The sequence below is a fragment of the Gymnodraco acuticeps genome, unplaced genomic scaffold (genome assembly GCF_902827175.1).
Source record: "Gymnodraco acuticeps unplaced genomic scaffold, fGymAcu1.1, whole genome shotgun sequence".
Lineage (NCBI taxonomy): Eukaryota > Metazoa > Chordata > Actinopteri > Perciformes > Bathydraconidae > Gymnodraco > Gymnodraco acuticeps.
Window position 1 is genome coordinate 72,580 of NW_022991582.1, and position 288,145 is coordinate 360,724.

At 40.1% G+C, this 288,145-nt stretch overlaps 11 protein-coding genes and 2 long non-coding RNA genes across 20 annotated transcripts in view; 9 read left to right on the forward strand and 4 right to left on the reverse strand.

Annotated features, from left to right (window-relative positions):
• Window positions 1-636: 636 nt before the first annotated feature.
• On the forward strand, window positions 637-8,554 carry LOC117533709. The gene is made up of 11 exons (XM_034197606.1): window positions 637-959; window positions 1,137-1,288; window positions 2,940-3,207; window positions 3,417-3,568; window positions 3,717-3,993; window positions 5,701-5,846; window positions 6,374-6,602; window positions 6,748-6,923; window positions 7,180-7,566; window positions 7,689-7,981; window positions 8,543-8,554. Exons 1-11 carry the CDS (start codon window positions 637-639, stop codon window positions 8,552-8,554), a joined length of 2,415 nt encoding a protein of 804 aa, XP_034053497.1.
• A 22,604-nt stretch (window positions 8,555-31,158) lies between these two features.
• On the reverse strand, window positions 31,159-32,172 carry LOC117533710 (trace amine-associated receptor 13c-like). Its single transcript, XM_034197607.1, has one exon. The coding sequence runs from the start codon at window positions 32,170-32,172 to the stop codon at window positions 31,159-31,161; it is 1,014 nt and encodes a 337-aa protein (XP_034053498.1).
• A 35,951-nt stretch (window positions 32,173-68,123) lies between these two features.
• On the forward strand, window positions 68,124-76,929 carry LOC117533719. Of its 2 annotated transcripts, XM_034197613.1 has the most exons (9): window positions 71,679-72,382; window positions 72,677-72,747; window positions 72,840-72,904; window positions 74,715-74,929; window positions 75,008-75,258; window positions 75,405-75,533; window positions 75,662-75,782; window positions 75,918-75,953; window positions 76,095-76,929. In XM_034197613.1, the coding sequence occupies exons 1-8, from the start codon at window positions 71,806-71,808 to the stop codon at window positions 75,947-75,949; spliced, it is 1,461 nt and encodes a 486-aa protein (XP_034053504.1). In that variant the 5' UTR covers window positions 71,679-71,805; the 3' UTR covers window positions 75,950-75,953; window positions 76,095-76,929. The 2 variants fall into 2 exon arrangements, 1 of the variants encoding a protein (XP_034053504.1); XR_004567104.1 differs by lacking the exons at window positions 72,840-72,904; window positions 74,715-74,929; window positions 75,008-75,258; ... (2 more) ...; window positions 75,918-75,953; window positions 76,095-76,929 and adding an exon at window positions 68,124-68,248 and having other exon boundaries at window positions 69,684-72,382.
• Window positions 76,930-85,502: 8,573 nt separating this feature from the next.
• Window positions 85,503-88,564, forward strand: LOC117533740. The gene is made up of 6 exons (XM_034197644.1): window positions 85,503-85,585; window positions 85,723-85,861; window positions 85,972-86,004; window positions 86,182-86,442; window positions 86,989-87,291; window positions 87,947-88,564. The coding sequence occupies exons 2-6, from the start codon at window positions 85,825-85,827 to the stop codon at window positions 88,219-88,221; spliced, it is 909 nt and encodes a 302-aa protein (XP_034053535.1). The 5' UTR covers window positions 85,503-85,585; window positions 85,723-85,824; the 3' UTR covers window positions 88,222-88,564.
• A 16,539-nt stretch (window positions 88,565-105,103) lies between these two features.
• LOC117533720 (sterile alpha motif domain-containing protein 9-like) lies at window positions 105,104-126,687 on the forward strand. 3 transcript variants are annotated; one of them, XM_034197615.1, is made up of 5 exons: window positions 105,198-105,216; window positions 105,636-105,756; window positions 121,268-121,306; window positions 121,661-121,723; window positions 123,428-126,687. In XM_034197615.1, exon 5 carries the CDS (start codon window positions 123,517-123,519, stop codon window positions 125,596-125,598), a length of 2,082 nt encoding a protein of 693 aa, XP_034053506.1. In that variant the 5' UTR covers window positions 105,198-105,216; window positions 105,636-105,756; window positions 121,268-121,306; window positions 121,661-121,723; window positions 123,428-123,516; the 3' UTR covers window positions 125,599-126,687. The 3 variants fall into 3 exon arrangements, with proteins under 3 accessions (XP_034053505.1, XP_034053508.1, XP_034053506.1); XM_034197614.1 differs by lacking the exon at window positions 105,636-105,756 and having other exon boundaries at window positions 105,104-105,216; XM_034197617.1 differs by lacking the exons at window positions 105,636-105,756; window positions 121,268-121,306 and having other exon boundaries at window positions 105,180-105,216.
• Window positions 126,688-126,960: 273 nt separating this feature from the next.
• zgc:92594 (uncharacterized protein LOC436996 homolog) lies at window positions 126,961-140,935 on the forward strand. The gene is made up of 9 exons (XM_034197618.1): window positions 126,961-127,797; window positions 129,061-129,884; window positions 130,789-130,897; window positions 132,000-132,095; window positions 132,782-133,015; window positions 135,730-135,752; window positions 136,060-136,208; window positions 136,736-136,981; window positions 139,914-140,935. The coding sequence occupies exons 2-9, from the start codon at window positions 129,250-129,252 to the stop codon at window positions 139,970-139,972; spliced, it is 1,551 nt and encodes a 516-aa protein (XP_034053509.1). The 5' UTR covers window positions 126,961-127,797; window positions 129,061-129,249; the 3' UTR covers window positions 139,973-140,935.
• A 626-nt stretch (window positions 140,936-141,561) lies between these two features.
• Window positions 141,562-147,481, forward strand: mrpl48 (mitochondrial ribosomal protein L48). The gene is made up of 8 exons (XM_034197625.1): window positions 141,562-141,733; window positions 143,024-143,082; window positions 143,558-143,589; window positions 143,707-143,786; window positions 145,720-145,889; window positions 146,389-146,491; window positions 146,591-146,680; window positions 147,192-147,481. The coding sequence occupies exons 1-8, from the start codon at window positions 141,713-141,715 to the stop codon at window positions 147,267-147,269; spliced, it is 633 nt and encodes a 210-aa protein (XP_034053516.1). The 5' UTR covers window positions 141,562-141,712; the 3' UTR covers window positions 147,270-147,481.
• Window positions 147,482-147,488: 7 nt separating this feature from the next.
• Window positions 147,489-154,829, reverse strand: LOC117533723 (sterile alpha motif domain-containing protein 9-like). Of its 3 annotated transcripts, XM_034197622.1 has the most exons (6): window positions 154,710-154,829; window positions 149,588-152,266; window positions 149,246-149,316; window positions 149,089-149,153; window positions 148,404-148,438; window positions 147,489-148,305 (listed from the first exon to the last, which is right to left on the reverse strand). In XM_034197622.1, the coding sequence occupies exons 2-5, from the start codon at window positions 152,247-152,249 to the stop codon at window positions 148,423-148,425; spliced, it is 2,814 nt and encodes a 937-aa protein (XP_034053513.1). In that variant the 5' UTR covers window positions 152,250-152,266; window positions 154,710-154,829; the 3' UTR covers window positions 147,489-148,305; window positions 148,404-148,422. The 3 variants fall into 3 exon arrangements, with proteins under 3 accessions (XP_034053513.1, XP_034053512.1, XP_034053514.1); XM_034197621.1 differs by lacking the exon at window positions 148,404-148,438; XM_034197623.1 differs by lacking the exons at window positions 148,404-148,438; window positions 149,089-149,153.
• A 1,616-nt stretch (window positions 154,830-156,445) lies between these two features.
• Window positions 156,446-173,624, forward strand: LOC117533725. Its single transcript, XR_004567106.1, has 4 exons — window positions 156,446-156,511; window positions 172,441-172,544; window positions 172,618-172,708; window positions 173,341-173,624. It is a non-coding gene; the product is annotated as an uncharacterized LOC117533725 (long non-coding RNA).
• Window positions 173,608-185,586, reverse strand: LOC117533722 (sterile alpha motif domain-containing protein 9-like). Of its 3 annotated transcripts, XM_034197619.1 has the most exons (10): window positions 185,454-185,586; window positions 179,520-182,231; window positions 179,146-179,216; window positions 178,989-179,053; window positions 177,808-178,022; window positions 177,479-177,729; window positions 175,558-175,686; window positions 175,309-175,429; window positions 175,138-175,173; window positions 173,608-174,997 (listed from the first exon to the last, which is right to left on the reverse strand). In XM_034197619.1, exons 2-9 carry the CDS (start codon window positions 182,212-182,214, stop codon window positions 175,142-175,144), a joined length of 3,579 nt encoding a protein of 1,192 aa, XP_034053510.1. In that variant the 5' UTR covers window positions 182,215-182,231; window positions 185,454-185,586; the 3' UTR covers window positions 173,608-174,997; window positions 175,138-175,141. The 3 variants fall into 3 exon arrangements, 2 of the variants coding, with proteins under 2 accessions (XP_034053510.1, XP_034053511.1); XM_034197620.1 differs by lacking the exon at window positions 185,454-185,586 and having other exon boundaries at window positions 179,520-182,646; XR_004567105.1 differs by lacking the exons at window positions 173,608-174,997; window positions 175,138-175,173; window positions 175,309-175,429; window positions 177,808-178,022.
• An 8,494-nt stretch (window positions 185,587-194,080) lies between these two features.
• LOC117533716 (astrocytic phosphoprotein PEA-15) lies at window positions 194,081-240,684 on the reverse strand. The gene is given in 5 exon segments (XM_034197611.1): window positions 194,081-194,512; window positions 195,905-195,998; window positions 196,000-196,061; window positions 196,971-197,145; window positions 240,278-240,684. Coding segments are annotated over 4 exon segments (393 nt in total). The 5' UTR covers window positions 197,143-197,145; window positions 240,278-240,684; the 3' UTR covers window positions 194,081-194,447.
• Window positions 240,685-259,814: 19,130 nt separating this feature from the next.
• Window positions 259,815-261,791, forward strand: LOC117533717. Its single transcript, XR_004567103.1, has 3 exons — window positions 259,815-259,842; window positions 260,742-260,888; window positions 261,506-261,791. It is a non-coding gene; the product is annotated as an uncharacterized LOC117533717 (long non-coding RNA).
• A 9,038-nt stretch (window positions 261,792-270,829) lies between these two features.
• casq1b (calsequestrin 1b) overlaps window positions 270,830-288,145 on the forward strand; it is a 23,752-nt gene continuing 6,436 nt past the window's right edge. Inside the window, exons 1-3 of the mRNA XM_034197603.1 lie at window positions 270,830-271,266; window positions 286,730-286,823; window positions 287,967-288,067. Of these exons, the coding sequence (XP_034053494.1) occupies window positions 271,030-271,266; window positions 286,730-286,823; window positions 287,967-288,067 (432 nt within the window). The 5' untranslated portion in view covers window positions 270,830-271,029. The remainder of the gene's footprint in view (window positions 271,267-286,729; window positions 286,824-287,966; window positions 288,068-288,145) is intronic.

Genomic DNA, 288,145 nt, shown 5'->3' on the forward strand with positions numbered 1-288,145 from the left:
AAAAGGGATACAATCACTATTACACAAGAATACATTTCTTTATTTTAAAGAAAGCATGTTATTTCCCTTCATACGTCTCATTTACAGATTAGATCCTAGATGGTGACATATCAGATTTGTCAGTGGGCCACATTTAGAAACTAAAATGTATTTCTTAGCCACATGTTAACTATAATTGTGTATCGATCAGACTTCATTAGATATATATTTGTTTTTGCAGGGGCTTTACTTCTCAGTTTGAGGATAACTCATCAGGCAAGTAAGTGACTGTTTAGTATGAAAAGCATGGATGGAAGAAATACTCAGACCCTTAAGTTATAATATAAGTTTTAGGTATTGTGCTCCAGTCAAATGTCCCGTGTTAGCACCATACACTTTGTGATACGAATGTAAAAAGAAGTAATGCAAAGTTCTGTGGCTGAAAATGACTTTTATCTCATGGCCTTTTTTTTATCTAAAACTGCTAACATTTGAGAAACCATTGGTAAGCATACTATTTGTTTCTTTTTATTTAAAACCTTAATCTGACAACAAAACGACAGCTGTCAAAAATGTACTGGAGTTAAAAGAGATATATTAACAGCTTTTTCAGCTTCTCATCAAGTGTTTTCCTGTCTAGATGTTTTACTATTTGGCATGGCGAACATACATCTTTGTCACTGTCCTTTCTCTGCAGCTAACTTGGCTCTGGGAGGAGCGGCTGCATCGTCGACAAGGTTGAACTACGACTATCGACCAAGCAATGCAATTGATGGCAGCGATGAAACAAACCAATTTATCCACAACAGCTGTTTTGCCTCTTTTGTGATTGACCCCTGGTGGAGGCTGGATTTGGGGGGTCTGTTTGACATCTCAACCATTGAACTCCTCCGAAGAACAGATGGAGGCGGCCAAGATCTTAACTTGCTAGAAATCCGCATTGGTATCTCACTGGAGAACAATGGCAACAACAATCCCAGGTGATCGAATGGGTTGAACTAGCCTGACAATCGGACAGGGTTTTCATTTTCTTCTCCCCCCAGTATCACACTTACTTTATGTTCATGTCGGAGATTTTCAGGTGTGTTAAGTTGCCAAGAATCACTGATTGAGGTTTTAAATCTGTACTGTACTTCCTGTCTGTCCTCCTCCCTCAGATGTGCAGTCGTCCGTGTGAGCAGTTCAGTTAAAATGACCTTCCATTGCAACCAGAAGCAAGTACGCTACGTCAACATTTTCCGTCCAGGATCTGCTTCTATGATTCAAGTTTGTGAGGTCAAAGTGTTCGCTGCAACCCCCATCACAGGAGGTAACAAACACTAAACAATGGCACCTTAAGCTGATTCAATTAAGTACTGGTAACATAATTAAGTAGATATTTGAACAATATTGTTAGTGTTTTGATACTTGGGTTTTAAAATGCATTCACATGATATACGGTAAAACAAGGGCCGGCCCTTGGCATACATAGGCAGTATAGGTGAATGCTAAGGGCACATCAACCCATCAGGGGCGCCACAAATTGGGGAGAAACATTTTTTTTTTTTAATTGCACAACAACACAATTTCCCGATTTTGGATCAACAAAGTACATCTTATTATCTTATACTAACAGCAACTGAACGAGAGAGTAATGTCAAATGACAGTACAATTAACCAATCATATCTTCCCTCTAAATGGGTGGGCTTTATTATCGCGGACTTTATGACAAGTTCCGCCTGCTGTGAAACTTTTCTTGTTTCCATAGCAACAACAACTGTCAACAGCGTAAACTCGCCTTCAAAATAAAAGCATGCCAAATTACACTTAAGACATACAACTGCAACGAACACAATGCAATATCCTTTTCAATTTCAGAGAACACAAATTGGGTTATTTACAGGTGTTGTTTTGTGTGGTAGAGGGTCGCTGTCATTGATGCGTTTTGCACCCCGGGCCGTTGTTTTGATATTCCACCAGTGTAAACATTTTTTTTTTAATTTTGTATTTCACGACCCACCTATCACATCTCTGCGCCCCACCAGTGGGGCGCGCCCCACACTTTGAGAAATGCTGTACTAACCTAACTATGCCTATATTGCGTACAGCACCCATACACTATGGCTCACCCCCCCCAAATCAAGTTGAACTGCACCAGCCCCAGTAAAAAACAGAGGTTTATGTGACATTTTTTTTTTTAAATAATGGTTTTAGTGTGCAATTATAGGTTTTAATTTTGTATTTGTGTTCATTTAAAATAAATCAAACTCCCAACAAACGTATACAGCTTCTGTGTGCTTTTATTAACATTGGAATTTACTGTGTAAGCGGCCGCGGGGGGGGGGAGAGCTTTAGAGAGCTCTCTCCTGAAAGACTGAGCGGCTCTGATAACCTCAGCTCAGTGAGGTAAAGGCACACCTTTATATGATCATTAAAATACGAGAATAAATGAAAAACAGGTATAAAATACTATATGACAGTAAAAAAAAGTTGTTATTAATAAACAAGAATACAGTTTAAAAGGGGAGTGATTTGTAAAATATACATAAAGAAAAAGAAAATCTGCTTACAGTTCTGTAAAATCTTGCCTAGGGCAGCAATTGGTCAGGGCCGGCCCTGGGTAAAACAGCTCTGTGCTGACGTTCAAAGTTCGAACCTTTTCTATTAGCAAACAATCACATGAAAGCTTTGTGAAGCTGCGCCAGCTAGCAGGGGACGTGCAGCCATATAAATGAAACTTAACTGCTTTCACCACAAGGCTCTGCGGCCAACATAGTCGTGAGCAATTCATGTGAATGCAACTTTACGTACACATATCTGCTGGTCAGCTAAAACAACACACTGTAAAATAACAGAAATGTTGTCGATCTGTTTGTATGGATTATTTGGTTTTAAAGAACTTTTAGGGCTTCCATGTGTAGCTGTTTTACATATTTTGCATTGCAAAACTTGAATCTTTGTCACTGTGCTCACTCTGCAGTGAATGTGGCTCTGGGTGGAGTGGCTGCGGCGTCATCACAGTATAGCGTTAACCATCAACCAAGCTTAGCCATTGATGGCAAAGCTGACGGGAGCTGTTTTCGCTCTTTGACGCATAGTAACCCCTGGTGGAGATTGGACATGCGGGGTCCGTATGACATCTTATCCATTGAAGTCTTTCGAAGAACAGATTGCTGCGACCAATCGTTGAATGGGGCAGAAATACGCATTGGTAACTCACTGGAGAACAATGGCAACAACAATCCCAGGTGATGAGAAGACATTTTGTTTTCACAATATTATTCACACTGACATTGTGTTCATGTGGGATATTTTCCTCTGGATAAAGTAGGCCGACTTTGTTTAGTTTGGCCTTAACCAATCAGCATAAGGCATCTTGTTCCTAAAATAGTGACATAATGGGTACCCATTGCTAGCCAATATGCATTTTCTAACTGTCCCTTTTACCCTCCTTTAGATGTGCAGTCATCACCGTGACCAGTAATGCTACCATGACCTTCAACTGTAACCACATGCAAGGACGCTACGTCAACATAATCAACCCTGGAGTAGGAAAAGATCTTCAGATGTGTGAGGTCAAAGTGTACACCACTACCCAACTTACAGGAGGTAATGCGTCACTAAACAATGGCATTGTTGGGAACAACATGACATTTACACAATTTGGTTAAGTATTGCTTCTATGGTTAAAGCGCCGATTTCCACCTGATTGTTTTCATTAATTTTGTCATAACTGCCTTTATACCACTCTTGCCAGCTAATGTTGCACCAAGAGGAATAGCTACGCTGTCTTCAGCACCTGCTTCTGTAGAAACTTCTCAACATATGGCTATTGATGAACACCCTGGGCCGACGGATGCTCTGGAAACCTGTGCCTCCGTCGCACTGCAAGACAACCCGTGGTGGCAACTTGACCTGAGGAATATCTACCGCATAACTGCTGTGTCTATCCTCAGCTCAGGAGACTGCTGCTCGGAGCAGCTGAACGGGGCGGAGGTCCGCATCGGCCTCAGCAAGGACGTTACCAACCAGAGGTGATACAAGCACGAACAAAAGATACAGTAACTTACTTGCCTCAGTAGCATTAAAGATCCCCTATTATACTGTTTTTCATCAATATACTACAGGTCTCAGATCTATACAAAACATGTCTCTGAAGTGTTTTGCTCGAAACACCAAACAGATCATTGCAGCATTACCCATAATCCCCTCTGTTTCAGCCCTGTGTCCAAAGTGCTGATTCTCAGTCTGTTACTTTAGATGAAAATAAGGAGCCCCCTCCCCACGCCCCTCTGAGAGAGAACTCAGTGGTGCTCTAGGAGGAGATTCAGGTGATAAGGTGGGGGGGGGGGGGGGGGTTACCTTGGTTGGTGATTGGCTAATGGTTACACAAGCCAAACAATCGTTATGACCAAAATCTGATCAGCTAATTTTCAGACAGGTTTTTATAGAAATGGATCAGGACAAAACAGAGGAACTCTTTTTTCCTGAAACTTTCAGAATCTCTTTCCACAGAGGGGACACATGTTGATGTAGAAGAGACATGAAGAAGAGGGGACACATGTTGATGTAGAAGAGACATGAAGAAGAGGGGACACATGTTGATGTAGAAGAGACATGAAGAAGAGGGGACACATGTTGATGTAGAAGAGACATGAAGAAGAGGGGACACATGCTGATGTAGAAGAGACATGAAGAAGAGGGGACACATGTTGATGTAGAAGAGACATGAAGAAGAGGGGACACATGCTGATGTAGAAGAGACATGAAGAAGAGGGGACACATGTTGATGTAGAAGAGACATGAAGAAGAGGGGACACATGTTGATGTAGAAGAGCTATGAAGAAGAGGGGACACATGTTGATGTAGAAGAGACATGAAGAAGAGGGGACACATGTTGATGTAGAAGAGACATGAAGAAGAGGGACACATGTTGATAGACTGAGAAGAGGGGAGCCAGTTAGAAGAGACATGAAGAGAGGGGACACATGTTGATGTAGAAAGAGACATGGAAGAAGAGGGGACACATGTTGATGTAGAAGAGACATGAAGAAGAGGGGACACATGTTGATGTAGAAGAGACATGAAGAAGAGGGGACACATGTTGATGTAGAAGAGACATGAAGAAGAGGGGACACATGTTGATGTAGAAGAGACATGAAGAAGAGGGGACACATGTTGATGTAGAAGAGACATGAAGAAGAGGGGACACATGTTGATGTAGAAGAGACATGAAGAAGAGGGGACACATGTTGATGTAGAAGAGACATGAAGAAGAGGGGACACATGTTGATGTAGAAGAGACATGAAGAAGAGGGGACACATGTTGATGTAGAAGAGACATGAAGAAGAGGGGACACATGTTGATGTAGAAGAGACATGAGAAGAGGGGACACATGTTGATGTAGAAGAGACATGAAGAAGAGGGGACACATGTTGATGTAGAAGAGACATGAAGAAGAGGGGACACATGTTGATGTAGAAGAGACATGAAGAATGAGGGGACACATGTTGATGTAGAAGAGACATGAAGAAGAGGGGACACATGTTGATGTAGAAGAGACATGAAGAAGAGGGGACACATGCTGATGTAGAAGAGACATGAAGAAGAGGGGACACATGTTGATGTAGAAGAGACATGAAGAAGAGGGGACACATGTTGATGTAGAAGAGACGTGAAGAAGTGGAATTTGCATAATAGGTGACCTTTATTCTCCCTTTTAACGTCCTCCTTCTTTCAGGTGTGCCATCATCTCCGTTTCAGAGGGAGAGCAGAAATACAACTACCAATGTGGAATAATGGAAGGACGCTTCGTACATGTTTACCTTCCTGGTCTACAGAAGACTTTGACTCTTTGTGAAGTAGAGGTGTATGGTACTCTGCTTGGTAAGCTCCAAATGATAATGGCTGTTTAGACTTCTCCTAAATCTCCAGACTGCATTGTTTACTTGATCGTGGCTGTGGTCCTGGATCATAGGTCCTGGATGGATATCCTCGTGGATTCATCTTCCTTTTATACACACATGCATTTCCAAACATTTGGACTACCTATGTTGCAAATGTATTATCTTTTCAATTTACACACGGCATCTATTGCACGTCTGTCCGTCCTGGGAGAGGGATCCCTCCTCTGTGGCTCTCCCTGAGGTTTCTCCCATGTTCCCTTTAAACTGTGGGGTTTTCTCTGGAAGTTTTTCCTTGTACGATGTGAGGGTCTAAGGAGAGAGGGTGTCGTATTGTCATACTGATATTCTGTACAAACTGTGAAGTCCACTGAGACAAATGTAACATTTGTGATATTGGGCTATATAAATAAACATTGATTGATTGATTTACTTGACATTAAACAGAAGCCTTTGTTATATTTCTTCCAGTAAAGAATGCTTTTCTTGGTTCTGTTTGACCCTCACTAGAAAACGTGGCTTTGAGAGGACTGGCTTTTCATTCTTCCTCAAGTCTGGAAAACAGTGTAGCCAGCAAAGTCATTGATGGCGATCAGTCTTCCACCTGCAGCGTAGCCATTGAGCAGCCAGGTCCGTGGGTAACAGTGGATCTACTGGTTCCTTACAGTGTGACTGCAGTCCAACTCGCCTACAGCTCCGACTGCTGCTTCCGTTTCGATGTCCATGTAGACGACACAAGGTGATATATAGTTGGACAATGTTGGAGGAATGCATAGCTCGACCTATTTCTCATAATTTGTCTCGTGGGTAGAACACTTTTTGAAATTATATAAATTATGTTTAAAGCAGAGTTTCATATACTTCTTCTTCTTTATCTTTTTCAGCTGTGAGGTCGTCTCCAGTAATGCATATTCTTTGATGACCCTGGATTGCGGTGGGATTGTGGGTCGCTATGTGACTGTGATCCATCATGGCGTAGCACCGCCTCTGTGCGAGGTGGAGGTCTATAGCACTTTGGAAAATCTTCAAAACAGTTTCCCTCAGCTGCCCCCGCCCCATGGTAAACATATAACGCTGTATTACAATCTCTTTACAATACAAACGTCCAACCAGGATTGTAAGGCTCATACCATTTGCAGACGATACTGTCATCTATCAGTATCTTGTTAAAACCAAAGATCAAATCATCTACTGAATGAAAATGTAAAATGTTCCTCGTTACATTTTTACTGATTGAATCGAGCATGATGTGTAACAGGCATTCATACTGGTACTTTCTGGCTACGTCATTCCTGCATTTTCTATTCAAATTACAGTTAAAGATTACTGCTCCGATGTGTCCTGTGGACGAGACTACATTCTCATTCCTGATGAACCCAAAACATGGTTTGAAGCCCAGAGCTACTGCAGAGAGAAGTACACTGACCTGGCCACCATCAACGACGTTCAGGACATGTATAGGGTCATGGAAAAGATGGAGAATTACTCCAACAAAGACTTTTGGATTGGGCTGTATGAAGACGTTGCTACCTGGAGGTGGTCTCTGTCAGGTTATTATGGAGCGAGTGAAGCTGAGTTCAGGAACTGGGGTGCTGGTGAACCCAATCTGGAGAGGGCCACCCAGGACTGTGCAGGCATACAACACACGGGAGAATGGAGAGACCTGCAATGTGACTTACTTAACTTCTTCCTATGCTTTGATGGTAATATGAAGGAAAATATTATGCACACATCAACATTTATTCAAAACTAATGCTCTTTTATTCCAGGAACGAGTAGGTTTTCGTTGTGTTTCGGTGCATCATGATTCTTTCTGTGTTTACAGGCAGAACAGGTGCACTCAAAAGCAAGATTCTCGTGGAAACAGCTATGAATTGGGCCGACGCTCAAGGCTACTGCAGGAAACACCACACAGACCTGCTCAGTGTGAGAAACCAGGCGGAGAACCAGGAAGTCCAGAGCATGGTGCCGGAAGGAAAGCTGGCCTGGATCGGCCTCTTTCAAGACTCCTGGAAGTGGTCAGACGGGAGTTACTCCTCGTTCAGATACTTGTCTCAGGAACAACTCCTTTTAGGAGAGGGTCCCAACTGCGCTCATGTTTCCGGCAGGAAATGGAACGTCAGGTCCTGCGACACCAAATCTATGTTTCTCTGCTATAGTAAGTGCTACAGGGGGTCAGACAATAAATCTATTTGTTTTGTTGGTACTTGTGGGTTACCTGTCCCCACTTTTTAATAGCGGGTAGCTGGCTCCTCCATCAGAACAAATATTAATCCTAGGGGTTAGGGTTATCTAGTGAGTGGGAACAAAACAAAAATAGTAGAACCAATTTTTTTCAAATAAAAGGATTTGGTGCATTTCCTTCATTGTATAATACATATTCATTTCAGTTGATTAAAAGAACAATTGTTTGATGAATTGATAATGAAAAATAATAACATAGTTGTATCCCCACTCCCATTGTTGACATGCGTTATTTTTACCTTGAGTAGACCAGTGATTATTTATTGCATGTATACAGTATATGGAATTGATTTAAAAGTGCCAGGTATCCAGTTTTTTGTTAATATTTTGAAAAACACAAGCTTGTTTTTTGATAAACCTGAACCAATGGCTGCCTTCGATCAAATTAATCTTAAAGTCATTTTATGATGATAAATGATGCTAATACTCCTGTAGTGCATTTACTAGAACAATGAACAAATGCTAGGGCTTCTAAAATCATTAAATTCAATAACATTACCACTATTTTCCAGCGTTTAAGAAGAAGACGTTTGTGAGGATCAGTGCTGACTTTGACATGAGTGACCCAGCCGTTCCAACAACAAATCGTGATCCAGGTGAGAATAATACATCTTGTTTCATATTTGCATTTATAACAGTTTACTCCCGTAGTTATTAACAATATAGAAGAACTTTAGCGAATGAGTGGCTGGATTTCAAGTTGGGACAAATGTAACTCCTGGTATTTGTGTATGTTTCTTAGCTGGAGGCAAAGATGAGAGACATGGGAATCACTGATTTCAAGATCAACTGGAAGATGTCCGGACAACAAAAACAACCATGACAACCTCCCATTGAATTAACTTGTTTAGTTGTACATGCTTGTTCACTTGTATACATTCTGCAATGTTTAAGTAACCCTCTCAGAGAGACATTTTATAAAAGTTGATGTCAAACTCAAATGTTAGTTGTGTGTAAGAATATACTATATAATATAAGTCTAAATAGACAGTGTCTAAGCAAGGTGTCATAACATTTTACATTTAACCTACTTTTTGTTGGCAAATGAAATTGAACATGTGAACAACATCATGATTTTTTAGTTACAACTTTTAGTTTGACTTGTGCATTTAGTGTTTGTACTGATTTCCGATTTTGATCGGTTATAATTCCTTTTCGTTTTCTGTGTGAGGAGCCTTTGTGAATAGCTCAGTTTAGAAATGTGCTGCAGGAGAGTTGTTTACTGGCTTGTAAAAGTATAAAGTATAAAGCCAGTATAAAGCCCAAACATTTTGAAGTCATCCTCAATATAATTGACCTTTACGTTTTTAGTTTTAGGGCCTTGTTTTTCAAGCCTTCTATTGACAGATAACTATGTAAACATCTGTTGCTTCACCTGGAGGAGATGAAACATGAGTCCTGCTACCTTTAATGGACTGAAGTTAAACAATGTGAACTAATTTGTGTACTTGCATAAAAAAATGCAGTATTTTAAACCCATTTTTCTTATTTACTCAATGTAACCGGAAGAAAAGCCTGTATATTAGTTCCTTTTTGCCATGTACCGTTGAATTAAGAAGTGAATTGTTACAAAATTAAAGAGATAAGCTAGCCGTTTTTTGCATTTCAAAATGATGTATGACTATGGTTAATACTTGATTAATTATTTAAGATGCCTTTTGAGATCAGAAATGTGTATCATTTGCCCCTTCAAATGTTTCTAATACTTATTGTGAATAAAAATAAACACATATAAATAAAAATACCCATTTGGAGCACTGTGTTATTTTTTCATTTTATGTCCACATGTCATCTTTTGTTAAAATAAATCTTTACAGAGTAATGATGATTGGTTAGCTTGCCGGCTCTTTTGTGATTGGTCAACCACTCAATATATTACAGAAGTAAACAAAAGAGTCCAATGGAGGTGTTTGTACAGTCTTCTGTGTGTGGAAGAGACACTTTGGGATTTTAACCTTTACAGGCGATTCACATGTATAAAAAAACCTATATGACACACTACAGGAGCAGGGGCGGTTCTAGGGGGGACCAGGGGGTGCAGTGCCCCCAACACTGCCTTTGGACCCCCCCATAAAAAAGTTTATGATTAAACGATTTCTTGGCTGACGGAATAGGTGGAACTAACGATATTTGTAATTCTAGTCGGACCCATTAGAGAGAGCACACCTTTATTTATTATCTAGAAATCATTCCAATGTGTACTATAAGACAGTAACAAAAATGTAAAACAGTTTAAAAGGGGAGTGATTAGTAAAATATGCATAAATAAAAAGAAAGAATGCTAACTAGGTAACATAAGATAAGAATAAACAAGTGTAAATGATTTGTTATTGGTTGTGATCATATTCCAAAGATGTTTGGATTATTGAAAAGTATACAGCTCCCTTTCATAGAGTGTTGAGAGCTGTATCCATAAATTCATTTTGTGCTCAAAGTGCACCAGATTGATGCATTTCACTTCAACATTTAAAAAAAAATCTTCCCGGGGGATGTGAGGTCCACCCTCCAAATAAAGCAGGTTAAATTAAATTGAGTTAAATTGAGTTAAATTGCATACATTTTCTTTTAGTAAACACTGAAAACGGGTCCCACAGACCCAAACAGCACACAAAGGTTAAAGGTAAGCATATAATAATGTTAAAATGAGCTAAATATATACACTGCAAAAAACAACAAAAGAGGAGTAAAAGTAGCTCACGACTTGTTTTATATTTTGAAAGTAGCTCTCATTCTAAAAAAGGTTGGAGACCCCTGCATTAGAGCGTAAAAACTGTAACTATAAGTATCTGAAATAAATAAGTGTACTGAAACAAATACCAATAACTGTATTGCATTGTTTTCTTATGCGCAATTACTTCATACTGTCTTTGTCTTTTTCGTCCTGCATTTATTGGGCCCCCTCAGAAAATAACTGGCCCCAGCCTGGCCCCCCCAGTCAAATTGGTCTAGAACCGCCACTGTGCAGGAGAAGGGAAACCACAAAAAGCAAAATAAGGCCTCTTTAAAAGCTGAGAACCTTTTGATGTAAAATATTCTGACAGACGGTCAATCAATACTTAGTCTCATTTCATTTAACAGTTGTAAGTGCTTGAACATATCATGCATGTGAGTCATACACACATAACAATAATTTTAATTCAATCTAATGTTTAAGAATTTGTTTTGGAACATACCCAAAGCAACACTCACAAACAAAAACAAACAAAGGAGCTAGTTAAAGCACCGGATGCCCGAGAACAACTTGTAACCAAATGTGTTCTATTTTCTTCTGCACAAAAGGGTGCGTTTTGCATAAAATGACTTTAGAAAAATGACAAAACCTTGCATGCACTCCAAAATAGAGTTGGTTGTTGAACGGAGAGGTAAGGATGTGTTTAAAATAGTATACAGTAGGCTATTGTACTAGTCATTTGTTCAAATGTATCCCACACAAAATATGTCATTACTCTGTCATAACTTAATTTTTTTAATCTTTCTCTGTATGAAATACTTTATGTGATGCGCTGTTTGTGACATTTTTATTCTCCTGTCTCACAGATAACATGGTGTGGCTACAAAGTGTTATCCCCTTCATTGGTAAGCAAATTAAATAACTACCACTGTCAACTTTGGTTATTGTTGAATTGTGAGAAAAAAACGCTATGCTTTTTTCACAGGGATTGTCTTTTTGTTCCAGAGGATGTCTGCCCTGAGTAAGTACTGAACTAACTTTATTTTTAAATGTCTTGGCTGATGTATAACATGTTCTCTTTGTTGTATTATTAACCATGTGAGACAACAGCCATAATAGAAATGTGAGGACTGTGTGAAAATAATTTTAAATGTTGGTCTGCTTAGATGCATTTCTGTGTGTTTTTCAGTGACATAGGTGTTGATTCTGCATTACTTCTAGACACTATTCCTCTTTTTCCACTTGTTTTGTGTTCAGACTGTGACATACGGTAGGTCTTTATTCTGCAGTACTTCTGAACACCCTTATTCCTCCTTTTTGATATCATTTGTGATGTGTATATAAATATTTCTGTTCTTTTTTAACTTGTTAACCACCTAAACCTCTCCCAAAGCCTCTCAGCAGTACCACCTCATCAACGGCTCCCTGACCTGGTATGAAGCTCAGAGCTTCTGCAGATTAATGTATACCGACCTGGCCACGGTGAACAACATGAGCGACAAGAACGATCTGGGCAACACTCTTGGCAGTCATGGGACATACAGCTGGATCGGGCTTCGAAGAGGAAACACTCGCAGGTGGATGTGGTCCGATGGCAGGGGCCCAGCTCACTATACCAGGTGGAATGTTGGTGAACCGAGCAGCGGTGGAGCGAGAGAACCGTGTGGAGAGATGCTAGTTGGAGGCACGTGGAATGACGTACAGTGTGGATCTGGAAACAATTTTGCGTGTTATGAAAGTAAGCAAATTGCACACTTTTTTTAGTAGATGTTAAAGATGTGATAAAATAAGCTTTAAAAACATCTTAAATCAGAAGAGCACCGTGAGAGCTCGGACCTCCAAGAGGGCGTTTCCATAACCGAAAAATAATATCAGCCGTGTGATTCTGATCAGATCCCAAATGTAATGGTTTAACTGGTCATGCTGTAACTTCAATCAATATTTATCGAAAATTGTTGGGTATTTTTTATGTAATCCTGCTGGCAAATATCAAACACAAACTCCTTGGCTGAGTTAATACAAATCCAGATGTAACAACAGAAGTCATTACTTTTTCCGATGTTGTTAGCAATAGCTTACAGCAGTTTTTCTTAACCCTTTCTTGTTTGACCCCTACGGGCCCTAAGGGGACATGGACACAACAAGCGTTATTGAGCTCACAAGAAAGTTACCGGCGGGGATGGCGCACACAAGAGACCACCAGTTAATTGCAGAACCTTGTGTTAATGTGTGGAAATTACATTACAGGAATTATTTGAGTTATAATTCAAACTTGGACATTATTTTAATGATATTTTAAAAGCATTTATTTGGTTAAAATTACCTCGTGCCTTCCGCACAGAACAGACTACAATATTTTAATCTAATTATATGTGATGTGGGAAGAGACGTACAATATGATCGATTGATTCAATGATTGTTCACACGTGTGTCATAGTTGCACTCCAGTGCCGAAAACAAACAGCTCTTGTTTGCACGAAAAGGTTGTTGTTGTTTTTACGTCCATGTCCTTTTAGGAGCTCAGTAGACCCCTGCTTCGTTTGCTAATGAAAAAACGTAAGTATTTTTGTGCCCTATCCCTGAATCTCTCTTTAGCCCGGGCAGATGGAACAGAGACATTTGTGTTTTACCCAGGAGGAAGAACCTGGGTGGAGAGTCAAGAGCAGTGCAGAACTAAACACACCGACCTGGCCTATATAAGCAGTGACTTGAATAATACAGCTGTTGCCAATCAAGCCATCTCATGGAACAACAAAATGTCGATCGGTCTCTTCAATGATGCCTGGATGTGGTCTGATGGAGGAGAAACCTCCTTCAGGAACTGGCTGAGTGGCTCAGGTTCAGGGGGAGACTGTGCTTCTGTTGCAGAGCAGGGACGCTGGGTTGGAGCCGATTGCAACAAGAAGTCTGCATTTGTCTGTCAGGGCGGTGAGTTACTGAAACGCTAATTAAATACATGACTCTGAGACATGCTACCTAAGTTATTCAGGTTAGTAAGTTGAGAGGAGTTGTCTAAGAACCCATACATTTGGATTTTCCTTCACATTTAGAAGAGTTTCACAGCTAAAGAGCCATGTATGACTTTCAGTAGCTGGTGGAGACCAAAACAGAGCAAAAAGGAGAGGGAATATTAGACTTAGTCTTTTTAATATTGGAATAATGGAAATAAAACTGCATTATAATCCTCATGTCTTATATTATCAACAACATAAGCATTACTTGTAGTGGTTTGGTAGAAAATTCACCACGTCATTTTATTAAGAAGAAAATCTTTCTTTACAACTTCATTCAAATCTCTCTGAGTGGCCAAACCAGACCTGATACTTTACGATTGTTTATGTATTATTATCTTAATGAAAAAGAACAGAACCGTTCAAAGGTATTTGTCTGCAGATAGCAATGCCTTCCTCCTATACTGCACCGAGCACAGCTTTTTTTCCCACATAGTCTTTCACTTTTTTTGTTTTTGATTTTGGCTGCTGGATGCTTCTAGAGGTTGTTATGAGTATTTCAAACTAAAACTGTAAAAATGGGATGTTTAAAATTAAGATTCTTAATATGTGACGGGACATATCCTCCCATGACCATTGGAAACTACATTTTTAGTTAAATAACCTACACTCCATTACTGTGTTCCACTAAATCATTGCACTTTGCCTGACATTGATCACTCCATTATTCTGTGTTGTAATGCAGATCTTAAAGTAAAGAAGACTGTAATAAGAATGACGGTGCGCTCTGATGTCGACCTCACTGACTCCACAATCAGCGATGCTCTGCTGGAAAAGGTAAAAGGTTTTACAAATAACAAAAGTAAGAACAAAGGATTATGTTATTTCTAACACTTTCTTTTACTTTCAGTTGAAAGTGAGCCTGGCACAACAGAGCATTACTGATGTCAATCTCAGCTGGCGAAGGGACAGCAGTGGACTCGCCTTCCAACGTCATAAGGTCCCTTAGGGGTGAGTTTAGCTTCCTAATCTTAAAAGACATGATCTTTGAAGTCCAACGACTGACATATAAACAAACATAGCCTCCAGTGTTTACAGAACATATAGATGTTATTTTGGATTTGTGTTATATCGAACCTCCTAGAATAAAAACGACACACTCATTCAAAGCAAATCTGCAAGAAATCAACACTTTACCATTGGGGCCAGTATCTAACAATACTATGATGTGCTTTTTAACATTAGTACATATATGTTCAAAGGAAATCAGAATTATCCTTTGGGTGTTGTTTTGAATATAATCTGCTTTTAATTAAGAATAAATAGGAACATTTAATCTTGTTAGTAATTTATGTTTCTTCTTCTCAATACAGAAACTGTTAACCAGAGGTGCCACCATTAATTCAACATGACTCTTCGGGTTAAGATGCTCTGCGTGAAGAGAGTTTCCCTCTATTAACTGCCTGGTAAAAACGTTAGTATAAAGCCTGAGAAACCTCGGGTCATATTCAATATAATTGACCTTTACGTTTGAAGGTTTGCGGCTTGTTCTGAAAGCTTTCTCCCGACAGACAAACATCTGTTTTCTCTAAATGTGCATCTACTTTTTCACATGTTTACCTGTGGAGGGAGTCGGATTACAGAGTGTGTGTGTGAGCTGCCATTTCCCTAGTAAGTGTATTTGGTGAAAAAGGAGTCCTGCTACTTTGACAGGAATATATGTTCTAGAGGGAATACACGGGAAAATTAGAGTAAGATTGTAAACAGAAACAGTATTTGTAACCTCTTATTTTAAATGTATTCAATGTAACTGGAGGAAAAGTTAGTATTTGACTTGCTTTTTGCCATGTACTGTCAACACACTTGATTATTTAGGATGCACTCTGAGGTCAGAAATGTGTATCTGTTTGCCCATTACATTCTTCTAATACTGATTGTGAATAAATATGAATTGATTTAAAAAGTAATGCCTGTTGGATTTTGTTGTATTTTATGTCCAGTTGTTTGTTGAAACTCAATCTTTACACATTAATGCTTGCACATCGTTAAGAACCTTTTAGTAACAATTAAAAAATATCCACAGACGGTCCATCTATACATTTTATATTTTTGTAAGAGCTTGGAAATGTCAGGTGCATTGAATTACATAACACTTATAACAACAATAGGCCAATACACAGTCACAAATGTTAACGTTTTGAGTGTTTTTGTAGGTTTCAAGGTTACGTTAATATGCTAAAACACAGGCTTCTGCATCTACAAAGGCAAATTCAATCAATTGTTGTAGAATTTGATTGGCAAAGCAACACTTCAGTAGAACGGAACAAACACAAACAAAAAAGGAGTGCAACCAGGTGATAGTTAAAGCACGGGATGCAAAAGGATGAGACATACTCAAATGTGTTGCCTACGCCCTAATTGAAATATGTTTGCATGAAGTGACATTGAAACAGTGACAAAGCTTCCAATACATATTTCTATCACACAATCTAAACTTTGGAAAGAGTTGGATGTGGAAGGAAGAGAGGTAAGCCCTTTGTGTGGAATAATATACAGTATACTATTGTACGTAAATTGTTAGAAGGTCATTACCCTGATATAAGTTAATTATTATTAAAGTATTCCAGGTTCTCTTTGTGATATAGTTTATGTGATGCACTGTCTTCTGTCGCACAGAAAAAATGGCGTGGCTACAAGGTGTTATCCCCTTCATTGGTAAGCACATTTAATACTAATGTTAACTTGGTTGTTGTTGAATTGTGAGAAAAAAACGCTGTGCTTTTTTCACAGGGATTGTCCTTTTGTCCCAGAGGATGTCTGCCCAGAGTAAGTACTGAACTAACTTTATTTTTATTTCTTGGCTGATGTGCAACATGTTCTCTTTGTTTTATTATTAATCATGTGAGACAACTGGCATAACAGAAATGTGAGGACTGTGCAAACATTTCTTGCGAATTTTGGTCTGCTTTGATTCTTTTTACCTTATTTTTATCGACTGTTTTAATAAAATGGACTGATTTGGCCAAGACAGAAATTAGACCGTCATGGGACATGTTTTTGCCTTAGTTAGAAAATGTAAAACGCACCGCCTTATCCACCGCCTGGTGATGGATTAACAACTTCAGTAGCACGTACATACACCAAACCTTCCAGTTATATTCCTATCAATATTATGAAGGCTTTTACAGTAGTGTTTGTTCATATATCATTCATAGCCTGAATTATACAACATTGTATACCTAAAAACATGGCGAAAATGGATATTTTAGGGCTGTTGACAGTATGTTCTGATTTATGGAGTGATAAAAAGAGATATCCAATATCCCTTCTGTAAAAGCCTTAGATACTAATATGACTACAAAATGAAACACGAATTTTGAATCTGGCTATATCCAAAGTTCAGATTTCGATTCCTGAAATGTGTTAAAATATGTGCATATTTAATGAGATAATGGACATTTGCATATTTAAACATGCTATTTCAGAAAAACTTGTAATACAAAAAACAATTGCCTAATTGTAAGTAATTAACTGGAGAAATTTCTAGCTGATACTTTTAAGTTAAAAAAATTACCCTATTCACCTGGGGTGTCTCGCCTTAAACCAGACAAGTTAAAGAAGTGAGATGTCCCACAGGAGCCTAAATGGGTTGTTCCCTAGTTCTTATTTGCATTATGATTAAATGCTACAACTTTCAACTATAATTACAGGTTAAACTACATGTATGTTGAAATCCCAAAAACAATGGTGTACACTTGGTTAAACTGTTTTACTCAACATTTGAACTGTGACTGCAGTAGAAATCTTAATTTAAAGTAGATCTTTCAACCTACCTGAACACCAACCTTTCTGACAGTACGTTGCATTGGGATTAATGGGGAAAGAATAATGCAACGCAGCATTAGCTGGGGAAAGCTATAGTCAAGCATCCACGGAAAGTTCCAGAAAGGAAGTTTCAACATCAAAACATCAACACTTGTGATTCATCTGGAAACCTATGCCTAAATGAAAAATTAAAGCAAATTAGCACACTACCAAGTTCCACACTAACAATATCCAATAATTCCAGCGCGGGTTTTTACCATGAATTCCACGGCAGCAAAATGGTAAAGAAAACAGAGGAATTGAATTAAATAACACTTTTTCTCTTCAAGTAAAATGCTAACTGTTTTGTGTTCAGAGTGTGACGTACAGTAAGTGTTGATTCTGCTGTAATTCAGGAAATCCCGATTCCCTGTTTGTGACTTTCAATATTTCTGCTCTTTTTTAACTTGTTAACCACCTAAACCTCTCCCAAAGCCTCTCAGCAGTACCACCTCATCAGCAGCTCCCTGACCTGGTATGAAGCTCAGAGCTTCTGCAGATTAATGTATACTGACCTGGCCACGGTGAACAACATGAGCGACAAGAACGATCTGGGCAACACTCTTGGCAGTCATAGGACAAACAGCTGGATCGGGCTTCGAAGAGGAAACACTCACAGGTGGATGTGGTCCGATGCATGCATTAAAATCCTTATGTTTTATATTATCAACAACATAAGCATTACTTGTAATTGTTTGGTAGCAAATTCACCACGTCATTTTATTACGAAGAAAATCTTTCTTTACAACTTCATTCAAATCTCTCTGAGTGGCCAAACCAGACCTAATACTTTACGATTGTTTATGTACTATTATCTTAATGAAAAAGAACAGAACCGTTCAAAGGTATTTGTCTGCAGATAGCAATGCCTTCCTCCTATACTGCACCGAGCACAGCTTTGTTTCCCACATAGTCTTTCACTTTAATTTTGGCTGCTGGATGCTTCTAGAGCAGTGGTTCTCAACTGGTCAGGCCTCGGGACCCACTTTTTCCTTTGTCAATAAATCGCGACCCGACATTTTGAACCACGCAAATCTATTCAACAAAAAATCGTGCTGTAATATCGTACACTTTTCAGCATACGATATTAATGAAAGTGAAGTACAGTGCATCCCTTCACAGAACTAAAGTATGCTGGAATCAAAGATGAACTGTATAACACAATAAGGCACACATGCTGAAAACCTAACCTCATAAGGGGGATTTGGGGGGATTCTCCCCCAGGAGATTTTTAGAAATATTAACATAAACTACTCATTCTGGTACTCTGATAAGAAAATAAATAAATGTATTACAACCCGACATATTAATAATATTTTATGCCATTGTTTGTTTTTTACTTTGTTCTGACAGCTTGCTGCTCCACACAGAGAGGAGAGTAAAGAGGAGATAGTTTGTGTGAATTACTTTAAATTGTGGGTACGGGTATAGCTCCCATTGTTCTGTGACCTGTCAATCATCAAACCGGGGTTCATATTTAATTACGTGTTCATTTCTATCTGAAGTTGTACCCATGGATGTATAAAGAAGAGTTCTACCGCAGAGTTATTCTCCGTGGAGACTTCCGGCAACAATCTTGATTCTGATTGGCCAGAAGACTCGAAAAAAACCTCAGCAAAGATTTTTATTGAGAAGATGATCACTACGTCACAGAAGTTTTCAAAACCGTTTATGGTCTCCGGTACTTCCAGTCCAACGCCTACTGCATGCACAGCGTTAGAAAATCGGTCCTTCAAAATAAAAGTTTGACTTTAAAAGTATTTTTCTTTCAACATTTTTTTTCTTCACTCACACATCTGCGACCAATTCGAAACGGGTCCGCGACCCACTTTTGGGCCCCACCAGTTGAGAACCACTGTTCTAGAGGTTGTTATGAGTATTTCAAACTAAAACTGTAAATTAAGATTTTTAATATGTGACGGGACATATCCTCCCATGACCATTGGAAACTACATTTTTAGTTAAATAACCTATACATTATTTATACTCTAATTATATTACACTCCATTACTGTGTTCCACTAAATCATTGCACTTTGCCTGACATTGATCACTCCATTATTCTGTGTTGTAATGCAGATCTTAAAGTAAAGAAGACTGTAATAAGAATGACGGTGCGCTCTGATGTCGACCTCACTGACTCCACAATCAGCGATGCTCTTCTGGAAAAGGTAAAAGGTTTTACAAATAACAAAAGTTAGAACAAAGGATTATGTTATTTCTAACACTTTCTTTTACTTTCAGTTGAAAGTGAGCCTGGCACAACAGAGCATTACTGATGTCAATCTCAGCTGGCGAAGGGACAGCAGTGGACTCGCCTTCCAACGTCATAAGGTCCCTTAGGGGTGAGTTTAGCTTCCTAATCTTAAAAGACATGATCTTTGAAGTCCAACGACTGACATATAAACAAACCTAGACTCCAGTATTTACAGAACATATAGATGTTATTTTGTATTTTTGTTACATCAAACCTTTTAGAATTAAAACGACATATACAAATATAAAGCAGATGTTTAACCTGCAAGAAATCAACACTTTACCATTGGGGCCAGTATCTACAAATAATGTGATGTGCTTTTTAACATGTGACATGAATACATATAAAGGGTGTTGTTTTGAAATATAATATGCTCTTAATCATGTTAGTAATTTTTTTTATGTTCTTCTCATTACAGAAACTGTTAACCAGAGGTGCCACCATTGATTTGATATGACTGTCGGGATTAAGATGTTTCAAGTTTCAAGGCTTTTATTGTCATATATGCATAGCTAATATGTGTGATTTAGGAACATGGAACAATGTAAATATATTCTGGTAGACCTCAACAATGGAATTATGATCAGTAGAAATGGCCATGTCATGGGACCTTTGGTATAAAGCCTGAGCAACCTTGGGTCATATTCGATATCATTTACTTTTACATTTTAAGGTGTGCGTCTCGTTCTGAAAGCTTTCTCTTGACAGATAAACATGCACACATCTGTTTTTGTCTAAATGTGTACTATCTTCTTTGCTTTTCCACATGTTTACCTTGTGGAGGGAGTCCGATTACAGAGTGTGTGTGCTACTTTGAAACAAATATATATTCTATTAGGAATAGATTGAGAAAGTAGAGTACAACAGAAACAATATTTTTACTTCTTCTTTTAAATGTACTAAATGAAATGCCATGAAAAGTTTATATTTTAACTTGCTTTTTGCCATATACCGTTAACACTTCACTTTTTTTGATTATTTAGGATACACTCTGAGGTCAGGAATGTGTATCTGTTTACCCATTAAATTCTTCTAATACTGATTGTGAATACAAATGAATAGATTTAAAAAGAAATGCCTGTTGTTTTTTTTGTATTTTATGTCCAGTTGTTTGTTGAAACTCAATCTTTACACACTAATGCTTGCACAACATTGAGTATGCTTTAGTAACAATTCAAATGTATCTACAGACGGTCCATCTATACATTATACATTTTTGTAAGAGCTTGGAAATGTCAGGTGCATTGAATTGCATAACAATTATAAAAGCAATAGGCCAATAGATAGTCACAAACGTTAAAGTTTTGAGTGTTTCAAGGTTACTTTAATATCCTAAAACACAGGCTTCTGCATCTACAAATGCAAATTCAATCAATTGTGTTAGAATTTGATTGGTAAGATACACAAAGCAACACTTCAGTGAAACGGAAAAAACACAAACAAAAAAGGAGTGCAACCCAAGGTGAAGGTTAAAGCACGGGATGCAAAATGGCGACTCATACTCAAATGTGTTGCCTACGCTCTAATGGAAGTGCTTTGCATGAAATGACATTGAAACAGATTGAGGTGACGTGCCTTTGTGACGTGCAACAACATTAACCTTGCTGTTGGTCGCTTGTTAGCAGACCCTTCACGCGATGGCAGAGCGAACAGGTCCAGGCAGGGCCCTGATAGCCCTATAGTTTAAATCTACTACCCACACATAAACATATGGACATGGTCAAAGTATTTAGGAACCTATCCATGTGATTTTAAGTGCGGGTGGACCTCAAATCCTCTAGGTGGGTCCGGGGTAAGATTTTTTAAATACATCAATCTGGTGCATTTTGAGGGGGAAATAAAGAGACTAGATCGATGGGAACACCCATATGAAACATAACTGTATACATTTCAATAATCATAAAATCATGGCCATAACCAATAACATACCATTTCCAATATGAAAAAACACTGAAACTTGTTTATTTATTTGTTTTTGGTTCATTTATAGTGTCTGTGCTCCTGAATCAGCCTCACCTGTCTCCCTCCTCTCCCCCTGCTCCTCTTTGAGGCAGCAGCAAAGACTAGTTTTAGCTCTCAACAAGTTTTAAAAGTCTATCTTACCTTTTTTCACCTAGTTAACTTTTCTTTTTTTTTTATTCATGCATATTTTACTAATCACTACCCCCTCAAATGGAAATATGTGTTTACATAAATGGTGACCAAACCGTTTGAGACCCACTGAGAACTTAGACTAAGTTAACTATCTAAACACTCAGAGTCCTTTACCTGAGCTGAGGTTATCCCGAGCTTGAATGACACACAGAGACCAATCAAGGGCTTTGATGTATGATCTGTATGACAGTGGCCATGTCGGCAGGCCACATCATGTGGACACACGGCGGTGTGCGTTGAAGCTTCAACGCTTCTGCCCGTTCACTTTGAATGGGGTGACGCAGGGCTGCCCCTGGCCAACCTGGGGCCCCAAGCGACATTGTGAGATGAGGCCCCCCCCCCAACCGACAGGAGTGAACAAAAAAATATTTGGAAACAAAGTAGGCTACTTTGCAAATATAATTCCTGTTTATTATTATTATTATCAACACAGTTACTTTTGTATACAGTGAGGTAAATGGTAAATGTGCATGTATGTCGTTCAGTATGTGTTTACAGGTGCGTCTGCATTTCCTGCCAAATACTAGCTTCAAAAAGATTAAAATATAATGAATGCAAATAAACAACTTCTACTAATAATAATAATAATAATCATAATAATCATAATCAATTCAATAATATAAATACTATATTATTTTATTATAATATAGCTGTAATATAGTCAAGACAAAACATCCTTATGACATGCTCAAAAACTGATATTTCTTAAATCTGTATTCTAGTTCTCTCTGTCAGCAAAGTATCAACAACTACACACACAGTTCTCTCAGTATTTCTCTGTGTTGTGGTTGACATGACGATGACTGCAGGAGTTAAGGGGAGAGGCTGAGCATCACCATGAAATGTGCAAATTGACATAAAAATTAATAAAAGGGGGAAAAATGCTCCATGTTTTTTAAGCTGTAAACTTGAACTGTTATGTAAGCTAACTAGACAGACAGTGTATCACTCTTCCTCCTGTACATTAGCAGATAAAAGGCATAACATACTTGAATGAATGGTAAATAAAGAATGCTGGAAATAACTGCATCTCCATTAGCCTATAATATATGCTATGCAGAGACCTTCTTCATGTCATGAATTGCAGCTGATGTTTTAATATGACAATTGGCAATTTGACTTATACAACATTCACAAGTTGTACATTTGACTCATACAATAACCCACCTTCGAGTGATGCTCTAGTTTATTCATGTTTTGTTTTTTTCCCCTCTTGCTTGCGCCGGACTGAAACTGTCTTTTCACCGACATCTCTTCACCTGCACTAGTGGCCGTATCAAAGTCGTGATTGGTCAGATGTCGATTCATTGCAACGGTGTCGGGTTACAGACGTGCTCCCCTTGTCACCTCTCACTCTCGCGTGTCAGCGGAGGGTGCGCGGAGAACACCCTTATTCCTCCTTTTTGATATCATTTGTGATGTGTATATCAATGTTTCTGCTCTTTTTCCTCTGAGCAGTACCACCTCATCAACGGCTCCCTGACCTGGTATGAAGCTCAGAGCTTCTGCAGATTAATGTATACCGACCTGGCCACGGTGAACAACATGAGCGACAAGAACGATCTGGGCAACACTCTTGGCAGTCATGCGACATACAGCTGGATTGGGCTTCGAAGAGGAAACACTCACAGGTGGATGTGATCCGATGGCAGGGGCCCAGCTCACTATACCAGGTGGAACGTTGGTGAACCCGGTTCCGTTGGAGCGAGCGAACCGTGTGGAGAGATGCTAGTTGGAGGCATGTGGAATGACGTACCGTGTGGATATGGAAAAGATTTTGCGTGTTATGAAAGTAAGCAAATTGCACACAGTGTGATATTTGTAGTAGATGTTAAAGATGTGATAAAATAAGCTTTAAAAACATCTTAAACCAGAAGAGCATCCTGAGAGCTCGGACCTCCAAGAGAGCGTTTCCATAACCGAAAAATAATGGGTATATGATTCTGATCAGATCCGAAATTGTATGTGTTTTCTCTGTTCATGTTTTAATTTCAATCAATATTTTAGCGAAACTTGTTGGGTATTTTTTATGTAATCCTGCTGGCAAATATCAAACACAAACTCCCTGGCTGAGTTAATACAAATCCAGATGTAACAACAGAAGTCATTACTTTTGTTGATGTTGTTAGCAATAGCTTACAGCAGTTTTTCTTAATCCTTTCTTGTTTGACCCCTACGGGCCCTAAGGGGACATGGACACAAAAAGCGTTATTGTGCTGACTAGAAAGTTACCGGCGGGGATGGCGCACACAAGAGACCACCAGTTAATTGCAGAACCTTGTGTTAATGTGTGGAAATTACATTACAGGAATTATTTGAGTTATAATTCAAACTTGGACATTATTTTAATGACATTTTAAAAGCATTTGGTTAAAACTGCCTCGTGCCCAGTGGCGGCACCAGAGATTTTCTCTAGGGGGTGCTGTGGGGCGTTTCATAGAGGGTGCTCAAACATTAAGGGTTTCCCATTAATGTACCAGCGCTACAGTTGAATTTTCTACTGCAACACCACACACACACACACACACACACACACACACACACACACACACACACACACACACACACACACACACACACACACACACACACACACACACACACACACACACACACACACACACACACACACACACACACACACACACACACACACACACACACACACACACACACACACACACACACACCCGCGACTGTTACAATGAAAGCTCGGTAATCAGCTCACGGCATATAGGTGTAAGCAGGGGTAAAGTGCTATTTTTACAAGTGGGGGGTGGACCTAACATCCTCTAGGAGGGTCCTCACCTCCTCTAGTGGGGTAGATTTAAAAAAATATATATAAGTTAAAAGCATCAATCTGGTGCACTTAGAGAGCAAAATGAAGAGATCTATGGATACATCTCTCAACATATGAAACAGAACTTTAAACAGATTTTCTATTTCTTTATAGATATTTTACAAATCACTGCCCTTTTAAAACAAACCGTTTGAGACCCACTGAGATAACTAGACTAAAGTTAACTATCTAAACACTGAGAGTCCTTTACTTCACCTGAGCTGAGGTTATCTGAGACTCTCCGTCTGACAGGAGAGAGTTCTCCCTCCATCTTGTTGTTGAAAAAGCTCCTTATATCCGTTAGCTTGGCTAGCTAGCAGCAGATGCTAACCACAACGATCTCCGGTAGATACCCACCGGTGCGCGAGCTCTCTCTCTCGCTCGCATGCGCAGGCACACAAAATGGCTCGTGCCACACACACACAGAGCAGAGCTTGAATGAAACACAGAGACCCAGAAGTAAGCTACTTGTACTCACGAGGCAATTATGTGGAACGCTCTTCCCACAACTGTAAAGGAAAGTAAAACTATACTTACCTTCAAAACCTCTCTTAAAGAGCACCTTCGGGGGAGAGCATTGCAAAACTGGCCCCGGTAATGGTACAAATCTCAACCTGTCGTTCAATGGACAGCTTCCCCCCCCCCCCCATCTATGTATATACTCGCATTTTAGACTCTGTTACTAACTGTATATCTGTAGACTTGGTATGTCTTAAATGTCCGGTTAGGATGTATTAGAACGAAATCTAAAATGTAAATTGTAAATAAGCAATCTGTATGTAAAAAACCACCTGTATGTAAATTGTAAATAAGCCATCTGTATGTCTTATATGTCTTAAATGACATGATGAATTGGAAATGGGGGACCCTGATGTAAACAAGACGAAAGTCTTTCTCTGGTCTGCATCCCCTTAACAATTGTATGTTTTGAGCTGTACTGTACTGTACCCAATATACAAGCTGTTAATAAACTTTTCAATCAATCAATCAATGTGCAGAATCCCTCTCGCTTTCAGTTGGTTTTGATTGAGTGTCCACACGTGGACGTTTAAGGACTAAAAAATGATCCATTTGTCACTTTGCTGTTAGCAAATCATTTAGCGCTCTAGCTAACAGGAAGTTAGGAACTTCCTGTTACTCAAGTGTCACAAAGTAATTTAGCCTATGGGTAGGTCAAACATCTAATGGGTGCTGGCCATTGGCCTAATCATATCACCTGTGTTGGCTTTATGTTTTTGGTCAAACTTTTGTTAGTTTCACATTTGCATTGATGTAATCAATAATGTTTCTGATTTAATTTAATTAAATTTTTTTTTTAAAAATTGGAAAAAAAACCCAAACATTTCTTGGGGGTGCTTAGGCAATCCTATGGGGTGCTTCGTGCTTCAGCACCCCATAGCTCCCCCCTGGCGCCGCCCCTGCTCGTGCCTTCCGCACAGAACAGACTACTAGATTTCAATCTAATTATATGTGATGTGGGAAGAGATGTACAATATGATCGATTGATTGGATGATTGATTGTTCACAAGTGTGTCATAGTTGCACTCCAGTGCCGAAACAAACAGCTCATGTTTGCACGAGAAGGTTGTTGGTTTTTACGTCAATGTCCCTAGGAGCTGAAAAACATATGTATTCATTTGTACTTGTTTTGATAAAAATCATCATTTTACTAAGAAGAAAATGTGTCTTTACAACTTGTTTCAAATGTCTCCAAGTTGCCAAAAAATACCTGATACTTTACATTATTTAAAGTTTCATTTTCTTTACTCGATAAATTATTTTTTACTTGTAGTGAAAACCACCCTTGAATGATGGGTTAGTAGACTTAAAGCTTTAGGAATCCAAACTACAACATATAATAAGTACCCTTTATCAAGATTGATGAAAACAAGTGAAATTTGACATTTTTAGAGAGATTTAGCAAAAAAACCCCACTTCTGGGCTCATTTGGGTGGATTTTCCATATCTCTGGCCCCCCTTGGTCGATTTTGCTGATTGACATCTCTTTCTAACCGTCAGAGCCAATTGAATCGAGGGAACGTTCCACATACACACACAGGTTACCAAATAAGGAGTGATAGTGACATGTAGAAAAACCGGAAGATGTGCTAGCCTCTGGTGGCTACCATTAGCAGCTAATTTCTCTTCTCCGATTTTTGGATACAAATGGAATTATGGACTATCAATAATTTTTTCAAAGTGACAGACACATTGGACTAACCTATGGATTAACCTTCAGCCGCGTTTTGTCTCATTTTAATGCAATTGAATACGACTTTTGATCAGAATAACAGCTAAGGTGAGCATATCTCCGTGTTTTGCTACCTAAACGTTGTGTGTTGTCTGTATTTGCTTCCCCTGTCATGAGTTCTGATCGCTCAGTGATGATCCTTATATTTCTATAATCTGTGGACTCTCAGGATGTTAGCTAAGCTTGTTTGTGCAGATCCAATAAGTATATCGATCGGTATAGCTAGAGTTCTGTGCTAACGGCCTTAATATTGTTTGCCCGTGTCTAATTCAGAGGCTCAGCGTTAGCTTTGAGGTTTAAAAAAAAAAGAAAAAAAGATCAGTTAGCTGAGTTTAGTTCAGTTAGAAATGGGCCTCAGGCAACAGTCGATAACTGATATCAACATCAGCTGGAAGAGGGACAGCAATGGACTCGTTTTTCGACGACAGTTGAAGATCGAAGAAAAGAAAGGTGAGTTACGCTTCCTCATCTCAAAGGTCCCCTATTATACTGTTTTTCATTACTTTATTACAGGTCTCAGATATATACAAAACATGTCTCTGAAGTGTTTGGCTCCAAACACCAAACAGATCATTGCAGCATTACCCATAATCCCCTCTGTTTCAGCCCTGTTTCGAAAGTGCTGATTCTCTGTCTGTTACTTTAGATGAAAATCAGGAGCCCCTCCCCACGCGCCTCTGAGAGAGATTTGGTTACAAAGAACACAATGGTGCTCTAGGAGGAGATTCAGGTGATAAGGTGGGGGGGGGGGGGGGGGGGGGGGTTACCTTGGTTGCTGATTGGCTAATGGTTGCACAAGCCAAAAAAATCGTTATGACATCATAAAGTGGCCAAAATCTGATCAGCTCATTTTCAGACAGGTTTTTATAGAAATTGATCAGGACAAAAAGAGAGAGAATATTTTTTCCTGTAACTTTCAGAATCTCTTTACACAGAGGGGACACATGTTGATGTAGAAAATACATGAAGAAGAGGGGACACATGTTGATGTAGAAGAGACATGAAGAAAAGGGGACACATGTTGATGTAGAAGAGACATGAAGAAGAGGGGACACATGTTGATGTAGAAGAGACATGAAGAAGAGGGGACACATGTTGATGTAGAAGAGACACGGAGAAGTGGATTTTGCATAATAGGTGACCTTTAAAATAAATGCTCTGCGTATTCCAGCGACTGACATATAAACAAATCCTCCAGTCATATAATGAAAATACAACATAGGTATATCTGTTCTTTACATTACCTATGTTGTATTTTCATTATATCAAACCTTCTAGAGTAAAAATGTCAAATATATTTTAGAAGGAATGTTTAATGCCTCCAAGAAAGCAACTATGGCATGATATCTCAAAAATAATGGCATGGGTTTTGTGCAGTAAAGTCCATATTTGGAGGAAATCAGTATTATCCTTTGTATTGTTTTAAAATCCAACCTGCTTTCACTATAAATGTTTTTGTGAACCTTTTAATATTTTAGCAATGTTGTTCTCAAACTTGTTTTTTTCTCATTACAGGATGTTAACAATTAAGAAAGGCGCACAATAATGAAATACAGCAGACGGGGTTAAAGTGGGTTGAAGAGTTGAGAGGGATCACTTCACTGTCTCTCTTGTTGTTGTTTTTATGTTATTAACTTGATGAATGTATTGTCTTAAAACTCACTAATATTCTCTTACGATGTCAACATTTACACTTTGATTATAGGCATCTATGTGTATTGTATGATGGTGCACACTTGTAAACTTTATATGGTTTTGTGGATTTTAATAATGTCTTTAACTCTTTTATCATCACATATTGTCATAACTTCTGTTTGATGCCAGAATGTCAATCAAAAACCATTTGTTATTAAAGAAAGGATTTTCTTTGTTGATATAAATATGCTTAAACTATATGTCTGCTTGTTTGTTTCACCATACTTTAAACGTGTGTATTGAAAGCTATACAGTAGTAGTACAAATTATTTCGATCTTTCTGTGTGTACAAACATATTTTGAGATTGACAATAACGTTGACTTTGATTTTGACTTTTGAAAAGGACTTTGAAGTGGTATTGTTGAATGAATGATTTTTGTAAAAGATAAAACAAATAAATATAGCAAGATAGAAACACATGACCAAATAAACTAGAGGCTTCTCTTTTAGAACTACAACTTTACTCATGTGTAATGACATTTATAGGTATATTGCATTACAGTATGATTATTAATTGTGTTTGAAGGGCCCTACTATGCTTTTTGGCGTTTTCCCTTTGCTGTGTTATACACCTTTTTGAACGCTGATGAGACTGAAGAATCTGCAAGGAACGAACTAGCGGCAGAGAAATATTTATATATTAAAAGACAGCAGCATCATAAGAGGCCAACCAGAGTGACAGAGTGTGTCACTTTGCTGAAGGATATTTGTGACCAGCTATCCAGGCCAGTCTCTAAAGACTTTCCAAGGTGTGAAAATGCTGCTGCCGGATTACTGACTGGAAGTATTGCTGATAATATGTCCACCATATCCTCTCAAAATACTCTGTCCAACAATATAAGTCTCATGAAGAAAGGTGTTTTCATGCTTATTAAAAATATCAGAAAAACATACAGTATACAGTAAAAGTACTTCATAGTTCTTGTGGGAGTATTTTCACTAGTACTGAGTCCAACAGTGTCAAACTCACAAAGAACTAATGGCAAAAATCATTTTTTCCCTCATCAAACTTAGCAGAAGTGGCTTGATTTTGTTCTCAGGAGGGGACATTGACAGAGGATTTTATCTAAAACAACACACTAGAAGTACTTCCTTGTATTGTGGTAGTACGTGTAAGACTACTGAGTCCAGCAGTATCAATATCATTAAGAACTAATGGTACAATTGTCTTTTTATCACTCATCAAAGATAGCAGAAAACATGCATTATGTAGTTGGCTACTATGGAGGGGACTCTGACAGAGGATTACTCACAAAGTACACCGTAAAATAACTTCAATGTATTGTTAGTAGTAGGCTAACTAATACAAAGTCAAACAGTATCAATATTTTAAGAACTAATGGTAACATTTTATTTTTATCATTCATCAAAGATAGCAGAAAACATGCATTATGTACTATGGAGGGGACTCTGACAGAGGATTACTCACAAAGTACATCGTAAAAGCACTTCATTTTATTTCTGGTAGCAGTCAAACTAGTACAGAGTCCAACAGTATCAGTTTTATTAAGAACTTATGGTAACAAATATTTGTATCGATCATCAAATATAGCAGGACAAAAAATGAAGAGCAGCTGATTTGAACAAATGCGAGAGGCGGCTGAGTGACCGCAGTGCAGAATTGCTGTATAGTTTAAATCTCCTAACAGTGTTGTCCATTTTAGACATAGACTTAATATATTTACAGCCATTAATAACATTAATTTTCTGGGCTCAATATGTGTCTGGGCCGTTTTTGTTGTGATCACTAAATTCACCTTGTTTCCCCTTGTTTATAATATTATCCCCGTTCCAAGCAAACGAGTGCTTTTGTTTTGAAATCACTTCCGTTTTCGCCCCGCACCTCGCTCCAATGACCATTAGACCATTTAGTAAATCAAAAAGCAAAAAGGCCTCTCGTAGCTCTTCCGTTTACGTGTTTAATAAAGAAAAACAAATGGACGGTAGATACACGGATTGTTAACCTACTCTAGTTTCAATGACAAAACATAAACAATTGTTCGCATTTATTCATAGTAACACCTTTAGTTATTCAAATGTCCATAAAAACAATAAAGTTCTTTATGTGGTAAATACCTTCGTTTATATGGTGGCATTTACAGATTGAAATATTTTGACTTAATTGTAATTTTTACAATCATAATGACAATAAACTGGAATGCTCACCAAAAAGCTGTCACAGGAAAATAAGGCATAGTGCTGTAGTACATTTCACACTTTCATTGGCTGAGCAAGAGAGATCAGCGGCAGGAAAAAAAGCATAAGCGTCTGTCCATGCATCTTTCATCTAGGTTTTGTTTTATCTGTAACAAATTCATTCAAAGCGGCTCTTAATGCAATCATTTCCATACAAATACTCACCACTACTTTCATAAATGTGTAAGCACATTTATGGTTGAAGAATGGGGGTTAAGTATTTTCAGATTGACAATAAGATAAAGGCATTTCTTAAACCAAGTGTAAAAGAAGGCATAGATTATTGGATTTAAGGTTGAGTTGAAGTAACCCAACCAAAGAAAAGCCTCAAAGACGGCAGCAGGTGTGTTAAAGCCAATGTAGGCATCGATTATTGAGTTAATAAAAAACGGCATCCAACAAAAGATAAAGGCACCAAGCACAATACCCAGAGTCTTTGCAGCCTTATGCTCAGACTGTTTAACCAACCCTCTGTCCTTTGAACAATTGCCCATATCTCCAATCTTTCTGACATGCTCTTTTGCCACGATAAATATCTTAGTGTACAGACAAACCATAACAGTGCAGGGAAAGAAAAAGGCAATTACACCGTCCAGGATGCTCCAAAGGGGGTTAAAGAGAAGGTTACAACTGCCGAGGCACTTTATCGATTCCATATACTCCTCTAACCCTATTACGTTAGCCTTTGAGTAAAGTAGTCCATAAGAGAAGACGGCAGCCAACGCCCAGCTTGCACATACCATAATCCACGCCACTGACATGGTGATATTCCTAGAGTAATGCAGAGGATTACATATTGCTTGTTGCCTGTCCACCGCAATACAAACTAGGTGGAATATAGAGACAGAGGTAAGAAACATATCAAAACTTGAGTGAAGCATACAGAAATCATCCCCGTAAAACCAGCAGCCATGAATGGTCCGAATGGTGCTGAAGGGCATCACAGCTAGACCCACAAGAAGGTCCGAAAGAGCAAGAGATAAAACAAGCACATTGGTGGGATTATGCAACTGCTTGAAATGAGCTATTGATACCATGACAATAAAGTTCCCTAAAATGGTAACCAGCATACATGAAACAAACAACAAGTAAAGGGCGACTTTGCTCCCCGCATTGAACTGATCCGTAACACACGAGGCATTAGAGCCCGGAAAACAGAACTGCTCCTGAGAAATGCCAAACGTCATGATGGAACCAAAGATGTGATGCAGAGCCTCAACAGAGACACACAGATCTGTGTTAGGGTTGATGGTTGTCTTAGCCATACAAAAAAACAACTGCATAGACAACGCCTTCCAGTATGACGTCCTGGGCCATCCAATCAGAGAGGGTTTCATCAATGTATGACATCACACAATATGTTGTGTTTTAGCAAGACTGACAAACAAACAGTTATGTCATTTTTAAACTGAGTAAAGAACATTTTGTAAAGACATACGCTGCAGTTGACATGTACTTGTGTTGAAAAGTGATGGGGTCATCAGAGGTCAGAAGATTTTAACTGGTCTTCAACATATACACTTTTAGGCAGTATAATTGGGGGATCAAAGTCAGGTTAGAGTAGATATATACCAAAACGGGGCTATAAAACTGATGAATACATGTGCAATAATTATTTTGTTGCGCAAGCTTTTTAAAAAACATTTTACAAATTGTACTTTTGGACCAACCCCAGTGTAAATGACACATATGGAACATTTGCAAATATTGCAGTCAAAATATATTAGGTACAAAACTAAATGAATGAATACATGTTTTGAGCCATATTACTTGAGCTTTAGACCAAACAATTACAATGCAATAGCAATATACTATTTGTGAAGTAAAAACTTCTTTGCAGCAATGTTGTGCGCATCATCAAATGAGGGAAACTGGATTCGCCTGTCAATACAATGATATTTATTGAGAGCCTGAACGGCCGGAGAGTTCACAGCATATCACAGTTCTCATGTAAGATCCCAGCAAACTCTGAAGCCTAAAAGCCCCAAGAACCCAACTATACAGACAAGAAGAGGAGGGCCCTAAAACACGCGGGTTTTCCTTTAATGCATGCCAGATGTCGAGACAAAGACTCGTTGCATTGTAAACCCACATGAGCCAAGCTTCTCCCCCACAAGACATCAGATGACCTCTTGACCTGTGTCTTCCTGAGAAGCTATGGATCACATTACAGGCAGGAATACACTTCAACCATATTAAACAGATTCCCGAGGACAAATCACTAAACTCTATATACTTTAACAAGACCAAAATATTCCTTTACAGATCCACCCTTTTATCAATTTATGATAATCAATTAACATTAGTCTAAAGAATATTTCAGTCAATACTTAAGTCAATAAGCGTCTTCAGAGTTGTGTGGGCTCACTCACATTAATTACATCAAAAGTAGAACAAGATTGAAAACACTTCAATCACCATGACAAGATACAATCAATCATAATAAAATCATCTCTCTTCAGTGTTTGGCATCATTTGTCAAAAAGCACAATAATAAACACGTGAAATACAACAATATTATAGCAAAATATATGTTTCAAGAATAAGATCTTTTATCATTTATCACTCAGTTAATCTCCTTCATCAAACACAAATTCTAAATCAGCTTACATCTCAAAGATTTACTTCAAGGCAATTACTTATTACAAAATCTGAAGGGAAAACTGAACAATTCTCAAAATGTTTAACAATCTGAAGAATCAAACATTTTATTGTATAACGACCTGAAAAGGAAAAAATCAAAACATCTGTTCTTTATTCAGAGCATCAACTGTAATCAATATCAAAACATCTGTTCTTTATTCAGAGCATCAACTGTAATCAATATCAAAACATCTGTTCTTTATTCAGAGCATCAACTGTAATCAATATCAAAACATCTGTTTTACCTGGTAATGATTAAGGATAGTAACATTGTCTGTTATAATATTAGAAATATCTTATTGTTCAATACCTTATACATCTGAAAATATCAATTAATTAATTAGTTTAGTGTGAAAGTGTAATCTGATAAAATATATTTATCACCACTATTTAACACATATCTGTTCATTGGGAATACAAAAACAATCATTAATTGTACATCTGTAATCATCTGGTCATTCAATTCAAATGTTATCTTTGTACGAGAGCTAGAAGACATGTTTTCCTCCTCTCTTTATGACACAGAATGTCTGGTGTGTAAAGGCATCCTGATACTGTAGATTAGCACTGAGGTGCTGATTGGCTCAAAACTCTTCTTCATCAGAGCGCCATAACTCAATTATCTGTAGATTAGCACTGAGGTGCTGATTGGCTCAAAACTCTTTTTCATCAGAGCGCCATAACTCAATTATCTGTAGATTAGCACTGAGGTGCTGATTGGCTCAAAACTCTTCTTCATCAGAGCGCCATATCTCAATCCCCCCCAATTGCTCTGCTTTTGTGGCTCAATTCAGTGAGCGCTTTATGATCTCCCAGTGAAACAGAGGCTCATCTGCCTGTATTCCTTCTGCTATCTGCTTGAGAGCAGTGCACCTGCCTATTCCAAGTGGCACATCCAGATGCCCCCCGTGATGGGAGAGGTTATGAAAACATCTGCTCCTCCAAGAAACATGGAAACCTTGTATGAAGCCTCTGAAGCCATCGCTCGTCCTGCGAGCGAAAATGAAGAAGCATCCCATCTCATCAGAAAGTTGAAGATTAGAATCCTCTCATCTCGAACGACCTCCTTGCCCGTGGATAAGTTGCTCTCTGCAGCCGCAGAGTGTGCTTCTCTCTCTGACCCTTCGCCTTCAGAGCTGTTTAACACTTGATAGGGATGTTTTCCTGAGTGCAGACAACTCAAGGTAATGGATTAGCACATTATCATTCAATTACAAAAATAGGATAGGCCCCCTCAGAATGATTTGGGAGCCTTCCTGACACATTATAAATGTAAGGTTTGTGTTAGTCATTTAACATGCAAGAATCATATACTCATCAGTCCAAAGCAGATAAAGGTTATTTTAAGTTAAATGTGAGCTAGTCCCTGTGCAATAACCCTTTCTCAATGATTATAAATGTTATATTAATTCACCATTTACCGTTTGATCAAGGATTAGTTTATCAGAAGTACATTTCCTCTTCCATAAAACATAGGTTTGAGAAATGAATGTTCCAATATGAAATCAATTGCTCAATATAATTTGACTCTTCCCTCCCTTTTCTTACATATTGTCACATATGAAATAATAACTTAGGAGTCTATTTAAGCATGGTATTGTCTATATAAGCTATTAATCGAGAAAACTCAGAGTCAGTATGCAACTCGCAAATATCTCTCCTCCTTCCCATCCCTCTTTACTCACTTTCCCATCTCTTTCTCTCTTATTTCTGTTAGATATGAAGGAAAAAACATACAAGTCCATGTAAGCATCTGAGTTACCACCGTTCCCGTGGGATGGCAGTAAGACGATATGGATCCATTCCCATTGTGCATCCATGGGTAAAGATAAACGCAACTCACATTGGTTCCTCATACAGCATCTCTGTAAACTACGTGTATTCACTGAATTTCACTCTCTGCCTTTAACGCTCGTTGTAGCTCCAAAAGCTCCAGCCAGAGCCTGGCTCCAGCACCCTCCCTGTGAGCACAGTGTGCTCTGATTGGTCGGGACACGTAACATGAACGTGCCGGGCTGCGCGGTCCCGTGGATTAGATGCGCGTTCATAATGCAGAGGGAAATAACTCTCAGAATAACGTTATTAGCAAATGTTTTACAACTTGAGGAACGAATGTTTTTTAATAAGGGCTATACAAGTGTTCATACTGGGTAGTTTATTTAGTTAAAAAAATTATCCAACAAGTTACAGACCACTCTTTCCCCATGTAAGTCAATGGGAAAAGTGTTTCCGGGCCTGGCAACCAAACCGGAAGTGTAGTACCGCCGTTTGGCCAGCACGAATATTTTCATCTGAGTCCGGCGCACTACCTGGGGGCTTGACTACCGCCGCCTGCTGGTAAGGAAAGTTATTGCCACTCACGCATGCGCAGTTTGTACGTGCTCGGCGAGGAAAGTAACGAGTAAAGTACCGAGTTACTTTATGTAGATAGTAACGAAGTAGTGTAATATATTGCATTTTTTAAAGTAATACATTTATAATTTGTAGTTCCGGACCATGGACAATGCAGCTTCCTTGCATTGACAGTTGTCTGTGCTGAATTTCTGCTGAGTTTCTTTTGCCTCATTTTCTATTTTGTGACCTGTCTGGTGTAAATGAGTGTGTTGCTGCTTTGATGAAGCCTAATTTGATAAAGTTTCAAATTAATTTCAGAAATATTTCGTAATATAGTTGTCTTTGTCACATTTTATTTGGCATTAGTAAATAATTATGCACATTTACAGATACTTTACATAATATGAGTGATAACACGTGTTATAAGGGCTATCTTTTCACAATAGGTGTGCCTTGAGATTTTTTTTTTTACTTGTCCTTTGGTGTGCCTTGGGCACAACAAAGTTTGGGAACCACTGGCATAAATGATAGTGGGCGTCTGAGGGTGTCATTACTGAGAAATGTCAAAGAAATTCAAAACCTTACATTTTAAAACAGGTTTGCATTCCTCCACTTAAGGTGACGTTATCATTGGAAACAATAAAAACGAACTATTTTGATGTAGAATTTATAAATTGAATCGTTAGAGCAGAGAAAAATGGTTGTATTGTAGCCTGAGTTCCGTGCAGCCCTAGTTTCAACAGGTGTAAACATGGTCCATATAATGTGAATACATGCAGAAGTAGACAGTAAGAGGCCCCTGACATCGTATTTGTTAAAATAGTAGGGGCTCTTCACTCTGCATAGCAGTATGAATAGCCTTAAAAAAACAAACAACCCACTCCGTGGTAACGAGAGTCATATTTCTGACCCATATGCCCTAAGTGAAGCCGTTAGTCTCATCTAACTGACCCAAGGGTTGGTGCTGGTGTGACAGTTCCAAGTGTTCCAGCTTCCAGTTCATGGCTCGGTGGGGGGGAGCAGACCCACGTGAGACAGTGTCAATGGCTGTATTGTTCAGTGTGAGGAGCGTCATTCTCTCTGGGAGCAGGAAATGGTGTCCATTCTCGGACCAAACCATTAATGTCATGTAGAGCAGCCATAGCATCTCTGTGACTGCACTCAGCCGGACTGTAGCAGGGTAGAACTGGGTGACTCTTAGTGAAGCTGTCCAACGCCATTAGACAAAATGGAACCACGTACTAACAAAAAAGACACAGGGTCATAAATGTCTCTCTTTACCATTGGCCTAATCATAAACAAATTAGTGGGAAAAATGTGGAACACTAATCCATCATGTGGAATGTTGAGTTAATTTAAATAATTACTTATGGGTTGAAATCAAATTAACATTAACATTAGAACCAAAGTCAGTTAACAAATTGGACTTGCACAGATCAGTAATCAATACACCATTTTTCCAGCTCCGTGATGAAAACGATAACAGGCAGGGATGCAAACTTGTCATCAATAAAATATTATTGGGGTATGGACAGGGTTGCTAACTTTGGGTACCTGGCTGGAGTGAGATTTTGATATCATGGGTTTAATTACACACATGCGCACGAAGCGACTGCTATCGTGTCCGTAGCGGGACCTTAGCATATATTTAGGATATATATATATAATATATATATACAAATACACAATATTGGACACAGACTATAAAGGGCACACAGTTTCATTAAATAATGAAAGTCAAACACTCAAACGCTCAAATCAGTATTTGAAATGTAATTACATACACGCTATATCGCCCCCTTGTCAGTGAAACGCCACGCGTGAGGTTTAGAATATTTCCCTGTCTCAATCCTAATTGAACTGTATGAAATTAAAATAAAATAAAAACATTTGTCTTGTAGTAAATAAAAAGGCGACCTGGAGCCAATCCTGCCATTTCCTCACAAGTGAAAGAGTTGACATGCTGAAAACCCAACCCCCGCAGGGGGTCTGGGGGGATTCTCCCCCAGGAGATTTTTGAAATACTAACATAAAATACACATTCTCTCTTGAGATGAAAAAAATAAATCCATCTATTACTGCACGACATATTTAAATGAAGCTGAACCTGCTGCTCCTCACAGAGGGACGAGTCTGTTTGAATTACTTTACATTTTTGGATACGGGTGGATCGCCCCCCCTTGTTCTGTGTGTCAAAATGGAAGATAGCCCACACACCTGTCAATCATCAAACCGTGGGGTCTTATTTCATTATGTGATGATTTCTATCAACACGTAATGTTGTATCGATGTATATAGAGATGTACTACCGCAAAAGTATTCCCCGTCGGGACTTCCTGCAACAACACCACGCCGTTATAATACAGTGCTGAGAATGAACGCACTCTTGAACGCCGTTATGTACAGCGCTGAGAATGAACGCGTTCACAATTACGTTCATCTAGCGGAAATACAGTACGTTCAGTTCACGTTCGCCCAAAATATGAACGCGTTCATGTACATTACTGCCTACGGATGTGTTCGTTAATATTAGCTGTGTGGTCCGGAGTGACTGTGGCACAGACTGGACCGCTGGAGAACAGCTGTTAGAACGGGGTGTTCAGAGCAGAGCTCCCTGTCGGAGCGGCAGAGCTTGAAGCGAACTGAAAATGTTTCTGGCTAACGTTAGCTTAGGTACTCAGATCTTGTTCTTGAGTAAACGTAGAAGTACCAGAGTGTAGGAATACTATGTTACAGTAAAAGTACTGCATTCAAAATGTTACTCAAGTAAAAGTATAAAAGTATTGTCATTAAAATATAGTGAAAATAGCGACAGTAAAAGTAGTCACTGTGCAGATTGGTTTATTTCAGAATAATATATATGATATGTTTTATAATGATTGATCATTAAAGTGTTCTCAAAGCTGGTAAGGTGCAGCTAGTTTGAATGACTTTGTATACTGCAGGGTAGCTGGTGGATTTACTCCAGGTGGAACTAAAGTCTGATTCAACACTTGATTAGATTTCACATCATTCATCCAGATCTGAAAGTAACTAAAAGGTATTAATACATGTAGTGGAGTAGAAATACACCATGTACCACTGAACTGTAGTGGAGCGGATGGCTAAAATGGCAAAACATTTAAATACTCAAATAAAATACCAGTATCTCAAAATTGTGCCCAAGTATAGTACTTGTTAAGTTTATGAACTTAGTTACACCAGTGGCTATGCAGATAGAAAGACTAAGCCATGCACAGAGGCATGAAAATACATTTTGAAAATGCTCAACAGTACTGGCAAAATTATAAACTGACTGCTGCAATTAGATGTTCCTCTTTGTGCTGTGGTCATAAAACCCCCAATGGGTCGCGCCGTGGTCTGCTTCAGATTATCTTCTCCTTCCAGAGGTCACGCCTGTCTCTGACCCCGTGTCTTGCGTTTTATTTTATTTTCTTCTTCTGCAGCACCAAGCAGAGTATAGAAAAGGATGTTGAACTATATTTAAAACTGTAATTGAACTTCAACTCATATCCATTATCTGATTCCAGTGGCCAGTTGGAAACAGATAATGACAAAGTTTTCATTTTGCATCAATCGTGCAAAAAAAAAAGGTTCAATCACCATTATGTCTGAGTCTTGTCTTATCTGCTTTGTTTCGGAATGTGTTCAATACATTATGTTATTTTATTTTCATTATTACCATACAATACATAGATTAAGAATAAATGAAACAAATAATACAACATTGACCTATTTGAGCAGACAGATGACCCGCAGTGATGCCTCTGAGGTTCCCGGGTGTAAAACAGAGGCTTTTTTGCTATTTATTTTCCTTTTGCGGAAATTTAGATTCATTTTACCTTGGCTGTGGACTGATTCATTTATTAGTTGTTAGAAAGCATGCACAAGACGGCAGGTATACAAACAAACACGAAACAATTATACAAACAAACATGAACCCGCAACAAATATCAGGTGACAGCTAAACTCATCCAGTTTAATTTTAATCCGAATTAGGGAAACTTCAGCGGGGGTAGGGAAATATCAGTACTTATTTTTTACTTATTTTTTATTTTTATTTTTTTTTAAACAAAATCCAATTCAATAATCCGTAAGTTTATTAAACACAGTGTGAATGTAATATTCTGCCACCACCCTTCCCATTTAATAGCTCAATTTAGTTCTTGAGCTTATGGTGTGATTAACAGAAAATACAAGTCTGTGTTGTTAAACATTCCTCGTGTGCCGTTCACCACAGGGAGGAGGGGAATTCTGTTGATGAGCAATAAACTACCTTATTCTCAATCAAAACCACTATGCCAATGTATTGGTAAAACTGCTCAACCGACCGAGAGCAGAGATATTAATTAATTTAATTAATTCTAAGAACGGAATCTGCTGAAGAGTAATAACCACATTATTCTCAATCAACAACCACTATGCTAATTTAGTGGTGCTCTGCCCTCCCCGATCCGGAGAGCAGAGACTTTTAATGAATTCAGTACCCTTTATTTTAACAACAGCCAAATTCAACAACCCCTCAGTTTATGAAACACAGCGTGACGTAATATTTCGTATCACGTTTCCCGTTAAGTTCCAAAACTCATAATGGTGCGATTTAAGAAGATACGACACTGTGCTTTGTTTATCCCCGTGTGTGCTGCTCCCCACAGGGGGGGGGGGGAATTACCCACACCCTGCACCCGCAGCAGCAACAGGAAAATTTCGAGGCGAGTTGATTTAACTAGTTAAACCGTTGAAATCTCCAGAATTCGGCGATTCGTTTCAGTACAAATCTTTACATTGCTTTTAAACCGAAGTTCCACATTACTGATGCCCTCTTTAAGGTCTCTCCGAATATTTGCCGTGCACACACACAGAGGAAACCAAAAATATTGCATCTATCTGTTCCACAGGTAATTTTATACCGTCAATCACAGAGTCTGGCGAGGCAATGTCAAAATATAGATTTGAAATTACACTCACCAGCTCGACGATTTGTTGGTAACTGTTCGTGACGCCAATTGTGAAGTAAAAACTTCTTTGCAGCAATGTTGTGCGCATCATCAAATGAGGGAAACTGGATTCGCCTGTCAATACACTGATATTTATTGAGAGCCTGAACGGCCAGAGAGTTCACAGCATATCACAGTTCTCATGTAAGATCCCAGCAAACTCTGAAGCCTAAAAGCCCCAAGAACCCAACTATACAGACAAGAAGAGGAGGGCCCTAAAACACGCGGGTTTTCCTTTAATGCATGCCAGATGTCGAGACAAAGACTCGTTGCATTGTAAACCCACATGAGCCAAGCTTCTCCCCCACAAGACATCAGATGACCTCTTGACCTGTGTCTTCCTGAGAAGCTATGGATCACATTACAGGCAGGAATACACTTCAACCATATTAAACAGATTCCCGAGGACAAATCACTAAACTCTATATACTTTAACAAGACCAAAATATTCCTTTACACTATTAGCTCTTGAGTTCGAGTTTTTAAGCATTTTTTACTACAATTGAAGCACCAGGCTTCCGGGAGTATACCATGAATAGTGGTTAAACAAGTGGTTTAACACGTGTACACTTTTGAAGGTTATCTTTGTTATGTTAATTGAAAAGTAGTTTTTCAATATCTGAGTCATTTCTTGCATTTAAATAACTGTTTTGATGTGTTCCATAGTGCTGTAGCGACGCGTCGACTTCAAAATATCGTCGACGACATATTTCCGCGTCGACGCGTCGCTACACACACGTGGGTCACCCAAAGCAACAAGCAGTTCGCAATCGCACTTCAAACACAATGGAGACTGAAACGGCTACCACCTCCTCCTCACAGGATTGCGCACGAAGCCCCCAAACGAAAACATCTCGCCCTAGGTCTTCAAAAACAAGGGAATATTTTAAAGTTAGTCCAAAACGCAAAGATATTGTCATTTGCAGTCTTTGCCACTGCTGCAGCCTAGACCGGAAGCAGCAGCTAGCTGTGGTGGCTACCATTAGCAGCTAGCATTTGCTCTCCGATTTTTACATAAAAATGGAATTATGGATTATAAATTCAATCATTTTTGTATACATAGACGTTAAAAACCTATGAATTAACCGATTCAGCCGCGTTTCTTCTCATTTTAATGCCATTGAACACGTCTTTTGATCAGATTGACAGCTACGGTGGTGAGACGATCTCCCTAGAAGCTCTGTAAAGGTACGTGTTGTGATGACTGTATTTGCTTCCCCTGTCGCGAGTCCGGATCACTCAGTGATGATACTATATACCTACATAATCTGTGGAGTCTCAGCTTGAATCGGATATATTGTAAGTGCAGCTACGATAAGTAATAAGGGTACCTTTATCTTGAGTTCTGTGCCAATCAGGCTTTCGACGCACAGCACAGACACAGCACTAACGGCCCGTCTACACTACAGGCATCAAAAAATCTTGAAGCTGGGCGTGTCTGAAGCTTGGCGATTTTTTGCGAGCAACGCGACCAACAACCAATCACATGAATCTCCCGCCCCCGACATACAAAGCAATAGCAATGTTAAAATGAAGTAAACTGGATATAAAATCCCCAAACTGGCGAAAACCTACCAGTTTCACCCACTGTCTCTGCCACCTCCCTCCATGCCTGGTTCCTCCGGTTTGTATCCCGGTAAATAGTTCTGGTCGGAAAGAACCGGGTGATTTGCTACCGTAATTTCTCGTTTGGAATATGAGGAAATGAACTGCGGTCTGGCTCTCCCAGCTTGCACGCGGTTTGATTGGCTAGCGCTTGTACTGGCGGGAATTGCAAAAACGGGATTTGATTGGCTGACGCCAGCTTCGAGCAAGCGTCGAGCCTCAAAAGTTGAACATTGTTCAACTTTTGACGCCGATAGACGCTCGCGATGCTTGCAACGCCTTGCCATGCTACCCACAATGCAGTTCGGCGAAGTTTGAAAATATCCTACGTCACCCCATTCAAATGAATGGGCGAAGCGTTGAAAGCATTTTTTGACGCCTGTAGTGTAGACGGGCCGTAAGACTGCTCTTATTAAGGTCTTCAATGACATCCACTTAAACACAGACAGTGGCAGACCTTCAGTGTTAGTATTATTAGATCTTAGTGCTGCATTTGACACTGTTGACCAGAACATATTACTAGACCGACTGGAAGACTTGGTCGGACTTTGGGAAACAGTTCTGAATTGGTTTGAATCCTACGTACGTAAAGGACATAAAAAACATTGTTTCTAAAGGTAACTATACATCTGAGTTGACAACTATGACATGTGGGGTTCCTCAAGTCTCCATCTTGGGGCCTCTTTTCTTTGACATCTACATGCTATCACTCAGATAATGAAAAACACCATAATAATTTACCACATAATAAATTACTATAGCTATGCAGATGACACACGAATGTACATAACCATTTCACCAGGAGACTATGCTCCAATTCAAACACTGAGTAAGTGCATTGAACAAATAAATGACTGGATGTGTCAAAACTTTCGTCAAATAAACAAAGACAAAACTGAGGTAATTGTTTTGGAGCCTTTTAGGAACTAATAAAAGTCAGCGCTGAGCTTCAGTCAGCAATGTTCAAAACAACAGATAAAGACAGAAATGTAGGTGTAGTCATGGACTCTGACCTGAGTTTCAACAGTCACATTAAAACAATTACTAAATCAGCCTACTATCACCTAAAGAACATATCAGCCTAATATCAATTTAAGAATATATCGAGGATTAAAGACTAATGTCACAGCTGATTTGGAAAAACTTGTCCATGCTTTTATCTTCAGTAGAATCGACTGTAATGGTGTCTTCACAGGTCTCACTAAAACATCTATTGGAAAGCTGCAGCTAATTCAGAACGCCGCTGCTCAAGTCCTCACACACACTAATAAAGTGGATCACATCAGTCCAGTTCTGAGGTCTTTACACTGGCTTCTTGTCTGTTAAAGAATTTATTTCAATAAAGCATTGAATGGTTTAGGGCCAAAATACATTTCTGATCACCTGCTAAATTATGAACCATCCAGAACTCTCAGGTTTTCTGGGACAGGTCTGCTTTCTGTCCCCAGAGTCAGAACTAAACATGGAGAAGTTCAGTTATTATGCTCCAAATATTTGGAACAAACTCCCAGAAACCTGCAGGTCCGCTGCAACTCTGACTACTTTTAAATCCAGGCTGAAGACTTTTCATTTGTCGCTGCTTTTAATTGAACTATTCATATCTTAGACTGCACTGTAACTTTTTTTTCATATATTTTATACCTGTGTTATGTTTATTTTATTATCTTTGCTTTTTAATGAATGTTTTTAAATGCCATTTTATAATGTGTTTCCGATGCACTATTTCTCAATTCTCTTAATGTCTTCCAATTTTTAAAAGCACTTTGAATTGCCTAGTGTTGAAAGGTGTTATGTAAAATAAACTTGCCTTGGCTTGTTTCGTACAATTTATTTTCTTTAAAACGTTCCTTTCTCAAACTTCAAAGATGCTTCTGGTCTCCTTGTTTTTGAGATGAACATTAAACATCAATGGCCTCTATGATGATCTTATTCTACTCTCAGAGTGGTATTGGGCATACATAAAGTTAATGTTTATAGTCACTGAGACGCCATTGGTTTGTACTCTGTTCAAACAGATCAGAGTATAGAAAAGTAGTCGTTTTTAATGTCCCCTGGTCCATACCAGTCGATGTCTTTATCCTGTGAGAAAAAGTCAAATCAAATATGGAGAAAACATGCTGCTTTACAAAGAAAAAAGCCTAGAGTTGCTACAAAATCTGGCATAGTGCAACGTTCAATTACTTGCAAGCTAAAGTTCCTTTTTGAAAACAACATCATTCCTTTGTGAAAACAACATAACACACAAACAAGTACAACTTTTACTGTGTGTCTGGAGTAACAATTAACACAACGTAAACACCAATTAGAAGTGTGAAAGATGGTCTGGTGGGGATGCAGGCAGCCGTCAGCCTTCTCTCCCGGCTTATCCCACCTTTAAGAACTGGGATCCCTTTAACACTGTGTGGATTCTGGCACCTCCTCAACTAGGGAGCTCATTATTTTCAGGTGTTTTGGAGTGACTTATTATGGCAGATTAATGTATGACCTGTCACATGAAACAAAAACATCAACACTCTTGACAAGCCAAGCAATCGTAGTTTGAATGATTAGGATTTTAGCTAGACATGTGATTTTCATTTTTTAGCAGAAAGAAAAAATAAATGTTTCTGTCCATTTTCTCAACTAGTTCAAATTCAAAGACTGGAGATAGGAAAACTAGGATAACAATAGAGGTTTACATTATAGGACTCCATAACATTCAAGGGTACTGGAATAATGTCATTATGTATTCCTATTCAGTGGCAGTTAACACAACTGACGGTAAGTGTGCTATATTCAGACCTTCACAAGATGTTTAGGTGGTAAACATTAGGTTACTTGTGATGAACACCAAGGCTATGTTCTAATAATCATCAAAAGCCACACAACAGAGACCCTTTCTTAGCAGCAAAAAGACTAGTACTTTTTCTCAATTGAAACTCAGAGTAGCCTACCTGGATAGTGCACTCATAACAGTCAGAAAGTTGAGTGTTGAATGCTGGACACTGCTCACACTCAACAACCGCCATCTTAGCTACGTTACTTTTTTTCCGTATTCAATGAAAGTACCACTATACTGGTGTTGGAAAGATGCCACCAGTTTACTCCTGATCGTGAAAAAATATTGTCAAAGTAATTCTGATTCAACTAACAATTAACAAGCTGTAAAAAATTAACAGCAGACACAGAAACTAACCTTTTAGTTACATATGTTGTTGTTTTTTCAAAGAAGACTGCTCATGCTGCTAACTAGATGAGCATAAACACAGTCTGCGGTTGCTTTAGCTAAAAGTTAATACTGCTAACAGACTATCCTAGCTAGTTAGCAGCTAGTTAGCATGTCTATGCTTGTTGAGCTGAACAGATAAAAGGTTAGTTATTGCAGGGTTGCCAACTTTGGATACCTGGCTGGAGTGAGATTTTGATATCATGGGTTTAATTACACATAAACGTACACATATGCACACTAAATGACTGTTATCGTGTCCGTAGCGGGATCTTAGCATATATATAGGATATATATAGGATATATACACAATATTGGACACAGACTATAAAGGGCACAACGTTTCATTCACTAATGAAAGTCAAACACATGTTTGTTTCCACTGTTTTATTGTGTGCCTGTCGCGATAAGCAATTAATTGACTTGCAGTTTGAAAGGATGTAGGCTACTTGAATTATTATTATATATTATCATTGTGTCAGTGGTCTAAAATGGTCATACAGTGGTGCCGACAATATTATCGTTTATCGCAATAATTTCCGGGAAAATGTATCCAACCAAACTAATTATCGTGAGAGGCCTATACATGAAACACACACACACACACAAACAAATCTACAGACTTACTCCAAACTGCCAAATATATTAATTAACGCACTCTCACTCTCATATACTCTTTGACTCTATTTTGACCTAGTGGAACAATAAGCAGCAGACTTTTACTTTTTTATCATTTCTACTGGATCTTAGATCTGCGCATGCGCAATACGGGTCGGGATTGACGTTGTTAAAGGTGGGGTCATGGTGGGGTAGGTAATTTTGGAGAAACCAGGGTTGCATTCCAATAGTCCATAGTTTAGGAACTTTCCTAACGGAGTGAAATGACCCGGAAGTACGTCACTGGCAGCCATGATAAGTGCCGTTCCAATTCTCCAAATGAAAGGAAAGGAGGTTTCAAACTTCCTTTATAACCAGGGCTGCACATAACTGGTGCGCAGGTGCGCATGCGCACCTCCGCCAAAAAAAGAGCACCGGGTCATTTGAAACAAAGCGCATTTGCGTACCAACATTGAGAGGGAGAGAGAGAAGAGAAAAGAGAAAATAGAGGAGAGAGGAGAGATGAGAGAGAGAGAAGAGAGAAGAGAGAGAGAGAAAGATATTTGCGAGTTGCATATGAACCATGATATGAACTCAGGGCCGGCCGGTAGCGCTGGCTAGATGTTCGCCTAGGGCGCCAGATCTGGGGAGGCGCTGTGCTGGCAGTTCTGGGAGGGAAAAAAACATTTTGACCGTTGGGGCTCATCCTAATTTTCGGCCTTGATGTTACAATATTCACAATTAAGTAAATGTAACACCCTTTTCACCCCGGTTCCACGTTTCATTTGCCACGATGGGCGCTGATGAAAATGGGGGATGTTGGCTTATCTGGCGCCCGCAGCTCACAGACAAAATGCGAGTGAGCGAGGGAGAGAGGGAGGGTGGTACCAGCGCTGTTGTTATTATAATCTGGTGCCGTGCTAGCTGCTCTAACGGAGATAAGAAGAAGATGTTTCTACAATAATGTGGAGGGAGAGTCCTCTCCAGTCAGACTGAGAGGCTGATAAGTTAACTACAGCTCAGTGAGGTAAAGGACTCTTAGTCTAAGTTCAAACGGTTTGGTCACAATTTATGTAAACACATATTTCCAAGGCACTCCTTTATAATTATTGGGATAAACAGGTTTTAAATCATTCTAATACATACTATAGGACAGTAACCAAAAATATCCTTTAAATCTGGAGAGATACAAAAAAAATGCATAAATAAATAAATGTTAAGGTAAAATAAGATATGAATGAACAACACAAATAAAATAAGTTACATTAATTTGTTATTGGCTATGGTAGGCTATTGGTTATGTTCACATACTTATTTGATTACATCCACTTGTCTAAGATGACAACAGAGACTTTCGACCCAAACCCAGCTGTTGACTTGTGGATGCAAGCAGCTAATCGCAGACTCAACCAGAGAGAAAGAAGTAGGCCTACATCATCAGCTACCATGTCTGACAGAGAGGAAGACAGTCAGGAGAACAGTCAGGAGGGTAGTGATGACAGCTTGTAGGATTACTGGTCGTGCTAATGTTGTCTTGTGTTCACCTCTGCATGTGTGTTCAGTGTTCACCTCTGCATGTGTGTTCAGTGCCGTGTGTCTGGCAAATAAAGTCAAGACCCCCTCAAAAGTTACGGTTTATTTCATTTTAAGGATGAGCACCAAGCAACATCTCCAGGTGCTCCTTTGAGAACCAGGGCAAAAAAGTTATGTGCACCCCTGGTAATAATATTAAAAACAACAATGTTTGGGTCGTTCGTCGGATAGGCGGTTAGCTGCAATAAATAACTCCAGTTCAACAAACCATATTACAATATCTAAGGGAGCGTTATTTCTGGACCATCTTGAAATGTGACGTTCATATTTTAAAGATACACACATTTTATTGTGAGGTTGATTTAATATACACTAAGCCTCTCTTCAACAATACGTTGACGTTAGCTAGTCTATTTTATGCTATAGTAGAACATAGCGAATTGAAATGAACCTTAACAATGCATACAGTAACCTAAATAGCAAACTAACTATCCAACGTACAAGGATGACCTTATTTTACCAACCTCGCACAGAAGCCTTTTGGTATACAGTAGCATCCCAATTAACGTTACGCATAGCATCGTTAGCACAGATGGAGCTACCGATTGCTCAAATGCTAACCCAACTCTAAACATGCATTAACGTTAGCTTAATAAAAACACTAGTAACATAACATAAGGTACGCAGGGTTGACTTACCGAAGAAACTGCATTCATGGACGGTCTGTTTTAACCGCAGATAAATCCTATATTTGCATGACGAATAGTCCACCAGGAGCCAACACAACAAACACGGCCGAGTTCAAGTAGTGTTCTCCTCATGAGCTGAGCCGCTGTAGCTTCACGGAGCCAATGGAGCTAACGGAGCTAGCAGTGAGACAGAGGAGCTAGGAGCAGCAGTCCCGTTGTCATGAAGGGGGAATCTAACTATATACAGAATATGTTTTTGTAGATCCAGGCTAGAAACATGTTCATTTTCTGATGTTAAGTTGGACATTTTAACATAGGGTATACGGGAATTGCTCCCATCTGCATCCATCGCCTACAGTTTGCAGCATTGGGCTTCACCGCACTGTCCCGGAGTTCGCCGCTTGGCTCTGATAGGCCAGAAGTCGGTTTGATTGCATTCGGGCTCGATTGCTTATCCTGTCTGAGTAGCCCGGATGATGTTCCATCGCAATTTTGGACATCGAATTTTAAACACCGACATTTTTGACGTCGAATTTTAAACACCGAAATTGTGCATTCAAATTTTTTTCACTTGAATTTTTGGGATCTGAATTTGAACATTCAAATTTTTTTTACCTGAATTGTTACATTTTTATTTCACATAGGTAAATTTGGAGGAAAAAAAATTCAGATACATGATTTTCAAAGTAATTATTTTCAATGCTATAAATTCGGTGTCTGATAAAATTCAAATACTTCTGTCTCTTGTTTGCTTCCATACTCAAACTCTCAAAGTACACCCTGTAGCGAGTAAAACTCTAACACAGAAAACACCTGTCTATGCTGCCCCAGAACGCCTCGTTGGAGATTTTTTATTTTTCCATTTGTTCTTCCTGGTCATAGTGACGTAACGCTGCGGAGCTCCGCGGATTGGTCCAAATGGGCCAATCCTCACACACACACACACACACACACACACACACACACACACACACACACACACACACACACACACACACACACACACACACACACACACACACACACACACACTCACTCAGCCTTATCTTTTCTCAGCCGCGGTGCTGCTCGGAGCTCCCAACACACACACACTCGGAGCTCAGGCTGAGTGTGTATGCTCAGGCTGAGCTCCGCGGTGTCTCGCTGTCCGCTCCTCGAGTCTCAAAGGGCGGAGCAGCGAGCCCTGCAACGTCCCGCCAACACGGCACCCAGACGCAGCATTCTCATCTGTTTGTCATTACTGGTGTCATTTTCTGGTTGCTAACAAACGCAATTGTAACACATAATCACTGATGTCCAGCTGTAACGGTGGTTGACTCATCAGAACAGAGTGGGCGAGATGACCAATCAGAGCACAGTGCAGAGCATAGGGAGGGGGGGCAGGAGCTCCAACAAGGCATTTAGGACAGAGAGTGAATACACATACTATACAGCATGGGGGTCGGCAACAGGCGGCCCGCGGGCCATTGTTGGCCCTCCAGGAATAATATTTGGCCCGTAATTTTGAGAATAAAAAATAAAAAAATATTTGGAGATTTTTTTTTTTTTTTTACAACATCGGACCGACAGTCGCACATATAGGCTATAATGTCCGAATAGAGAATCTACCTACACCTGAATAATGCTTATTACCCTATCCATGTTGAGAGTGAATGACACACAGCACAGGCACAATCAGGCTGCGGGGTGCACTGACGCTGATAGTGGATCAATAGGTGGACAGCGCGTGGTGCTGAAATAGCCAACATTCGGTGTGTGGTTTGAAAAAAACGTAATGTTTACTTATATGTGAACAGTAACAAAGTTCAGGCAAAACATTGACAACAAAATTGGAGAAGCCGCTTGATCATGGAGGGCGAGGAGTGGTGGTGCATATGCTCCTGAAATGACAGAGCAAACACGCTACATTAGGGATAATAATTACAATGAGCCATTCATTCAAAAATATAACAAATATAATTAGGCTATTAAATACAATTACGACAGGCTTGGTACTCACTTAATGTGAAAACTGACATCTCCCATCGGTTGCTATTTTTTGGATATCTGGTGATATGGACGTCACTTTAATCCGCAGGCAGTTCTCAAGGTTTTTATGCGTCAATCGATTCCTCTCGTGCGTCTTTATCGCATTCATTGAAGAAAAGGACGACTCGCATGTATACTGTAGGTGGAAGGGAACATTGTGAGCACATAAAATGTGAGTCTCTTGATCGTGCTATACTCCTCTGAGCTTCCCACCCAAAAAAGCACTCACAGACTCCGCACTTCTGAGCGCATCGCTGACCAGGGAGCTTGTTTGAAAATCAATTAGCTCCATTTCTAATGCAGCCTCGTCTAAGGAGGGGATCATTTGTTTCGCCTGGGAGGTGAAGTCTCCACTTGGTTGGACTGTGAGAGGGTCGCGTACAAAGGCAATCATGTATTTTGGGATGGAGTAGTCCTCAAACCTTGACGTGAAGTTGGCCCGTAGCTGCTTGATGAAGTCCACCATCAGCTCTGTCACTTGTCCCAGTGCCTGTGATTTTAGTGCACTGAAATGGAGGAGCCTGCCAGTGGATATGTCTGACTCGAACATCTCCTTCCTCGTGAAGGATTCAAGCTTTTCAACCATGTCTATGGTTTTGCCTCTCCCCTGTAGCTGCAGGTTAAGCTGGTTTAGGTGGTGTTGTGGCAGAGCGGTTTTAAAACCCACCTCGGCGCCGCGTGTCGTTTGGCGAGCTGCTTAAAATCATAACAGGAAGGAAATCAGAAAACACCAGGATACCAGTTAAACAATAATCTGTTTTAATGATAAAAGGTAAGAATACAAATACACTTCTCAAAGGGGTAGGCCCACCCCCTGCTCTGGTCCAAATGCCGGGAGAACATCATCATCTTGACGGCAGGAGGAAAGAGACCGGATACAAGGACTCAACAGGAGATATTGTAAAAACAACGGGAGGAGCTGTGTGGATGCTACTCCCATACAGGTCATCTATTGGCCCATATACAAACGATGGGCTTTCGTAGCGTATCAGCGCGCGCCAGCCGAGATGATCCGGAAACAGTCTCTTAGTTTGAAGCAAAACAAACACATCTGGCTCGTATTCCTGCAGCTTCCACACACACACACATTCTTCTGACTTCCCTCTCCGCTCCCCTCCCCCATCTAGTCTCCTGTCCTGCACAACTGCACCCCCCCCCTTTATGCAGAGTAATAAAACATGTTTAAGCTAAATACTCCACAATGTTGTAGCAATTTTACCCACACATGAAAGAATACAGCAGAGAAGTCAATAGAATGCAACCACAGGCATTGCTCAGCACAATTTAATACATACATTTTATTCAGACCTTAATTGTGTGACCCAATTCTCAAGGCCCTTTTTATAGGTCTGCCTGACATGCATCATTAACTACAAGAATGTAACTGCCTTCTATCTGGGGGAAATGTCTCTTGGAGTTCCCCTGTTATTTTGCAAAGACCATTGATGATTACCTAAGAAACACATGGCCTCGAACTGCAACAAGGCTTTCTCATTAGTGATAACATGATGCAACACACCTCTTATATATCAGGTGTCATTAAAATGAATATACCAAAAATACGCTGTATTAACTTTTCACTTCAAACTTTCAAGTTACTTCAATATTCGCACAGTGGCCAAATATATCCGCTAAAAATGCTACATTGGACATGAACTTTTCGTCTCCCAGAAGGGCAAGGTGGTCAGCTGCTGCCCTAATCTTGCTCAATCTAAGAAACGCCTTGACCTCATCCAGTAGCGCACAGAAGCGGTCCAACGCTTTCCCTTTGCTCAACCAGCGCACGTCATTGTGAAGCAGCAGGTCATCGTGGGTGGCCTCTTCTGACTCAGCCACAAGTTGTCGGAAAAGCCGATGCTGGGTGCTTAATGTACCCCAGACAAAATTAATGACATGCAAAATTAATGACACTTTGTCCATAACTTCCTTTAGCTCACCACTGAGTTTGGCGCAAAGGACACTCTGGTGGATGAGACAGTGCAGTCCATGCATTTGGGGGGCGTGCTCCTTCAACCTGCTTACCAGACCTCTGTGCTTTCCCATCATAGCAGGAGCCCCGTCCGTCACGATTAGGTTAACCCTCTCAAATGACATTGAATGCAGCCTAAACAACTCTTCCAGTTTCGTAAATATAACGTCCCCAGTGGTGTGCCCTTCTAATGGAATAAGAGACAGCAGCTCTTCCCTGAACTCCTTTCCATCAAAATATCTAACATAGACGCACAACTGGGCTACATCTGTACTGTCAGTGCTCTCGTCAATGGCTAAGGAAAAGTAATTGGCTTGACTGAGACCCTTGATAATTACCCCCTGCACAGCGTCCGACAGTGCTTCTATGCGGTGTATAGCGGACCTCGCAGAGAGGGACACCTGTTTCACTGACGCAATGACACCATCCATGGACTTGTCGGTGGCCAGTTCCTCCAAAACGGTCACCATCACCTCCTTGAAAACCTCTGCGTCAGTGAATGGCCGGTTGTGCTTTGCGAGCACCCACGACGCCTTTAGGGACGCAGTTGTCACTTTCTGTTGGTGCTTTGAGGCCTCGCACCAGGATCCTGCTGCTGTGCGCATAACCTGCTGTCAGTGCTTCAATCTTGCGCTTTCGTGCCTCTGTCTGAAAGGCCACTTTGAAGGTGTCATGCTTCATCTCGTGGTGCCACTTAATATTGTATTCTTTGCAAGCAGCCACAACTTCATTGCAGATAAGACACAATGGCTTTGCATTGATGAAACAAGGTAGGATGAACGCATAGTTCGCTGTCCCGTCCTCTTTAAATGCACTGTTTTCACAGTCAACTTTCCTCTTTAGACCTTTGGAGAGTGACATTACTGCTTTGGGTTACTGGTCTGGGGGAAGCTCGCGAGTACGTGTGTGTGTATGTGTGTATGTGTGTATGTGTGTGTGTGTTTGTGTATTTTTGCATTTGTGTGTATTGTGTTTGTTTCCCGGGGAAAACACTCACAAGAAACACCGGCTGTTGTTATCCCTGCTGTGATGTCAAGTTACTCCGTTCTCTGCTTGTAATTATGCCGTCACAAGCTTCAAAGCTGTATTTATCATCTGAATTTGCCGAAACAAGTTTAATATTCTGAAATCCAAGACTTTGTTTATTTGAAATCAGATGAAAACAAACTGTAACGGACCCTGCAGTGTTATCTATGATTACTATATGCCTACATTCATAATGTCAGCGGAGGGAGAGCAAAAGAGCAAAGCGCGAGGGAGAGCTGTCATCTTCCCTTTACAAGCTTCAAACATGTATTTATCGTGTGATTTTGGAAATACAAGTTTCATATTCTGAAAGCCAAGACTTTGTTTATTTAAATCAAACAAAACACCCGAACCCCGAAAAACTAGTTTTTTACGCAAATCCATGTTTATTTTTGAAATGAGCCGTTGCGACTTCCGACTGATTTCGATAGAGTGGGTCACATAAGGCAAATGTGTGGTTGTGGGGGACCAGGTCAATTAAAGTACTTATTTAACTATTAAACACATTGAGTTTGAGTAAAATACTTGGTTACTGATTAATTTAGGTTATGCAAAGCAAAACATGATGTAATTTTCATTTAATTTTTTTAAGGTTTTCAACCTGAAAATAATCCTAATGTGTCCTTGAAAAGTTGAAAGGATTCGAGTTGTCCATGCGTCCTCTGTTGCCCCTCAAGCCTCTCAAATGTGGGCAAACACTCAAATAGATGCCAAAAACCCAGAGAACTTGACAATACTTGACAATAAAAGTATGTTAAATAACACTGCTACCTAGTTAATAACTCTACTTTACTACTTTACTCAGTGGAGGAAAGGGAGGACCATCCTCCCTAAGATTTCAGAGAAAAATAAACTTTGAAGAGAACAATAAATACACCTCAATTTAAAAGATTAGTCTGTTAAAATACATATAATAGCCTTAGCTTTTAACATGGGACTGAAATGGGGCTAGAGAGGACAAGCCTCCCTTTGGGCGGGTCTAGCCAGAGGCTCTGGATTGGGCGCCTATATCATCAGTGAACCAATCAGCGGATCTGACTGCGCATCAGAGTGTTGATGGGGAGGGTTATCATCAGCGATATCAGAGTTTTTTCTGAACCGGGGAACAGGGGCGCTGCGCCCTCTTACCAAAATCAATTCCTTGAATTAGGCTTTGATTATGTTCTGGCCCGCCATCTTGTGGCTCAGAAAAAAATTGGCCCACGGCCAAACTTACTTGCCTACCCCTGCTATACAGAGATGCTGTATGAGAAACCAATGTAATTTTGGAAAATTGCACAATCTAAATCTATTCTAGTAGACCTCAACAATGGAATTATGATCAGTAGAAATGGCCATGTCACACAAAATCACACCTTTATGTACTTCTTGCGCCATGAGAGGAAAAACCTTAGCAGAAGTTTCTAACAGCATTGAGCCTATGGCATCCAACAGTATTATGTTATGAGCTGTAAACATGATGTAATGGCGCTCTTCACTGCATCGTTAAGAAGGGTCACATCACTGAGAACTGGATAAGTTCATTGTCTTAAACCAAATTCAAATGTGTCGCATTGTCCAACAGCCGTAAATGTAGATTAATTATTTAAGAGCAATAAGTCTAGATGAACAGGATGGACTGGATTGACGCACCTGTCACTTGCTACACCTTTTGAGAAAGAAGCACATCACAAAACAACAGGCAGAATATGAGAGAACACACACACACACACACACACACACACACACACACACACACACACACACACACACACACACACAACACACACACACACACACACACACACACACACACACACACACACACACACCACACACACACACACACACAACACACACACACACACACACACACACACACACACACACACACACACACACACACACACACACACCCCACACACCACACACACACACACCACACACACCACACACACACACACACACACACACACACACACACACACACACACACAACACACACACACACACACACACACACACACACACACACACACACACACAAAGCGCAACTCAATAATTAAACGCAACTTTAAATCAAAGATAATGTATTTCTATAGCTTGTTTTCAACGCTATCAATCACCACTAACACAACAAAACTGTCAAAAGTAAAGTTTGGAGCTAAAAAATAAGAGACAATTTAAAAACCTGCAGGTGCAATCCTTCCTAAAAGATATTGAGATAATGTGAACCAACAAACTATTAGACTTTTTAATCCTGTCTGATGTTTCTGTCCCTTACCCTACATCCCCTCTCAGGCTGAGTCACATTTATAGACGCCTATAAACTTGAACATCACCACAGTAAAGGTATAATTAATTAAACCTCCAGTAACAAAGTTCAGATTACATCTAAAATAGCCTCCATAGTCCACGCACACACTTCAGAGCATCCCAGCCACAAGCGTTAATGTGAGTCAGAAATTAAGATTGTTCACTACAAACATTATGAGACATTGTTTAAAGTCAAGCATGTCATGATCTCAAGTCCATGCATCCCAGCAGCTTGCAACTGAATCAAGTTGGCACTTTTACCACAATGTGAACTGTATTCGTTAAGATGTGCAGCTCTAGAGAAATGAAAGTAGGTGTTTTAAAGAGCGTGTGCATATGCGAGACATAATGTGATTCACACGCTTCCCCCGAAGGTTATAAAGGAGTTCATAAAAACATTGCTGCACAACTTTATACGACATTCAGCATTCCTAACATTGACACACCTTATGATTATTATCACCATGTGAATGTACAGCACAGCAGCCTTGTGCAACACCTGCCACATACAAAACAAAACTTACTAGAGGCAGAGATAAACTCAGATATTTATCAAAGTACGAGCCTTTATTTTTCTCTGCTATCACCTCAATCAGCTACAACCCAAACTACTCTCACTCATGTAGTTGCTTCTTCATTTTATAACTTCATACATGCGTCCATTTAACATTCAACGACACTCACTTAAAATAAAAATGTGTGTTAATGTTGAACAGAAACAGAGTAGGCCTACACTATGAAACAAAATAGCATGAAAACATTGTGTTAAATATATAAAGAATTTTTTTTCTAAAAGGCTCAACTTCATTAGGCCATTAATAGATGTTGCTTAACCATTCTTACATTTAAACAAATGTTAATTTGATTTCATTAAATATATTAAATCCACAATGCCCTTTAGCCCGTAGCAAGCTCAACAAATGCTACCAACTTCAAACACTTAGCTTGTGTTAGCTTGAGCAAAAACAACACAGTAGTAATTCCAATTCAACCAACTAATAGCAAAGAGACAATAACTCAGGGTTGCCAACTCTCACGCATCTGGCGTGTGACACACACTTTCACTCTCAATCTCACGCTCTCACGCTGCCCAAAGGAAGGCTCTGTAAGGAAGTGGCAGATTTTTTCCGGTTGTGTATTTTCAAATTCTAGCGCACTCGAGGTGGGTATTGCGTTCGGATAATCCAAAAATCAGCTCCTAAATTCTAACCCTATCTCCTATTCCTTGACCTCTGAGTGAAACGTCACGGGGTTAAGGGATAGTGGATAGGAGAATTCAAAAGGATTTAGGAGAAGAGACTGCGGTGCTTAGAGAATCCGAATGCACTTTCACTATCCGACGTGTTTATGATGCGCCAGCGGACGTCATGAATGTGCGTCTGCTGCTGTGGGGAAACTATGGAAACTACAGTTTTCTATACAGCGGACTACAACATGGATGTTCAATAAGAACGAGGGACTACTGTAAACTCATCTAGAGACTCTGCACCGTGCTCTGATGCTGTTGCTTTAAGCTTTATGAACGTGGACAACAGAGAAACATATTCTTCAGGACCAAAGTTGGAATTGAAATAAAAAAGGAAAGTGAAACTTATGCCTCTCCCTCCGGTCCACATTAATACAAATGATCCCAATACGTATGATTGTATGAAAAGATCTTAAAATCAATACAAATGTATTTATTATAAACGTTAGTCCTTAACATCTATCACTGTACATCACCATTCAAACATCTTTTAAAAGTTGAACAAACCCCACACAGCTCAGTAAAGACCAGGGGCGTTGCCTGGACCTGGAAACATTCGGGGCTTAGCCCACAGTGGCGGCGCTACAGTCGAATTTTCTACTGCAAGACTCCCCACACGCACATACACAATTGCGCCATCTGGTGTCACAAACGTGTGTCTGCATTAGCTTTGTTACGGCAATGGATTGTGGGAGATTCTCATAGCACGTGAGGATTTCTTGAGGGTAAGGTGCCTGTATTATCTCGGTGGACAAAATGTATGTTTTTATTTTATAAGGACAATAACGTACTGTTGTGTTTGTTTAGTTTAATGTTAATTGTTTAATGCTCACAGTCACAGCAACATGTTTTTGTGTGATTGGTTTTATATGATTTATCAACGTGATCATCAATAACTAATCTGAGCACCAGACCCCAGCTCACGTGTCGTTTTATGCTGTCCATTGAAATGCAGGAAAGTAATCACCAGCTCTGAGTGATCTGTTGCAGAGGGGACACTACACCGGAGTTACATAAGCAGAGATAAAGTGCTATTTTGAGGGAACTCACCTCCTCTGGGGTCCCCCAGGAAGAATTTTTTTAAATGTTGAAGTTAAAAGCATCAATCTTGTGCACTTTGAGAGCAACATTAAGAGATATGGATACATCTCTCAACACCCATATGTCAACAAAAATCAAAGAATCAGAATCAGAAACGGGTTTATTATTTAAAAACACTTTATTTTCCAATTAAATCATAAACTATGTCAAATTATTAGAAGTTGTTAGTAATCAGATTAAACAGAAAAAAGGGATGGAAGGAGGAAATAATAATCCCTCATCACTTGCTGTTTGCGGTTGAAATGATCTCTTTTGCTGGCCAAACATGCTGGATGGAAAGCAGTGGTGTCTCCCTTGCCTTGGCCCTGTATCTGCAGTCCCTAAATCAGTCATGTTACCCATTGACTCTTGTCTGTTCTGGTGTTCCTGTTCATTGTTGTCTCCATTGTCGTTCTTGTCTGTTGTTTCTCCTTCTTGTGTGTCCCTTTCTCCTGTTCTCCTTTCTTCATCCTCTACTCTGTTTGGCTTATCTGTGATGACTGTGTAGGTAAACACAAACAAGTATGTAAGTCAATCAGTTTCCAGCTCTGTCAAATAAATGAATTTCAAGATACACAAATTTGTCTTCATTAAAATGAGTGTCACCACACTGTCACAAAATGTAATACTAACCAATTGAAAATAGTTAAATGTACATCTCTTGTAGATATCACTGTTAGAGTAGTTATCTGCCAATAGGACATAATCATTCCTATACAAATGCAGTTTGAGTAATTCACTTAATATATTCACTTCATACTTTAATATAGTCATTTTCACTTGATACTCTAATATAGTCCTCTTTCTGCATTCAAAACTAAGGAAAGCTGTGCAATTTGACATGATAATGAGGAAAAAAGGCCTCCGACTATGCAGATCATTTTGTGATCATATCAATTTTAAGATGGGGGTCAAGGCTTAATATTTGGGAGCATAGTGTCCCTTGCCCCCTTTCAGGAGCCCCACTGGATTAGCTTTGATCTGAAAGCTTGTTAGCTGGCTGTCCATCTCATAATGTACACATAGAAACTAGCTGTCAATAGGAATATCAATCAGAAGAATTATAATTTCATGCAAAAATCTGTCACAAAAAGAGGTTGCACATTTAAATTCAGGTGTTGTTATGGCAACGTCAGTGGCCAAACAGCCACATTTACTGCTGCAAATACGTTCAAACATGCTGTCGACGTAAAGCAGTGGCATGCCACCATTTCAGCTGACTTTTCCTCAGAAATACCGTCACATAACATCCATATATTTCAGTGCTAGGTTGATGCTTAGCTAAGCTAACTATGAAACACTTTAACTGACAGGACTCCGGATCAACTGTGTAATGTAAGGTAGCTTCTAGCTTCATGTCGAACACTGACAGTAAGTCAACATTTCCCAGAGAGCTTTCTTTGAAATCACCAGGTAACGCTAAAAAACACAACATTTAGATTTTATGACAAAGTGTTTATTTAATATATCTGGCTAGCTATAGCTACTTGCTAACGGTTTAGCTTACCCGCGCGATTCAAAGTAACGTCAACGTAGCTATAATTTATGCTTTGCTTACATGTTGACATAACTTGTAAGTTTACTGACATTTACATACCTTGTTCACCTGGCTCAGGTGGTGGCTCTGGGGTTGTTGTGTGAGCCACCACTTGAGAATTGCCGTATTTTTTATTTAAAAAATGTCTAATGTCCATCTTCAGAAACTCTGCGTCCGCGGCTGAAAGTTTAAAGTTTAAACACTGTCACAGAGGAGAGGTCAGCCAATAAAACACGTTTATTTCCATGCAACTCTCGGATTGGTCTGGTGGTTGCCTCTGTTGCATTCACTGAACACGGGAAATTACAATTCTGCCATCCTCTAGGTGAAGTACGGTTAATGTATTATATTATTGAGGGAGAATTTGTCCGGGGCTAAAGAAAAAACATCCGGGGCTAAAGCCCCGGATGCCTACCCCAGGCGACGCCCATGGTAAAGACTGTGAAATGTTGACTTTATTTGATCATTTCAGTAAAAACTAACGTTCATATTTCTCTTTTTGATTATAATACTGATGAACGTTCAGAAAAAAGCACTTTGGCAACTTACCACATACGTTTTAAAATGCTTAATAAGCACCGTAACTTTCATGATATCATTTCATGATATCATAATCGGTTGTTTCCGTGAACGGCCGACTGTTGTGATGGCAAATGCTGCGGCTGCAATGCATTGTGGGGCAGCATTTTCTCCTCTCCTTTCGGTTAGGGAGGTCCAGTGGTTCCTAAACTAAAGGAGATTATTACCAATGCCTCTTTTAATTGTATTATCATCACACTTGAGAAACAGCCTTATCGTGGCTGGAGAACGGAACATGTAACTTAATGCCTGCATTTAAGGACGATGAATAGCGTAGTCAATGCTTTAGTGACAAGGAAATGATTTGTTTAAATATTAGATATGACGTTATCTGTGACTTCAGTGAACATTAAGCTTATCCATTGCATTGCATTTGTTAAATAGGTTTGTGTCTTACCCTTACGTGTGTGATACATATGAATATGGCCGAATGAAGTTGAGCCTTTTAGAAAAAAAAGGTATATTTCTTTCTATATTTAACACAATGTTTTCATGTTATTTTGTTTCATAGTGTAGGCCTACTCTGTTTCTGTTCGACATTGAACACACATTTTTATTTTAAGTGAGTGTCGTTGAATGTTAAATGGACGTATTACATGAGTGAGAGTAGTTTGGGTTGTAGCTGATTGAGGTGATAGCAGAGAAAAATAAATGCTCGTACTTTGATAAATATCTGAGTTTATCTCTGCCTCTAGTAAGTTTTGTTTTGTATGTGGCAGGTGTTGCACAAGGCTGCTGTGCTGTACATTCACATGGTGATAATAATCATAAGGTGTGTCAATGTTAGGAATGCTGAATGTCATATCAAGTTGTGCAGCAATGTTTTTATGAACTCCTTTTTAACCTTCACAGAAAGTGCATGAATCACATTATGTCTCGCATAGTGCACACGCTCTTTAAAACACCTACTTTCATTTCTCTAGAGCTGCACATCTTAACGAATACAGTTCACATTGTGGTAAAAGTGCCAACTTGATTCAGTTGCAAGCTGCTGGGATGCATGGACTTGAGATCATGACATGCTTGACTTTAAACAATGTCTCATAATGTTTGTAGTAGGGGTGTAACGGTTCACAAACATTTCGGTTCGGTACTGTGATGCCCCTGTGGGTGCATCAGTAGATAGGGTGTGGCTGTTCTGTCTGTGCTGCATTGGCTCCAGTGATTGCACCGATTGCAGTAACTCAGGGCACCTGGGTCTGGTGCTCTGCAGCTATTTTAAAGCCTCTCTGCTCCTGTCTGGTCTCTCGCTCTGTTTTCCTGCAGGCACCCGGCTCTGATGAGTATAACCAATGTGTTGAATTGACCAGTGTTGTGCAAATAAACACCTTTACCTACCCGTTGACATGTTGTGTCTCCTTTTTGTTGTGGCCTTTTGAGCTAGGTCGCAACAAATGGGGGCTCGTCCAACGGGTTATTTATTTAAAAAGTTTGTGTAGTGCTCATTGAGCAGCTGATTCATTGTTGTGGTCCAGCTGTGTGCTGGCTCTGATCTGCTATTTGGGGGACACATCATGTCTTTTGGGTTTCAGGATGCTTTAGTGTGTGACATGGCATCAGGTTTTGTGTGCCAATCAGAAGGTAAGATATTGCTGTTTGTTACGCTTTTGTAAAAGAGATTTTCCCCGCTAGGCTTAAGTGGCGTTTCCCCTTGGGTTCCGTCTGTTTGTTTTTTTCATAGTGTTGTGGCGACGTGGTTGGTGTCAGCTGTTTTCGGACAGCTGTCTCGGGGGCACATCCGCGTGATTTCTTGGTGTTACCTGCGTGCAGGTCGCTCCATAAATCCGCCGGGTTCCAGTGCGTAATTACCCGCCGCAAGCCACATGAAGACTAGGTGAGATTAGGAAGATTTTGGTAAGGCAGTTAGGGGGGAATTCTCTGTTGGGTTTTATCTTTTCGCCCAGGCGTGTTGACAGTTGAGTACTTTGCTTTCTGATTGGGTATAGGCAATATATTATGGCTTCTTTGTCAGCGTTTGTGGATGCGCCCTCAGTATCTTTCTTGGATGGTTGCCAGAAGGCGCAGTTGATCGAAATAGCAGAGCATTATGAAATTGCTGTTGTAGGGAGCAAGCGGAAACATGACATTAAAGCTGTCATCGTGTCATCTTTGTTTGAGCGGGGAGTGTTACAGAAGAGTGAGTCTGGTGTGGCAGGGGTCGGGCCAGTAGTGGTTCAGACAGCTGGTTTGACATTCGAACAGCAAAAGGAGCTTTTGGCCATGCAGTTTAATCAGGAGAGATTGCAGTTGGAGATGAGGGGTCAGCAGCAGGAGGTAGAGAAGCGTTTAGAGGTGGAGAATGTGCTGGAGGTGGAAAAGATGAAATGTGAGGTGGAACATGCTAGATTACGGCTGATGGGAGAGGGCAAGTTTTCTCCAGGGGAGGATGGTGGTGCTAGGTTAGCATCAGGCAGTGGCGATATAATTTCTTACTTGCGATTAGTGCCAAAGTTCAATGAGCGTGACCCGGAAATTTTTTTCACTCTATTTGAACACATAGCAGAGGCAAGAAACTGGTCAGATTCGGACAGAGTGCTGTTACTTCAGTGTGTACTCACTGGGCGAGCACAGGAAGCCTATTCAGCTATTTGTGGCGAAAATACTTTGGACTATGATAGAGTAAAATCAGCGGTGTTGAAATCTTACGAACTGGTTCCTGAAGCGTATCGTCAAAGGTTCAGAAGTGGGGTCAAGGGAGATAAGCAGACACATGTGGAGTTTATCCGTGATTTAACTTCTCATTTTCAGCGGTGGTGCGCGGCAGCAAAGGTTGAAAGTTTTGACGGTCTTTGTGAGCTCATTGTCTTGGAACAATTTAAAAACATTCTCCCTCAGCGTGTGGCCACATATGTGAATGAACAGAAACCTCCCACCGCGTTTAGAGCTGCTGAATTAGCGGACGATTTTGTGTGACACATAAGGGCAGTTTTGCGGAGAAATATTCTAGGGGTGATTGGAAACGTGGAGAAGACAATGGAAAGTTTTCACCAGGCTCCTCCCGTAGATTTGCAGGTACAGGGCGACCCGAGGGGGCCAAAGTGGACCAATGTCACTATTGCAAAGGTGGGGGTCATTGGAAGGAGCAGTGTCCATTGCTGGAAACGAAGGAGAAGCCTCGTTTGTCACCACATGCTCCAGCCATGTGTTGTTCTGCCGTGTTGGTTAAAAAGCCACAGGGTGTAGGATCGGGCATGGTGCCTGATAAGAAGCTGGTTTGTGCCGACTTGGATGTGGGTTCTGTTTTTGGGCCGTTCATAACGGAAGCCGTTGTGTCAATAGTTGGTAGTGACAAGTATGTTCCGATTAAGGTGTTGCGTGACACAGCAGCTAGATACTCATTTATTGTTGAGTCAGTGTTGCCTTTTTCATCAGAGACAGAGACTGGGGATTTTGTGCTGATGAGGGGAATGGAGATGGGCTTGATTCCTGTGCGACGTCATACAGTAGTGCTGGATTGTGAGCTGGTATGGGGAGTTGTGTCTATCGGCGTGCGTCCCGCATTGCCACTTGATGGGGTACAGATGATTTTGGGCAACGATCTTGCTGGTTGTGTGGTGTGGGCAGGTGTGCCACCGCCTGTGGTGGTTTCCAGACCGTTGGCATCTGTAGAGCCAGATAAGAGTGGTTTGCAATTTCCAAGTGTGTCTCCTTTTTATACTATTACGCGTGTGCAGAGCCGTAGGATGTCTACTGACCTACCTGTTTCGGAGTCTGGAAAAAGTGGCCCAACACGGTCCTTTGACTTTCAGATCGAGACAAAGGTGAAGGAGAAGAAAGAGAGGAAACGCCGCAAAGCGAAGAAGAGGAGGCCGAAGGAGGTCAGCGCGCCCAAGAGGCCGATGAGCGCCTACATGCTGTGGCTCAACGCCAGCCAACCCAAGGAGGAGTGGGACATAAAGGCAGTGGAATCGAAGAAGCAGTACGAAATCGCAAGGCAAGAGCTCGAAGACAGAGGCGGAGGAGGAGCGTCCTCCAGTCCTAAGATGGAAAGTAAAAAGCTGGAGTTAAGAAGAAGGATGTTGGGTTGTCGTGGACCCCTTTGGGGCCCCGTCTTAAGGGGGGGGCTGTGATGCCCCTGTGGGTGCATCAGTAGATAGGGTGTGGCTGTTCTGTCTGTGCTGCATTGGCTCCAGTGATTGCACCGATTGCAGTAACTCAGGGCACCTGGGTCTGGTGCTCTGCAGCTATTTTAAAGCCTCTCTGCTCCTGTCTGGTCTCTCGCTCTGTTTTCCTGCAGGCACCCGGCTCTGATGAGTATAACCAATGTGTTGAATTGACCAGTGTTGTGCAAATAAACACCTTTACCTACCCGTTGACATGTTATGTCTCCTTTTTGTTGTGGCCTTTCAAGCCAGTTCGCAACAGGTACGTACCTCGGTTTTTTTGGTCACGGTTCGGTTCGGTACGTTTTCGGTACAGCAGAATTTTTTTTCACAAAACATATATATATATATTTTTTATTATTATTAAACTGTGAATAATGTATTCACTCAAATAAATACAAAATATAATAAAATAAACATTAAGGTGCAGCATTTCGATGAACTTGAAATAATCTGTATTTGAACTTTACTGTAGGCTATTAGTACTCACAAAACATAAACTATTAGTTTTGGGTTTTTAATTATTATTAAACTGTGAATATTCACTCAAATAAATACAAAATATAATAAAGTAAACATTAAGGTGCAGCTTTTCGATGAACTGAAATAATCTGTATTTGAACTGTACTAGTACCTAAGCAGCCAGCTTGACATTAGGACTTGCTTGTCATTGTATTTTCATGTTTTTTTAAAGAAAGATGAACTTGTCCACATTGCTTGCCGAAAGGGCAGATCTGCTGGCACTAACAATGTCTCCTGCTGTGGAGAACACCCTCTCTCTAGGGACAGAGGTAGCAGATACAGCCAGGTAGCGCTTTGCTAACATGGCAACATAAGGATATTTGGCGTTTGTAATAGCTTTGGCTCGGTCTGAACTCTTTGCGAGTGGTGGAGGCTTAAATGCTATTGGGAGTTGGGTTTGCACTTCAGTCTTTTTTCTTTTGGTACCGGTGATATTCACGTTCGGGTGATGCCTTTTCAAGAGTGTGCAAGTTTGATGTATTGCCAGCCGCGTAACCAATTTTAGTTGAACAATGCCGACAAACAGCTTTGGTCCGGTCCACCTGTCTTTGTCCGTCATCCTTGTACGTAACTGCGAAACCAAAATGTTCCCAAACCGGAGACTTCAATGATGCTGGAGGATTTTCGAGCTCAACTTTATCTGCGTTCGCCATTAATTTTCGACAGTTCCTCAAATTACTGACTACATTTGAACGCATCCCTCTGACCAGTATAGTATGCCTCTCATCCAATGAAATGACTTGCTCGCTCTATGACGCGTTGAACCCAATGTGAGCAAATTACTCTGAAGATTACTTCCAAAAAGTTGTTCACGTTCTCAATTGTTTACGTTTAACGTTATATTCGTTCGGTACACTTCGGTACACACCTGTACCGAACCGAAGGGCCCGTACCGAATAATTTCGGTACGGGTACGTGTACCGACTACACCCCTAGTTTGTAGTGAACAATCTTAATTTCTGACTCACATTAACGCTTGTGGCTGGGATGCTCTGAAGTGTGTGCGTGGACTATGGAGGCTATTTTTAGATGTAATCTGAACTTTGTTACGGTTTAATTAATTATACCTTTACTGTGGTGGTGTTCAAGTTTATAGGCGTCAATAAATGTGACTCAGCCTGAGAGGGGATGTAGGGTAAGGGACAGAAACATCAGACAGGATTAAAAAGTCTAATAGTTTGTTGGTTCACATTATCTCAATATCTTTTAGGAAGGATTGCACCTGCAGGTTTTTAAATTGTCTCTTATTTTTTAGCTCCAAACTTTACTTTTGACAGTTTTGTTGTGTTAGTGGAGATTGATAGCGTTGAAAACAAGCTATAGAAATACATTATCTTTGATTTAAAGTTGTTGCTGCGTTTAATTATTGAGTTGTGCTTTGTGTGTGTATGTGTGTGTGTGTGTGTGTGTGTGTTCTCTCATATTCTGCCTGTTTTGTGATGTGCTTCTTTCTCAAAAGGTGTAGCAAGTGACAGGTGTGTCAATCCAGTCCATCCTGTTAGTCAAGATGTATTGCTCTTAAATAATTAATCTACATTTACGGCTGTTGGACAATGCGACACATTTGAATTTGGTTTAAGACAATGCATTTATCCAGTTCTCAGTGATGGGTTTGGAGGATGTGATCCTTCTTCACGATGCAGTGAAGAGCGCCATTACATCATGTTTACAGCTCATAACATAATCCCGTTGGATGCCATAGGCTCAATGCTGTTAGAAACTTCTGCTAAGGTTTTTCCTCTCATGGCGCAAGAAGTACTTAAAGGTGTGATTTTGCAACGAATTATGATATGAGGTATTATTCAAACAGATATACAGGTGTGGCTTTTTGTCATGATTTAAATGAGACTGAACTGAAATTATGCCATTTTGTCATTGTGCTAAAAATGAATATAAATATTATATATTAAAATATATTTGCTAACCAATATATCGTGTGAAGTTGCTTTCTTTCAAAGACGTTTCAAACGTTCAAATATTTTAATCATATTTGTTCATGTTTTAGGTTAAAATGTACATATAACATGGTTCCAGCTCCTCAAATTAATGAATTATATTTAATAATTATATCCATAAATACCCTGTCAAAAAGTTGTCGGACAAAACAAGCGTTGTAAAGATGTCACGTTGGACCCTAATTAATTGTGATGGGCTCTTCTCACATCACACAGATTAATCTTTACAAAACATAGTTAAACATTAGCCCCATTTTGCAAAAACAAATATTTAATCCTGCTCTGGTGAAATCTTGACAGTTTAAAGGTCCCATGACATGGCCATTTCTACTGATCATAATTCCATTGTTGAGGTCTACTAGAATAGATTTAGATTGTGCAATTTTCCAAACTCACATTGGTTTCTCATACAGCATCTCTGTATAGTATGTGTATTCACTCTCTGTCCTAAACGCCTTGTTGGAGCTCCTGCCCCCTCCCTATGCTCTGCACTGTGCTCTGATTGGTCATCTCGCCGGACATCAGTGATTAGGGATGTCCTGATCACCTTTTTTTGCTCCCGATCCGATTCCGATCATTTGATTTTGACAATCTGCCGATACCGATTTTTCCCGATCTTTATGCAATGCATTAAGAGGAAAAAAAGGAAAAAAGCATTCAAGTTGTCCCTTAAGGTTATTTTTTTATTGAAATGACAGTACCCAACTATCCATTCTATCCTCTATCGCAATTTTGGACATCGAATTTTATACACCGACATTTTTGAAGTCGAATTTTATACAATTGTGCATTCGAATTTTTTTCACTTGAATTTTTGGGATCTGAATTTGAACATTCAAATTTTTTTTACTTGAATTTTTACATTTTTATTTCACATAGGCCTAGGTAAATTCGGATACATGATTTTCAAAGTAATTATTTTCAATGCTATAAATTCGGTGTCTAATACAATTCAAATACTTCTGTCTCTTGTTTGCTTCCATAGAACGGGTAACCGGAAAAGCATGACATGGGCCCTTTAAAATCCAGGAATGATCTGTAAGTGAACGGATGCATTGTTAGGATTCCTTTGTGGAGAAGAGGAAATCTAAGCTCAGCTGCTATCTACACAAATACACACACACACACACACACACACACACACACACACACACACACACACACACACACACACACACACACACACACACACACACACACACACACACACTGTGGGTGTGTCATGTTGTTACCTTAACTTCCATTACATAAGACTAAAGTATAGTTACCGGTGGCACGGTATGTTCACACTTCAGAGACATCTGGATCGTATGGGGAAAGGTAAGACAACTATTTTATATTGAGTAACCTATATTTAACATTTACTATTTAATTTATGTATGCATGTATTCATTTACTTCATCATTTGGAGCATCTTGGCACACAAGTTTTAAATGCTGCTCAATATATATATATGTATGTGTTTACCGAGCCCCGGTATTAAACGGTCCCCGGGATGAATTATTAAAGACAGAGGTACGAGGCGTTAAGCTCCGACGTTATCTGTGTTTTTATTGGTACTGGAGACATTTAAAACATATATGTCATGTGTATTATTGCTACATAAACATTATATCGCCAGGCGAGAGATCTCCCCCGTCTGTGTGCGAGGGGGCAGTTTACACACACACACGCGCACACACGCTCACACGGCGGAGATGGCAGAGAGAACTAAGCGCTCCAAGGTGTGGTTGAACTATATACATAAAGTAACTCATTACTTTACTCGTTTCTTTACATTACTTTTGCGTTACTCAGCAACAGCCTATAGCCCAAACTTAAAACTTAGGCCTACATGTGCATGTGCACACATATAACAATTACTATTGCAATAAGGAAGACGTAACACAAGTTAATAACGGTGAACATTCTAGTTTTTGCTGCTTGTTCGGAGTCGGCACACACTCAACATCATCGCTCTGAGTTCGGGGGTCTTTAGCTATACTATGAGGTTTGATGTTGTTGTGTTTGCAGCAGGGCACCTTACCGTCACATTCCTGTCCTTCTGACCAATTTAAAATAATGGGCATACCTCCACCCCTCGAAAGTTGTAGCTGTCTCTGTCTCAGTCTGCAGCTCAACCCCTGTGACAGCTGCATGTGGAAAAGTCGCGCAAATGTTACGAAAATATAAATCTGCGGCGGAAATCCCTGTAGTGACTTGAAATATTTAAAATGTTAAACGTTAGACATATCACATTTGCCAATCTTATCTACACCTGGAACTAGCTAAACTAGTTATACATGTTTATTACTTAATGTACTGTCGTGTCGGGTCACACATTCACTGGATCAGCGAGCTGCATAAGACACAGACGGGAGGGGGAGAGAGGGAGAGGAAAAGAGAGGCTCCGATTATTAAACCCGCCATGTTATTATCCAAAGTTAATGTAACCTTCTGAATAATGTAGTAACTACTAGTTACTGACTAGCCTGTCAAAGGGAGAATCTAGTAATTTTTTCGCGCAATGTTAGTAACTATAGTGTGATTACTGAATTTATAACAGTAACGCGTTATATTCCTCCGTTACCGACAAATGTAATATTATTACAGTAACGCATTACTTTGTTCTTACGTTACACCCAACTCTGACCATCACTATATGTGTGTGTATGTATTTATAGTTTTAAATATATGTATATATGTATATATATACATATGTATATTTATAAAAAAGATGAAGGTGATTTACAATCTGTGTGTATCATTGCTGCAGGAAACTAAGAGTCCAAGATGGCGAATGGACCGTCCCTGTCCACTGTCACACGCTCCCTCTCACTGTTGGACGTTCTCCATGCAAATCAGTTTAAAGGAAAGTCTTTCAATCCAGAAATACTTGAGGAGACGGAGGAAAACTTTTACAGAGGGGCCCCACCCGAATGGTTAAACTTTCACATCAGTGAACAGGCAGAGTTAGATGGCACCGGATCTCCTTTCATTAAACGAGATGGATACATTAAACTTGAAAATCAAATTCACAAGTTGAGAAAACACCCTGGAATATCAACAGTTAAACTGTTCCACCAGCCAGGATGTGGAGGGACAACACTGGCCATGAAGGTCTTGTGGGACTTTAGGAAAACTTTAAGGAGTGCTGTTTTAACAGGCTCAACCTCGGACATCACAAAGGTTGCAGAGGAGGTGGTCCACCTTTTCACAGCAGGCAGTCAAGGTGACCAGAAGACCGTGCTGCTGTTGGTGAATGGTGTGCAAGATTTGGAAGATCTACAAGTAAGCATTATGAGGACGATTGCTAATCAGAAGATAGTCACCCGTATGCCTGTGGTGGTTTTACTCAGCTGTATTAGAGAAGATGCAGATTTAAAGAGTAATGATGTCTTCCTTCAAGAAGTGCTTTCTGACTCAGAGAAGAATCATTTTAATGACAAAAAGGCAGAGCTCAACAAGCAGTACGGTGATAAATGCCAACGATTCCATGGCTTTAACATAATGCAAAGCAATTTTTCTGAGGCTTACATCCAGGAGGCGTGCTCTGTATTCAAAACCATCAAAGAAACAGGAATACAAGAGAAAACCCTCCTTGCTGCCTTCCTTTCCCTGCTGAATGCATATGTACCAGACTCTTATCTCCTTGAGTCTCAGTGCCTGGATGTGTTCAAACATGCCAACTACAGCCATAGAGACATATCACTGGAAGACATATCACTGGAAGACATGCTGGACGACTTTAGCCATCTCATTATCACTATCCAACAAGATGGTTCTGAAAAAAGAGTCCGCATGGCCCACCCTCTGATAGCACAGTGTTGTACTGAATTGATGGCTGAAGCAGGTGTGACCAGAAGTGACACAGCGAAACACCTCTTGACATGTTTGTGCAGAGATAAAGTCCCTCGATCTTTGGCTGCTTTTGTGAAATACATGCTAACCAAAAGAAGACTAAAAGAAAAGGGAAGAGAAGAGAACCCAATACATCCTACAGAGATGAAAGAGGAGATAGATTCATTTTCTAGACTGATTCTACATATTCAAACAAAGGAGGACGACTCTCAGTGTGTATCACTTTTAGAGATGGCAACAAATATGTTTGATCAAAATCCGTTTTTTCCACAAGCACTTGCTCGTTTTCATTACACAGTACTAAGAGACTACGATCAGGCAGAAATGTGGGCAAAGGAGGCAAAGCAAAGAGATCTCCAAAACTCATTTGTTGCTGATACACTGGGCCAAGTCCATAAGAACCGTCTGAAGAACCTGAGGCGACCGGCCCAACCAGGAGGCATTTTGGCTCTTGCCTTAAAGGCCATTCAAGCATTCGAAGACGAAGAAAGACTTGCCGAAGATGAAGTTGGGACAAAGGTGAAAAGAAATGTCCATGACTCACGCTTCTTTAACAGCAGAGGGATGTTTGGTTTCCTGCAGGTCTGCAATCTTGTGTATGACCTACTTGTCAGTCAGAACCCAACTTGGAGAGGAGTTCTCACGAAGAAGGTGTCTTTGGGCTCGGCCCTGCCATCTCTTGGAGATCGCTCACTTCTAAGATTCAATGATCTCATAAACAGACTCAGAGATGCAGTTGAGAAAAAATGTGCTTTTTTTGACGGATTTCTGACTTACTCCAAGCCTGACATAAAGAAAGACGATCCAGAATACATTCAAGAGAAACCTCGGCTTGCTACAGGAAGTATGTTGGAGACTCCACATCCAGCCATTTGAAAGAAAAAGGCGCTGATCTGATCCAGAAGCTTAAACTCAAACAGGCTGGCACAACTACGGGAGTCCTCTCATGTCTTGACAGAGAATGCACTGAATCGGACCTTAAGGAAATAACTACATTGTGGGAGGAAATCTGTCTTCATAAAGATCCGGACACAGCTATGGTCAACAACATCTTCGCTCACATCATGTTAAGAAATATGGGAGCACCAGAGTCTGATTGCAAACATTTAACTGCCTTCAAACAGGAAATGTACCTCATGGATAAATCTGAGGCCCATATGTTAGCCCTCCTCTTGCACTGGCCTACAGGCAATGAAGACGCATGCATCCTTGACCTCAGTGCAATGATTAAGCGTACGCAAGACCTGTATAAACAAGCATATGCGAAACACTTTCGTACAAGGTACCTTCGCCCTCTGTTTTTCCTCGGAAAAGGTCAAGAACTGAACAGGATAGTTCACAGAACTGTCCTAGAGGGGTCGGCCCTTCAGGCAATGAAAAATTGGAGTGATGAGAAGATTTTCCAAGATCCATGGGTCAAAGAACACCTTCTTAAAGTTCGAGGGGAGATACGAGAGTACAGACTCTTTGCAACTGTTGATGGGAAAGAGATCGAGGTGGTTGCAAACCTCCAAAACAGCCTCTGGAGAAAACGCAAGGTTTCCTTCTACCTTGGATTCACCATCAAAGGTCCTGTAGCCTTTGCCATCCAGACTGAAACTGCAGACACGAAGGGTAAGATACTATAATTCAAGCATAAGTGAACATCTATCTGGCCATTTTAAATATAGTTCAAGGTGTAATTCCCATCATTCGAACATGAAACAAAATGGATGATCATGGTAAACATTTTGATCATTCAGTAACAAATTGACAAAATGCATTGCTTGTATGTACTCTACATCATTATAAATTCATACAAATAACGTCATGGTCACTTAATATTTCATGTGTTCTTTGGTGACAAAGGTCATTGTCATTGTGGTGTTCAACACTAATTAAATCATATTGCATTGTGCTGTGTGGCAGAACTACTCTCAGAGATGGATTCCTCCAAACCTTGTGGGTTGTTGAAGTTTGGAGCTTGTGGCGATGAAATGGTACGTTTTCTTTATTTGTTTATTTATATTAATTTAAATTGCTTTTCCAACAACCATGACTGCTCATAAAACATTTTCCCTTCTGAAAACAGGATGCCAGGAATTTTCCTAAACTTAAACCTGAAGTCAACAGAGTGGATGAGGTTCAAACCTATAGGTAATGATTGCCTCTTCAGTACAGCAACACATTTTTATGCACTGACCCCACATGATGGAAAAGTGTTAATCCCCCGAATCATAAATACACTTTCTTCTTAGTTTCTTTGCTATTAATCAATTGTGGTGTGAGAGAAATCAGCCAAAGACATATTCCTTTCCTCTGTAATATAATGGAACTAGATGGCACTCGACACGGTGCTCAAAGTGACAAAGAAGTACATTTGAAATAACTCAGCAGCAAAGTCTCTTTCTATAAATAATTAGCTGATTACAGTCCCACTACCTTGTTGTAAGCCATCACATTGTACTATATCCAAGAGAAGGTAGGTGTTTCTAAAGCTGATATCTCCAACATTTCGCAAATCCACCCAAAACAAATCTGTATTGATAAATAGAACTACATCGAAGACAACAAATATGTTGTTTTGTTGGAGGTCCCTTTAAGGAAGTACAGCAATGCTTTAAAGGTCACCTATTATGGAAAACCCCCATTTTCATGTCTAAAGAGATTCTCAAAGTTTCAGAAAAAAAGATTCTCTCTCTTTTTGTCCTGATCCATTTCTATAAAAACTTGTCTGAAAATGAGCTGATCAGATGTTGGCCACTTTATGATGTCATAATGATTTTTTTGCTTGTGTCACCATTAGCCAATCACCAACCAAGGTAACCCCCCCACCCCTCCCCTCCCCCACCTTATCACCTGAATCTCATCCTAGAGCACCATTGTGTTCTTTGTAACCAAATATCTTTCAGCAACACGTTCTCACTCCCAACCCGTCACATGTTGACGGTCGGTCAGGGCCCCTCCCCGTCACTCTATTATGGACAGGGTCATATTTAATGCAGCCGAACCGTGTATTACAATGCCGTTATGTGATGTCCTCCAAAGAGAAAAGCAAGCAAACTCGGAATAAAGTATTATTTTATTTTTAAAAAATCTTTTCGGATTTCACATCAACAGGAAGTCCGGTTAATTAAAATGTCCGTGCGGAACAATACCCCAGCCCATAGATCCGTGGGTTAATAATGTCAATCACCACATTACACACATCCCTTCACATTAAAATTGTAATTTACATTAAAGTATTTCGTGAGGCCTTCTAAAATGTTTTTAAATATAATTAGGGTTGTAGTTGAAGAGTTTGTAAATTATTGCGTTGCCTGGCAACGCAATCGCACAACGGCACGTCCATTAATTCCACAACCACACACATGGATTAACATCGATTTAATACATTAATGTAGCCTTTGTTTCTGCTAAAAGAGGTGGCGACTAGCTGGGGCAACAAGAAAATCGGCGAAATCGAGTGTGACTATTACAAAATAAATAATTATTATATTAATATTGACAATAACAACCGACCGTCGAGGAGCGTTCTCATGGCGTCGATTATCAACGCTATGGGAGGTCTATGAAGGTCTATGGGACACCCTGCCTGTTGAACACTGAATCTCAAGGGGTACCCTGTCCGTAATAGAGTGACGGGGAGGGGCCCTGACCGACCGTCAACATGTGACAGGTTGGGAGTGAGAACGTGTTGCTCTCAGAGGGGCGTGGGGAGTGGCTCCTTATTTTCATCTAAAGTAACAGACAGAGAATCAGCACTTTTGAAACAGGGCTGAAACAGAGGAGATTGTGGGATGCTGCAATGATCTGTTTGGTATTTGGAGCCAAACACTTCAGAGACATGTTTTGTATATATCTGAGACCAATAATATATTGATGAAAAATAGTATAATAGGGGACCTTTAAACTAGTAATGGTGCAAATTGGGCTGAAAATCTGTTATATTTTCCCCTCAAAATAGCCTCCAGTCTGATGCAGGCAACTATGAATGCAGTGTGTCTGGCCTGCGCTGGGTGTGTAAGGAAGAAGTCAGTTTCAAATACAAGTTCCTCTCATGGGAGGAACACATGAGGAGTCCTGTTTGTAAGGATTACATGCCAGCAGGACCCCTCATGGACATCACAGTCACAACTGGGCAGATAGAAGAAGTGCATCTGCCACACAGCGTCTGTATCGGTGAGTGTTCATGTCGTGGGAAAGGACTATAATCAGTTTGATTCAGCATATACTTCATCATTATTTTGTACTTTGTAGATCAAACCTCTACATTTTCTGGCCAGTTTGCGGTTCTTCACGTTGTTCCCTGCTGTGATGTTGTGGAAGATGTACCTAAAGTGACATCGTCCCACATCAAGTTTCTCCAGCCAACGTTCCCTCCAAGGGGGGTCATGATCCGAAAGATGGCGGGAATCCCATTTTACTACGACGTGTTGATATACAAGACGAACAAAGAGTTCCTCACATTGGATGTTTATGTGGTGCCGTGCGATTCTGCTCTACGACAGGTTTCTATTTTGTTCAAACAATCAATCAATAAGACCATATATTAACTTCTCCATTACCTAGAGAAATCAGCATTGTAACTGCGCTTCAAAAATGTTGCCTACTTTGAAGACTTTTCTATATCTTTAAAAAATGATGTTTTTCACAGGAAGTGGAAGAAAAGCAAAAGTCTTCTGGATCAATACTAATCCTAAACCCAAGTCCAGACAAGTCCATGCAAATGGGAGAACATGTGTCCCTCACAACAGACCAGGCAGATGCAATCATTCAACCCAGCGTATGTTCCAATCACTTTTTTATTTCACTGTGTAAAAAGGGTTAAACGTGGAGAATGTATCAAGGGAAAAATCCTTAAAATAGAAAATAATGACGGCAATAAAACTTCAACCCCCTTTTTTTCCACAGGCCCGAGAGCTCAGATATGAAAGCATTTTCTTTGAGGTGTTGATCAGAAACGCCGACAGCGACTTCACCCTCAGGCTTCAAAGTGGGAAAGACACTCTCTGGACCTGTACCATTCATAAAGGTCAGAGTTTGTTGCAATTGATTTGCAGCCACATTGTACTCTTCAGCTTAATATGCATAAACCTATGCCATATGTGTTGTGAATGAAATGTAAACAGTAAAAGAACAACCAGCATTGTGACTTATTTTGTTTCAGGAGACTACCAAAATCAAAGCGCTGAGCATTAACAAGGTAAGACGAGAAATACGTTGGATTGATAAGGGATATACGATTACTTCAAACACTATTGCTACCTTGCTCTTCATCACTTTAAGAAGAATTTAACACATAACTGGAAATTCTGCTTACTTTTTTCCCCCTGCGTCACATCAGCATGTTCGTGGATCGCCATCAGGCAGCTCTGAAACACAATGAGCGATAAAAAACCCTTCCTGGATAACCTCAAGGAAAATAAGGCGATCTCTGAGACCTACGATGTGAGGGGGATGAAGGGGGGGGGGGGGGGTCTTGTTTCTGAGCTTCAGGGATCAGAATGAAGTATGGGAAAGTAAAAGAAGGTAGTGTTGCTTATGGACCATTGAAGCATCTGCTGTGATAATCAGTGCCACGGAACAGTTTCATATCATCAGCACTCAGAGGACCAGAGTGACGATATGTAGCTCCTATAACCAAAGTACCTATTTTAGTGATTTATTTGTGGATTTGTGAAACCCTGAAAGTGAAAATCATAATAACACTTATTTTATTTTTTGATATATATTTGATGTAATAATAATTCATTACATTTTTTTATTAGAGCGCTTTTTCAAGGCACTCAAAGCGCTTTACAACTACACATTACATGCATTAGACATGTATATATCTTTCTTTCCATGTTTAATATCTTAGGTGATGTAAACCCAATGTATGTCCAGTTAAAAACACATATATTATAATGTTGAAATACTTTTTTGTATCTATCGCAGTTCTAAAGCTTTTGAGAGTAGATGAATTCATCAAAGAAATGAGAGAAAGAGTCTTTGACTTTTGATGTTGTATTGCAACGTGCTTGACTTAATGTACATAATGGGGCGAAGCCTGCGAGCTAGTTCAGGCAGTCAACTCGAGCACTTATGCTGCATTCATACATAACGCCCCTTGCCACTCTACAACCAACCAAACAGAGTTCTCCTAATACGCCGCTCTATTTAACCTGCCAGATATCTCTCTATGCATTGCTTGCTGCCCCACCACCACCCCAGCTTCCACCTGTAGGCTCGGGGGGGGGGGGGGGGGGGGTGTTAGTTATTTAATCATCACTCATCGTGCTATGTATATCTGTGGAGTGATGAGGCCCGAGCCTAGACGCCAAACTCAACTATATGCTGCTTCTAATAAACATGTTAAAGAAACACGTGAGTTGTCTGACTGAAATGTTAGATTTGTTTGACTAATGAAGAGATTGAAGGTTTTTTTGTTGGTTTGGTTCTTTAGTGCCAAAAAAAGGAAATGTATGTCGTTGAAATGTTACAAAAACTAAGAAGCAAAATTGGAGCCATAAATATGACAATGTCTTGCATTGTAGAAAATAGACTTGGTTTTATTGTCTTCAAATTGTCACAAAAGAAAGTCAAACATGTGTACAGTTCTTTTTTTATGCAAATGATCACCTTAAACAGCAGTGAATAAATACAAACAATTAAACACAGGTAACCAGATCCAACATGTGAGTGACGAACAGCTTAGGAGTCAGGAAAGTAAAACTGGAGAAAGTGAGTCTGGGGTCCGAGTGGCTGATCTTCACCTTGAGACCCTCGAGTTCAGGACTGCCCTTGAACCGAGTTTTGTAATCCACCTCTGTGTGCTGAGAGAAACAGGAAGATGAATCATTAGTGTGAGATAACGGGTGTCCATGACAGATGTTTGTGGTTAAAGTGTGTCTATGTGTCTGACTCAAGTCACTTCATTACATAAAGCAAAAAAGGCCCAGAAACCTTTCTCCTTATTTGACTTATTTATGTTACTTGAGTCGACCCTTACTTGGTTAATGATTGTTTTTTTGTTGTAAAAAGCCAACTGTTTGTTTTATCTATACTGTATTTGCACTATTCATTGTTATTGACTAAAATAAGTGGTAGGTGGTAGGTTTGCATACAGTATGGATGATTTAACCACCACATGAAGTGCAGGGTGAGAGCTGTGAGCCTTCAGAGGAGACGAGACATTATTATATTAAATGGTTGTAACTTTTACTGCCTGTTGCTAGTGGATAGAGTACTAAAATAGAAAAACAACTAAATATTGTATCATACTATTTAGTTATTGACCAAATATCTTTAGAAGTGGCAGATTTTTTACAAGATAAAACAAATAAATATAGCAAGATTGAATCAAATGACCAAATATACTAGAGGCTTCTCTTAGGGCCCTATGCTTTTTGGCGTTTTCCCTTTCCCGTGTTATATAGACCTTTTTGAATCAAATCAAGTTTTATTTATAAAGCACATTTATAAACGATTTTTGGTCGAGCCAAAGTGCTGTACATATAATAAAAATAGCCTACAGTAGAGACACTTTACAGCAAATACAACAGCACAGATTGTTCAGAATATCAGTATGAAAAAAACGACACCCTCTATCCTTTTTGAATAATAAAACATGTCACAGTACAGGGAAAAAATACAATTAGGAAACCTGAAAATGAGCATAATAGAGACCCTCTGAAGGTGCTTTTAGATGCTAACATGCTGTACTTCAAATTCAAATAAAGTGTCGCCAATCAGGGTTTTTTAGGAAATTTGGTTCTCTTTGAAAGGAAGAGGCAGAACAGATGTCCAAAGAATAAAGACATCCACCAACTCTAAACCTCAATCATTAACAAACTATATATTGTTGCTTTCATCTTTAAAGAAAAGTTTAGGGGAACTGTTTTAGAAAGTGAGGAACAAGATAACTGTGGTGTTGTAAAAACAAATCTCTGTGTCTTTCAAAAAGAGTGACGTAGGAAGTACGAGTCATTTTGAAACGTTTGTGTTTTAGCATTCATTATCCGGAAGAACGAGGCGTGTCCGAAGTCAAAGCTTGCTGGATGGCTGACAAAAATGTATAAACAAAACAAATTGCAGCTTATGTATAATCACAATGAACCGAGCGACCAGGAGCCCTTTCCCTGAATTGCTTTTTTTAATTGTATTTAACCTTTATTTAACCATATAAAAGCATTGAGATACAGAGAACATAACTAAGAAAACAAAAGACAAAAAAGCAGTCACCACATTGTGCACATTAGGACAGTAAGAAAGGTGCACTACTTATTACTGCAAGAGCAGCTGGTGGTAAGGACTTCAGACAACTTCAATTTAAAACATGCTATTGAGACAAGTGCCGTCAGTTTGAGGCGTGATTGAAGGTCATTCCAAGACCAAGGACCATAATGAAAAATACTCCTTTTCCCAGCCTCAGTCCGCACGGCAACCTGGATCTGAGGTTGTAAGAGTCACAAACTGGAGCAAATCTATATGTGCAGTGGAAGCTTACCTAAAATGGCTTTATACATTAATAAAAACCATTGCTGCATCCTACGCATAGTAAGTGAGGACCATCCAGTTAGGCTATACAGTTTGCAATGATGAGTCCTATAGGGTGCATTTGATATAACGCAGTGCAGCATGGTAGAGTGGGTCAAGTTTGGCCAAAACAGTGGGACAGGCACATCTATAAATGGTATCACCGTAGTCCAGCTGGGACAGGAATAATCCAGAGACCAACCTTTTACGGGATGAAGTTGAAAAACAACATTTAAGTCTGTAAAGGAAGCCAAGAGTGAATTTAAATTTCTTAGTTAGAACTTCAATGTGGTGTTTAACGTTTAGATTTCTGTCCAACCAAAAGCCAAGATATTTGTAGCAGTGGCGAACCGTGTCTATCACAACTGGACCTACTGTATACACACCCGCTCCCAGCCGCCGCCGCCCCCCCCTCCCCCTCCGCGGCATTATAATATCCGTCTTTTCACTGAATTGTCGTCTTGAAAAGGGTACTCACAACAATTCCGCAACAACTTAATCTTCACCTGTTGCACTTGTCATTTCAACGTTAAAAACAATAAAACGGCATGAATTGCTTCGTTGCATTCGTTCAAGATCCTCTGTCTCGAGCCAGTTAACTAGCGGGCCTTCTAGAATACCCTGGAGCCGAGGGAAACTCTTTTATTTTATTTTTACAGCAAAGTCTTAGCTTAATTTCCACTTACTAACTTTTTCAAGGCTTCTAAACATGTCCTTACAGGGGTGGTTCTAAGGGGGGAGGGGGGCAACAGGAGCCAGTGCCCCCCTAACACTTGTAGCGTAGGTCTTATCCCTGAACGAATAAATTAAATGTGGGCACCAGACAGAGGAATATTTAATATAGCCAGCTGTCAAAAGATGATATGCTTAAACACGCAGAAACAAAGGGATAGCCTGGTGACCTAGCTACTGAAGTTTACAAAGGCAAAAATAATAATCAACCAATTCACTTTCAACATAAAATGTCTGTATTTTTTTAACCCCAAATAATAATCAGTACATTAAACAAACAACTCATGTCACAGACCATTTTGCAGAAAAACGTAAATCCAATAGATACACAAACAAATAAGTCAAATTAACTCACAAAACATCAATCACTTATGTGACTCCGAGAGCCTATGATTGTTTACATCATGTGGATTGACTGTGAGTGAGTGTGGGGGGGGGGAAGAAGTCTTTGTTGTCCTTTGTCACTCAGGGTAAGAGTGTAGTTCAGGGGATAGGGATGTGTGAAAGTAAAGTTGTAAAGTTCTGTTTTTCCAGAGTGTGGTGTGTGGGTGTAGAGTGCAAGAGGAGGGGAACTGATATAACTGATAAAAGGCCGTCTCCTCCCAAAAAAATTCCAGCACTCTCTAGTCTCTTCTCAATAACCCAATACACACAATTATCAATCTTTAATTGCAAATAGAACATGATATTCAGTCTTAGTGTGCATCGAATATTTTTCAAGGCAAAGATACGTTAAACCCACTGCAGCCTTGCACTTCGCCAGGAGAGGTCGCTGTAACTGAAGCTTCGAGAAATGTACCTATTTCCGACACAATTGTCCAAGTGGTTCGACGCTTCATTCAAAGCTTCATTTTGCCATCACTAGCAAAAACTCCCCAAAATAGCCTGATTTATTAAGTCCATAAGAATCCAGCTCCTTGTTAGATCCGACTTCCTCTTGCTTCTTTCTCCCTCTTTTTGAATGACATGCTGTCCTCCTTTTAACAGCACACAAGTGCCAATCATTTCCTTGATTGGTTTCCTCCAGCTTCTCTCAGGGGTGGCTTGATTAGCCACTCCCCTTTTTCTCAGGGAATCTGTCGGTGTGTGTTTATTTTTTCCCCTGTCCTGCTACACACTGACAAGGGACCCCCCTGCGGCCCCCCTCCAAAAAAAAGGTTACAATATTACGATTTATTGGAACTAAATCAAATCAGAGACCCGGATGTACAGTGGAGATTAAACTGTTCATTGCCTTATATAAAAGCAAATACTTTTTATGTTTTTTAATTAAATTGTTACTTAAAGTTACTAGAACAAATACTCTAAATGGAAAACACTACTGAAACAAAGGACTTATTTCACACAATTACTTTATACTGTCTTTGTCTTTTTAACCTGCTTTTATTGTGCCCCTCTCATGAAATAACTGGCCCCAGCCTGGCCCCACCAGTACATAAATTGGTCTATTGTAGAGTCATACAACTTGCCGTTCGTGGCGCACGTTAGAACGAGCGTTCTAGTTCAGTGTCATTTGTTTGTTTGATGTCCTCAAGCTAAAACAACATGATTGTTGATTTAAAAACGAATGTGATTTGTTTATTGAGAGATGTAGATTGATAAAAACGGTTTGCATACTGCTAAAAATTCAGTCTATTATATTTGCATTTTTAATGAGACTGCACTGAAACATAATTCATAAAAATACAATAAAGAAAGTAAAAACAATATTCACAAGTGTTAAAAAGTATATGTAAAGCAGGTATTTTTGCATTTATTATTTGATGTGCATTGTATTTACAGTAATTATTTTTTTTTTTTCATTTTAGGTTTTTTACCTTACAACCTTCCTACCCTCACCTATGGTCATGAAGGATGGGTCATGACCGAAAGAACGAGATCGCGGATACAAGCGGCCGAGATGGGTTTTCTCCGCAGGGTGGCTGGTGTCTCCCTTAGGGATAAGGTGAGAAGTTCGGTCATCCGGGAGGGACTCGGAGTTGAGCCGCTCCTCCTTCGCGTCGAAAGGAGCCAGTTGAGGTGGTTCGGGCACCTAGTTAGGATGCCACCTGGGCGCCTCCCTAGGGAGGTGTTCCAGGCACGTCCAGCTGGGAAGAGACCAAGGGGTAGACCTAGGACCAGGTGGAGGGATTATATCTCTTCGCTGGCCTGGGAGCGCCTTGGGACCCCCAGTCAGAGCTGGTTGATGTGGCCAGGGAAAGGAAAGTTTGGGGCTCTCTGCTGGAACTGCTACCCCCGCGACCCGACCACGGATAAGCGGGAGAAGATGGATGGATGGATGGACCTTACAACCTTACTACATAAGCTGTACTGCAACAACAAAAACGAAAGTAAAGAAGAACTCAAAAGAAGCAAAGTTGTGGTCATTGTACGAGTGAAACCCAGTTAAAACCTCCTATGGACTGTACCTTCCCTTTCAAGCGGGGAAACTGCAAATATACCCAAGGGCTTGACAGATACTGTATCTCCACCACGCCAACATGAACTAACTTTAAAAAGACATATCTGGCTGCTAAACAAAACTAACTAAGATAAAGTTGCAGGTCGTAACACGAAAATATTATAAATCGCTTCACTGATTTAATCCATTGTGACAATATTGATTAGAGCAGTTTTAAAATGTAACTTTATAATGGTTGTGTTTGTTGCAGCACCAAATCCCTTAGTCAAAATGATAGGTTATATGATTCTGTTTTCTTCAAGGTTGTGTCTTCCTGGTCGAATGTACTTATTGTAAGTCGCTTTGGATAAAAGCGTCAGCTAAATGCAATGTAATGTAATGTAATAAATACTCTTAAAGATTTACAAGGACGCACTGCAAATCTATGGAGGGCCTTACACTCCTCTAAACATTTTCATTTTAACTGTTTGCAAGATTATAATTTATATCTTTAAAAAAACAATGTATTTTGTTATTCAAATAATTTAATTATAGACTCAAAAGCATGATATCTATACTGGTTCTTTTTGAAAGGTTGATACTATAAAGTAGCCTTATTCAAGTATATTATTGACAAAGACGTTTCCAGGAAAGCAGTTCATTTATTTGAAAACCTAACCGAAAGGATTTCACTTCCGAGAAATGAGTTGAAATGTTAAGAGTCATTGTACCTTGGGCTTTTGAGGGTTCTTATTATAAATCACCTGGAGTAATAACAACCAATGAAGTGTAGGCAATATTCAACTGTATAAATAACATTGTCAGGATCCTTTGACGGACACACAACTGCTGGAACTCGAACAGGTAACAAATGATTACTTCACTGTTTTTTCCCAGTTAAATAAATGTTAATAATAATCTTTTGTCTGTTTGATGTTTACGTTTTAGAATAGTTTATTTCTAGTCTTTTAATTCCTACTTATGTGCAATGCAAAAATATTTACCAAATATAAGCTTTCCTGTTTTTTACTTAACTGGATTGTGACTTTCACAACACGTTCCAAGGTTAACATTTTAATTTGTTTCTGGACATTTTTAAGATTGGAAATGTAAAGTTTTTCCATTTCTTATACACTGATAGTTATAACCTGTTTATTTATGTGTTTTTTCATCAGGCATCTGCAAACAGCCAAAGACGTTGGGCCAGAAATCAGAAAACATCATTATCGCTGGTGCAGGTCAGTGAACTGTATTATATCAAATTAAATAAAAATCGAAGATACTTTTAACAATACCACTTTTGAATAAGTCAACGTAAATAGAATGTCTTTTACCAACTTTAATTATATTCATTCAATCTTTGAGAAATGCTTTATATATTTGAATCATATAACACATCATTGAGAACAACGTTTGGGTATCCAGGTTGGATAACTAATAGTCAAATCTTGAATAAATGAATCGGTTCTTTACTTTCTGCAAAAGAAATAAAGAGTTGTTTTTTTCTGAGAGCAAGCCAGTCTTTATTCGATGGATCCCAATTGGTGTAGTTGAAACATATCTATAAGAAATAAAAAACTATGGTGAAATTTCAACTATTTATAAAGAAACCCAACAAAAGTGTGTGCTTGATGGGAATGCAACAGTTTTGCAGATATTTAGTCAATAACTAAAATATTGTGCATGGCAATTGATATCTATAACAAATATTGTGACAACCCAATAGTAGTTGGGGCATATTACATTAAAAATAATGTCCACCTCATGATGGAAATGTAAGACAAGTAATAAGACAAAGACCATCAATGTCTACACAAAGACATTCATGGCAGTCGAATCGATCCAATAGTTGTGATATTTCGGCCAAATCCTAAACCGCCCCCTACACCCTACCCCTACACACAGCCCTCCGTTTGTGCGTTCGCGCGGAGGGTCCGTCACATTAAGTGCTGTTCCAAACCAACGAGTGTGGAGGGGGAGTGGGCTATCAAGCACTCAAACAGCGAGTCTGCATCGGTGCTGACTGGAGACCGGTCTCGACGCTGTGTGTGTCCGTCCAACACAGTCTCGCGGCATTTCGTGTTATAGTTTCACCAACACGATTTCGTCATTTTTTTCGTGTCACACAGAACGATTTTAATAGCAATGTAAATAATAACAAATTAGAAGGAAAAACGGATAAAAAAAAAATACAGATTTCAGAATTCTGAGCCCCATTTATTTTCCTCGCGGACGGCAAAAAAACGTCGACATTATACCATTTAAAATAAAAGGGATAGGGTTAGGCTTAGGGTAAGAAATTGAGTAAGAACATGTTTGTATGAACCACACAGCTTCCGGTCTTCCAAGACCCGACCGGACAAAAAGACGTGTTGCAGGCACGAAACATACCAATAGAAATACATTGCTTTTAAAATCGTTCTGTGTGACACGAAAAAAATGCAAAAATCGTGTTGGTGAACACGAATCAATAGATTCAATTAATTTTGTGACTATAACACGAAATGCCGTGAGACTGGGTTGGTCCGTCAGGAAACACGCTGTTTACAAACAGTTCCAGCAAACATCCACTGATAAATTGCGATGTTAACAACCTCATGATAACCTCATATGTTTTAACTTAGGATCAAACCTGTGTTTAGTCTAGAAAAAGGTAAATGTGTGCATTTTATTATAAAGTTGTGTATATTTACAGACTGTTGCAAAAACTAAGAAGCTTATAAACATCAGGTTTAAAACTAAAAGAGCTTTGAAACACAATGAAAGATGTTTGGAGTTTTATTTGAGTTATTCATTTAAACTTTTTGTCAAAGAGAAGCTGATTTGAAACCGTTGTTACATACAGTTACGGCATTTCCTGTTTCTGCCGGAGAGAAGGGAGGCCGTCCCAAAGCTTGCCGCTGTATTTACTCCCTCCATATGACAGGAGGGAGCCTCATTGAGTTCACTACGTCACGGAGGGGGAGTGTGTAGGGGTAGGGTGTAGGGCGTGGTTTGGGATTGGGCAGTCAAGTGGTGTACGAACCGATTGACGTATTTTTGTAGGCCGACCCGGAAGTGAGTGTACTGTGACAGTACAATGAAATGGCATCGATTATTGTACACTATAATGAAATAAAAAGACTCCCCACAGGATGATCTTATCTGTCAGGAAGGATATTTTAATACCTTATCTCTCTTCATCATTAGAGGATACCTAAACCAAGGTGCAACACAAATGTGCTCTGTTAAAATCTGTTCAGTTGTGTGAGCTTTGTGTAAACGGGAAGGAAGCCCAGACCGTGTAAAGAAGTTAAAAATCAACTTCCGTGTCCAATATTACATTACATTTGTTTCTCTGTAGTTCCTGATTTCTCTTCATGCTGCAGTTTCAATCTTTCTATTCACACAAAGTAGAAGAATTGATCAGAAGCAGAGGAGCAGATTATCAGCGTTGGATGTGAAGATGGGAATCACTTTGCTCTCTCTACTGGGGTTTTTCTGTGAGTACTTTGAATGTTTTAATTGCCATTGATAGAACTTTTTAAATGCCTGAGGTGATGATATATGTGTCCGTTTAATAATGTCTGATGTAGTTTCTAACTTATTTCAGTGCTGAGTTTACTTTACCGTGGACAAGCTCAAGGTAATTATACAATTTATTTATTTTTTATTTACCAAATAAAGTCAAATCTACTTATGTAACTCTCCAGACAACATCCTCTTTTGTGTGTGTTCCGTGTTGTCAATTTATTATAAATGTTTATACAAAAAGAAAACACATTTAAAAAATGTACTTCCTGTATCTTGTGATGGTTTCTAGATGCTGTGCTGACCATTGAGCCAAACTGGACCACTTTGTTTTCTGGAGAGTCTGTTACCTTCAAGTGTGACATTACAGGAGGCAAAGGCAGCAACTGGTCTTACTCAATCCTCCAGGATGGTGGAGCATTTCTCCCTAACCACAAACATGAGAAATATAAATTACATTCTCTAACTCCAGGCTACAGTGGTGCGTACCAATGTTTTTTTCATCAGAAGAACTCAACAAAGGAAAGCAATCAAATCTATCTAAATGTATTAGGTAAGTGATCAAAGTAATACCACCATGACCAAGTTCAATAAAAACTATTTATTTTACTTAATGAGCCATGTTGATATGAAAACCCAGTTTGGACAAGTTCTAATATATAATCTGTGAACTATTTTAATATTTTAACATTAGAACAGCTCCACTGATGCTGTATAAGCAGGTGATGTATGCTGTACAATCCTGTGCTTTGTGTTATCACAAAATAATGAGTATTAAAATAAGTACAAAAAGACAGCTTCTTACATCAAAGCATTTACATAAAGATAATACTTTATCAATAAACCATGTTATACTTTATAACCTGTGAAAGTGTTTTCACATTGACAGCATCTGACTGTAAGTCATGTATCATCAGTTGACTTTTTTTTTACTGTATATAAATAAAAAGATTATAACTAGTATTTTGGTTTTTATATTTAAGGAAAGTTCACCCTTAAATTTGTTTTATACGTTTGTAGAAAAGATGTAGGATCCAAGGAGAGCATTTAACCTGCCAATTATAAATCATAAATGTATATTGAAATCACTTTCCAACAGAAAGACCTCAGCCTGTCCTCACTGTGTCTCCATCATGGCCGAGTCCTGGAGCCTCAGTAACTCTGAACTGCAGGGTTGATCATCCTTCTGCTGGCTGGAGCTTCTACTGGTATAAGGCTGTTCCCCAACTGTCAGGCAACTCCTACAGCTTTGAGCTGCTAGCTGGCAGCGAGAATGGGACTGAACAGGATCTCTTCATCATTGATGGACAAACACACACAGCAGGATATGTGTGCAGAGCAGGAAGAGGAGATCCAGTGTTTTACAGTTGGTACAGCAAACCTAAGTTTGTCTGGTCTGGAGGTCAGTATGTTCTTCCTTTTTCTTTCTCCCTGTAGTTTTTACCACCATTAGGACAAAAAAAAAAATGTCTTTATCGAAGTTTGTCTGGTCTGGAGGAATGTTTGTTTTGACTTTTCCATTATTACAAAATGGAAAAAGTCACTTATTTTGGGAACTTTTCTTTTACACCAGCATCAGGTCATAGTTCAGTTTTCAAAACTATTCTCTAAAACAGAATGATGATGAATTTATTCAGCTTTTGGACTGAATTTGAACACGAGTTAATCTCCTGGCCCTCTTTTCATCCTGACACATGAGTTGTTGTTCGCCATGGTTCAAACCTTAGACTTTGTAAATCCAAAACATAATAATAAAAGGCTTCTACAATACATTGTAATTAGATATAACTGGTAAGGAATTCCTTTATGTTTTTAGTTGGGAATATGTTTGAAGATATGTATCTGCTGGTTGAATGGTTTAAGACATAAACAATACATATAATTAAATAAATGTGTTGTGTGGGATTGAGACACTGGTACTTTCACTTTTGTCTTCCTCCTACTTTAGTTTGTTCCCGTTTGTGTTTTCAGGGTAAATTAAGTGGCAGGTTTGCTGTACCAATGCATTGTCTTTTTCAGTTTGCATGGTTTAAAAGTCCCCTCTTTGTGTTTTTCAGATATTAACTCAGCAGCGTCTCTCACAGTGAGTCCTGACAGTGTGCAGCACTTCACCAAAACGCCTGTGTCACTGAGCTGTGAGGGAAACTCCACTGAGTGGAGAGTGAGGATGTTTTCTAAACCTGACTACCTTTATCACTGTTCTTCCTGGGGGACAATGACTGGATCCACATGCACAATAACCAGAGGCTGGCTTAGTGGAGTGTTCTGGTGTGAGTCTGAAACAGGGCAGTTCAGTAATGCAGTCAACATCACTATGGAGTGTGAGTTTTAATTATTTAAAATGTTTGTTTCTGAAGTATTATATTGTTTTGAAATGTGAAGGTGACTGAATGTATCATCTTAAAACTTGCTAACATTCTCTTATGATGTCAACATTTACACTTTCATTCATAGGCATGTAAGTGTATTGTATCATGGTGCACAATTATAAACTTTCTATGATTTTGTGGATTTTAATAGAGTGGTGCAGTGACGAGTCCTAAAACCCGGAAGTGAGTTAGCATCTTACCACGACCGGTTCCCTGGTCTCAGAGCCAATGGGATCTCTCCATAGGATTTTGAAAAATAACTGGAAATAAGGTCTGTGGTTGAGACACATTTAAGAGACGGATCACGTTTTGTTCTACGACATTAAATCCATCAGCAGTGACCCCGCTGGTGATTTTTGAAGAGTTTAAATGTCTGAAAAACGATGGTTGTTAACAAGTGGCTGAATAGGACTACAGAAGTCGTGGAGGCCGTTGTACGTCATTACGCCGTTGTACGTCATTACGCCGAACACGTAAACCCTCCTCCCTGTTCTGCTTGAAAGCAAGTACCTGCCTCCTGCAAACTGTTCAAACAAACACTTCAACTTGTACAATTTAGAACCTGTATTTTTGAATATGGATCTTAAGCTGGCGTGACGTTGAAGTCGTGCGACCCTGCTGTAGATGGTTTATAGCATAACATTACATTTTGCTTCTGGCGATTCGATTTATGATTCGAAATGTATAAAAGTAGGGTAGACATGTGGAGATTATCCGGCTGAACAAAACGTGCATTTATCAAACAGGTTCATTTTCCACAGATCTTATTTCCAGCTATTTTACCAAAATCCTTTTGAGAAATCCCAATGCTTTGTTGTCGAGGGAACCCATGCGCAGCATACTTCCGGGTAAATATGTCATCCCTGCACCACTCTATTGTCATAACTTGTGTTCGATGCCAGAACGTCAATCATAAACCATTTGTTATTAAAGAAAACATTATTTTTTAAAATATATAAATATGCTTAAACTATATGTCTTCTTGTTTGTTTCACCCTGCTTTAAACTTGTGTATTGAAAGCTATACAGTGGTTGTAAAAAGGACTGAAATCCATTTGTAAAGTAATTTATTAGACAACAGTTTGACTAAGAAATGTTGTGTACCATTTTAATCCTGCAAGGAATTGTGTAAATGCTTTTCAGTACATTTGTAGTCAAATACATGTTCATTACGTCATCGAAGTACACTTTAGGTTTGCATAGAGTATGGATGATTGAACCCTCACATGAAGTGCAGGGTGAGAGCTGTGAGCCTTTTTTAAATTGATTTTTAGTAAATGTTATTGAACATGTCAGAAACAAAACATTCAACAATAATAATATATATACATTTATTTTTTACCTTATAATAATAATTATAACAAAGTACAAAACATTGAAAATAATTCTCAAATAGTCTCTGTCATGTTCAACAGGTGCAAGAAGAAGCTTCAAAAAACGTTTATATTCCTACCCCCCCTAGCGTACATGTTCCTTATAAATAAAATATTAGGTCACCGTCATCAGCGTCATGTTTGTCTTGTTTTTTTTACACAACAATCAAAAATAAATAACTTTTACAATTACAAGAAATAACAAATATGATTTCACAGGTCCTGTTCATAACCATTCAGGATTTGGCTTCTAAATAATGCTTTCAGTTTAGATGGACTTGGACAATATTTCAGTGCATCATTACAGTTATTCCACAGACTAACATGTGATGCAATGAAGTTTGGAAGTAGTTCGTATTGGTGGTTTTTTGAAAATGCAGTTTCCTCTCAACATGTGTATGTTTTCTCTCTGTGTGAAAAGTCCCTGGATATTATGAGGTAATTGTTGATTTGCGGCTTTGAACATCATTTGAATAGTTTTATAGTCAATCAGGTCTTGTAGTTTTAGTGTTTTTAGTTTGATTGATATTGTATTTGTTGGTTCTCTGTACTTAGTTGTATGTATAATTTGTACGGCTCTGCAAACACTTCACCCCAAATTGCTCCTGTGGGGATTGTCCACAGTACTGAATGTATCTTTGGATAAAAGTCTAACAAATGACATGTAATGTAACGCTGGGAACTTGGGTCCCCCTCGCAGTGAGAGTGCAGCGAGCCGTTTGGCCAATGCAGAGCGGGGTGCACGTGCTGGGGTGTACAGTTTAACCATGTCCTGGATGTAGGAAATGCCAGATCCATTCGCAGCATGTACCAGTGTCTTGAAGTGGATTCTAGCAGTTACTGGAAGCCAGTGAAGGGAGCGGAGGAGCGGTGTGGTGTGTTCCCCCAAACTTCCACACAGTACAATTAAGAGGAGATGAGACATTATTTATTAAATGGTTGTAACTTGTACTGCTTGTTGCTAGTGGATAGAGTACTAAAATAGAAAACAAATAAATATTGTATCATACTATTTAGTTATTGTTGTTTGAAGTCAAGGTCAACTTACTAAATATCTTTAGAAGTGGCAGTTGTGAGAGTGAAGTGGGTATTGTTGAATGAATGCTTTTTTATAAGATAAAACAAATACATATAGCAAGATAGAAAAAAAGGACCAATTATAGGCTTCCCTTTTAGGACTACAACTTTACTCATGTGTTATACAATTTACAGCTACATTTTCACAACAGTACGATTATTAATTGGGTTCGAAGGGCGCTATGCTTTTTGGTGTTTTCACTTTCCTGTGTTATATAGACCTTTTTGAGCAATAAAACATGTCACAGTACAGGGAAAAAATACAATTAGAAAACCTGAAAATGAGCATAATATAGACCCTCTTAAAGGTGCTTTTAGCAACAAGTCCTCCAACTCATACGACCAAATGGGTCGATTGTTCAAGCCCTTATTACGACCAAATATGTCGTTTGTTCAAGCGCTTAATACGACCTATAATCACGTTTTAAAGTTTTCGACCTCTAGTGCTCCCGTTGAATACAAACGTTACAGATGGTCGTTTATTCATAAATAACCCTCTCTGTAAAATCCTAAATTGTAGGATAGTTTGGCCATTAAAACGCTTTTTGATAAAAAAATAAAAAATAAAAAAACTTTATTCCGAGTGTTCTTGCTTTTCTCTTTGGAAGTCATCACATAACGGTTCGGTTGCATTACATATTAAATATCTGCCGTAGATATTTATTTATAGAGCCTTGATGAGAAGACTTCTGGACAAACTGGAAGAAATGCCGCCAAAACTGAATACCTGACGTGGATCATAAATATATCAGCAATTAAACAACATCTTCCATTTATTTTCACACAATACGTCTCCTTACAGTATCAACACTAATTCGGCTGACTTTCATATTTGATCCAATTGGTAGATATTTACACCATAACGGTGCACAGCTGATAGAAAGGGACTTGTAGTTTTTAAAGATATTATTTACTGAACTACCTTTCCAACTCCTCATGCAGTTGACTGTTACAGGTCTATACAGGTTCATGGTACAATGCATAAGCTTCAAATCGAAAGACTAACACTGAATTCTCCTTTACCGTTCTGTTTTAATTTCACAATAAAGTTAATAGTAATATTATGTTTGATATTATTATGTTTTATTAACTAGACCAGTGGTTCCCAAACTTTTTGTGCCCAAGGCACACCAAAGGACAAGTAAAAATCTCAAGGCACACCTATTGTGCAAAATAGCCCTTATAACACGTGTTATCACTCATATCATGTAAAATATCTGTAAATGTGCATAATTATTTACTAATGCCAAATAAAATGTGACAAAGACAACTATATTACTCATGAAATATTTATTAACGAAATATTTCAGAAATTAATTTGAAACTTTATCAAATTAGGCTTCATCAAAGCAGCAACACACTCATTTACACCAGACAGGTCACAACATTAAAAATGAGGCAAAGGAAACTCAGCAGAAATTCAGCACAGAAAACTGTCAATGCAAGGAAGCTGCATTGTCCATGGTCCTGAACTACAAATTATAAATGTAACATTTCAGCAATCAGCATTGAAACATGTGCTATTGTAAATATTTTTGCCGACTTACAAATTAGTGAGATACATGTGCCTGTCGGGGCGCGCATACTTTTTTAATCCTTGGTTGCACTGAGGAGAGGGCCACTCGCAAGTCCTGTTCAACAGAGAGCCGTGACCTCCTGTTGTTCTTCATGTAAACCAGAGTAGAGAACGCCAACTCCAGAGATGGGGTCGTTACTAAAAAAATGTAATATATTACATATTACTTTTAAAAAAGTAATATATTACACTACTTCGTTACTATCTACATAAGGTAACTCGTTACTTTACTCGCCGAGCACGTACGATCTGCGCATGCGTGAGTGGCAATAACTTTCCTTACCAGCAGGCGGCGGTAGTGTGTATTTGTCATTCAAAAACAGGCAACAACCGGAAGACAGAGAAGAAGAACAGACTACGTGATATAAACAAACAACAAATAGCGTGTGCGGTAGCTTCACCTTAGCATGTGTTCTTTGCAGGTGTTTGTTGAGGTTTGACGTGGTGTTTACAGCAGTGGATAACAGCTTCTGGCCTGGACACAGTTTGCACCTCACCATCACATTCCTGTCTATTCTTCGGACGAACCTACACCTACAGCCTATGGGACGAACTCAAAATAATGGGCATACCTCCACCCCTCGAAAGTTATCACTGACTCAGCCATGTTTATGCAGCACTGCATGTGGAGATGTGGACGCGCAAATCGCGCAGATTACGTACATATAAACCTACAAAGTACTGATATAGTAAATTAAAAAATAATTATTTTTGTGTAGTTGTATATTGCAATAATAACGTATGGTTGTCACAAAATCCCACGGCACACCCGGACTTGCCTCACAGCACACCAGTGTGCCGCGGCACACCGTTTGGGAACCACTGAACTAGACCACTGTTTTTTTAACCCGCGCCGCCTAGTGGTTAAAGCAATGATAGAAATATAGAATAGAAAATATCAAGAAGATCAGGCCCGGTTCTACGGGGGTGCATAAGGGTGCATTGCACCCTCAGTTGAGTCGTTATGCACCCTCAAATATTAAAAGTAGTGCTGTCAAAATTATCGCGTTAACGGCGGTAATTACTTTTTTGAATTAATTGCGTTAAAATATTTAACGCATTTAACGCATGTGCAGAATGGCCCGCCCCATACATGCCACCAGTGGCAGCGCCAGGGTATGGCTGGGGTAGGCTACACCAGAAATGGCTTAGCCCCACCATGAAAAATGATGTTAAAGTAAGCAAAATAAAGTCTGCCAACTCGCGCGGAGTAAATTGCACAGACAGCAGTTAGTAAGATTGATTTCAGGAGCCACGGTTTTGAAAACTTTTGTCACGTAGTGATCGTCTTCTCAATAGAACATCTTTGATAACGGCGTGGTGTTGTTGCAGGAAGTCCCGACGGAGAATACTTTTGCTGTAGTACAGGGGTGCACATAACTGGTACGCAGGTTATGTGCGTAATCTCTCTGAAATGCGTACCGTCACTTGTGTCACAAAGCGCATTTGCGTACCGACGTAGCCTACTTGTGAAGCTTTTCCAGAAGGCGGTTAGATCACCGGACGACAGAGTCGGTCTCCGTGTGCACAGACAGGGCTGCTGTTAACGTCGGTCTGTACAACGGAATTGTGCCAAAACTACGCCAACCGGCTGCGGAGGGAGACTCCCCCCCCTTCACTGGAGAACTGCGCTAAAACAGCTGATCACAATGTTCACACTCTGTGGTCACGTGGTACTCCACTAGCCGCCGCCGCCGCCCCCCCCCCTCTGTCGACTTTCCTGAAGTACTTCCCCGTTGATATAAATCAACACGTAATGAATTAAGACCCCACGGTTTGATGATTGATAGGTGTGTGGGTTGTCTTTCATTTTGACACGCAGACATTTTTTATAATAAACATAGATACTGTATGTTAAATGGATATATCCGCCTTCTTTCATTTATCTTTCCATTCCCACAACAATATACATAAATAAATGGCATATTTTGGACATAGTTCGAATGGTGATTAATCATGATTAATAATTTTTTAAGCTGTGATTAATCTGATTAAAATTTTTAATCGTTTGACAGCCCTAATTAAAAGCGAAAAATATTACATTTGTAATAACAATAATAATAGTAGTAATAATAATAATAAAAACAAGAAGAAGAAGAAGAAGAATATAGTTGAAATAAAATAAATTGTAATTGTGGTTAAATAACATTGTCTGCTGCATTTATTTGGTAAATGTAAGCGGTAAGTAACGTTATTATGTTAGGTGCGCGTGACCTGTGCCGCTGCACGTTCGTCATCTGCAAGGTGCTTACACAGCAGTCAATGATGGACATCAGAAAATGGTTAAAACAACCAGCCCTTATCGCCAGCAGTAACACTGCATCTACTGCAGGTAATAACAGTTCAGATCATGGGGACATTACGTTACCCGCAGAAAAACCAAGTCGTATTTATCTTTTAAAGACCTGGAAAGGGTTATTAACGCCTTTGTGACCTCAAGACTGGACTATTGTAACGCTCTGTATGTGGGTATGGACCAGGCATCAATTAAACGCCTGCAGCTAGTCCAAAACGCAGCTGCACGTCTCCTGACTGGCCACAAAAATCGTGACCACATCACCCCAATTCTGGCCTCACTACACTGGCTTCCAGTCCGGTTCAGAATTGATTTTAAAATCCTTTTATTTGTTTTTAAAGCGCTAAATGTGTCACGATCTGTCTTTGTGGTGTTTTGTCTTGTCTATATCTGTTTTTGGTTTTCTGTCTGCGTTGTGTTTTGTCTTGTTTAAATCTGTCTGTGGTTCCCTGTCGTTAGTTTCCCTGGTGTGTCTGATTACCCGATTGTGTTCACCTGTGGCCCCTGTGTTTTCTCCTCCCTCCTCACCTGTGTCTTGTTTGTGTGATTAGTCTTGTGTGTATTTAAGTTCTGGTTTTTCTGTCTGTCTTTGTCGGTTCGTCTTTTGTCATGACTAGTTCGTCGGTGAGTGTTCTGTTTTGTCTTTGTTGTTCACCTAGCCTTGAAATAAAGGAATTTGCACTTTAATCTGCATTTGGGTCCTACCTGCTTCACACACCGTGACAGTAAGAACCAACCACATTATGGACCCAGCAGACACAGCCCTTTTGATGCGACAGGCGGAAAGTCTTGGATACTCTCTGGAGTACATTTTTTATACATGGAAAGGCGCCTCATCTAGACGGGGTAGAGAGGCTGCGTTGAAGGAGGCACGTCAGGAGGTTGCTCGCAAGCCCTGGCTCTGGAGCTTGTTGCCCGAGTGGCTTAGCGTTTTCTCACGTAGCCCTGAGTACCAGGCTTCATGTTCTGACCCTTTCCTGGGGTCTGGTCTGGCGTTTGGAGGTCCACGAAGCCTCCAAAAGACTCCTAAAGGACGAAAGGCCAGGGTTCCAGCGCCAGTTCCGGCTCCAGTGCCGGACCCAGCAGCCATGGTTCCGTGCTCCAGTACCATCCCACATAGCCATGGTACCGTGCTCCAGTACCACCCCACACAGCCATGGATCCGTGTTCCGGTTCCTTGCCCAGCAGCCATGGTTTCGGCTCCAAAACCGGCCCACACAGCCATGATCCATGCTTCAGCTCCGGACCTTACAGCCATGTTTCCGGCTCCAGAACTGGATCTTACAACCGTGGTCCCTGCACCAGAGCTGGCCCATACAGTCATGGTCCCGACTCCAGCACCTCGTCTTCTGCTGGCTCCCCAGCCGACGCCAGCTCCCCGAGTCTTGTCGGCGTACCGGCCGAGTCCAGCACCTCGTCTCCTGTTGGCTCTTCAGCCAACACCAGCTCCCCGAGTCTTGTCGGCGTACCGGCCGACTCCAGCACCTCGTCTCCTGCTGGCTCCCCAGCCGACGCCAGCTCCCCGAGTCTTGTCGGTGTACCGGCCGACTCCAGCACCTCGTCTCCTGCTGGCTCCCCAGACAACGCCAGCTCCCCGTGTCCTGTCGGCGTACCGACCGACACAAGTTCCCTCTCAAGTCCCCTCTCAAGTTCCTACCCGAGTCCCCTCTCAAGTTCCTACCCAAGTCCCCTCTCCAGCTCCTACCCGAGTCCCCTCTCCAGTTCCCACCCCGAGTCCCCTCTCCAGTTCCTACCCGAGTCCCCTCTCCAGTTCCTACCCGAGTCCCCTCTCCAGTTCCTACCCGAGTCCCCTCTCCAGTTCCTACCCGAGTCCCCTCTCCAGTTCCCTCTCCAGTCCCCTCTCCAGTTCCCTCTCCAGTCCCTCTCGAGTCTCCTCTCGAGTCCCCTCTCGAGTCTCCTCTCGAGTCCCCTCTCGAGTCTCCTCTCGAGTCCCCTCTCGAGTCTCCTCTCAAGTCCCTTCTCGAGTCCCCTCTCAGGTCCCCTCTCAAGTCCCTTCTCGAGTCCCCTCTCTAGTCACCTCTCAAGTTCCTACCTGAGTCCCCTCTCGAGTCCCCTCTCGAGTCCCCTCTCGAGTCCCCTCTCGAGTTCCCTCCTTTAGTCCCCTCTCTAGTCCCTCCTCTAGTTCCCCTCGCGAGTCCCCTCTCGAGTTCCCTTCTAGTTCCTCCTCTAGTCCCCTCTCTAGTTCCCCTCTCGAGTCCCCTCTCGAGTTCCCCCTTGGTTCCCCTCTCGAGTCTCCTCTCGAGTCCCCTCTCGAGTCACGTCTCAAGTCCCTACCCAATGTCCTGGTCCGTTGGAGGTTCTGCTGGGGGTCTTGCCAACTCCATGTCCTGTCCCGTTGGAGGCCCCGTCGACTACTCCTCTGCCGGGGGTCCTACTAATCGTATGTCTGTCCCGTTGGAGGTCCCGCCGTCTACTCTCCTGCCGGGGGTCCTGCCAGCTCCTTGTCCTGTCTCGTTGGAGGTCCCGCCGTCTACTCTCCTGCCGGGGGTCCTGCCAACCCTTTGTCCTGTGCCGTTGGAGGCCCCGCCGACTACTCTCCTGCCGGGGGTCCTGCCAACCCTTTGTCCTGTGCCATTGGAGGCCCCGCCGACTACTCTCCTGCCGGGGGTCCTACCAACCCTTTGTCCTGTTCCATTGGAGAACCCGCCATCCTCTGTCTCGCCGGGGGTCCTGCCAATCCCGTGTCCTGGTCCTCTTCCGTGGGGGATCCTGCCGAGGCCTGTCCCACCAGCTTCGGTTCCTGTCCGGCCGAGACCGGGTCCTGCCCGGCCTCCGGAGCTCTCTGGTCTTCGCCCTCGAGCCCGGCCCCCTGAGAGCCGCGGTCTTCGCCCTCGATCCCGGCCCTCTGTGAGCCGTGGTCTTCGCCCTCGAGCCCGGCCCCCCTGAGAACCGCGGTATTCGCCCTCGATCCCGGCCCTCTGTGAGCCGTGATCTTCGCCCGAGATCCCGGCCCCCTGACTCTTCCTGCCGCTGCCCTCGTCCTCGAGCCCGGCCCCCTGACTCTTCCTGCCGCTGCCTTCGCCCTCATGCTCGGCCACCCGAGTCCCCCACCTTAGACTCTGCCTTGCCCCCGGGCCGTCCGCCCGAATCCCCCTTTTTGAACTCTGCCTTGCCCCCGGGCTGTCCGCCCGAGATCCCTTCCTGGTCCTCTGCTGTGCCTCTGGGCCTGTCAGCTCAGTCCCGTCCTCCTGACCCCCTCCACCCACCCTGGTGGCCTAGTGATACGTGTTTTCTCCTCCCTCCTCACCTGTGTCTTGTTTGTGTGATTAGTCTTGTGTGTATTTAAGTTCTGGTTTTTCTGTCTGTCTTTGTCGGTTCGTCTTTTGTCATGACTAGTTCGTCGGTGAGTGTTCGGTTTTGTCTTTGTTGTTCACCTAGCCTTGAAATAAAGGAATTTGCACTTTAATCTGCATTTGGGTCCTACCTGCTTCACACACCGTGACAAAATGGGTTGGCTCCGGCCTATATAGCTAAACTCCTTCAGTGCTACACCCCAGGCAGAGCCTTAAGATCTGCTGACCAGCTGCTGCTGGTAGTGCCTAAGACCAGGCTCAAAACCCGAGGGCACCGAGCCTTCGCAGCAGCTGGCCCGAGGCTCTGGAACACTCTTCCCCTCCATGTGAGGTCGGCCCAGACCCTAGGGGCTTTTAAATCCACACTGAAGGCACACTACTTCTCTCTGGCCTTCTAGTTAGAGTGGGGTCACGACTCCTGACTGTTCCATGTGTTGTTTTTATCTGTTGTGATTTATTGTCTTTTATTGTGATGTAATGTGTTTTTATGTGTTTAAATTACATGTACAGCACTTTGGCTCGACCAAAATCGTTTTTAAATGTGCTCTACAAATAAAATTTGATTTGATTGTACTGGTGGGTGTCTTGTTCACTCATCCTAGGCTGAGATTGATATTGAAAGTGGATGAGATTGTTGATGTTGGAAATTGTTGATATTGGTGATGTTGTTAATGATGTCAGGAATTATGTCTTGAATGTTGTTGTATTATTGTTGTATTATTGTTTTAAGTGTCGGACCCCAGGAAGAGTAGCTTTTGTCAAGAGCAAAAGCTAATGAGCATCCTTAATAAACATAAACACTAACATCCTCCCGCCTCGCCCACGGAGGCGGAGCAGCCGCAGCCGTCTTCGTTGCCCCAAACACCGCCACCCCTCAGCGGCCCGCAAGTGCCAGAGGACCTCGGTACAGAGCCTGCCCAGGTATATTTAAAAAAGTACCCAACTCGCCTGTACAGTGGGGTAAGGTGCTCATTTTGCAGCTCATGGTTTCAAAACAGAAATTGGCTGGAATATTCATGTAAAAAATACGTCATCTTCTGCTATGCATGTAGACATTTCGGTCTTAAAAGGGGAGTGATTTGTAAAATATTCATAAAAAAAATTAAATCTGTTTACAGTTCTGTTTAATATGGGTGTTGAGATGTATCCATACTGTAGATCTCTTCATTTTGCTCTCAAAGTGCACCAGATTGATGCTTTTAACTTCAATATTTAAAATATATACCTAGAGGGTGTTAGGTCCACTCCCCACTTATAAAAATAGCACTTTACCACTGCACCCTCTCTAATCTCAGATGCACCCTGAGTCATTTTGTTCTGGAACCGGGCATGAATAAGATACTGTAGTGATCTCTACAATAAAACAGTTTAGTGCAGGACGTCCAAAGATATTAACAGGAGGATGTGCAAAACAGACAAACTAATAAGGCTGAATTTTACTCAACTAAAGTCTGATTTAAGGGTTGTTTATATTTTACATCATTAATCAGAATCTGCAAAGTAACAAAAATAAATGCAGTGGAGTAAAAATACCAGGTTAACCTTTGAATTGTAGTGGAGTAGAACGAAGTAGTACATGCTACTGTAACAAAAACATTTCCCAACTTGGGATCAATAAAGTATCTTATCTTATCTGACCTTATCTTATCTTATCCTAAGATGATCGATGGCTACTGCCATATTTGCAAAATGTGTCTCTGAACCTTGACAAGTGCGTGTTTCAGGCTTATCAATTAACAACAGGAGGGGTCACAAACCAAGACCAGCTGTTAAATAAAGCTCGTCTGACCTTAGCCGCCCATTATGGACACAAGCAATTTTCAACCATTTATTAGTTATATGTTTAAATGTGATAACACCACTGTGTGTCGTATCCCCTAAACCTCCAGGGGCGTAAACAGTGTAATAATGGCAACTTCTAATTGTGGGAAATACGAAAACGTCTTTTAAAACTAAAATTCCCAGTAGACACTAAAGCACACAGATATTGTTCTAAACTGTATTAAAGTAAACAGGTATTATCTTGAACTGTATTGAAGTAAACATGTATTATTTGGGACTGTTTTGAAGTAATCCTATATATATAAACCTTCTTACCTACACTCCATAAGGCAAATATCGCCAACACACACACATACACCCCCTGTCTCCAGCACACACACATAAACTCCTTGACCCAGATATCAGCAACACACACACATACGCCTCCGCTTACAGCATGCACACACACACACACACACACACACACACACACACACACACACACACACACACACACACACACACACACACACACACACACACATACACTTCCCCTCACTAACACACACACATGTTCTTTTTCAAGGTTCTTTCTGGGGCCAATAATCCCAAGCACCAATATATCTGTGTACAATGTTTGATACCAATATATCTGTGTACAATGTTTTATTGTTTAGGAAAGAATAGTTTGTGTGAAACCTTCCCTGGGAAATTAAAGGAGTTGGGTCCGGTGGAAGATAAGAAGTGGCTCTCCACCTCAAAATATATCCATATATACTGTTGTGTAGTCATGCAAAATGCCCCCTGTTTCTGACTGGCTGGTCCCGATACCTGTATCGCACAGCAGTAGAACTGGGAGTCCAGAGTACTCTGTAAACTTGTATTGGTGTTTTTTACCATTAAAATCAGATTATTGTTATAACTTTTATGCCGGTGTGTTGAACTCACTCTTTTATCAATCTGACCAGGCTCATCTAAACGGACGGCGCGGAGCAGAAGTGGGCTTTAAGCCACCACTACTGTGTCTGCCCCAACAACACGTGCCATAGAACATGTTGCGAAAAACACAATAGCCAGCATGTGTAATTCTTGGGGGGGAGGGCTGGACCCGTCCAAGTCCAGTTTTGGGTCACAGGTTCCTCAACAGTGCATTAAAAGACATCTATCAATATGCGTGTGTACCTCCAGCATTAAACTGTCATATTCTGCAAATTTCTTATACTATCTACATACATAAGAGTATAATTCATATGTATAATATCAGCTAAAATAAGTGCTTCAACATAGTTAACATTGCAGGAAAGCAATATATTAGACGTTAAGTACTTTGTCAGGCTTAATATTTATCTGTAGCTTTTTTCTTATTTGAAAGAAGAACTTAACCTAAAGTGTTCTTTAATGTGTTAATAAAGGTTAATTAGTTTGTCTGTTTTGCACATCCTCACATTAATATCTTTGTACATCCTGCACTAAACTGTTTTATTGTAGAGATCACTACAGTATCTTCTTGATTTTTTATATTCTTTATTTCTATCATTGACCTTCTACTTTCCCCCTATGAAAGTATGTACTCTTAATATTTTTTCATCAAATAACATTATTCAACAAAAATAATTCAATAACGTGCTTTAACCACTAGGCGGTGCACACAAGGTACACACAGCATACTAATAATAACTTTGTATTATTAGTGTAGGACACTTATGTATGTATAACATCTGAAGATGTGTAGTTTTATTCATGTTTTTATATAATTGTACAGGATATCTCATGTTTTACTTCTACATATTAATATCTGATTTGTAAAACATCACAGACAGAAAGGCATATCCGTCATTTAATGGTAAGTTATTGAAATTGTGATTCCATAGTTGTGTCTCCCATCACCCAAATCCCCTGACTATTCTCTCAACTCAGTATTTACATTCTTATATTCAAAGAAAATCAGTAATATCTTTAAAAACTACAAGTCCTTTTATATCAGCTGTGCACCGTTATGGTGTAAATATAACCTATCTACCAATTGGATCAAATATAAAAGTCATCCGAATTAATGTTGATACTGCAAGGAGACGTATTGTGTGAAAAGAAATGCAAGATGTTGTTTAATTGTTGATATATTTATGATCCAAGAAGTCACTATTCAGTTTTGGCGGTAGTTCTCCTGTCTGTCCAGAAGTCTTCTCATCAGGGCTCTATAAATAAAGAACTACGGCAGATATGTAATATTTAATGCAGCCGAACCGTGTATTACCATGCCGTTATGTGATGACCTCCAAAGAGAAAAGCAAGAACACTCGGAATAAAGTTTTTTTTTTCTTTTTTCCGGATATCATATTGCATTAACATCATATCCCAACATGCATTGCGGCTAAAACATCCAATCAACGAGCTTCAAGCTGAGGATCTTGGGTAATCTGTTCAGTGGGTTTGTGGTGTGTATTGCTCGAAATGTCCCTTATAGGCTTATAGACTTTATTTACGGCTAAAAAGCATGCTAAAAACTAAAAGCATGCTAAAAACCCCAAGATTATAGAATTAAACGAATAAATAAAAACAAGGATAATTGTGTGTTATTGTTGAGTAAATAACAGTGTGTTATTTATAAAAGAATAACAAATTAGAAGGAAAAAAAGATTTTCAAAAATACAGATTTCAGTATTTTCATTTATTTTCCTCACAGACGGAAACAAAGTCAGACATTATACGATTTAAAATAAAAACAAATAAATAAAAAGATAAAACACTGGCATGTAATTTACGTTAGAATAAATAGAATGGTTTTGAATAATAGATGAGAGTCAAATCTACGTCACTTTACAGCCCCGCCCACTTTTGGGGAAACCAACGCTGTCATTTGAACGGCGATCAAGCCTGAAGCCACAGAGATCTTCTGTTACTGTCCCTTCTTCTACACACACACACACACACACACACACACACACACACACACACACACACACACACACACACACACACACACACACACACACACACACACACACACACACACACACACACACACACACACACACACACACACACACACACACACACACACACACACACACACACACGTTTTCAATACCCTCGTATTATATCATTGTTGCCCTGGCCTGAGGCAACAAACCAACCCCTGGTTGAGGGGTGTGGGGGGGTCACATTTTATAATTGATATAATATCATTGACCCCTAAGCTCCTAAAACACATGGTGAAACATTGTTTTTCCTCCCAAAATAAAAAGTCATGCCATAGAGGGATAAGGCACTATTACAAATATTCTTAATTTGCAGTATTTTATTTTAAAAGTATTCAGAAAGACTGCATCAAATATGCTATATCTATATCTATATAATATCAATATTGTTATTAACTTCAATCAAAGTCAATTTAAATAGCGGGCAAGACTTTCCAAGGGGTAAACATACTGCTGCCGGACTACTGACTGGAAGTATTGCTGATATCATGTCTACCATCCTCTTAAAATACTCTGTCCAACAATGAAGAAAGGTGTTTTAACGCTGATTCTAAATAGCAGAGAAACATGCATTCTTGTTCTCAGGAGGGGACATTGACAGAGGATTACTCAAAACGTACACAGTAAGTACTTCATAGTACTTGTTGTGGGAGTAGTTTCACTAGTAGGCTACTGAGTCCAACAGGATCGATCTCACACAAACTCGAGAGACGGCTGAGTGACCGCAGTGCAGAATCGCTGTATAGTTCAAATCTCCTAACAATGTTGTCCATTTTAGACACAGGCCTATTATATTTCCAGCCCTCAATAACATTCATTATCTGGGCTCAATATGTGTCTTGGCTGTTTTCGTTGTGAAAACAAATGGACTGTAGATACACGGATTGGCCGTCCTCATCTGCGCTCTTATTTTGAAAGACAACTTCCGGTAGCAGAATATGAAAAAACGGGGGGTTTTTTTGTTTCTGTTTTCTAGTGATTTTTGTTTTGTTTTGAGAAGTAGAAAATGAAAATCATCCCGTTTTTTAAGTTTAGTAAATACATTTTTGACCATGATAAAGAAAAACGCCTTGTATTTCAATTTTGGTTTTTGAATTTGAAAACGAAAATCAAATATCCAGTCGTTTTTTGTTTTTGAATATCCATTTGTGAAAAGAAAATCCAATGACCAAAACATACACTGACCCTTTTTTTGGTCAGGTTTTCTCGTTATCCGTGTTTTTATTCAGACAACAACAACGGAAAAACGGCTTTGGTTTTCCGTTTTTTCGTTTTAAATCAAAAACGGAAAAAGGCTGGTATTTTCGTTTTTTGACTTTTGGTTTAAACGAAAAATCAAACTGACAAAAAGTACACGGACACGGATATCGTGTGCAGGTGGGGGGATTTTAGGCAACACGTCGGTAGTTGTTTTTTGTCAGAAACGAAACTGAAACAGTTCAGAATGAACAAATAGGAGGAGAGTACTCATAATGCAGATTTCATTTCAGAATATATAATATAGTTTATAAATGTGCTATATAAATAAAACTTGATTTGATTTGATATGTTTTGATTATAATTATTGATGCATTAAAGTGTTATGAAAGCTGGTAAAGGTGCAGCTAGTTTTAATGACTTTGTATACTGCAGGGTTGTGAATTTACTCCAGGTGTAACTAAAGTCTGATTTAAGTGTATATTATATTTCAGATCATTAATCCAAATCTGTAAAGAAGCTAAAGGTATTACAAATGTTTAGTGAAGTTAAAGTACACCATTTACCTCTAAATTGTAGAGGAATAGAAGTACAATTTAAAAACTCGAGTGCAACCTCAAAATCTTACTTAAGTAGCCTACAGTACTTAAGTAAATTGTTCGTTACTTCCACCACTGATCTTTTCGCCTAGGGCGCCATATCTGGGGGGGCGCTGCGCTTGCAGCTCTGGGAGGGAAAAACCCTTTGTGACTGTCGCCGCTCTGCCCGCTCATCCTAATTTTCGGCCTTGATGTAACAATATTCATAATTAAGTAAATCTAACACCCTTTTCACCCCGGTTACACTTTTCATTTGCCCTAGACGATGGGCGCTGTAAGTGATGAAAGTGGGATGTGTTGGCCCCCACTTTCATCATTTACAGCCAACACTGTGGCTTATCAGGCGTCCGCGGCCAACACCCCCCACTTTCATCACTTACAGCGCCCATCGCCTGATAAGCCAACACTGCTGGCTTATCAGGCGTCCGCAGCTCACAGCCAAAGTGGGCGTGGGAGCGAGCGAGAGAGATAAATGCAATTTATGAAAACAAATATTTCCAATGCACACCTTTATAATTATTGGGATAAACAGGTTTGAAATCATTTCAATGTATACTATAGGACAGTAAACCAAAAATATCGTTCAAAACTGGAGAGATAAAAGAATATGCATAAATAAGCCTTTTTTAAGGTGTTGTTCAACATGATATCGTGTGCAGGTGGGGGGATTTTAGGGAATGCATATTTGTTGTTGTCAGAAACGAAACTGAAACAGTTCAGAATGAACAAATAGGAGGAGAGACCGAGAGACAGATCACTCAGAGGATCGCGAGGAGAGAGAGACAAGGTAAGATGCAGCTTGACAGCTAATCTGAAGTAAAAGTACTCATAATGCAGATTTCATTTCAGAATAATATATTTGATATGTTTTGATTATAATTATTGATGCATTTAAGTGTTATGAAAGCTGGTAAAGGTGCAGCTAGTTTTAATGACTTTGTATACTGCAGGGTTGTGAATTTACTCCAGGTGTAACTAAAGTCTGATTTAAGTGTATATTATATTTCAGGTCATTAATCCAAATCTGTAAAGAAGCTAAAGGTATTACAAATGTTTAGTGAAGTTAAAGTACACCATTTACCTCTAAATTGTAGAGGAATAGAAGTACAATTTAAAAACTCGAGTGCAACCTCAAAATCTTACTTAAGTAGCCTACAGTACTTAAGTAAATTATTCGTTACTTCCACCACTGATCTTTTCGCCTAGGGCGCCATATCTGGGGCGGCGCTGCGCTTGCAGCTCTGGGAGGGAAAAACCCTTTGTGACTGTCGCCGCTCTGCCCGCTCATCCTAATTTTCGGCCTTGATGTAACAATATTCACAATTAAGTAAATCTAACACCCTTTTCACCCCGGTTACACTTTTCATTTGCCCTAGACGATGGGCGCTGAAAATGATGAAAGTGGGGTGTGTTGGCCCCCACTTTCATCACTTACAGCCAACACTGTGGCTTATCAGGCGTCCGCGGCCAACACCCCCCACTTTCATCACTTACAGCGCCCATCGCCTGATAAGCCAACACTGCTGGCTTATCAGGCGTCTGCAGCTCACAGCCAAAGTGGGCGTGGGAGCGAGCGAGAGAGATAAATGCAATTTATGAAAACAAATATTTCCAATGCACACCTTTATAATTATTGGGATAAACTTAAAATAGCAGAGCTGTGACCGGATATAGTTTTTTTTCGGCTTAGTGAACGTGTTCCAATTGAACCCCTGCATACAGTATTGCCAAAGCTCTGTATAGTTGCAACATCTATAGAGTAACACAGTGACGCATCCTAAAACCCGGAAGTAAGTTAGCATTTTACCACTTCTGGTTCCTTCGACAAAAAGCAATGCCATTTCTCAGATTTTGGAAAATAGCTCGAAATAAGGTCTGTGGTTGACACAAATTGAAGAGACAGATCACGTTTTGTTGAGCACACATACGGGTACTTCTGCTCTGACAACCAGGCATGATGGTTCTGTGACGTTTCGCTCTCTCAAAAGTTTGGCCATTTTGACTTCATGCGTCAATCAGCAGCTCTCAACGGAAAGAACGAGACCCCGCCTCCCACGCTGTATCCAGTTCTTGTTGCAACCTTTATAGTCTATGGTTGCAACACAGGCCGTTTCTCAATGTTGAGTAAAGCTGCTGCAGAGCCACTATTTCAAGTATACTACGTCATCGAGTGGCGCCGAAGGACTGTTTGAATGCTGTTTAAATGCCCAGCATTCGGTGCCACTCGATGAAGTAGTATACTTGAAATAGAGAGGCAAAGTCCCTCCCTTTCCGGGGGAGCTCCATGGGACCTTATTTCGGAAAAATTATGTATTGAAGTGAATGGGGAGAGAAAGATTATCTTTCGATTCCAATTGAATTGTGCCACATGTGATTTTTTTCAAATTAAAAGATAATTAAATGTGTCGTAAAACTGTGAAGTAACACTTTTTTTGTGTGAAACCGCTCAATGAACTACATCTCCCGTCTCGCACCACACACCAAGACGGCCGTCACGTTAGCACATTTCACTTCTTTCGTTTAAAGTATTAAACGAGGTGAAAATCACTCCAGGTCTGGGCACGTTGAGAGCTGTACATACACACAAGGGGAGTTAGTCGGTCCGTAAGAGCCAGCATGCGGGACCGGGATTCTGGGATTTGTAGTCTTTCTAGTTGCGTATTTTTCATAGTCTTATATTTCAACAGTTTTACGACAAACTGTGACTTTTTTGACATGGACATTTTTTTTAAGATTGACAAACATCATATGTGTAACTCGTGGCACAATTCAAACGGGATAGAAAGATAAGTTTTCTCTCTCCATTTACTTCAATACATAATTTTTCCGAAATAAGGTCCCATGGGGCGGAAGTAGATGGGCGGGATTTATTCTCTCTATAGTGAAGGCTTCTCAATACTCTAATTTCCCTTCCTCGACTCCTCGGACCTCCGGTAGTGACCCCATACTTGCCAACCCTCCCGATTTTCGCGGGAGACTCCCGATTTCATTGCCCTCTCCCGGTTTCCTCCCGGGGTCATATTTCTCCCAGTGCTATTTTTTATAAGTGGGGGGTGGACCGAACATCCTTTAGGGGGGTCGTCGCCTCCTCTCGGGGGGTCCGGGGGCATGCTCCCCCGTGAAGATTTTTTTTAAAATATTGATGTTGAAAGCATCAATCTGGTGCACTTTGAGAGCAACATTAACCCTACCTTAATAACACCTTAAAGCGGACAAAAGGCACTGGAGAACACTCATTAACACCCTTTAATGAAGCAAACTAATGCCTTAACTCACTCAAATAGTTGTTTACTTATTAAGGTGAAACGAATGTGCGTAGAGTTTTAAAGGATGCGGATAGTCTCACCTTGATTCTGGCGCATTGCTTATCGTTTTATAGATCTATTCTCATCCACCATCTTTGTTTGTGACGTAAAGAGTGTAAGAGTCACGTTTCTGAATCGGACACTGAGTGGATGCAGTCACATCCAATCAGAGTCTGATTCAGAGGGTTGCCTGTCAGTTCTGTTGTTATGTGTACTGAAACGGGAGCCGGTATAATTCCACGTGCGAAAACAAAATAAAAATTGGAATACGTTATTTTAGTCTCTTAAAAGTAGACTGAGGTATGAAGGGTTAACGTTACATCTTAGGATTATTTTTAGTCATGTTCTGTATACATACTAACATATAAGGGTATACTTGGTGTGGTTACTCCATGTTTACTAGCTATAACATTAACGTTACATCACTCTTTTTCACTTCTTACTCAGTCAGCCAGAGTGCAGATATCACCATTAGATTAACAAACCTGAAACATCATCCATTTCTTGACTGCTGGTGATGACATTGTTGTCAGCTGCTGATACTGCTGTTGCTGATACTGCTGCTGCCGCAGCTTGTGGCGCCTGCTTCGATGACAATAACTTTCTAATATCCATAACTGTATAGGCTATTAGCTTAAAACTCGTCAGGCACTAGGAAGGATCACTTCTTCTTCAGGGCAGGCTACGCAGTACGCAGGCTAATGTCCCACAGTGGCTGCCTCTCTGGTGGACTCCGGTACTGCACATTACTCCCGAGACGTTTTCAAAAACAAAGCCCTTTTTTTTTTTAAGTGAAACATCCGGGGCTTTTCAGAAAACATCCGGGGCTTGAGTCCAAGTAGCCACCCCCTAGCGCCGCCACTGACCACCACCCCACCCACCGCGGTGGTTTTGGAAATGCTCCGGATTTCTGAGGTCTCAAGGTTGGCAAGTATGAGCAGACCCGGCGCCAGAACAAATCTAAAGGGAGGGCATATGATTGTCATGGGAGGGCACACAAAACCGTCACGTGCTGCGGGCCTGTGGCACAATATCAATCAGCAAGGCCAACAGCATTGCGTAAAGACGCACACTTATCGCAAACATACACAAATAAAGGGCAACATGGCAACCACTTTTAAACATTGTGTGCGTGGCAGCACAAACACTGGTAAATCACGAGCAAGGCACACTGGTTACCAGTGTTGTGCTAGTTACTGAAAACCAGTAACTAGTTACATTACAAGTTACTTCATTTCAAAAGTAACTCAGTTACTTTACTAGTTACTTACACCCAAAAGTAATGCGTTACTGTGAAAAGTAACGTTTTTGTTACTTAAAAAAAGGGCTCCCATTAATGCCCTTATAGCCTTCATTTCAGTACTGTTATTGCATTGGAGAATAATACAATCTGTTGATCAACTTGACATGCATTATATGCAATCTGGATTGCATCGATATTAGCTGGCTTTCCATTTTTGTATATTCTTTCTCCAGGTAGTTGGAAAAAGTTTTCCGTCCCATATGCCGTGTGCCACCCGGACATGCTATCATGCTAACTAGCTCCCTGAAAGCGGGTGACTCCACTGTAGCAATAGTCTGCATGTGTTCTACAACATACCGTGCAATGGCTTTATCGACTTTTCCCTGGCTAGCAGTCCCTTGGTTAAAATCCAGCCGCTGTTGCTTAGGTGGAGGTGGAGTGGCGTCGGCTGAGTCTCTGTGGTCTTAGCTACTAGCTTCGTCCCAGCATGTTGTTTTTGCAGATGTTTTAAGAGATTTGAATTACTGGTTTGGGCAGTAGATAGGATCTTTGACCCGCCAGGACACAACTTACATTTAACTAAAACGTTCTTTTCTTTGTGCTCGACAAAAGTGAAATAGTGAGAATATCTCCAGGTGGAGAAACTAGACTTGAGCTCAAGCGGCAAACTGTGGGGTAGAGCCGGGAAGCCAATACGGAAGTGCCACACACTGCAGTTCATATATTGGCCGATAGGCGATGGCTGCAGAAAGGAGCAATTTCCATAGACCCCCATGTTAAAATGCCCGATTTTACAGCAGAAAAAAACATGTTTCTACCCCTGGCTCCATACATTTTATTATCGATATAGTTAGATTCCACCTTCATGATTATGGATCTGTGAGTGAATTGTTTTCTAACGCGACCCTTTATATTTATATTAGGTCTTAAAGTTTGTGCATACATTAGGGCGTGGTCACTTTGATTGACAGATACGTGCCTCACTGTCAGCTAACAGCAACTTGTCCAATCTGCTAGGCTACAACCATAGAGGCTACAACGTTAGTTAGTTGTAGTTACTGTACTTGATCCTTTAGCTGTGTTCGTGGTGATCGCGCCTGTTAGGGAATATTGTTACAAATACCAGATAATTAAAATGTCGTGCTGTGCGCTTGAATGTACTAACAGATCTTCCAAGAAGTCTACTTTCAGCTTTTTTCGGTGAGTAAAATGATAATATTATACATGTTAACCCCGTTAGCAGGTGTTTGTGTGCTTGTTAGCTTAGCCTGTTATGTAGCTTATTAGCCAGCTAAGGACGTAACCCTTTATACATATATACAGTTTAGTTTATGATTCAGCCTTGGGTAAGACTTTTATACTATATGGCTATGACGCCCATAATGCTAAACGGGAGCAAATGTTAAAAGGGGTGGGCCGCCGGAGTCCACGCCGCCGAAGCTAACGGGGCTGCAGGGTGCTAGCTCGCTAGCGCGTCCCGGCGGCCGTAGCTAGCACCCTGGGGCTCCGTTAGCTTCGGCCAGCGGCGGAGTCCGGCGTTATAACTGGAGATCTAGGAATGCATCGTAACGCGGACTTGGTTCGCCTGCAGCCCGCTGTAGTATTAGCTAAATAAATGATGTTGAGCAAGGCTTATTAAGCTGAACACCGCCACAATTATTCTGCTATGTATCGGTACTTATTTTATTTTATTAACGTGTGAATGACAAGCATTAAGAATAATACCAAATAGCTAATTATCTTGCAGATTGTCTCGTTTGATTATGAATGTAACGTTTATATAGTGGAACTACCCTGTTTTATCAAAACCAAAGTGCCACGCAGTGACTTGGTATGCATGTATTTCAGCATGAAATGTGCAACCTAGATGACATTTACCAACACAGACTATATAGAAATATTTGTAAAAGTTGTTCATGCGTTACTAAGTGAATATGGCATTAACCCTCCTGTTGTCTTCGGGTCAAATCTGACCGATTTACTACTTTCATCAATCATGTTTTACATTCGATTGATACTGGGATCATGTTAGCTTAGCTTCTTAGCCTGAGCTAGGATTCGAACGTCACGCTCGTTGGCAGCAGGTCCCGCCCTGTCCCGCCTCGGCTCCGCCTCAGCTCCGCCTCTTTGCCCTTATTTGGAGAAGGCGGGAGTTAGACTCTGACGACACCGTCGAGCCGTTAGTGGCCGACTCCGCCTACTAAGGGCTTCACGGCAACTCTGCAGAATCCTATGGGTGACGTCACGGACCCTACGTCCATTTATATATACAGTCTATGCTTGAGCTCCGCCGCCGCCATGATAGTCTTGTTAGTAAACAACACAAACACGCCCACAGCCCGTCTCCGCATGTGACACAGGAAGTATCTAAGTACATTTACTCAAGTACTGTACTTAAGTACAGTTCTCATCTCTGTTCGCCTGGCTGTTGACTATATAAAAAAAACTAACACAGTAACGGAGTAACGCACCATGTAGTAACGGTAACTGAGTTACTGAATTAAAAAAGTAATGCGTTAGAGTACTAGTTACTGCCAAAAATAACGGCGTTACAGTAACGCGTTACTTTGTGACGCGTTCGTCCCGACACTGCTGGTTACGGATGCCAGCTTCCTCATCGCTGCACTCGGAGAGAAATAGTAGAGACGGAGACGATTAACTGTTTAGCCCGCCTTGGGCATGGTTTATGTTCCTATGCACTGAACTCGGACATGCTGTGGAGTGAATCGAGTCACCTCTGAGAGGGAGTTGGTTGACAGCTAAAAAAGCTATAATATCAACGACAGCTGACACGTAATAACGGCTCCGTGCCAGCTGATCTGCACCAAAGTTCTAATTTCCTTATTTGTTTCCTCTCGTATCTGTCTCTCTCTCCACAAACTCACACATGAAATGTGTTCTTTTGATGCTGCATGCATTAGCAGTCCTTTATCAGTCTGTAATGTGTGTTTCCAGTCGCAAAAACCTTTGACAGTAAAAGCCGCATCAGATGAAGACGTTTAAACTGTCTACAGGGGAAACAAAAGGCTGCGTCTGCTTTTAACGAATATTCAAGCCATGGTCTGTTGTTGTACCATGCAGTGGCAAAAGTGCGCTTCTTTCCTGAAAACAATCTCCCTGGATAACGATCCAGCTTCACCTGCTTGGGTTTATTAACCCAAGATCATCGCTAACTCAGCCCCGGGGTTTGCCGAGGTCAAGTTTGTGACATTAAGGCGTGCTGCTGCAACGGCAGGTGCAGGGTCGCCAGCAGCACCATCGGCTGCAGTTCTTTCATCGCTATTTCGTTTTTAATAAATCCTCAGACCTTTTAAGCCAATTTGTTATGTCCATTTTGTAATGCAAACAGAAATGGGAGTCTACAGAATGCACAATAAACAAATCCAGAATAGGCGGCAGAGTGTGACGCTGTGATTGGTCTAAATGGGGACGAATCTCAAATCACAACAGACACATGCATTTATTTGACGTAGCCTGCGATTTGTTGTTGTTGTTCTGACATCACATACATCGTAGCATAAAAGTTCAGTTTATTTATAATTAAAACAATAAAATATATATATTTTTTAATTTTTATAAATAATAAACAACGTGTTTATTGGGGGAGGGCAGGAATGTCAAAATGGGAGGGCCCTCCCACGGCGCCGGGCATGAGTATGAGTGACCCGGAAGTGGATATCAGCACGCCATGTTGAAGGACATCTCATTTCTCTAAATGCACATCGAGGACCGAGCATCGAGCAGGCTCTCTGGAGGAGCTATAACCGAGGATACACTGATGGTTCCTCCACGGCTCCTCCGCGGATGCATTTCCGGGAACGGTGGAGGAGTGACGCACGGCCGGACTTATCTCAGCCAATGACAGCTCTGCATGCATCCCCTAGAAGATATTACTTTAGTAACTGCTTTCATCGCGATGCGATGTTTACAGTAAGAACAGCTGTGAGGTCCGTGCAGAAAGCAGAGCAGTGTGTAAAATATATATCACTCAATATAACAGGCCTACATTACTCTCTGTATTTGTATGCTGTAGTTTAGTAGATATCTACAAACAAGGAGTCGATATTTTTCTAAGACCATTAGGAAATGTAGCCTAGGTGTGTGTGGTTCAGTGCGTAGATGCGGCGGACAGACGGGTCTCAGTTGGTTTGGTGTCCTACTGTATGCTTACTTTTAATACTTGTAAATAACAATAAGTCCTCCAACTCATACGACCAAATGGGTCGATTGTTCAAGCCCTTATTACGACCAAATATGTTGTTTGTTCAAGCGCTTAATACGTCCTATAATTACGTTTGAAAGTTTTCGCCCTCTAGTGCTCCCGTTGAATGCCAACGTTACAGATGGTCGTTTATTCACAAATAACCCTCTCTGTAAAATCCTAAATTGTAGGATAGTTTGGCCATTAAAACGCTTTTTGATTAGATTTCTAGCGAGAAGTGTATATTTTACTTTTAGAATCCACGTCCAGTCGATATGTAGGATCTATAGTTTGACAGATATTACGAAGATGATTTGAGGTATGCGGCAGCCTCCATGTAAAGTTACGTGTTGAAAACAGTATTTCCGGTCTCTACGTTTTCATAATAAAACCAATGATCAAATGATTTAACAGTGATATCTGCAGTACTCATCCACTAAAAAACATCAGTTTATCCTTGTTATACGACATTAATAGGTTTAAATTGTGTACAATGCTTTCGTGTTTTTCCCATAGGTTTTTCTCTTTTGATTCTGAGACACATTTATTTTTTCAGAGGTTTTGATAGGCTAAAACATCGAACTACACCCATAATCCTGGATGTTTTAGCCGCAATGCACGTCGGGATATGGTGTTTATGCGATATGAAATCGGAAAACATTAAAAAAAAAAAGAAAATACTTTATTCCGAGTGTTCTTGCTTTTCTCTTAGAAAGTCATCACATAACGGCATTGTAATACACAGTTTGGCTGCATTAAATATTACACATGTGCCGTAGTTCTCTATTTATAGAGCCCTGATGAGAAGACTTCTGGACAAACTGGAAGAAATGCCGCGAAAACTGAATATGTGATGTGGATCATAAATATATCAGCAATTAAACAGCATCTTCCATTTATTTTCACTCAATACGTCTCCTTGCAGTATCAACACTAATTCGGCTGACTTTTATATTTGATCCAATTGGTAGATAGTCTGTATTTACACCATAACGGTGCACAGCTGATAGAAAGCAACTTTTTTGTAGTTTTTAAAGATATTACTGATTTACTGAACTACCTTTCCAACTCCTCATGCAGTTGACTGTTACAGGTTCATGGTACAATGCATAAGCTTCAAATCGAGAGACTGAAACAATTTTCCTTTACCGTTCTGTTTTAATTTTACAATAAAGTTAATAGTAATATTATGTTTGATATTATTATGTTTTATTAACTAGACCACTGTTTTGTTAACCCGCACCGCCTAGTGGTTAAAGCAGGTTATTGAATTTAGTTGTTGAATAAATTATATTTGATGAACACATTTAATTATTAAGAGTAGCCTACATACAAAATAGGGGTCAATGATATAAATATAGAATAGAAAATATTAAGAAGATTCTGTAGTGATTTTGCAATAAAACAGTTTAGTGCAGGACGTCCAAAGATATTAACAGGAGGATGTGCAAAACAGACAAACTAAAAAGGCTGAATTTCACTCGGGTGTAACTAAAGTCTAATTTAATGGTTGTTTATATTTCACATCATTAATCAGAATATGCAAAATAACAAAAATAAATGTAGTGGAGTAAAAATACCAGGTTAACCTCTGAATTGTAGTGGAGTAGAACGAAGTAGTACATGCTACTGTAACAAAAACATTTCCCAAATTGGGATCAATAAAGTATCTTATCTTATCTTAAAATGATCAATGGCTACTGCCATATTTGCTAAATGTGCATCTGAACCTTGACAAGTGCATGTTTCAGACTTATCAATTAACCCTCTGGAGTCTAAGGGTATTTTCTCGATTTTTAGATATTTCTTCTAAAATGGCACCCATGTGTTACATATCAAAATGTTCAGGACAATCTCTAGTATTGCTATATATGCAAATTACTCACCTTAGAGCACTGTTTGATGAGATAAGTAGCTTAAAAGCTTAAAATTTGACATCCGATTTTCGGAAAATCTTCAAAACTCTTGTGAAAACACAAATTTACTCATGTGATCGAATTGTTTTGGTGTTTTAGATTAGGTTACCAAAGTCCTAGGATTACAAAAGTAGTGAAATATTTGAATTACACTGTATATAAATGTGTTATTCATGTCTAAAATGAACATTTTATAAATTCGAATTCTGAATAAAACAGCTGTCAATCACTCTACTTTCACCACAGCAGGGACTGAGATATATCAGGACTGAATAATGACTTCATATTACATAACAAGGTTCATGTGATGTGTAAAAAAAAAAAGAATTGAGCATTAGAACTTTTTTTTTCAACCAACAATTTATTATAATACCAACAATGTATATAAATATAACTGCAAAATCTCACTATTTACAATATTGAACATCAGAACTTTTTTTCCTTCAACCAACTATTCATTATACACTGACAAAATGATCCTTCCTCCAGTAGTCCAATACATTGTCCAGTTTCAGCAGCCCCATGTATTTATAGAAATCCTCTACAGTCAAGTCAGTCCATTTGTAGGTTTTACCCTTTCCCATCTCCTGTGCAGCCCGCTTGTTTGTGTTGGTACAGAGTGTCTGTACTGTTAGTGCACTGAAGAACAGCTTGAACAGGTCAAGGGGTTTGTTTGATACTGTTGAGCTGAGCTGTGGCCCGGGTGTGCAAGCAGGTTGAAACCTGGAGACAGGGGGAGCAGTGTCAGGGTCTTCGCCTGTCTTCCAAGACAGTGGAGCTGGCTGCTGTGCAGGTGGGGGTGATGGTGCATGGGCAGCTGGTGGCTGTGTGGGAGGTACGTGTGCTCTACGAGACCTCTTTGCTGTCCGGGTTGATGGTGATGGCTGTGGCTGTGGTGGAGCTGAGGTGTATCTTGACCTCGTCGCAGGCAGAGATGGAGGCAGCTGTCGTGATGCTGGTCCGCTAGTGCTTGGTGGGGATGGCAGTGGTGAAGGCCCTTGATCCACGGTAGATCTCAACATGGTGGCAGGCACAGCTGGAGGCTCCTGGATAAATGTCATCTGTGGGCCGCTAGGCCCAGGCAGCTGTGAAACCTCTGTAAAACAAATACAAATTGTGGGACAATAATTATTACACACACACACACACACACACACACACACACACACACACACACACACACACACACACACACACACACACACACACACACACACACACACACACACACATTCCACAGGTTTCCAGACTCAGCACAAGTGTGTGTGAGCCACACATTTAGAAGGTTGGGAATGGAGTAGGCTACAAAGCACAAGAGCTACTACACATGTAGTAGCACACAAATGGCAGGCACACATAAATAAATTAAATATCTCCGTTGTGGGTCAAATAAAGGATTATCTCATGCATATACACATGTAACCTTACTTATACACACCAAAATAACGTTTACACATAAATAAAGTTTATCACAGACACACATGTAAATAAGTCTATGACAAAGTCTCATCTGTACAGAACAGTATGATCAAATAAAATACATGTCTATAAATGTCTCCGTTGTGGGACGAATAAAGGATTCTTTTTATTCATCTACACATGTAACCTTACTTATACATGCCAAAATAACGTTTACACATAAATAACATTTACACAGAGTAAACGTTTACTAATCAAGAGTCTATTTTGTCCCGAGAAAAAGTTCATGAGGGGAAAATAAAAAGGTTGATAAATTCATTGTTCATTTTCGCGGTACTCCTCACAAAATGGCAAATGCACTACAAGTTATATTTACACTTACCCACCCTCAAATGGATCCCTGCTGTCCCTGTATTCTTCTTCTTCAGAAGAGTCGAAGCCTTCAGGTTCTGATGAGCCATCTTCTTCACTGCCGCTCGCGAAAATAAAATCCAGCGCGTCCGCAACGGTAAAGTTCCTTCGAGCCATTTTCTCTATCTTCTTCACAGACTCAAAGACTGAAACTGATGGGAGACACCTGTTATGGAGAGGCTTCTCAATACTCAAATTTCCCCTCCTCGACTCCTCGGTCCTCGGTCCTCCGGTAGTGACCCGGAAATGAATTTCAGCGCGCCATTTTGAAGGACGTCTCATTTCTCTAAATGAGGATCGAGCGTCGAGGAGGCTCTCTGGAGGAGCTCTAACCGAGGATACACTGATGGTTCCTCCACGGCTCCTCCGCAGATGCATTTTCGGGAACGGTGGAGGCGTGACGCACGGCCGGACTTATCTCAGCCAATGACAGCTCTGCATGCATCCTCTGGATATTATTTTAGAAACTGCTTTCATCGCGTTGCGATGTTTACAGTGAGAACAGCTGTGAGGTCCGTGCAGAAAGCAGAGCAGTGTACAATATCACTCAGTATAACAGGCCTACATTACTCTCTTTATTTGCTGTAGTACAAAGAGTCGATATTTTTCTAAGACCATTTAGTGCGTCACATAATAAAATCCCATTGAGATCATTGATCTCTTTTTCAAGGCAGACCTGCTCAAGTAGTTCCACATGAAACATAAAAACATAAATAGAACAACAAAAGGACATCATACAGCATCATTTACATAATTATCCACATAAACAGGTACCAATAGCTTACGATTGACTAGCATCCAACCGAGCTTTAAAAACATTTAGTGGCACCAGATTGTTCAGTTTCCATTTAATGTGCAGACTATTCCAAGACAGAGGAGCTGTGCATCTAAAAGCTGTCTTCCCTAAGACAGTCCTAGCAGTTGGCACATTTAATAAAACCACAGCATGCGATCTCACTTACAATTTTCCGTGAGATCAGGGAGCAGATGTAGGATGGAAGTTTCCCTAACATGGCTTTGTATGTTAGGGAAACTTCCATCTTATATCTGCTCCCTGATCTCACGGAGTATTGTAAGCGGCTTATTATTATTACAAGTTAATACTTGTAAATACAACTTTTGGCCCGTAATTTCAATTCCCCATTTCAGCGACCAAAGAGAGGGGGGGATATATCCAGTCTCTGATTGTGTTACGTTATTATGAGAGTGCTGAGCTCTCATACTTTAAATTGTATATATTTATATAAATATATTTGTGTGTCCGCATCTGTAGCCTGTTATTGTCTCATTATACCGCACTCTCAATGAATTCAAAGTAAATATGTGGGGGAACAATGTTCAGCTGATCTAACAGAGATGATAAAATACAGCGCTATGACAAAACACTCGACAGCTGATGCAGCTGTTGCCACGTAATAATGAACGGACGTCGCTTTAATATGACCGCTCAGAGGAGAGGAGTTCTCATTTCTTTAAACGCCTGCTGCTTCCCCTCCTCTCTCCTCGGTTCCCCTCCTCGGTCCTCCGCTCGCATCTCCTGTGGGCGGGTCTAAGTATCGAGGAGGGGAACCGAGGAGGGGAGTCGAGGAGGGGAAATTTGAGTATTGAGAAGCCTCTACAGTGTAACGCCGAATCAAGCTGCTTTGAGCGGCAATATTGGCTGCTGTGCCCTGGGTACAGTCTCACAGGAGATACTCTTGAAAATCTACGATTCTAGCGATTCCGCAGATATCTGAATCATATTTCTACTCCTTACAAGTGAAAATCTATGATTAAATATAATATATATATATATAATAACAACAGGAGGGGTCACAGACATAAGACCAGCTGTTAAATAAAGCTCTTCTGACCTTAGCTGTTATATGGGTATACTAATGCTGCCCATTATGGACACAAGCAATTTTCACCCATTTAATAATTATATTTTTTAAATGTGATAACACCACTGTGTGTCGTATCCCCTAAACCTCCAGGGGCGTAAACAGTTTAATACTGGCAACTTCTAATTGTTGAAAATACGAAAACGTCTTTTAAAACTACAATTCCCAGTAGAGACGTGCCATATAACATGTTGCGAAACACACAATAGCCAGCATGTGTAATTCTGGGGGGGGGGAGGGCTGGACCCGTCCAAGTCCAGTTTTGGATAGTCTGCCGTGGTTCCATTCCATAGAGCTGTTTGACGCTTAGCGTAACCTTGTCACACTGCTACTCCAACATCCAATCACAGAGCTTGAGGGCTAATCACGGGGTTTGTAAAGCAAGGCGGATGTTGTAGTCCCAAACGATAGCTGGGGATTCTGGGTAGTGTAGTGTCTTCGGAAACTCTTCAGTGTCTAAACTCCGAAAAAACTATGTTTTTCTCCGAATTGAAGGTTAAAAACACAAAAGCATTGTACACAATTTAAACCAATCAATATTGTGTAATTAACAAGGATAGATAGATGTTTTTTAGTGGATGAGTAATGCAGATATCACTGTGTAATCATTTGACAGTGAAGGGAATACTTCCGGTTTTATTATGAAAAAATCGAGACCGGAAATACTGTTTTCCCCCACACTAACTTTACATGGAAGCTGCCGCATATACACGTTCTCCTGGCGAGACCTCAAATCATCTTCGTAATATCTATCAAACTATAGATCCTACACATCCACTGGACGTAGATTATAAAAGTACAATATACACTAAAATATAATAAAAAAGCATTTTAATGGCCAAACTATTCCACAATTTAGGATTTTCCAGAGAGGGTTATTTGTGAATAAACAACCCTCCGGAGCGTTTGCAATCAACGGGAGCATGTTGTTTCTTACACGACCACTAGAGGTGATACACTTTAAAACGTTACTCTGGGTCTAATTTAGCTGCTGAACAATCGACCTATACTGTATGGTCGTTTTTTGTAGGAGGACAGGCTGGCTTTTAGATGCTAAAATTGTGTACTTCAAATAAAGTGTCACCAAACAGGTTTTTTAGGGAATTTGGTTTCTCTTTGGGGTCATAAGCTAAAAAATAAAGGGAGAGGCAGAACAGATGTCCAAAGAATAAAGACATCCACCAACTCTAAAGCTCAATAATTAATACACTATATCTTGTTGATTTCATCTTTAAAGAAAAGTTTAGGGGAACCATTTTAGAAAGTGATAACCAAGATAACTGTGGTGTTGTAAAAACAAATCTCTGTGTCTTTTTAAAAAGAGTTTTTTTGATAATTAGGTTGAGTTAGCAAAGTCTTATCTTAATGTCCACATACTAACTTTTTCAAGGCTTCTAAACCCGTCCTTACAGGGGCGGTTCTAAGGGGGGGGGGCAACAGGGGACAGTGCCCCCCTAACACTGACCAGGGACCCCCCTGTGGCCCCCCTCCAAAAAAAAGGTTACAATATTACGATTTATTTGAACTAAATCAAATCAGATACCCGGATGTACAGTGGGGATTATACTGTGCATTACCTTATATAAAAGCAAATACTGTTTATATTTTTTTTATTAAATTGTTACTTAAAGTTACTAAAACAAAGCGACTGAAACAAAGGATTTATTTTACACAACTATTTTATACTGTCTTTGTCTTTTTAACCTGCTTTTATTGTGCCCCTCTCATGAAATAACTGGCCCCACCAGTACAATTGGTCTATTGTAGAGATACTGTATCTCCACCACGCCAACATGAACTAACTTTTGAGAGACATATCTGGCTGCTAAACAACACGAACTAAGACAAAGTTGCAGGTCGTAACACAAACATATTATAAATCGCTTCACTGATTTAATCCATTGTGACAATATTGATTAGAGCAGTTTTAAAATGTAACTTTATAATGGTTGTGTTTGTTGCAGCACCAAATCCCTTAGTCACTATGTAAATAACATTATCTAAATACTCTTAAAGATTTACAAGGACACACTGCAACTCTATGGAGGGCCTTACACTCCTCTAAACATTTTCATCTTAACTGTTTGCAAGATTATAATTTATATCTTAAAAAAACAATGTATTTTGTTATTCAAATAATTTAATTATAAACTCAAAAGCATGATATCTATACTGGTTCTTTTTGAAAGGTTGATACTATAAAGTAGCCTTATTCAAGTATATTATTGGCAAAGACGTTTCCAGGAAAGCAGTTCATTTATTTGAAAACCTAACCGAAAGGATTTCACTTCCAAGAAATGAGTTGAAATGTTAAGAGTCATTGTGCCATGAACTATAGAGGGTTCTTATTATAAATCACCTGGAGTAATAACAACCAATGAAGTGTAGGCAATATTCATAGTTTAAAAATGTTAGGTATTCAGAAGGTGTGACTAACAACTGTATAAATAACATTGTCAGGATCCTTTGACGGACACACAACTGCTGGAACTCGAACAGGTAACAAATGATTACTTCACTGTTTTTTCACAGTTAAATAAATGTTAATAATAATCTTTAATGTTTACATTTTAGAATTGTTTATTTCTACTCTTTTAATTTATACTTATGTGCAATGCCTTGCTTGTTGAGCTGTTGCTAAAGTACATCTTATCTTTTCTTATCTGCTGATAAAATCTTTACCGAATTCAAGCTTTCCTATTTTTTACTTACCTGGATTGTGACTTTCACAACACGTTCCTAAGTTAACATTTTAATTTGTTTCTGGAAATGTTTCAGATTGGAAATGTAAAGTTTTGCCATTTCTTATACACTGATAGTTATAACCTGTTTATTTATGTGTTTTTTCATCAGGCATCTGCAAACAGCCAAAGACGTTGGACCAGAAATCAGAAAACATCATTATCACTGGTGCAGGTCAGTGAACTGTATAAAATAAAATAAAAATCGGAGATACTTTTAACAATACCACTTTTGAATAAGTCTATGGAAATAGAATTGTATTTACCAACTTTAATTATATTCATTCAATCTTTGAGAAATGGGGGCCAAATCAGGCCCTTGATGGATTTAATTTCGGCCCGCAGGATCATTTCTAATTACTATTAGATCTGGCCCGCCGGTATATTGCACTCCATCCTGAGGGTTTCCTCAGCTCAGAGCCTGAGCCCAAACATTGATGAACTTGCACCCAAGATGAGATGCCAAGTATCTGCTTGAATTAGCATCACTAGCATCACTTCTGCACTTTTCTTCTTGAGACAACAGGGCATGTTTGGTTTTCTCTTTGAGGGAAATAGTTTTTTTGAAGCTGTTGTTGGCCTGTGGAAAAATGTACTCATAAGAAATGACTCTGGAAAAGCTGCAGATAGAGCCATAAGAAATGAATGCAACTGATTATTTAATGTTTAATGTTGTTTTTATAGGCAATAATCTAAGCTTTGTTAGTTCCAGGTTTAATATGTGCAATAAGTTCATTCCAATAAGTTTTTGCAATAAACACTAGTACCGATCTTTTTATTTTGAGACTAAATGAGAAAAAAGAAATCCAGAAAATCACATTGTTTGATTTTTAAAGAATTTATTTGCAAATTATGGTGGAAAATAAGTATTTGGTCAATAACAAAAGTTCATCTCAATACTTTGGTATATACCCTTTGTTGGCAATGACAGAGGTCAAACGTTTTCTGTAAGTCTTCACAAGGTTTTCACACACTGTTGCTGGTATTTTGGCCCATTCCTCCATGCAGATCTCCTCTAGAGCAGTGATGTTTTGGGGCTGTCGCTGGGCAACACGGACTTTCAACTCCCTCTGGTGTCCTTTGACAGCTCTTTGGTCTTGGCCATAGTGGAGTTTGGAGTGTGACTGTTTGAGGTTGTGGACAGGTGTCTTTTATACTGATAACAAGTTCAAACAGGTGCCATTAATACAGTTAACAAGTGGAGGACAGAGGAGGCTCTTAAAGAAGAAGTTACAGGTCTGTGAGAGCCAGAAATCTTGTTTGTTTGTAGGTGACCAAATACTTATTTTACCGAGGAATTTACCAATTAATTCATTAAAAATCCTACAATGTGATTTCCTGGATTAATTCCCCCCATTCTGTCTCTCATAGTTGAAGTGTACCTAGGATGAAAATTACAGGCCTCTCTCGTCTTTTTAAGTGGGAGAACTTGCACAATTGGTGGCTGACTAAATACTTTTTTGCCCCACTGTAACACGTAATTTAGAACAACATTTGGGTATCCAGGTTGGGTAAAACTGTATGGTGGGTAACTAATAGTAACATCTTGAATAAAGAGATCTGAGAGCCAGTGTCTTTATTCGATGGATCCCAATTGGTGTAGTTTAAAAATATCTATAAGAAGTAAAAAAATTTAAAAAAAACTATTTATAAAGAAAACCAACAAAAGTGGTTTGAGCTTGATGGGAATGTCAACAGTTTTTCAGATATTTAGCCAATTACTGAATTATTGTGCATGGCAATTGATATCTATAACAAATATTGTGGCAACCCAATAGTAGTTGGGGCATATTACATTAAAACAAATGTCAATAGTTGTGATATTTCAAGTGGTGTACAAACCGATTGACGTCATCATCTGTTGTTATCTCCCCTTTAGGTGTGTGAATACTGCTGCAGTACATTTGTGGCGCATTAGCATCAAGAGAAGAACACACTTTCATCTTTTTGAAGTCTTAGCTCACCGTCATGGAGTCGACAGTGGAGGAAAGAGTTGAAAAGCTCAAGCAACTGCTATCATCAGAGGATTTGTCACAAAACAATAAGTCCCCAAAGATGCAACTATTCTCTTTTTTGGCGATGTTGAACGCATACGATCCTGAGGCCTACCTCCTGATGTCTGAGTGTCAACAGATCCTCGGACCACCTGATCCCATCCATGGCGGCCCCCCCTTTGAAAAACGAATGGAGCCTTTCATTGACTTTATCAACATATCCGGTCCGTCTGAACACAAATGTTCGATTTACCAAGTGTTCGCGAAGACTGCTGTGAACGAACTAGCTGCCCTAGGTCTTTCCAGGAGTGCTACCATGAAGGAGTTCATGGTTTCACTCTGTGGAGATCAGACTCAGCCACATATAATCGACTCCATTAAAACATTGCTGACAACGAGAGTATTGGAAGAAAAGGGTAGAGAGAAGTTCTCAAGGTTGATTTCAGACATACAGGAGAAAGAGAATTTCTACAACGCTGTGTCTGTATTGAAAACCGCAGCTTATAAACTGACAGGGAACACCTTTTTCCCCCAAACAATTTCTCGTCTCTATTACATCAGAGGAGGCATCATTGACTATAAAAAAGCTGAGGAGTGGGCTAATACTGCCATTAGAAGAGCTCCAAAAAACTCTTATGTTGCTGACACTCTCGGGCAGGTTCATAAGAACCAATTTTTGAGGGAATCCTGGCAACCTGAGGAAATCTTACGCAAGGCAAAAGTGGCCTTCCAAGCCTTTAAAGATGTTGAGGTGAAAGCTGACGAAGAAGTGAGCCCAGACATGGTAGACTCAGCAGGTACTGAAAGCATTTCAGTTACCTTCAACAACAGAGGCTACTTTGGCTTCATGCAAGTGGCAAAGATAGCCTTTGAGAAACTCAGCAGGTTCAAACTGAATCACAGCTTCATCCAGGAGAAAAAAATGGAAGTTAAAGCCAAGTTTGCCTTCTTCCAATGGTACCTCGCCTACTCTCAGCCTGACATGCAATCTTTGGAGCCATCTTACTTCTGGAAGGATGTTGCTCTTTGTTACGAAATGTACACAACAAACAAAGCAACTGAGTCCATCACCTTTGCAGGCCTCCTCGATAGTCTGAATCGAGGCCTTTTCACTTCTAAGGGAAGGCGCGCTTTGTTTGAGGAGCACCAGGAAACAGTGTCTGATTTGGAGGCAAACCAAGGCTCTTTGAAAGCCAACTACGAGGAAAACTTTGATGTCAAAGCAGCTGAAATGTACATTCTCTCCAACATCATCTTGAGCAACAAGATGCACAACTCTCCTATGCTCACCCCGGTGAAAGAACTCCAAGCAATAATAGACCGATTCTTGGACACAGAAAAACGCGGCAGAAGCCCTGAGTTTTACCTTTTGGTTCTGCTGTTGTTTTGGTCTGACGGACAATCTCAGGCCGTGCAGGAAGAGGAGGATGAAGAAGACGAACAACAGAGCACAGAGGATGACTTTTTGGAGGACACAACGCGGGAGGATGAGGCAATCGATGATTATCAAGAAGCCAGAGAAATGCTTAGAGAACATTCTCTTGACCGCTTAATTAACTTTAATTTGCAACAGTATGTTACATTAATGGAGCAAGCTTTTGAGACAACCAGATATGCCAAGTACCTTCGAGGTCGGTACCTTTTGCCTCTCTTCTTTCTGGGCAAGGGCTCTGGACTTCGCAAATGGATTCACAAATCAAAGTTGGATGCAATTGTGGAAAAAAAAGTGCACGCTGAGCTATCTGATGAACAAGGAGAGAGAACGAAAGAGAAATGGATGCGGATCCATGAAATGTGGATCACAGGGGATGTGTGGCGAATCCAAGAAATCCAAGACATGCTGAGCCTAATCAACGTGGAGCCATGCCAGTCTCCACTATCTCCACAGGATCACAAGATGGTGTACGTTTTGGCTGGGGGGAAGAAAATAGAAGCTAAAACCAGAGTTTACCCTGATGATGATTCAGCGCCAGGCCCAATGCTTTCCTATCTTGGCTTCACCATCCAGGGTCCTCTCGTCTTCAGAGTGAGAGATCCTCAAATGTCTGGACAGTGATTGCATGAATGACCACTTTGGGACTACAAGATGAATGTCAGTTCCAAGTGTCATGGCCACCCATTCAGAAGTTGCTGAGATATGTCAGTCTGGACCAAAATGGTGGACTGACCAACATTGTTATCCCTAGAGAGCCTGCCTAATGTGTTTTACACAAACGTTGCATTTGTAACAGAAAGATACAAAAATCATGAAAAATAGGTCAAAAAATAATTCTGATGCGGTAAAGTGTAAATGATCAACTTTTTCAGACCATTGGTAAATCAACCGTAGGTTTTGAGGTTGTATCATGTCCCACAAATGATTTTTCCTTTAACAATTACTTTTGGTGAATTGGTGTTTCATAAAGATTCTCTCAAAATCAGATATTCATTCTTTGACTTGTTGATTTAACAATGATTGACCTTACTTTGACCTTATCTGTATCTTAACCACGTGGCTTCCATTTTAATAATGCTGGTAGTGTAATTGAATATAATGAGTATTGAGTCTGATTTCATATCAAAGACATTTTTATTTTAATGTGCTTTTTACAATTGTCAGGATTGGGGAATATAGGACCCAAATGCAGTAAAAGACAACACATCTTACATTTTGTAATCTACAAGAAGAGACTATTGGCCATTTATTTTACGACTGCTTGTATTGAAGAATATTGTGGTATGTAGAATGTTTTATTCGGAAAACGACGGGACAAAGGGTTCAACTCCAGGACAAATACATTCTTTTGTACTTCAGGGATGATAGTATGGTTGCAGATTTTGTATTTTTTGTGCAGTTAGTTGTATTTTTAGGTACATTTTACATCCATAAAAAGAAATGGGCTGACTACAAACTACATTTTGTACATTTCTATCAAGAATGTAAAGAATATATTAGCACTATTAAGAACATTAGGAATAAGAAGGCAATCAAAACTAATTTTGAAGTATCAAAATGTATTTTTCTTTATTTTTTTCTTTATTTACTGCATATGTAATGTCTTGTTGCTTTGTAATTCTGCCCATGGACTTTGTCTGTTGTACAGTATGTCAAATGTATGATGTTCATGTATCACAAAGATGAATAAAAAAAATATACATACAAAAAGCGTATTGTATTAAATACACAGAAGGGTAATCACAAGGTGAAACACAACAGGTGAACACAATGAGACAATCAGACACAGGAAGGAAGACCAGACACAGGGAGAACAGAATTTCACAAATAAAACCATGACTAAACACAAAACTAAAATCATGACAACAATGTACTTTTCCAACACAGCCTACAATACATGCATATTAAAATAAATAGGAAACGGAATTGATTGTATTTGCAGTTCTTGTATTTTTTGAGTTCTTAGTTGTATTTGTTGCTAATTTATTATGTATTAAAGGAACATACAAATATCTTTGGAAATAATGAATGCATGTTTGTTGTTTTGGCAATATATGTATTTACATATTAGAGTTTTGATAAAAAGAAGGCCTGGCAATAGTTACAAAACAGTAATAACCAGTGGTGGAAAGTAGTAAATGTACACACATTCACTGTACTTAAGTACACATTCTAGTTACTTGTATTTTACCTGAGTATTTCCATGTTATACTACTTTATACTTCTACTGTACTACATTTTGGAAGCCAAGTGTGTACTACAGTGAGGTGATGTGTCTTTTTCTGTGGTATTTCAATAATTGTTCAAAAAGTTGGAAAAAAATCTGTGTATGAAATATGTTGCTAAAATAAACAAATGACTTATTCCACATTCTGGTATTCCACCACTGGATACAACAACAGCATTCTCTGAAAATGTGACGCAACATTGATGTAACAGCGCCCTCTGCGGACACTCATTTCCGGTGAACATGGCATAGCAGCGTAATTTCCGAGGCTCCCTGAACGCAGCCTTTTCACCGCATCAACCTGCCCTGTTTATTATTAGCCGTTTAGTCCGTTTGTCTTTCATACAGGTGTGTTTCCACTCGTCCTTTTGTGTCAAATGCAGAAAACTCCAGATTAGAATCTAAATGGCCGGTGACTCACAACAGACCGGAATGTTTGTGGGAAACAGAAAAACAACAAGCAACAACGGTGACATGTTAGCCTCAGTAGGACAGGTGCCTGTCGACATTTAAATCGTTAGCAGCATTGTTGTGCTACAGAAATCAGTGTTTCGGCTTCACGAAGACGGCATAAAAGGACATCATTTATCAAGGTAAGAAGAACATTTAACTGTCTGTATGTCTAGGTTTGTTAAGCTTATTGCACTCCCAGGAACTCAGCCAGTGTTGCTAACAAGTAGCAAATTAGCTAACGGTTGGTTGACCCCTTAACCTAGGTTAGTGTTAATGTAGCTAACGGTTGTAATCTGGGAACACGTGCTATAAATAACGACTTTCTAACAGCGTGTTAAGAGCAGGTTCACAGGCCTGCGTGGGGTGGAAGAAGTACTCTTGTACTTCAGTAAAAGTAGAAATACCACAGTGTAGGAATACTCTGTTACAAGTAAGAGTCCTGCTATTAAAATGTCCCTCATGAAAAAAGTAATTCTGCAAAGTAACTAAAGGCATTAAATAAGTAGTAAGTAAAAACACACTATTTACATTTTGAATGGCAGTGGAGTAGAAAAACAGTCCCTCACAATTGTATTTAAGTACATAACTTATATTTAGTTACTTTACACCGTGTTCATAGCAGATTCACAGAGTGTTAACCCTCAGGCTGACAAGTGGAAACACTGTTGACTAATTGGGATACAACTTTTTGACGGATGTCAACAACACGTGGCAGGTTTCTACTTTATCTCGAGGTCATAGCATTTAAACAGTCTGTCTTAAACAAGCTTATCTGAGCCAGCAGGACAACAGACTTGTTTCAGAGGTTGTCTCAGGGCCTTACTGTAAGTTACAGTGCATTTTACTTTCATTTTTACTTTGTCTGTGGTGTGGTAAGTAAATCCGTTCACATGGACTCACACAAAGTTGATATAAGGCACAGATGACCTGTTCACATTTAGACTGGATTGTGTTTTTAAACAGAAAATACAATGTAACCCCTAAATGGTTTCTCTATCCTGAGCGATACAGTTGTTTGACAGGCTGTGTCCATGTGTAACACATATGTATATGTGAATGGCCATTTAAGGGTTAAATACATTGCCTTGGGTAATGTAACATGATGGGTACTATTCTCTGATATTTTACAGTCTAAATGATCAATCTACAAATGTATGAAACAACCCACACATGAATCGATAAACACAATGATAGGTTTACCCTCAAACAATCCAAAATAACAAACTAAAGTTTCTTTATGTGTTGTTTTGAAATCCTGTCAAATGAATGTTTAAAATGTTTTGCTTGGTTACATGATCAACATAGCTGTGAACTAAGTGTTGAATCGTCTCCTTAGTTCAACACTTAGTGTAAGGCAATTTGATGTATAATGAGCATTTCTCCTGTCCTGTTTCTTCTTAAAGCAACCAGATACCTACAGAGGGTGGAGCTCCACATCAGGAACCCTGCCGCCTCCTCCCTCTCCCCCTCCACCTGTTCGGCCTCTCATCCTCTCCCCCCACTCCCATCCCTCTCTCACCTGTCCTCACCTTCCACCTTATTATCTCCTATCCCCACAACTTCCTCTTTCCCCATCTCCATCCATCGCTGACATGGCGTCGGCTCAGTCGGAGCAGTCCAGCGTCCTGCAGGACGAGCTCACCTGCCCCGTGTGCCTGGACTTGTACCGCGACCCGCACTTGCTTCCTTGCGGCCATAACTTCTGCAAGAACTGCCTCAACCGCTTAAGGCGACAAGCGGATCGAGGTCGCTTCCGCTGCCCCGAGTGCCGCGACAGCCACCGCTGTGGCCTCAACTTTCAGAAAAACTTCAAACTAGCAAATATTGCCGACGACTACCGGCACCGGCGCAGCGCCACCACCGCGGCTGCTGCAGCTTCAAAATGCAGAGAGCCGCTGTCCTCTAGTCTTTCAGTGCAGCAAGGCAAGAGTGTGTTGGCTGTTCCCTGCGACTACTGCCCCGCAGCGGCTGAAGAGGCATCGGGCGTCTGCGCTGTGGACGACAAGTATTCTGCTGCTTCAGGATCTGTGGTGGTGATGGAGAAGCAGGAAGCCGCCGCCTCTGGGTCGATGTTTGCCGTCAAGACGTGCCTGAAGTGTGAGGTGTCGATGTGCCAGGAGCACGTGAAACCACATCTGGAGCTGCCGGCGTTTCGCGAGCATCCGCTGACGGAACCCATGAACGACTTGTGGAAGAGGAAGTGCCCGGATCACGATGAGATATACAGGTAGGAGGCAGGAGCGCACATTCTTAAGAGGAACTGATAAATGATCCATGGACAACGTTTGTCTTTTGTTGTATTTAATAAAGTAATAAAGAAAGCTTGTATACAAGTGGCATCGATCTCAAATGTCGGAACAGAACTACTTCACCCTCAGAGGACAGAGACGTTCTGCACCCAGAACACAGCTCACAGTCACACTATAAAGTAGAGGATAGCCAACTGGTCCCACCCTTAAATTCCCTGTCATCTACACATCCCCCATTAAACCATTAAACCCCCCAGTCCTTTAACCATTTGCTAATCCACCTTTTACCCTTCCTGAAATGTAAATCCTAAACATATGTCTCTGTTAAACACATATAGGATCATTTAAACGAGTAAAAGGCATTCGGAGTACAAGACATAATATATATATTTTAAATGATTGTATGAAAATTTGACACAACAGTAATATTTTTAAGGCAAGTTTATTTATATAGCACTTTTCAACACAAGGCAATTCAAAGTGCTTTACAAAAAACGAAAGACATTCAGAAAATGGCATTTAAAAACAGTCATTAAAAAGAAAAGATAAACATTAAAAGAAAAAGTACATGGATAAAAGTTACAGTGCTGTCTAAGATATGAATAGTTCAATTAAAAGCAGCGACAAAAATAAAAGTCTTCAGCCTGGATTTGAAAGTAGTCAGAGTTGTAGCGGACCTGCAGGTTTCTGGGAGTTTGTTCCAGATATTTGGAGCATAATAACTGAACGCTGCTTCTCCATGTTTAGTTCTGACTCTGGGGACAGAAAGCTGACCAGTCCCTGAAGACCTGAGAGATCTGGATGGTTCATCATTTAGCAGATATTTAGTTGTTCTTTGAAAGGTTTTTCTGAGTTCTGTTTTTATTTGGTGTGAAACTCCAGGTATTACTGCATGGATGACAAGATGTGTGTGTGCAACGCCTGCACCATAGAAGGAGGACACTCGGGGCACCAAATCAAGACCCTGAAGAACACCATGAAAGACTTCAAGGTACACCTTTTATTATCATCATGGCTTTTACACGGGTTAGAAAAACAGTCATTTTTAATATTATTTTGGTGATTATTAAGGCAACTTTCCCATTGTTTAAGTTGCTTTGGAAAGCCTTATATTTTCCCCCGTTACATTATAAGGCTAACAAACCACATGGTCTACATGTTCAGTATTTCACATAATTATATTTAGATATACATGTGTAGTAGCTCTTGTGCTTTGTAGCCTACTCCATTCCCAACCTTCTAAATGTGTGGCTCACACACACGTCTGGAAACCTGTGGAGTGTGTGTGTGTGTGTGTGTGTGTGTGTGTGTGTGTGTGTGTGTGTGTGTGTGTGTGTGTGTGTGTGTGTGTGTGTGTGTGTGTGTGTGTGTGTGTGTGTGTGTGTGTGTGTGTGTGTGTGTGTGTGTGTGTGTGTGTGTGTGTGTGTGTGTGTGTGTGTGTGTGTGGTGTGTGTGTGTGTGTGTGTGTGTGTGTGTGTGTGTGTGTGTGTGTGTGTGTGTGTGTGTGTGTGTGTGTGTGTGTGTGTGTGTGTGTGTGTGTGTGTGTGTGTGTGTGTGTGTGTGTGTGTGTGTGTGTGTGTGTGTGTGTGTGTGTGTGGTGTTGAAAGAGTCACATGACCTTGGTCTTTCCATAGGAGAGTTAAGTCCACTTCCTCTGCCTCCATTCTCCTGAACAGAGTGTAGCGCTGAGAGGCTTCCAGTTCACTGCGCTAGTTGTCCAGAAACCTGTTGAATTGAACATGTGGCATGAGTCACACAGAACTGACCCCAAATCAGTGTCATTTCCAGAAAATGTTCCTTGTGTTGGCAGCGAATGGACTTAATTAATACAACAACAGTGGAATAGACTCCTCGGTTTCTTTGTACAGACAGTGTCCATAATAATCATTCATGACAATGTCTTAGATCGGATATTATTAGATATTTCAATGGGTTTTATTTCTGCTTTTGACCTTAAAAAGACATTATAAGCAGCAGTGAAACAAAGTACTTTCCATTGGCATTGTAGTTAGCGATCACACCGACAGACTTGTGTTTAAATTGTTTAAATCTATTGTGACTTTATTATCACTTTGCGTCGTCATGGTCACCAGGGCACGCTGGATAAACAGATGCACAGGGTGGAGAGGAAGTACAGCATGGCAGAGAAAAAACTCCAGGAGCAGAAGGAGAAGGAGAGACAGAATAAGGTGAGATGGCTCATACTTTTCTTTCCACAGGGCTAACTGTGTGATCTCTCCTCACACCGACCCATTTGATCTATGATGTTATAACGTCTGTGTGATCACAATTAACAGTGTACAGACACTCCTGCTACTTCCTGACACACCCAGAAACAAGTTATCTCTTTTGTTTTAAATCAACAGCATGGTTTTTAACAATTGTTACTTTATTTGTTTCTTATAGTTTTCCAGCTAATATAGCAGAAGGGTTCAGTATCTGATAATAGAATTGGGCTCCAGCTAACAATTAGTTAATTTCATATTGATTCATCTGCTAATTATTTTCTCAAGCAATTGACTAATATTTGGTAACTAAAACATTGCCCAAAAAAATGAAAAATGCCCATCACAATATCCGAGAGGCAAAATGTATGCAATCAAATGTCTTCTTTTCGTAAAGAAGACATTTTTTAAGCAATAATTGACTGGTATGTCTAAACCTTGTGTATATATAGTCTACACAGTACAAGCCAATTAAATGCTTGCATTGTATACAAAATGTTTTAAACAATTGCAGTGAAATATTCGTTGACATTCTGAAGAAACATTTCTAGTTAACTTTACATGAAAGTCTAGTATATTTATTTACATTAAGTCGATGATAAATGAATCCATAATACTTACCCCTCCTCTTCATCACTTCCCTCATGCAGAAGTTTTTGGACGACTCTGAGCAGTGTTTGAACCGGCTGGTTGACGAGATGAAGGCCAAAGTTCTCCGCTTCGTCACCAGACTGCGGGAATGCACGCAAGCTCACTGCGACACCAACGGGCCGGGCATCCAGAAGAACATCTCCAGGATCTGCCAGGACCAGGCCCGGCTGCAGGAGGTCCGCTGCGGCCTGGAGAGCCTCACGCACGAGAACGACCCTTTCCGCTTCATCCAGGTGAGCGCTCAACTCTGCCCAGCTGTTGTTTAAAGTTCCCCGATTCTACTGTTTTTCATCAATATATCACAGGTCTCAGATATATACAGAGCCTGTCTCTGATTGGCTGAAACACCAAACAGATCATTGCAGCATTACCCATAATCCCCTCTGTTTCAGCCCTGTTTCCAAAGTGCTGATTCTCTGTCTGTTACTTTAGATGAAAATAAGGAGCCCCTCCCCACGCCCCTCTGAGAGAGATTTGGTTACAAAGAACTCAATGATGCTCTAGGAGGAGATTCAGGTGATAAGGTGGGGGGGTTACCTTGGTTGGTGATTGGCTAATGGTTACACAAGACAAAACATCGTTATGACATCATAAAGTGGCCAAAATCTGATCAGCTCATTTTCAGGACAAAAAGAGAGAGAATCTTTGTTCCTGAAACTTTCAGAGTCTCTTTCCACTAGGGGTGTAACGGTACACGTACCCGTACCGAAATTATTCGGTACGGGCCCTTCGGTTCGGTACAGGTGTGTACCGAACAAATATAACCTTAAACGTAAAAAATCGAGAACGTGAATAACTTTTTGGAAGTAATCTCAGGTGCTGCGTCGCAGCATTCAGAGTAATTTGGTCACATTGGGTTCAACGTCATAGAGCGAGCAAGTCATTTCATTGGATGAGAGGCATACTATGAGAGCTGGTCAGAGGGATGCGTTCAAATGTAGTCAGTAATTTGAGGAACTGTCGAAATGGCGAACGCAGATAAAGTTGAGCTCGAAAATCCTCCAGCATCATTGAAGTCTCCGGTTTGGGAACATTTTGGTTTCGCAGTTACGTACAAGGATGACGGACAAAGACAGGTGGACCGGACCAAAGCTGTTTGTCGGCATTGTTCAACTAAAATTGGTTACGCGGCTGGCAATACATCAAACTTGCACACTCTTGAAAAGGCATCACCCGAACGTGAATATCACCGGTACCAAAAGAAAAAAGACTGAAGTGCAAACCCAACTCCCAATAGCATTTAAGCCTCCACCACTCGCAAAGAGTTCAGACCGAGCCAAAGCTTTTACAAACGCCAAATATCCTTATGTTGCCATGTTAGCAAAGCGCTACCTGGCTGTATCTGCTACCTCTGTCCCTAGAGAGAGGGTGTTCTCCACAGCAGGAGACATTGTTAGTGCCAGCAGATCTGCCCTTTCGGCAAGCAATGTGGACAAGTTCATCTTTCTTTAAAAAAACATGAAAATACAATGACAAGCAAGTCCTAATGTCAAACTGGCTGCTTAGGTACTAGTACAGTACAGTTCAAATACAGATTATTTCAGTTCATCGAAAAGCTCCACCTTAATGTTTATTTTATTATATTTTGTATTTATTTGAGTGAATATTCACAGTTTAATAATAATAATAAAAAAAAATATATATATGTTTTTGTTTCGTGAAAAAAAATTCTGCTGTACCGAACCGTGACCAAAAAACCGAGGTACCTACCGAACCGAAATGTTTGTGAACCGTTACACCCCTACTTTCCACAGAGGGGACACATGTTGATGGAGAAGAGACATGAAGAAGAGGGGACACATGTTGATGTAGAAGAGACATGAAGAAGAGGGGACACATGTTGATGTAGAAGAGACATGAAGAAGAGGGGACACATGTTGATGGAGAAGAGACATGAAGAAGAGGGGACACATGTTGATGTAGAAGAGACATGAAGAAGAGGGGACACATGTTGATGTAGAAGAGACATGAAGAAGAGGGGACACATGTTGATGGAGAAGAGACATGAAGAAGAGGGGACACATGTTGATGGAGAAGAGACATGAAGAAGAGGGGACACATGTTGATATAGAAGAGACATGAAGAAGAGGGGACACATGTTGATGTAGAAGAGACATGAAGAAGAGGGGACACATGTTGATGGAGAAGAGACATGAAGAAGAGGGGACACATGTTGATGGAGAAGAGACATGAAGAAGAGGGGACACATGTTGATGTAGAAGAGACATGAAGAAGAGGGGACACATGTTGATGTAGAAGAGACATGAAGAAGAGGGGACACATGTTGATGTAGAAGAGACATGAAGAAGAGGGGACACGTGTTGATGTAGAAGAGACATGAAGAAGAGGGGACACATGTTGATGTAGAAGAGACATGAAGAAGAGGGGACACATGTTGATGTAGAAGAGACATGAAGAAGAGGGGACACATGTTGATGTAGAAGAGACATGAAGAAGAGGGGACACGTGTTGATGTAGAAGAGACATGAAGAAGAGGGGACACGTGTTGATGTAGAAGAGACATGAAGAAGAGGGGACACATGTTGATGTAGAAGAGACATGAAGAAGAGGGGACACATGTTGATGTAGAAGAGACATGAAGAAGAGGGGACACATGTTGATGTAGAAGAGACATGAAGAAGAGGGGACACATGTTGATGTAGAAGAGACATGAAGAAGAGGGGACACATGTTGATGTAGAAGAGACATGAAGAAGAGGATTTAGCATAATAGGTGACCTTTAACATTACTGCCAACCTTTCCCCAAAGTGTGCAAAAACACCGTAGCTTTTAAAATGCATGTGTGAACTACAAAGATATGTCATTTCCTAAAGCTTCCCAATGGATGTGCTCGGTGCTGCGTTACTAAAACGAGGTCATTTGAATGAAAATGTACTTTTGGTGTGATTCAGTTTTCAAGCATGTGTTGTTTTCATCTCTTCTTTAGGCTTACAAGACAACAGGAAAGCAGTAAGTGCTGCTTCAATGTTTCCCATGTTCATTATTTTCATTAATGATCATTAGCTGCATATTTTCTAGATTGATTAATGTATGTGTATTAACAACGTCCGAAATGCATAGATGTTCAGTTTACCGTCATCCATCACAGTTTGATTTGAATAGACATTCGAGAAGCTACAACCAGCATGTTTTGCTTTTTTGTTTTAAAATTACTGAAAAAGTTTCAGATTTTTCGATTGACAAATCAACAAATCTTTATTTTTAATATCTGATTGAATGAAAACAGAAGCCCTGATCCATGGTGTTTGTGTTCTAGGTGTCGTAAGCAGCTGAGAAAGAACATGTTCTACCCAGAGTACGTGGACATGGAGACGGAGGTCCTCGGAGTGATGATGGAGGAAGAGATGAGGAAATTCCTTGATGAGGAACTACCGTGTCACATTGTCGCCGCCATTAACTCCCTGTGTAAGAACTTCTTCATCTCCTTACGTGCTTTACAACAATGAAAGACATTAAGAGCATAAAACACATTAGAAACATGAAAAAGCAAAGACAATAAAACATGAATAGTTCAATAAAAAGTAGCGGCAACAAGAAAAGTCTTCAGCCTGGATTTAAAAGTATTCCGAGTCACAGCGGACCTGCAGGTTTCTGGTGCTGTGATCCAGATATTTGGCAACACCCCTAACCAAATGCTCCCATTCCTCGACCCCTAGTCTTCCTGTGACATTATTGTTCTTTTGACACTTTTCTAACCATTTTATATATGTATTTAATAACACATCTTCTCCACTTGTTTAAGAAATGCCACAAGTTAAAATGTTCAATGTTGTTGTTTGCATTGTTTCAGAGATGTTCATTTCACTTAACGGTACATTCCCAGGCTGCCAGTTGTGGTGCTATAACATCATTTAGCCTTATATGGAGAGGTGTTGGTGTAATTGAGTTGGGGAACAAATACATACGTTGGTTAATGTCTGTCCACTCATCAGGTCATCTCTCAGACCTGGAGGAGGAGGAGGAGGAGGACCAGGAGGAGAACGAGGAAGAGGCCGTTGACGATGACGACGACGACGATGACAGCAGCGTGGAGGAGATGAGGAGCGAGGGGGAGGAGGAAGACGAGGAGGAGGAGGAAGATGAGGAGGAGGAGGAGGAAGAACATGACCACAGCGAGGCTTACAGCTTCAGCCCAGGGGAGGAGGAGGACGAGGAGGAAGAAGAGGAGGAAGAAGACGGTGAGGATGACAGGGTTCCCGCGGGGTCTTAAATATGATCCAAAAAATAAGGAAGATGTGATTTAGAAGGTTTTAACCCTCCTGTTGTCTTCGGGTCAAATCTGACCGATTTACTACTTTCATCAATCATAACATTCTACTGCTTTAAGGCTTTATGATATCCTTCACAGTAGACATTTCAACATATACATTGCTGATCACCACTTTCATTGGATTTTGGATGATTTAGTCAACTTTGTAACACCCATGGTGTTCCCGCCATAAAGAAAAGGAATTAGTAACCATCCGGATCAGATAACACACACACACACACATACTCTAGATGTGTTCCCCCCCCACGTTTGCCCATCCCCCCCATATGAATCACACCTGGCACTCACAAACACACACATACACACACACAGAACAATTTGACACATTTCCCGCTCTTATGTGCCCCTCCCCCCACATGGATCACACGCAATACATGTTCAGTGTCTATTCTTTGTATATTTACTGCAGTGTTTCATGTATACCAGTAGTCTGATACAATATGTACAGTTTGAAAGGGTGTTAAATGACATTTGGTGATGATTAATGTTTTTTGTGTTAATGTAATAGCAGTTAAAACAGGACCGGTCAACACCAAAGTAAGGGGGGGAAACGAAGACAATAGGAGGGTTAAAAATGATGGGATTTGAAAGGTACTTCTGTGTTGCGATAGCGTCTAAATGTGTTTTGGGGAAAATGTCCGGGCTGCAAAGTAACCAGTACGGTAAGAGCCTTTCAGTTCCCCCCATCAATTTGTATTGACATAAATCAACATGGAACCAGTAATCACTAACTTTGCATCCCCCGGCCCCTTATCGGAGAACACCCAGCTAGTAACCTAGCAACCAAGCTTCAGCTAGCAGCAGTCATACAAATAAATATGGGGAAGTGTAAGTGCAACCGTATTTAGTTGGAAAACATCAAATGTCGTGCTTGGTTGAAACCAGTGGAGGGGAACGTGTTTGAAGCCCGCTGCACCTTTTGCAAACAAAATGTAGCGGTTTTTTTGTTCAAAAGTAGCGTTAGCTAGTGCAGCAGCCCCCGCAACAACATCGCGGTCCTCTGGGCGACGTTTGGGTCTACGTCAGGGGTGCCCAACCTTTTTTGAACCGAGAGCTACTTTTAAAGTTGCCAGTCTGCCCGAGATCTACCAGTCCAAATAGAGAGGCGTAGCCATTACTGACAGCCTACTACCAGGTAAATACACACTTCTACTTGTATAAAACTGACCTTTGTACAATTTAATACTTCATAAAATACTGCAGATCCTTTATCTTACCTCTTTCTAATCTACACACATACAAGTATTTAACTGAAGTTACACAATTGTTGTTGATACAGAGTTGGAGTTTATTCACACGTCACTACAGTGGGTAATGTTTTCAAGAAACATTGAACAGTGCTGCCACATATGACACAGGAAAAAAGAAAAGACTCTGAACCCTTTCTTTGCCATTATATAAAAATAGTGTTGCTACAAAAGTAGCAGTTAGTTAGTTAGCAGTTAGCAGTTAATTAGTTAGGCTTACTAATAAGACAACTCAGATCTGAAGCTACACAGGAATCTGCTGCCAAAGTGCAATAAAAAAGACAAAATGAATAGAATCAAACCCTTTTTTTGTTGCATTTTAGTAGATTATAAAAAGAAATGCCTTTTTTAAAATAGGATGCAAGCAACACTAGTTTCTTAACCTGAATTGATAATAGACTATAATCAATTTAAACAGAACAGATCTGAATGTTTGCATTCTTATACCATTGTGTACAATAATTATAATGAATAAGTTCAAACAAACTAAAACTTACAGCTGATTTAATAACGGTATCGGACTTGAGTTTTTATTATATCAAAAACCTGTTGAAATGCTACTGTTATTTTTACTGTCCCCAAAATGCGCGTCGGCAGCCTCCAGGAATGCTTCTTTCACAACTTCGCCGTCTTTGAAAGACTTCATGTGTTTTGCAAGAACGTGACTGACACGATAAGATGCTCTGGTAGCAGCCTTGCTCTTGTTGTTGGGCCTGGTGAAAATGGACTGCTGTGCATTTAGCTGTCCTTTCAGGCCCCTCCCCTTTTGGAGCGTAGGGCAGAATTAGGAGGGAATTCCGTCTCGTAGCGTTTGTGCACTGTTTTGAAATGCCGCTCCTAAATTACCCTTCTTCGATAAAGCCACGCTCGCATTGCAGATGAGACAGATGGACTTTGAATTGGAATAGATACAAAAATAATCATCCTCCCACTCGGAGTGAAAATTATATAGGCCTATGTTGGGCTTTTTTGCTTCTGCCATAATTGCGGTCTTGTGTGTGTGTGCGGACTGTCACTCCTGTTGACACGGACAACGTCAGCGAAATACTGCCCAATGCCCACCAGCCACGCCCCGACACATGGGGTCACGCCGGCCAATCACAAAGCTTTGATGCGTTCAAGTGCATTATTCTGGACAGGAAGATTATGTTTCAGGACATTAACATACAACAGAATGTTGTTGTTCTATTTTTAGACACATCTCGCGATCGACTGGGAATCTCCCCGCGATCGACCGGTCGGGCACCCCTGGTCTACGTCAACCCTAAAAGCGGAGGTGCTTTGAACGCTTAATACATCATACAACAGCAACGATGAAAGATTGTAGCCAAGGGAGCAGAGCTCAGAAGATAGCTCTCATCACACACACACACACACACACACACACACACACACACACACACACACACACACACACACACACACACACACACACATACACATACACATGCACATTTACTTTGTAAGTAATTATGGGACGTATTTCTTCTTTCATAGCAATTTTCCTTCATAGCTTCTTGCTGTGAAATAGGTCTTAAATTCTATTCAAAGTGGTCTTAAAAAGTCTTACATTTGAGTTTGTGAAACCTGCAGGAGTCCTGGATGATACCAATGATGGAGAAGAGGAGGACGAGGAAGAGGGAGTTGTTTAACCCAGGATTTGTAAACATATATTTTTACACCTATTAAAGCACTTTGGACTCGAGCAGCTAGCACACTTTGCCTCCTACAATATTCTGAAAGGACACTCTGGATGAACACAGAGCTTCGGTTCGGCTGGATCTTAAGGCTAACTCTGCACTGAGAATCTGCCAATGTGAACGTGGAGCTCAACCCCGGTTGCATTGAACTTTACAAAGGTGCTTTATAGTAGGAGACGTGTACATACAAATGTAAAAGGACAGAATGTGGCTGGAAGGACTCGAACAGAAGGAGTCCAAACCTCAGCATGGATTTTCTACAACTTTGGTTAAAACTTTATGGTGAATTTGCCGAATCAGAATTTGATCTAACCTTTTATCTGTAGATCTTTTGATATAATGACCGGTGCTCAGCAGAGAGAGCTTTTGAAGTTCCTTACATTCAATAAGAATAAGTGTTTGAATTCCTTGAGTTTCTCATTGCCATAGAAAGCTTTCTGATCTTTGTAAACAGGCCACCATTTGTTAACTGAAGGACAGCGAACATGCAAGGCTAGTAACGAGCTACTTGAATGAGTCCTGCGTGAATATGATTGTTTCATTTATGCTACAGTTACACATTGCAAGCCAAAGTGTGTGTGTGTGGAAAAAGTTTTGTTTGGTTAGCATTACATTAGAAATGCTATGTGCTAATAACAGTATACATAGGCTATAAGATGAATTTGCTTTTCGTAGTTGTGCTTTAAAAGCAGTTCATGCATTGTTTAAAATGTTCTATGCACAGTTCATACATTGCTCCCAAAATATCACTTTCAGATGTTGAGGAATTTTGCACTTTACTACTGAAACATGTTGTGTTCGGCCCGAAAATGAATGTTCAAGACTGATTTTAATTTTGATACGGGTGACTTTGTGAAGGGCCTAAATAAAACGAGATGTATACATACGAATAATAATAAAGATTATCGAAATGTGCCCAGTTGTTTAGCTGTCTTTTTGTGAATTCATTTTAAGAGCATGATTTAACTTTAATGTTGTGTCTAGAATGGCAGAAAATAAGGGGGTTGGAGATACATAATCTACATTTAACTTAACTACATTTTAGAAGTTAATAAGACTGAATTTCATTACTGAAGTGGCTGAAAAAGAAACATGATGTGGGCAGTAGTTCAAGAACAAGGCAAAACATAATTACTTCTTCATGTAATAATGACCATAAGACATTTTGAGAAAGCATTAATTAATAAATGGATTTTTAGCATAAATACAAATATTTATGATTCCATAACTTTAAATCCACAGTTTGAGTCTGAAATCAGGCTATAATAGTTTTCAGAAGAGAAGTGTCATTTTTGTATTTAAAGAAAAAAAAACTATTTTCACTACCAGCCTTATTAACAACAACAATTTATCATGCACAAAAAGACAACACTGTAAACAACGCAATGACAGTGAAGCCTAACTTTCACAATTTAAACATAATACATACATTAACAAGTCAATATAATATATATTACAGCATATGACGTGATTCCCCAAATAAAGCAACACAAAATCAATATTAGAGGGAAAGTCCGAACGTGATTCCTGTCCCGGAACCTTCGTTCTGGACACAAATACGGACGGACTCATCTCTGGTGCACACTTCCGGTAGCAGCATGTCATGTATTTTGAACGCTTTTAACAAACATTTAATGTAAGCAAACATCAAGCGTGTGTTGTCTTTTAACACAGACATAAGGAGGTCGAGCTATGAACGCGGTCTTTCGAAAGGTAACTATATTTGTATGTTCTCTGCTAAATGTTGAGTTTATTCACAGAGGTCAAAGCTGCAGCTCTGATACTTTCAGTTTTTTGTTGTTGTATCTGACTGTTACATTAACATTAGTTCCATATCAAACCAGGGTTAACAGTCACTGTTTTGCACGGGTATGTTTGTGAGCTTTTGTGCAGATTTGACTTGAATTATATGGTGTTCTTCTCTCGATTAATCACCCTGAGCACAAGTTCGATTAACCCTCCTGTCGCGTTCGTTTCTCTTCCCTTGTGTCTGTTGTAACCATGGATGTATACTAAGAACGTTGTAACTGCTCTAACATTAACACAACAACCATTCATCATTACCACTTTTTAATACATACCATATCAATCTTTAAACAATGTCTCAGACTACTGGTTTACATTCTGCAGTGAATATACAAAGAATAGACGCCGAAAATGTTTTCCAAAAATGTCAATGGTTGTTGTTTTTGGTTGTGTAATATCTTGGGTTACCCATTCATTTTTGACCAGGAACACCAATAGTTGTTATAAAGTTGACTAAACCACTCATAGCTCAATGAAAGTAGGGATCAGCCGTTGTTTATGTTCAATTATAACAACTCCAGTACAGGCGTACGGACCGAGGCGCTTGCCGCAGTACTGTCGTACCAATAATGACGTTAAAGAACGGCCTCTCGTGTATGATTGCTTAAATGCCTACTGTTGAGAATAGCATAAGGCCATGAAGAAATCAAATGTAAAACACTAGATTTATGATTGATGTAGTAAATCGGTCAGATTTGACCCGAACACGATAGGAGGGGCTTTGATATCTCTTCAACCATCAGTAAAAAAAAAAACTAAAATAAATATAAAACGTTGAAAGTTAGAACCAGTTTGGTATCGTCAAGGGATTATCTAATAACAATTGGTCCATTTAAATCAATTTTTAATGTTCAATTGAACAAGCTAGCCATAGACTACAGCTGAAGAAATACACCCCAAAACCCACTAATCTGCATTTACCAGGTTACATTGTTACATGTAACCTTGCAGTGTATTTAGCTTTTAACGTGATTTATACAATAATAACATCTTAATCTAACCAACAGCATATCTATACCAGTACTGGGTAGTATGGTACTGCCAGAATACTTTAATACATAGCATAACAATCATGTGATTTCAGCAAATATTGCCTGTGTGTCTTTCATTAAAATGTAGGGATTTTGTATTCAAAATGTGTTAAAACTAGAATATAGAGAAAGCTATGTTGTAGCTGATGATATTATTTGTTTCCAGTTGCAGGCGTCTGCCACCCAGCAGGCCTTTGTGTTGAATCAAGCACTAACAACATGCAGGTAAGTCTTTTCAAATGTAATGGCTGTGATCATTCGTAGATCCTAAGCTCACATAAACCCTTTTTTATTTTACCCTTAGACTTCAAACATTTCCTTTCAACTTGTGTATTATTTCAAATTGTGTTGCCATGTTTGTTGGTTATGGTCACATTTGATGCATTTAAGTAACTGCTGAGATTTAGTTAGGCGGCGACATCTACGCCAAACATCTCAACAAAAGTGGGGTGAGATGATCTGATTAAATTATAAGTAAATCAGAAGTTAAAAACAAATATCTAAGCCACCTAATTTGGTAGGAATCACCAATATAAGAAATGGAAAAAATACTTAGAAAATAAGAATCTAAAGTTATACTAAAAGGCAACTATCCAATTTGTTGCAGGTGTACACCCATCAGTTGTTATTTCTAAGAACGGTGATATGATCCCTTTCTTTAAATCTAACTGTTTTCTAACTAATACTTGTGTGATTACAGAGCAACGCCATCCATCCAGCATCCTGTTTGGGGTGAGTATTTCAAAGACTACAATGAATACAACACATAGTATGTAGAAAACGTTATTTTTGAAAAATATGTGTTTACAGAATATGTATTAAATTGACGTTTGTTCTCTTCACCCTCAGCTTCTGTAAACGAGAGACAATATAAATCCATGCCCACCCACGGGATCGGGAGGTGGAGATATCTTTTACCTAAAGATCCGGTACGACTCTTTAAACTGGATTTCATTTTAGAAAGAATAGTTGATGCCTCTAAATGAGCTGTAGGTGCATTCATGAGATCATGCAGATAGTTTCCAGAAACCCAGACCTTTCATGTAAGGCTGTAAGAAAATAACTTCTAATGGAAGGTTCTTTTTGTTGTCGTTGAAAAATGACATTATATATGCAAGAATCAGAATTCCTTTATTAGTGGACATTGTTACAGCAGAAGTGAAGATAGAGGCACCAAATAAAACTCTATTAGATAAAGGGCATGCACATAATGGTTAAAATACAAAAGGGAAAGTTATTCCAATTTACATTACATTGCATTTAGCTGACGCTTTTATCCAAAGCGACTTAGTGATAATAATACAATAAGTGCGTTCGACCAACAAAATACAAACTTGAAGAAAACAGAGTCATATAAGTCCATCAGGTTTCATAGAGCTAAAACATTTCAAGTGCTACTCAACTGGCTTTAGATAAGCCAGCCCTTTATTAGTATATAAGTGCTTTGTTAATAGTTCTATCGATCGAAGTGGAGTCGAAAGAGAATGACATATTGCACACAAGTGTTATACTTCCTTCAAGCATGGAGCATTGTAATTACATCGCACACATTTTGAAAAGCCAACGCTGATGAATGGACAAGGAAAACATAGACAGAAAATAATATCACGGATAAATATTTGACGTAAAACTAACTAACTAACTAACTGACTGACACTCAAAACTCCTATTTTTTTAATATTTGGGACGAGAGTAGTTATGGTGAAGTTTTAGATCTTCATTTACAAATGTACAAGTATAAAGTGTAAAACATGAGATTGTGAGGAAACATGAATTGATTAACGAGATTTCCTGCTGATGGTAAATGCTACTTTTTTCCTCAATGTAAATGTAATTGTTTTCATGCAATAGTATAAAAAAGAAGAAAATAATACAAACACCAAACTTTATTTACTTTTTTGGGCAAATTGTAAATGTATGTCCTAGCTTAAAGGGGACCTATCATGCAAAATGCACTTTGTGATGTCTTTTATATATAAATGTGTCCCCGGTGCGTCGGGGAACTCACGCAGCGTCAGAAAATAAAACCCTCTCTCTTTTCCTCCGTACCCAAATCTTTTAAAAACGGGGGTACAACGAGCGGATACAGATTTGCTGCCGATCTGACGTCAAATCGGCGACGGACCCACAGAAAGTTGCTATCAGAAACAATGCCTGACGTGTTTTGGACGTAATCTCGTCTTTGTTTACATTAGCAAGCCTCGCTAACACTCAGAGCTAACCTGTACTGGAGAGCATGTGTGTTTTAAAAAGCAGGAAACAAAAAAGAAACTCACCTTGTGATAAACCTGCAAGAGAAAAAGCATTTGAGCTCCATACTGTTTCAGAGATAATCCTTGATGTGGTTTAGAACAGGATGACGTTTTATCACAGCAGAATTTAACTTTATCTCCGGTAGAATTCTGATCAGGCATTAGCTCCACCTCCTCTTATTTATTTTTTTCAAGCTAAGGACCCAAAATCCGCGTTTCTCTAACAGGGCTGAAAAAGAGGGGTATGAGCAGAATGAGGCATGGCTACAATGTGTGATCTGTTTGGTATTTTAAGCAAAAACCTTCACAGACATGTTTTATATAGGTTTGGCCCTACAATATATTTTTCAAATATAGCATGATAGGTCCACTTTAATTGAGTGGGAGGTCAATAGGAAATAGTGAATGTATAGAGCGCCCTCTGCTGGACCTAAAAGGCAAAATATTTCAACGGTCTGTGAGGCTGTGCATTTTCTGAATAGATCATCACAGTTTGAGTATTTACATTTACTCAAATGTTTACCCTACTCTTCAGTGGGTTTGATCTGCATAAGGCTGGAAAACAACTGCGTTTTAAATGTCTGCTGTAATTAGTTTTTGTTGTTTTCAGCCAAAGAAGAAGAGGGACAGGCAGCAGATGAAGGAGATCGTCGTGGAGACGGAGACGACGTACGCCACTCTGAACGTCAACGTGTCGGGTTACGACATGACGGTGGTGGAGCATTTCTCCCAGCACATCCACAACCTCTGCAACCGGCTGGGCATCAAAGTGTTGGACTGGTGAGGACATTCAGATGTAACCGTGTGTGTGTACGTTTAGGATGATCAAATATGAGTCTAGCATGGATGTTGCTTTTAATTGATGCAGTTAAATCTGGTATTTTACCATTGAAACTGGGCTTTTTGTTTTCTATAGTTTAGTGAAATCATATTTAGTGTGATTTATATTATTGTTGTTCATATATAAATCATTTGAATGAACCACTTAGGAGAATAAAAGCCTTCATCACGATAAACTGGAGGCTTCTAAGATATATTTTATTGGGTTAGTTCATTTGAAAGCACGTAAAAATACTTATAAGTTTGGTTTTGTATATTTATAATCTAAAGATGCGTGTTTTGTAAAATAGCAAAGTATTCTATCCCTTACAAAAAGTGACAAGCCATAAACACATTTTTCCAACTGTAATCCAGTCATTAAAGTTGAATCTTCAACTGTAAAGCACAAAAGGATGTTTACAATTTTATATATATTTATTTTATTGTTTTTCTCACGCAGCTATGCTTTGCAAACCAAGACCACCGAGGTCTGGCTGATGCAGGAGCAAGGAACCAAGATGTCTGTGGACTCCTTCCTGAAGACTCACAACCGAGTCGTGCAGGTACGACTCTTCAGGTTTCCTTTCCACTCAAGTAATGCATACCTTGTTTTTTTAGAAGTATTTAAAAATCTGACATTTGAACTGCGTTTGTCTTTCTAGTTAAGAAGTCTGAACGCCACCATGTGTCCTATTTTCCTGGAGGTTCTTTTGAAGAATCAACCAGAGGGAGTGCAGCTCTCTGTGCAGGAGGTAAGTTAGTCACATTATACTGAAGCTATGCTGGGAATAATGTGGACATTAGACACATCTTAGTCAAAGAAAATTCCCAAATTGGGATTAATAAAGTACATCTAATCTTATTTTAAATAGCTCTAGAAATGTCTTGATTTTCCGATTTTCTGTTGTAGGTCTGTTGGTAAAACATTTTTAATTTCCGGAGATAAGTGTCCAAACCCAAATTTAATAAATAGGAACCAGATTAAACACCTAATCATTATGCATACCCCTAAAGTCTTCATTAGAGTCAGAAACACATCTTATTTATGTTTTAAAACTTTATTAATCAAGAGTCATTTACAAACCTTTAAGGCACTTATTTTAGTCAATAACATTGAATGGTGCAAATACAGTATATATAAAATAAATGTTGAATGTTTTGCTTTATGTAATCAAGTGACTTAGTGACAAACTCTAACCACACACATCTGTCATGGACACCCGTTATCTCACACTAATGATTCATCTTCCTGTTTCCTCTCAGCACACAGAGGTGGATTACAAAACTCGCTTCAAGGGCCGTCCTGAACTCGAGGGTCTCAAGGCGAAGATCAGCCACTAGGACCCCAGACTCACCTTCTTCACTTTCCTGACTCCTTAAACTGTTTCTCACTCACATGTTAGATCTGGTTACCTGTGTTTTAATTGTTTGTATTTATTCACTGCTGTTTAAGGTGATAATTTGCATAAAAAAAGAACTGTACACATTCATGTTTGACTTTCTTTTGTGACAATTTGAAGACAATAAAACTACGTCTATTTTCTACAACGCAAGACATTGTCATATTTACTGCTCAAATTACAGTTACTTTATTTGTTTTAACATTTCAACGACATACCATTTATTTATTTTTTGGCACTAAAGAACCAAACCAACAAAAAAAACTTCAATCTCTTCATTAGTCATACAAACCTAACATTATGTACATTAAGTCAAGCACGTTGCAATACAACATCAAAAGTCAAAGATTCTTTCTCTCATTTCTTTGATGAATTAATCTACTCACAAAAGCTTTAGAACTGCAATAGATAAAAAAAAGTATTTCAACATAATATCTGTCTTTTGAACTGGACATACATTGGGTTTACATCACCTAAGATATTAAACATGGAAAGAAAGATATATACATGTCTAATGTGTAGTTATAAAGCGCTTTGAGTGCCTTGAAAAAACACTCTAATAAAAAATAATTATATATTATTAATATATGAAAAATATATAAAAAATAAGTCATGACTTTCAGGGTTTTCACAAATCCACTAATAAATCACTAAAATAGGTACTTTTTAAAAGAGTTTAAGGAGCTACATATCGTCACTCTGGTCTTCTGAGTGCTGATGATATTAAACTGTACCGTGGCACTGATTTTCACAGCAGATGCTTCAATCGTCCATAACAATACAACCTTTTACTTCCCCATACTTCATTCTGATCCCTGAAGCTCAGAAACAAGAGCCCCCCCCCCCCACTCTTCATCCTGTCGAAACAACTCACATCGTAGGTCTCAGAGATCACCTTATTTTCCTTGAGTTAATCCAGGAAAGGTTCTGTATCGTTCACTGTTTATCAGAGCTGCCTGATGGCGATCCACGAAATGCTGGGGAAAAAAGCAAAGGAAAAAAAAGTAGAATTTCTAGTTATGTGTTAAATTCTACATCAAGAAATCCCTTATCAATCCAACGTTGCTCGTCTTACTTTGTTAATGATCAGCGCTTTATTTTGGTAGTCTCCTGAAATAAAAAAAAGTCACAATGCTGGTGGTTTTTTCCTGAAACTTTCAGAGTCTCTTTACACAGAGGGGAGGGGACACATGCTTATGTATAAAAGACATGAAAAGGTGGATTTGCATAATAGGTGACCTTTAAAACATTGCTGTAGTTCCTTAAAGGGACCTCCAGCAAAACAACATATTTGTCGTCTTAGCTGTTGTTCTATTTATCAATACCAATTGTTGTTTTGGGTTTATTTGCAGAATGTTGGAGATATCAGGCTTCAGAAACATTTACCTTGTCTTGGATATAGTCAAATGTGATGGCACTCAACCACTTCTGCGTAATGATACGCTAGAAAAAAATAGTTCGTAAGTGAAACAAGATATGTGGATTATCTTGAGTAACCAGTTCATTATTTATAGAAAGAGACTTTGAGTTATTTCAAATGTACTTCTTTGTCACTTTGAGCACAGAGTCGAGTGCCATCTAGTTCCATTATATTACAGAGCAAAGGAATATGTCTTTGGCTGATTTCTCTCACACCACAATTGATTAATAGCAAAGAAACTAAGAAGAAAGTGTATTTATGATTCGGGGGATTAACCCTTTTCCATCATGTGGGGTCAGTGCATAAAAATGTGTTACTGTACTGAAGAGGCAATCATTACCTATAGGTTTGAACCTCATCCACTCTGTTGACTTCAGGTTTAAGTTTTGTCAAATCCCTGGCATCCTGTTTTCAGAAGGGACCATTTTTTATGAGCAGTCATGGTTGTTGGAAAAGCAATTTAAATTAATATAAATAAACAAATAAAGAAAACGTACCATTTCATCGCCACAAGCTCCAAACTTCAACAACCCACATTGTTTGGAGGAATCCATCTCTGAGAGTAGTTCTGCCACACAGCACAATATGATTTAATTAGTGTTGAACACCACAATGACAATGACCTTTGTCACCAAAGAACACATGAAATATTAAGTGAGCATGACGTTATTTGTATGAATTTATAATGATGTAGAGTACATACTTGACATACTGAATGATCAAAATGTTTACCATGATCATCCATTTTGTTTCATGTTCGAATGATGGGAATTACACCTTGAACTATATTTAAAATGGCCAGATAGATGTTCAGTTATGCTTGAATTATAGTATCTTACCCTTCGTGTCTGCAGTTTCAGTCTGGATGGCAAATGCTACAGGACCTTTGATGGTGAATCCAAGGTAGAAGGAAACCTTGCGTTTTCTCCAGAGGCTGTTTTGGAGATTTGCAACCACCTCGATCTCTTTCCCATCAACAGTTGCAAAGAGTCTGTACTCTCGTATCTCCCCTTGAACTTTAAGAAGGCGTTCTTTGATCCATGGATCTTGGAAAATCTTTTCATCGCTCCAATCTTGCATTGTCTCCCAATCGCCCTGACGAGCCAACTCCTCTAGGACAGTTCTGTGAACTATCCTGTTCAGTTCTTGACCTTTTCCGAGGAAAAACAGAGGGCGAAGGTACCTTGAGCGAAAGTGTTTCGCATATGCTTGTTTATACAGGTCTTGCGTACGCTTAATCATTGCACTGAGGTCAAGGATGCATGCGTCTTCATTGCCTGTAGGCCAGTGCAAGAGGAGGGCTAACATATGGGCCTCAGGTTTATCCGTGAGGTACATTTCCTGTTTGAAGGCAGTTAAATGTTTGCAATCAGACTCTGGTGCTCCCATATTTCTTAACATGATATGAGCGAAGATGTTGTTGACCATAGCTGTGTCCGGATCTTTATGAAGACAGATTTCCTCCCACAATGTAGTTATTTCCTTAAGGTCCGATTCAGTGCATTCTCTGTCAAGACATGAGAGGACTCCCGTAGTGGTGCCAGCCTGTTTGAGTTTAAGCTTCTGGATCAGATCAGCGCCTTTTTCTTTCAAATGGCTGGATGTGGAGTCTCCAACATACTTCCTGTAGCAAGCCGAGGTTTGTCTTGAAATGTATTTTGGATCGTCTTCCTTTATGTCAGGCTTGGAGTAAGTCAGATACCCGTCAAGAAAAGCACATTTTTTCTCAACTGCATCTCTGAGTCTGTATATGAGATCATTGAATCTTAAAAGTGAGCGATCTCCAAGAGATGGCAGGGCCGAGCCCAAAGACACCTTCTTCGTGAGAACTCCTCTCCAAGTTGGGTTCTGACTGACAAGTAGGTCATACACAAGATTGCAGACCTGCAGGAAACCAAACATCCCTCTGCTGTTAAAGAAACGTGAGTCATGGACATTTCTTTTCACGTTTGTCCCAACTTCATCTTTGGCAAGTCTTTCTTCGTCTTCGAATGCTTGAATGGCCTTTAAGGCAAGAGCCAAAATGTGTCCTGGTTGGGCCGGTCGCCTCAGGTTCTTCAGACGGTTCTTATGGACTTGGCCAAGTGTATCAGCAACAACTGAATTTTTGGGATCTCTTTGCTTTGCCTCCTTTGCCCACATTTCTGCCTGATCGTAGTCTCTTAGTACTATGTAATGAAAACGAGCAAGTGCTTGTGGAAAAATCTGATTTTGATCAAACATATTTGTTGCCATCCCTAAAAGTGATACACACTGAGAGGCGTCCTCCTTTGTTTGAATATGTAGAATCAGTCGAGAAAATGAATCTGAAGCACTGCATTCTTTTTCTTTTGGTCTTCTTTTGGTTAGCATGTAGTTCACAAAAGCAGCCAAAGATCGAGGGACTTCATCTCTGCACAAACATATCAAGAGGTTTTTTGCTGTGTCACTTCTGGTCACACCTGCTTCAGCCATCAATTCAGTACAACACTGTGCTATCAGAGGGTGGGCCATGCGGACTCTTTTTTCAGAACCACCTTGTTGGATAGTGATAATGAGATGGCTAAAGTCGTCCAGCATGTCTTCCAGTGATATGTCTTCCAGTGATATGTCTCTATGGCTGTAGTTGGCATGTTTGAACACATCCAGGCACTGAGACTCAAGGAGATAAGAGTCTGGTACATATGCGTTCAGCAGGGAAAGGAAGGCAGCAAGCTGAGTTTTCTCTTGTATTCCTGTTTCTTTGATGGTTTTGAATACAGAGCACGCCTCCTGGATGTAAGCCTCAGAAAAATTGCTTTGCATTATGTTAAAGCCATGGAATCGTTGGCATTTATCACCGTACTGCTTGTTGAGCTCTGCCTTTTTGTCATTAAAATGATTCTTCTCTGAGTCAGAAAGCACTTCTTGAAGGAAGACGTCATCACTCTTTAAATCTGCATCTTCTCTAATACAGCTGAGTAAAACCACCACAGGCATACCGGTGACTATCTTCTGATTAGCAATCATCCTCATAATGCTTACTTGTAGATCTTCCAAAACTTGCACACCATTCACCAACAGCAGCACGGTCTTCTGGTCGCCTTGACTGCCTGCTGTGAAAAGGTGGACCACCTCCTCTGCAACCTTTGTGATGTCCGAGGTTGAGCCTGTTAAAACAGCACTCCTTAAAGTTTTCCTAAAGTCCCACAACACCTTCATGGCCAGTGTTGTCCCCCCACATCCTGGCTGGTGGAACAGTTTAACTGTTGATATTCCAGGGTGTTTTCTCAACTTGTGAATTTGATTTTCAAGTTTAATGTATCCATCTCGTTTAATGAAAGGAGATCCGGTGCCATCTAACTCTGCCTGTTCACTGATGTGGAAGTTTAACCATTCGGGTGGGGCCCCTCTGTAAAAGTTTTCCTCCGTCTCCTCAAGTATTTCTGGATTGAAAGACTTCCCTTCAAACTGATTTGCATGGAGAACGTCCAACAGTGAGAGGGAGCGTGTGACAGTGGACAGGGACGGTCCATTCGCCATCTTGGACTCTTAGTTTCCTGCAGCAACGGTATACACACAGATTGTAAATCACCTTAACCTTTTTATACATATATATATATATATACATATATTTAAAACCATAAATACATTCACACACATATAGGGATGGGTATCGTTAAGGTTGTAACGGTACTACTACTTTTATCGATATCGTTTATCGATCCGGTCCTTTAACGGTACTCTTATCGGTTCTTTTGAAAAAATTAAAAGGAAAATTAAAGGTAGGGTAAGTAAGAATGGAGAAACCAGCTTGAGTGCGCTAGAATTTGAAAGTACAGAACCGGGAAAAAATCTGCCCCTTCCTTCAGACTTCCTTACAGAGCCCCTCCTCCAACACACACAAACGCGCACATGACCAATGAGGGCACGAGATGGAAGACTGACAAGGTAGGCCATCCAATTATCTGCAGATAATTGGTCGTGCTTTTTACAGCGCCACAGCTTCCACAGATGAAATATTTGTATATATTTATTGTCAAAGCATTTAACTTATTCATTGCTATCGAGATGTTAAGAGCATTCCATGGAATATAACAAAAAGTGTTTCTGAAGTGAATTACCTACCCTACCTAACCTGTTTAACCCCATCGACCCGCCCCCAGGCGGAAAAACGCATAATCTGTAGGAAACAGCATCTGAGGGCTTCTTAATATTTAATAAACTATGAATGTGTTATATCCATGTAACGGGAAGAAACTCAGCTAACTGATCATTATTTTATTTTTTTTGCAGAATAAACCACAAAGCTAACGCTGAGCCTCGGAATTAGCCACGAGCAAAAAAATGCTAACGGCGGTTGTACAGAAACTCATTCATAAGACCCTTATTACTTATCATAGCTGCACATCCAACATATCGAATAGCATTGTGAGAAGACACAGAATCGATAGGTATCTAGATCATCACTCCATGATAAGAACTAGCAACTTTATAAACAAAAACAGACATCACATCAGATGGCGCTAGGTAGCAAACACGGCAAAATGGCTTAACTTGGTCGTTGTCTGGTCAAAATTTGTCTTCAATGGCATTAAAATGATAAAAACGAAGCTGAAGGTTAATCCATAGGTTAATCCAATGTGTCTGTGTCCCTTTGAAATGATTTCTGATAATCCATCAGCAATAAACCTACTTTTAAGTTTTCAGATTTCAGAGCATGAGACAGGTTTCGCTTCAGGCAAACTGCATGCGCGTAGCCCCCACTTCACAATGGTAACGTTGGTGTGTATGTGAAAATTCCCCTTCGATTCTATTGGCTCTAACGGTTACAAAGAGATGTCAATCACCAAAATCGACCAATGGGTTCCAGAGAAACGGCAACAACGCCCATTTCCACCCAAATGACCCCAGAGGTGGAGTTTATTTTTGCTAAATCTCTCTAAAAAGGTCAAATGTCATTTGTTTTCCATCAATCTTGATACAGGGTACTTATTATATGTTTTACTTTGGATTCCTAAAGCTTTCAGTCTACCTTACCATCATTCAAGGGTAGTTTTCTTTTCACTATAAGTAAAAAGTAATTTTTGGACGGACACAATAATTTACAGTTTTTTACCATGTTCAATCTCAATTTTCTTTAAAATAAAAAACATCTATATTGATTCTGACTTTTCTACATCCAACTCACAGGTGTATCATTACTTTGAGAAAACAAATTATAAAATTTTTTACAAGGTCAAAGATTATAAAGTTACCTCTAATCATCAACCCATGTTTGTATAATTGAGTTAACTCTGTGTGTTGCTGCTAGCATACACAATACCTGCACTTTTGCTAAATGTTTAGACAAATTGCTCGTGTTACCGCCCTTACATGCTAAACTCTTATTGCACTTTTGGCAACGAGCATTGTCCACATCGAGACCGAGACGGGTACAGTTTAACCACATCTTGGAGCGCTTGTGTGTGTGTGTGTGTGTGTGTGTGTGTGTGTGTGTGTGTGTGTGTGTGTGTGTGTGTGTGTGTGTGTGTGTGTGTGTGTGTGTGTATGTGTGTGTGCGCGTGCGTGTGTGTGTTGCATGCATGTAGCCGCCGTGTGTGTGTGTAAACTGCCCCGTCCCCTTGCACACAGACGGGGGAGAGAGATCTCTCGTCTGGATTGGAAAAATTGAAATGACATCATAGACACATTTTGTATTGTATAAGAGAAACGGAGTTGGCGAAACCAAAACTGCAATATAATGTTTATGTAGCAATAATACATATGACATACATTTTTTAAATGTTCAGTAGTAGCCTACCAATACAAATACCGATAACTTCGGAGCTTAACGGTACCACGGTCTTTAATAATTCAGCTCGGTACCCATCCCTAAACACATATTTTGAGTAGCATTTCAAACTTCTGCACCCAAGATGCTCCAAATGATGAAGTAAATGAATACATGTATACATAAAAGAAATAGTAAATGATATACTCAATATAAAATAATTGTCTTACCTTTCCCCATACGATCCAAATGTCTCTGAAGTGTGAACATACCGTGCCACTGGACCGGTGACTATGTACTTTAGTCTTATAATCGAAGTTAACGTAACAACATGACACACCCACAGTGTGTGTGTGTGTGTGTGTGTGTGTGTGTGTGTGTGTGTGTGTGTGTGTGTGTGTGTGTGTGTGTGTGTGTGTGTGTCTGCGTGTGTGTGTGCGTGTGTTTGCAAACAAGCGCTGTAAAGATGTCACGTTGGACCTTTTGTGGAGAAAAGGAAACCTAACATTGCAGTTTCCTTTTCTCCACAAACGAAAACCTAACAATGCATCCTTTCTCTTACAAATTATTCATGGCTGTGACGATTTTGATTTTAAACTGTCGATATTTCTCCAGAGCATGGATTACATATTTGTTTTGGACTAAAGGCTTTGCATTGAAACTTTACAACATTCACAACAAGATTAGATTGCAAAATGGAGCTAATGTTTAACTATGTTTTGTAAAGATTAATCTGTGTGATGCGAGAAGAGCCCATCACAATTAATTAGGGTCCAACGTGACATCTTTAACATTGTTTTGTCCGACAACTTTTTGACAGGGTATTTATGGATATAATTATTCAATATAATGAATTAATTTGAGGAGCTGGAACCATGTTATATGTACGTTTTTACCTGAAACATGAAAAAAGATCATCAAAATACTTTCCTATTCCTTTTTCCCCATTAAAACAAAGGGAAAAAAGCCCATATCTAAGCACTGAACAATTGTTTTAATAGTTTGAAAAGAGATTGTATTACTCATTTTCAGGGGCGGATCTACGGGGGGGGGCAAGGGGAGGCAGCTGCCCCCCCACTGTAGAGCCTTTCCCCCCCAGCTGCCCCCCTAACTTTTGTTTCCCTAAAACTGTACTAAAACAAACCTACACTATTTCCACAAGCTTCTCAAGCAACAAAACAAGCATTACATTAGTTAAAATTGAATCATTTTAAATATCATTTTAGGCCCGTTAAAAACGCAGCTACGGCCCTGCATTAAACTGCGGAGCGGCGTTCACACAGACCGCGGCTCACACCGCTGCAGAGAGGGAGCGAGCTGTCCCAGCACCTATGGATCAGCTTCCCCTGGGAGCATTTCCCTTTCCACTAGTTTTGTTTTTACTAAGGACGAGAGCTTGAAACTAAATATTAATAAAACGCTGCCGTTTGAATCGATAGCGTTTAACAGACGGGCGCTGTTTCGGGCGTTACGTTACAAAATACTACGCAGACAGCGTTAGCTGGGAGATCGATCACTTTGCTAAACTACGCGGTAGCCTACTATTAAATCCACGTAAACTACACATCACAGCCATGAGGCCAGATCAATGAAACCAGGATACATCCTTTACCGTAAAAACTGGATCCAAACACAGCTGCCTGTGTGCGCTTGATCAATGCTTTCTGATGTTATATTTATGATATGCTACTTAAGTTATTAGCTAGGCTACATGGCCCTAACGTGTAAAGTTATACAAGCATTTGTACCAGTGCTTTTCACAAGTAGACTCTTGCAGGCCAGAGTATAGGAGTGATTCAACAACAACAAAAAGACATATGAGAAACAGAAAGAGGAAAAGGAAAGAGAGATGAAGAGAGCAGGAGGAAGAGGAGGAGATGAAGAGACCAGGAGGGTCAGAGCCGGAGGAAGAGGAGGAGATGAAGACATTAGTGAAGAAGAAGAAGTGTATGTGAGGAATAAAGATGAAGTATCAGAGAGAGGGCCAGAGGCAGGGATCAGGAGGCAGAGGAGACTCCAGCTGGACCACATGGTATGTTCTTATTCTCCTTACATATTCCATTACAGCAGCACAATCTAGCAGCTCTTAGTATTGACAAATATTGATTGAAATGTGTTGCTGCACAGGTCACCTGTAGCTCTCTGAAGAGATGGGTGATGTCATTTGTGTACTTAATTATAATTAAGTACTTACAGTATGCAGAATTCTGAGTATTCTCTGAATCGGGTGCCTTTTGGGTCTTTATATCTTTGAAAAATGAAACCAAAATGTTTGGTCATAACATCTGGTAGTAGTACTTACATGTTCCCACCTCAGGCACAAAATATAAATAATTACTTGGAATTTCCTTGAAAAAATTTAACAGGGTTGAAGTTTTTGACAAAAAGTAGGCATGAGACCTTGTTTAGCTAAGATATGGCACCACATGGAAGCCAAGGACATTACAAAATTGTAATATTTTGCAAAACTATTGTTTATTTTTGTAATAAACAATTATTTACTATTATTAATTCATATAACAGAGTTGAAATGTTGAGTTTGTCAATCTTAATCTGAAAATACAAAAACTGAAATATAGGTAAGAGAAGAAACTGACACTTTTGTGACGTAATTCCCTCAATGCAGATCACACATGGACTGATCCATTATTTTAATAGGAGGGTAAATAATATGGCGTGACGGGGTTGAAACAAACTGAGGGACAATATTGCAATTTCATAGATAATTCAAGTATTTTTTCAGAATTGATTTTTGACCAGTTAAAGTTGACAAGCATATGATTATATTAGCAGCAACATTTTGGGATAATTGGCCATTTTGATTTGTTTAATATTAAATTATTATGTAATAATGCTTAGTGAGGACATGCAAATATGTCTGTCTAAGACAACCAATTTTTTTTTAAACAAAATATATATTTAGTTTGACATTGTAATGCAAAACAACCTGTTCCATTAATTCATTGCTTTAAAATACATTTTGTAGTTTCCTTTCATTTAAAATGGTTGAGGTAAGCTTGGGGGACTCAAAGGGCACCCGATTGTTTGTCTGAACACCTTGTTTCTCTTGTGCATTAAGAACACTTGTGTTAGGGCATGAATTAACAATAAATAGGTTATATACAGTATAAAATACCACGTACTGTCCGCCCTCCTATGCCACCCTGGTATGACCTCTTGCCTCCCCTTTGCCCCCCCATGTAAAATGTTCTAGAACCGCCACTGCTCATTTTGGATATCATGCTTTGTATGGGGCTGAAATCTCAACGTCATAATATGTGTCATACAAAAATAAACAAATTAACCTCTCGAACCAACACATCCTCACTCCCTGGTCGGCCTATGTTGACGTTATGTCAAATCCCCTGTGTCGGCTTTTTCCAACGCAAGGGGGGGGCCCTTAGCGTACATTTTCAACTTTCCGGGATGTCCATAGGCTTCTATATAGCTCCCTAAACGTATGTTGTAGACGACTTGAGATCGCGAGCGAATTGCTACCCGCAGATCCATTCTCACAGCGTTTATCAACCTTTGTCTTACTCAATATCAAGCCACACTTATTGTTTTTACTTCTTTATTTTAATTGAATAATGTAGGACTTTTGTTGCCTTTTGTTATGGGGAGAGTAGGGGCTCAGAATACTGAAATCTGTATCAGTATCTGTATTAATGGACGTGCCGTTGTGCGATTGCGTTGCCAGGCAACGCAATAATTTACAAAGTCTTCAACTACAACCCTAATTATATTTAAAAACATTTTAGAAGGCCTCACGAAATACTTTAATGGAAATTTAAATGGAAATGTGAAGGGATGTGTGCAATGTGGTGATTACATTATTCACCCACGGATCTATGGGTTGGGGTATTGTTCCGCACGGACATTTTAGTTAACCGGACTTCCTGTTGATGTGAAATACGAAAACATTTTTTTTAAATAAAATGATACTTTATTCCGAGTGTGCTTCCTTTTCTCTTTGAAAGTCATCACATAACGGCATTGTAATACACGGTTCGGCTGCATTAAATATGACATATCTGCCGTAGTTCGCTATTTATAGAGCCCTGATGAGAAGACTTCTAGACAAACAGGAACAACTGCCGCCGAAACTGAATATGTGACGTGGATCATAAATATATCAACAATCAAACAAAATCTTCCATTTCTCTTCACACAATACGTCTCCTTGCAGTATCAACACTAATTCGGCTGACTTTTATATTTGATCCAATTGGTAGATAGGCTGTATTTACACCATAACGGTGCACAGCTGATAGAAAGGGACACCTGGTGGTTAAAGCACGTTATTGAAATGTATTATTTTGATTATTAGATATTAATAGGAAACACAGACAGACAAACTAATAAGGCTTTATTTAAACATTAAAGAATACTTTAGGTTAAGGTCTTATTTTGAATAAGAAAAAAGCTTTGGGGGTATAAATAAGCCTGACAAAGTACTAATATGTTGCTTTCCTGCAATGTTAACTGCTGTATGTGTAAGCCAGGGTTGCCAACTCTCACGCATCTGGCGTGTGACACACGCTTTCACTCTCAATCTCACGCTCTCACGCTGCCCAAACTATTCTCACGCCAAAAACAAGAATACCGAAGACTAGAAACGGTTTTGAAAACTTTTGTCAGGTAGTGATCGTCTTCTCAATAGAACATCTTTGATAATGTCTTCTGGCCAATCAGAATCAAGATAACGGCGTGGTGTTGTTGCAGGAAGTCCCGACGGAGAATACTTTTGCTGTAGTACATCTCTATATACATCGATACAACATTACGTGTTGATAGAAATCAACACGTAATGAAATAAGACCCCACGGTTTGATGATTGATAGGTGCAGGGACGTGCACAGGTACGGGCTAATGTTGCCAGGGCAACGGCCCGTTTGGCCTTTTTGGCTGACCTGCCCCTCTGGAGAGAGCGAGAGTTTATTTTTATTTTTTCTGTTGTGGCCGAATCAACATGATCGAGGATCTCATTATTTGACCTTAAGGGATATAGGCCTACACTGTGGCCCTAAAGCAACTGCTCCATTATCTGTATCAAATGCAGACATTGATGCCACCAAATGTCAAAATAAAAATAGAAAGTACTACAAATAAACTGGAATTCATTTACATCTTAAATTATGAATATATATACACAAAAAAAGGTTTACAAATATCCAACCTTCAAATTGCTTTTTTAAATCAACACTGCTCTGCACACTTGCTAAAGAACATTTGTCTGGAAATCTCAATTTATTTGTAGGGCTGCGTGAGTATGGCCAAAAGTATGGGAGTAAATCTCACTGTAAACTATTTAATCATCACCAAATTCTGTGTTATTATGACCGATCATAACTCAGCTTTATGCAGACATATTTAGCATGATGTACAGGGCCGCTTCTTGGCATAGGCGACATAGGCGGTCGCCTAGAGCGCCAGATCTGGGGGTGGGGGGGCTGCGCTGGCAGCTCTGGGAGGGAAAAAACATTTTTACTGTTTGCGCTCATCCTAATTTTCGGCCTTGATGTAACAACATTCATAATTAAGTCAAGGTAACACCCTTTTCACCCCGGTTACACTTTTCATTTGCCCTGTACGATGGACGCTTTAAGTGATGAAAGTGGGGGGTGTTGGCTTATCAGGCGTCCGCAGCTCACAGCCAAAGAGGGTGTGGGATCGAGCGAGAGAGATAAATGCAATTTATGTAAACAAATATTTCCAAGGCACTCTTTTATAATTATTGGGGTCAACAGGTTTGAAATCATTTCAATGTATACTATAGGACAGAAAACCAAACATATCGTTTAAAACTTGAGAGATACAAAAATATGCATAAACGTTAACTAGGTAAAATAAGATATGAATGAACAACAAAAATAAAATAAGTTGCATTTATTTGCTATTGGCTATGGTAGGTTATTGGTTATGTTCACATACTTATTTGATTATTAAAATGTAAACCAATCTTTTTCATATGGGTGTTTAGAGTTGTACCCCTATAGGTCAGGTCTCTAGTAATGTGTGCTCAAAGTGCACCCGATTGAAGCATTTTACTTTAAATGTTCAAACATTTCTTCCTGGGGGGGCATACCCCCGGTCCCCCCTAGAGGATGTGATGTCCACACCCCAATTCAAACATGTTCCTACAATACCGAATACATTTGAAGCCTTTTTGATGTATATTACCAACATGTCAATACGTTTCTGTTTTTGTAGTATATTGGTCTTTTGTAGAGATTTTTTCATTTATTCTTTATATATTCTATTGTGTATTCCTTGGGTACTTTTAGCTTTTCTATTGTACGATTGAAGTAAATGTGGGAAGCGTTTAACAACAGCCATTTACTTCAAAGATAGTTTGCAATGTTATTCTTATTTTTGTTAATCCTGGAAGAATGCCAGAAAAAAAGACATTTTCTTCAAGAATAAAAAAAAACATGACATTAGTAATTGTGAAAACAAATTAAATAAGTTTTTAGGTTAAGTCAGGGCCGGTTTTTGGCATAGGCGACATAGATGTTCGCCTAGGGCGCCAGATCTGGGGGGGGGGGCGCTGCGCTGGCAGCTCTGGGAGGGAAAAAAACATTTTGACTGTTTGCGCTCATCCTAATTTTTGGCCTTGATGTAACAGCATTCATAATTAAGTCAAGGTAACACCCTTTTCATCCCGGTTACACTTTTCATTTGCCCCGTACGATGCGCACTGTAATTGATGAAAGTGGGGGGTGTTGGCTTATCAGGCGTCCGCAGCTCACAGCCAAAGTGGGTGTAGGATCGAGCGAGAGAGATAAATGCAATTTATGTAAACACATATTTCCAAGGCACTCTTTTATAATTATTGGGGTAAACAGGTTTGAAATCATTTCAATGTATACTATAGGACAGTAAACCAAAAATATTGTTTAAAACTTGAGAGATACAAAAATATGCATAAATAAATGTTAACTAGGTAAATAAGATATGAATGAACAACAAAAATAAAATAAGTTGCATTTATTTGCTATTGGTTATGTTCACATACTTATTTGATTATTAAAATGTAAACCAATCTTTTTCATATGGGTGTTTTACGGCCCGTCCACACAGCAGCGTGCGTTGAAAGCTTCACCATTCACTTTGAATGGGGTGACGTCACTTTGCTGGCGTGGCTCGCTGCAAAAGTTGAGCAATGTTCAAGTTTTGAAGTCACGGCAGAAGCGTCAGCCAATCGAATCATATGCCAGTACAAGCTCTAGCCAATCAAACCGCTGCTTGTATGTCAGGGGCGGGAGATTCATGTGATTGGTTGTTGGTCGAGTTTCAGACACGCCCGCCGGCAAGCTTCAACGCACGCCGCTGTGTGGACGGGCCGTTAGAGTTGTACCCCCTAGATCAGGTCTCTAGTAATGTGTGCTCTAAGTGCACCAGATTGAAGCATTTTACTTTAAATGTTCAAACATTTCTTCCCGGGGGGGCATACCCCCGGACCCCCCTAGAGGATGTGATGTCCTCACCCCAATTAAAACATGTTCATATAATACTGAATACATTTGAAGCCTTTGATGTATATGACTTATGTCAATACGTTTCTGTTTTTGTAGTGCATTGGTCTTTTGTAGAGATTTTTCATTTATTTTTTATATATTCTATTGTGTATCTTGGATACTTTTATTTGTTCTACTGAACGATTTTCTGGCAGGGGGGGGCGCCAGCTAAAATCTCGCCTAGGGCAACAAATTGGTTAGAACCGGCCCTGATGGTGTAGGAAACGGGCTCCGTGTTACAAGACGGGTCGGGGGTTTGGCGGTACCACTGCAGACTCTCTGCACGAAGGAGCCACGGTGCTGCAGCTCCTGATCGGAGCAGAGACACACGTTCACTAAGCGGAAAAACGATATCCTGTCACAGAGATCTACTATTTTAAATTTTAAAGTCAACACATATCGACCCTAAATAAAGTCTATATTAAGAACGAGAGATGTTTTGACATTATGGCTTAAACAAATTACAAATGAGCGAGGGCGATGACGTCAGAGCATCGTCCTATGTGCCGGGGCTGAGCCCCGGACAGCCCCGGCCCAATTTAACCCCTGGTTAGAGGCCCTATTTTATCAGTATGTCTGGACTGCACAGCAGTTACAATGGTCAAACTACATTAGAACAGAATTGTCCCCATTTTTGTCTTTAATAGTTACTAACATTAGATATTTTAATGAGATATGGACCGCAAAACAAAAAATGTCCCTGATTTTCATTTTTTTTAAATTAAGTCACTGAATGCAAGTAGTCGCCTTAGCTTATTTTGTTATGAGATGTGAATTACTGTTCAATTTAGTTGATGTAATAATCATTTGGTTTCTTTTACATTAAAAAAAGGTCTTATGTTTTTTTTTTTCGGGGCGAAGCCCTTTTTCCAGTTTAGAGCAATAGCCCCTCCAAATGTCTGTGCACGTCCCTGGATAGGTGTGTGGGCTGTCTTTCATTTTGACACACAGAACAATGGGACCTATCCACCCTTATCCACAATGTAAAGTAATTCACAGCCTCTTCCCTCTTCTCTCTGTGAGGAGCAGCAGGTTCAGCTTTCAGAACAAAGTAACAAAAAACTAAAATGGCATTACTTTTTTTTAGTAATAGATTTATTTATTTTTCTTCTCAAGAGAGTAGGCTACCAGAATGTGTATTTTATGTTAGTAACCTATTTCAAAACTAAAACCAAAAAAATCTATTTGGCAGTTTGGAGTAAGTCTGTAGATTTGTTTGTGTGTGTGTGTTTCATGTGTAGCTCTCACGATAATTAATGTTGTTGGATACATTTTCCCGGAAATTATTGCGATAAACGATAATATTGTCGGCACCGTTGTATGACCATTTTAGACCACTGACATAATGATAATATATAATAATAATTCAAGTACATCCTTTCAAACTGCTAGTCACATCCTCATGTAAATGGCAATTTATCGAGTTCATTTTTATTTATCGTACGATACGTCAATTAATTGCTTATCGCGACAAGCACACAATAAAACAGTGGAAACAAACATGTGTTTGACTTTCATTAGTGAATGAAACTTTGTGCCTTTTATAGTCTGTGTCCAATATTGTGTATTTGTATATATTGTATATATATCCTATATATAGGCTATGCTAAGGTCCTGCTGCTGACACGATAGCAGTAATTTTGTGCGCATATGTAATTAAACCCATGATATCAAAATCTCACTCCAGCCAGGTACCCAAAGTTGGCAACCCTGGTGTAAGCACTTATTTTAACTGATATTATACATATGTATTATACTCTTATAAGATGTATGTAGATAGTATAATAAATGTGCAGAATACGACAGTTTAATGGTGGAGGTATACACACATATTGATAGATGTCTTGTAATGCACTGTTGAGGAACCTGTGACCCAAGTTGTTCATCTCCGACCTTGTCAGGTATTGAATATTCAATAAATAAAGAACACAGAATTATTAAATATAAAACACAGAATTTGTGTGATTATACTAAATGATTTACAAATAAACACCTGTCATTGTGCTAAAATGAATATAAATATTATATATTAAAATATATTTGCTAACCAATATATCATGTGAAGTTGCTTTCTTCCAAAGACGTTCGAGCAACACATCCTCACTCCCTGCTGGCCTATGTTGACGTTATGCACACACACACACACACACACACACACACACACACACACACACACACACACACACACACACACACACACACACACACACACACACACACACACACACACACACACACGTTTATAACGCTATCAATCTCCACTAACACAACAAATCTGTCAAAAGTAAAGTTTTGAGCTGAAAAACACAGGGGGGGGGCGCATAAATCAGACTCTTCACGCTTGTCACTACCCGATCTGCAGCTCTGCCCGATCTGCAGTGCGCATGTGCGAGATGGTCCGCCATATTGGACAACTCCGGTGGCAACCCAAATAGGACAACATTGACACAGTGGCTTTTGGCAAAGCTAAAAAGGAAAACTCGAGAGAGATGAGTTATTGTTATTACAACGTGACTTCACTATTATTTAATAACTATTTTTATTGGGTTCGTTTATTTGGGGTTAAGTACATTGTCAGAATAAGTGAGACATGGATTTAACTTCTGTTAGACAGCTATCATACTGAATACATATTTACTGTGAATGTGTGCAAAAATGTATGGCATATAGCTGTCTAACAGAAGTTAAATTCATTTCTCACTTATTCTGACAATGTACTTAACCCCAAATAAAAGAACTACCAACTTTGACTAGTTAGCTTGTGTTAGCATTAGCAAAAACAACACCCTACTAATTACAATAACAGAGACAATGACTAACCTTTTATTTGTTTAGCTCAACAAGCATAGACATGCTAACTAACTGCTAACTAGCTAGGATAGTTTGTTAGCAATATTAGCTTGTAGCTAAAGTGACCGCAGACTCTGTTTATGCTCATCTAGTTAGCAGCTGCAGTCTTCTTTGAAAAAAAACAACATATATAACTAAAAGGTTAGTTTCTGTCTCTGCCGTTTATGTTTTTTACCGCTTGTTAATTGTTAGTTGAATCAGAATTACTTTGACGTTATCTTTGCAAGATCAGGAGTAAACTGGCTAAATTTGATAGCAGTGGTTGAGCTTGTTTGCACAGAAGTTGCTAAATTGATAATTTAAATGTATCCATTTGACAATTAATGTTATAATTAGGGCTCCATACTAACTCAAGTGACTGCTTATTTATCAGATAGGGGTTGCTACTCTGGTTGGATAATTCTTGTGCAAGTACAATGAGTTAATACTTTCAAGAAATCTGGTAATAAAAACCACACTCTACTAAGTCAGCAGTCATGTCTTAAACTTTCTATACGCACCTGGTCAACATTTAAAGACAGTAACCTACTTATATTTCCCGCTCTTGGTGCAATGTGCAAGTGACAACAGATCTTGTATGAACAAAATGGCCGATTATGACTGCTTTTATATTTTGTCATGATTTGGAAACTTTCTGAATAAAATCATTTTACAAGCAGTGACCACAACACATCTGATCAAATACAACACAGTAAAACATAATATGTTCTGTTAGGGAATAATAACCTTCGGCGCGCACGCGCACACACACACTGTGAGGAAAATAAATGGGGCTCAGAGCCTCAGAATACTGAAATCTGTATTTTTTTAAACCTTTTTTTTAGGGCCGGGACTTTAACGCGTTAATTAAGATTAATTAATTACACAAAAATTAACGCGTTAAAAAAATTAACGCATTTTAATCGCACTTATTTTTGCACCGCGGAACGTTTCTCACTGGATGAGTTTCAGGCGTACCGATTATACTGGAGCACCAACTAACGTTCATGACTTCAGACAACAACAAACCACAGTGAACAACAGTGGGAAATGTTGTTTTAAAAAACGGACGGATGGAAGCGTCGATAAGAGCACGGTTGTGTGCAAATTATGCAAAAAGGAATTCGCATATCACCGCAGCACATCAAGCCTCAAGTATCACCTCAATGCAAAACATATAGCAGCTAGCGTGGAAGCTAGCGTGGACGTTAGCCTCTTTTATCGCGTTCACACCAAAAAGAGCCGGTACTAAAATTAGTTCATGAGAACCTTTTTACCCCCACGAAAGTCCCTGCTAGAGAGCAGAGAGCTGCTAGAGAGCAGGGACTTTCGTACGGCTCTCTTGTGAGAAAATAGCTATATTTCTGATTGGCTGGGCGGATTGCAAACCACGCCCCGTAAAACTCCCAAAAAGTGTTGTGAAGCCGCCATTTTATTATCCTCGCATTAGCATTATTAGCATTAGCCCAGCGCAGAAACGCAGAGAGACTAACTTATGGCAACACAAAATAAAACATGGGAGCGGTGGAGATGAGGAGGTGTCGGCGTTCTGGCGATTTACTCGGAAGGCTGCTGGGACTCCCAGCAGCTTCTACTGAAGCCAGTCCCCAACTCCGGGGACTTCCGGCCGGGGACTTTGGGCGGCAGTATACGCCGTGAAGTGGTTTGCGGCCTGCCAGTAAACCCAAAGCAGAAGAAGAAGAAGTGACGTCAGCGGCTTCATTTGCCTAATCCTCCCCCAGGTTCAAAGAGTTCTCATGAACTAAATTCTCATGAACCTTTGTGGGAAAAGTACTGCGGTGTGAATGCGCCTAATGGTATACTAAAATCCATGTGAAAAAAATTGCTTCTCACTGTTCTTAGGTCAAATATGTATATGTGATTAAAAATGCGATTAATTTCGATTAATTAATTACAAAGCCTCTAATTAATTAGATTAATTTTTTTAATCGAGTCCCGGCCCTACTTTTTTTCCTTCTAATTTGTTATTCTTTTCTAAATAACACACTGTTATTTACTCAACAATAACACACGATTATCCTTGTTTTTATTTATTTGTTTAATTCCAGAATCTCTGGCTTTTTTGGCGTCTGTCAGGAACTGAATTTCAAAATAAAAATAACCGGAAACAGACGTAGGCCGATATGGGACATTTCGAGCATCATTGCGATACACAGCCACTGAACTGATTACCCAAGATCCTCAGCTATGGTTTAAGCTCGCTGATTGGATGTTTTAGCCGCAATGCACGTTGGGAAATGGTGTTAATGCCATATCAAATCCGAAAAACATTTCGGAGTTTAGGATGGCCGAAGACACTACACTACCCATAATCCCCAGCTATCGTTTGGGACTACAGTCCCCGTGATTAATCTTCAAGCTCTGGGATTGGATGTTGGAGTGGCAGCTCGCCAAGGTTACGCCGAGCGTCTAACAGCTGTTTGAAATGGAACGAAACCACGCCAGACTATCCAAAGCTGGAATCGAACGCCCCCCCAGAACTACACATGCTGGCTATTGTGTTTCGCAAAATGTTCTATGGGACGTCTCTACTGAACGTTTTCGTTTTTCCCACAATTAGAAGTTGCCAGTATTAAACACATTGGTGTTATCAAATGTAAAACATATAATTAATAAATTGGTGAAAATCGCTTGTGTCCATAATGAGCAGCATTAATATATACCCACATGACAGCTCATTGTTACTTTGTAATTCTACTCCACTACAATTCAGAGGTTAAGCTGTTTTTTTACGCCACTGCATTTATTTTAGTTACTTCGCAGATTCTGATTAATGATGTGAAATATAAACAACCCTTAAATCAGACTTTAGTTACACCTGAGTAAAATTCAGGGAAGGTGATTGTCAAGTGCCAACAATCAGGAGAGATATTTGATAGTTGGTACTTGAGAAGACTAAACATTTATCTGCAGATTTCTATAAAGTATATTCATTACTCATTATTCTCTACTAATAGTTAATTAATTGTGAGCCGACAATTACAGTGAGAACAGCTGCTGAGGCCAGTGCAGAAAGCAGAATAGTAATATATATCACTCAATAATATAAGTAACAGGCCGACATTACACACTTTATTTGTATGCTTTAGTAAATATCTACAAATAAACAGTTGATATTTTTCATGAACCCAAATAGTGCTTTACATAACATATACATGGGCTGTAGCCTGATATATATTATATGCTTTAAGAGCTGTATGTGTGTGTTATGGAATGTATATATGTCTGTTGTAATTGCATGTGCCGCCAGCAGAGGGAGCTGCTGGACTAACACTCAACATCATTGCCAGCAGTGTGTGAGTGTGTGTGTGTGTGTGTGTGTGTGTGTGTGTGTGTGTGTGTGTGTGTGTGTGTGTGTGTGTGTGTGTGTGTGTGTGTGTGTGTGTGAGTGTGTGTGTATGTGTCTGTGTGTGTGAGAGACAGATGATGTGGAAGGCAGAGTAGCTTATCTGACATCTAAATGTTGGAAAATGGTACATTATAGGCTGTGAGCTCCCCGTTTGAGCGACTGACTACTCCTTCGCTATGTAGCATCGCATTGGATATGGGCTGAACTTGTCCTGGAATGGAAGTTTCCCGGCCATTTTCCTAGGAGGCCTTAGCAAAAATGTGCAGAAAATGCATGAAAACTGCACATTTTCAAAATGGCTGACTTTCTGTGGGGCGGGGTAAATGGAAGGCAATTTGAAAGATGTCCGCAATCATAAGAGCAATGTGTATACAACGTTTCGTGCATATTGGAACAACCATATGCGAGTAGTTTCTAATTTGCGACATGTAAATCGTCAACAATTGTATATTCTCTGTTAGCTTACGACCGTCCTGATTGAGCTAGCAACTTTTTTATTCCCAATTTAGCATGGCTGTGGATATGGCCTGAATTTTTCCTGGAGTGGAATTTTTCCGATCATTTCCCTAAGAGCAGTGTGCAAAAATGTGCTCAAAATGCATGAAAAACGGCCATCTTTCAAAATTGCCATTTTTGTGGGGGGCGGGGCTAATGAAAATCCAGTTGAAATATGTGTGCCATCATAATAGCAATGTGTATACAGCGTTTCATGAATAGCGGGATAACTATATGCGAGTAGCAGTGACGTGCGGTGAGGTTCATGGCTGGTGAGGCACTGACTCTTTCAGAGTCAGATTTACAAATATTATATTTTGACCTTAATCGAAATGTTCGGTTATTTTCAAAAGCTTTTTTAGTCTGATGCTTCGATTCATTTTAAACAGACTGTTCAACAAAAGGATACCCCAAATATGATCTAAATATTGGATTGTTCTTTCTTAGTAAGATCCCATGTTCATTTTACAATTGTGGTCTTACCTTGACTTGAAGATGAAGTCCATGCTATCCTTCTGGACAACAATCTCCATTACATTTTTGTAAATGTCCTCCTTATCTCCCTCTAGTTTCAAAACAAAAGTCTAGTTTGTTGTTACCGTCTCTGCGTAGAATAACAGTATGTAGCCGTTGTATGATGAGACCAGCGAGCCTAAATATCATATATACGTGAAATAAGTTATTTAGAGACTATGGATGGCGAGGATAAATGTAATAAAGGGATATACAAACATTACATTGGTGACATACAGTGAGATGGTGCGGGCATGCGCTTAGGGCCCGCTTTCCAGCCAGTTTCTGTGGGGTGACGCATTCTGAGGTGAGGCAGAGCTCAGCTGTGCCTCACCTCACCCCACAATAACTGCCTTGAGCGCGCTCACAAAATAAGTGCCCGTTTCAGTACCAGATATGGGCTGCTTCTCAGGTCGACTATTTTCATTTCCTCGCTCCTCGCTCCTCGGTCTCACCGGAAGTTGATTTGCCTGCGCCATCTTGAGTACCGTCCCATGGCTCTTATTTCTGCCAGAGGACCGAGGATCGAGGAGCGAGGAGCGATAATGGAGGAGCGATAATCGAGGAACCACCAGACCATCCTCCGATGAAATCCTCAGATACTCGCCCCGCCCCCTTACTGTGTATCGCTCACTGATTGGACGATGCAGTGCATGCACTGATTTCATGCTTCTTGACATGAGAGCCGTTTCCCAGCGGAGTGAAGATAATACATGAACCTCACGGGAGTCACTCCTCAGTTTATACCGTGTTTTGTTTCAATTCCTGTTTCATTTAGTTACAAATATGTGATATATCTGAACAACAAAGTGGTCAAAAATCATTTTATTCATTTGTTGGAAACATTTTCATGATCGCTTTTTTCGTTTTACATTTTCATTTATTGTTTTTATTTCCATTCAGTCAGTCATTAAGTGCTATTGAAATGTTAATGTGCTACATATCCAAACAAACAAACAAACAAAGTGTGCAATCCAATGAATGTTAATCTAACTGGGTTTTGATAGATAACATATCTCTTTTTCTTCTCTCAATTATTTTATTCCTATTGTGCACTCTAATCAATATTAATCAAACTATTGTTTGTTTATACATTTTAAGAATGGCGTTTATCTTTTTTGAGAATGAGTTCTTATTTTATTTTATTTATTGGGGTCTACAACAGATGATACTAATGTTTGTGTCAGTAAATGTGTACTAACAGAGGCGGGGGTGTGTGTGGAAATAACGGGGACAGAGCTGGCTGCTGTCAGACGATCAGCTGTGCAGCGTCATCACAAACGGACGTCGCTTCACGTGACGCTCCGGAGGAAAGGACGTCCCATTGCTCCTAAAACTAATTTCCCTGCTTCTCGTGGTTTCCTTGCGTCCCTCCATGCTTCCCTGGTGGGAGGGACTAAACGCAGGGAAACGACGCAAGTGAGGGAAGCAAGGATTTCATTTAATCGACCTGAGAAGCAGCCATGTTCGGGCTACCAGATATGTTCGGGTGTATTTCCGTCGCATCCGTCATCCGTCATATCCGTCTACTCACCTCCCTCTGCTCCCAGCGCTCTGCTGCCACACACCGGCCGTCTGCGGAATTGCAGCCGGAGGAACTCGGTACAGCTTGTTATGTGTGAACGATCTAGATCCCTCCGCTTCCCCATAATGACCACGAAATTCTTTCAAATGAAAGTAGCTAGCCGCAATAGCTCCAAGATTGCTATATCTAGTTTGTAGGTCGCCAAGTTGGCATCATTGACAGTTCTGGTAGCCCGAACATATCTGGTACTGACACCCGCGCTACATTAGTGCCCGCGCTCCAGCCAGTTACTGTGGGCTTACGTGAGGCAGAGCTCGTCCCTGCCTCACTCCTCTTCGCTCCCATGTAGTTGTAGCGGAGCTCGGCCAATTTGCTGATTTTGACTATAAAAAGCGATTGGAATCAAACATAAATCACACTTACAACACAGATCAGTGGAGACATTTTATTATTATTACTATTTAGTTTTTCTTTAGTTGTTTTTCCGTTACATTGGAGTATGACAGGTGAGGCTCTGCCTCCCCTGCCTCCCCTGACTGCACGTCGCTGGCGAGTAGTTTGGAGTCATTTGCGACATGTAAATCGTCAAAAATGGTACATTCTCTGTTAGCTTACATCCGCCCCGATTGAGCTAGCAACTATTTTATTCGCAATTTAGCATGATATTGGATATGGGCTGAACTTGTCCTGGACTGGAATTTTTCCGATCTTTTCCATAGGAGGTGAAAATGCGCTTAAAATGCATGAATAACGCAGATTTTTCAAAATGGCCTAGGGGGCGGGGCTAATGGAAGCCATTTTGAAATGGCCGCAATTCCATGAGGAATGTCTGTGGCAAGATTCGGGTAGTTTGGAGAAACTATATGTGACTATCGCACAATAGGGGGCGCTACTGAGCTGGTTTACAAAAACGTACGATTTTTTTGTACAGTCTGGAAAAGGTCGTGGGCTGTGACGTGTGTTCCAAGTTTTGCGTCCGAAGCTCATTTTAGCGATTTTGTGACATTTAAATAGTCAACAATTGTACATTCTCCGTTAGCTTACGAGCTCCCCGTTTGAGCAGTCAACTATTCATTTGTAATTTAGCATCATATTGGATATGGGCTGATCTTGTCCTGGTTTGGAATTTTTCTGATCATTTCCCTAGGAGAAGTGTCCGAAAACGCGCTTAAAACGCACATTTTTCAAAACGGCCGACTTTATGGGGGGCGGGGATAATGGAAGCCGTTTTGAAATATGTCCGCAATTCTATGAGGAATGTCTGTGCCAAGTTTCGGGTAGTTCGGAGAAACTATATGTGACTACTGCACAATAGGGGGCGCTTTTGAGCCGTATTTGCAAAAACGTACGATTTTTTTGTACAGTCTGGCAAAGGTCGTGGGCTGTGACGTGTGTTCCGAGTTTAACTCATTTGAACACAAAGGTATGAATATTCTTTGAATATTTGCCTAACTTTTCCTTTTCAGATTGTTAAACATTTTGAGAATTGTTTAACTTTTCCCTTCAGATTTTGAGATGACATAAGGATTGATAGTTCAAGTAATGTAATTATGTTATCATGCCATAGTCTTTTGATTTAATATTTAATGAAGCTAACGTAAATATAATCCTAAATTGAAGACACTGCAATTTTGTAAAGCACAAAAGGATGTTTACAATAGAAAGATTCCTTAATTATCTATATTTATTTTATTGTTTTTCTCACGCAGCTATGCTTTGCAAAACCAAGACCACCGAAGTCTGGCTGATGCAGGAGTAAGGAACCAAGATGTCTGTGGACTCTTTCCTGAAGACTCACAACCGAGTCGTGCAGGTACAACTAACAAGTAATGCATGCCTTGTTGTTATTTAAAAATCTGACAATTGAACTGTGTTTGTCTTTCTAGTTAAGAAGTCTGAGCGCCACCGTGTGTTCTATTTTCCTGGAGGTTCTTTTTGAAGAATCAACCAGAGGGAGTGCAGCTGTCGGTGCAGGAGGTAAGTTAGTCACATTATACTGAAGCTATGCTGGGAATAATGTGGACATTAGACACATGTATATCTAAATAGCTCTAGAAATGTCTTGATTTTCCGATTTTCCTAATTTCACCGTAGGCAAATTGACATTGTAGGTCTGTTTGTTTAATTATTTTAGAAGATAAATAACAAAGCCCAAACCATTATAAAACAGACTTAAACTCATATTAAATAAGACCCCAGATGAAACACCTAATCATTATGCATAACCCTAACCAACACAAGTCTTCTTTATGCAGTCAAACACATCTTATTTATGTTTTAAAACTTTATTAATCAAGAGTCATTTACAAACCTTTAAGGCACTTATTTGAGTCAATAACATTGAATGGTGAAAATAAAGTATAGATCAAATAAAACAAACAGTTGGCATTTTACAATAAACAAAACAATCATTAACAAAGTAAGGGTCTACTCAAGTAACATAAATAAGGAGAAAGGTTTCTGGGAATGTTTTGCTTTTTGTAATAAAGTGACTTCCATCCATTGATGCAGGGCTTACCCTTCGGTCAGAGACAAACACTTTAACCACAAACATCTGTCATGGGCACCCGTTATCTCACACTAATGATTCATCTTCCTGTTTCTCTCAGCACACAGAGGTGGATTACAAAACTCGCTTCAAGGGCCGTCCTGAACTCGAGGGTCTCAAGGCGAAGATCAGCCACTCGGACCCCAGACTCACCTTCTTCATTTTCACTTTCCTGACTCCTAAACTGTTCGTCACTCACATGTTAGATCTTTAATTGTTTGTATTTATTCACTGCTGTTTAAGGTGATCATTTGCATACAAAAAGAACTGTACACATTCATGTTTGACTTTCTTTTGTGACAATTTGAAGACAATAAAACCAAGCCTATTTTTTACAATGCAAAACGTTGTCATTTATGGCTCAAATTCAGTTTCTTTGTAACATTTCAGTTACAGTTTTTCTGGTACCACTTTACAATAAGACTACCCTTATAAAGGGCTTATAATTAGGTTATGAATTAGGTTGTAAACACTTTATTAATCCTTAAGAGCAATTTGTAAACCAGTTTTAACATAGTTATAGTCATACATCAACACAGGCTCACTATTTGGCAAGACGACTAAGCCTTATATTCGCTACTTAGCGAGAATCAACTCGGTGAACAACAGATACCAAGGATGCTGATGAAGAAGACGAAGTAAGCTAAGTAGCCAATATAAGGCTTAGCAGTACAGATAAATGTGGGCTCACTATTTGACAAGCAACCGGTCACAGTTGCCCTGTTTATCTCATGTCTTATAAAAGCTTATTAATGATTTATAAAGTGTTCACAACCTAATTAATAAATTAATTACAAACCAATACTTTTGTATTACATACTATACTCTGTCGTTTTTTTATTTTTTCGGCATTAAAGAACCAAACCAACAAAAAAACCATAGTCATACAAATCTAACATTATATACATTAAGTCAAAAATGTTGCAATACAACATCAAAAGTCATATACTCTTTCTCTCATTTCTTTGATTAATTAATCTACTCAAAAGCTTTAGAACTGCGATAGATACAAAAAAAAGTATTTCAACATTATAATCTGTGTCTTTTGAACTGGACATACATTCAAGGTTCAAGGCTTTTATTGGTCATACGAACATAGCTACAGTGTAGTTATGTCGATGAAAATCTCAGATTCACAGGCTCCTCCAAATAAAACAGAAAAAATAGTTCAATAAGAGTCTATATACAAGTGATTGGAATATGATATATTAGATAAATATTTTGTAAATTGTAATTTGTAATTTGTAAAGCATAAACATTGGGTTTACAATACACCTATTTGGCTGGAGTAAAGTATTATTTCAAAGAAAGAAATTAAACATGGAAAGACAGATATAACAAAAACATATAAAACAAATAAAATAAGTGTTATGATTTTCAGAAATCCACAAATAAATCACTAAAATAGGTGATTTTTAAAAGAGTTTAAGGATCAACATATCGCCACTTTTTTCCTCTGAGTGCTGATGATATGAAACTGTTCCGTGGCACTGATTTTCACAGCAGATGCTTCAATTGTCCATAAGCAACATTACCTTCTTTTACTTTCCCATACTTCTTTCTGATCCCTGAAGCTCAGAAACAAGAGCCCCCCCCCCTCTTCATCCCCCTCACATCGTAGGTCTCAGAGATCGCCTTATTTTCCTTGAGTTTATCCAGGAAGGGTTTTTTATCGCTCATTGTGTTTCAGAGCTGCCTGATGGCGATCCACGAACATGCTGATGTGACGCAGGGGGAAAAAGTAAGCAGAATTTCCAGTTATGTGTTAAATTCTTCTTAAAGTGATGAAGAGCAAGATAGCAATAGTGTTTGAAGTAATCGTATATCCCTTATCAATCCAACGTATTTCTCGTCTTACCTTGTTAATGCTCAGCGCTTTGATTTTGGTAGTCTCCTGAAACAAAATAAGTCACAATGCTGGTTGTTTTATATTTTCTTACATTGAATTCACAACACATATGGCATAGGTTTATGCATATTAAGTTAAAGAGTACAATGTGGCTGCAAATCAATTGCAACAAACTCTGACCTTTATGAATGGTACAGGTCCAGAGAGTGTCTTTCCCACTTTGAAGCCAGAGGGTGAAGTCGCTGTTGGTGTTTCTGATCAACACCTCAAAGAAAATGCTTTCATATCTGAGCTCTCGGGCCTGTGGAAAAAAAGGGGGTTGAAGTTTTATTGCTGTCATTATTTTCTATTTTAAGGATTTTTCCCTTGATACATTCTCCACGTTAAACCCTTTTTACACAGTGAAATAAAAAAGTGATTGGAACATACGCTGGGTTGAATGATTGCATCTGCCTGGTCTGTTGTGAGGGACACATGTTCTCCCATTTGCATGGACTTGTCTGGACCTGGGTTTAGGATTAGTATTGATCCAGAAGACTTTGGCTTTTCTTCCACTTCCTGTGAAAAAAAAAAAAAAAAAGATATAACACAATCTTCAAAGTTACAATGCTGATTTCTCTATAGAGTGGTGTAGTGACGAGTCCTAAAACCCGGAAGTGAGTTAGCATTTTACCACTTCCGGTTACCTCGTCTCAGTCAATGGGTTTTTTGAACTAGTTTTTGGAAAATATCTGGAAATAAGGTCTGTGGTTGACACAAATTTAAGAGACGGATCACGTTTTGTTCTACGACATTAAATCCATCAGCAGTGACCCCACTGGTGATTTCTGAAGAGTTGACGTGTCTGAAAAACGATGGTTGTTAACAAGTGGCTGAATAGGACTACAGAAGTTGTCGAGGACGTTGTACGTCATTACGCCGAACACGTAAACCCTCCTCTAAGTTTGTTTGCCCTGTGCTGATTGAAAGCAAGTCCCTGCCTCCCGCAAACTGTTCAAACAAACACTTCAACTTGTAACATTTTGAATCTGTATTTTTTAATATGGATCTTAAGTTGGCGTGACGTTGAAGGCCCTGTCACACTGTCCCGAAATTGACACCCGATGGACACACGAATATGGAATTGTGAATTTCGCACGATGATGGCCCCGAACCACACACGAAGGCAACATTTACATTACATTTAAGACATACAACTGCAATGAAAGTACCAAAAACAATTGTGTTACAGTACTATGATACTGTACTGATATCTTCAGACTTTGTTCTTTACTTTATCCGTCGTTATATGTAGAAAATATTACGTTTTCTCCGTAATGTTGTTTCCATAACAACAACAACTTCCTGTCAACTGTCCTTCAAAATAATATATGATATCCTTTTTAGTTTCACAGAACACAAATTGGGTTATTTACATAATATATTTACATGATTTTGTTGTGCAATAAAACAACCCGATGGACACACGATAAAGGAAATGTTCAAATTCGGCTGTGATCGTAGCAACATCGGGCCATTCGTGAGTGCATCTTAAGCCATCGTATGACCGCCGGTGGAGTTTCTCAGGCTCCGGCAGCAACTTCGTGAGCGGTGGCAAAATCTTTGGCATGCCAAAAAATTGCCGAAGGACCTTGCGAAGGTTCATTTTCGTGGTGAATTTGTGTGTCAATTGTGCCCTTCGTAAGGCCATCGTGAGGGCATCGTGTTATCATCGGTGCCATCGGGCATTCGCCCCGATCAGAGTGAGGGCGAATGCCCGATGGCACCGATGATAACACGAAGATGACACGATTTGACAAGATGTCCTCACGAGTGCCTTATGAAGTTGCCGCTCACTAAGTTGCTGCCGGAGCCTGAGAAACTCCACCGGCGGTCATACGATGGCTTAAGATGCCCTCACGAATGGCCCGATGTCGCTACGATCACAGCCGGATTTGAATATTTCCTTTATCGTGTGTCCATCGGGTGTCAATTTCGGGACAGTGTGACAGGGCCTTGAAGCAGCGACCCTGCTGTAGTTCGTTTATAGCATAACGTTAGCATTAAGCTTTTGGCGATTATATTTATGATTCGTAATAATAAAAGTAGGGTCGACAAGTGGAGATTATCCGGCTGAACAAAACGTGCATTTATCAAACAGGTTAGTTTTCCAAAGATCTTATTTTTTACAATATTACAAAATCCTATGGAGAAATCCCATTGCTTTTTTGTCGAGGGAACCCATGCGCAGCTCACTTCCGGGTCGGCCTACACAAATACGTCATCACTGCATCACTCTATAGGTAATGGAGAAGTTAATATGTTGTCTTCCCAGGTGAAATGTCTTTGTTTGATTTAATGAAATAATAACCTGTTGTAGAGCAGAATCGCGCGGCACCACATAAACATCCAATGTGAGGAACTCTTTGTTCGTCTTGTATATCAACACATCGTAGTAAAATGGGATTCCCGCCATCTTTCGGATCATGACCCCCCTTGGAGGGAACGTTGGCTGGAGAAACTTGATGTGGGACGATGTCACTTTAGCTACTTCTTCCACAACATCACAGCAGGGAACAACGTGAAGAACCGCAAACTGGCCAGAAAATGTAGAGGTTTGATCTACAAAGTACAAAATAATGATGAAGTATATGCTGAATCAAACTGATTATAGTCCTTTCCCACGACATGAACACTCACCGATACAGACCCTGTGGGGCAGATGCACTTCTTCTATCTGCCCAGATGTGACTGTGATGTCCATGAGGGGTCCTGCTGGCATGTAATCCTTACAAACAGGACTCCTCATGTGTTCCTCCCATGAGAGGAACTTGTATTTGAAACTGACTTCTTCCTTACACACCCAGCGCAGGCCAGACACACTGCATTCATAGTTGCCTGCATCAGACTGGAGGCTATTTTGAGGGGAAAATATAACAGATTTTCAGCCCAATTTGCACCATTACTAGTTTAAAGGTCCCCTATTATACTATTTTTCATCAATATATTATTGGTCTCAGATATATATACAAAGCATGTCTCTGAAGTGTTTGGCTCTAAACACCAAACGGATCATTGCAGCATTACCCATAATCCCTTCTGTTTCAGCCCTGTTTCCAAAGTGCTGATTCTCTGTCTGTTACTTTAGATGAAAATAAGGAGCCCCTCCCCACGGCCCTCTGAGAGAGATTTGGTTACAAAGAACACAATGGTGCTCTAGGAGGAGATGCAGGTGATAAAGTTGGGGGGGGGTGGTTACCTTGGTTGGTGATTGGCTAATGGTTACACAAGACAAAACATCGTTATGACATCATAAAGTGGCCAAAATCTGATCAGCTCATTTTCAGACAGGTTTTTATATAAATGGATCAGGACAGAAAGAGAGAGAATCTTTGTTCCTGAAACTTTCAGAATCTCTTTATACAGAGGGGACACATGTTGATGTAGAAGAGACATGAAGAAGAGGGGACACATGTTGATGTAGAAAAGACATGAAGAAGTGGATTTTGCATAATAGGTGACCTTTAAATCAATGCTGTACTTCCTTAAAGGGACCTCCAAAAACAACATGTTTGTCGTCTTAGCTGTAGTAGTAGTTATATTTGTCAATACAGATTTGTTTTGGGTGGATTTGCCAAATGTTGGAGATATCAGCTTTAGAAACATCTACTTTCTCTTGGAGTAAAATGTGATGGCACTCGCCCACGTAATGATACTCTAGAAAGAAAATAGTTCGTAAGTGAAACTGCTTACAACAAGGTATGAGTTACCAGTTGATTAATAGCACTAAAACTAAGAAGAAAGTGTATTTTATGATTCTTTTCCATCATGTGGGGTCAGTGCATACAAATGTGTTACTGTACTGAAGAGGCAATCATTACCTAAAGGTTTGAACCTCATCCACTCTGTTGACTTCAGGTTTAAGTTTAGTCAAATTCCTGGCATCCTGTTTTCAGAAGGGAAAATGTTTTATGAGCAGTCATGGTTGTTGGAAAAGCAATTTAAATTAATATAAATAAACAAATAAAGAAAACGTACCATTTCATCGCCACAAGCTCCAAACTTCAACAACCCACAAGGTTTGGAGGAATCCATCTCTGAGAGTAGTTCTGCCACACAGCACAATGCAATATGATTTAATTAGTGTTGAACACCACAATGACAATGACCTTTGTCACCAAAGAACACATGAAATATTAAGTGACCATGATGTTATTTGTATGAATTTATAATGATGTAGAGTACATACAAGCAATGCAATTTGTCAATTTGTTACTGAATGATCAAAATGTTTACCATGATCATCCAAACTGTATTTTTTATTTCATGTTCGATTTATGGGAATTACACCTTGAACTATATTTAAAATGGCCAGATAGATGTTCACTTATGCTTGAATTATAGTATCTTACCCTTCGTGTCTGCAGTTTCAGTCTGGATGGCAAAGGCTACAGGACCTTTGATGGTGAATCCAAGGTAGAAGGAAACCTTGCGTTTTCTCCAGAGGCTGTTTCGGAGGTTTGCAACCACCTCGATCTCTTTCCCATCAACAGTTGCAAAGAGTCTGTACTCTCGTATCTCCCCTCGAACTTTAAGAAGGCGTTCTTTGACCCATGGATCTTGGAAAATCTTTTCATCGCTCCAATCTTGCATTGTCTCCCAATCGCCCTGACGAGCCGACCCCTCTAGGACAGTTCTGTGAACTATCCTGTTCAGTTCTTGACCTTTTCCGAGGAAAAACAGAGGGCGAAGGTACCTTGAGCGAAAGTGTTTCGCATATGCTTGTTTATACAGGTCTTGCGTACGCTTAATCATTGCACTGAGGTCAAGGATGCATGCGTCTTCATTGCCTGTAGGCCAGTGCAAGAGGAGGGCTAACATATGGGCCTCAGATTTATCCGTGAGGTACATTTCCTGTTTGAAGGCAGTTAAATGTTTGCAATCAGACTCTGGTGCTCCCATATTTCTTAACATGATGTGAGCGAAGATGTTGTTGACCATAGCTGTGTCCGGATCTTTATGAAGACAGATTTCCTCCCACAATGTAGTTATTTCCTTAAGGTCCGATTCAGTGCATTCTCTGTCAAGACATGAGAGGACTCCCGTAGTGGTGCCAGCCTGTTTGAGTTTAAGCTTCTGGATCAGATCAGCACCTTTTTCTTTCAAATGGCTGGATGTGGAGTCTCCAACATACTTCCTGTAGCAAGCCGAGGTTTGTCTTGAAATGTATTCTGGATCGTCTTCCTTTATGTCAGGCTTGGAGTAAGTCAGATACCCGTCAAGAAAAGCACATTTTTTCTCAACTGCATCTCTGAGTCTGTTTATGAGACCATTGAATCTTAAAAGTGAGTGATCTCCAAGAGATGGCAGGGCCGAGCCCAAAGACACCTTCTTCGTGAGAACTCCTCTCCAAGTTGGGTTCTGACTGACAAGTAGGTCATACACAAGATTGCAGACCTGCAGGAAACCAAACATCCCTCTGCTGTTAAAGAAGCGTGAGTCATGGACATTTCTTTTCACCTTTGTCCCAACTTCATCTTCGGCAAGTCTTTCTTCGTCTTCGAAAGCTCGAATGGCCTTTAAGGCCAGAGCCAAAATGCCTCCTGGTTGGGCCGGTCGCCTCAGGTTCTTCAGACGGTTCTTATGGACTTGGCCCAGTGTATCAGCAACAAATGAGTTTTGGAGATCTCTTTGCTTTGCCTCCTTTGCCCACATTTCTGCCTGATCGTAGTCTCTTAGTACTATGCAATGAAAACGAGCAAGTGCTTGTGGAAAAAACGGATTTTGATCAAACATATTTGTTGCCATCTCTAAAAGTGATACACACTGAGAGTCGTCCTCCTTTGTTTGAATATGTAGAATCAGTCTAGAAAATGAATCTATCTCCTCTTTCATCTCTGTAGGATGTATTGGGTTCTCTTCTCTTCCCTTTTCTTTTAGTCTTCTTTTGGTTAGCATGTATTTCACAAAAGCAGCCAAAGATCGAGGGACTTTATCTCTGCACAAACATGTCAAGAGGTGTTTCGCTGTGTCACTTCTGGTCACACCTGCTTCAGCCATCAATTCAGTACAACACTGTGCTATCAGAGGGTGGGCCATGCAGACTCTTTTTTCAGAACCATCTTGTTGGATAGTGATAATGAGATGGCTAAAGTCGTCCAGCATGTCTTCCAGTGATATGTCTTCCAGTGATATGTCTCTATGGCTGTAGTTGGCATGTTTGAACACATCCAGGCACTGAGACTCAAGGAGATGAGAGTCTGGTACATATGCGTTCAGCAGGGAAAGGATGGAAGCAAGGAGGGTTTTCTCTTGTATTCCTGTTTCTTTGATGGTTTTGAATACAGAGCACGCCTCCTGGATGTAAGCCTCAGAAAAATTGCTTTGCATTATGTTAAAGCCATGGAATCGTTTGCATTTATCCCCATACCTCCTGTTGAGCTCCGTCTTTTTGTCATTAAAATGATTCTTCTCTGAGTCAGAAAGCACTTCTTGAAGGAAGACGTCATCACTCTTTAAATCTGCATCTTCTCTAATACAGCTGAGTAAAACCACCACAGGCATACGGGTGACTATCTTCTGATTAGCAATCGTCCTCATAATGCTTACTTGTAGATCTTCCAAAACTTGCACACCATTCACCAACAGCAGCACGGTCTTCTGGTCGCCTTGACTGCCTGCTGTGAAAAGGTGGACCACCTCCTCTGCAACCTTTGTGATGTCCGAGGTTGAGCCTGTTAAAACAGCACTCCTTAAAGTTTTCCTAAAGTCCCACAACACCTTCATGGCCAGTGTTGTCCCCCCACATCCTGGCTGGTGGAACAGTTTAACTGTTGATATTCCAGGGTGTTTTCTCAACTTGTGAATTTGCTTTTCAAGTTTAGCGTATCCATCTCGTTTGATGAAAGGAGATCCGGTGCCATCTAACTCTGCCTGTTCACTGATGTGAAAGTTTAACCATTCGGGTGGGGCCCCTCTGTAAAAGTTTTCCTCCGTCTCCTCAAGAATTTCTGGATCGAAAGACTTTCCTTCAAACTGATTTGCATGGAGAACGTCCAACAGTGAGAGGGAGCGTGTGACAGTGGACAGGGACGGTCCATTCGCCATCTTGGACTCTTAGTTTCCTGCAGCAACAGTATACACACAGATTGTAAATCACCTTAACCGTGATTAAGTGTAATACATACACACACATATAGGGATGGGTATCGTTAAGGTTTTAACAGTACTACTACTTTTATCGATACCGCTTATCGATCCGGTCCTTTAACGGTACTCTTATCGGTTCTTTTGAAAAAATGTAAAGGAAAATTAACTAAACACATTGTGAACTAAATTAACATTGTTTTTTATTTAAAAATAAATAAATAATATCTCACATCAAAAGAAACAGCACCAGGGTTGACTATTTTAGTCTCATTGTACCTGAAACTTTAACAAAATAAATAACTCAGTTACCTCTAATCATTAACCCATGTTTCTATAATTTTGTTAACTCTGTGTGTTGCTGCTAGCATATACCGGCTCCAAAATGGTGAAATGAGCTCCCCATTGAAATCAGGACAGCAGATAGCTTGCACATCTTCCGGGGGAGACTGAAAACTCATCTCTTTCGACTCCACTTCGAGCGATATAATTACTAACAAAGAATTGCTAACAAAGCACTTATATACTAATACAATGGCTGGCTTATCTAAAACCAGTTGAGTAGCACTTTAAATGTTTTAGCTCTATGAAACCTGATCTACTTATATGATTCTGTTTTCTTCAAGTTTGTATCTTGTTGTTCGAACGAACAACAAGATAAAAGCGTCAGCTAAATGCAATGTAATACCTGACGTGGAAACGTTACTCGTTGATGGGGCTATAGAGCTACTCGAAAGACAGTCGAACCCGGTGCATTTCTCCATCTGAATGTGGTGCACGTGTGCAATATGTTTAGACAAATTGCTCATGTTACCGCCCTTAAATACTAAACAAATTCTTATTGCACTTTTGGCAACGTGCATTGTCAAACCTCGAGACGGGTAAAGTTTAACCACACCGCCGTGTGTGTGTGTGCGCGCGTGTGTGCGCGTGTGTGCAGGGCCGCCCCTCCCTACAGGCCAATCACGCAGGCTGCATGGGGCCCGCCTTGTGCAGGGGGCCCCGCTCAGTGGGCCCCGCTCAGTTCTCCGCGCACCCTCCGCGAGAGTGAGAGGTGACAAGGGGAGCACCTCTGTAACCCGACACCGTTGCAATGAATCGACATCTGACCAATCACGGCTTTGATACGGCCACTAGTGCAGGTGAAGAAATGTCGGTGAAAAGACAGTTTCAGTCCGGCGCAAGCAAGAGGGAAAAAAAAAAAAAACATGTAGAATCTAGAGCATCACTCGAAGGTGGGTTATTGTATGAGTGAAATGTACAGCTTGCGAATGTCAAATTGCCAATTGCCATATTAAAACATCAGCTGCAATTCATGACAGGGAGAAGGTCTCTGCATAGCATATAGGCTAATGGAGATGCAGTTATTTCCAGCATTCTTTATTTACCATTCATTCAAGTATGTGATGCCTTTTATCTTCTAATGTACAGGAGGAAGAGTGATACACTGTCTGTCTAGTTGGCTTACATAACAGTTAAAGTTTACAGCCTAAAAAACATGGAGCATTTTTTCTCCTTTTATTCATTTTTATGTCAATTTGCACATTTCATGGTGATGCTCAGCCTCTCCGCTTAACTCCTAACAGTCATCATCATGTCAACCACAACACAGAGAAATACTGATAGAAATGTGTGTGTAGTTGTTGATACATTGCTGACAGAGGGAACTACATTTGAATAAAGATTTAAGAAATATCAGTTTTTGAGCATGTCATAAACATGTTTTGTCTTGACTATATTACAAATAAGTTATAATAAAATAATATAGTATTTATATTATTGAATTGATTATGATTATGATTATTAGTAGAAGTAGTTTATTTGCATTAATTATATTTTAATCTTTTTTGACGTATTCACCTCACATTTACCATTTACCTCACTGTATAAAAAAGTAACTGTGTTGATAATAATAATAAACAGGAATTATATTTGCAAAGTATTCTACTTTGTTTCCAACATGTTTTTCCCCACTCCTGTCGGTTGGGGGGGGGGGGGGGGGCTCATCTCACAATGTCGCTTGGGGCCCCAAGTTGGCCAGGAGCGGCCCTGTGTGTTGCATGCATGTAGCAGCCGCGTGTAAACTGCCCCGCCCCCTCGCACACAGACGGGGGAGAGAGATCTCGTCTGAATTGGAAAGATCAAAAATACATCATAGACGCATTTTGTAGTCTTATTGCATAAGAGAAACGCAGTTCGCAAAATTAAAACGGCAATATAATGTTTATAGTGCTTATGCAGTGGCGAGCCTGCATAAGCCGTTAAAAACATTAAAAAAAACAATATTTTTTAAAATATTTTTTGTTGTTATATTTTTCATTAGTTTTACCAAAATAACTTCATTTAATTGTATTTAAAATAACATTTCCAAAGAAATAAATCCTTCGAATCTGCCTATTCAGTTTCTGTTGGAATGTGAAGGGTTAAATGAAAGAAGCTCGTTTCTGCGAGTTACTGTGAAGAGAGGAGCTGTTGGACGTCCAGGCGGTCCAGCTATGAATTCACACAGGGCCAGCTATAGTAACTGAACGAGAGAGTAATGTCAAATGACAGTACAATTGACCAATTATATCTTCCCTCTAAATGGGTGGGTGTTATTATCGCGGACTTTATGACAAGTTCCGCCCGCTGTGAAACGTTTCTTGTTTCCATAGCAACACTTGCTCGCCTTCAAAACTCGCCTTCAAAATAAAAGCATGCCAAATTACACTTAAGACATACAACTGCAACGAAAGTAACAAACACAATGCAATATCCTTTTCAATTTCAAAGAACACAAATAGGGTTAAGTACAGGTGTTGTTTTGTGTGGTAGAGGGTTGCTTTCATTGATACGTTTTGCACCCCGGGCCGTTGTTTTGATATTCCGCTGAAGTATACGCTGTGACGTAATAACTCGAGGGAACTCACGGCTCGACACTGTGTTTATGTAGCAATAATACATGACATATATTTTTTAAATGTCCAGTAGTAGGAAGGCCGATAACGTCGGAGCTTAACGGTACCACGGTCTTTAATAATTCAGTAACCCGGGGCCCGTTTAATACCGGGGCTCGGTACCCATCCCTACACACATATATATATTTTGAGTAGCATTTAAAACGTGTGTGCCCAAGATGCTCCAAATGATGAAGTAAATGAATACATATAAATTAAATAGTATATGTTAAATATACTCAATATCAAAGAATTGTCTATTACCTTTCCCCATACGATCCAGATGTCTCTGAAGTGTGAACATACCGTGCCACTGGTGACTATGTACTTTAGTCTTATGTAATCGAAGTTAAGGTAACAACATGACACACCCACAGTGTGTGTGTGTGTGTGTGTGTGTGTGTGTGTGTGTGTGTGTGTGTGTGTGTGTGTGTGTGTGTGTGCGTGTGCGTGTGTTTGCAAACAAGCGCTGTAAAGATGTCACGTTGAGCCTTTTGTGGAGTAAAGGAAACCTAACATTGCAGTTTCCTTTTCTCCACAAACGAAACCTAACAATGCATCCTTTCTCTTACAAATTATTCATGGCTGTGACGATTTTAAACTGTCAATATTTCTCCAGAGCAGGATTAAATATTTGTTTTGGACTAAAGGCTTTGCATTGAAACTTTACAACAGTCACAACAAGATTAGATTGCAAAATGGAGCTAATGTTTAACTATGTTTTGTAAAGATGAATCTGTGTGATGCGAGAAGAGCCCATCACAATTAATTAGGGTCCAACGTGACATCTTTAACATTGTTTTGTCCGACAACTTTTTGACAGGGTATTTATGGATATAATTATTAAATATAATTAATTCATTTGAGGAGCTGGAACCATGTTATATGTACGTTTTTACCTGAAACATGAAAAAAGATCAAAATACTTTCCTATTCCTTATTTTCAATTTGCAAATTGATTAACCATTCAAATAAAGGAAAGAAAAAGCCCATATCTAAGCACTGAACAATTGTTTTAATAGTTTGAAAAGAGATTGTATTACTCATTTTGAATATCATGCTCTGTATGGGGCTGAAATCTCAATGTCATACAAAAATAAACAAATTAACCTCTCGAACGTCTTTGAAAGAAAGCAACTTCACATGATATATTGGTTAGCAAATATATTTTAATATATAATATTTATATTCATTTTAGCACAATGACAAAATGGCATAATTTCAGTTTAGTCTCATTTAAATCATGACAAAAAGCCACACCTTTATATCTGTTTGAATAATACATCATATCATAATTTGTTGCAGTCTTTTGCAAAATCACACCTTTAAGTACTTCTTGCTCCATGAGAGGAAAAACCTTAGCAGAAGTTTCTAACAGCATTGAGCCTATGGCATCCAACGGGATTATGTTATGAGCTGTAAACATGATGTAATGGCGCTCTTCACTGCATCGTTAAGAAGTGTCACATCCTCCAAACCCATCACTGAGAACTGGATAAATTCATTGTCTTAAACCAAATTCAAATGTATCGCATTGTCCAACAACCGTAAATGTAGATTAATTATTTAAGAGCAATAAGACTTGACTAACAGGATGGACTGGATTGACGCACCTGTCACTTGCTACACCTTTTGAGAAAGAAGCACATCACAAAACAACAGGCAGAATATGAGAACACACACACACACACACACACACACACACACACACACACACACACACACACAACACACACACACACACACACACACACACACACACACACACACACACAACACACACACACACACACACCCACACACACACACACACACACACACACCACACACCACACACACACAACACACACACCACACACACCACACACACACACACACACACAAAGCGCAACTAAAGTATTAAACGCAGCAACAACCTTAAATCAAAGATAATGTCTTTCTAACGCTATCAATCTCCACTAACACAACAAAACTGTCAAAAGTAAAGTTTTGAGCTGAAAAACAAGAGACAGGGGGGGCGCATAAAGCAGACTCTTCACGCTAACGAAGGATCACTTCTTCTTCTTCAGGGCAGGGAAGGCTAAGCAGTACGCAGGCTACTGTCCCGCAGCTGTTGCCTCTCTGTTAGACTCCGGTACTGCACATTACTCACGAGACGTGAAAAATTGCTTCAAGTGAAACATTCGGGGCTTTTCAGAAAACATCCGGGGCTTGAGCCCAAGTAGCCCCCTAGCGCCGCCACTGACACCACAGTAAAGGTAATTAATTAAACCTCCAGTAACAACGTTCAGATTACATCTAACATAGCCTCCATAGTCCACGCACACACTTCAGAGCATCCCAGCCACAAGCGTTAATGTGAGTCAGAAATTAAGATTGTTCACTACAAACATTATGAGACATTGTTTAAAGTCAAGCATGTCATGATCTCAAATCCATGCATCCCAGCAGCTTGCAACTGAATCAAGTTGGCACTTTTACCACAATGTAAACTGTATTCGTTAAGATGTGCAGCTCTAGATAAATGAAATAGGTGTTTTAAAGAGCGTGTGCACTATGCGAGACATAATGTGATTCACGCACTTTCTGTGAAGGTTAAAAAGGAGTTCATAAAAACATTGCTGCACAACTTTATACGATATTCAGCATTCCTAACATTGACACACCTTATGATTATTATCACCATGTGACTGTACAGCAGCCTTGTGCAACACCTGCCACATACAAAACTTACTAGAGGCAGAGATAAACTCAGATATTTATCAAAGTACGAGCCTTTATTTTTCTCTGCTATCACCTCAATCAGCTACAACCCAAACTACTCTCACTCATGTAGTTGCTTCTTCACTTTATAACTTCATACATGCGTCCATTAAACATTCAACGACACCCACTTGAATAAAAATAGCAAATGAAACTATGGAGCCTCATGTGTTCAATGTTGAACAGAAACAGTACATTATGAAACAAAATAGCATGAAAACATTGTGTAAAATATATAAAGAAATATACTTTTTTTATTCTAAAAGGCTCAACTTCATTAGGCCATTAATAGATGTTACTTAACCATTCTTACATTTGAACAAATGTTAATTTGATTTAAATGTATTTTCTCCCGTAGTTTTAAGCTAGCAAGCTCAACAAATGCTACCAACTTTAACTAGTTAGCTTGTGTTAGCATTAGCAAAAACAACACCCTACTAATTACAATTCAACAAACTAATAACAGAGACAATGACTAACCTTTTATTTGTTTAGCTCAACAAGCATAGACATGCTAACTAACTGCTAACTAGCTAGGATAGTTTGTTAGCAATATTAGCTTGTAGCTAAAGTGACCGCAGACTGTGTTTATGCTCATCTAGTTAGCAGCTGCAGTCTTCTTTGAAAAAAACCAACATATATAACTAAAAGGTTAGTTTCTGTCTCTGCCGTTTATTTTTTTTACAGCTTGTTAATTGTTAGTTGAATCAGAATTACTTTGACGTTATCTTTGCAAGATCAGGAGTAAACTGGCTAAATTTGATAGCAGTGGTTGAGCTTGTTTGCACAGAAGTTGCTAAATTGATAATTAAACTGTATGTATCCATTTGACAATTAATGTTATAATTAGGGCTCCATACTAACTCAAGTGACTGCTTATTTATCAGATAGGGGTTGCTACTCTGGTTGGATAATTCTTGTGCAAGTACAATGAGTTAATACTTTCAAGAAATCTGGTAATAAAAACCACACTCTACTAAGTCAGCAATCATGTCTTAAACTTTCTATACGCACCTGGTCAACATTTAAAGACAGTAACCTACTTATATTTCCCGCTCTTGGTGCAATGTGCAAGTGACAACAGATCTTGTATGAACAAAATGGCCGATTATGACTTTGTGACTGCTTTTATATTTTGTCATGATTTGGAAACTCTCTGAATAAAATCATTTTACAAGCAGTGACCACAACACATCTGATCAAATACAACACAGTAAAACATAATGTTACATAGCACAAAATACAATTAAATGAATGTCAATTTCTTTTTTTAAATCATCACCCAAAGCCGAAACAGCAAAACATGAATGAGCAGAATAACATGAATTATAAAAGTGTTGATGCATGGTCTGCTTAACGTTAGATAAGCAACATGTTTTTCTCCCCTTGATTTGTTTCCAGTTAGTTAAACTAAATCAGGATACGTAAAACAACAATATATAGGCATTAAATAAATTAATCAAGTTCAAAACAAACAGTGATATATTCAAAATACATATATTTACAACCTAATAAAATGAAAAAACTAAACCTCGTCTTTTAGGGTAAATGATGTTGGAATTAATTTTAATTGACGGTTGGCTGAATACCTTCAAAACAATATTTACCTCTTGATTTCCTACATCTATGTATTGGTGTTACGGTTGCTGTTGTCTGCTCATTAATCTGCCTGTGAGTGTTTTCAGCTGGGTGCGTGTGTGTGATTATGCAAATGAGCTGTGCAGTTCCTCTGCGGTCATTGGCCGTCCCGACCTCGCAACATCCGCGGTGATTGGACGGACGTCATCCAATCCCCGCCCGCTTCTGCCACGTCATCCGGGAGAGGAGTACAAAGGCCGGGCACGGACATCATTCTGGAGGCTCTGTATTATGGGACAGACGCCTCAAGCCTCTCGCTATATTACCGCCATACTTTGTGGTTCGTTAGACTGCCTAGCAGTGTGTTAGTAGGGTTCTGTGTTAGCTACACGGACTAGCCGTGTGTTATAGTATTCTGTGGTTAGCCTTCCTGTGTATCTTGCTTAGATCTGGGTGATTAGCACCTGTAGACCAGCACCAGCTGTGTTCTCCCACAGCCCCGTTTTGTTTCCACTTTAGAAGTGAGGTATTTTCTTTCCTTTTGTATAGTACTGGGCAACTCTCTTTTGGAGACCCTTTTGTTAGATCGTAACAGCTTGACCCGTTGTTGGGCCAAGTTGTTCGTGTATATCATTTTTGGCTCAGTTGCAGTTACGAATAAAACACCTGTAACATATACCAATTCTACTCTGGTCGTGTCGTTTCCCTTTTGTTCCCCTAGCCAATTGGGAACGTAACAATTGGCTATTATCAGGTATTCACCATTAATACATTTATTTTAGTATGTTTATACTTTTGCAGCATTTACTAAATTGATATGTACTTGGTACTTGAAAATCCAAATTTGACAATCTGTGACTGATATGTTTATATAGTATGTGCCGATTGGCTACCAAAGAAAATGGTGAGCATTGCCAAACACTTAATGAAGTCAGAGGGGCTGTGCCATAGTGACATTAATACTGGTTGACTTTTGAGGAGTAGGAAACAGGAAGTGGATGTAGAAAACATAAAAAAATGGGGGAGGGTGCGTTTCTATGCTCATTACACTTTGGTTTTATTAATCCATTGACTACACCTCTCACCAGAAGCCTCTAGAGAGCATCACGCAGTTTTTTTTTCTTTTTCTGATGTGTACAGATATCGCATGGACACACTACTGACAAACTACCTCTACATTATTAACATGAATCCGTTGCCTACTGAAATTCTGAGAGAGAGAACAAAAAAAGTCAAAGTCACTTGGTCACATACATTGAAATTCACAAGTTTCAAAAAGCACTTCAAATAAAAAGAATAAAGTAAAAGAAAATCGCCCAAATCCAACCCTGTTAAGATTTTTGTACACTACTGGAAACACGTGCTAAGATCTGGAAAGGAAAACCTGCCTTGTGGTTTATAAAGTCACCAAAGCGGAGTGGCAATTTAACATTTTCTGCCACACATCCATTAAAGCTGGAAAATACCATTACCCACAGGTCATAGCAGTAAGTACAACTGCCTCCCTTTGCCCGAAAAACTGTCTCCGTGAAATGCAGCGATCACACTTTGTGTTCACTGGGATCGAGCTAAAGGGAAGGAGCTACCGCTTCACTTCGGGTCAGGTCGAGCGTGGGCTAGTCCGGACGCTGAAGGGAAAAATCCAACCAGAAATACTCAAAACACGGTCATAAATCTGTGTAAATCAGTGCATATACCGGGGTATAATTAAGTGTTGACTACAAATTGTAGTTGGTTTCAAATGGTGACGCTTGGCCAATTAATGTCTCCCTCTCTGTGCAAAACTACAAAAACACAGTTTGAAGAAGCTCGTTCTCTTTGATTCTTAAAGGATAAGTAATAAAGAAAAATATACTTGAAATAAAACTAAAGTATTACTAAACTCAGATGTGGCTTTATCGATAATTAGGACTAAAAGTAAGTCAATGAAGTTTAAGTTCTAGCTTAATGCTAATGTTTTTAGGCTAATTTGCCAAAAGACATCGGTACATCTTGGGGTCATAAACTCAAGTACTGGACAACAAAAACTCCTCTGTTGGCTCGATGAAAAGTCAGAATATCACCAAAGGCATCAGGATTTATCCTAAAGCGGCCATGAATGTTTGTACCAAATTCCATGGCAGCCCATCCAACATTTGTTTGACATCTTATCACTAAATTGGCGGACCAACACTGCATTATGGGCCCGGTTCAATCGAACGTACAGCATACAGTGTTTGAGTATTTCAGTGTGGACCGTCCCTTTAACAGTACAATAAAAGGCTTAATCTGGCCTAGATTAACTGTAAACTATATACTTTTGAATGTTACTGTATGACTTTGCTTGCAAAAGGGTCGAGTTGTACAGTATGGTTGGTCTAACAAGTGTTTCCCCCCAGTTTTTAACACGTTCCTGAACTGCACACTTTTCCGTCATGCAGTTTCAACAACTTCTTATCTGGATTACGTGATTTGTTGAGAGGATAAATTACAGTGCAGATTTTTCCCTACAGACGAAAATGCATAGGATATAAATCAGTCCAACACTACAGTATACGGCGAGCAATACAAAAGAAGAAGAAAATAACGGATCACGTGAACTGTGATCGAAATAAAAGTCGTGGTCATTGGCACTGGGGTTGGAGTGGAGCGGTGAGGAGAAGGAAGGAGGGCCGGGAGAAATTACTTGTCAAACACTGATAGATTAAACGTTATCTGTTTTGTTTTTTTATCCTACAGCTTTGATAGCAATATAAACGGGGGCAGAAATAAACCCAAAGACATTCTCGACACTGAAATCCTTCAGAATAAAAGTGCCCTCTTTAAAAGTCAGAGCTGATTTTTGAATAACTTGACGTGTGTGCCCGCCATCCTTACACACACACACACACGCACGCACACACACAATCTCTCACACACACACACACAATCTCTCACAGTTGTGTAACATTTCGGGTGAACAGAAAGTCCGCTAAGGCTTCAACGCGGGGAGAAAAAGAGACACAGTGTTCGAGAGAGCAGTTGTTATAGTGACGTTTCAACAGTCTTGCTAGCTATTGTGTTGGTGCGTGGCGGGTTATGAGTCGTCACAATCTGCTTTATGTACAGTTTATCACATGCCATGTTTGCTTTCTGTCATTTGCTCCCGTCGTTCACCTTGATCCGCCCTTGTTTTTTTTACTTCTAGAGACCTTACCTCTCCTACAGCGAAATCTGTGCAACGAAGGGGGGAAATAAAATTTGCCACACAACGTTTACACACAGCAAATATAATATGATCTCTCAAAATATACTTTTGTATTCTCTAAAGTAGAAGTGCTTGCTAAGTGTTTTTCATCTCAATTTGTCAAGGAGAGACGCTAAGTAGTTTCAGATTAGACAAAATGAAGGTGAGTGAAACACACACTACAGGGTCAATATATTGTGTCTGCTATCTGCCTCTGATATATTATTTGTATATATACAGCTCATACAACAGACCTTCATGCTAACTGTTTCCCCTTTGATGAAAAGAGAATTTATGTGTTGAAATAATTGCAATAGCTTTCTCTATATGTTTCTAAATAACTCTCGCTCTGATTATAAGCTAAAGGCAAATATTGGCTTTTCTATTCAAATCAACTTTAAATATCTTCTAAAATATAAGAATTGTTTCTGCTTTTGAAACACGATATAATAATCTATGTAAGAGTAAAGGGAGTGCATAAAGAACTGTCATTTAAGTGTTATATTATGAACACAGTGAACGCATGTCAATGTGGCCAAAGGAGGTCAAAATATGTAATTAGTTTATTGTAATTGACTATAATGGGCTTTAAAGGAATAGTTCCACATTTGGGAAACCTTTGATTTGCCCTTATGGCAATTTAGATGAAAGCTCCATACCAATCATGTGTGTTACATGTTACATTATTACTCAAGTCTCAAAAAGAGAATTATAGTCTTTTCGAAAATATTGAATTAACCCTTTCACATTAAAAACACCGCTGAAATATCAACGCAGCTAAACACAAAAAACCCTTTTAGAGATGAAGCCGTCATAGATGTGAGATTAAGGTGTTGTTTTTTCTACTAGGTATTAACTTTAACTGCAGTTTAATCTCTAAAATCCTTTTGATTTTATAGATTTACATGTTTCAGTTCTCCAGAAGTAGTTTTATGTCCATCATTTGTACCATGTTGGCCGTTAAAAGAGCTCTGCTGGATTATGTTAGTCGTAGTTATGTATCGCTGTATATAAAATAAGAACAACGCTTATTTGTTTTTATGGTGAGCCTCTTTGAAGGCAGGGTTTGTAGTTTTTGGGTGGATGTCTACACACACACACACCAGTGTGTACAGATACACTCATTCTGAACTGACCCACTCAGCGTGTGAATGGAGGCTCGACTTTGTCTCTCTCCACACACACACACACACACACACACACACACACACACACACACACACACACACACACACACCACACACACACACACTACACCACACACACACACACACCACACACACACACACACACACACAACACACACACACACACACACACACACACACCACACACACACCACACCACACACACACACACACACACACACACACACACACACACACACCACACACACACACACACACACACACACACACACACACACACACTGGTGGCCCAGTCTCCAGATTTCTTCTTCTTCTAATGTCTCTTTTTCCGCAGCTTCCCGAGGAGGTGGCCTCGCTACGATCTGATTGGTTGCGTGGTCGGTGGTGGTTGTGTGTCATGTGTTAGTACAAGGAGGGGGGCGTGGCTGGATGTGTGTGTGTGTGTGAGGGGGGGAGGCGATGTGGGGCGAGTGATGGGGTTTGGTCAGATTCGGTTGGTCGGTTGAATGGAGTGCCAGAAGTGAAGAAATCAAGGTGCAAAGATTGGGGCTGAGGGGCGGGGCCTCACACTTTTTTAGGGGGAGGGGCCAACTTGATGATCTCATCTTCAGAGGGCTGGCGGATGATGTCTTTTTGGGGAGGGGTTGGAAAAAGAGGGTAGAGAAAGAGAAAGAGAAATCATATGAAACATTTTCTCCAAACACAGAAATGTATAGAAAGTAATTACATCATATTCAGTATCACAAGCAGAGCTGGATACTAAACGGTTGCTTTATGTACAAAGTCAACCCAAATAATGAAAATAATAAAACAAAGAAAGTAGTTTAAATGTTAACTTTTGTAATAGTTATACTAACTAGTTTATATAGCACTTTTCTAGTCGCTTTACAAAACAATTCACAAAACAAAACACATTTCAAATTAAGTAAAATAAAAACATGACAAAGAAAAATCCTGAACATTAAGTGAACATTACTTAGAAGTATTCATTTAATTATACTTATTTATATTGTCTGTGTGTGTCATTTCATGCAGTAATAAGAAGCACTTTTCTTATCAGACTTTTTGTACTTAATATATAATATAATATTTAAATATATAAAGTACAACAAAGATAGTGCTCTCTAGAGATAGACAGGACAAAGGAGACGAATAAAGCAATAAATACGTATTTGACATAATAACAAAAATATAAAAAATTTGTAAAATATCTGTGTAGAAAAATCACAGAGTATTTTTTTTAAAGAGGAACTCAAGTTATTTCAGTGCATGTTTCATAAAAGTGACGTTTTGAGAGAAGAACTGAGATAAGCAGACATTTCATCTCTTTTTATAGCAGAGGGATTGATGTTTTTAATTTAGCCAATGCACCTGTGTTTTATGTCGTTTTAACTCAAACAGGCGTAAAGCTTAATTTCCCCGTGAGCTGAACTGAGCTACAAAGACGTTTTGAAAATACACCTAATAATGGCAGCAGAAAGCCGGTTTAGAGAAGCAAACATAACATTTTAGAGCAACCTCTTCTTGAAGCTTTAATTTATTTTAAACACAGAAGAACATACATACGTTTACAATTCAATCAAGATGAATGCTTTAAAACCACAGTTCATCCAAATGGAAACCAGTGAAACAAAAGCAGGGGAAAATAAGTTGTAATGAACCACGGCCAGAAATGTAATTAAAAAAACTAAGGCAAGGCTTCTTTAACAGTAAGTGTCCTAAACGCGTGTGTGTGTGTGTGTGTGTGTGTGTGTGTGTGTGTGTGTGTGTGTGTGTGTGTGTGTGTGTGTGTGTGTGTGTGGCCTAGCATTACTATACTTGTGGGGACCTAAATCTGTTTGCACAGTCACGTGTGGGGACTGTGTTAATTAATTTTAGGGTGAAGACTTGGTTAAGGTTTGGATAAGTCTCCAGGAAATGCATGCAAGTCAATGTAATGTCCCCTGAAGTGATGTATACATGGTATGTGTGTGTGTGTGTGTGTGTGTGTGTGTGTGTGTGGGTGTGTGTGTGTGTGTTACCTTTGTATTTCTTGGCTGAGGGGATGCGTGTGAGCTTGGTGTCGATCTCGTCGTCCTCGGAGATCTTCAGCACAGTGGTGCGGTACTCGATCACCCCGCGTCAGCAGGTCCGGTCGCCGCGAGATCTCGAAGATGTGCTCGAGGTACGACAGGTTATCTGCGCGGGAAATATTGTTATGTGTTTTAAGTCTAAAATGTTATAGAAAGACAACAACTGTTAGTAGTTAAAGGTCATCTATTATGCAAAATCCTCTTCTTCATGTCTCTTCTACATCAACATGTGTCTCCTCTTCTTCATGTCTCTTCTACATCAACATGTGTCTCCTCTTCTTCATGTCTCTTCTACATCAACATGTGTCCCCTCTTCTTCATGTCTCTTCTACATCAACATGTGTCCCCTCTTCTTCATGTCTCTTCTACATCAAACATGTGTCCCCTCTTCTTCCTGTCTCTTCTACATCAACATGTGTCCCCTCTTCTTCATGTCTCTTCTACATCAGCATGTGTCCCCTCTTCTTCATGTCTCTTCTACATCAACATGTGTCCCCTCTTCTTCCTGTCTCTTCTACATCAACATGTGTCCCCTCTTCTTCATGTCTCTTCTACATCAACATGTGTCCCCTCTTCTTCATGTCTCTTCTACATCAACATGTGTCCCCTCTTCTTCATGTCTCTTCTACATCAACATGTGTCCCCTCTTCTTCATGTCTCTTCTACATCACCATGTGTCCCCTCTGTGGAAAGAGACTCTGAAAGTTTCAGGAACAAAGATTCTCTCTCTTTTTGATCCATTTCTATAAAAACCTGTCTGAAAATGAGCTGATCAGATTTTGGCCACTTGGTGATGTCATAACGGTGTTTGGGCTTGTGTAACCGTTAGCCAATCAGCAACCAAGGTAACCAAACACTTCAGACATGTTTTGTATATATCTGAGACCTGTAATATATTGATGAAAAGCAGTATGATAGGAGGGGACCTTTAAGGCCTATTGTATGTGAAAATAAGAGGAGCTTTATCATCTGATTGATGATTCGACACGCAGGATCAGGTCTCTGAGTGTCTCACCTTGGGCCAGCTTGTCGTTTTTCTCCAGGTAGCTGAACCACTCCTTGGAGGAGGTGATGTTGTTGCTCTGGTCCTCGGGGATGTCCTCCTTGCAGGCGGACTTGAGCTGCTCCAAGTCCTCGTTGGTGATGTTCTCGGACAGGTCGCTGAGGAGAGAGCTGTACTCCGCCATGGTCTGCTCCACACAAAAGAGAGGGGAAACGTTAAAGCTTTTCAAAAGCAACAACAGAAAAAAACAGTGATTTTTTTGTGTGCAAACAGCCCACCTACTTCCCACACTCCAGAATGGGAAGTTAGGAAATGTTAGCTAATGATAAAAACATACTGTAGGGGACGGATGGAAAGCACAGAGACCGAGAACATATTATGTCAATCGTCTCAATTTTGTAACTGAAAGCAGGGATTGTCAAAAAAGGTCATATAAAGGACGTCCAAAAGGGGGACATTTGCACAGTGACATGTCTCTTCACTACAGAGAGCATACACAGTTATTCTGACTCAATCACACACACATCGTCCCGGTACTTGAAATATTCACTATCGCACCAAATGTGGATTAATCACAGCTAACTAAAAGAAACCTCTTTGAGTAAAATAGGGTTTAAATAAGAGGCTACAAAATGTAAGGAGATTCCTGAACCTTTAATCAAACTATATACATGTGGGCGTTTTATTGTTTTCATATTTAGTGGGAACCAATTGGGTTGGAGCAAAAAAGGCAATAGATGAACGCCTTTTCATGGGATATGTTGATAATAAGAAAACTACAGAACAGCCTCGTCTATTCTAACTCTGCTTAAAATACATTTTTAAAGCTAGTAAAGTATAAATGTATCAACAATATTATGAGTGAAAAGGGGGAAAACACATCAAATCAACTCTAATAGACATGTATGAGGCTCTCTATCTCCCTCTAGTGGACACATGGAAGAACTACATGCCTGTGCTTCTGTATATTAAACAGGTGTTTGTCAAATCTGGCTTATTCTTTGTGTGTTGGATAATAAGCAAGTCCTCCTGCGAGAGTTTCTGCTCTCATTAATGTTCACGCTAATGATTTGCGGAACAATAGGTTCAGACAGGTGGTTCCCTATTTATAGCCATCCTACTCGACAGAAATAGATCACAGACTGCTCAGCATGCAGCGAAGATACTTGAGTACGTGGCTTGATTTCAGATTTAGACCTAACAGAGGAACAGTGGTGAAAGGATTCAGAACATAAGCATGCAGTGGGTACAAATCAGGCGAGTGTAAAGCAATGGGTGGTCTTGCCCTGCGTGTGTTTGGGTGTGTGGGAGTGCGTTTGTTGGCATGTGAGGAGTTTAAAAACAGGCAGAAACTGGTTGGAAAACGATAAAACAGACGTGATTCGGGCGTGTTGTGAGGCTCCTTTCAGCCGTTTAGACGAAGCAAAGAAAACAGATCCAGATGCCATCTCATACCTCGGGTATCAACAGATTTGGGTCGAGCTACTCATATGCATATTCATATACAGATACTGTACAGCAAGTACCTTTATGTTCCTGCAGATATCACAAAGTACATAATATATATAATCTATTAAGGGTGCATGAGGTAAACCTTACTAATCAGTCAGTTTGGGCTCTGGGAACTTTTTATAAAGAATATTTTCCCTGACATTTGATAGAACAAGCGATTTAGCACTCATTATTTTTGAATATCAAATAGTTTGCCGATTATGTAACTTTAAAATGTAGTGTCAACCGTCAAGTGTAAAAAATGTCTCCACACATGGTTTTGAAATGTCTTATTTGGGTAGTCCTACATGATTGTACATTGTACATGATAAGGGGGTCTAAGCAGTCGACCATTCACAACAGAGCTGGCCAGCTAACCAATCCGAGAAGACTGGGCTCTGGTTTCAGACAGAGGGTGAAAAGAGGTGCTGCAGAACAGGCAGTGTGAGAAAAATACTTTTTGAACATTAAAGCATGGAGACACTACATACTGATATACACCTGAACATCAGCAGGAGAGGACTCTTTAAAGTAGAGACACTACATACTGATATACACCTGAACATCAGCAGGAGAGGACTCTTTAAAGTAGAGACACTACATACTGATATACACCTGAACATCAGCAGGAGAGGACTCTTTAAAGTAGAGACAACTACATACTGATATACACCTGAACATCAGCAGGAGAGGGGACTCTTTAAAGTAGAGACACTACATACTGATATACACCTGAACATCAGCAGGAGAGGACTCTTTAAAGTAGAGACACTACATACTGATATACACCTGAACATCAGCAGGAGAGGACTCTTTAAAGTAGAGACACTACATACTGATATACACCCTGAACATCAGCAGGAGAGGACTCTTTAAAGTAGAGACACTACATACTGATATACCACCTGAACATCAGCAGGAGAGGACTCTTTAAAGTAGAGACACTACATACTGATATACACCTGAACATCAGCAGGAGAGGACTCTTTAAAGTAGAGACACTACATACTGATATACTACATACTGATATACACCTGAACATCAGCAGGAGAGGACTCTTTAAAGTAGAGACACTACATACTGATATACACCTGAACATCAGCAGGAGAGGACTCTTTAAAGTAGAGACACTACATACTGATATACACCTGAACATCAGCAGGAGAGGACTCTTTAAAGTAGAGACACTACATACTGATATACACCTGAACATCAGCAGGAGAGGACTCTTTAAAGTAGAGACACTACATACTGATATACACCTGAACATCAGCAGGAGAGGACTCTTTAAGTAGAGACACTACATACTGATATACACCTGAACATCAGCAGGAGAGGACTCTTTAAAGTAGAGACACTACATGCTGATATACACCTGAACATCAGCAGGAGAGGACTCTTTAAAGTAGAGGCACTACATACTGATATAAACCTGAACATCAGCAGGAGAGGACTCTTTAAAGTAGAGACACTACATACTGATATACACCTGAACATCAGCAGGAGAGGACTCTTTAAAGTAGAGACACTACATACTGATATACACCTGAACATCAGCAGGAGAGGACTCTTTAAAGTAGAGACACTACATACTGATATACACCTGAACATCAGCAGGAGAGGACTCTTTAAAGTAGAGACACTACATGCTGATATACACCTGAACATCAGCAGGAGAGGACTCTTTAAAGTAGAGGCACTACATACTGATATAAACCTGAACATCAGCAGGAGAGGACTCTTTAAAGTAGAGACACTACATACTGATATACACCTGAACATCAGCAGGAGAGGACTCTTTTAAAGTAGAGACACTACATACTGATATACACCTGAACATCAGCAGGAGAGGACTCTTTAAAGTAGAGACACTACATACTGATATACACCTGAACATCAGCAGGAGAGGACTCTTTAAAGTAGAGACACTACATACTGATATACACCTGAACATCAGCAGGAGAGGACTCTTTAAAGTAGAGACACTACATACTGATATACACCTGAACATCAGCAGGAGAGGACTCTTTAAAGTAGAGACACTACACACTGATATACACCTGAACATCAGCAGGAGAGGACTCTTTAAAGTAGAGACACTACATACTGATACACACCTGAACATCAGCAGGAGAGGACTCTTTAAAGTAGAGACACTACATACTGATATACACCTGAACATCAGCAGGAGAGGACTCTTTAAAGTAGAGACACTACATACTGATATACACCTGAACATCAGCAGGAGAGGACTCTTTAAAGTAGAGGCACTACATGCTGATATACACCTGAACATCAGCAGGGGAGGACTCTTTAAAGTAGAGACACTACATACTGATATACACCTGAACATCAGCAGGAGAGGACTCTTTAAAGTAGAGACACTACATACTGATATACACCTGAACATCAGCAGGAGAGGACTCTTTAAAGTAGAGGCACTACATACTGATATACACCTGAACATCAGCAGGGGAGGACTCTTTAAAGTAGAGACACTACATACTGATATACACCTGAACATCAGCAGGAGAGGACTCTTTAAAGTAGAGACACTACATACTGATATACACCTGAACATCAGCAGGAGAGGACTCTTTAAAGTAGAGACACTACATACTGATATACACCTGAACATCAGCAGGAGAGGACTCTTTAAAGTAGAGACACTACATACTGATATACACCTGAACATCAGCAGGAGAGGACTCTTTAAAGTAGAGGCACTACATGCTGATATACACCTGAACATCAGCAGGAGAGGACTCTTTAAAGTAGAGACACTACATACTGATATACACCTGAACATCAGCAGGAGAGGACTCTTTAAAGTAGAGGCACTACATACTGATATACACCTGGACATCAGCAGAAGAGGACTCTTTAAAGTTGAGACACTACATAATGATATACACCTGAACATCAGCAGGAGAGGACTCTTTAAAGTAGAGGCACTACATGCTGATATACACCTGAACATCAGCAGGAGAGGACTCTTTAAAGTAGAGGCACTACATACTGATATACACCTGAACATCAGCAGGAGAGGACTCTTTAAAGTAGAGACACTACATACTGATATACACTTGAACATCAGCAGGAGGACTCTTTAAAGTAGAGACACTACATACTGATATACACCTGAACATCAGCAGGAGAGGACTCTTTAAAGTAGAGATACTACATACTGATATACACCTGAACATCAGCAGGAGAGGACTCTTTAAAGTAGAGACACTACATACTGATGTACACCTGAACATCAGCAGGAGAGGACTCTTTAAAGAGACACTACATACTGATATACACCTGAACATCAGCAGGAGAGGACTCTTTAAAGAGACACTACATACTGATATACACCTGAACATCAGCAGGAGAGGACTCTTTAAAGTAGAGGCACTACATACTGATATACACCTGAACATCAGCAGGAGAGGACTCTTTAAAGTAGAGACACTACATACTGATATACACCTGAACATCAGCAGGAGAGGACTCTTTAAAGTAGAGACAGACACTACATACTGATATACACCTGAACATCAGCAGGAGAGGACTCTTTAAAGTAGAGGCACTACATACTGATATACACCTGAACATCAGCAGGAGAAGACTCTTTAAAGTAGAGACACTACATACTGATATACACCTGGACATCAGCAGGAGAGGACTCTTTAAAGTAGAGACACTACATACTGATATACACCTGGACATCAGCAGAAGAGGACTCTTTAAAGTTGAGACACTACATAATGATATACACCTGAACATCAGCAGGAGAGGACTCTTTAAAGTAGAGACACTACAAACTGATATGAACCTGAAACTGAGCGTATGGCCCCTTTAAGGATAAACGTTTTCTAGAAAAAGGCGGAGGCATAGTGGGATGACATTATGCTACAGTGGAAAAAAAACTAAAATACTTCCAACTGTTTCAGCCTCACAGCCAATCGAATGGCTGCCTCAGGATTTCCAAAAGCTTGGTCTCCCAACATCTAGCTGAGATTGTTCCCCAGGCAGCGGTTTAGCTATGTGCAAATGATTAAGGTCACTTAAAAGCAGCTGCATTTAAGGGATCCATTCCTTTGCTCAGGGGCCCTTTGGCAACTTTGCGTAGCATTACAAGTTGCATCCTCCCTTTCCTCAACATAAGCTTCCCACAAACATTATGCATCTCTTTCTGTGTCACACACCAACCCCCCGCACGTTCCTGGCATCTTCGCAGCTGGCGAGAAGGCTGCCGCTCAATGCAATGCATTATGGGCAATGGCACGAAGCTCAGATCCCCTCGCTCTCCTCGCAGATAAACACGGCGTGCAGAAAGCCCAGAAGAGGCTCTGCGATGAGAGCTGTGACCTATATAACACGGGCTGCTGTTACATGTAGCCGCCACCAGAGGGCGCCCCCTAACTGTGCACCAGATACTACAGATTAAGCATTTGATGGTGCAACAATGCTATCAACGTTAGCATGCTCACAGAGACAAATAGGAATTGATGGGAAAAAAGGCAAATTCAATCAAAAAAACTGACAAGAAATCAACAATTCCAGTTACTGACTGAAAGAGTAGGTTTACATGTACTGACAAACGGTGAAGGAGTCTTCAAGGCAGCATGCATATTATGGGATGCTGCAGTCCCAAAGCGTCCTTGGGTCTCTTGGAAGGCGCTATAGTATACAAATTGAAAGTATTATTATTATTACTTTGGGTCATGATTTGTTTGTCTGTTCTCTAATGGCTAATTGGTGGCATTTAGTTTGGTCTGTCTGAGGCATAATCTCAGCCTCAGGGAGAAGGCACGAAGATGACAGAGCGCTTTTACAGAGCATGAGGCGAATGAGTGTGTGTGTGTGTGTGTGTGTGTGTGTGTATGTGTGTGTGTGTGTGTGTGTGTGTGTGTGTGTGTGTGTGTGTGTGTGTGTGTGTGTGTGTGAGACTGATGTGTCTCATTTCAGTTTTACATTTCACATTCATCTCCTCTCTAACCAGAGCAACTTGCTCCATCAACACAAAGCGGTGCGTGGGAGCGAGCAGGGATATGCACCTTAACTCAGATGAATACAACTGTGTGTGTGTGAGTGTGTGTGTGCGTGTGGCTCCTGGCTTGAAATGCAAGTATGTGTGTGTGCGCATGAATTTAAATGAATGTGTGTTTGAACGCTTCCACTCACAGCTAGTGAATTGTGTGTGTGACAGAGAGAATACGTGTGTGTGTGTGTGTGTGTGTGTGTGTGTGTGTGTGTGGCCCCTCTCGACCCAGGTCGCCCTGCCTGCTCTCTGTTTTGCACCACAATAGACTGGCGCTGCTTTTGTGTACTTTTAGAGGAGAAGAGTGAACAAAAAACAACAATGGATAGAGTGGCTACATTTACATTTTGTACTTAGTGTTCCTCTCTCTTTCCCACCACCTCGCTCACATCCCTCCCCCTGCCTCCCACCTTTAACTCTTACCCAACCAACAAATAAAGATGTTTCCATCAAAAACTATCAGTGATGGCCATGCTTCAAATAAAGAAATGTTACGACAGCTTTGAAAGCCCACAAAGTACATTTTTAAAAGAAAAATGTGACAAAACTTGCCAAAAAATAATTAGTTTTTCCCCATTTTCTGATAGCCACTTAGCCAAAGGATGAATACATTAATAATAATGTCATAATTCTGTTTAAATGTTTTCTTTTTGGCCTAACTGGGCTTCTGTACAGATGATCTCACTCATGGGTTTCTTCTCCTGTTATAAGGTGTAAGTAAAACGTCATTATTTAATATTGCTTTGTCGCTAATATTCTGCAAACAAAGCAATATTTAGTTACAAGAAACATTGTCATTATTATAACTTTATACATTTTGTTGTCATAACTCGGATTCATATGCAATACAGGTGTCCTGGTGACATGTTGCTTTGTTCTGCTGTTAAAGGAGAAACGAGTATAACATGTTAATGGGAGGTGATTGATTCCTCTTACAAAGACAACAATTATATATACAAATAAATGAAAGCACCGTTATTGCGTGATTCTCTATCATAGTGGTCATAGAGAAATGTCACATCCATTTCCCTGCAACCATGACTCAGCATTTATGCAAAAAAAGTGACACAAAAACGGCGAAACTGAAAGAAATATTTGCTTCTTTCAGTTCCTGTGCGACACTGCAGTCATCATGCACACCAAGTAAAAAGAGTTTGTGAAATCCCCTCAAACTAACACCCCCCCCCCCCCGCTTCGGACGAGCCTGACACTGCGTCCATACATAGAGACCCACTGTGCTTCACATTCTCATGCACAGACGTGCTTTTGTCTGCTCGTTCCTCTGTGTGTGTGTGTGTGTGTGTGTGTGTGTGTGTGTGTGTGTGTGTGTGTGTGTGTGTGTGTGTATAAATAGAGAGTTGGCACTAAATGTATGATTCAAAAGTGAATATCTGCTATACATCAAAAAGTGTTCAATAAGTCTGAGCAATGCAAATACATGTTAAAGAATGTTTTTGGGATGAAACCAATGGAATAAAATAATAGCAGTAAGAAAATACCCTCCAATATAGATGTATAACTATTCTTAATGTATGTGGGTTTGGTTAAATATGGAAGTTCATTAGTGACGAAACTTCTGGATAAGCAGTAAATGTTTTGAAGCTGTGATCAATCTGCAAAAGAAATACTTCTCACAGTTTTCTCTGAGTTTATTGGAGCTCATGAACAACATTGGCACCCGGGCATCAAGAGAGTTACTTTTTTGTTTGTAATTCCTTGCTAGATGTGAGATTAGGAGGTTGATATCACGCCCATATTGGTCTTTTAAATATGAAGCTACAGCCAGCAGCTAGGCTAGCTTAGCTTAGCATAAATACTGTACACGGGTGGAAACAGCTAGCCACGCTCTTTCCTTAGAAAGCTAAAAAAACAAGACAACAAGTCACCAGTTTACCTACATTCCCAGTCCTTATGCTAAGCTAAGCTAAGCATACTTAAAAAAAGCTTGAATTACTTAAGCACTATAGTTTTGTCGTTGATGAACTCCATAGCCCTCATGGCATGAATGGATGCTAAGCAGTCTTCTTCCTCTCCGTGACTAAACTGTTAACCCCCCCCAACCACATCCTCCACAGTGAGCGATACATTGTGAAATGGAGCCATTATCCATCCAGACGAGACCCACTGTTCTCCCTTCATCACTCTTTTCCTCTCCTCTCTTTTCTCGTCTCTTTCCCTGTTCGATCCTCACCCTAATGCCTGTCTTTCATACACAGCATGCAGGCTCATTTAGAGACGACACAGCAGCAGTTTGATCAATATGTTGCATCGAGCTCATGAATGCAGTCCTGACTAGGCAGTGTCAGTGTGGAGCAATACAGATAATGCCGAGAGCCAATGAGAAAGACCTCGGTCTGAACGCTGTGAGGAAATCTTAGAAAGCACTTTACAGAAATCAAATCTCTTATTTTATTTTCCATTTATCAACTTCATAACACTTTCACTGCTCCATTTTCTCCTGCTTAGATAATCAACCTGCTGACAGCTCTTTTGTGAGCACACACACACACAAACACACATGTACACACACGGAAACACACACACACACACATGTACACACACGGAAACACACACACACACAAACACACATGTACACACACGGAAACACACACAGAAACACACATACACAACCAAAACTCCTTTCACCCTCCACACCAATGACGTTGCCATGGATACCAGGCCTAGCTTTGCCTTTAGGCCTGGAGACTGTTACCTAGCGACAGGGCAGAGACCATCCTCCCCTCCTCACAGAATAAAAGACCTCGTTAGGGTGATTGACAAACTCCAAAAAAGCTCACACTCGTTTAAAAGTGTGACGTTCGAGGGATTTTCTGGGATTATAATCAATTTGCAACCAAAGAAACACTGCATGTTGTTACAAACAACACCCGCTTTGGTTCATAATAACCACGGTGGTGATAACACATTCAATAAAGGTGTCAGGAAATCACTGTCCACACATATGTGAGTGAGCACAGGAAGACAATATGAGACGTCGTGACACTCTGCTTCATTTACATGCTTACGCAACTCTCTTTTTTATCAAAGCCGTGCATAAACACCAACAACTCACACACACAAACACACACACACAGCGCTGGCCAACTGTGCTGGACTTCAGCATGGAGACAAGCCTTTAGATTTCACCATGGCAACCAAAGCACTGGGATAGCAGCTCAAAAATCTCTCCGACTGAGATCTGAAAAGAGGAATAGACTGTTGTAATGTTTTCATTTCAATGTTTCCAGAACCTGTGTCTTTGCCAGCTTTTGCTACATCCCTCCTTCCCCTCATGTATTGTCCTCTTGTTGTTGTTGTTGTTGTTGTTGTTGTTGTTGTTAGTTCTAGTACGTTCTGGCACTTGAATTGATATATTACTTTGTGTGTATGCTGAACAATAATGCTTAGTTGAATACTCGATTCTGATTGGTCAATTTGGACATTTAAGAGGTTGTTAATACTTGCTAACAGACCGCTGCTAAGGAGGAACAAGGGACTATATTCAGTGATATCAATCCACAGAAAAAAGTGGTCAATAACACGTAATCTGTGGACAACAAACACTAGACTCCATCAGAAAACATAATGAAATACATTTGGAATATTCATTTTTATATTTCGGCCCACGCTGCACACTTTCACTTACTTACTGACATTACATCACATGTCATTTGTTAGACGCTTTTATCCAAAGCGACTTACTTATTCAATACTGTGGACAATCCCCACAGGAGCAATTTGGGGTGAGGTGTCTCAGGGACACAACGACATGCTGACTGCAGTGGGACTCGAACTTGCTACCCCCTGATTTGAAGTCCAGCCCCCTTCCACTGAGCCACAGCCTCCCACCACTGACCACGTTGTTGACATTTGATTTTGCCAGAAATATGCATTTTGATTTGAGCTGTTATTTTTTTGATATAGGCCGTTTTGGATAGAGATGCCCAAAAGGTAATATTGCCTTGTTTCAACATTGATTAAAATAAACTACTTAAAAATCTTTAAACTGCTTGAACTATCAGTGCATGCATATTTTATTCTATATTTTCCATTAACTGGACTGCTTCCTTTCCATTAGCGAAGTTGCTCTTCATTGGCTGATATCACTGTTTTATTGTTATTCCTTTTAAAGATTGATGTTATTAGGGCTGCTCGATTATGGCAAAAATCATAATCTCGATTATTTGGGTCAATTAATTGTAATTGCGATTATTAAATGCGATTATTCATTGACTTTGAAAACATCCATTTATTGTAGAAAAAAATGTTGAACAGTATGTTTTTAACAGTTGATTACCCTGAACGTTAAGTTTAATTCAACTGGAAAAGCAACAAAAAAAAAAAAAAAAAAAAAAAAAGTAATAATAATAAAAAGATAATCGTTTTATTTCGATTACGTTGTTTTCGTAATCGTTGCAAGCCATAATCGTAAGCGCGATTAAAATACGATTATTGATCAGCCCTATGATGTTGTACACCCTTATTTTTTGTGATGAAACTACAGTTGATTGATTTTACATGTGGTAAATGATTAAATAATGCACAACTTCCCTACCTCGTCGTACTCTCTTCTACTTCCCGCTCCTTTGTGTTGCTTCTTGTTTTACTCGTCGAGTAGAAGCAGTTAGTCTCGATCCCCCTCATTACATCTCTTATTAAATAAACCCTGACATTTCACAGCCTCCTATGCTCTCCTTCTCTCTCTCTCAGTATTTGTTTTTCTCTTTAACTCAAATGAACTGAGAGTGTAGGAGTCCCTCCCACTCTCCATCTTCATATCTCCCATGAAACTCACGTCGACTTTAAAAGAAATCTGTTCGACTGTCCATGTACGGCATTTCCATTACAATACATAACAAATGAGAAATTACCTCGTTAAACTTTCTCTAATTCCTGCAACGCGTTTGCAAGTTTTAGGGATGTTAGCGTCTCCATATTTCTTTTGGCTTTCCGTCTTTTAATCTATATGTATCGCTCTCAGTGCCATTAACCATCTTCCTCTCGCTCAGAATGTGTCTTCAGTCCTGCAGGAGCAGCAGGGGGTGAGGATTAGAGAGTGGGAGGCAGAAGAGCTCACAGCTGTGGTTCGGAGCGTTTGTCCGCCTCCAAAAATCTACCTCTCAGGTCAGAAGTCTATATCGTTTTGCATTTTTGAAACCTGAAACTAATTGTCTTTTCAAATTCACTCGTTCTGATTCTCAATAAGAGACATTATTCAGAAAATATCCAACGGTACATATATAATATCCATGAATGCTTGGATGTACCTTACGTTAATACATGCATTAAGAGTCCTTTTAAGGCAGCATGCATTGCACTGTACTTGTTATTATATGACATTACATTGCATTTAGCTGACGCTGTTATGTTCATAATACCTGAGTGCTGGTATCTGTGGGTGCCATTTTGTTGGCAGAGCATTTGTACAATTCTTATATATTGGCTCTCAACTTAAAACTTAACTCAGGTTACAGTTAAATCTATAGCGTAGCAGAAGTATTGAGGTATGCATGCCCTAACCCTAACCAAGTGGTTAAATCATGGGTAAAAATGCACATGGGTAAAAATGGCAAAATAAATTGTTCTTAGTTTTGGTTTTTGGGTTGTATCCTAGAGTTGTTTGCAGTGAGTCATTCTAGATCAGGTAATGATAGGCTATCCTCGGTCACACATGGAACTTATTTGACTGGATGTGGTTTCTTGCCATGTTGACAGATTGAACTAAAGAAATTGGTTAAATATTGGTTTTCACAATACCTAATTTTCCATACTACTGATGCCAGTCCCAACTGTCCTCAAACGCTTATTTACATAGTTCAAGAATCCATTTCAACTTCTCATTATTCAAGATGAGTGAATGTGATTTAGAGGTGACATTATACCTAAAGAAATACATAATAAATGCCTAGCTTAAAAACATACTCATAACCAAACTAGAACTTCCTGTTTGAGGTTGCTACAACAGTTCTCTGAATTTCTTCCTGCAAATACTGTGGTTTCAGGCAGGAAGTACACTGAATCACATGCTCATAGACCAATCTGACTGTCTCTCAAGCCACAGTCGGACATTGATCAGTTCTCAATGCCAGAAGCACGAAAGCGATCCAATGTGCCTCTCTGCGGGTTTCCTTTCCAATGGCAACAAACAACAAACAGACGACAGCGAGCGAGGAGGAAACACTGTCCGCTCTCTACAGGGGTCACGAAGCCTCGCTGCACATCGCCGTGTATCAGCTTTATCCACCGCTGGACTACAGAAAGCAGCTGTGACTCCTTTTCCCTTTCTGACAGAGGAAGTTGGGGGCAATGGGAGTTTTATATATGTCCTGCTTCTGGCATTGGTTGACATCTTAAAGAATTTACCAAATGATCAAATAATAATAAAGCTTTATTGATATAGCACTTGTCATACAACACATGCAGCTCAAAGTGCTTTACAAAATGACACAACAACAGTTATTTGTTTGTTTGTTAAAAGGTACATGCAGCAAAATATAACACTTGATCAGGTCAATAGACACAAGGAGGTAAAAGGTATGATAATAAAATAAATAAATAATGGTTTCCCTCCGTCAGATAAGACACAAGACAACTGAGTCGATGCAAGACTATCAAATATAATATAAAATAAAACCCCATAAAACTGTCGTCGCAACAAATCAGCTGCTGTCTAGAGTAAAGGATGAGTTAGGCAAATATGCAAAGAAACACAATATCGATATAAAGTATTTTGAGATCTTCATTTAATGCTTGCAAGCAGTGACACCCCCAAAAGAGAGTGCCCTGTTCTGTCTGAAACAGACCCTCCTTATAGGAAGACATCAAAGGTTATTGACATTACAAACAACATTTTGTGAGGCCAGCTGGTGCCCCATGGCACTGTATGCAAAACCTCACACTCTACAAAGACAGGCTATATGCAGGAATCCTGGAGTCAAATGTAACACCTTTTAAGACCTTTTTTGAGACACTTTCCATACATTTTCAGACCTCATCGCCACTTTGAGTTCTAACCGGTTACACACTGTACCTCACATTGACTATATACAGTATTGATTGTCCTTCCTCCTTATCTTCCAACCATTTGCATTTCCCCATAACGATGCTGTTTAACAACCGGCGTAAACAGACCTCCGCGCGCTATCAAGCAGTGAGCGTGCGATGTCCTGTTCAGATGACGTCAAACCCAACGGGATGCCATAAATAAACTACACAGAATCACACTTCACACCTACGCAATGATTACATTCAGGCAGACTGTAGAATACAACCTCTTTGGACCATTCATATACTTCTTGAAAACAAGCTACAAAATGTGATACCTTGGAAGATACCGGTTAATACTTTTTAATAGCCTTCATTTCCGCTAAATTGATTTATCAACTTTTAATACTTTTTAAGACCCCGCGGACACCCTGAAAGAACAAATGGGATATACAGATAACCCCTTATCGTAGATTCCTTCCACTCATCGTGTCTTCCTGTGGTTGTCATAAAACCCCCTTCCAACGACATCTGTTTATCACAAATCCGTTTACATGACATTCTCAGGATGCAGCAGTTACATTTCATTTAGGATTACACTGTATTAAGCTTAACAAAACAAAGTGAACATATAGGTACAACAGAAATACAAATACAAAGATTAAGACCTATAAAATAAATATATAAAATAAAATATAAATAAATATAAAAGTAGGTAAATAATAAAGACTAAAAGAACATTTAAAGTGGGGGGTTGCTAATAAAAAGCTAATCTAAAAAATATGTGTCTTTAGCCGTCGTGAAATAAAAGTGTTAGTTGATTGGGTATGGCATGTTTCATGTCGTAGTATTAGCAGATTCCTGAACAACTGATTCCTGCCAACATGAAGTAGCGTCATCATACTCAAGAGTTCATCCAGATATCTCCGAAGCCTTTTTTACTGTACTTGAGTTATTACCTCTAATTTGTACTTAAGAACAGCGTATGCTTACTTACTGTGCAATACTCCACCACTATTAGGTAATGCACTTTCGAGGCTGGCAAATATCACAATTTAGCTGACTCAGTTTACAATAATCACATTTCTGGAAATATGAAAGGGATTCAGTAATGGACATGGTATGATTTATTCAAACCGGATGATGAGCTAACAGTTGAGTTAGAAGCACTCAGTCAGACGTCTGGATATTAAAAACGGGTTCTTTTAAAACGAGGGGTTAAAATGAGGCAGATGACATTTACGTTGCCATTACAGTATGCCATTAAGCGTTGTGCTGCTCTGGTACAAGCTTTTACGCACACACACGGACATCTCAAATCAAACTACAATCCCGTCTCTGAAAGGTCAAACGCACTGCTCCGAGGTTTTGACATGTGCCTTCCACATCATCCTCAAATGCCACTCCTTTTCTGGTGCTTTCTACTTCTTGGTCTCTACCTTATTTTCCATCGTTTCTCTGCCTTTGCTTGATACTTTCCTTCTTCATAATTGTTTTTGTATGCATCCCGGGGGTCTCTACAGCACAGAAACAGGGCAGGTTTTATAGTAGACACCATCACAGGAGCATTGTGCTGCCGGTAAACATTACTATTGATGTCTGACCATTAATCTCTCGCTGCCTGTGTACAGTCGCCAAATAAAACACCAACTCTCCTGTCTTTTCTCTCTTAAGCTCACGTGTGCTGGCCTTCTAGCCCCCTTTCTGTAAATCCTGCCGTTTCTGCATGCTTTGGAAGAGATTCCCCTCCCCATTACCGCGGGATTAACCCTCGTCCGGTCGGTCGAGTTACTGCACCGCTCAACTGCCATTCCCACCACAAGCCTGGACAGCGAAAAGAGGGATATCTTAGGGAAAAGGAAGAGCAGAGGGAGGGATGTTGTGCACAGGATTATGGTTTGAGAGGGGGGGGGGGGGGGCGGGATGAGAGGGGGTTAGAGGATGGAGAGAAATAAGGAGGTCCTTTTCCTTACAGACGGCCTCATGTCCACTGAGGCGGCGAGCACTGCCAGCTCTCATCAGCTCAAAGCCCAGAGCGTGAGGAATCGGGAGAGAGAGAGAGAGGAGAGAGTAGAGAGAGGAGAGAGAGTAGAGAGAGTAGAGAGAGAGAGGAGAGAGAGAGAGAGAGAGAGAGAGAGAGAAGAGAGACGGAGAGAGAGAGAGAGAGAGAGAGAGAGAGAGAGAGAGAGAGAGAGAGGGAAGGTGGAGGCGCTAATCTGGGGAGAAGCCGTGAAGCGCCGGAGAATATAGGCCAATGGTCCATTTTTCATTGGGAGAAAAGAAGATTTGCTGCTTGTAAAAATAGTGCAGTTGATTTAAATATATTTTGTCTAAATCACTCATTTTTGATTTGGGTGCATTTGTGCGAAGCCTTTTTCATGAGCTCGGTAACTTTATTTCATTAACGTGATTTGGGACATGTTTGAACAAGTGAATCAATATAAATGTCACAAATGCTATTGTTGGGAACGTTAGCAGGATTGGAAATAGGTAGCTGACATGGCAACCCAACGCTACCGTGCTTGTGTTTAGGTATACTGTTAATACATTTGTATTTACTACTAAACTCACAATACGGCTGAGGCTGATGTGAATGATGTTTGATTCACAGATATTTAGTAATAAACCAGATTACTGGGCAAATTCTTGGTACAAGAAAGAAGGGACGTGAATTTCTGCACCAAATGTATTGGCAAACCATCAAATCATTGTTGAATTTGGACTAAAGTGATCGACCAACCAAAGAGACTGTTGTCTGACGTCTAGAAATAATCCATGGCTAAAAATAGCCCACCACACATGCACATCTTACTCCTTTTGAACAACGCTTTCTAAAAACTACAGTATCCATCTGTCAGGGTGACTGTGGCTGCGAGGGAGTGCGGTCGTCTTTCAACCAGAAGGTTGTGGGTTCGATCCCAGCCCATGCAGTCAACATGTCGATGTATCCTTGGGCAAGATACTTAACCCTGAGTTACTCCCGATGGCTAACGGTGTGTGAATGTTAGGTCCTAGAGTGAGGTACACTGCTCTGTATGAATGGGTGAATGACATGTAGTATGTAAAGCGCTTTGAGGGGTCTTAAACTCTGGATAAAGCGCTATATAAGTACAGTCCATTTACCATTTCAGTAAATCATAAAGCCATACAAAAATGAAAATACAGATTTGTGACCCGTTTCAAATGTTTGATTCGTCATTAAGAATGAAAGGGCTTGGCGAGTCGAAGACAAAATGGTCGTTGGACAAACACATTGTACCATCTTTCATTCAATTTGTTGACATATATCTGAAGTTTTAAAGTGTTCAGGAAATCATTTCCATGACAACTGGGCTCATCCATCTGCTGTGTAGGATACTGTAATACGATTGAAATCTGGACCACTGGCTTTATCCTTTAAATCCTCAGCAGCTACTGTTACCATGCAACTGGCCTCTAGTTTCAGTCAATCAAAAGCACAGTGTAATAGCCAACATGGATTTCATACACAATAAGGTAAATGCATTTTTCAATAAGCATACTTGATGGAAAGAAATCTATCATTATGTTGGCTCGGTCAATCAAACCTCATACAGTCCCGTGCTCAGCGTGAATGAAACTTGATTAAAGGCTGAAGGCAGAACTGACTGAGGCTTTGTGCTCTCAGAAGAGTGCTAATGGAGGTCTTAAAGGTCAGTGTATCCAAAGGACAAAGAAAAACATGTTCAGATTACATATAGGGGCAGGGATCTGGTTTTATAGGTCGATTTTTGATGTTGTTTTAGCTGCTTTTCCAACACAAAACCTCTCGATTACAAATGATGTTTTCTGAAATGTCTCATTTCCCATTTAGTGCATTGAAACTTCTATCTGCCATCCTAGAAATATAAAAATCTTGCTACAAAATGTTCTTATTCTTTAACTTTATGATGCTTCTTTATTGTCTCGTTTTATATGCACAGCTACTCAAATGTATACACTAATCTCTCCAGCCAATATCTTACCAAATATCCTTATGCAGCCATCTCTGAACTTGTGAACGTTTTTGATTGATATGCCTAACAATACCTTGATTTGAATGTACATAATCTAGTATTATATATATGTGTGTAGGTATGATAAACTAGTCATAGTGACATTCATTCGACTGTGATTCAGTTTATCTTTTTATTGTAATGAACTGCAATAAAGTTGTACTGGATGAATATGCTGGTATTTAAATTGATGTGTGCATGGGTGTGTATACTTTAATTGTTATATATTTGAATAGATAATATGTAATGGTGTTGTATGTAAATTAATGATTTTACTAACTCCACAGTGAATGCAGATTTACATGAAATTAGCTAATCGCTGGAATCTAGCCTAAATCTTAATTTTTCATTTTGAGATATACAGTAGAAAGTAATAATGAAATTGTTCCAACTACATGTTCGTATTTCTACATGCATGATGGTATCTTCCTCAATCTCCTTTTTCTCTAAGCTATAGAACAACGCCTGTGAAGAGCTTGTGTGTAGGGTAGGCAGCACCAACAATCAATCCTCCCAAGTGACACCCACACACACACACACTGGGCACTGTGTAGATGTGTCCTGCATACAGATGGACCTTCTTTTTTTGGCACAAGCTCGCGTAAAGCCAGAGGGTTTAAAGGTCAGGAGAGAAAGACACCACGGGAGACTTTCTGCAACTAGATTGAAAGTGCTGCACTGGGTGAAGACCAGAATAAAAACCAAATGAGAAAATGTGAGTGTGGAGGCATGTTCTAAAAGGAGAAGAACCTGCATGTGGACACGAGTGTCACCGTGGGTGGGCCAACAAAACACAACATGGCACTTTCAACTGTCTTTCCTCTGCGATTCATGACAGAATAACTGATAAAATAAGCTTTGTACTGCCTCCTTTGATCCAAAATAAACACATCAGAACTGCAAAAGATAACTCCCCAGACTGCTGGAGAAAATGTGGACGTTCAAATGCAAGTCATAATCATGTTTTCTAGGACTGTTATTGAGGTCTTTTGGAGAGAGATACAAAAGTTAAAAAAAAGTCCACTTTATTGTTAATCTTTTAGTTTGTGCGTACAGACAGAGAGATCGAAATGCCGTTTCCCACAATCCCGAATACAAAACAAATGTATATAATAATATGTGTGTAAATATGCACACACACACACACACACACACACACACACACACACACACACACACACACACACACACACACACACACACACACACACACACACACACACAACACACACACACACACACACACACACACACACACACACACACACACACACACACACACACACACACACACACACACACACACACACACACACACACACACACACACACACACACACACACACACACACACACACACACACACACACACACACACACACACACACACACACACACACACACACACACACACACACACACACACACACACACACACACACACACACACAATCTATATTTTCAAATGTAAGAGTAAGACTCATACCTCAAGAATGGACTAAAAAAGACAAATATTTATTAAATCTGTTGATGGTGGCAAGTAAAAAAGCTCTTACAAGGAATACCAGATAACCCCATTTTAAAAGCAACATTTACAAAATGGAGAGGATAACATCATCTGTCAATCACAAACTGGAACTATTTGTGTCACGATGGAGAAAGTGGACTGATTTCGTAAAACCTCATTGGCCAGATTTTATTTTTACAAACGTATGATTTTACTGTGAAGTCATAATCTCTCCCTAATGTTCGTATTGTTCGTACTTTTTACTGTTTTTATTTTATCTTTGTAAAGGCATTTCGGACAGACAAACTTAAGAGGTACAATTACTATGTCTTGAAAAAACACTGTAATTGTTTGCTGCCAAATGTCAATAAAGAATATGTGTGAGGGCTTAGTTGTGTAAGAAAAGAAGATATTTTGAGGAGTTGCAGACCGAGGGTCGCGTGTCGTGGAGACCAGGCTGTGAATGACCAGCTTTACTTCCTGCCGTCACCATGGGAACACTTCCTGGCCCCGGGTGTAGGGCAGCGGAAAAAACAGCAGCCGCCAAGGGAGAGGGAGAAAGAATAGATAGAGAGTGGTGGAAAAAAGGGAGAGCAGAAAGGATGGAGGGAGGAAGAGAAGGAGAAAGAAAAAAGCTGGGAATTAAAACTGGAGTTAATCCCTTCTGCTTTGTTCGACACTGGCCTCGTCCTCCTGTCTGTAACTCTTCCCCTCGGGGCTTTATGCGGGACATCCTGCAGACAGTGGCTCTCATTTTGAAAATGATTGTTCTTAAAACTATGTGCAGAAGATGCTTCAAACACATCCACAGGAACACGATTGAAGCTGATTCTACTGAAGTCTTCCGAGTAAATCGTCAGAACGCCGACACCTCCTCATCTCCACCGCTCCCATGTTTTATTTTGTGTTGCCATAAGTTAGTCTCTCTCTGTTGGTGCGCGGGGCTAATGATGCTAATGCCAGCAAATACAATGGCGGCTTCACAAAACTTTCCCGAGTTTTACGGGGCGTGGTTTGCAATTCGCCCAGCCGATAGAAATTGATACTTTTTTCTCCTCAGGATAGTACCACCTCTCAGCAGGCACTAAAAATGGGGGTAAAAGTTCCCGGCACTAAGTACTCTTTTTGGTGTGAACGCAAAATAAGAGGTACTAACGGAACTAAACGGGAAAAGTACTCCGGTGTGAACGCGCCTTTTGAATAGCGGCCTTTTTGGCAACACTTTTCTGTGTTTCAGTTCTGATCAAGACTGGAAAAAGTCATCACTTTAAAGTCGATGTCAGCAAACAATTGGCGTTGAGTCAATCAGAGATGGAGCATTCATTTGGATATGTGGTGCAGTCCACCCTATATTTAGGTCTAAATGTCACACTTTAAGCTCTGTTTTTGGTCTCCACCGACTCCTGAGGAACATTTTTTGTTGAATGCGCCGATATATTCACCAGCTAGTGCCTTAGTTTACCAGCTTTACCATCACACAGCTGCACAACAAACTATATACAAAGGTGATATCCTTTAAAACAAAACAGCGACCAATTATAAAGACAATATTTCACTTACGATAGATTAGCTTAGAAGCTGCTATTCGTAGTTCCTTTTTTTGCCATCACAATAAATATCCTTAACAAGTTGTTGAACATATAATCTGATTACTACGATACAGCCTTTTCAATCACTTATTTTGATTCAGTATCAAATGCATACTTATATATAACCAAATAAACCTAAAGCATTTTGTTTCTTTTGATTCAGGTAGCAGGATCCTAAAATGCTCATATACAGTAGATCATTTTTGTATAAATAATGAGAAACAAACCCTTTTTTATCTTTATTTAAATTAAAGCTATTCTTACCTCAAACATAGTCACAGATTAAGGTGTAGGCTCCAAGTGAGCTCTTATACAGCATTACATCTGTGCATGTATACTTCAGTACAGGATATATAGCCTTTTGTATCCTACATTATACAGTGTGTTTGCATTGCTTCTGGTCTGAATGCCTGAACAAGGGTTGGCAATGTATTTGTCTGTATGCATGAGTAGCTGCATGAATATGAAAAGCTGCATGTGCCACACACATGTGGATGCGTGAGAGCTAGAGAGAGTAGAGAGTTACTCCCTCCCCTGTCACTGCTTCTGTTCTAAATCCTAAATGGTAAATCATGGCTGCAGGAAAATACCAGATGGCCACGACTAAAGCAGAGAGAGAGCAGATGTGTAGGGACGCAGGAAGAGACACCGGCTTCAGAGAAAGAAGGGGAATAAAGACTGACATGTAGGAGATGAAGGTAAATGGGTTAGAGCATGTGCAGGAATCCCAGGAGTTATTATGCAGCCTCCCACGTGTACGTTTAAACACACAGAGATACACAGCGCTTTATCCTTCCTCCAATTAAAGCAAATCCCCGTTTATTCTGGGACAAACCTCACCTCGGCGACAGCGGTCACGTCATAACGAGACAACACTTGCAGTCACGCAACACACCCCTGCGTCGCTGAACGTCCAGGTTTAATTCTCTAATCCATTCAAATCCTCCTGTGTGAGGCTAAGCTTCCATAAGCAAGCGGGTAACCTTCAGCACCTGGTAAGTCGGAGCAGTCGACAGACATTACAAGCTGTTTATGCTTCAAAGTTGTGTTAAGCTGCCATTAGTAATGTTGTTTCCTTTTGTTTTCACGATGCAGGTGTTGCTGCCTCGAGCTTATTCAGACATCTTTCTCAACTGAGACCCTGAAATCGGTTCTGAGGGAACAATGGCAGGTGTGTGATAGCCTCTCACTATAGAGATGTCTGAAGCCCATCATATTCAGTGATATCATGTGTTTGGCAAAACTTTAAGGGACCCTAATACGCTTCTTGGGGTTCTCCTGTAGTGTGTTATATTGGTGTTTGTGCATGTAAATTGTCTGCAAAGGTTAAAATCCTGAAACGCCTCCATTAGACTCCTTTGTTTACTTCCATAATGTAACACTCATGCTTCTATTGGCTAGCGCTCCGACACATTGTACGTGATAGGCTAAGGGGTGGGACATCTCTAAGCGGTTGACTTATCACAACAGAGCCGGCCAGCTAACCAATCAGAGCAGACTGGGCTCTGGTTTCAGACAGAGGGTGAAAAGAGGTGCTGCAGCACATGGAGACATGTCACAGTAGAGACAAAGGAGGCGTGTGGTGCAGTGGGTTGTCCGTAGGTGTTCGCATCAGGGGGTCACAGCAGGTTCAAACCCCACTGCAGTCAGCATGTCGTTGGGTCCCTGAAGACACGTCACCCCAAATTGCTCCTGTGGGGATTGTCCGCAGTATTGAGTATGTAAGTCGCTTTGGATAAAAGCGTCTAACAAGTGACATGTGATGGAAAGTAGAGACACTTAATACTAAAAAGTCACAGACACATAATGCACATTCGCAATAATAAGGTATTTATTCAATGGCACACAGTATGAATCCACTACTGTTCATACAGCACATTCAAAACAGAGTGGCCAAATCCACCGCCTGCACAACTTCTAGATTTAGCCATGAGGCGTTTCTCCATATATGCTGTGTGTTTGCAGAGGACTATCAGACATTAATCCTCACAATAAGCCACCAGAGAACAGGTATGTTTCTCTTTGCCTCTGCACTGACCCGATAGCATTGGGGAGGAATGATATCATGAGATGCCAGGATGCAGTCTGTGTTTGATAAATGATAATATGTGGCATCATGTGGACTGAACACACATGCCGCGATGGCGATAACATGATAGGGACAACTCTGGGTCCCATGTTGTAGATTATGGATGTGAAAGCAGTGGTTATTAATCTTATGATACAGAAGGAGAGGAGAGTGTACTTCCTCATTGCATTTCCTATGTGAACCTTTAATGTCTGCAGATACTGACATAAATCAAGTTCATGCTATTTAAATACTGCCAACTATAACTAAAAATGACGACCGGATCAGGTTTCTGTTTCCTTTAACTCATTTTAAATGTGAATACACTCATTCAAATGACCTGTAGATTCATATATGTGTGTGTTATTTGTCGACACAGTCTATCGTCAAAACCCTCGGATCAAGTAAATGGACCGGAGAGAAGTGGCATCATCTCACCTCGCTCTCTCTCTTACCTAACGTGATTTTAAGGCATGATTAAACGTCTGTTTACGAGGTACAATTATCACTGAAATGCCTCCGACACGACACATATTTGACACTCACGCACTGTGACAGTTTGTGTTCACAACAGCAGACAGAGATGTTGCAGTGTGTGGATCAGCAGAGCCGGATTTAGAATTAAAATAATCATGGAAATGTATGTGTGTCGTCGATGCTTCATTAGCGTTTGGGCTTTATGGGCGATAAAAATATCTTTGTGCCTCTGGGAGGAGAGAGGATGAGGAAGGGAGGGGCTGTTTTTCTTATGCGCTGAATGTGTGTGTGCAGAAGCGAGGGTTAGACAGTGACATCGTTTTGAGCAAAAACTTCCAGACAAAAATGTGACAAAAGGTACACATCACGAGCCGACGTCAGCCTCTCCAGACACCCTGCTGTGAGTCGAAAATATCTCGCGTCCTCATCTCTGCCGCCTTCACTCTGCAGCTCCTTCATCTAAAACCACACTGCAGGCTTCTGGAAAACCGTGTGCAGCGGTGCAGGAAAACGTGCAATTGTAAGCAACAAAGAAATTGTAAGGAAATGATGTCATTCAATCGCCTGAGAGCAAGCTAGCAACAGGCTTTATGACTCACCTTTCGGGCCATTTCTGACAATGACTAAATGGTGCGTCATTACACCAAATTGCACTAATTCCAGATTCATTTGTTTCGCCGTGACCTGCTGGGTAATTATAGAGTAGTACAAGGTTTTTAACAACTAGCTTTCACGTCAAAAATGGGCAGTTGAACAGCTTGAGATTGTTAGGGAATAATTTGCCTAGGTATTCAACCTTTGACACAGTTCATCATTTTCTCCAGTCTCCTTTCCCATGGCATATGTCTACGACCTTGGGTATTGCTGCTATCTCTCTTAAGGAGGGGCAGCTTGGGCGCATTGTTGTTGCCAGTCTATGACAGAGCACAAGCCGCCATGAGGTAGTTTACTGTTCAGGGACGAAGGTTCCCTGGCTCACATTCTTTTCTATGGACGAGAGCTCTAGTTAGATTCAGGGTCCATAATGCTTTAGTCTCACTGATAAAGAATGTTGATTATTACACTCCGAACTAGATAAAACCTCGAGCTACAGAAAGAGTTATTCAGAATTGGTTTGGCAACCGCTGTGTCAACTTGTGACACACCACCTGTCTCGTCAATTCTCCGGCCGAAACTCCGAATAAACCATCAGTGTTTGACATCAAAGCTCCTGCTCATCCCGTGTCTCCTTCATGAGTCGGTGACTCCCACTGCATTGCTACACAGAAGTTTCCTCCACAGAGATGAAGGACTGTTTTAGATCACAATGAGAACAGAATCAGCAAAATATGGACTCAATATATCCAAAAAAGAGGTCGGAGGTCGGTGAAAAGACACCTTAAAAAGAAGCAAAGACGCATTAATATGTACTTGCATGATCCTTCATATTGGTTTTATACATTAATAACAGTCATGCCATGTGGTGATCATCTCTGTTTTTTTGGTCTTATTTCTATAAAAGTCTAAATAGGCGCATTCACACCGCAGTACTTTTCCCACAAAGGTTCATGAGAACACTTTAGTTCTCATGAACAGATCGCGTTCACACCGGAATAAGTCCCCGGGGGAGGCTTAGGCAAATGAAGACGCTGACGTCACTTCTTCTTCTTCTTCTTCTTCTTCTTCTTCTTCTGCTTTGGGTTTACTGGCAGGCCGCACACCACTTCACGGTGTATACTGCCACCCGAAGTCCCCGGCCGGAAGTCCCCGGAGTTGGGGACTGGCTTCAGTAGAAGCTGCTGGGACTCCCAGCAGCTTCTACTGAAGCCTTCCGAGTAAATCGCCAGAACGCCGACACCTCCTCATCTCCACCGCTCCCATGTTTGTTTTTGTGTTCCCATAAGTTAGTCTCTCTGCGTTTATGCGCTGGGCTAATGCTAATGCTAATAATGCTAATGCGAGGATAATAAAATGGCGGCTTCACAAAACTTTTTGGGAGTTTTACGCGGCGTGGTTTACAATCCGCCCAGCATCAGACATAGGAACCTTTTTCTCCCACGAAAGTACCTGCTCTCTAGCAGGGACGGAAAAGGGGGTAAAAAAGGTTCTGATAAACTCATTTTAGTTCCGGCTCTTTTTGGTGTCATTTCGGAACTATATCGGAACTAAAGTGGGAACAGTACTGTGGTGTGAACGCGGCTCATGCGACTGCAAAATAATGATGAATTCAGAATAAATATTATGTTAATATTAGATTGTTCTTGTGAGGAACTTGACAGTCATTTGTGTGACTGCAGGCGACTCGCAGTGTTAGAAAGTTAAAGGGAATTAAAAGGGACAGTGAGTTTAACTGGATTTATTATATCCAGCCCGTTAATGTCACATGACCAATGTGTGCCGTATGAACAAAGAGACGCCGCAGAAAAACACTAAATTCGCAGGTATGTTTAAAAAGAACTTAATAATAGAAATAGAAATCAAAGCATATCTAAAGAAAATGTATAATAATTTTAAAGGAAATGAGTTGGTGTGTTTCATGGTAGAAATATTTTGGTCAGCACTAATTTAATATAAAATATAATTGTTCCAATGAAAGAACATGTATTTTTAAAATTGCTTTTTAAAATTGGCTACATATTTTTTTTAACTATTTTTTATTTATATAGAATTTGTGTACTTTTATTTTCAGATAATCAGATTTTTTTAGCTTTAAAATGAAGGATATTTTTCTAAATGGTCAGTTTATCCGATCCATTTAAAGGATACCCAATTCTGAAATACAGGGTTTTCACTGGATGGCAAACATGGCTCAACTCACTCGTAGCTAACGGGCTAAAACATGCACAGAAGGATCGTCTTAGCTCAAATTCATTTTAAAATGAAACACATTTTGTTTCTCAAATCCACACAAATCAACCAAAAAATTCCGTATTATACATTTTGCCACTGAATGTCCCCCCTCTGGTTAAAAAAAACAACGAGTGCCAGGCAGACAGGTGGCCAGGTAGTCAAGCGGGAAACTAATTAAGAGCCAAAAGCATTGAGACGCCTGCAGGGAGACGCTGTCGGGTGTTTTGAACTTTCGTCCAAAAATGAAGACAATCAGGAGCTGGCTGGTCTCAGATCAGCTGATGGCCTGTTGGTGCGTTTTTACAGAGACACGAACACACAGAATAAAAAAGACAAGCAGAGAAACAGCCCTGAGGGAGAGGAGGAGGAGGAAGAGGAAGAGGAGGAAGAGCGGTGTTGAGATGTTAAACTCCAGCAGCCTGTCGTGAGATACGCTTTCACTTGACTTGTGTTTGGAGGCATTTACAGGCCGTCTCCTGAAGAGAAGATGAGAGCCAGATGGCAGAGAAGTCGATCTAATGACACCTTGTTTCCTCGAGGGCTTGGAGTTCACAGGAAATATTCACCGTTTGAAGAGGAAAGGGGTAAAAAGGACTAATACTCTTTGGTCAGGAAGCAGAACACGAGCATTTATTGAGCTCAAAGCCTCCTTCGATTATAAATGCAAACACAGCAATGCAGCAAGTACACAAGTTGAAGGAATAGGTTATTTTACCAAGCTAATGTCTGGATAAAAACACTAAAAAGCACATGTTACAAATATTTGATACATGAAAAAGGACTGGTTTGTTGAAAATACTGCATTAACTTTAAAAAATACTCTCAGACACCTTGTTACCTTCCATGGTATTTGAATGATATAGGCTTTTCTTTTCAACTCCTACTGTAACACAACAACAACGCAAAGTCGGCCATCTTTAGGTACGGATTGAAGCTGTTAAAACGAGTTTACGAGGAGCACTTGAAGGCATCACCACTGCTGATAGGGAAAGTTTGTTTCAATATAGATCTTCAATCAAAAGAGAGAATGTAAAAAAAAAAAAAGAAGATATTTAGAGCTCCTTTGTTGTCTTTATGCTAAGCTAACGAGCTCGTATTTAGCATACAGACATGAAATGGGTGTTGTTTTTCTTCTCAAAATCTCTTTGACAAAAGTGGACCCTCCAAAATGTCAAACTATTCCTTTAATGGATTAGAATAAGACCATTTGAAAAGTGTCTCTTGCTGTGATTGTCTTTGAAGAGACATGTAACACTTCAAGTGACGTCAGTAAAGGAGTGCTGCAGGCAAAGAAAAAAAACTTTACACGTGGCTTCGTTTTCTCTTCTCACTTTGTCAGTTTCCGACACCTTTCTTTGATTTCCCATCCCCTATTTTCTCCCCCGAACATCTCCACCACCTCCGTCCTTCTCTCCCGTTCACTCCTATTATCACATTTCTCTTTTCCCCCCGCTCACATAATCTCACACCTTCAATTGTTTCCCTATTACGCTCTCTGGGAATCTTCCAACGTCTAACAATCTGTCGTATGTGAACCCAGTTTCTGTCATCTTGATTTCTACGTTTTTTAATCTCTTTGATGCACTCTGGAAAGCAGAGTTATGTCAATCAAAAAAACTCTCTCTTAGCGTCTCACGACTATTCCTGTCTAATGCAACCAAGATGCTTTCCAGTTTTCAGAGTCGTATTTTGATATGCTTCCATTTTAATCTGTGTAAAGCATGTTTACGAGCATGAAAGATTCTTTTGGCACTTCCTGTTCGCTGCCATCAATCACCGGGGACTTGACTTGAGCCACTCGGGCGGCACTTCCTCTCAGGCTGTGTAACTGGGTTCAGAAGCTTTTGTCAAAACCCTTCGCCCTAATCTCAACCACAAAGGAACAGTTTGGGATCTTCGGAAATATTCCATTCATTTTCTTGACAAAAGGACAAAGAAATATTCCCAGTACGAAACTCCCTGAATCCACAAAGAATATATAGTGTACATTTGCTTTAGAGGAGGATTTTGTTGGCTCTTGAACCCCAAGTCCTTGTGCTAAGCTAAGCTAAACCGCTACGGGATATAGCGTCTTATGATACATGTTTTCATTTGATTGCATTTACTTGTTTAAAATTAAATGTGTCTTTAGGTTGACTAACAAAATCTGTCCAGGGACTACAGATGAAAAATAGCCTCTTGGCTAACTGTGGCACATTTACAGAAATGTTAATTAATGTGCACTGTCCCTGTTAAATAAATGAATAAATAACAATTCTTAAATCTTCGACTAAAAACGCATATACGGATATTTCCTTAATGTCCAACTTGGTATTCAATATGAATGATTTGATTGGTAGTGCTTGGGAAGGGTGGCGCACCTACCTGGGAGTCTGCACTCAGGGAAACAACATCCCAAAACAAATCCTAAAACGTTGAGAAGAAGAAACAAAAATGGCTAAAGACTAATTTATGCATGATGAAAAACAAGCTGAATTTGACACTTACTTTATAATCACTAAACGCTTTGACTGTAGCAGATAAATGACAACAGCCTGGACCATGACGTGGCTTTTCTGCCCTGAAAACAACAACAACAACACCTCCATCACACAATCCTCTCTCTCCTTCCAACAAAGGCAATGAAACAACACCAGGACCAAGTGACCCACATGCTGGGTCAACATCTATCAAAAGCAATGCTGATGAAAGGTCCACTCTGACTTTGATGGTGCAGGGTTTGTTTCTCACTTCCTTTTGCACACAGCACATTTGCATGAACACATTCAAGACGCTGACTGCACAAAAACAAGACAAGTTCCTGTTTGCCTCCTGCCTCATCGAGAAGAGATGGAAAAATGCTTCTGGAGAGTTTGGACGAGAGAAATATAATTATCGCTCATAGGGATGCTCCGATCGATCGGTCACCGATCGATATCGGCCGATACTCACTCTCTACCGATCGATCGGTGCTCTCTAAACATGCCGATCGCGAGAGCCGATCGCATGACGTAAAATACATGACACTTTTCTCTGTGTGCGCCAAAACAAGCTCGCCAACATGGCTTCACCGGTCTGGCATTATTTTAAGGTGTCCGAAAAAGACAGTAAAATAGCGGTACGCAACGTGTGTGAAGCAGAAATCCTGCAGCTCCGCCCGCCGGACAGGTAAGCGCAGCGAAACACACACACAGGGAGAACCAGACCGCAGTTCATTTCCTCATATTCCAAACGAGAAATTACGGTAGCAAATCACCCGGTTCTTTACGACCAGAACTATTAACGGGATACAAACCGGAGGAACCAGGCATGGAGGGAGGTGGCAGAGACAGTGGGTGAAACTGGTAAGTTTTCGCCTGTTTGGGGAGTTTATATATATATATATATATTGCTCGCATTAAATCCCCGGGGTTTTTTGCTTTGTATGTCGGGGGCGGGAGATTCATGTGATTGGTTGTTGGTCGCGTTGCTCGCAAAAAATCCCCAAGCTTTCAGACACGCCCAGCTCCAAGATTTTCAAGATTTTTGAAAAGCTGCTGTGTGGACGTACCGTAAGACCTAACACACTTAGCTATTTTATCTACCTCTGGAACAAGCTAAACTAGTTATTATAAATATATGTATTCTTCATTGTCGGGTCACTCATTACTGGATCAGTGAGCTGCATGAGATACTGACAGGCTGTCAGGAGAGAGAGGAAAAGAGAGCGCATCCGCTAATTTCTCCCGTGTTATTCTCCAAAGTGAATGTAAACTTGAATAATGTACATCATTTGAATGTAATAATTAAGTTGATTGTTGTTTGTGGAAGCTCCAGTGAATGAGCATTAACTGAGTTTTAAACATCACTTTAAATGGAAGATTTAAAGTGATGTTTAAATCTTCCATTTAGGCCCCGCCCACTCGATCGGATCGGCGATCGGTATTGGCCGATACTGATTCCGGCGATCGGCCCCGAAATTGGCGATCGGAGCATCCCTAATCGCTCATGTTATTCTGTTTTGAGGACTCCAATATAAGACGGGAGTGGCTATATACAGGACCGTCCTGTACACAACGCCAAATGGCTATATACAGGACGGTCCTGTATATAAGGTCTCTGAAATGGCTATATACAGGACGGTCCTGTACACAACGCCAAATGACTATATACAGGACGGTCCTGTATATAAGGTCTCTGAAATGGCTATATACAGGACGGTCCTGTACACAACGCCAAATGGCTATATACAGGACGGTCCTGTATATAAGGTCTCTGAAATGGCTATATACAGGACGGTCCTGTATATAGCCATTTCGGAGCTTGTATACAGGACCGTCCTGTATATAGCCATTTCAGAGAGCTGTTTACAGGACGGTCCTGTATATAGCCATTTGAGAGACCTTATATACAGGACCGTCCTGTATATAGCCATTTCAGAGACCTTATATACAGGACCGTCCTGTATATAGCCATTTCAGAGAGCTGTGTACAGGACGGTCCTGTATATAGCGATTTGGCGTTGTGTACAGGGCCGTCCTGTATATAGCCTCGGCCATATAAGACAGCGTTTTCTTTCTCCAGCTCCATCCACTGCACATTGTCACACTGTGTATTTGTATATTTGACGGACACCTGCACATTTCTCACATTCTCCAAGCTGTTAGAAACGATCGTCTTCAACAACATGTTATTCTCTCCCATTGTTGGCCTGTGGTATTTATGAGTGTGAAGCATATGCAGGAGTGTTATCCTGCCATGGGAAATAAGCCGCACAGAGGGAAGGAAAGAATGGACCAGACACATGTTTACTCTCCTTATGAGTTTTCATTGACCCTGGCAACTACATCTACAATCTAATTGATGATCCAATTTGATTTACAATAACCCATTGCCCCATTAAGAGTGTTTCATACTCCAAATTTAGAATATTAGTGGAGTATAATTTTCAAACATATCCTAATTATACCACTACAGTAGAAGGAGGCGGGGGACGGGGGGGTTCCTCAAGGAAACACACACACACACACACACACACACACACACACACACACACACACACACACAACACACACACACACACACACACACACACACACACACACACACACACACACACACACACACACACACACACACACACACACCACACACACACACACACACACACACACACACACACACCACACACACACACACACACACCACACACACACACACACACACACACACACACACACACACACACACACACACACACACACACACACACACACACACACACACACACACACACACACACACACACACACACACACACACACACACACACACACACACACACACACACACACACACACACACACACACACACACACACACACACACACACACACACACACACACACACAGTGGTCCAGATGCCGGCATTCTCCACAGTGATAATGGGGCTGTATCTCACTGTAATGCACAGTTCACTGAGGCTGGCTCCGCTCCAGATGGAGAGGCAGCAAGGAAAAGGAACAGGATACCATAACCTCGCCTCACAAGAGCCACAGCTGCAGACACACACACACGCACACAGACACACACACTCACGCCTTTATCAACCCACACGAATGCTTGCATCTACATGAAAACAGACTCAACATACGTTTTATCGTAAAACATGTCCACTTTCAAATAGGGCTGCTCAATTTAACAATTACGATTGTGGCTTGCAACGATTATGAAAACAACATAATCGAAATAAAAAGATTATTTGTATTTTTAATTATTTTTATTGGTTTTTCAGTTGAATTATACTTAAAGTTCAGGGTATTCAACTGTTAAAAACATACTATTCAAATGCATTTTTTCAATGAATGGATGTTTTCAAAGTAAATGGATAATCGTTTTTAATAATCGTGATATCAATTATTGACCCAAATAATCGAGATTATGATTTTTGCCATAATCGAGCAGCCCTACTTTCAAACACATAGTTCGATGCACAGAGGCCGACACACTCACCAGAACAAACACATCCTCTACACACAGTCAACACACACCTTCACATACACCTGCAGTACACTGGCTGTAATCATGCAGCACCTCTGAGTATTTTCCGTGCGAGAAGAAAGGAAATGAGAGGATTTGTCGCAGAAAAGTAATAATGTTATTCCGCCCCGTTCTGACCTGTTTAGATGAGAAAGCAAAAAAGCTTCCTCAATGCAGCTCACACCCGCAGGAGCACAGCGGGGAGCAAATGGAGATCTGCACGACACTGACTGTGTTGTTTTTTTTTAAAAACCCTCTGAGACTAAATTATTTTGTGATATTGGGTTATATCAATAAACTTTGATTTGATGTTTCAGACTCCAGGCTTGACTGAAATTGTCAGATTTATCTTCCCGCAAACTATTTTCCTCTTCAACTCGTCCTTTATTTCTCTTTCCCTCCTCTCCATTGTCCCATTACTAGATTAAGTGCGCCGGTACAAGCGAAGAAGACGGGTATATTTCAGAGAAAATGAAACTCAGTCCATCAGCCGGCATCAGGGGAAATGTAAATGGCGTACTTTACCTGCCTTTTTTCGTTGCCTCTTCACATTAAGGCTCTGTGATGGATTTCTATAATAACACCGGTTGATGAATTCTCTGCATGTCTACAAGTGGCTATTTCTCGTCCGCATTATTAAAGGTAATAACTCAGAGTTAAATGATTGTTCCTGTTGGCAGAGCAGGTCTACGGGGGTGTTTGTGTTTATGTTGGCACCTGTTGACTGACGAGGGGGGGTGCAACTCGTTCTGTTGGACAAGAGTCTACTGCCATGAAGATGAATTACGAGATGTGGCGTATAAGATAAATGCTAATGTCCTAAAAACGCAAATGCAATGAATCCATTCCCTATAAAATAACAACAAACACAATTTCAAAGCTAATTCACTGATGTCTTGGTGGTGTAATGTTCTGATCATTAGCATTTCAGACGAATACCAGCAGAAGTATGGTTGGACGATATAGCAAAAGACGTCATCAAAACATGTTGTTTTTGTATTGATCAATTATCAAGTATTCTCCTTTACAAAGATACCTAGAGAAACCAGAAGGGTAGTGATGGTTTATAATAGTCCCATGTTATTTTAAGGTAAGCTTTGACAAACGATTACAATGTATTGGCTGTGTGTCTAGTATTTGGTAAATGGATTAAAAAATGACTTGACATATAATTATTGTTGTGTTCAAGATCGGTTAATTGCACAGCCCTAATAATGCCTCTGTCAGGTATTTGATTTTAACAAAAATCTAAATTTGGACCTCATATTGATGCTGAATTTTAAGCTAGATCATTTGAAAGTTGTTGAGAAACTTTACTCAAAACCACGGAAAAGTAAAAAGTAATGGGGAATCTGGTTTCATTTGGAAACCATGAATGTATAACAATAAATCGTGACAATCCATCCAATAGTTGTTGAGAAATATCACTCAAAAACGAAGATTAACCTTTGTCTAACTAGGGGAAAGGTAAAGGTATCACCACTGGAGTCATTAGGATCAATCCTCTGGGAACCATGAATATCTACTAATATCAAACCAAACTATAATATCTAAATCCATGATTAAACGTATCCTTTAAGATACGTGGTACTTAGTAATGTTACATAAAGCGCACTTCCATAGCCCAGACGTGCCCATAATTACAGCGAAAGGACAACCTCAAGGGTATCGCTGCCTTTACACCTTAGAATTACCACGTGTCAACTGAATTATTACGAGACGTAGTTTATCATCATAAAAGGTTAGCTCCTTGGTTACCCATTAGCAACCAAAACAGCTTTGTCTTCTTTCAGTAATTATCACCGTGGCTCGAACGCAACTTTCCTCACCCCTATTGCTACGATGCAATTACTGCTTATGTAATACAGCTATTTAATACAGCGATTACACATCCTTGTTGTCCCACTAATGTGAGACGAGACGCTGTGTGGGGTCTTTAAAAAGGAACGCAGGGTTATTTAATGCTTCCCTCTCATTTCCTCATTATGTGCCCCTTCCTGTTAATGCTGAAGTAAAGTGGACTTTCCTGCTCGATTGTTCCCCATCTGTCGAATCCCCACCGAGAGACTGTGGACAAAACGAGGCACAGAGCAGAGCTGTGATGACTAAGATGTTTTTTTTTAATAATATTGTGGATAGAGTGTGAATCAGTAATGAGATGCATGCAGGACGCCGTCAAACAGTTAGAAAACAGCAAAAACAAACTGGATTTTGTGTGGCGCTTCAGTCTAGAAACTGACTTACAGAACGGTATCTATTGACACTTTGATATACAGTCATTTTACCTCGTGAATAAGAGCATGTTCTGAATAGAAAGCACTTCAAAGAAAGCAACAGATATGGATCCGGACTGAAATCAAACAACACGGATCGTGGGATGCTCGCTTCCCATCTCGGGTTTATTTTCTCTAAAACATCGGTGAAAAAGGTATAACATGAAAGCTTCTTCTAGTGCGGGCCTTTGTGCAACGGTACAATGCATTAGTGCGAGCTGAAATACTTCAAGCACGAGGTGGGTACACAGGTCCCCTGAGGGTTACATAAACACAATACACAGAGCAAGTTTTTACGCCTGCATCAGTTTGAGCTGAGAGAGGATACACGTGTGTGAGTTTCTCATCTCTGTGTCTGCGAGGTTAACCTGATTCCTGAGGCTTTCTCTACCACACATTAGGGCTGCTCGATTATGGCAAAAATCATAATCTCGATTATTTGGGTCAATAATTGATATCACGATTATTAAAAACGATTATCCATTTACTTTTAAAACATCAATTTATTGGAGAAAACAAATTTGAACAGTATGTTTTTAACAGTTGATTACCCTGAACTTTAAGAATAATTCAACTGAAAACCAATAAAAAAATAATTTTTAAAAATAAAAGTAATAATAATAAAAAAATAATCGTTTTATTTCGATTACGTTGTTTTCGTAATCGTTGCAAGCCATAATCGTAATTGCGATTAAAATAAGATTAATTGAGCAGCCCTACCACACACACATTACACTAACATGCACATGCGACCACATGAGGAGCGGAAGGAGGTAATAACATAGAGGCAGGAAAAGACATGTTTGTGGCTTAAACGGACAAAATCAGGAAGCATATTTCCATTTTTAGATGCATGACATGGATGCTGAGAGAGAGAGAAAAGAAAAAAAAAGGGAAATGCAATGCATAGGATTTAGGTTTAAACATGTGTTTCACCAGCTTGTTGTTGTCCAGAATGAGTATTTCAACCCAGAAAGTCTTTAAAAAACTGGATAACATTTGGTCTAATTAAGGGTGACACATGAAAACGGCCGCTCTGAATCACCTCACCGAGGCCCTCATGGCTCATCAGCTGTTTAAGACCCGTACTTCCACCCACACCACTAGTTCCTTCATCTCACACACACACATATTCGTCATCAACTACAGAGCAGATGAAGAAGCACAAACACCCCAGGCACGGCCAGCTTTTCCCCGTGTTCATCTGTCGCACTACAGAAATCTGGCCAAAAAGTGTTATTTTTGTGACACTGGCAGATAAACACACAAACGCACCAGGGTTACTTCAGTTCAGGAGTTTGCTGCTGAACCGTTTTCTGTGGGACTACTTTTTTTACCGAAGAAATAGTCCCTACAAAAATGGTTGACACTATTTACAGCACGACACACCAAAATCCATCCCCTTCATTGTAATAATACCCCACTAACCCTTATTCTATCTTAGATACTGGACTTTCCCACAACCGCTGAAGGCAACACGTAGGTTAATTCTGCCTGGAAGTTGCTGCAGGAAGCCAACCTGCCTGTTAAAGTAATCGTGACTTGTGTGTGTGTGAGGATCTGTGCAGATGTGGTTGAGAAGACCATGTGAAATGCATCAGCTCGACAGCACTGAGGGGGACTCGGGGGAAGCAGCTGACTACAAAACATCCTGTCTCATGATGTTTCCCCCAGGAAGTAGCAGATAGTTTGGCATGATTACATTTACTGTGTGAAAACAATTTAACGCAAGGACTTTTTCACAGTCGATTTGATTATTAAAACTGATGTGAGCACTAGAGAGAGGGAAAGGCAATCAATACTTTACAAAATATCCTGTAACAACTCAAACACACACAGCCACACACACAGACACATACCGCAGTACTGTGTTCACCTCCCTCACCTCCTGCTTCAATCGAATCAACGCCTATCAAATCTAATCAGACCCACTGAAGCGTTTCATTGTGGAGTCGAGCAGTGGAGTTATATTATGCAAACGGGCGAAGGGGAATGGCCTGAATTGAAGTGTGTGTGTGTGTGTGTGTGTGTGTGTATAGCCACATGTTTGTGCTTGTGTGCCCATCTGCACTGTTGCTGTTTGTGTGTCTCTTTCCGACTCTGTAGGCTTAGGTGTCATGCGTGTGTGTGCGTGTGCGTGTGTGTGTGTGTGTGTGTGTGTGTGTGTGTCTGTGTGTGTGTATCACTTCATCCATTAATCTAGCCACTGTCAAACAGATTGGGTTTATGCAACACTTCCACAGCTGTGTTAAAATAGGCGACAGCATCACTAAAATCAACAAAATTGCTCAAGTTTTTTTGGCACAAAATCACGCTGAAGCCATACCTTTTTCATCCAACCCAAAGGAGGACATTTGAAATCTCTACAGCATGACATTCGCATGGATTCAATTACATCAGAGAGCAGATAACAGCATGAAAAGTGGAAGCAAAAAGTAGCTTTTTGCTTGTAGCACAGCAACCAACTGACCACGCAACCAAGCAGTTGCTGCAGGGATTAGATCTGTGTTATTGTTGTGTGTGTGTGTGTGTGTGTGTGTGTGTGTGTGTGTGTGTGTGTGTGTGTGTGTGTGTGTGTGTGGCTGCAGCCTGCGATAGAAAGGCTTAACCTTAGCAGGGTTAGGGAGTTTATAATAAATCAATGCACATGTTTCAGCTATACAACCTATCAAGATACACATCTTCTTTATGACTGGATGCTCATTTCCGATTCCTATATGATCTTTTTTTACATGTATGCTATCAAATCAAATCAAGTTTTATTTATATAGCACATTTATAAACGATTTTTGGTCGAGCCAAAGTGCTGTACTTTACAGCAAATACAACAGAACAGATTGTTCAGAATATCAGTATGAGAAAAATGACACCCTCTATCCTTATGCTATGTAATCATCAACATAATCATCGTGCCAAATACACCGACCTGCAAATGAAATGATACATTTTCATATACTGTAGGATAGTGGGTTTAAAATCTATAAAAACAACCTAACAAAAAACACCCTTTTTGTTGCATCTAGATCAGGGGTCAGCAATTAAGTTTGGCCTTGGGCCGGAACATAATCAAAGGCTTTGAAGTAATTGATTGTTAAAACATGTGAGACGTTTGAATGCTTGGGGGGGGTGCTAATTAACTGTCAACGGGGGGGGGGGGGGAGCCTCGCTGCGGTGCCGTTCTGTGATTCTCCAGATTCTCCAGATGGCCAGTCCGCCCCTGCTCACAAGCTTATTAAGATCCAAAGCTTTAGTGCGTTTTGAACACAGCCAGTCTCTTCTGTCATTGTAGACCGAATGCTTCTCGTTTTGCGCCGTCCCGTTCAAATGACAATCACATTTCCAAGCTCGCGCCAGGGCCGGGGGATGAGGTTACAAGCCTCACGCCTTGTGCTGCATTCACTTACACTCGGACATTTGGGATTTTCTCTCATAAATGTCCGATGAGCCAAAACCTTTCTTTCAAAACAAAGCTTCTAACTGGGCTGGCAGCATATGCACCAAAACCCCTCGCCCTCCATGATCAAGCGGCTTCTCCGATTTTGTTGTCAATGTTTTGACTGAACTTTGATACTGTTCACATATAGATAAACATTACGTTTGAATGATTTAGTGAGCTGGTGTTGTTATTTTTTTTAAACCACAAACCGCATGTTGGCTTTTTCAGCACCTCGCGCTACTTATTGATCCACTATCAGCGTCAGTGCACCCCGCTGCCAGATTGTGCCTGTGCTGTGTGTCATTCACTCTCAACATGGATTAAAGTACAATAAGCATTCTTCAGGTGTAGGTAGAGTCTCTATTCAGACATTATAGCCTATATGTGCGACTGTTGGTCCGATATTGTAAAAAAAAAAAATAAAAAAAAAATTTGTATTCTCAAAATAATTTTCCGGGCAAGATATTATTGCTGACGGGCCGCCTATAGCCGACCCATGATCTAGATGAAAGAGAAATCTGTGACAGAGAATAACAACCGGTGATGTAACTGGAAGCTGTACTTCCCCTTTCAGGCCTTACTTCCTGTTTGCAGAGCATCCAGTGTCTGGGTGACCACAACACAATGTTGTTGACTCTCTTCTTTTTCTTTTTTTTTAAACTAGAGGAAATCTTAGCTCTGGGTGGTGTTTTCACTGTCAGTGTTCGCAGTATCATTTCCTAGGCCTGAGACGGATATATCAGACTGAGGACAGTTCAGAAATCCAACAAGTCAGCTCCGATGTTTAGGGCGAATACTCAACTCTGGGTTTTGCCGTTTCTAAGTTTATAACATACTATGCTGTAAAACTGAATGGCTTTTTGTAGAATGACGCAGCTGTCCAGAGGGCACAGATTTGACTGACAAATGAGGTTCAGCTCGGGGTTTGTAAACTGATTAGTCATATCATTTAGGTTAAGGTGATAGCCAGTTAGTCAATGGGAAGGTCTTAGACATCATTTGTCAATTAAGCGTCTTTGTGTATTAAGATAAAGCATGAGTCAAGGAAGAAGCTCTTAAAATATTGGAGTGGATTGGCATTAACGGATATCAGATGTATTCAACTGTCCTTCCAGTTCTCTTCATCATTTCAAGCATTGTCCTGGCCTGCCGGATCTACAATGTAAATGTTTTGCATGTTCTAACCTCAAGATATTTTGCTTGTTGCATGCATAACACATGTGTAATTGTTGGTCCGGAAGAATTAAATGTTGAGTTAGAAGTCGGCATCTGCTCCAATGGTTGAATCTGTAAATGGATACCTAGAACCGACCTGATACCTAGAAGAGAAGACAATGCAACCGGGAGAACGTAGCGCAGAGTATAGGCAGTGATGTAACCAATGACAATGACCCTCTGTAACTCTCTGAGAGTCCAGCGCACACAGGGTGGAAGTTAACAAGCGCTCAGCGGGAGGGGGGGGGATGGGGGACAAAAGGACGGGGTCGTCTGACAGTGACATATTCGTCCCCTCTGTGTAGCAGGAAGTGACCCTTTCAGAGGGGCTGAAAAACACGGGTGGTTTTCATGACATCCGAGTCATTACTTTGACACAACGCACTTCAACAGTAGAGTTCTTAATTACCCCTAATTGCTGTGTTGACGTGCATTGTTGCCGGATCAGGCTAATACTGGGCTTTATTAAATATTGAATGTCGGCCTGTCAGTGTGGAGGCAACGGAGGTTAGTCTGGGTCTCATGATAATTAAAACGTTATACACCGACAACAATGCAAGCCTTAGGTTCAAGGTTCTTTATTGTCAGACTAACATAGCTACAGAGTAATTATGTCGTTGAAGATCTTAGGTCACAGGCTTCTCCAACAATGCAACACAATAATACAGATAAGCAGACAATGTTAACCAATATTAAAATATACTATATTAAAAGTAATACAAAAAGAAAAATGGTTTTTCTTTAGATCCTCAATCCAGTCATGAATTGGAGTTCAGTTGGTTCCAAGCAAGTTTGACTTCTACACTAAAATGTAGAACTTGCTTGGTTCTAACTGGACTCCAAGTCTCTTTCTATAATCAAGCCAAAAAAGCTTTCAGTGCTCTGACTGGAGCTTTGTGATGCCTCCTGAGGAAGGCAAATGCCAAAAGAATCGGGGAATTTTAAGTGTTTTTGACACAACATATCTAACAAATAAACTAATGGAATAACTGTTTGACAACTATTTTCTATGCTTTAGATTTTGTGCATTTCTTTACGAAATGTCGATATGAAAAATCCAAAAATATATAGTTGAACTTGTATTACTTTACAAGATAATTGGCTACATTTTAAATGTTGTTTGTGCATGATGAGTCAAATGACTAAACTGTGGAAATAGAGTTATTAAAATCTGCAAAAATCTTAATTTCTAGGGGTTTAGCTGGCCACATGAACTGACCTGTAAACGGTGCATTTTTAACTCAAATATGTATTGTACTGTAAGTCAACAACAGTTTAAAACATTCGATATTTAACTTGTGTTAAGTTATGCTCCATTATTTGGAAGAATGAAGCTTGAAAGAAAAGAATATTTTCTTGGCAGTATTTTACAGCTTTTGATATCAAATGAAAGAGAGAGAGGAAATGGATCAGATGTTTCTGAGTCAGGTTTCGTCGGAACGATATTCCATTCCTCATTTGTTCTGTGGTTGCAGAAGTGACTCAACACCAGACTTTCACATTTTGGGTACAGTTGAGTCAATTTAAGGGTTTCAGTTCGTTGTGAAAAGATGCTCTTCCTGCATACTAATAAAAAGGAGTGTAACTACAATTGATTTTTTTAGGGTTACGTTGACGTTTATTGTATTGGGTGTGCTGGAATCTGTGAGATTGAACAGTTGGCTGAAAGAAAAGTCAATCCAAGAAGGAAAAAAACTGACATGATTTTCTTTTGTTTTGATTGTGTAGAGTTACACCGGTTTACCGCTGATCTTCCCGAAAACTGTTTGACTCAGCCGACCACAAACATTCCCCTGGCGGCGGCGAGGGACCACACACACACACACACACACACACACACACACACACACACACACACACACACACACACACACACACACACACACACACACACACACACACACACACACACACAGCACACATCACACACACAACACACCACACACACACACACACACACACACACACACACACACACACACACACCACACACACACACACACACACACACACACACACACACACAACACTACACACACACATCACACACACACACACACACACACACACACACACACCACACACACACCACACACACACACACACACACACACACACACACACACACACAACACACACACACACACACACACACACACACACACACACACACACCCACACACACACACACACACACACACACACACACACACACACACAGGAAATGAACCCGAGAGAGGAAGCACATTTCTGCTGCGCTGCCCGCTTTTTTTCCCCTTCACCGTCCGAGAAGACGGATCGATATGTATCAGAGAGGAGACAGGCACCTAACAAGCTGAGTCAAGGCACACACACACATATATATTTGTACTTGTATGCATGTGAGGACCCTTGCTTCTAACCACAATGACCACATGCCTGAACTTACAGCTCAAAACTCTTATGTTATCCTTTAAAAACCTCAACAGGAAACCACTAACTTCCAAAAATGCAATTCTTGGATTACAGGGATGCTATCTGTTGTAGCATTCACCGTTTGGAGAATAAATAAAGTTGACCATTTTGCCGTACTGGGATTGTGTGAAAGCGTGGAGGGATAATATGACTGGAATGCAGCCTCGCAGGAAATGGACTGACAGCTGTCATGCTGTACAAGTGTCACACACTCTAATTGTGTGCAGCATATGGATGAATGTACTGTGTGTGTCGCAGGGGGTCAGGGTGCAAGAGAAGGACAGTGAAGCGATTAGGAAAATCAATCAAGGAAGTGTCGAGATAACTGAGGAATCGTTTGTCACTTTGACACAACCTTGAACTCTGTGAGATAACACTAAACGTTTTTCCACTATTTTCTGAGAGGTGACGATAGACTTTTAGACCAAACGAGAAAATGAATCGTCATAAAAAATCACAATGGCTTTCACTGCTTTGTGGAACACTGCCAGTACTCTATTAACTGCGCAGTTATGAGTTCCTAAGATTTAACAAGAATGGTATGCAAAACATCACCTACAAATAAAGTCTTAGCTTTGCAAAACCTGTTTCTGTTGTACTTTGTTTTATTACTTTATCATGTTTTATTTTATGTATTCTGCATCAAATCTAAGCCAGAACAACAAGAATATTAGCAGAATACATCTATGACAATATCAGGGGATTTAAACGGAGACAATACTGGGATTTTAGGTTATATAAAACAGCTTTTGGTGAGGGAGAGGAGTACTAGTCACCCTCATCCCTTCCAGCACTCCGGACAAATCCATTCATAAAAGACCCACCCCTTCCACATCCGCTCATACACACACGAACACACTCTCACAATCCCACACACTGCCATCCGGGACGTCACAGGTGGTCACCGGCAGTTTATTACCACCTTCTTCCTGTGTGTGTGTGGGTTTTAATGCAGAACATTATTGATAAACTGGCTGCCGTGAAGCGTACAATACAGATGTATGACCCAGTTTTCAAAGACGGAGTAACACAGCTATAGGTTAATATTGTATAAGTTATGCAACTTAATATGATTCAATAGAAAGACACTTGATAATATCAATAGCTCTTGTCTCTGTAGGAATATTGTGGGAATATTCGTCTGGCAAATAATGAAAAGGACATTGGTGAATGCCTCCAGCGACACTAAACCCAATCCAATTAGTTGAATCAATGGTGTGTTAAATGCCCTCCTCGGAATGGGACATTTACCAACTAGCCACTTAACAGTCAAGTTCAAGACTGAGTCATGTCAAGTCAACAAGGCATTGCATTTCACATGGCTCGTTACTCCACAGCACATTTTAGATATAGAAGAAAGTCCTGTTTCTATTTAAAAATATGTTGATTTAGTTTTTTGGAGATAGAAGGAAGTATGTTCATTTGAATGAACTTGATCATCTATTAAGACCATGAATGCCCCATTTCTTATACTTTCCCACCTTAATCGACCAATTTTATACCAAAAACAAGTTGGAAAACTGCATTTTACAGGCCGACTGTGAAGAAGCCAATCTCACACAGACGTCAATTATTGGTTTATTTGTTCAGTTATTGTTGTCAATCGTTTTTTTTGGAGAAAGTTGTTGCAAAACATGTGAATGTTAATGACTTTGACTAGATACAAAAACAATTGTCTCTATTTAGGCCAGGAAAGCCCCATTTCTTCAACTTCCCCTCCCCAAAATGTGATGCCAAAGCTACATTTTACAGACAGGCTGTGAAGTATCTCACACATACATCATGTAACATTACGCAATGAGGGAAATTATCTTATCCCTGACTGACTCCCAGCATGATGCATTTAATGAACTACACCCGGGAGGAGTTTGTCTTAAAGAAATATCCCCAAACACAAAAAAGACAGCGTGTTGCATATGAGGAAAATAAAGAGAAAAGGAGACTCGGTACTCACCCCGGACGCAGCGAATATGAGTCAGCTACAGACGGGGAGAGATGATGGGAAGATAATCTCCTCCGGAACAGAAAGCAGCTGTGTGGGAATGTTATGTCGGCCTGAGAGAGGATAGACGGGAAGAAGAAGAAAAGAAAAAAAGTCCACTCCGTCAGTCACTTTTTGCAGCTTTAAGTCGTGCAGGGATGGGTTATAATATTTGGCATCGGCGTGGGGAGACGGGTCCGTGAAGGGGGCACCGGGGAGATGAAGTGTCACTCAGTGTGGAGAGAAAGAGACAGAGATATTTAGGAGGGTCGTGAGTCTCTGTCCGCGTGCCTCGCTATCCGCTGCTCAGTCACCGGCTGCAGAAACGTGGAAACGCCTTTTCCTCTCTCTCTCTCTCTCTTTTTGTCTCTCTCTCTCTTTCTGTCTCTCTCTCTCTCCCGCGGTCACGGTTAAGCACGCTGTCTGATTCATCCAGAGATCCTCTATTGCAAACGAAGTCTCACTCTCTCAGTAAACCCATTGACTGTATATGCGTAAACCCCTGAGTGACTGAATGTTTGCATGGAACAAAATACAAATGAATCTTATTCAAATAGGGATAAACAACCGAAAAACACGTGTAATAGCTACGTTGGTGCACAGGGCAAAAAGTAGTAGTCTCGCAAAAATACCTCTCAATTGTGACATCCAACATTTTAGGATAGTTTCGCAAAAAAAATGTATATTTTACTATCAGAATAATTTTTTTTGGAAACAATTGGTTTCCACAGAAAGTCCAGTAGGCTACATAGCAATATACACTCACTAGCCACTTTATTTGGTACACCTTGCTGGTACCGAGTTGAACCAGCTTTTGCATTCAAAACTGCCTTAATTATTCGTGGCATTGACTCAACAAGCTGCTGGAAACATTCCTCAGATATTTTGGTCCATATTGACATGATAGCTTTTATCGAGAAATGTATGTTTTACTTTCAGAAACTAAACATTGGGCACAATTGGGTTTCCACAAAAAGTCCAGTACATTGCAATATATAGTGTTGAAGGAATTTGTCCTGAACACGGACATTAGTTAGCGTTAGCACTGCATGACCTCATCTAGGCTACCTCAAGTCAATGTTTTTTTAATTCTTTTTTGGTTATAAATAAGGTGGTTAACACAAGCTTAAGATATGTTCTTGTTTTGTTCTACATAATATAAAATAAGTCAGATAATACCCCACTTGTATGAATGTATGAAGCTTTGGTGCATCTTCAAAACGGCAGTTGCTAACACGTGACAAAATAAGACCAGTAAACATCATCACGTTAAACATGACACCGCCTTTAGCTTAGAATTTGTCATGCATCATACTCAGTGTTTTGGCCAGTGATTTACTGCCGTTGCTAACAAGCAAAACTTAAAACTATTTCTGGTCAATGTGCGGAAAGAGAAGAGATATTTTTGAAAATCAATCCACTGTCAAATCTTGGATGGAAGGATGGATGTTAAGATGTGCTATATTCTTTATGTTACAAACTGACTTCATCTAAAATTGTATTATCATTCATACATTTCTTTGATTGGCTGTTTCATGTTCTCCTTGCACAGCTCAGAAAAAAAGCACAAAGTGAGAGCTCTGTTTGTCCCGCTTCCTCCCAATTCTGCTTTTCCTCAGACACACTCAGACACACACATTTGCACGCACATTTTTCAATGCTGATGTCACCGCGCTATCCGGTCCGCCTCATCCTCCCATCACACGATCCAAAACAACACCACCGCACCACCCCATCCCCAAACCTCTACCCCTCCAACCCCAACTCCATTCTTTTAAAAAGTGACAGCGAGCCAACAGGATCTGTGCTGCTGGGTGTTGATCCATTAAATGAAGTTAAATCATCCCTCAGGTTCCCATGTCTGTCCTCCTGAAAGAAAGGCTGCCATGCTGCATGCAGTACAATTTAACTGGATTCAAAAACAGCTAAAAATATCTTTATATTTTTGAAGATTTATCCTTGAAACAGCCTCCATCCATCCCTCCAAAATGCTCATATGTGGGTGTGAAGTGTACAGCTGCTTTAGCTCTTGTGCACAGTCTTTAAAGAGTAACTTAAAACCGGACGTTCACAGGTTTTGGAGAGAGCAGAGTGTCCACAACCACACATGAAGCCGCTGAGAGAAATGGTCCTGCTTGCATATAGTTTTAAAGACTTCTAATGGTTTCACTTTCCTCAGGTGCGTGTGAACGTAATATTTTTCACTTTTTATTTGAAGGTACAATATCAATTGTCGCTATGGTCAAAAGATTCAAATACACAAAAGGAATGAAAAGAACAAGTATGACTGAGTTTGATCTTTTTCAATATTTTTTATTTTGTTTTGATCAGTCGCTCAGAGCAATATTTTGTGGTCTGGAAATTTCCAAAAATATGTGGTGCATCTCATGACCTCCCGTCTTTCAATCTGTGCTCAAATTCTCATCAAAGAAATAAGTAATGCTCTGCAGTGTGTCCATAACTCATGACAAATATTTGGACATTAATTCAACCTTTGTCGTGAGGTCTCAGGTCCTGGGGCAAGGAGGAAGTCTTTTTTTAACACCAATACATAAAAACACACATGCATGTACTAAGACACACATTTGCTAGACAAAAAATCAAAGCCTTATGACTATTTGATTTTATGAAATTATATTGACTTTATTTTTAGATGCAGATTACTTTACGATCCACACTCATGATCAGCCAGAAAAGATGGTCTTTGTGTGTCTGTGGAGAAAAGTGACCTTCGATATGTCTTCAACAACCATTACAATTAGTTGTGTGCAAAACAGGCATACGAAAGCATCATTTAGTTAAATGTTTAGAGGCCGACTCTTTGCAACAGCTATCAGCTTTGAATGAGGAAATGATGAGCTTTGCTTCAATGGTGATTCAGTACAGTAACATATTTGTTTTTAAAGACTTGTTTGTACTTCTAGTTACCGTCAGCGGGAAAAATTAAATGTGATTAGGACCTATTGGGTTTAAATTATATTCCTAACTAATTGTGTTTGGTTTCTTTCATTTATTTTGTGATATAGGGTTAGGGTTAGGGATAGGCTACAAATATACTGATAAAACATCCAGGCAAATACTATTCCATCTTGTTTCATTACTAAGAAGAATACTGCTGAGTAATCACCTCGTTTACGTTCTTCAACTCTTTTTAAGTGCATTTCTGTAAAGCTGTGTATTAACCTGATAAGCACTGAGCCTGTTGTTCAGGTCTCAGGCTCGAAAATGACATTCCCAGAACAAATGATCATAACTACACTTCTAAAAGGGGAAGATTAATAATATTTGTTCTCAACGTAATGATAAACCTGTGAGTTGGATGTAGAAAAGTCAGAATCAATATAGATGTTTTTTATTTTAAAGAAAATTCAGATTGAACAGTAAAAAACTGTAAATTATAGTGTCCGTCCAAAAATTATTTTTTACTTATAGTGAAAACTATACCCTTGGATGACGTTTTTGACCGTTAGAGCCGTTAGAATCGAAGGGGAATTTCCACATACACACACACACACCTTACCATTGAGAAATGAGAGCTATGCCCACACAGTTTTGCATGAGAGCGAACCTATCTCTCGCTCTGACATCTGAAAATGGAAAAGCAAGTTTATTGCTTATGGATTATCAGAAATCATTTCAAAGGGACACAGACACATTGGATTAACCTATGGATTAACTTCAGCAGCATTTTTATCGTTTTAATGCCATTGAAGACCACTTTTGACCAGACTACGACCAAGGTAAGCCATTTTGCCGTTTTTAGCTACCTAAAGCCACATATTTTGATGTCTGTTCTTGTTACTATCTCCGCAAGTTCTTATCATGGAGTGATAATGTATGTACCTATCGATTCTGTGTCATCTCACGATGCGAATCGGTGGGTTGGACGTGCAGCTACTATAACTAAGGGTGTTATGAGTGAGTTTCTGTGCAGTAATGCGTTAGCATTTTTCCGCTCGTGGCTAATTCAGAGGCAGAGCGTTAGCTTTGTGGGTTTAAAAAAAAGAAAAAAGATCAGTTAGCTGAGTTTCTTCCCGTTGCATGGATATAAAACATTCATAGTTTATTGAATATTAAGATGCCCTCAGACGCCGTTTCCTGCAGATGACGCGTTTTTCCCCTCGGTATCGGGGAGGCGGTGTAGAACAGGTTAAATAAACTGCAGTGGAAACACTAGAAATTATATCAAAGTTTAAACCCTTTTTATGCCCGGATGAGGGTTAAAGGTTGGTGCATCAATGTTAACAGATTAAGCAAATGAATCATGAAACATGTGACATGAAAAAATTTCTCATATAGTGTTGCTAAATGAAGTCCTCTCACGGTGTGAACGACCTCCCCCTGTGACCGGCTGAATGAAAAGGAGCGCTCTCACCGTCTGTTCCTCTGAGACAATGGGCACATTGTTGTTAATGTTTGCAAATAAGTCATTTGCAGAGCAAAAGAAATGACTCCTTAGATACACAAGCATCCAAATGTACGTACGCAATAAAGATCAACATTTTTGGAGGGTTTAACTTCCCCTTTTATAACGAATTAGAAATGCCAACATTTGTCCAAACTGAATACATGATGTATCAACACACTCTCACTCCCTAAGCGTCCAGGAGCGACGTTTGGTCAGTGTCCGTGGCGTCCAGCTGCGCTCCTAGGCTCCTTCAGCGTCATAAAGGGACGCAAATAGCTTTCAACTGATTGCAATGTATTCCCCTCTGCGGCGGGATTTGACGCTCATGGAAGCACGGCATTCGTTTGTGTCGGCTGCCCTTAAAGGCAATGTGAGCGTCCATTCCCATTGGATAACGGAGAATTGTACACCCGGAAGTAAGTATTCCTCTTACTGTCGATTGATTTTACAGTGATATCTGCACTACTCATCGACTAAAAAACACCAGATTATCCTTGTTAATTACACAACATTGATTGGTTTAAATTGTGTGCAATGCTTTTGTATTTTTCCCCTTCCATTCGGAGAAACAAATATTTTATCGGAGTAAAGGATGGCAGAAGACACTACACTACCCAGAATCCCCAGCTATCGTTTGGACTACACCATGTGCTCTGTTTGACAAACCCCGGTCTATGTCACGTGATCTTCAAATTTCTCCATGCAGAAAAAGAAAACATGGCCGAACTTCGTTTTATTCTCGGTGGAAAATGCCTATTTTAAAGTTAGTTTGGCCATTAAAATGCGTTTTGATGTCATTTAATGTGAGAAATATGAGTTGTTATTTCAGATTATGTGTGCAGTGGATGTACATGATCTTTAGTTTGCTAGTTATTACGAAGATTACTTCAGGAAATTGCGACGTTTTCATTGTTACCAAGGTGGTTGCTAGGGACGCTGCTATCGATATTATTTCTGTTATGTTGTGTAACTGTTTAATGGTGTTATCTTTATTGCTACCCCCTTCCCCGTCAATGTATAGTGTTGGTCCACAGCGCAAACATATTAGTTTAACAAAATCTGCATCTAAAGATAGCCTACGTTATTTCCCCCTGTGCAATTCCAGTCTCACATCTCACAGCACATCGTCATTAACAAATACCGGAAACAGACCGAAAACATTTTAAAAAAAATAATAAATACTTTATTCCGAGTGTGCTTGCTTTTCTCTTTGGAAGTCATCACATAACGGCTTTGTAATACACGGTTCGGCTGCATTAAATATTACATATCTGCCTTAGTTCTGTATTTATAGAGCCCTGATGAGAAGACTTCTAGACAAACATGAGGAACTGAAAACGTGACGTGGATCATAAATATATCAGCCATTAAACAACATCTTACATTTATTTTCACACAATACGTCTCCTCTATTTGATCCAATCGGTAGATAGGCTGTATTTACACCATAAAGGTGCACACCTGATATAAAGGGACACCTAGTGGTTAAAGCATGTTATTGAATTTCATAATTTTTATTATTAGATATTAATAGGATCCCTATAAAGTATATTCATTACTCGTTGTTCTCTACTAATAGTTAATTAAAGACTGTATATAATGACTATTTTGCACATCCCTTTCAAGATTTCAAGATTTTCTAAGGTTTATTGACATATCATATAGGCCTACACAACTATGGTGTCGTTCTGCATTGAATGAAAAACTTGGGTCGCAGGTTCCTCAATAGTGCATTACAAGACATCTATCAATATTTGTCCATACCTCCAGCAATGTTAACTATGTTGAAGCACTTATTTTAACTGATATTATACATAATGTATTATACTCTTATAAGATGTATGTAGATATTTCATCTCCGGCCTTGTCAGGTATTGAACAATCAATAAATAAAGAACACAGAATTGTTAAATATAAAACACAGAATTTGTGTGATTATACTAAATGATTTACAAATAAACACCACTGCATATTTACAACTGTTACACATGCTGATGTAACGCAAATGTTCTAACTTGGGATCAATAAAGTATATCTTATCTTAAGCTGATCGATGGCTACTGCCATATTTGCAAAATTTGCCTCTGAACCTTAACAAGTGCATGTTTCAGGCTTATCAATTAATGTAATGTAATGTAATGTTATCAATTAACAACAGGGGTCACAAACATAAGACCAGCTGTTAAATAAAGCTCTTCTGACCTTAGCTGGCATGTGGGTATATATATTAATGCTGCCCATTATGGGCACAAGCAATTTTCACCCATTTATTAAGTTGTTAAATTTGAGTGTTTCCTATCCCCTAAACCTCCAGGGATGTACACAGTTTAATACGGGCAACTTCTTATTATGGGAAATACGAAAACGTCTTTTAAAACTACAACTCCCAGTAGAGACGTGCCACAGATAGAGAACATGTTGCGAAACAGAATAGCCAGCATGTGTAGTTCTGGGAACGGGGTGGGGGAGGGGGGGACGCGGTGGACCCGTTCAAATCCAGTTTTGGACAGTCTGCCGTGGTTCCATCCCATTTCAAGTGCTGTTCGAGGCTCGGCGTAACCCTCGGAGCACACTCTCCAATCACAGAGCTTGAGGACTATCACGGGGTTTGTCAAACAGAGCACATGGTGTAGTCCAAACGATAGCTGGGGATTCTGGGTAGTGTAGTGTCTTCTGCCATCCTTTACTCCGAAAAAATATTTGTTTCTCCGAATCGAAGGGGAAAAATACAAAAGCATTGCACACAATTTAAACCAATCAATGTTGTGTAATTAACAAGGATAATCTGGTGTTTTTTAGTCGATGAGTAGTGCAGATATCACTGTAAAATCAATCGACAGTAAGAGGAATACTTACTTCCGGGTGTACAATTCTGCGTTATCCAATGGGAATGGACGCTCACATTGCCTTTAAGGGCAGTCGACACAAACGAATGCCGTGCTTCCATGAGCGTCAAATCCCGCCGCAGATGGGAATACATTGCAATCAGTTGAAAGCTATTTGCGTCCCTTTATGACGCTGAAGGAGCCTAGGAGCGTCACAACTGGACGCCACGGACACTGACCAAACGTCGCTCCTGGACGCTTAGGGAGTGAGAGTGTGTTGGATGTATTGAAAAACAACCTATTTTTCATCAGATATTCAAATAGCTCTCAGTGGGAGACGTATGAGTCAGTTGATGATCTGTGGCTGCCTGCGAGGTAATATGTTGATTAGCATGCTGGGATTCATGGAAATGCTCTCAAGATTACAGACAGACAGGAGATCACAAACTTTGTAGAACAAGGAACAGAGTGAGATCTAAAAGGTATACAACCTGATTCTGCAACTGTATTAGCACATATGGAAAAAAACAGTACATTTGTTCGAGCTTGCTTTTGTAACAAAAAGCTTTCACGTTGAGTTTGATTTATAGAAAGGGAAGTGCGAAAAGGGAACCTTACAGTGGAGAAAACACTGGCACAGTATGGAGCATTGATCCATCAGCCGCTCTATAGGAGTCTCACAACATGCTCCATTTACAAAGGAGCGACTAAAGTTCCCTCTCTGCCCATTTCAGTCTTTCTTTCACTCTTTAAAGCTCTGTTACCATGGGGATTATGTGTATAAAAAACATGCAGAAGACATCTACAATATGGTATTTTGATATCTGTGATGCAACCATAAAACTATGGATTTCCAAGTCTGAATATTTCTGGTAACAAAAAGCAAATTCAACGGCTTAAAGGTGGGGTAGGTAATTTTGGAGAAACCAGCTCGAGTGCGCTAGAATTTGAAAATACACAGCCGGAAAAAATCTGCCACTTCCTTACAGAGCCCCTCCTCCAACACACACGAACGCGCACATGACCAATGAGGGCACGAGATAAGTTTGTGCACAGATGGAAGGCTGACAGGCAGGTAGGCCATCCAGTTACTTTAGCCGGGCCGGCTAAAATGATTGGTCGTGCTTTTTACAGTACTACGGCTTCCACAGATGACGTTTTTTTATGGATTTTTTGTCAAAGCACTTCAGATATTCATTGCTATCGGGATGTTAAGAGCATTCCAAGGAATATAACAAAAAGTGTATCTCGAGCCGGTTTCTCAAACTTACCTACCCCACCTTTAACCTAGCGTTTTGAAAAAAGGAAACCCATATTCATGTTTTTTTAAAGATTCATATAACAAAAACTAAGAAAATGGGCACTACATTTGTAGAGGGGTATTTAAAGGGTCCATCCAATATTTTACAGAATTCTGGAACAAAGGAAAGCTAACAAGATTTCAAAATCAAAAAAGAAAGTTCAGAAATAAACAAAGCATTCAATTCGTCCTATCAGAAGTGCTATTTGCACATAACATGGGATGTGAGTGTGTGTGTGTGTGTGTGTGTGTGTGTGTGTGTGTGTGTGTTTACATCCTTGGGAATGTGGAATTAGCTGTTCTTACTGCCAAACAGGAAACAGATCTAATACAAGCTCTCTTTCTCTCATATATAAATGACATTTAAAGGGGCCCTATATGTAGTGTCTCTACTGTGACATGTCTCCATGCTTTAATGTTCAAAAAGCTCTTTATTTTTCTCATACTGTCTGTGCTGCAGCACCTCTTTTCACCCTCTGTCTGAAACCAGAGCCCAGTCTGCTCTGATTGGTTAGCTGGGCGGCTTTGTTGTGATTGGTCAACTGCTTAGAGATGTCCCGCCCCCTTAGCCTATTTTAGACCATTATATTAGACCGTTTGGGGATTTGAGCTTTTGCAGACGATTTACAAAAACAAAATAGCACACTACAGGAAAGGGAAAACCACACAAAGCATAATAGGGCCTGAGGAGTTTGGGTTCAACCACATTTAATAGAAAAGCACGTACTGTGTGTGCCTAATGGCTCTTGAGTTTGTGTGTTTTCCCCAAAAAATAGGGAAGTTCCTGTTTTCTCATCACAAGACCGGTTCTTCTAAAGGAGGGGAGGAAAAAAGAGCCACAGAAAGGAAGTTCTCCCAAACAAAACAACTGAGGATTCAGCTGGAGAGAAAGGACGGAGAGAAAGAGAGGGAGATGGAGAGAAGCATTCAAGAGGAAGAGATGACAGGAAGGATGGAGGAAGGACAGAAAGAGAAAGGGAGACGTTGTGTCAGTGAGGGTGAATGTGCTCATTCAAAGGGATGAGTCAGTGGAACGAGAAAACAAAGAAAATGCAGAGTCACTGCACTTGTTTTTATTCAAATCTCTTATTCTGCTGCTGTTAGTTTCTCTACATCTGTTTATTTTTATTTTTTGTGGATCAAAGGCTTCACTCACAGCTAAATGCTTCCCAATTTGGATTTTGTACACAAGTTGCAAGTCATAGCAGGTTGAGTCCTATTTCTCCATTTCTGACTGGGCTCACGTGGAAACAAACATATACCTTGACTTATATCACCTTTGGTCTTATAATCCGGCGTGTCCTTTTAAATTGGGGGGGACGCTGTTTCCATTTGGAGCTTTTTGGTTTGAATCAGTGATGGAAATGTCAAAAAAATTATGATCTGCTGATTCCTTAATTCGTGGCCAGGCCTCTAGTGTTCATTTGATCAGTTATTTATTTATTTCTATCCTTTGGTCTCTGCTTAATGTATTAGCTGAAATTTGATGATATTTGAGTCTTCTTTTAGTCATCAGATGATATTGAACATTTCAGTCATTCTAGTTTAGTTAACATCCTCTGTCTTCTTTCTCCTAAGCCTTTGAGTTAACTTTGAGTTATTAAGTTACTCCGTGTCAACAAAACAAAGTAAGATAATGGTAACATTCTTTTTAATAATCACTGAGCATGGCGCCTACATTACCCACAATGCAACTCAACCGCACCGCAGACAGTTTCAGACTATTTGTAATAGCAGCGGCGAATGAAGCCTCAAACTGCTAGCCTTTACCAGATGTATATCATTTTCAACTTCAGCCTTAATCGACGCTGACTAAACTGACATCACTCGAGGCAATGTATCTAACCGTATGCAGACAAAATACTTTTTACAATTATCACACATTCAGTAGGACTCCCAAATACCCACTGTAAAAATAAATAGGGTGTTTTAACTTAAAAACTCAAGTTCAAGAGCTACCTTATATACATGAGTTGACTTAAAGTCAAAATGTACTTTGTTTCAACTCACTAAGTTAAGTTATACAAGTTGTTTTTATTAATGATCATCCATTGTTATAACTTAATACTTTGAGTTAAAGATTAAGAATTTTACGATTCAAGAAATGTTAATTATAGTCAAATCAACTTTAAATTCTACCTTATCTAAACTCACAATTCTAAGCAAGGAGAACTTGTAACTATATTTATTTCCAATTCACAAATTCAAGTTATGTTGACTCGTGTTTTTAAGGCAGCAATGGCACTTACATTTCCATACTAAGTAAACTAGTGTTTTTTTATTTCTAACTCTTATTATAATGATAAGTTCACCAGTTTCCTTAAACTTCTTACTGACTTAACTTAGAAAATTAAACATCACCCAAATGTATATAAAAAGGAGATCAAGGCTTGAAGTTACAAATGCACAATTTATTTTTGAAGTAGAACAAATAAATATACAGTACAAAACAGATATGCATACATACACATGAATTATAACATTTCATTTTACAAATAGGACAGAGGGTGAAAAGAGGTGCTGCAGCACAGGCAGTATGAGAAAGAAAAAGATAGCTTTTTGAACATTAACCATTAGATGCATAAGTGGGTATTTTTTACCCGGTGAGGTGGTTTTCTTGAAGTATCTTTGTAATGACATTTTTTATCATTTCATATTCCAGCTATTCCTCAAAAAACATGTTTTGGATATCATGCCATTCAAATTTGAAATGTATATTTTAAGAAATTGTAGTTTTTGTATTACTAGCACAAGCTTCCATAAGTGGGTCAAAAATTACCCGCATGCATTTTCTATGGAATCCTATCGGAAAACGTTTTTTTTCAAAATGTAAAAGAAATGTCTAAAAGTATAAATAGTGAAAAATTAAATATAAAATATTTCTAGTGTGAACCAAAATATAATACTTCATATTATACAAGTGATTTTTCTTAAATAAAATGACATAAAAACACATATTATTCTAATACGGGTCCTTTTTTACCCACTTATGGAAGAGTGTAGGGTCCAGTCACTCTAAGGGTTAAAGAAGAATATAATCCTATATTGTCATTACAGGTACAATCAGATGAGTAGAGCTACTCCTTTTTTTAAGGTGCCATCAAAAATACAAAAACCAACCAGAGACGTACACACTCAGACTTTAATGTGCAGAATTGACGATGCTCTTCTTTAAGAACATGTCCAACAGTGAGACAAATCATAAAAGGAGCGTTGGTTTCAACATCATCCGGTACTTCGTCACACTGCAAGGAGCTTATCCCTTCTCGCGGTCATTTATCATTCTGCCATCCCGCCTGCCTGCAGTCATCACTCACTGTATGTGCCTTTTCACCCTCGCTTATAGACGTTTTTCCCCGTTTTACTTACTAGAAATTCAACGTTTCTTAGCAGTACTTGTATCTAATCTTTGTTTGCCACCTCATATTTTCATCCCCCACCTTTCCAACATGATGCCACGACTGCAGCAGATATTAAAGGCCGAGGTATAATCACTGACGGTACTAAGTGCAGGCCAGCAGCTCAGGACATCATTCAGACCCATTATGAACACAGAGAGCGTCGGTAATGACAAACCTCACCAAGCAGTGTTCATAACAGAGTGACAAACATCCCTTGTTAAGCCGTGACACCGTTTAATGCTTTCTGCTGTGCTGCAATTAAATACAATATACTATTATCATGCACAATATAAAACGTCCTAGTGAATATGGCGCACTTTTAAATTGGTATATTTACCAGGTGTGAATGTGAATGGTGATATTAAACGTGGCTATTTTGGTCGTTTTTCATAGTTTAACCCTATGAGGAAAAGCACATATTATCAACATACAGTAAGTAAGTCTTCCAGTTCAATTAACTGCAGCTCCACTTTCGAATAAAGCCTGATCAAATGAGTTATTTTAGGGTTTAACATCATGCTTTTCTCAAATGATCGTCACAAGTCAAGATCAAATCCTCCTCGGGTCGACTTGAGTCATGGAGAGTTTAGTTTTTCCTCCTGAAATACTCGAGCTTCGTCTAAATGTGTCAGGCTCCTCGTTGTAGTTTGCTAATTACATCCCTCCGACGTTTTCTGACGCTACAATGAGTAATGACTGAATAAACTGAGGGATATTTATTTTGGGATCGTGTCATAAAACGGGCCTCATCACACGTGACAATGAGGATATTTCGGGGGGGTTTTCTTCCATTGATAGTTGGATTGTTATCAGTTTTTGGGTTCTTTTATGTTTTAATTGTATGCCAAATCAAAGTCAACTTTATTGTCAATCTTCCAGTTTGCGTGTACAGACAGAGATCGAAATACTGTATCCCACAATCCCGAATATAAAACAAATATATATACAAATATCAGTGGTGAACCGTCAGGGCCTTCAAGGTATTCAGAGAATACCCTGGAACACTCAGATAAAACAAACAAAAAATCGATTTCATTATATAAATAAAATGTATATAAAATGAATAATGAGAATCGTATCTGTGTTGTTGATCTGTAATATTAAAGTGTTACGTTGATTTGTTTGTCCTTGTCGGACCATGCACTACGCATTTCAGTGGTTTTGTGTTAGAAAAGAAAGCAACCAATCAGATCTTGTTCTGGGTCTCTGGGTAGAATATCCTTCAACAAGGTATTCTACATCCTTGATCGAATGCCCTGGCCGTTGCACTGAATGAGAGCGTACGTTTGGACTGACAGTTTGATCAACCAATCATATATTGATTTGTAGCCAATGGGCGTATTCTTTCAGAGTTTCCCTCGGTTCCAGGGTATTCTAGAAGGCCCGCTAGTTAACTGGCTCGAGACAGAGGATGCAGCGTAAGTGCTACGTAGCAATGCATGCCGTTTTATTGTTTTTAACGTTGAAATGACAAGTGCAACAGGTGAAGATTAAGTTGTTGCGGAATTGTTGTGAGTACCCTTTTCAAGACGTCAATTCAGTGAAAAGACGGACATTATTTTGGTCTCACGGGTTTCATGTCTATTGGCTTCTTAAAAACAGCGGGGATCAGCTGCTGAACTGCTGTTGTCTTTTGCCGGGCTCCGGTGATTGGCAAATCTGGGTGATGCCTTTTGATATGATTTAGCATGTTTGGCGTGTGTTCCCATTAGCATACCGCACCACTGTAGAACAACGGCGACACACCGTCCTCGTCCGATCCACCACTCGCACTCCATCGTTATTGTAGTCCACAGGGAACCTGAAATGTTCCCACACAGCTGATTTAAAAGAAGCAGGTGGGTTCTAGCTCCTGTGTGTTATCTGAAATCGCCATACTAACTTTTCTTCTTCTTGTATTTTGTTCGTTTTGTTGTTGTGTTTCTTCTTGTTCTTCGTTTGTTGTTTAAGGGCGGCTGGCAAACAGCTTTTAGGCGCAATACCGCCCCCTGGATTATAGTGTAGTGGATACTGCCCTGAATGACAGACTTTTTTCCCACTCGTAAAAAAAAAAGGCGTATTCGTCGTGTGACTGCGTGTGCCGAACCGTGACGTCCGAACTGTGACGGTACGGGACGAATACGGATACCGTTACACCCCTAATAGACACGGTTCGCCAAATATGTATATATATAAATACACAGAATCAAAGACATGTGCTCACATTAAGACCAAAACAAAAACACAACAATCAATATACAAAATAACAGTCACTTCAATATTTGAGAATGTAGGCCTACATTAGTGCACAATTGTACATAGATAGTGCAAAAATATGAGTGCAGGCCTTTTATGACGTATTTGACAAAAATAATCTACAAGACCAACTGATATATTTATTTAATCGTGTATTTGGCAGGGACAATGCACAGTAATGAACACTTAAAACATTCAAATGTATCAAGCGTAACGGTGCCAGATTTAGCTTTGAGCTCATTTCCATCCGCAGTCCCTCACATAAAACATTTAAGAAAATACATTTTACAAACATAGCAAAAACAAAATACATGATATGCAAAAAGTGCAAAAAAGCAAGAGCAGCATACACAAATATTTACCACATGGCAGTACAATATAGCAGCAACGACATATAAGGTGCAAGAGAAGATAAACTTCGGACAAAGATTTGGACAAAGAAGTCAGATTTGATGATTTCTCCCGTTGTTCACGTGAATTCTCGACACTTTTCCAAGCCTTTTTTCGTATTTATGATGAGTGCCTCTGCTGGCTCTGTCCCCCGCAGTGAGACCGCTGCATTAGGCCAGTTCGGGGTTAGACATCTCTGCAATGATAACAGGTCTAAATTACCAGCAAGATTCTTAATTATACCATCCCCTCAAGGCCGGTTAGCCAATTACAATTTGCAGTAATGGCCTGAAAAGGGGTGTCGCATTAGGTGTTGCTCAGAAACCTGCAGAGGTATTGATAGCAGCTCATTAATCACAACAGAGAAATGGCTGCTGCATTTCGTAGCTGTGTGTCTGGGGGAAAGGGGGTGTGTTGGAGAAACAAAGAAAAAGACCAGGGGAGACCGAACGTTCTCATCGGTAGCCCCCAGGCTCTGGAACGACCTGCCCCCTCATGTTAAATTGTCGCCCACTCTTGAAGCTTTTAAGTCCCGCCTAAAAACCCACCTCTTTTCCCTCGCTTACCAGTCAGTCTGACCTATGTCATACCTATTTGTATGCTTTTACTGTCTGTCCATAGCCTTTATGTGCCTTGTATTTATTCTTATGTGTGCTTTTTTATCTTTTCTTATGTGTGCCTTTTATCTATTCGTGTAATATTATATTTTATTATAATGTTATGTTCATTGTGAAGCACTTTGGCAAACCCTCTGTTTTTAAACTGTGCTATATAAATAAAGTGGATTGGATTGGATTGAAATAATGTGCATTGATTCAACTTGTGTGTGTGAAAAGAAAGACGAACTGAACGAACAAGACTTTGGTGTTGGCTGATATTCATACCATTAGGTTCTCATAACTCATCATTCATGTTAAGCTAGATACTGTTATACTTTGTTGAGCTGATGTGTAAGTATTTTGTATCGGACATTACCAATAGTTACTTTTTAATAATGGACTCATCTGCTGATTCATCTTGTCTCCGTTAGTTGCTTTATTTGTTTGGTTTGTAAACATCAAAAGATAATTAAAAAGGAAAGCAAGATAATAATCACACTTGTGAAGCTCGAACGACACATATTTTTGGATGAAAAATGACTTTTAGAATAGCAGCTTCTTTAGCTTAGTCCTCAGCCTGGAACTGATACCAGCCAGCAATATGTGAGATGTTGGAAAACAGTAACTCATTTGTGTGAAAAATCTTGAAAAATTGAAGGTTTTGCTTCAGGAACCAATTTAAGTTTAACGGTATTCTAGATCGGAAAAGATAATAACACACCAGACGAGCAGAAAGCAAATTCTGCATTATTTTCATTATTCTTTTTCAGTTTCAAGACAAGAACATCTCATCACTGTTAGGGATTCATTTTGTCTTATAGGAGTCTAACCTTTTCTGTGTGTTGACGTTTACGACCAACCCTAAGTCTGTTATCTGTCTTAAGGAATGGGAAGTCTCAGCTATTGTAGACATTACCAGTTTTATGACCGATCAACTCTCGGTCACAGAGCCTAAGAGTCAGATAAGTGATTCAGTGTCTCCAGGTGTTAACGCCCCATCCCCCAATATGGGGTTTAACTCTCTGTAAACTAGTTAAATGGTCTATCGAGAGAGATACTGGGCAGATTTGACATGGCAACCCACCAGTGCAGTCAGAACCTTTGACTGTGTGACTTGTGATGTGAATTTCTCCGGCCGATGCTTGTATTAAAGATCCGTGTCAAAGCTCCAACTCTCCTCGTGTCTCTCTGAGTCCTAACTCTCCATTGCTGCAGAAGTTTCCCTTACAATCACCACATTATAAGTTTCCCTAATACAAAAATACATCTCTGGCTTCTGATTGAATCACCATCTTTCTATTGATTTCAGGCTTTACATTTTTTTTTTTTCTTTGGTTTGTAGTTTTCAGAACATTGGGACCAAGTAAACAACATGGCGGCCAGATTGTAGGCATTTTAAATGTTTGTATTTGCCCCTAAATGTCTCTCTACATTATTGCTGCATAATAATTTAACTTCGCAATCGCAATATGGACTAATAGAATGTTAAAATCGCAGGAAGTACGATGTTTGTTAAAGGCTTATTATGTGTTAAAATATGTTGGAGTTGCAGAGATATACCAGCCTTAAAATCATATTCGACAAACTAGGCAAAAACGTATTTGTTTGGTACAGATTCTCCTGAGATTCTTTTTATTTTTCAATGATAGAGTTATTTGTAGGAAAAACAAGAATTATAATTTTTCAATGATAATGAGAGATTTGTAAGAATGATCAACCCTTCTTAAATCAACTATCATATTGAATTGCAATATCAGTCATGTATTGCAGCACTGCTTCACACATTTACACAGCTCACACAGAACATGCACACTATATACCCGTCCTACACACACACTTCAACACACACACACACCAACTGTTCAATCAGTCTGTCACGTTTCTCGGTTACTAAGCAACATCTCATCCACCAACTGTCAGAGGCTCTTTTCATATTAACTTTTATTGACAGAGACTCTCTCGAAGGAAATACGCTAGAGTCGGAAAGTAACTTATGGCTCACAGCCTCACACACAGATGTCCTCAAACATTCATAAAAAGATAATTATAAGCCACTTGAACACCTCAGATTAGGTTCGCTTTTAGTTCACGTTTCATTCACCGACTGACCCAATATTCATGGTGGATACAAATGCTGAAATGTTGCTGAGGTTTGCTGTGTTTCATCGGTTCTGCTACTTCTGTTTCTGGTCTGGACGGAGGTAAATTAAGGTCTTATTTATACGCTTTCTTTCATAAAGTCTAACGGCACTGCCCTTTCATTCAGTGTGATCCGGAAGGACAGGTGAAGTCTGGCAGATGTTCAAAAGTTACTCACCTGAAAGACTGAGACTTCTGAACTGTAAATAATCTCATTCCCTCACAGCCGCTGCACACACACTACCTCCATTCTTCTGGAAATGTCAAGGCCTTACCTGCTAATGATACAAAATTGCACGTTAGGAAATCTTTACTTGTACGTCCTTGATGCGTGTGTGAAAGTACACTTTGTCTTCCCTGTCTGGTTGCTTGGACACCGAGAGGATTGTGTTTTACAAAGATGTATGTGTGTGTGTTTTATCCTGTTTAAATATCTGTGTTGTGCATCCATGTGATTTTGGAACCAGTGCATCTTGTTCTGTGATTCCGTGAGGGAACGCTGGTGTGTGTCAGAGCAGGAGAGTGTGTGGAGACGCTGAGCAACAGCTAGGGCAGCATACGGACCGTGGGAGTGGAGCACAGAGGGAGTGAGCACCAGGGCCAGACCGTGTGTGTGTGTGTGGGATCGTGACTCGACAACCCCACACACACACACACACACACACACACACACACACACACACACACACACACACACACACACACACACACACACACACACACACACACACACACACTAATTTGGAAAAGTTACTCACATTTAATAGACAGCAGGTCCAAATCAAGTAAGAGTTTCCATCATGCACCTGCTTTTAAACTAAGGGGGATTCCGTCATTTCTCCTATTTTACTGTATTGATATTTTCCTACTGTTTTTATGGATATTGTTTTTGTTGTTTATGTTTATCTTTTATATATATTTTCGACACAAGTGTAATGCCTGTTTAGATGCTTCCGTGTCAGAGAATTTCCCAATTTAGGATGAATAAAATGGACTTACTTGAGCTCCTATTGGCTAGCGCTCAAACACATTGTACGTGATTTCTAAACTGTTGACCAATCACAACAGAGCCGGCCAGCTAACCAATCAGAGCAGACTGGGCTCTGGTTTCAGACAGAGGGTGAAAAAGAGGTGTTGCAGCACATGAGAAGAATAAATAGCTTTTTGAACATTAAAGCATGGAGACATGTCACAGTAGAGACACTACATACTGATATACACCTGAACATCAGCAGGAGAGGACTCTTTAAAGTAGAGACACTACATACTGATATACACCTGAACATCAGCAGGAGAGGACTCTTTAAAGTAGAGACACTACATACTGATATACACCTGAACATCAGCAGGAGAGAACTCTTTAAAGTAGAGACACTACTGATATACACCTGAACATCAGCAGGAGAGGACTCTTTAAAGTAGAGACACTACCTCCTGATATACACCTGAACATCAGCAGGAGAGGACTCTTTAAAGTAGACACTACATACTGATATACACCTGAACATCAGCAGGAGAGCACTCTTTAAAGTAGACACTACATACTGATATACACCTGAACATCAGCAGGAGAGCATTACATAAATCATTTTCTCAATATTCGATTGAATCCAACAAAAACACAAAATATCCAATGTTGAAACAAAAGTAAATAAATATGTTTTCATGAAATTCCTAACTTACTATATTGTAAACATCTACAGTTGACAATATCATTAAAAAAAATTAAAATCATAGAAAGTGGAGAAATCTCTGCAGGGAGGACCAAGGTTTAAAACACACACTGTTATTTACTCAATAATAAGTCACAGTTATCCTTGTTTTATTTATGTTGCTGTGTTTTTTTTCCATTGGTCAATTTACAGTAATAAACCTTAATTTTACAGTATAATGTATGGTTTTCGGATTCTGGCCGACAGCCAGAGCTACGGCACTTGAAATAGAATTCAGCCAAAACACGGCAGACAAGTCAGGCATGTTTGGAATGAGTCCACAACACTCCTGATTGGTTAATATAAACGTCATCGAAGAAACCTGCCAATGAGAACTGTCCGCGCCTGTCGTTCAACTTCACATTTGAAACATCCAAGTCAGTTTGAGCGGGTCTCCTCCTACTGGAGCTACAGCGGTCTGTATGTCTGCTACAGGAGTTTATGGATTAATATCGGGATCGTTTTACATCTACACGTTAAATATGAGCATCGGGACGTCAACAAAGAACAGAAGAAGACTTGAGATCTGGTGAGTCCTGCAACTGTAATGGAGTTAAACATGTATTTAGATAATCCTTACTTAGTTTGTGAATTTTTAATTTTTAATTTAAGGTTACGTTTCTTCTTCTAGTTAGCGGAGTTTCTTCCCGTTAAGTTGGTATGCATCATTAATAGGTTGTTAAATGTTAAGAAGCCCTGAGATGCTGTTTCTTGCAAGATGTTGCGCCCGGGAAACCCGGTTTAACATGCGGCTGCTAACGTTAGTTTACAGCTTATTGCAGTGCTGCCCCCTCACCCTCTCGTCTCCAACACGGGAGAATTACACATAAACATGCAGTGGGGTCACAGTGTTGTCGCCAAGTTTAATGTAAAGTTTGACAGCTTTCTTACAGCGGAATCTAGTTTGTTAATGTTCAGTAGCCAACAGCTAGCATAGCATAAACAGCTAACCGCTAACGTTCGGCTAACTTGCTAGTTAGCGCTGCTCTATATATTACACGCTAACATGACTAGCTAATGTCACACTGAACTAAAATACTTTTTGTATTACTACATCATACATGCTTGGTCCAAATCACTGCTAAAATTAATTATTTTTGAAAATGTATAGTAAAGAAACACTCAGCCATGCATGAAATAACATAGCAAAAGAATACAGGTAATGTTTGACCCATGTTGTGCCTTAGAAGTGTAGTGATACAAACATGATTTTTATTCAAAAAGTAAGAAAGGGAAAAATAAAAATTAGAATTGGTGTTGATCCAAAACATGTTAATTGAGGAATACCTGGGATCCTGAATGGTTCAAGTAATTTATTGCAAAGATATTTACAATTAAAACTAATTCGGGTCACTTTTGACACATGTTGGTTGTATGTTGTGTAACAAAGGGTTACCATGACAGCTGTGATGTTCACTCTTTTGACAGAGCACCAGTGGACAGCGAAGACTATGGAAGAGAAGATGTGATGGCTTTGTGTGGAAAGCTGCTGAAGCCAGCCTGTGTCCCTCTCATCAGTCTCTCCAGGCAGCACCCAGCTATTCTTCCATCTTGCAGATGAAAAGACTTTGATATGTGAGTAATAACTAACTTGTGTCAAACATAATATTGAATGTGGTTTAGTAAAGTATTTAAAAATCCCCCACATTGTACTTGTACAGGACAATCAGACCTTGTTCAACAAAGATCATCAGACAATTGTTTTGTCTTTGATTTACAGCCGCAGCAGAGAGTCTGAGTTTGAAGAAAACACTAACATTTTATTTAGTGTTGTTTAATCAATCAATATTTACTGGTCTTGAATTTCCTCACTGGATTACAAAATGCTCGAATCTTATTGTACAGGAACATTATGCAGATTTCATCACCTGAAGATAAAAATATAGATTCAGCGATATGTACCATTTTAAGGAAATAGACTGTTAGTGGTATTTACCAAAGCTCATTTGTTGGTTTTTCTTTTTTATTAAGAATTGACCAAGCATATCTTCCTCTTCGAAATCCCAGTTGTACTTCGCTAACACGCAGTGCCTGGGAGGGTGCGTTTGATTGTTCCCACAATAGTGCGTGCGTGCTCTTGCTTGTGCTTCAAAGGTCCATCATACAAGATGTAGGGGATCTATTGGCAGCTGCTGATAATAACATCCATCATTATGGTTTACTAATAGTTATCACTTCACTTCCTCCTCCAGCACCTGGACACAGCAGGAACCTACGCCAGGATCCTGTTTGTGGACTTCAGCTCTGCCTTCAACACAACCCTCTGGCTGGAGGCTGCGCTCCATCAGGACCAACACCTCTCTCCATCAGGACCAGAACCTCTCTCCATCAGGACCAACACCTCTCTCCATCAGGACCAGAACCTCTCTCCATCAGGACCAGAACCTCTCTCCATCAGGACCAACACCTCTCTCCATCAGGACCAGAACCTCTCTCCATCAGGACCAGAACCTCTCTCCATCAGGACCAACACCTCTCCATCAGGACCAACACCTCTCTCCATTAGGACCAGAACCTCTCTCCATCAGGACCAGAACCTCTCTCCATCAGGACCAACACCTCTCCATCAGGACCAACACCTCTCTCCATCAGGAACCAAGAACCTCTCTCCATCAGGACCAGAACCTCTCTCCATCAGGACCAACACCTCTCCATCAGGACCAACACCTCTCTCCATCAGGACCAGAACCTCTCTCCATCAGGACCAGAACCTCTCTCCATCAGGACCAACACCTCTCTCCATCAGGACCAGAACCTCTCTCCATCAGGACCAACACCTCTCCATCAGGACCAACACCTCTCTCCATCAGGACCAGAACCTCTCTCTATCAGGACCAGAACCTCTCTCCATCAGGACCAAAACCTCTCTCCATCAGGACCAGAACCTCTCTCCATCAGGACCAACACCTCTCTCCATCAGGACCAAAACCTCTCTCCATCAGGACCAACACCTCTCTCCATCAGGACCAGAACCTCTCTCCATCAGGACCAACACCTCTCTCCATCAGGACCAAAACCTCTCTCCATCAGGACCAAAACCTCTCTCCATCAGGACCAACACCTCTCTCCATCAGGACCAGAACCTCTCTCCATCAGGACCAACACCTCTCTCCATCAGGACCAGAACCTCTCTCCATCAGGACCAACACCTCTCTCCATCAGGACCAAAACCTCTCGCCACCTCAACAAGGCCCGCCCCCCCCCCACTGACACTTTACCTCAGCCACAACGCAGACTCTATGCATTACATAATGGAGATCACAGGATGGTAAATAATGCAATGTTTAAATATTGCTTACTGCACATATTTTATATTCTATAATTTATTGCATTCTATTTCGATGTAAGTTACTGCTTTATTTTATTTCTATCTTACTATATTTTTATTACAGTGTTCTTAATATTGTTCGCTATTTGTGTACTTTTTAAAATTTAAAAATTTGTATGTACGACACCTAGTCAAATTCCTCGTACGTGTGAACCTACCTGTCTATAAACCCGTTTCTGATTCTGATCTGTTTGTCCTCTAGGTTGCACTGCCACGTCTACAGTAGCGCAGAATGGACAGAGGAAACATGATTGGGCCTCAAGTTTTTTGCAGCCAATATTCATTATCCTACAAACTTGGGATAGGAGGGTGAGTGAACAAGTTATCCATTGGTTGGAACCTACAATGTTAGACGTACTAAATCCTGCTCACTGCTCCTTCACATTGACAATGTGAACATGTCGCCATTTTGCAATTTCTGTTATTTTCAGTTGAGAATGTTTCAAAGTAATCTTAAAAAATTCAACTTACTTTTTGTTTCTACTGTTTATAAGTATGATGTTTAAATATGAAATGCTGTATTCATTAGTTGTACTATAATTCTACAAATATTTTTATATTTTAAGTTTTCAGAGTAATTGTTTCCTACAGAACATTTTGTGATGTCATTTTGTTGAACCTGTTTGATTGGAAAATGTTAGAAAAAAGCTGTAAGATAACAGTATTCTAGCTGTAGAACTTTAGGTTCTGTATTTATTTTAGTGTTTGATCATACAAATCTAATTTTAAAAAAAAAAACAGTTTTTCTCATCAGAACTTTATTTAAGGTATTTTAATGTAACATTTTAAGACAATGGATTTTGAAAAGAGAGGAAATTTTCCTCTAAAATCTTTAAGGACAATTTCTGTATACTAATTGCTTTTGCACTTTATTTCAGTTAATGTATTTTTACTTTCACCTTTTTTCTGGCCCCATAAAATCGTGGTTCTAGGGCCAGGAACAACCAGGCTGAGTCGGGCTGAGTATGCTAAACTAGAGAGATAATCGCTGGCAAGGCGGCTACAACTACAACAAGTGATTTAATTGTAATACACGTTTCAAAATGATGCCGAAGTAACAACATACTGATACCGGTTAGTAAAAACCATGAATTAATGCTTTGACAAGTCTGAAGACAGACGGCAGGCGAAAAACCCTTTTAAAATGCGTGTTTTCTAAATGTAGCTTGGCTAAGCTAACGTTATATATGCTCCGACCGTCCACACTCACAACAACGGCCTATACAGACATACATAAACCAGCGACTGTATTCGCCATGACACAGGCAGTCTGTGGTTTGTACTTGTTTAACTTTTGTCTAGTTTCTGAACAGATATGAGGAGCTGTGAGCTCTGAGTGCTAAGAGCTAACGGCTGTGTTGTTTTTCTGGGGCTCTCATTGAAGATGACGTCACGGCTCCGCCTACACTGCGTTACTATAGTAACTGCCCCAGTTCCTAAACTGTATTGGAAGCGCAGCATAAAGTGAGCCGGGCCTAATAAGGCCTAACCAAACCGAGCGAGGCCTGCAGTGGAAACGCGCCATCAGTGCTGTATTTTTATTAAAATGTTATTGACTGTAAAAAGAGAGGATAAATCTGTAAAATTATAGTGTTTTCCTGTAAAATCTTTAAGGACAATTCCCGTAAATTAATGGCTTATTCACTTTATTTCAGTTAAAGTATTTTACTTTAATTTAAGGGTTTTTGTTTGGCAGCCGCTGCTGCCAGTACTTTGACCGTTTTTTGACGAGTTTTTTTTTTACAGTGTACATACTGATATACACCTGAACATCAGCTGAATAGCGCCCCTTTAATGAAGATGCATCACATACATTGAGTCTTATCTTCATTCTATTTCTCTGTTGCTGACGTCAATATTTTAAAATATCTTTAAAAAGGAGAGAATATCGGATACTGGAATTAAAATATAGTGCTTTCATTTTACTTTCTGTTTTTTTACAATTGCCTTCAAGACGTTTTTTTTTTTTTGTGTAATTTAACTATTCTGCACCATCATCTCCATGGAGCACAGTTACCCTGCAGTTATTAAGCAGATTAATAAAAGGCCTAGTAATTAGTCACACTGGCACATTTTCCTTTTTCATACTCCCTTATTTAATTACTCTCTCCGTCGTCACTTATAGTAGTGCCGTTGTTCCTTCATTTCCTCTTCTATACACGACTTCCCCTCTCGGCTAATTTGTCTATTTTGCCATTACATCTTTCTCTTTTCCCATTTGACCCCAATCCAATCCAACTTTATTTATATAGCACTTTCAAACTTTCAGACCAAAGTGCTGTACAGAGAGATAAGCTCACTAAACATAAAATAAATACATTTAAAATAAAATATACAAACACAAAACAAACCAGAATAAACGTAATATTTAAAAAATAAAAACAATAAACCACTGAAAGCAAATAAAAGCAACAATCTACTTGTTTACGAATGCTAAGGAGAAGAGGTGGGTTTTAAGACGGGATTCACCCCCACACCTCCACCCCACGGACTCCGTCTTCCTGCGACGGAGGCTTCAGATCTCATTAGTACTCAGACGTGTCACATTCTCACCCTTCTGTCACGGCGGAGGAGGTGACACATGACTTCCAGACCTGCAGCGAGGAACCGTTCAGTCATTACTGTAACAGGACGAAGCAATCAGGACTGTAATGTCATCTTAACCTCTTGAATTAAAACGTAAGCTCTTATATGAAAGCCAGTACCATTTAACTGATCATGTTCTGATGAATAAATGTCCTTTTTTAATGTAATCATGACAAATTGGTCAAGTTTTTTTTTTTACTGTAACAAAACTATTAACACCTTCATTTTTTCAGCCTGATGGATGGATTTAATTTGCTTTAATTGTATTCATTTTTATCTAATTTCAATCCCCCACATGAAATGAATTTCCTGTTTGTGGGTCTCATACAGTCTATGGTCTCATCTAATAAAACAAGATGTTTGAGTTAACCCTCCGGTCGCCCCACACACACACACACACACACACACACACACACACACACACACACACACACACACACACACACACACACACACACACACACACACACACACACACACACACACACACATTGTTTGTACCCCTCTTGCTTGAGGATAAAGAGATAATGCAACAGGAATGAGTTATTGCAACCGCCAGAGGAGGGTGCTGTTTACCTCAGCGGTCACACCGTTATACATATACACACACACACACACACACACACACACACACACACACACACACACACACACACACACACACACACACACACACACACACACACCACACACACACACACACACACACACACACACACACACACCACACACACACACACACACACACACACACACACACACACACACACAGCGCAACTCAAGAATTAAACACAGACTAACATAACTATAATGACTTTTAAGTTAACCATTTTAGATCCCCTTCTCATTTAAGGTCCTTTACTGATTCCATTGGGACGAGCTCCATACACGCACACACGTACACACGTGTGTGCAGGTGTCTCACCTGTCATACTCATAGACTGGCCATACTACAATGTAACGGAAAAACAACTAAAGAAAAACGAAATAGTAATGATAATAAAATGTCTCCACTGATCTGTGTTGTAAGTGTGATTCCTGTATGATTCCAATCGCTTTTTATAGTCAAAATCAGCAAATTTGCCGAGCTCCGCTACAACTACATGATGGGAGCGATGAGGAGTGAGGCAGGGACGAGCTCTGCCTCTCGTAAGCCCACAGTAACTTGCTGGAGCGCGGGCACTAATTTAGCGCGGGCACTTACTTTGTGAGCGCGCTCAAGCCAGTTACTGTGTGGTGAGGTGAGGCACAGATGAGCTCTGCCTCACCTCAGAATGCGTCACCCCACAGAAACTGTCTGGAAAGCGGGCCCTAAGCGCATGCCTGCACCATCTCACTGTATGTCACCAATGTAATGTTTGTAGATCCCTTTATTACATTTATCCTCGCCATCCATAGTCTCTAAATAACTTATTTCACGTATATATGATATTTAGGCTCGCCGGTCTCATCATACAACGGCAATGAAAAAAGCACCAGGGGAGGCAGCCATAACCTCTGCCGCACTGAAGGGGGCGCACGTGAGCCCACAGGTCCTTGTTGCTACTGTTATTCTACGCAGAGACGGTAACAACAAACTAGACTTTTGAAACTCGAGGAAGATAAGGAGGACTTTTACAAAAAAGTAATAGAGATTGTTGTCCAGAAGGATAGCATGGACTTCATCTTCAAGTCAAGGTAAGACCACATTGGTAATGAAAATTGGTTCTTACTAAGAAAGAACAATCCAATATTTAGATTTGGGGTATCCTTTTGTTGAACGGTCTGTTGAAAATGAATCGAAACATCAGACCAAAAAAGCTTTTGAAAATATCAGAATATTTCGATTAAGGTCAGAATATAATATTTGTAAATCTGACTCTGAAAGAGTCGGTGCCTCACCAGCCATGAACCTCACCGCACGTCACTGGTGTACACACACACACACACACACGTTCTCACTCCCATCCCATCACATATTGACGGACGGTCAGGGCCCCTCCCCGTCGCTATATTACGTACAGGGTACCCCTTGACCGTCAGGCTTCTACGGGCAGGGCGTCCCATAGACCTTCATAGACCACGTGATCAACAACAATGGCCGACCTTCGTGTTATTCTCGGTGGAAAATGCCTATTTTAAGGTTCATTTGGCCATTCAAATGCGTTTTGATGTCATTTTATGCGAGTAATGAGTTTTTATTTCTGATTATTTGTGCAGTACATGTACATGATGTTTAGTTTGCTAGTTATGACGAAGATTACTTCATGAATGTGTACACATTCATGGTTGCTAACGTTTTTTTTGGTGGAAATGTGTTTTTTCACAGCAAAGTCACCCTCTGTACTTGGACTTATTGGGAGAATCTAAAGGCAAGAACATCCCAAATATTCATTTAGGTCTTTATTTTAGACCTTTAGTGTTGCCGTCTGTGAGGAAAATAAATGGGGCTCAGAGCCTCGTATTTTTAAAATCTTTTTTTCCTTCTAATTTGTTATTCTTTTCAAAATAGCACACTGTTATTTACTCACCAATAACACACAATTATCCTTGCTTTTATTTATTGGTTTAATTCCATAATCTCTGGCTTTTTTGGCGTTCGTCAGGAACTGACACACACACACACACACACACACACACACACACACACACACACACACACACACACACACACACACACACACACACACACACACACACACACACACACACACACACAGCCTTTAAATAGTGGGGCCCTGAGCTGTCACATAATGTCAGTCAGAGTTCAGTTTCAAACCTCTATAAAGGTATTCTGATTCTGATTCTCGTGGTGATGAATAAAGTAAAAGGAGTGTATTTCTATCTCCGTGTCAAGTCTCTTCCACTCTCTGTCAGCATGCACTCTCACAGGTCTTTGAAACATGTGAAACCCTGCTGCTGTCTGCCACTCCGGCCTGCTGTTTGTCACAAATGTTTCATACAGAGTTGTGTAACCTGAAGCCTTTCAGGCAGCTGAGATAGGAGAAATCATTTCTGTAGGAAAAGACAGCACAAAGTAAGCCATCGTTATATATCATTTGATATTGTACAATATACTGCACTATTAAATCATTTGGTGCAGTTTTGTTGAATAGATCTTAATCATGTTTCCATTGCTTTGTCAAATCACCTTATTCAACACTGCCATTTGTTTATATCCACTATCTTTTTCTTCTTTTCACGTAATGTTTTTCTATAAGGAAATGCTATAAACAGATACAGCTGATTTTTTTAGGATAACTTCTAGAAGTTGTAATAACATTTGCGGGGGTTGAAGTTTGCATTTTGGGTTCATAGCTTTAGTTTGTATTGTATGACACACCAGTCGTTTCAGGTATACGGGCTAGTTTAGCTTTGACGCTATTATGATGATATATATTTTTTGATCCTGGGTGCATTTTTCTTATGGTTGGTTAAGCTTTCAAATTCTTTCATTTTAAAGGCTGTGAGTAGATGAGATAACATCTAAATAGTCTTTGCAAAGATGAGGCATAGAGTACAACAACAAAAAACGACTGCTACCATAATTGCATCATGGGAAATGTAGTATAATTCTCAGTTTTTGAACTTTGTAAAGTCACTTTAAGGTCACATCAATGCACACATGATTAACTTTGTAATCCAAAACTTTGACAGACACAAACGAGGAGATACATATTTATATATATACCTCACACAATCATAATACTCTAATAAAGACCCTCAACCAATGCCCAGATCCCACCACTCCCTCACTGGCATTTAAATAAGCCAACACCCTTTCAGACCCAGCATGCGGGCCGATCATATTACACCCCGTTATTAATAGCCCCCCACTCCCCTTTCTCATTGTAAACTAATAGCTGACATGATCTCACACTGTCTGCGTCTCCGTGCTCACATCAATCTTTCTCTCCCACCCCGGGTTTCTATCTCTCTTTTCTCCGCTCAGATCAGGTCTACCAAAATATGCTCCACATGCACAACCTGACGTGTGCAGAATCATGACATACATGACATGTGTCTCATCTGTTTCACATGACACGGGGTTTGACGTCTTTCTTCAATCTAACACAGAATTAATCTTGACTGTTTGAATCAATGAGGCCAGAAATGAGTGCATCTGAAATATAATATATATCTTTACCGGTTCATATCATTCAGGAAAATTCTCAAGTACATTTCCAAAAGTTGCTAAAAAAATATTACAAAGTAAATTTGAACTGTGCCTGTGGCTATGTATGCGTATACTATTATGTACACTTATTTGTATTTACTTGTGTTTGGCCTTAGGATGGCGATAATTGGATGACCATTTTAGTTTTCACTTCATTTCACTGTAAATTGCATGAAATTATGAGCTATTTTGTTGTATGTATGTTTTGAGTGTGTGAGGACCCCAGGAAGAATAGCCAATGCTCATGCTAGTGCTAATGGGGATCCTAATAAAGACATAGACATATAATAATGTAGTGACAGCATTGTGCCACTGGTTTTTATGATGATTTAAACACTGTTTATTATTGGCAGGCCAACAGCCAAGTACAGCCCACTCGACATTAATTTATTTTCCAAAAAATGATTGCAATTGTACCAAAATGCCTGACTTTCTTTTAACTACAAATTATTTATTTTTGATGAGGTGCATTGCATCGGGCGCATTTTACAAGCATTTAAGGGCAATCTTGTTGTAACTATTGGATTTATTTATAATTATGTGTTACAGAGTCAAAATAGAATCATGGTACATTAAAGTAGACAGATGTTTATAAAAACACAATAATTACAAAAAGTAAAATTTTAGACGTGCTATGTTTTGGGGCGGGTCCTGATTTGTTGTCGTCTGTCTTTGGTTTGTTTAAAACCAAGTTGATTAAATACTATCAGGGTTTTAGCTTAGCTCTAACCATGTATATATTTTGGCTTAAGAAGACCTTGCTAAAACTGATAAACAACGCTTAACATAATAAAACACATGGAAAATAAGCTGTTAAAGCTATTCAATTACACTGGGCCTTAAACAAGACACACATCCTGCCTCTATTTTCTTTAGCTGCACAAACAAGTGTTTTCATGACTGTCTCCATGTCTCTCCGTCCATCTGTGCCCACAGAGCACATCTACCCTCTGACCCTCTGCCTGGACGCCATCTTGTCCCCGGTGCTCTCGCCGAGGCCTTATTTTTAGCGAGAGCCATGCTCCTAATGCAAATCTTAATATGGGAATGGCATCTTGGAGCTCTTCTTTCCTCAAGCTCCCGTCGTACATCCATCGATACCTTCAGTCCTCCAAGACACTGAGCTGGTATCTGTAGCTCTCCAAACACCCGACACAACCGCCGCCCCTTTTCAGAGCCACCGCTTCAAAACAGGTGGCCGTGTGACCTAAGCTCGCTCCTCCCTTGGTACCACCCATGCTATTTTCCCGACTACTGCTTAGTAGTCACCCCGTTACCCCCCCGCCCCCCCCCCACCGCTCTGACTGTCTGTCCTACTTTTTTTGGCAGCCCTTCATGCTTGTGTGCTCTTGCACGAGTGGTGATCAGGGTCTCGCCTACTCGCATAACAATTTGTGTGCCCCGAAAAAGAGCCCCTCCCCACTTCTTAGGCCAGAGGCGTCAGCAAAACCACGTGAAGCTCTTTTTTAAAGGGGGGGTCTCACTGTCGGACCCGCTCTTCTCTCGCCGGTGGGGAAAGGAAGCGGACATTGTTCCTAACTCTCCCTGTTTGACACCAACTTACCTTAGGGACAACGTTAAACCTCTAAAGTTGACTTTTCCCCGTCTACTTAAGGCTCTGAGAAGAGGCGTTTTTCGCGATAGCCATGAAGTGGGGCTGGGTGTTTTTGGGGGTCTTCCTATCTTTGGGGACCCTGTCCTGGGGGGAGAAGGGCTTGGAGATCCCCGAGTACGATGGAAAAGACCGTGTCCACGACCTCAGCGTCAGAAACTACAAGTCCGTCATGAAGAAATACGATGTGATGGTGATCTACTACCACAAAAACGTGGATGGGAACCGCCTTGCCATGAAGCAGTTCCAGATTGAGGAGCTGGCTCTGGAGGTGGGTCTCCGCCAAAGCATGACAGTGGATGGATTTGTGGCCCAGGTGGGGGAAGGGTCACAGTATGGAAGATAGGAAGGAAGGGAAGGGTTTCACATGGAGAATTTGGCTCCAGTCAGGGAATCCTTTGGCACTTCTGATAGGTGGGTTCACAGCTGTTGACAGGTGAGAAGAAATACAAACATAACAAGTGGAAGGAGGTAGATTGGAGAAGGTGGGAACTGGAGACACAGGATGGGCGAATTGACTGGTGATGGCCAATAAAATGGCCGAGCTCAGAGTCTTCCGCATAGTTTTATCAAAACCTCAAGACAAACCTGTTAAATAATGTTGCTTACAGCATTTAAGTCTATCTATTGTGCAAGTTGTTCATCTCCAAGCCAATCACTGCCAACCAAAGTCTCTAAGCATGACTGTATTTCTGGGATAGGTTACCTACTTTACATTGGTTAAAAATATACATCCATATTTACTGTAAATGGGAATCATCAACGTTTGCTGTATGGGTACAATTGGATCAAGGCGTGTCACTTCTGGATGACCTTCAATCAACAAACTATTGTTTAATAAAATATATAATCCCACATTTGTCACATCACTAATCATACCTTGTAACACCTTTAAAATGAGCAAAAGGCCAGAGCAGTCTTCAATATGTTGTACTTCTTTAGTAGTTGTTTGTAGATTATATTTGCCGATATTGTGGGTCGTATTAAAGCAAGTTAATTAGAGACTGTATTATAAGGGGGTTGTGACCAGTTTCTCTGTCACACTTGGGCAAGTTAATGGCAAGTGTTTTTACTTTGAAGTTGCTCAAGTGGTAATCTAAAGAGTTTGCACGTCCTGAGAACTCTAATTAGATAAATAAATCGGACTCATTACCCTCGATGCACCTGGGCCGCACTGTCAGCCACTGTATTCACCACAGCAATCCTGTGCCTGTCAGAGCAGCAGTGTCTTCTTTCAGAGGCGCAGTGTACCTTACACTAGCCCACATAAGTCACCTCTGTAAATAGCCCAGGACAGCTCTGCATGCTTAGCAAGATGCTAAAAGCCCTCCTGGGATGGACACAGAGTTTAAGGCCATTTATCACCTCAACTACTGCTGCCATTGCCCCGTCAGCTCTCTCAGGCAACACGCCCTCTTCAGTCCGGTATTACGACACACTCATTTGGGTGCAGGCTAGTGTCCTAAACCATCATTTACACACACAGGTCATTGGATCTGATCAATTTCCTGTCTGTGCAGCCAAGTTGGGTGTCTTGGCTTGAGAAAGAGATGCATACTAGAGTAGGTCCCTGATGGACGGTTACTGACTTCCTGACAGTTTTGAGCACACACAGCCAATCAGGAAATATTGCAAGAGGTGCTAAGAGGGCACGCTCAAAATAGCTGGTCATTAACACAGATGAATCAGGAAGTATGGATTATTAAAGTGCAGCACTCTCGGAATTAAATCATATCTGCTTTTGTTTGGAGCGTGGCCCTTACATGTATGACGTCTTTCTACTTTAAAACCCCATACTGAGTATATGTCTTGCTAAAGAGGACGACTTGAAGTTATTCTGCCTGTGGCTATTTCCTTGGGTTATAACTCATACTGCCAGACACACAGTAAAGTAAATGGTCTGTCCGCAGCTTCCTCTTTGATATTATTAGAGAGGATAAATCGTTGAGGCAGGCGCTGCAACAAGTAGACGGTTTCATTTCCCTGCACTTTCCAGTAGTGCAATATTTTATAGGAGACGGCACAAAGGATTACAATGTTTTAAATCCTTCAGATAAGAAAACTCACACACGATGTATAAAAGCATTGAGTAAATGTGTGTAACTGGCAGAGATGTCTAGCTCCATTACAGGAAGACAAAACTGTTTAGCTCACAAAAACATCACACACTTACTTAGACAGATTTAAACTGCTGTCAAGCTTGACTTCATGGAAATATGATGCCTGCAGAAACATGCTCAGTTTATGATACTACTGTGTGAATGATTAGTGTGTATTTGTGGTTCTAGCAATAACAGAGTTAAAATGAAGACAGGACAGAAGTAGACAGCCAAAACAGGTAGAAAAATGTCAAACTCAAAATGCTTGTGTGTTGAAAAGAGACACCCTGTCACGACCAAAATATGTCACCTTTGACCCCAGCTGGTAAATATCTTAGTCTGTGAAAAACAATCTAGTGTAGCCTCATAGCTGCGATAGGCTAACGCAAGGTCAACTTTAGACTCCCTTGAAAGGTGTGGCAATATATTTTAATACAAATAAACCACTGATGGTGAGAAACTTGAATGAATTGGCCACTTTGCGTACACTTTTTACAGAAGACATTGCCAAAGCAGGAAAACACAGGTTAAATGATGATGGCTGTATTCCATTCTTTCACACAGTGACGTCACGAGCTACCCACAATGCAACACGCGCCATATAAATATATATAAATGCGCCATTTTCCTGGAGGTGCTAATATCCTGGAGGTGCTAATATAAACAGCTAGGTAACGTAGCCAGGCAGAGCGCACTAGGTTTTTTTTCTGAATTAACGACCGAAGAAATCGCTGCATGTCTTCGGATTACATCTCTGGACTTGAGGGGTGTGCTCTAGGTCGTTACCAGCGTAAACTAGAGCTGTGTGGGTTGTTACAGACTGCCTGCAGATATATGGAAAAACGACAGTTGCCTTCGTCGATTTTGGCTGCATCTACGTCTAATTTCTGGAAACACCAGGTGAATACCCCACTTGTCACAATAATATTATCATGCCAATGCATATATGTGGTATTTTAGAGTTGACTAGATATTGATTAAGGCAATAGACTATGATATTCAGTACAGGAAGCTTAGCAACACCTAGACGGTGTACGGCTGCTTGCACCTCGCGTAAAACCGCACAGACCGGAAGTACGGTGTCGCGCTCGGCCCAATACCCGTATGTGTGTGTGAAAGAATTTATGTGAGCCTGTTTAATGGCATGGTTTGTGAATGCTAATTTCATAACATGGCTTACTCAGACACTAAATGGTATGGAGCCATCGTTAATGAGATATTAACACCTGTGCTTTTTCTGATTTGACAGGCCGAAACTTCTATTTTGAATAAACAACCGCCTTCTTTTGTGTAGCTTCACCAAAATGGACCAATAGCTACAAATGGCGTAAATGTACTGAAGTCTGTGGACACTACAGCCAGTGCAATACTTATTATATAGCCACAACAAATAGCCTTATTATAGAGTAAACAAAAGCCTATAGTCTGAACTCCACATTAGATACAGCCACAAACACATATTACAGGATGAAACTTTGCAGAGTTTCTGTAAACAAAGCATACACACACTACAATTTACAGTTATTTAAGGAGTGTGTAGTTGTACTCACCTATATGAACGCAATTCTAGTTAACAGCAAATCCTCCAAAATAAGCCTCTCTGTCCCAGTATAACCAGTCCTCGGCTCGTAGTCTTTAGCAGCATTGTTAACCTCTCAGTGTTGTAAAACAGTGGAAAAGTCTCAATAAATATAGAAGTTCCTCAAGGTAGAAAGCACCTGGAACATCCCCTATTAGCATATTAGCAATTAGCATATCCAGCGTACACCTTGTCAGTGACGTAACAAAGTGGGTGCGTTTGTTTTGGGTCACTTAGCGTGATTGACGGGTGGTGCAATTAACCAGTTGTTTCTTTAGGGGCAGTGGTGGGAGAAGTACTCAGATCTTGTACTTAAGTAAAAGTAAAAGTACCAGAGTGTAGGAATACATAAGTCCTTCATTCAAAAATGTTACTCAAGTAAAAGTACTAAAGTATCATCATCAAAATATACTTAAATTACCAAAAGTTACACATTTTCCAGTATGAAGTAAGAATAAAGTAGCATAACAGAGAAATACTCAAGTGAAGTACTTTAAAATGAAGTATACTTGAGTAAATGTACTTAGTTACATTCCACCATTGATTTTAAATAAATCTTACACAGTTCAAATGACTTTTTCATAATATTAGCTCAGCTGGGCAAGAAGATATGAAGTTTTAAAGAACTTAGAAGGAAGTTAGAATAGAGGTTCTGTGTTTGGCGTTAATATCTCAGAGAGTAATTATAAATAAGGTGTCAAATATTCAGTCTGTGCATAATCCAAATCTTATAAAGTCATCCAAAGAAATTATAAAAAATTAACAGGCACGCTGCAAAATTAAAAACCATGCGCCAGAAGGCTGTGAATAAAAGAACGAGCGCTAAAAGCTAAACGCATTACTATTATTACATTTGCAATATAAGGAATGTCTATCCTCGTATAATTGTGTGAATGCTGGTACTTAATATGTTTGTGACCCGTCTGCTGGCTGTATATTTATATTAGTTTTCTGTCTCTCAGTTTAAACTCTGACCTTTGACATACAGCATACTGTAAATGCCCGTACTCATCAATCACTGCACTCCTCACGGCTCAGATTGCAGGGATCTTTTACCTGTCATCCTCTCTACCAACACACACACACACACACACACACATTTTTTCACCCATTTTTCTCCTCGGGTGGTAAACATTATGTTAATAGCTGAGTAAGGTGACACAGGTGCTCACAATGCAAGTCAACACGCAGTCCCATAATGTGCAGGGGATCTTTTAGAAGGGGGCTTTGTCTTTTCTAATATGTACAGAGAGATCTGGGGAAAGGTCAGACTGTTGCTATGGAAACCGTTATCCAAATTGACTGTGTCTTTTTCTGCGACACAATATGTTTCATGTTCACATTTTTAATGGTGCTGGATGGCATAGATAGAAAGAGGGAGGTAATGTTTAATGTTCCTAGTGAGTCACTTTAATGTCTCTATGCTATGGCCACTGTTTGATTGTCTTCCAACAAAATACAAGCCGAAGATGTGTTTAATTTAATCAAATGTAAAGTCAAGTTCTACAACAATTTCGTTTTTCAAAATAAGATGTAGATCTGTGAAAAAAGAACGTTCAGCTTATAGTTCAAGTTATGTATCTGAAAAGACTGAACAAGTTAAGGTTTGTTCAAAAGTCATTTAATTCTTTATTAAAACTTGAATGTCCTGACAGGAGTGGGATTCACTAGCAATTTGTTGTTACATTACTTATTTCAAGATTGTAGAAATCGTATAATGATGAGTTTCCGCCAATAATGTGTCTTCTTATATTAAGCGGAGGCCATCTAAGTGTTTTTTTCAATGTGCAGCGATGAGTAGTAAAGCAACATCCAAAAAAACAACATACATAAATTACTGTATTATGTATTGACGGGTAGTGAATTCGTTATGGACGCATTTTGTCCGTTTCATCATGTCGTTAGCAACATAGCAATGGAAAACTCCACCGTGCTATTTCAAGGCTAACTGCTGCTACTGTAAACAGAGCAGAAAATCTGCCAGCTTTGCAATTTTTAGCCGACGCAAAGTGTGAATAAGGGTCAATAATAACTCAAACGTCCTCCAAAGCAAGTCCATCCAACGCAGTGACCTCACAGAAAGCCAGATAGCTTTCATTGACTCTGATTTTAAGCATTGACAGAGCACAGATGGGATCTCATTACCACGAGTTATCTTGGCCCTTTCTACATCCTGACCTCCCAGATTATGTACTTTAAGTTCAAGCCACTTTTGTTTCCTCCAGGATAAACTGTGAGGCTGTCCGACATTGCAAAGTGCTCCTTTTACTCCTCAGCCCCACACTCGCAGTTTCACTCTTCTCCATCCACAGTTGTCGACTCTTCACATCTCATTCCCTCAAGTAGCACCGCTATCACGTAGTGTGAGAGCAACATCACATCTTGATAGATCTCCTCTTACCCTCCCACATCTCCACAATTAACAGTGTGAAAGAGGCGCTAATATAAGAACTAATTTGTCACATGTGATGGCATTTAATGTGACAGGGGCTATGTTTGGATTAAGTGTCATCGGTCCGCACATGCCACCTGTTTCTCTTGGCAGATTGAGGTATTGATTTGAGGGTCTCAGCTGCCTGATGCACACACAATATGGATCAGTGTTAAATGCTTTTTGTGATAGTGCTAAGCTATCCAACATATTATCTCTTTCTTTTTGCAAATATACACCTCTATGACTCTGCATCTTTGTCGTAAATAATGTATCTCGCCTGAGGATACACACAGTAGAATTTGACGCGAGGATATTTTCAAAGAATTGAGGAAGCTCTCAAGTTCATGAAACTCTACCAGACATGAAGTCATCTCTCTGGATCTTTCTGATGAAGAAAGATGCATGAATTGAGATGCTTTGTAAGAAGGGTTGTGATTTTATTATAAGCATCCTCAACAGAATACATACGCACTTTAGTGACCATCAAGCTTAAATGTTGCTATCTATTTATTTTATTTTATTGATTTTATTGATTTTATTTTATTGATTTTATTTTATTTATTTTATTTATTTTATTTATTTTATTTATTTTATTTATTTTATTTATTTTATTTATTTTATTTATTTTATTTATTTTATTTATTTTATTTATTTTATTTATTTTATTTATTTTATTTATTTTATTTATTTTATTTCATTTATTTATTTTATTTATTTTATTTCATTTATTTATTTTGTGATATAGGAGTTACAAGACAAGAGCATACACGTACAGATATACACAGAAGACAATAAGGAGCATTTACAAGTGTGTGTGTACCTGTGTGTGCGTTTTGGGGATTAGACAAAAAGAGAGTCATAAATGACACAATTATAATTAAAATAATATGAGTAACAATATAATAGTCAGTTATCCTGGGGTGGGAGGGGGCATGTCAATAGTAGCATGACCTTGATGCTAAAGATGTCAACATTCCTATACAAGTTGATACGAACCATGTCTAGATTAGGGGCATTGGATAAATAAATGATAACACTTTGGTGATTGCAATATGTAATTTAAATAACATTTTCCGATTAGCTGAAGCTGTCAGCAGCTCCCAACAGTAAACAGGCCAAAATAGTTCCTGTTGTGCATGCAAGAAAGCCTGCATGCCCTTTCTGTCGTGCTAAATTTACCCCACCGCCTCCCCACCCACCCCGATGTGGACTGACTGTCTTCATATTGAAATCCAATGTGCGCTATCCAAAAATACCAGGTGACAGTTACAGCCCGTCCACACTACAGCTTCGACAGCTTCAAAAACGGTTCCAACGCGTCTGCCCATTCACTTTGAATGGGGTGACGTCACTTTTCGCCCAACTGCATTGTGGGAAGCAGAGCGGAGCTTTCCTGGCGTTTCAGGCTGCAAAAGTTGAGCAATGTTCAACTTTTGAAGCTTCTGAAGCTTTCGGTGGAAGCGTCAGCCAATCAAATCATATGCCAGTAGAAGCTCTAGCCCAGGGGTGGCCAACCAGTCAGAGGTTAAGAGCCACATTTTTTCTATGTTACTGCAAAGAGCCACATCAAACACACAGTCACTGATACCGCTTGTTTCAGTTTTTTGTTTTCTGGAGACAAGATTTCAACCACGTCACTGATGCATTTTTGTGGCATTGGGATATATTTTTTTTAAATCCTCTGGAGCAGAGAGAGGAGCTGTGGATTATTGTTATTGATTAATGCATCAGTGTTTCTTAGGGTCAAAAACACTAAACTCACAACTTAAAATGAAAGCGTTTAGTTTATTTAATAAAAGAGCACATGTTCAATGTGAAAAGTGACAGTAGTTATAGATTATTTGCAATTTGGTGCTATATATATATATTTTTTTAAAAAGTATATATATATATTTTTTAAACACCTTGAATTTCAGGGGGGCGCGGGGCTCCGTTGGCGGGGCTCCGTTGGCGGGCTCCGTTGGCGGGGCTCCGTTGGCGGGGCGCAGCGCCCCTCCAAGACAATGGCAGGGGAAACACTGGATAATGTTTAATCAACGATAGGTTTCCCCCCCCTCAAAGGTGATTGGTTCACTGCATCGCAGGTATTATTGTGATTGGCTCTTGGGCCACATCAAAATTATACGCGCTGTCATCCTCTCACACTGACACCACACATACACAACATACATAACACGGGACGAAAGTAACGGAGCGATTTTATCCGAGCCCAAACAACTTTGACCGGCCAAATTACGTCAGAATGATCAGCATTCAATACTTAACAGACCTACTAAATATCAGGTTTAACTGTCAGGAGTAGCTAGTGTTGTCACGATACCAACATTTTGGTTTTGATACCAAGTCAAGAATTGCGATTCCGATTATTTTTCGATATTTTCTTAAAAAAAGGGAAACGGTCTTAAATGTAATTATTGTGCTTTATTTCACACCAGAACCATAACCATAACACAAACGTTTAAACAATGAGAACAATAAATAAAATAAATGACAAGAATTCGTATTAAATAAAATTAATAAATGTCTCACAGACCGGCCTCGTGGTGTCCGTAGGCTTGCCCTCACTGTCAGAGATATAGCTCAAATACTTCCAAATTTCGCTTCTGACGTCTTTTTTGTCAACAAGCCGAGGCGCAGCGGCAGTTGCACTCCCACTGGCAGCCATGCTTCTCGTTTTCTCACATGCTCTGGCAGCTAGCGCGTGCATGAGAGAGGGGAGGGACTTAGAGCGTGCTTGAGAGGGGAGGGACTTAGAACGTGCTTGAGAGGGGCGGGACAGCAGGCACGGCTGCAGTGCAGGGAGTGGAAGCAGAGCGCTGAACACACACGGCTCTTATTAAAACGGCGCTTTCTCACCGGAGTACTTTTCCCCGTCATTCTTAAAGTACCGATACTAATGAAACGGAGGAATCGTAACGTTTTTAACGGCAGGGTATCGCGGTACCTTTCAAGTATCGGTACACCGTGCAACACTAGTAAGGAGTCAGTGTCTCTCCCCAAAACTCACACATATAAAATTCGATATGAACTGAAGAGCCGCATGAAACAAGGCAAAGAGCCGCATGCGGCTCGAGAGCCGCGGGTTGGCCACCCCTGCTCTAGCCAATCAAACCGCTGCTTGTGTGTCGGGGGCGGGAGATTCATGTGATTGGTTGTTGGTCGAGCTTCAGACATGCCCAGCTCCAAGCTTTTTTTGAAGCTGTAGTGTGGACGGGCCGTTACAGTATCTGTACTTTCTTGCTGTAATCATTTATAAATGGCCGTCTTAAGCTTGCTTTCTCCCTCAACATTATTTTAGTGTTCCTTTTTCCCCCTTAAATGTCATTTTCTGCTTCTTCTCTCCTTCTTTAACCAGTATCAATTATTCATGGGAGAAAAATGTCAAGGAAAGGCAGGGGATCAAGGTGCATTATGAAACATTTAAATGGGAAGGTTTTGGACGTTGCAACCCTGACCTTACGACTTTAAACCACCAAGTGATGGCCCTAATTAGATATAGCACAGTGTATACGTGCTTAATTAAAGGGACCCTATAATGCTATTATGCTATCCTATAATGCTAATTGTCAGGTTCATATTTGTATTTGGTGTCTCGACTGTGACGTGTCTCCATGCCTTAATTTTCAAAAAGCTCTTTATTTTTCTCATACTGCCTGTGCTGCAGCACCTCTTTTCACCCTCTGTCTGAAACCAGAGCGCAGTCTGCTCTGATTGGTTAGCTGGTCGGCTCTGTTGTGATTAGTCAACCTCTTATAGATTTCCCGCCCCCTAGTCTATCACGTACAATGTGTTGGAGCGATAGCCAATAGAAGCGCAAGTGTTACGTGGTGATGTCACTATGTTCTTGAAGTATACAAAGGAGTCCAATGGGGCTTAAAGACACAGGCATAAATAATAATAATAATAGCAGGCCATTTATAGAACATGCATACAAACCTATATCACAGAGCTACAATTGACCTTTTTTGTTTATCGTATTTAACGTAGGCCTATATACTTGAGGAGAACACGTCTAATAACATTACATATCTCAATGACTTTGTTCCGCGTCCCCGATCAAATCATAATGACTTAAATCAAATAAACAGGACTGTTTGTCTTTTCGAAAATTGTGGTTTATTTAACACCTGCTGACTTTTTAGTGACTCACAAAAACAAGCTTGAGAAACGCAGGAGTTAATTAGCTGAGATCGTTAAGGGACGTGTTTGTAATATGTCTTGCTGCTGTCAAAGTGAGTCATTCACAGATGGTCCCGGACACGTCTGCCCTCACAGTGTGTTGTAGTGAGTCAGTGTGTGTGCCTGTGACACTTCAAAAAGCTTTCCATCACATTGCCTGAAAGTCCGTTTAAAAAAGTGAGATTCTCAAAGTCTAAACATACAGACAGGATTTAATTAAAAACCTTTAGGAAACACACGCTCTTATTTCTGTGCAAAATCCTTGATGGCCTCCTTTAAAGCGAGTCGGAGCGACACCGTTGTGTGTGAATCTTTCATGACCGCCCGGGCGCAGTGTTATGTAACCGCCTGGTGTTGAACGTCATGATGTGTTGCAGCAGACATTATTAATTCACCTTCTGGCTGAAGGGAAAGCTGGCTGAACTTCTAATGTTGCACAGACCCCAGGAAACCAGGAGGAAATCGTGATTGCTTTGAAAACCATTTGAATCATTCTTCATTTTACAGAATCAGGAATTATTTAGGGGTACATGTCAGAGAAAATTGTTGAGATGGTTTTCTAAAATGATTTTTTTTTTACTTTGATTTAAAACAAATAAAGCAACCATTGTCTTCTTTGCTTTAAAAAAAAAATACCTCAACATAAAGTCATTGTAAATGGGCTTAACCTTGCAACATACAGTACATTGTCATCAGTTTTGTAAGGGAATATTTCTGTCTTACTCCTAAGTGTCAAATAATAATTCTTCCTTGCTCCTAAGATATTTAACCCATTCTGTGTGTTGACATTTACGACCATCCCTGCTTCTAATCTCCCGTAAGGAATGTGTTAATGCAGTCGTATGTTGATACTAGGTTTTATGGCCTGACCTGGTGGGCACAGGGGGGGTTTTACGACTGTGAGAACGCTGGCTTTCTAAGCTCCACAGATGTGAGAGACATCTCCTGTGTCTGCAGATGTTTACGCCCATCCCCAATATGTGGATTTAACTCTCTGTAAACTAGTTAAAAGGTCTACCAAGATGCGAGGCTGGGCAGAATTGACATGACAACCCACCCGTGCAGTCAGAACCTTTTGCTGCTGTGACTTGTGATATGAATTCTCCGGCCGTTGACTTGTAATACACTATCATTATTTGACATCAAAGCTCCAACTCTCCTCGTGTCTCTCTGAGTCCTGACTCTCCATTGCTGCAGAAGTTTCCCTTACAAGTTTACCTGCATGCATGGCTTATGTATAACCATGCACACTGTAAATTGAATATTTACTACACGAATATAGATGCACTCTCCTTCACAGCTCTGAATATTTATGCTTTTGGTCGCAAACATTAATGACAACAATGCTAACTGCAAAGCTAGCTGTTTCTGCAGCTGGTATGGAAGCATTTACGACATGTATGTGTGTGTGTGTGTACTGTATGTGTCCCTGGGGTCTCACTGAGTGACTTACAGCATACAAATGTGTGACTCACAGACTGCTCTGTTGTTCAAACACACAAGGCCTACAACGAGCAAACTGAAGGACTCTGATTTAGACCGATGAAGCAGCACTGCATGTTCGTTATGTTAATGTTATCAGCTTTCTTCAAAGTCCAATGACTGGCTTTGTTAGGGTAAATAACAGTGCTAGGTGGAAGTATATATACATTTGGCTTGTATGTCAAGTATTGGTACTCTTCTGGTATTTGGTGTACCATGGGAAAACAAATTCTACTTTTTGGACATGCTCTACTTGAATGACAGAAAATCAATCAATTCCTGTTTTCCCTTTACATGAACATTAGTCTATGGTTTATAACAGACATAGTTATACGTCCGATTTGTATCCTTTCCCCTATCATTTGTCTATGTTTAAAGGGGAAATACTAACTTGGATAGCATGTATTCCTTTGTACACCTGTGTTTGGACTATTAGGGGTACGCTAAGGGTTAGAGTCTCCTTTTTAGAGAACTTATTCCTTTTTACAATTGTTTCTCTCCTCTTTGGAGAATTTGTGCATTTTTAACCGTATTTTTGTGAGAATTCGTAAATGTTTACACATGCAAATGTGAAACAGAGCATTGAGGCACTTATCATCACTGGATCTAGTGTAGTTTGAATTTCACCTAATTTCTTTGTTTCTTTGAACTTAATCATCCATCAAATAAATGCGTGTAAAGGTGAAATTACTTCTGAAGCTGACTACACTGTTTTCTGTCCAACCTGTGCTGAGATCAGTGAACAGTAGCAATGATAGATACCACTCAAGTCCATTTTTACCAAATAACCAACATGCTCTAGGCCAACTTTCATCGACCACTGTTGAGTAAGCATGTCAGTGGCTACGTTTCAAGAAATGTGACGCCTCTACTTCACTGCGACCCCTCCACCCTCTTCTACCTCATCATTGGGTGCTGCCGCCAAGTCCAGCAGTGACCCCCGGGGCACGTTTTGGACAACTCACCATGGCACCCTGCCCTCATGTTGGGTCAACCTACAAGCTGACACTGACTGGGCATTGGGAGACAGAGCCAAGCAATGACATCTCCCTTGGCGCACAAATCGTAGACTTCTGGACCGCATCGGGATGATAGCGAGGGAACAGACGAGGAAGGGTGTCCAGAAAGGAGAGATGTTTGAGGGGAAGGACACAACGAAGATGAAGTGTTAAGTCGCGTTTCAAGTGTCTTCTTTCATTCATCAGCTGAGTCTGCCTTCCCCTCCTTTCCTTTCCACTCCCATTTCTATATGTAACGGATCTTCTTTTCCTTTCTTACACGCCCTTAAATAGCTGTAGCACTCCCTGCTTCGCCTCCACCCCACTGCAAGCACAGAGAACTTCACCTCTTTTAAAAATACCCCAGTGTCACTTATATGGCCATACACTGTGGTAACAGGGAGGGGGACAGATCTGAACATTCAATCTGGAATTATAATTTTTTTTGCAGTATTGTTGGCACTGTGTGGTCAATTCTTAAAGATCAACTTTGTAGCAGTCCAATGTTTTATTTTCAGGTTTCTGTTAGAAAATATTTGAATTGTTTTTGGATTTAGTGTAACATACTGCAGCAGAACATGCAAAAAGTTATTGAATTTGTGTCTATTGTGTTTCTCTATAACCTGACACACTTCTGCTTCCAGGCAGTGATTGAAAAGAATGAAAGAAATTCATATTGTTCACGCTACACTCAAAATAATTAAATAATCGTTTGGTATCTTGTGTCAAGCCCTATTCACACTCGGCTAGCATTACCACAGGACCTCTGATACTGTCATACAGCAAAAAGAAAGTCATATTATAGACTAAATCCCATCCTTGTAGATGATCTATTATTATGTATCATATAAGTATTCATTTGTAATCAAAACTTCTTTCTAAATATTAAAAGAGACAAGGATTATCTGAGAGAGTTTAAATGAACTCCCATCTCAACATGTACATATCTTTTTGCATAAAGATGCATTACCAATGTTGTGTGCTGATAAAACACGAGGTCCCCAGGTTATGATAATCCAGTAACACTTTACCTTAAATGTACCTATTCAGCATTTACAAGCAGTATAACCATATTTGATAAATGCTTAACAACCCAATGTGTAGTATAATAATTTGTTGGCAGATAGATATCAAGATGGTTTTGTTTTTTAAAGTCAGTACCATATGAACAGACAATACAACACGTAGATCGAGATAGACATAGACACTACTTAACAGTACTTATTAGGTGAAAATGTAAGTGATATGTGTGTTTCATGTTAATGCAAAAGCACTCATAAGTGGAGGCCGCTGTATGAAGGGATAATAATAGGAATGTATGATGAAACACAGTTGTAATAATGCAAGAAGTGGGGGGTTATTATTGTGAAGTAAACACTTACATGTCATTATTGAGTACATCTACATTAGAAAGTGTTATTAAATGTATTATATATATATGTGTGTACTGATTCTAAATGCTGAATAGGGGGACTTAAAGTAAGGTGTTCCTTATAGATGTGTGTGAATGGGCTTTTAATAACCTGAGTACATTTTCAGTGTTTAAGTTTGGACCTATTTTGTCTCCTGTGAAGGCCACTCCGATTGGTTGTAAACCTGGAGGCTGTGACTATTGTGCTCTGCCCTAAAGCGTTACCTCTTCTTGCAGTTGATCCCAGACATAGCAGCAAATGTTAAGGTCTGCCTCCTTGTGCCTGTGAAGCTGGGATGCGAAAAACACAGAATCTTCTGGCGCTGACAGTTCTCTTCCACTCCTTGACTGCAGTTTAGTTTTAAAACAGGGAATATTACAATAAGCAACTGAACTGCTTTCAACGTTCAAAGAGAAAGGGAAGATAGTTTCAAAAAATGCTCCGCTATCTAACTTTAACATCCTTCCTTCCATCCATCCATCCATCCATCTTGCAACCATAGAAGATCAATTCACCCAAATAACTAATTATTCTCTTTCTACTAGTGATGTCTTACAAAGCAGTTAGTTTTGGTTTTATGTCAGCCGTTAGTCAATTCCATTTTCATGTTCTGTTGCTCAAAGCATTGTTAAATTACATGTGAGAAACTCAATGGTCCCAATGAAAACAGCACACATGACACCACATTGACATCTATTGTAATGTGTTGGGACATCAGAGAAATGTATAAGATTACTATCATAAGTATATTATTATCCATCAGCTGTTACATGCCAATTAACTTGCTTTAGTGTTTCAAGGCAAGTAGGCCAATCTAGTCAACTAGATGAAAGAACATTTGGCCTAGAGTCGAATCATGATCTAATATGTCTGGACTCTGGCAACAAAGATAACATTGCACATAGATACAATACTATACATACAGCACAGGCTATACTTTGCTGGTGCTATTTTGCAAGGCGCTAAATAACGCTTTTGACTCATCATCCAAAGTGTAACCTCACATTTAAAAGGGCTATCATCTCCCCATAATCCGCAAGCATTAGAAACGGAAACCTGTAGAGTGTTGTTTTGGGTAGATCTTTGAGCAATACAGCCTATTTATAACTCTGTATAAGTGTATATTTACAGTACATATGCGCATGTATGCAGCGGCTTCACTTCGCCAAAGTGTGAGCTCCTCTCCTTTCCAACGCACCTGTTGCAGCGTCTCTTCCCTTCGACATAGTTGGCTCAAGTTCTGCCCCTCTTGTTCTTCTGGAAACCCCGCTGTCTGTGCTCCTCTCACGCCGGCTATCAGGGCTGTCAATTATTGGCTTCAGTTTCACTCCGATTTAGAAAGTGCAAGGCAGCAATCCGAAGCTTTTGCTTTTAAGGCTCTGAAATTAAGATGAAATGCCAAGGGGTTGCTCGTGTAAATGAAGCTAAAAAAGTGTTTTCAATGAAGTTCTGAGATTATAAAATGTCGACCAGGGATGCACCAGTCGCTGAGATCAGTCTGATAATGAATCGTTTGATATTAAAAACCACCTTTTTCTTTTCTATGTCTAGCTTGCAGCCCAAGTTCTTGGCGATTTTGATGATGAGGACATTGGATTCGGCCTGGTGGATGAAAAGAAGGGCACTGCTGTGGCTAAGAAGCTTGGTAAGCTTGCCAATCACTGACAGACACCTTGAAAACATTGCTTAGTTGTCAACAATACCCAAAAAGAAAATCTTTGACTAAGAACAAATCATCTCTTTCAATCATCACTTTTCTTAGGGTGTCTAATTGTGTGCAAATTATGAAGATTCTTTTTCACATCAATTATTGAAAAATAACAGTCTCCAGTCATATAATCAACATATAATCAGTATTCAGGGGATTAGTGTTGATTGAAGTCTGGGGAAAAAAAGTTATTTAAAGACATTGAAAGTGTAGCATATGTTTTTGATTTTCCATGATGCACAAGGGACCAATCAAAAGATGTTTGGATGAAAAGTACAATAGTAGGTGTACATGTCTTTTTAACATGGGGTTCTTGTCAAGGAGAGACTCTGAGGCATGAACTCAATTGCACGACACAGATATTGTTCTCAAAAAATAAAGACTTTACTGGAATTTAGCACAGTAATCAAAACAAGGAAAACAAATATACTCTTTCGAGGAAAACTAGCAAGTGATCAATGAGGTAGATCCGTGGGAAGTCCGTGAGGTAATCAGTAACGTGGGTCATAGTAAGACAACGAACTGACAATGAACAGGAGGAAGCTACCACAATATATACACAGGTAAAGGGGACACAGGTGGAAACAATCAGGGCGGGGAAACAATCAAGAACGCAGGAGACAGAAGGGGGCGGGGAGCGTGGAGGCCTGAAATGAGAGGGATGATTAATTAAGGGAATAAACATAAAGCACAGGGCAAAGGGACATGACCAAACTAACATAAAGAATACACTTTCACTATTAGTTTCCTAGACATGACAGTTCTGCAGTCATAACAGACGGTACATGAAGAAAGTCTGCCCTCAAGTGTTGAGCAAAGATGTCACAGCTTTGAAACAACAGCTGGGGGAAAACCTACAAGCATCACTTCTTTTGTGTTGGAGAAATTAGGCGTTTGACATTTGTCTTATTTTTTGCAAATCACCCGTAGCATATTTGAATATTCAAATGGGAAGCTTATTTACAATGCTTATAAAAGAGTTCCTTTGAAACGTTACAGCAACGGAATTGTATTAATAAACACTAACGCAATTTAATGCACAAATATTCTCTGTGTTTATAATGGCTTCTTCTTCTCCAGGTCTGGATGAGGTGGAGAGCATCTACATCTTTGCTGACAATGAGATCATCGAGTACGATGGAGAACTGGCGGCTGACACCCTGGTGGAGTTCCTCTATGATGTAAGTCTAAGTCGAATTCTTCTTCTTCTTCTTCTTCTTCTTCTTCTTCTTTCTTCTTCTTCTTTCTTCTTCTTCTTC

Bases quoted from the DNA above. Each gene is read 5' to 3' on its own strand.
- LOC117533709 (XM_034197606.1), top strand. From the start codon at position 637: ATGGCGAACATACATCTTTGTCACTGTCCTTTCTCTGCAGCTAACTTG. The intron at 5,847-6,373 runs GTAAGCTCCAAA...GACCCTCACTAG, and splicing joins GGTGTATGGTACTCTGCTTG to AAAACGTGGCTTTGAGAGGA. The intron at 6,924-7,179 runs GTAAACATATAA...TTCAAATTACAG, and splicing joins TCAGCTGCCCCCGCCCCATG to TTAAAGATTACTGCTCCGAT.
- LOC117533710 (XM_034197607.1), bottom strand. From the start codon at position 32,172: ATGACGTTTGGCATTTCTCAGGAGCAGTTCTGTTTTCCGGGCTCTAAT.
- LOC117533719 (XM_034197613.1), top strand. From the start codon at position 71,806: ATGGTCAACAACATCTTCGCTCACATCATGTTAAGAAATATGGGAGCA. The intron at 72,748-72,839 runs GTACGTTTTCTT...TTCTGAAAACAG, and splicing joins GAGCTTGTGGCGATGAAATG to GATGCCAGGAATTTTCCTAA. The intron at 75,534-75,661 runs GTATGTTCCAAT...TTTTTTCCACAG, and splicing joins ATGCAATCATTCAACCCAGC to GCCCGAGAGCTCAGATATGA.
- LOC117533740 (XM_034197644.1), top strand. From the start codon at position 85,825: ATGGGAATCACTTTGCTCTCTCTACTGGGGTTTTTCT. The intron at 86,443-86,988 runs GTAAGTGATCAA...ACTTTCCAACAG, and splicing joins AATCTATCTAAATGTATTAG to AAAGACCTCAGCCTGTCCTC. The intron at 87,292-87,946 runs GTCAGTATGTTC...TGTGTTTTTCAG, and splicing joins TAAGTTTGTCTGGTCTGGAG to ATATTAACTCAGCAGCGTCT.
- LOC117533720 (XM_034197614.1), top strand. From the start codon at position 123,517: ATGGAGTCGACAGTGGAGGAAAGAGTTGAAAAGCTCAAGCAACTGCTA.
- zgc:92594 (XM_034197618.1), top strand. From the start codon at position 129,250: ATGGCGTCGGCTCAGTCGGAGCAGTCCAGCGTCCTGCAGGACGAGCTC. The intron at 129,885-130,788 runs GTAGGAGGCAGG...GTGAAACTCCAG, and splicing joins GATCACGATGAGATATACAG to GTATTACTGCATGGATGACA. The intron at 130,898-131,999 runs GTACACCTTTTA...CATGGTCACCAG, and splicing joins ACACCATGAAAGACTTCAAG to GGCACGCTGGATAAACAGAT.
- mrpl48 (XM_034197625.1), top strand. From the start codon at position 141,713: ATGAACGCGGTCTTTCGAAAG. The intron at 143,083-143,557 runs GTAAGTCTTTTC...GTGTGATTACAG, and splicing joins CAAGCACTAACAACATGCAG to AGCAACGCCATCCATCCAGC. The intron at 146,492-146,590 runs GTACGACTCTTC...TTGTCTTTCTAG, and splicing joins CTCACAACCGAGTCGTGCAG to TTAAGAAGTCTGAACGCCAC.
- LOC117533723 (XM_034197621.1), bottom strand. From the start codon at position 152,249: ATGGCGAATGGACCGTCCCTGTCCACTGTCACACGCTCCCTCTCACTG. The intron at 149,154-149,245 runs GTACGTTTTCTT...TTCTGAAAACAG, and splicing joins GAGCTTGTGGCGATGAAATG to GATGCCAGGGATTTGACAAA. The intron at 148,306-149,088 runs GTAATGATTGCC...TTTTTTCCCCAG, and splicing joins GATGAGGTTCAAACCTATAG to CATTTCGTGGATCGCCATCA.
- LOC117533722 (XM_034197619.1), bottom strand. From the start codon at position 182,214: ATGGCGAATGGACCGTCCCTGTCCACTGTCACACGCTCCCTCTCACTG. The intron at 177,730-177,807 runs GTGAGTGTTCAT...TGTACTTTGTAG, and splicing joins GCCCCACAGGGTCTGTATCG to ATCAAACCTCTACATTTTCT. The intron at 175,174-175,308 runs GTCAGAGTTTGT...ATTTTGTTTCAG, and splicing joins GACCTGTACCATTCATAAAG to GAGACTACCAAAATCAAAGC.